We start from the raw sequence: 288,358 nt of genomic DNA, 5'->3' as shown, positions 1-288,358 counted from the left end.
ACTTTTGATCTTTGATATACAAAATTATCAAATCTTGCACAATAATATCCTCTCAGTAGGTATGCTTCCATGAACCCTTGCGCTTCTTGAGCTGGTGCTGTGACTTTTCATTTTGCACCACATAATGTTGGTTTTCAGTTTCATGTTTAGACACTGTCTTGCTCTGATGCAGGTGGCAGATTCTTGCTGCTGGAAGGGAGTGCTGACCAGAGCCCCACTGTGGTGACCGTTCACCGTTTTTTCAATATTTTTAGAGACACAAACTGTGAGGGACACACGCAAAAGACTGCAGATTTATCACGGCACTGTGTGAGGATGGATTATGAGCTGATGTTTTTCAACAATCTCACTCGGATCACATCTACTTAAATTGTACTTGAAATGTATGTATGTATGTGTGTGTGTGTGTGTGTGTGTGTGTGTGTGTGTGTGTGTGTGTGTGTGTGTGTGTGTGTGTGTGTGTGTGTGTGTGTGTGAAGTAAAAAAGTGTTTTGTTTTTTCTTTTTTTGCTGTAGATTGGTTATTGACTAGGTAATTATTTATCTAACATCTAATGACAAGATTAATAATCTGAAGTGGTTGTTATTGACCTCAGAAGCACATCCCTGTAAAAGTAAAGAAATAAAAAAAGTGAATAAATAAATAAAAGCTGAATATATAGGATCATTTCAATTAACAGAAAATACCAGGAAAGTCAACAACATTAGCAAAAAGTATTCATGTTGTTATAGTCAACATTTTGTCAAGTTACATTGGATTTCTTCTTTCTTTTCCATCTGACATTCAAGAAAAATTTCTCCAGAAGTGAATCAAATCTGGAACAATTTCATTCCTGGTGGAAAGATAAAATAAGAAAATCAACTGTTATCCACTTTAGTGTCACTTAGTTTTAACTAAAACGGAAAAGCCCTTAAGAGTTTGTCCATACACCTGATGAATGACATCCGAAATGTATTTCTTTTGAAATTTCATAGCATATCTATTTCATTAAAAAAATGGAAGCCTGTTCCCATCAGATAATAAAACGAAAAAAGCCCCTGGAGTTGACCTTTATTAGTAAAAAAAAAAAGAGATACTAAATCGAAACTATATGGAAGCATTTTTTTTCATAGGTGAAAAAAACCCTCATATATATATATATATATATATATATATATATATATATATATATATATATATATATATATATATATATATATATATATATATATATAATCTTTTTTTTTATTTGATTTTTTTAAAGCTTGGAAAAACAATAAGAAGTTATTATTTTAAAAAGTTCGACATTGTTAAAATAATCAACTATGAACTATTTGATTATAATAATTCGATTTTAAGGAATAACAAAACATATTTCCTAATAACATTGACTGTCTATTTATCAAAATTGTATTCATTTCAATTTTTTTAATTTTAATTAATTATGAATCTTTTGGGGTTGCATAAAAAGGAGGCTCTGTGGGGAAAACCATAATAGACTGGATAATAAAAACCGCCAGGGGGGCAGCGTTTCATGTGTCACGAGCCAATACAGGAAGTACCGAGCAGCTGATGATGGCAGCAGGCTAAACAACTCTTCTGAAGATACGAGCAACAGAACAGAACAGTGTCCCTGGGCCTTAGAGAAGACAATTTATGTTGTTGCCAACAGACTCTGAGAGAAAACGAATGTTACCGAAATGGAAAGAGCTCTCAGAATCGTCGTTTTTTCGGTCATTTTCTTGGCATCGCAGGTAAGTTAAAACAGAAACTAGACCCGGCGACGCATTAGCAGGCCTGATAGCGATATGTGCCGTCCAAACACTATAGCATGAGCTACTTCAAACAATCTTATCCATTGTGCTGGTTCGTGGTCAACACACTGTGCGTAGAGGCTGTATGTTTTTCGGTATATACCAATTTAATGCGGAGGTTACAAGCTAATTAGCGTTAGCTCATTGTCAGGTCAGCCTCAAACTGACGTCAATGTGTTTCGCCACAAAAAGGAATAACTCCATGATGAAGAGGAAGAAGTCTGGATTTTGAGGAAAATAATTTTCTGAAGTTTTTGAACCATATGAAACACAACCTATATGCCTATCTAACCGTGACTATTGAATTGAAAAAGACGATGAATTTTGTTTAGGGGCAATTTCCTTCCCCAAAGGCGCGATAGATGATGTATGTTTTCATAATTTAATCCTTTTAGTAGCCCAGTTGAGTCACCGGATTGATCTGGTCGCACTGTTATAAAAAAAAAAAACCCACCTCTTGTCAAATGGATATGAAGGGGAAATAACCTTGCTACATTTATTAAGATGGCTTCTATAATGGAAATGGTAGTCTCAGGTAACTCTAAAAATGTCTCTGTGGCTGAAGCTCACCTCCCTCGACATCTGGCAGAAAGAACACACCTGTGGAGTACATTTCATACTTTTCTTCTGGGCTGAAACAAAACGTCCCAGACATAGAGTTAGTCTCCTATACAACCTTCTGCCATTGGCCCAAAATGTAAACAAGTGTGCACCAACAGTCACACGCCTCTTCAGAGAATGTGCTATATATCGTGTGTGTATGTGTGTAAATTTCTCAGACGTGTATCTAGAAAGGAAGAGGGACAAGGAGGAGGAGGAAAGGGGGATGAGGATGAACCAGCCTGTTGTTTTCTTTATCAGTAGAATAACCTTGCCTTTGCACAGTGGAAAAATCTACACTCAGACTTGTGAAAACTATGTCAATATAAAACCATTTGAAGCAAACTATACACAAAAACCTATAGTATACAAAAATTATAATATCCTAAAAATATAACAATACGTAAGTTGAAGCCTATCACTAGCATTAATTGACACAATGACTAGAAGTCATAGAGTGAAGAGACATCAGTTTGGAAATTATGGATGAGCATACTGATATTTAGCCCATGTTTTATGATAACTGGGTCAGGTCAGAATGACCACATGTTGCTGCATGAATGTTTTGTGTCCTTGCATTTGCTTGAAAATCTAAGGTACCTGTGGGGTTATGTAGCTTACTATGACAGTTAACGATATGATGTCATTGTGTTTACTTTGTCAAAGTGCAGATTTTTTTCTTTAACAGATAAACTGCCAAGAAGCCATCTTGCACATTTCAAATGAAAAGACCGTGAGGGAGTACTGCCTTGTCCACAATCACTCCTGGACCCCCCTGTCTCAAAGCCTTGATGCTGCTGTAAGTTCTTCATTTTTATTTGCTTCCTGCCTTAACTTTTTAGTTTTAAGATGATCAATAACTTAAAAAAAAGTAAATCTAATTTTTATTTCCTTGTCCAAAATTTGCTTCGCCATTAAATGTCTGAATTGTCTCAGGAAGACATATTTAATTATTGATATCTCCTTCCCTTTTTCAGGAGCAGTATCCACTGGTGAACCTGACTTCCACTGTCCTGTGTGATGGCTCAGGAGTTGGTCCAGATGTGGTTAAGGACAAAGCGGTAGTGGTGAGGAGAGGGGACTGCGATTTCAGCCAGAAAGCTCTAGTTGCTCAATCTCTTGGTGCCAAAGCCTTGCTCATTGCCAGCAACACAACACTGGTATGATACATGCTTAAACCAGCATACATTTTGGGAATCAGTATCACACAATATCTTAACTTTCTGTCAGTTCAACATCACTATAGAACTTTATTCATTTTTAAAATGTTACCAGAGAGAGTCGTAAGCAGAAGTGATTCATGAATAAGGAAGTGAGATTCAAGTGGTGTTGGTGGGGGGATTTCCATGTCTGCATGAATAGAATTGTTCAGCATGTCTTAGAATCATGTTTGCAATCTTCTGCCTTTCAGATCACTCCATCAGCCAATGACTCCGAGTATGCTAAAGTCCACATCCCTCTGGCTCTCATGAAATACCGGGACTACCTGGAAGCACAGCAGGTCTGACAGACTTTTCTGGTTTCTTCTCAGTACTTCCGGTTTTATCAAGGTGCATTAGAAGTTGAAGTTAAAACTGGGTGAAGAGTGTAAATGTTTGTCCTCAGGTGTTCGGTGAAGTGATGCAGGTGAAGCTTTACGCTCCACCATCCTCAAAGGTTGACCCAAGCATAGCTGTGATGCTCCTGATTTCCATCTTCACCATTGCCTTGGGTGGCTTCTGGAGTGGGGCATGTGAGAGGTGAGTTATTGCTGCTGTACACACAGAGATTTATCTGTTTCAATACTTCATCTGTTTTTATTTGTCTGTTTTGTTTTTGTTTTGTTTTTTTTTGTCAGGGAGCGGCTGAACAGTAGCTTTGCAGGAGGAGGAAATGATGAAAACAAACCAGACAGTGGAGAGCTTTTCCTGTATTCTCCTCTTAAAGTGATTTTCTTCGTGGCTCTGATGTGTGTGATGCTGGTCCTTATGTACTTCTTTTACAACATCCTCGGTGAGTGGGGCAAAAACCAAGTCTCGTGGTTTCTTAAGGAGTGATACTGCCGTTCATAACCTTTGTTTTATTTCTTCTCCAGTTTATGTCATTATTGCTATCTTCTGTCTGGCATCTGCCTCTGCACTGTTCAGCTGTCTGGATGCAGTGATGAACCTAATTGGCTGTGGCACAGTGAGGTATGAGTATCTCCCTGTCCAAAGAGGGTTATTTACACGCACAGTCACATGTCATTATTATTACACAGAAGTGTTACTCTAGTTAAGACAAGATTTAAAAACAAAAGATAGCTGTGATTTCATTCTGGTGGCAAAGTATTTACCTTACAGCTACACTGAAAATGTGATTCAGCCAGAAAGATATGTCACAATATAACCAGATAAACAGCTGTAACAGTGAGTTTTTCCCATCCAAAGCAAGCAAATGTGAAACAGAGCAGTGAGTCAGTCTCTGAATTACACTGACTCAACTGTTTCAAGCTTCCTAACTGCTTGTGTCTTTTTTTTTAGCTTTTCAGTCCGAAACTGGACCTTCTCAGTGAGGTCTCTCATCCTTGCTGCTGTATGCATCAGCATAGCTGTGGTCTGGGGAGTCTACAGAAATGAAGACAGGTACTGTGAAAGGACGCAAGCACAGGAAACACAAAACCATTTTCTGCATCTCTGTTTTTCACTAGGGAAGCAAACAGGAGGGGCGTAATGTTTTACAGTTATCTTGAAAACACCCAGGCAGTGTTGGCAAGTATTAAACATTTGTAGGCATTTTTTCAAAGTCAGCTGGTCCAGAATCCATAAATGTTGACTTGTCATGGCAGATAAACACATTCAGCCTGTTATTGATGTCAGTATGCTCCCTGATACAACAGGATTTTATGTGAAGCTCACTGATGTGCCAGTGATGTTAATGATAAAGAAATTTAAACGTAGAGCACTGTCCTGGCCTATTTTATTGTGAAGCTTCTTGGGGCATAAAAAGATTGTGAATTGGCACAATACAACTATATATTCATTAATGGCTTAATATAACTTGGACATTTTTTTTGCCTTTCTTTATACAGAGCAGTCAGGACATTGAATAAGAGAGCTTAGACGCTCAGAAGGGAGGGTCTCTTAATGATGATGTCAGCAAACAAATTCCTTTTCTGAAAGACTTTTAAACTGAGAAATTAAATCACATTAGACATGAACTGATGTTAATTTTGATGCTCTAGACTTTGTTTTATTTCTACTCATTTGAAACACAACATATTTGTGTTTCAAATGAGTGTGATTTCCTCACTTGGAGCCAGACATTTTTTGTTAATTGAAATGCACGCCAAGGCTCCAGCACAAAGTGAAATATTCTTTTGTGTCCTTGCAGATGGATCTGGATCTTGCAGGATCTGCTTGGCATTGCTTTTTGCCTTAATTTCATGAAGACCATTTCACTGTCCAACTTCAAGGTAACTCCTTCAGAGCCCGTCACTTCCATGACGCTCCCCTCTGTCATCCCTGTAGCTGTACTTATCAGTGTACTGTTTTCTTTAGCATGATGTTTGAAAACAAGAAGTTCATAGGCAGTTTTATTATCTCCATTTCCATCACAATATCGCACACTTAACAGTGATTGATTATCAGATTAAACTGTCTTTGGATAAACGAGGCTTAAACTTCTAATTCTATTTGTGCTGAAATAAATCTTTTTGTTTTGTCTCAAACAACCAGATCTGCGTGATTCTCCTGAGCCTCCTGCTTGTTTATGATGTCTTTTTTGTCTTCATCACACCCTTCTTCACCAAGGTATGAGAATACTTATTCATTTATTTGTTTTGTCACGTCATGGCAGGGGCAGTTAAGTGTTTGACTGGAATGCTCCTGTATTCTTAAAACAATCCTCCATATCTCTGCTTATATCCTTTAATGTATTCAGAAAGTACTTGACTGGAAAAGTTTTGTATCTCTGTTCAATCAGGGCGTTGAAAGTTGAAACCTAATACAAATCTCTTTCTCTATGATTAGAATGGAGTAAGCATCATGGTTCAGGTTGCACTTGGCCCAGATGCTTCTGGAGAGAAGGTAAGTCCCTTCATATTACTTTCGTTATTGAGGGGGAACTCCACCAAATTGTCTCCCAAGACAGTTTAAAAATCTTACTTTTGTCAAATTCTACATCAAATGGACAACCTCATATATGAATAAGTAGGATTATGTAGAAAGAGATTAGAGAAACTAATGCTTATTTCAGCCAAAACGAAGGTCACAGTCATGTCTTTTAAGTGAAGACTGTGCTGTGAGTAAACAATTGGAGTACCTTTGTGATTAAGGATAGCAGTATGCAGTTTCTCATCATGGGAATGAACGCTGGGGTAATTTCTTTAACAACAAGCTTAAAGCCAGGCTTGGTGGCTTTCCCCGTCTCATTTGTTCTGGCTTTATTAACATCCTGGCTGCTTGTTGTTGTTGCTGTTGCCCAGCGGGGCATTGGAAACTGATTGACTAACTCTGGGCTGGGGTTGGGTGGGGTCTGTCGTAGATGCAAGGTAACATGGTGGAGATCCCTGCTGAACCCCAGACTCCCACTGAGAAAGTAAGACTTCATTTGTTACCCCTTTACCCTTGTCGAGGGAATTACACTTTCAGCTCACTCAGATGCATAAATTATGTTGTGTTTTCAGCATGGCAAGCATGGACAATACATAAATAAGATTATTGATGTTATTTAGTTACCATGACGGCATTCAGGCATGAATCTCGTTTGATTTTTAAAAACATTTTTAATTAGCAGAAACTAGACATTTAATGTTTAACTTGATAAACTTTCCTTTTTTGGGTGAATTTGATGTTTTGCCTTTGCTTGCTTGTTTATTAGTTTTAGCATTGCTATAATTTTTACCTTTTTTGATCAGGAAGCTGAGGAGAGAGGGGTATTGCTTGGGGTATAGCATTAAGAAAGACATGCAGGGTCTTTGCCAGGTGTTGAACTTTGACCTTTGTACTTTTTTTTGACGTTTTATACAGTGTCCTTACTGTTTTCGGCTCTAGTTCGCTGCTTGTTTGTTGTGGCTTTTGTTTTGTTTTTCTTGGTCATTACTGTGAAGACTTAGTGGACTAGGTAGGTTAGCATAACCTGTTTTTATAACGTATAAGAATCTATTACTACAGAATACCTTACTTGAAGTAAGATATAAGGCAAAGACACACACACACACACACACACACACACACACACACACACACACACACACACACACACACACACACACACACACACACACACACACACAGGGTCTCATGTGAGTGTCAGGTGCTTTGTCCACTCCAGACAAGTCGGTCAGTTTTCTGAAAAAGGTGCCTCACCTTGGTCTGAATCCTCGTATGAGCCTTGTTGTTTTTACCATATCACACTTTGTAAAATAGATGAAGTTATCACAGGTTTTAATTTGTGTGTTAACATTAAAATATTTGTATTTTTTTTCCCCATCTGTGCAAAACGGAGGGATTAATGAAGTGGTTTCAGCATGAAAGTTGCCCTGTATTGAGAGCAGCCCAGAGACAGTGAGGAATTTTAAGCCTTTAACGAACGACTGAAGCTGTGTTTCTCTCAAGACCTTTCCTATTGTAGCGCTTTTGTACTTTGATTTTTTTTATTCTGCCAGTTATTGTGTGAAAGTGTGCTTTGCATGTTTTTAAACAGCCCGTATTTTAGTAGCAATGATTCGACTTTGACTCAAACGTTTTGACTTGCCAACGTTTTTCTGTTTAGCAGCATTATATTACTACTTGAGCTGATCAGAATCATAGAATTAATGTATTAACGGTTTCCTCCTGAGTGAGTTGCTGCTTGACACCAGCTCGACCAACTGCCTCCTTTCTGTCTAACCACACAGAAAAAAGATTCAAACAATTAAGAAAGCTGAGGTGTAGCTAAGATTTCAATCAGATGGGAGCTAGAAAAACCAAAGGTGCAAAATATTTTAGTAGTATACATCGACCTGTGTTGATTGCATGTGGTTGAGAAAGGATCATAAAGTTACGGATCAAATTGAGTCAGTGTAACAGAATGAACTGTGCACACAACACAAATATTTTGCTAACTTTTATCTGATCATAAACCTGTCAAATGTTTTATTTTCGCAGCTGCCCGTGGTGATGCGTGTCCCACGGTTCTCAGCTTGGGCTCAGAACCTGTGTGGTATGCAGTTCTCTATTCTGGGATATGGAGATATCATTGTTCCAGGTGAGGGTTAAGTTTCACCATCAGTGTTACCCCCATCCTTTGTTGATATTTTGAATACAGGCTGAGCAGCTGTGGGTTGCCAGGCAGTTTAACCACAGTATGTAAACACACATGAGAAAAGAAGAGAAAAAGAAACTGTTCAATACTTACGAGTTACAATTTTAAGCTGAGCTTCTGCTCATAAAGTTTTTCAACCCACCAGCTTCTTAAGTCACAGCTTGAAATGGTGTTCACATTTCTTTGCAAAATTCAGAGGAAGTGTGATGTAACTAACCCTCTGCATTGTCATTGGTTCAAAAGGTCTCCTGGTGGCTTACTGCAGCAGGTTTGATGTGTGGATCAACAGCAGGAAGAAGATCTACTTCCTAAGCTGTTGCATAGGTACCTCACAGCTCTGTCTTTAAAAGAAATCTAAAACCTACATCTAAAAAAGGTTGTTGGTTTTTTTTTGCTAACATGACATATACCATCTGGTTACCTCTTTGGTTATAGCATTGGTAGGTGAAGGCTTTGTGTCACTGAAAAAATAACAGTATGTCATCATTTTTCTCTTCATGTTTAAATAATTGTAAAATGTGTGCACAAATAATGTATTATTTCATATGTTTCATATTAACTTTGCAGCTCTACTGCTGCACTCATATTATTGAGCTGTATGTAAAATAGTGTGGTAATGTTTTATTATACATTTGCATCAGAGAAGTCTTTTGGACAACTCTGCTAAGTGAACATCTGGTATCATATTTAAAACCACTGATAAACTTTTGACTGTACTTTGTCCTAAAGTGTCCAGTTTACCCAATACTCTCTGATTCTGACTGTATTTGTCTGTTGCTTACTTCCTGTAGCTTATCTGCTGGGCATGATACTGACGTTTGCCGTGATGCTGCTGTCAGGCATGGGTCAGCCTGCGCTGCTCTACCTGGTGCCCTTTACACTGATAACGTCCGCCGTGTTGGCAGGGTGCAGGGGAGAGATGAGACAGTTCTGGACAGGAACTTCATATGAGGTGAGAGCAGCAGAAAGAGAAGATAAAGCCGTGTTTCATTGGTAAGGACCGTGTGTTTATGTGACACGTTACAATAAACCAAGTGCATAATGAGATCATAATCAAAACTTTCATCTCTATTATAACATTCAATCAGGCATTGATAATGGGACGTCCCCCACCACACATGCACAGCATAGCATTCAATGCAACACCAGCCCCCCATTCATGAACTAAAGATTTCCGCGAGTCTACAGTGAATGGGTTATGTAAAAATAATCCAGACTACATTTGGATAAATACTTAAGACAAAATAGCCATTTGCTGAAATGACTCTTCCAGATTAATATATAAAACGTGAGATATAAAGAAATAAAAGTTTCCCTCAGGTGTCAAACTGGTGAGGGAAGTAGGATAAGAGATTGATTAAATAAGCTGATCTATTTACAGATTTTTTAGCTGAGGGTTTAATTTTTTGTTGGGCTTTTTAACTGTTAACTATGTCTTTGTATAGCACTTTGAATCCTTGTAGCTGAAATTTGCTATGCAAGCAAACTTGCTTTGCCAAGCTTGTGATATCAAGGCTGCCTGCTGATTTAAATCTATTGACCTGAGCGTGTAGTGTTCATGTGATTTTATAAACTTTAAACTTTAAAGCATTAAATCAAGTCTTTCAACCTTTCAAACTCTGGTGGAGGGCTAAAAAAAGAGAAATCTTTCATGTCAGGGGGAAGGGGGATGTGCATGTTCTGCAACTTTGTTTGGAAAGTTGACAGAAATCATCAGAGAAAACTTGTCAGATTACAGGACTTAAGCTTGTTCTTGTATGTTACGAGCCTCTTGTGCTAATAGCTTGCGTTTAGTCCTAGTGTAGTTTTAGCAGGCATTGAGGGAGTTTTTGATTTATAATTTGATAACCATCTAATGAAACCTTTTTAACCCTATTATTCCTTCCCATGAGCCACTGGGCTTTCAAAGAGTTACATGAATAAGAATGTGCTGTAAATAAAACGGACCCAAATAAGTAAGGTAGCCTGAAAGAAGACAAAGGTATTAATCCTAATGTATCACTAATGGAAGTTTCAAGTTTGTGGAAATGTCAGTAAAGAGCGTATCACTGACATCTCACATCTCCACTCTGGTTCATAATGCTGATTAACGGCTCACAAGGCAAACTCACAATTACTCATTACCCAGGAGCAATAGATGCATTCAGAAGTTGTGACGTATAGAGTAGTGCACAGGGGACCAAATCCACCTGTAGCTCCAATGCTGCTGATTTACCGTGCATCAGATATCTCTATTTTAACCGTGATGTGAACAACACCCAAGTATCAGCTGCTCTACCAGCAGATTATCTGTGTTTTCTGAGGCTTTATCCACTGTTCATCCTTTGAGCAGTCGCTCAACAGTGGCTTCTTTTTTTTGCTTTGTTTGTAGCAGAAAGCAGCTTTCCACAGCATTCACGCAGCCTGGGCCTTTGTTGCCAAACTCTGTTGTAGAACCTATAAATATATAAATATTGAAAAGTCTGACCTGGCTTCCTCTTTACCAGGTGCTGGACTCATCCAGGAAACCTCTGCTACCAGGTGTGACTTCCTCGTACCCACACCTCTCCCCTGCATCTTCTTAAGCTTTATAACCGTTGCTTACTGAGATCACTCTTTTCTTTACATCTTCATTTTGTCCCCTTTTTCTTTTGATAACTCAATCTCTGATTTCCAGGGTCAGTGTGATAGTAAGAGACCCGGCATATTCCACTCCTTTTAATAAAGAGCTTAGAGCCTTTCTTTGAGCAATTTGCATGCTGCATCAAGTGACCACTGGGTGTCACTACTTGATAAAGAAAAATCTTCGGATTCATCTGAGGAGCCTTGCAGCTTCTCTCCACTGTGGACTTGTAACAAAGTCCAGGCCCTGGAATACCATTAACTTTCTCTTTCTGCAGTGTCCTTCATTCACAGTTTGTTTCATCAACCTCTTTGTCAACTCATCCATGCTATCCAACAAAAGTGACTTAACACTTCTTATTTATGCAGCTACCAACATGGTCATGTCGCCTTCTGCATGTTTTTGCTTGCAGTTAACCCTTAGCTGCTGTGGCATGCATTTTGAAATGTGTCACTCCTGTGGTCGGGTGTCGTATCTGCAGTACGCATTACAAATTTGTCCTGTATGTGTCTCTGTCTCTGCCAATCAAGGAAACCAAGGCATCACAATTAAGATTTAATGATTTTCTCTTTTCTCTTTCTGTAGAGGGAAGAACTGACTGCACCGTAGATGGCGAAAACTGCTGACCCACAGTTTTGAGAATGGACCCAACTGCTGGATGCTTTCTTTTTACATTTTTATATTAAATTTGCAGAGCAAGGGAACATGTGTAATTAATCATCAGATACTTAAAAACAGCAATGGTTCATTTCACAGATGTGAATACTTAGTATGCATACTATACAGAATATTATGTTGGTGGATCTGACATTTAAAGTGGTTGAAAGGCTTTTCTGGTGCCTGAAAGGTCTGTTAAGTCCATGTTTGAAGATGTAATGACTTTGCCTTTGTGATTATTGCAAGAAGCAGAATGAGAAAGCACTTTATAATATTCAGCTTGGCAGTTTTGTCTGGGGCGGGTTTTGGGTGGGGGTTTTAATCACATGTAGACAGACTCCGAGAGATTTTTGATAACTGTGCTGGGGTTTCTGTGTAACCTGTTTATACGATGTGATTTCTTTCAATGCCTTATATTAAAATGAACAACTTGTATTTGATGCTCTTGTATGTATATTAATTGCCTTGTTAGAATAATCCACACAATCAAGCCATGCATTTCAAGTCAATCAGTGTGCTGGTGCTCTGACTGGAAAAAATTCATTGTTTAAAGTTGGTGCAAAGACACACTATTGAAAAACTTATAGTGGATTTTATGTCCTGTGAGGTGGCCAGAGCTCCACCCAGAGCCAAGCATAAATCAATAAGCCCCTGAATTCAATTATTAATAAATTCCACAAGAGGATGCTGTTACGCAGGAGACGAAACAGCCAAGGATAAAAAGTAATTTGGCAAAGTGTTAAGCAATTTAGAATTGAATTTGCTAGGTCTGTTTTTGTATCCTTGTGAACTCTGCGTTTGTTCCTTGTTTGTGAATTTAATATGAAACTAGAAACAACCAATCAGTATCAGAAGCACTCATAAAACCTATTGTGTTTTTATTCCTTAACAGTGGATTTTTTTTTCAATGACCAATTTCCCCTTCTAAATCTGATTGTGCTATATCTAGTCTTCTACTGAAACCCAAGGTTTTAGTAGCAGTAGTCATGTTTTAATCAATCTGAATACAATTTCAATTATGCCATATTTTGCATGAAGAGGAAAGAATGGGAGACCAAGTCGCTAACAGCAGACACCAACCACCACATCTTTTTGAGTCATTTATGACTTTCAATATCCTTGAAAATAATATCTATAAAACTAACCGAGGATGCCACTTTCCTTCTTTTGTTCACAGTTGAGATAAAGTGTACAGCAGACAAGTCATAAACTAATGAAGACAAATTTTGGCAGCTATAAATGGACAAGCGAGATGATGAAACATTTATGTCTGTTTCTTGTCCTTCATGTTTTATTAAACATCTGTTTGCACCATAGCCAACCTGAATCCAAAATTAATCCAAAAGGAGATATTCCCTCCACTTATTGGTTCGTATTGAGCTTTCAGTTTTACTTTGCCAGCCTGAGCTTCCCCTGACTGCCTCAAAAATGAGTGAAAGAATGGTTACTGTGCCCAGCTCTTCATCCTAGATTTTCACATACTTAGGAAGCAGACATTGTTTGCATAACGTGTTTGTTTTTTTTTACTTATTGGAATGAATTCAGATTTCATAATTGTGCTTCTCAAGACTTAATCCAAAGATCAAACTGCAATTGTAGTGGAGATGTGAGTTTAAAATAAATGATGTGTACATTCATACTTTAAAAGATATTTGTAGCAGCCTATGAGCTTGACGAGGTTCCTCTGGATCATTGCTGTTGATGGCCTGCTGCTGTAGACCTGCCAATCATCACTGCAATGCAGAGCTATGGACTAGGTCTGTGTCTCTGTCTCCATCTGTCTCTCTATTCCTCTGTCTCCAAGGAGCAAAATCTGGTTAAAAAAATTGAAGCCTGTTGCTAGAAGTTGCAGTTCATGGAGTATCACCATGAGGCTGGCTGCAGAAAGATTGGAAACACCACGCCAAAAGAACAGACTTCTACAGCATTAAAATTTACAGCTTGGTTTAAATAAAAAAAAAAAAAAAAAAAAAAAACTGGCTCTGAAAAGTTAATTTCATTATTAGCACACACTATACTGAGAAAGCTTCAGGTGGTGTATAATGATGCTTTTCACATTTTTCTTAAACATCCCAGATGGACTAGTGCAAGTGAGATGTCTGTAACAAATAATGTGCCAACCTTTCATGCTGTGTTAAGGAACTTCATGTATAAATTCATGTGTAGACGGATGAAGTCGGACAATGCGCTGGTTATGGCCGTAACTGATATCACTCGGAGTGACACACGCTATACCTCCTGCTTCTGGGCACACTGGAGGAAATGTTGATATGTTTTTTAACTGTTTTTTTTTTTTTTACCTTGTGATTTCTTTGTTGTCTGTCACTACTATGGACCTATCAGAGTCTGAAATAAAGTCTGTTGTATTGTATTGTACGGTAAGAAAGGATGAGAGCAGAGTCCTTAAATTTTCTCGATTTGGGTCTGTGTATATAATATAACATTTACATGTCTAGACCTGTTATTTTTGGAGAGAGCTTTGAGATGCTTGTTGTAATTTGGCGCTGTTCCTGTAACTATTGATTTACTGATTGATAGTCCATGTCACCTGTACACGAGCTGGGGCACCCCTTTTTGTAAAGTCAAGACACACCCCTGCTCTTGAAAAAAAAAATTGAACAGCACCAACTGAAAGGTAAATGGTTCATATAGCATAGTGTACAAAACAAACTGTCATTAGAGACTCTATCTTCCTCACAGGGGTATTGGTGTTGTTATCAAAGTACGACTTCTCTAACGATTTCTTCTTTGAAATGTTGAAGTGAATCTCTTAACATCTACACTCTTTACACCGAGAGAAAGGTTAAATAACGTGTCTTTCTTTTAGGAGGAACTAAAACAAAGCGCACATGTGGCCGCTGGCTCCGCCTCGGCCATGTGACAGAGTGCAGGCTGACTCAGCCGGCTCGTCATGCAGCGTCAGTCTGGAGTCGCACAATTATGAAAAAGCAACCTTCCGTTGGAGCTGCAGCCGAAGCGGATCACTCCAACGTCCACCGGGCTTTCCTTCCAAGGCTAACCGAGAGCACTGCCGATAGATGGATAAAAGCCACGACACAGCTCTTCCTGAGTCTCAACGGTGAAGAGAATGGTATGTGATCCTCTATGACAGGACGACTGCTTTCCACTTGGTTTTGTGAATTAGAGCGGAGGATCGTCGTGACTGATCGGGGGGTTTGAGTGGCATGCTGCCTCCTGTCCGTCAAACACCCAGCGGTGACCCTGCTGGATTCTGCTGGGTTTGCTAACCGTGTCGTTCTTCAGCTAAACACTGTGACTGAGACGTAACAAGGAAGGTGAACAGGGTGACTCACTGTCTAGAAACAAAACCCTAAATCCACACACGGGCGTCACGTTAGCAGGCTAAACAGCTAGCTCGCTAGCGCTAAATGCTAGGTTCTCAACCTGAGCTAGCAAGCTAAGGCAGCTGGCTGATGCTAGCAGCCGTTTCTTTAGGATAAGACAACAGAGACAAAGCTGTCCTCAAGCATACAGTCTCATGGCCTCAACAGAGATACAAGTGTTGGTCATAAGAGCACCTGGCGCTTGTTTGAGAGACCTTTCTGTCAGCTGTCTCAGATGTTGGACAAAGCACACTGTCATTGCCAGTAACACGTCAATGCCACCTTGAGTTGCTGCCAAGTCGTCTTAAATTGAGAGCTCTCTTTCCTGCAGATAAAATAGATGTTTAAATGCTGCGTTTGTAATCTAAGCCCTTCATGTGACATTTGCACGCACACTTGTCCTACCTCAGTGCTGTTTGTTGTGGTAATGTTGAAGGCCATCTGCAGACAGTGTTAAAAATAACAGGAGTATTTCTATGTTATAATTTTTGCTCATTCGTGATACACACGACCTGCTTGTTTTCCTCATGAACTTCCTGTCTCGTCTTCTCTGGTCGAGCAAACTGGAGCTCGGGGTTAGGGGGAGAGAAGAAGACTTGTAGCCAAATGTGAGACATGTTTGACCACACTGTCTTGTTAGTACACTGTGAGTGAAGGTGGCCTATGTATCAAATTATACCTAATTAATGGCTTCAGTGACTTGGAAGTAAATAATTTATTAGAATTTAGAAGAATTTGTATGTCAATCTAACTCGATGGCCTGGGGCATTTTCTTATACTACAACTCAATCAGTGTTAATATGTAACATAAATTTATGGTGCAGATAGCCAGACAGCTATTGGCACATATTATCCCTTTATCTTAAACGTACTAATCAGACATACGGCTTGTAAGATGAGAAAAATATTGCTACCCTCACACAACATAAAAGTACTGATAGGACCCCTAAATTATCAGAGTAACTCCTGTGCTGCTGCAGTGATAGCCTGTTCGCTGTTTGATAAGGTAATGCTGGTTTATCAGTGCACTGTCTGTAATTAGATTGGTGATAAAGTCTTATTATTTGCAAACATCTCTTACCTAACAGTGGACAGGTGAACAGGTCACCAGCTGAGGCAAAGTGCTCTGTCAGGGTGCAGAAAAGGGACTTGGATCTCTTTGTATTGCTGCAGAGGGGAGCCAGTGTGTGTGAATTGAGCATATTGTGTGTGTGTGTGTGTGTGTGTGTGTGTGTGTGTGTGTGTGTGTGTGTGTGTGTGTGTGTGTGTGTGTGTGTGTGTGTGTGACTATTATTGTGTTTTAGCCAGGCAACTGTGGCATGCCTCTCGGACCTCTCTTATCTCATGCTCCTAATCCATTTGCACACACACTTGCCCTTTTGACGATGACAGATAAAGTTTTTCCATTGACCCTGAACAGGGCTTCAAAGAAATTGGTCACAGTCTCAGTTTGTTGATTTTATGAATGGAGCACTACCCCGTAGTTCCAACACAGCAGACCCCTCCCCTCTGCCTTGCAGCTTCTACCTTGGGCCTGTTATAGTAAATCTTAGTAATGCTGCATTTTCTGTATGACTTGCCCAAAGACAAACATTCACAGTTTAAAATCTTGGAGGACTTTTAATGAAGCAAAAGACTTTAGAAACGGTAACCACGCAGTCTCCCTCCTGCTATCTCTGACTTTTGTATTAGTTTAACCTGAGTTTTCTCAAGCTTATGTGAGCACCAGATGTTGAGAAGACCCATCACATGCTTTACATTAGTAGGTTATGGAGCAGCTTGGAGGTAGGACTCGGGGTAACATGCCAGCATGATATCAGCCCATGCTGTGCTGCAGAGCTCTGCCCCAGGGCTACAAGTGTGAGAGCTGAAGAGTCGTCACACTTTGGTCTCATGACTGCATGAACTGACTTCCCTTCAGCGTGTAGCTTTCCAGGAGTGTAATCTGGAGACTTGTATGAACTCATACTCTCTGTTTATCTTTCTTATATAGGCTTTAATAAACTACTGTAAGATGTACAAGGGTTACATTCATGGAAGCCTGTGTATTCTAAAATGCCCTTATGGTGTGGGTTGTACTCATTTTTAATGAAGCTAATCTAAAAGGATACTTTGAATTTACTTGAACACCATCAAAAAAAAGAGAGCAATATTTTTACCACACTCTTTTATATCAAAATGTCCTGAGAGTGTGAGAGTATGAAGCAGGTTTAACCACCTCAAGACATTTTTTTGTAATCTCCCCATACCTTCTTGCAGCTGTCTTGTGTAGGCTATCATTTTTTGTTACAGAAATTCATATCTCAGCTTTTTGTTTCTCAAAAAGATTGTAAGTGATGCAAAAAGAGGCTAAATAGCTTTGAATTGTTCTGCTAGAAACCTCAGTCACTCTGTATTTGAAGTAAATGTCCAGAGTCTTGAGCCATGACTTTCAGTTTCTTTGGATAACTTGAGCAAAACATGCACTGTATCAACGAGACATGACTTAAAGTTCCCAACATGTCCAAAGTGCTATTTTCCCAAAAGACTTGACGGACTGATACTGACATAAATGTTGGTTATTTTTGATTTTCCGTGGTTATTAAGGGGCTATAAATCAATCAATCAATCAGTCACAATTTATTTATATAGCACTTTTCATACAAATAAAATGTAGCACAAAGTGCTTTACAAACAGACACATGAATTATGCCTCAAATCCACTTCACCCAGCCCCAGAACCCACCCACACAGCAACCCATACACAGTGTTAATAAAAAGCAACACAGATAAAAGACAGTAATAGAGCACACTGATGTACCCAGTACGTACTGAGGAAACGCCATCTTAAAGGTTTAAAACTGAGAAAACACTGCAGGTTAGGTAGAAAGTATAAAATTAAATTTATCATAATTTAAGATAAGAAAGTGATTTTTAAGAATTAAGAATTTAAAAAAAGCTTGAAATTAAATTAAAATATACATTTGTATATATAATGATAAATAAATGAGGAATAAAACAGGAAAACTAGAGAATAAAATACAGAAAATATAAAAGATTTTAAAAAGAAAAAAATAAATAATTAAAAAGAAAATAAGACAAGATAAGATAGTAAAAAGTGGTCTGTACTTAAAATAAATAAAACACTAAAAGGTAATTCAGGTAAAAGCTCGACTAAAAAGGTATGTTTTGAGTTTGCTTTTAAAGACATTAACAATAGATGCAACCCTTAGGTCTTCAGGTAGGCTGTTCCATAAGTGGGGGCCATAGTAGTAAAAAGATTCCTCACTGTAAGTTTTTGGTTTAACTTTGGGAACTATTAACAGAGAGCTTCCTGAAGACCTGAGGGTTCTAATGGGGCTCATATGGTAAAAGCAAATCTGATAACTATGAAGGACTAAGACCATTAAGAGCTTTAAAAAACAGTAAAATAACCAGTCAAACATCAGAAAATTCTTGTTCTGTTTTTTTGGGGGGGGGTTATGAATTACAGAAAATGATTAATCTACATAACTATCACATTCTTAGTACCCAAAGGTGTTGTGCTGACTTATATAAAACATTAAATCCCATGAAAGACTCCAGAACACAAAAAGTGGGTTTATCCTCATAAAACTAGCAAACTACTATATGTTCACATAAACAGGACTAATCAGTTGTCTTTTTTATTTGAATGTGTTGTAGAAATGCAGCTGCCTTGTGATGAGAGCTTGGGCAAAGAAAAATAGTGGAGAGGAATTAAGGTTATGGCATGGAAAAAAGTCATGACAGGAGCCTTAGTTCACTGTACCGTGGAGGATGCCCTAGTTTTGTGTTTATGCTTATAGCTATAGCCATGGTTCAGTGGTGACTGTTGTTATAAAACCTATAACAGTACTGTGTGTGAAATTGATCAGAGGACAGGACATCTCTTTATTTAAATCGGTGGTACATGGACTCCCAGTGTTTCACCTCCTCAAACTCAGACCTTGTGTTTTTTTCTATTGCAACATGTAGAAAACTCATTCAAATGATATCAGAGCTGGGGCGCTTTGATACCAGGTTTAAGAGTTCATAGGGAAAGATGCATCTGCTTCTGTTAGTGCCCTGGGAACTGCCTTTCTCTTTGGCCACTGCTCTTGCTCCATATCCTACACTCTTTATAAAGGGTAATAGAGTTGCCAAGCCAGATGTTATCTGAACCCTGTTCTACGTCAGACAAGGCCAGCAGAATGACGGGTCGACCGGCCAGCCTTGTTTCATTGTTGGGAAAAAGAAGAAGGGGGAAGGAAGAGCTCAGCTGGAAAGGTTTTCTCAGTTCAAAGTTTGAATTTGTGTGTGTGTGTGTGTGTGTGTGTGTGTGTGTGTGTGTGTGTGTGTGTGTGTGTGTGTCAGGTGATGACAGTAGGAGCGCACAGTCAAAGACATCTCTTTCTCTTCACCTCGCCTCAGATGAACATGAACTCACACAAACACTCGCTCATTAACAAAACACACCGAATCCTGAATTACTGAGCCCAGGAGAGATGAAAAGGTGCTGGCATAGATTTCCTACAGGAACAGAGTAATCATAAAACCTCCAACTAAGAGAGAAACTAGAGAGGAAAAGGGAGGGAGGGAGGAAGTGTGTATGTGTGAGTACGTGTGTGTGTTTTTGGCAGGGTCTCTGAAGTGCTCAGGTCCTTTTGTTGCCTGACATTCTCAGGTACCATAGTAACAGTTTAGCAGGACACAGCCTTGCTTTATCTGTTTTTATTAACGCTTCGTCTGATGGAGTTGGACCAGGATGACAAACCAGTTTGTGTCATGTTGTTCCTCTTGCATCCGTCACCAGTTCTCCAGGTACTGAATCATGAAACAGTGTATTAGATTTCAGACAAGGATGACGTTGATAATTCAATGAAGCAGAGGGCACTGAAGAGGCACTGAGCTGCAGTAAACAATGACAACGTGCAATACTGTAACACCACAACAACATTATTCACCAATGTTATTAAAGCTTCTGTTTAAAAATGTGCTTTTGAACTGAACTGAAGTTTCATTTCTAAATACGTTTTTGAAATAGTCGTAAAAAATATGTTACAACGAGTTATATGGTAAAACTATGAAACCCTTTAGCGTCTTTGACGTCATGATTGGATTAGCATAGCAGTAATACTACACACTAGAGAACAGCTAGCTTAGCTTTGTTAATAAATCCTGGACAGGGACTGTATTAAGAGTGATCTTCTAGTTCACTTTGGTATCATAATAAGTTACAAAGTTAAAAATCCCCCTGGACAGAAACTATAACAATAGTAATAATAATAAGTTCACATTAAAGAGGTTGGCGTGTAACTGTATCAAGAAAACCTGCATTATTTCTCTATTTGTGGATGTGCAGGGTTTTTTTTGTTTTGTTTTAATGATTTATTTTGCCCTTGGAGGTGTTAATGTTTTAATATCTATAACCAAGTTGTTTTTATATAATTTTAGATAGGTTATATCACCAGCCTGTTTAGAATGCATGCAATCTTTTCAGATAGAGTATTTGGCTCAGCAGATAAGGACACATTTGTAGTCCCTGTAAGGACTTTTTAATCGATCTTGAAAAAGTCTCACTTCTACATGTATGACTGATTGTAATTCAAAACTTAACATGAGATTATCAGTGCCAAAATAGAGCAAAATGGTTTATTTCCAAACGCTATTTCTCACTTCCTGTCCAGGTCAGTCAGGACCTGATTGATTTACGGCGCATCAAAGTTTGCATGGCGACACCACTCCAGCCGACAGAGACCAGCAGAAAAGAGGAATCTGTGTTTTTCTCTGCTGAAAAGGATAACTTGGAATTTTTTTCATAGTACTGTTGGACACTGGAGCTGAATTGTGACATAAAAAGGACAGAAGAGCAGAGGAAAGCTCAACAGGAGAGTAGTAGAGCACAGGCTAAAGGCTAAAACACAGGCTTAGCTGTTTTTGCTAATGTCCATTTCAACCCACATGCAGGGGTTACAGTGTAGTGTTCTGTTCAAACTTGAGAGCCTCATGACCTAGAGCCTTTCAGCGAAATGAAGAGTGAGGTTATGTGTGCTCGACTTGGTGAGGTTGGCTTTACTTACCTGGCTGTGAGTAGCGCTAAATATAGCCAGATACTAAAGTATGCTACGAACTTAGTGTTCGAACTTTGCTTGTTGAAAACCAAGTATTTATAAATACATTACCCGGTTGCTTTGGATTTGGTTAGGGTGTAATGATTGATTTTACCCTTACAGGTGTACTGCTTATGTTTTTAATTTTTGTATTTAAGTTTTATTGATAAAACTTGTGTGGGGGAAAAAAATCTGTTAATGAAACAGACTCATAAAAACAAGGGTGACTCATAAATGTAACAAGCCCTTTACAAAACGACTGGTGGTTCCTAGTTTGTACAAGACAAGATAAGCAAAGATATGAGAGGTACCACTCTGGTCACAAGGGTGCCAAAACGGTCACAAACAGAAAATTCTCACTGGAGCCTTAAGCTTGTATTCAGGTAGGAGCTTACTCTTTAACTTCACCCACACAAAGTTTTACAGCATCAGTAGGATCACGGTGCATGTTAACTTTCCAGATGAAGAATAGTTTGCAAAACAGATAATGAAAACAGAATAAGCATATCTAAGTAAGCAGCATGCATATCAGTGAATATAAGATTAAAAATAATCTGTGCCAATAATAAAACTGTATCACTGCAGGTCTGTTATCATTACAACCACCTCGCTGAGACTTCAGACATTTGTGTCATGTCCCAACCCATAGTTACTCCTGAGCAGTGCCGCCTCTGTTTTCAGAGTGTAATCAGGATTGTTTATGTCATTTATAGACCAGACCTAAATGTGAACACCCAAACCCCTGCCTTTATGTTGGTATGTAAAGTCGTGTTGTGGTTTCATGTAAATGTGCGTTTGTTACCCTAAGTTTCTTTTTTAAGGCGATTTTCCAGGAATTGAGTTCCAAAATAAAGGAGGCCTCCTGAATTGTAAGAGCCTGCCCTCAGTTGTCAGGAGAGGTTTTGTGTGTGCTGCATGAATCACAGTTGGTGGTGTGTCTTCAGTCGACAACTAGGTATATATCATTGAAGCCTCTGCCCATGCACTAATCCTCTCCCACACCCCCGCCTCCCTCGTCTCTTTCTCCCCAGCGTTAAGTATAATATCTAGTTTGTCTCAGACACATTCATCTGCCCCCTGAGTGCCTTCTTACAGATTAACAGTGGATGGAGTTTAGAGGCTGCAACCTCATACTGATCACTCAGCTTTTAACTCAGGCCGGATCTGTACGGTAACAGCCTCGCTGTAGACTTTGACACCTTTATGGAAATTGTGGTGAGATCTTCTTCAGCTGGACAGGGTCAGGCAGAAGTTGGTTGGTTTGTTGCTGATGATCCAGTGCTCAGGGGAGGCTGTGGTGACTGTGGTTTGTCCAGGAGATGCATGAAGGAGCCCTGCTATGTTCCTGTACAAAGCCCTTAAACACAGAGATGAAGAGGAGGACCTCCAGGTACTCGCTCAGTGGCTCCGTGGGATGACCTCTGTGTTCAGATTTTCTTTTTAACCACCTTTTTTTTGGTGGCTTTAAAACCTAAGACACTGTGGATGGTACTCGTTCCTTGTTGGGATAATTTTTATTATTGAAAATGTTGAATTCTTTGAGACATTTGCAGCTATTAGCCACTTTCAAATCATTATTTCGCCTGCTGTAATTGTGATACTGAGTTTCAGGAATAGTTGAAGGATTTCGGCTGAAGCAGGTGACGGTGTTTGCAGGTTTTCCTCTTAGAGCTCGAAAGGATTAAAGCTGCTAATCTGTACTGGGTCCCTCTCAGCTGTACTGAGGGGAAATTGAAAATTCCTTTGCAATAAATCCTCCCTGCTAAAGAATAGTGTTTTTTTCTAAAGGCTTATGACAACGGCAGACACCTGTAGCTGCAATGCCTCCTGAACTGTTTTCGTTGTAGCCACAGTAGTTATATATTTTTTTCTTTACGTAATCCCTTGTATTTTCATAGCCTCAATCTGAGATTAAGGGGTTATAAGATCCCCCCAGCCCTTTTGGGATATTTTGAGATTTCAGAGAAAAGGGTTTTAACTGGGGGAAAATACAAATCTGATTCATCTTCATCTGCTTTCAACTCGCTTTCTTTTTGGATTGAATGTCTGCGCTGTGTTTGAAACTGTTATTACTGAACAGAGGAGCGTTGTTGTTTTAAATATCCATGGGAGACAATTAGCTTAACAGCTTGAATTTACTAAATGCTAACATAATAAAGCAGCAGGAACATCAGCTGCCATTCAGTGCTAACAATGTGCAACTGCTTCTTTTTGTTCACAGTCCCAGAAACCCTGGATAGAAAGCACTTTCACCAAGAGGGAATGTGTGTACATACTTCCAGTGTCAAAGGACCCCCACAGGTATGTGCTCAGACTCACTCCAGAGTGCTTTGTGGTGATAGCCATGGAAACGGTTTAATTGTGCAGTGTGAGCTTAAAGACGGCTCAAACCCTAACCACTACTCTCCATACAGAGAATGAGTCTGTTTCTACATAATTTAGATGTTTATGTCTGTCACTGTAATTACAGTGTAATGTGTGCGCTAAGACCAGTGATAGAGAACCTGCCTGTCACGTATTCTCCTAATCTTATTGCTAATCAATCTGCCTGAATCTGTATGCGTGTGTGTGTATGTGTGTGCCTGAGAGGACTAAGGTGAACATTTTTTCACCCAGTGGAGCAGCATTTTTCTGCAGACTTACTGGAATCTTACAAAGCAGTGTTGAAATTGTAAGGAAAGCTTCTGATTGGCTCAGCATGTGGGTCACTCATTTTCAATATACAGTGTGTGTGCATGAGAGACACATGAAATAATTCAAAAGTCTACCAGCCAGAATAAGAAGCTCTCAGTTTTTAAAGGAAACCTTTTGTTTAGTTAATACTAAAACATGTTTCACAGTTGCTTGTTTATTTTCTGTTTAACCACCTCCTTTGTGTGTAAGCCATTTCTGTGTCTAGTTACTTTTTTAAGAGGTAGCACTGCTTTCTTTCTTCTAGTAACAGCACAATGATAATGGGTAACCCTCTCCTTTAGTTTTCTTTCACATCAATTATTTGCTACTAGCTTTTCTACACTAACTAAAGTACGTGCTCTTTCTTGAGGACTGAGGTGTTAGTGAACATGGGCTCATTTCACATCAGGCCAGAGGCCTGCATGTGACTGTGATCAGAGTGAGAGTCCTCTTGGAAGGTTTCACAACTTGCTCTTGGGCCAATCTGACCGGGCAGCCTGCCCAGCAGACAGATAACCTTCTTTTTTGTCCTCAAACACTTTGTCCTCCTTAAACACGACTCCTATTAAAAGAAATCAGGCTACTTTAGCTGTTTCTGTTGTTTTACAATGTGCCCCACATTCAGGTGTTGTGTATTATATAAACTTCAATCCCTGATTAATTGTGTTCTTGTGAAATTCCTTCCAGATGCCTTCCAGGATGCCAAATCTGTCAACAGCTAGTCCGGTAAGTACCTTCTGAGCTTTGTTTCTCCAATTCTTTAGTAACCTGACAAGTTACTTTACACCAGAAAAAAAGCCTACAGGCAAATTCTTTGACAGTGTTATTCCACTGAGCAGCAACCCTCCTCAGGAAACAATTAACTTCCAGGCTTTGTGAGTCAGGATGCACACTTTCGCCTTTGAGGCAATTAAGGAGGTGAAAGAAGAACAAAAACCTTGGGCTATTAATTGATTGTAATGATAATAAACTGAAATGTTATGCTTGAATTTCAGCTCGATAACAGTCTTTAAGGTCTGCAAACCTGTCATTTTGGTTCATTGGTCAGATACGTTTCATGGTTTATAGTATTATAAAGAGAAATGGAAGTCCAGTCTTGATCACTGGACTGTATCAGTTGTAGCTGGCTAACTGAGAGTACAATCGCATGTCAAGCCTCATGCAAACAGTGGGGCATGGCGTTCTTGTGCATGAGTCTGTTTCTGCGATGCTCTGACATGCAGACAGCACGAGAGAGAGAGAAAGAAGCTACAGCCAAACCAAACACCCACCATTCCTCTGCTTGGTTATTTTTAGTTACAAGTTTATTGTAACTAATTTGGCACTATTGGACAGTTTTCACAAAGACAAATGGAGGAAAAATTTTCTGACTCTGCTTGCCTGATTGTGATGCACATTTCAGTCATTAATGTCATCGCTCCAGTTCTTAATGCGGCCTTATGATCCAATATGGTAGCTTTCAGGAACAGTGGTTTTTATGCTGTTTGTACAATCTGAAACTTAGGGAGTATTCAGATCTGGACTGTTTGGTCCACTTTAAACGGACCAGGGTTCGTTTCCCACGCTGGTCCAGACTTTTCATGCAGGTGTGAATAGACTCAAACGAACCCTGGTGCGGACCAAACAACTGGACCGAGACCCGCTTTTTAAGGTGGTCTTGGTTCGCTTCCAAACAAACTCTGGTGCGGTTTGTGGTTCTCCGGTGCAGGTCTGAATACAAACCAAGGTCCAACTAACGAACGAACTACAGGATACATGCGCCTTTTGGGCCTATAAGGCCACCGTCTTCTGTTTAGCTAGGCTGTTGCTCGCATGTTGTGGGTCAGGACACGCAGAGCATAGCGTCTCCTTGCTGCGCGCATTCGTCTTCGCTGTTCCAAATTTTGAAGCGGTGTTGTTAAGCCTGCTTTGGAGCTGCTTTTGAAACTGAAAATGATTTTGCAACTCTAATAAGAGCACAAACACACGTTTACCTCCATTTCTGGGTCTGTATTCTGTGTGCCGCCTTTGTCAGTGCTGTCCAATGAGAGCACCGATCGTCACACACGTGGATGTGTTTACAGAATATAGTCCACTTGCAAAAAGTACAATCTGAATACGACCCGCACCAAAGAAAAAAATAAAGTCCGCTTTTGGTTTGGACCAAACAAGTGGACCAAAGGACTTTTCTGGTCTGAATACAGCCTTAGGTGAACAAACTCAAGACCCGAGCACCCAGTGGTTTAGGGTAGTAAAGGTAGCATTAAGCTGACAAGATCCTCTTACATCTGGACTCTTGTGTTTTTTTTGTAATCTGAAGACTAAACTCTGAATTCTGACATTGGCTGCTGCAGCTTCTACCACATTTTTAAAGACTGTTGAGAAATTAAAAGCTCTCATTGCCCCAGTCATGGTTTCTGAGCTAAAGTTGGAGACTGTTGTTTGAGGGTAGGAACTGACAAAGCAGCAGATTGAATCACATGTTGTACATAGTCTGTTTTTTTTGTTTCTGTGAGGGCTCTACGAGGAAACCTGCTTTTCACAGATGTTTAATGAAGGATTTAATAGGCTTGTGTTGGGCAGGTGTGGCAAGGATCCTTGTTCTTTGTCCTGTTGTTTTTTTAGATTCATCTTTATAATCCCTTTCCATCTAAATGGATGTGTTATATATGAACTTTCTTGATATGTACTATGCAGTTCAATTTTACAGACTGACAGATGATCCTCATACCATCAATTGAAAATGACTCTGTTTACCTTCAAGGTGCTGTTGTGGGCGGCTGGTCAGGCAGCACGTTGGCTTCACAGCCAGCTTGGCTACCAAGTATTCGGATGTGAAGTTGGGTGAAAACTCCAACCTGTCCTTGCCCACGGCAGAGGAGTGGTCAGTGGAAAAACACACAGAGGCGAGCCCCACTGACGCCTATGGTGTCGTCAACTTCCAGGGAGGGTCTCACTCATACAGAGCCAAGGTAGGAGGGCAAATTCTTCTCTGCTAGAGGGCTTGTTTTTTCAAATGAAAAAAGACAGGCTGTGATAAGTAAGGCAGATTAAGAAAAAATTGAGGTTTTGAATAGTTTTTTATAGTCATTTCAAAGTGAGATTTATGGGGCTGTTGGATAAACAATGATAATCCATTTAGTATATAAATCTAGTGCCAGAACACTAATTAATTTTCCAGTTGATTAAAGTTTTGATAGTATGATAACCGTTTCAATAATTTGTGGCAGAAGTACCAGACATGTTTTTTTTTGAGCCGTCTGTAGTGAAGTTTTATTTTCTCTTTTATCGACCATGTGGTCATCGTGACTTTCTCATGTTTGTGAAAACTGCAGTATGTGCGCTTGTCCCACGACTCGAGGCCGGAGAGCATCCTGCGGCTGATGCTGAAGGAGTGGCACATGGAGCTGCCTAAGATCCTCATCTCTGTCCATGGAGGAGTTCAGAACTTTGAGCTCCACCCGCGTCTCAAGCAGGTGGTGGGGAAGGGCCTCATCAAAGCTGCAGTCACCACGGGGGCCTGGATCCTCACCGGAGGGGTTAACACAGGTATGTGTAGTTGATTTTAGAGATTATTTAAGCCTAGGAATCCTTTGGTTATCAGCTGTTTGTCTCCACCCAAGCACAAAAGTTGCCTCCCAAACTCCTTCACATACATACATAAAACATTCAATAGGGCTGGACTGTAGCAGCCTAACTCACACATTCAGGTTCTGCAGGCTGCAAATTCTTTCGTCACAGCGCTGCTTTTTCATTGTGATAAAAATGGAGACACACCTCCCAAGTTGCAGAAGTTAGATTCTCAGTTTTCTAATCAAATATCTGTCTCATACTCACACCTTTAGCTGGGTTGTCTGTCCTGACACTGAGTCAATTCTTGGCTGATTAATTGAGTTTAAGTCTGTTTACTTTTATGTGTGTCAGCAACAGTGTTGACAGTATCTGTAAAGCCAATGTTTAATTGAAACTTAGTGAATGAACTGCAAATGTACTAACACCAACCTAGTACAGCATTTCCAGGAAGTATGACAAAGAACTAGAGTTTGTCAATTTTAAGAGTAGCCCAAAAGCCTCAAACTTGTTTTTCATCAGTGACAAACTTTTTATTGTGTATATTAAAAATAATAACCTTCAAATTAAAGTAAAAAGAAGAAATCATATTAAAGCTGTATCAAATTGATAGATATCACATCAAACTGAATGATAATCCTCCCTTCTGCTAGTAGAAAGGTATTTTTTGTTATTGAAAAGTCAAAGCAGCTAAATAACTCTTACTCCCCACTCGCTCCATTACAGATTCTCTAATGAACGCTTTCGCTCACTTACATCGTGCACAAAGCTGCACAGACACACAGCCACCATCAGTGTGACGCGCTGATGTAGCAGAAGTTGTAATGCCGGGCTCTAAGCATGTCATTTGGCTGTGTGTTGTGGCCGAGGTGTGTCTGTAGCCACAGCGCGGCGTAAAGATGATGTGGTCTGATAATAGTGTTTAAATCATTACTCACAGGGTCAATTACCCAGACCAGTGATTACTTTTAATGCCTCTCTGGCACCCTGGCTAGTTGGGAGGGTATCCTGGCTCACAAATTACTGCTGAACCCATGAGATCCATTTACTGACAACTGTGGCTCACAACAACCTTAGAGCTAATGTATTTGTTTTGGAGTTGCCCCTTTATGCAGCATGTTTGCCCCTGAAGGTAGAGGCTGTTGTCTCTTTCTTTGTCAAATACTTAGAGCCTGATATCTACAGCCATTTATTTCTAGTTCTACTCGTGCGTGGCGGAGGTTGAATAGCAGCTCCACTCTAAGGAAAAGTGAGTTTGTTGAGTGATCAATGTTTCCTTTCTACAGGTGTGGCCAAGCACGTTGGAGACGCTCTCAAAGAGCACTGTTCGAGATCTTCAAGAAAAATTTGCACTATTGGGATTGCACCCTGGGGAGTCATTGAAAACAGGAATGATCTCATCGGCAGAGATGTAAGATATAGCTCTTACACTTTGAAAGCTCCTCTTTAGATGACCTCTTTCTTTGATAGTGCTGATTTTTTCACAACAGCATTGATTTTCCCAAAACCTGAATAGTGTTTTTATTTTAAGGAACAGAAATCTATTTTTCCTATCCCCCATTCTCTAATCCTTATCGATTTTTCTGTCCTCTCCATGTCCTCGCTGCAGATTATTGCTCCGTATCAGACACTGCTGAACCCTCTCAGCAAATTAAACGTTCTCAACAGTCTGCACTCTCATTTCCTCCTGGTGGATGATGGGACAGTGGGCAGGTACGGCGCTGAGGTCAAACTGCGGAGGGACCTGGAGAAGCACATAAACCTCCAAAGAATACATGCACGTAAGAATGAGATACAGAAGTTTTCATTGCTATGATACCAGAGAAACAAGGGATTACATGGGGTTTCTTAAAGATTTGCAGAGGCAGCCCTGAGATCCTCACTGAGGCAATGCTGTGACATTATTTGTTTGAGTTAAAGAAAACAAACGCCACATACCAGTACTCAGGTTCATGCCAACTACCAGGAAGTTTTGAGAAAAGATCGATCAGACCTTTGTTTTCTTATCCTGTTGCAGGCAGACTCTTTTATCATGATGTTGTTATTACAGCAAGCTTAAGACATTTGAATTGTCACACGAAAATAGGTTCTTTATTTAGATTCATACCACAGAAGTAAGGCAGAGTAAAGTGTCTGTGTGTCTCCTGCTGATCTACTAGTACTTAAGCAGATGAATGGGTGCTATTCTGTCCTGTGGGGGATGTAATGAACAGAGAAATGACAGTGTTGATGTAGCACACATAAATGCAGCATGGAATAGGAAGTTTTGACTTGAAGTCATTTTCATAACCACAGAGGCACATATTGGTCTTGTTGGACGATGATGGACAACTGACGCTGGGTTTCGAAACTGACTTCTTTGTAGCACGTGATTTTTTAATGTATAATTTACCAGCTGCCAGAATAGTCAGATCTTGGTCAATTAATGTTTTGTCATATCATCACAGTCAAAATTATTATGTGTGAGAAAGCTTGGATGTCTAATTGTAACAGTCTGAGACAAATAAGAGTGAATTATCTTTCTGCGCTGTCCAGATAAGATTAAACTCCCTGTTGTTGTCATAATGTGTCAGTTTGAGTCTGCCTCACAGAAACTTGGTGATAACAGTAAACATGTCGTCATCATCATCATTGCAGCTTTTCTTAAACTGTCATTTCAGTGATCCTGTGTCAGGAGAATAAAGTAACATGATATCCTGTATCTTGTAGGAATTGGTCAAGGAGTTCCCGTCGTGGCTCTGATCTTTGAGGGGGGTCCCAACGTGATTCTGACTGTGCTAGAGTACCTTCAAGAGAGCCCTCCTGTCCCTGTGGTGGTGTGTGAGGGGACCGGCCGTGCTGCTGACATACTGGCCTACGTCCACAAGCAGACTGAGGAGGGAGGGTAGGACACTTTCAAAAAACACACACACCATTCAATTTGTATGAATCCTTCTCGTCTTTTTCATTGATTTCTTAATATTTTGTTAGAGCAAAAATTTGATCAACGTGACAGAAAAACAGAGCATTAAACAGGCGGTAAAGGGTACAATCAAAGTTTCAGCATATATTTTATTAAATATTTCAATCTGTGGTGAAAAAAAAGTTTTAAGATTAAAAAAATGTTTTGTCATCATTGTTTTTTCATGCTTCTGTCTGTGATTATTGACTTTGTTGTAGACTGCGACCCATTTTTTCCCTGTTCTTTGATGCAAGCGGTCAGTGGTTCTCATCTATTTCTGTCCCTGAAGAGTTTGTAACAACCAGCCACAGCCTGCTCTGTTTGAACAGAGCTGAAAAATTTTAACTTTAGTACATTTTAATGTTAACTTGCAGATGAAATTTGCACAGTGTTGTTCAATATTGTGATCACAGTTGTCTTTAGTGTTGAAGACTCAACTTGGAATATACTTTTATCTGTTGTAATCATCACCAAAACAAACGTTTCTCCTTTCATTTGTGTGTTTGTTTTGGACCATTCAGTACACACTCTGTGATCCACCAAACTGTTTATGCACCAAATACACGAGAGCCCTGCACTTATCTTTGAATCCTTTTGAATTACAGAGTTCAAAGTTAATCTCACAAACCTTTACATCCTTTGTCATCTTTAGACGGATTTTAAAGTCCTTAGATGAGGAATGGATGATCGATGTTTTTATTTGGGTTTACTTCTTTTAATGAGTAAAATAAAACTTAATAAAATTAAACTCTTTTGTGTAGTCAGTCGGGAGTTTGCTCTGTTGCTGGATGAAGTGTTTTTTCTACAGCTGAGGTTTGGGTTAAGGGTAAGATTAAATATTGTAATGTAATGTCACTCCTCTGCTGCAGTGGTCTTCCTGACGGGGTGGAGACTGACATCATAGCAACCATTAAGAAAACCTTCAACTTCAGCCAGAGCGATGCCATCCATCTCTTCCAGACTCTAATGGAGTGCATGAAGAGCAAAGAATTGGTAAATCCAAGCACACTGAATTTTAAAGGTCCCACATTCTGCTCCTTTTCTGCAGTTTAATATGGATCATTGATGTCTTCATGAAATGGTAGTAACATGTTTTGGTCCAAAAAGCCAATAAATCAAGAACAGCAGCATTGTTTCCAGGCTCTCATAGCCCCTCTGTTCAGAACGCTCTGATTTAGTGGGCGCGACCTTCATGTGTAAATGAGCCACCACTGATACCGCCCCACTCTTCTACGTCACTGAGAGTGGCGCCATGAGCTCAGAGTGCACAATGTTTAGAAAACAGTGAAGCTGGTTTACCGTAACATTACAGGCTAAAACAACAGGCTAACTGCAGCTAAAGTTAGCATTCTGAAGCTAACACGGAGACAGGGGGGACACTGAGAGAAAGCTCTTACATCTGCTCCACAGCACACATCATTTAAAATACTCACATTTCCAGGGTCCGAGGTTTGTTGGCGGATGGTTGGTAATGTGCCTGGATTCAGGACCCGTCTATTCACTAGCCCTCTGTTGTACTGTCCACAGTTGGAAAAGCAGTCGGCCGTGAAGTGACTAGCACACACATGCACAGTTTTGCTGAGTGTAGCTGGCACATTTCCTCGATAAATGAACTCTAGCCACTTAGTCTTGTCTTCTTCTGAGATGGGAAGCTTGTGCATGGAACTATGTGGCTGTTTACAGCCAAAAACAGAGCAGTGATGGCTCTTCAACTTCAGCATTCTCCTCCCTGCTGCTGGGGAGATTTCTTTCCAGATGCGGGGAGAGGAGTGGGCGGGGAGGGGGTTCAGGGATATCTGCTCTGGTGGACCAATCAGGTCAGGCTTGCTCCTGATTGGTCAAAAAGGGAATCGCTGACATCGGCAAACCCCAGAAATTCCAAACAGCTCGTTTTAGGTCAGGATTTTACATTCACAAGCTCTACTAAATACAGGTTTTGTCATCAAATATCACATTTTGTGGGCTAGGGGGAAATCCAAAGACCCACAAATTTAACTAAAAGACTTAATAAAGTGATTTTTGCATAATATGGGACCTTTAAGCACGTCTTCTTCAGTGCTGCACCTATCATATACTCAAATGTGAAAATCAAAGAAGAAAAGAAGTAACACTAAACTTAAAGAACCTGTTTGCCAGTGGGCATATCACAGGCTGGAAACATCTGGATACTGTCTGTGGGAACTTGTTAATAAGTGATATCTTGTTCCTCCAAAAACAGATCACTGTGTTTCACATCAGCTCCGAGGAGAACCAGGACATTGATGTGGCCATTCTGAGGGCTTTACTCCAAGGTTAGTCCTGTGCTTTTCTCTGAACCTTGTTTATGAGAGGAAGAGTCACATAAAGTTTATCCAGTCTGTTCCTGTGCTGAGGTTGTTGGCGTTGGAAGATTAAAATCTCAAGACTTGGTGATGTTTTCATTTCATTCTGATATAGATATGCTTTGAGAACAGACTCTCCCTCTTGTGTGCCCTTGTCTTTGTGTTTCTGAGAATATCATGTTGCTCACATTCACAGGGCCTCCTTATTCCAACACTGTCAGTCACTGAGCTGCTCGTCTCAGGCTTACTCTTCTTTATTCCTACAGTCTTCTCAAGAAATGTTGGCTTGTGGGCTCTCTGGATGTTGCTTTTATTGTTGTGTGAATGCAGTTCAACCAAAAAACAAAAACAAAAAGAGCCTCTGTTTTTTCTCTTAAACTCTTACAGCTCTTCCTTTTAAGTTTTACTTGTCAAAGAAGGGTGCTGTGTTCAATTCAAGTGTATGCAGCAAATCTGTGTTCATCCCAGTTTAGGCAAAAGTGAGGGAATGTGTGAGTGACTTTAACTGATTGGTAGTTTAAAGAAAAACGGTCAAACACTGACAGACAAATAGACTTTGACTGAAAATGCTTACTTTGACAAATATTTGTTTGACCTGAGGCGGGGTAAAACAGTAACTCATCTGCAGAGAGACCTACAGCTAAAGCTCACACGCATCTCAAAGTATGAGTAATACTTTCTGATCTTACTCCAGGACTCAGCTCATTTAAGAGACTGGATGTTAAATGGGAATTTAAAATTTACATGCTTTTTTAAGATTCTTATGAGGTATTTTACAAACCAGTAGGAATTGGTTATGATTGTTTGATTCAGATGGCTCCTAGAGAACAATCAGGCAGCTTACTTTGGAAGAGAGCAGTAGACTGAACAGGGATTTACTTTGCAGTCTAAGCTGCTGTGATGCTGTATTAGGGTGTAATTGAGTGTATTACTGCCCGGGCCTTGCTCTGCTAACCCCCTCTAATCCCTCTAGCTGGCTAACAGGAAATACACAGTTAATAAAGCTTTACTTGCATGGGAATACATTTTTATTCAAGTGTGTGTGTGTGTAACTCATGTCTTCCAATGTGTATTTCAGGCACAAACGCAACTGCCTTCGATCAGCTGGTCCTAACTCTGGCCTGGGACCGTGTTGACATTGCCAAGAATCATGTGTTTGTGTACGGGCAGCAGCTCCTGGTACGTCTGCATGTTTATTTGTGTGTCTTTTTGTGTGTTTGTGTGTGAGCCACAGCCTCTAGTCTTGTTTGCTTTGCCCAGTATTCGCTCCAAACCTTTGGACTCGCCCACAATGACCCTAAAAGTTCCTCCTACCACAATCTGAGGTCTGAGGAGTCCATGGGGACCAAACTCAGCCTGGCTGCCATAAGCTGCATGTCTTTACTGTAACATGACCCCTGTGACAGTTGTCTTCATAAGCTGCCCTCATGGCTCATGTTTATTTTTAAACTGAGGGAATCCTAACTGGTGCTTGAATGAGGGGATAGCCGATGTTTATTTGCCCTTTTTATTTTTGTAATTTGGCCATTTTTGGTCTTCTGCCTCCTTTTGTTTGTTTTATAAACACTGAATTGCCATGAAAATACACTTCATATCAGCGTGTTTATCCTTGTTTGTGTGTTTAGGTGAGCTCTCTGGAGCAAGCGATGCTGGATGCACTCGTGATGGACAGGGTAGATTTTGTCAAGTTGCTCATAGAAAATGGTGTAAGCATGCACCGTTTTCTGACAATCAGTCGACTGGAAGAGCTTTACAACACGGTAATGTTGTGCAGCATGCACTAACTGAATCATATACATACAACGTCAAATAAAAGTCTCTATTCTATACCTTTTTATGTTTATTTCCTTTTAGAAACAACCCAGCATCAACCCAAATCTCCTACACCTGGTTCGGGATGTCAAGCAGGTAGATTTGGATCCTTCTGTTTTCTTCTGGGTGAGTTCACACTCTCATCAATCTCAACCATTGTTTTGTTTCTGTGCTTTATCACAGAGTCATCTGCCTCCAAACTATAAGATCACCTTGATTGATGTGGGCCTGGTTATTGAGTTCCTGATGGGCGGGACTTACAGGTGTAACTACACCAGGAAGCGTTTCCGGATCATTTATAACAATCTCCATGGCAGCAACAGGGTGAGTTTTTTTGATCAGCTGATCATTGTAGAAATGTGTTGAATGTATTTTAAGATATTAATGTTTCATTTTATACCTGTGCTATAACTTCTTGTATTTTAATGCATGACATGTAGAATCTGCTGTGCTTTGAGGATGTTTTTTTTAAAGTAAAACAGCACTTTTGATGAATGATGTCAGCTGTTATTGAATGTATTATGAGATGTAATAAAAGTCAGACTGTTTTCATATTTTCACAGAGGTCGGGGCGCCAAACAGCAGGTCCTGGTTCTCATCTGAGGAAGAGTCACGAGGCTTTCAGCATGCAGGCAGATAAGAAGGAGAAGACAAGGCACAACCACTTCATCAAAACTGCTCAGCCATACAAACCCAAGGTATAGTCCTCCAGCTCAATCAAAATAACAAGGCTGCATTTTGAGTAGAAGATCAGAGCGAATAGAAAAAGCTATCTCTTAAATCTGAGAAGCTCTGCCTATCTTCTCACTGCGTCTTCCCATCCCCCTCAGCTTGAATCTGCACAGGAGCAGAACAAAAAGAGGAGCAAAGAGGAGATTGTAGACATAGACGACCCAGAGACGAGGCGGTTTCCCTACCCCTTCAATGAGCTGCTGGTGTGGGCTGTGCTGATGAAGAGGCAGAAAATGTCGCTCTTCTTCTGGCAGCACGGTGAGGAGAACATGGCCAAGGCTCTGGTGGCCTGTAAGCTTTACCGCTCGATGGGCTACGAGGCTAAGAAAAGTGATGTTGTGGACGACACCTCAGAGGAACTCAAGGAATACTCAAAGTGAGAAATCTCTTCAACTTTTATTCTTTCATCCAAGTACCCATATGACACAAACCATCTCTGCTTTTTATTTCAGTGAGTTTGGGACGTTAGCGGTGGACCTGCTGGAGCAGTCGTTCAGACAGGATGAGACCATGTCCATGAAGCTGCTGACCTACGAGCTGAAGAACTGGAGCAACTCCACCTGTCTGAAGCTGGCTGTGTCCTCACACCTGCGGCCATTTGTGGCTCACACCTGCACCCAGATGTTGCTGTCAGACATGTGGATGGGACGGCTGAACATGCGCAAGAACTCCTGGTACAAGGTTCATGTTCCATTTAGATTTTATTTTTGGTAACAAACACACACCTGGTGGGAAGTGGCTGCTGGAGTTCATCCCTGACAGTTATAGGTACAAGTACTCCCTAACACAAAAATTAAACCATTAAGTAATGGTTTAATGTTTGTATGGGTTAAGTTCATGGTGGTGTTTACTTTCACTGTGTCTTGAGGTCGATTTAAACTCAGAATGATGTTGAGGCGTTGAAATCATAGTAAGATAACTTATTGTCACAAGTACACAACTTTTTCTGATAAAAAGTTCTTCTATAGTATTTTTTCTGTCCTAAAACAATAATTGACATCAGAAATGTTGATTGCATTAAATAAGAAACAAATTATTCTTAAAAAGGATCAACCAACATTTGATTTTGAAATTCATGCCCAGCTCTTTAAATATATTGGCTTCACAGATGCAATCCAGTGGTTTTTCAACCAACCAGGAAGTGAACAAAATGTCTAGACTCCTGGGTTCTGGGTCAGACCTGTTAAATGCAGTGTAACACTTGAGACACACGGGGTTTGCATGATTCACAGACTTTCTTGACTAATTTAGCCACATCCACCCACATGAGTGTGTTACTTGCCTTTAGGTTATTCTGAGTATCTTGGTGCCTCCTGCCATCCTTCTGTTGGAGTACAAATCAAAGGCTGAGATGGCTCACATCCCTCAGAGTCAGGATGACCATCAGATGACCATGGAAGACAGTGAAAACAACTTTCAGAACATCGCTGAAGACATCCAAATGGTAAGACTTCCTTAGTTTGTCTGGTTTTGTAGTTTTCCTCACATTAGATGTAATTACTCAACTTTAATGGCTAATTGTAAATATGACATTGAGAACCATTCGTTTTAAACTTCCTTATTTTGCAATTATTTCAGTTAACTTGGTTTGGGAATGAAATTAATGTTGTCTGTTGTTACCTGTATAGCAAGAAAAACTGTTTATTGCTTTGTCTCAGTGAAATTTGCCGCTCAAAAATGAAGTCAGCAGGAGGAAGTAGGAAAACACAGCAACTACAGTGTGCCTTAAAGTGATACTCCGGGATGGAACAAGTTGGGTCCTATCACAAGGTTTAGGGCAGAAATGACCCCTACAGCAGTGTTTTTGTGCAGCAGAAGACCAGGGCGCACGCACCAAACACCCCCTCCCTGCTCCTCTGCCGGTTTCCTCTGCACTCAGACGGGGCCATATTTTACTTGACCAAAAACACAAATAAACAGACTCCCACCGAAAAGATCTGATATCGGTCTGCATTCACGCTTTATTTAGAGAATTTTCAGCTACTTTCACACAAAAACACCGCTAAATAAGGCTCTAGTTCTCATTGTGTCATAAAATGGCGCTACCTCCGCTGCAGAGCCACAGCTGGCTACGAGGCACTCGCCGCTTAGTGTATCAGTCCGCGCGCAGCGTGCAAGATATAAACAAACACAGGTAGTCTGCCAGGATGAATTATGCAATAACAACGTAAAGATGAGTGATTATGAGAGCCAGTAACGCGCTAAAAATTCTCTAAATAAAGCGTGAATGCAGACCGATTTCAGACTTTTTCGGTTGGAGACCGCTTATTTGTGTTTTTGGTCAAGTAAAAATTGGCCCCGTCTGAGTGCAGAGGAAACCGGCAGAGGAGCAGGGAGGGGGTGTTTGGTGCGTGCGCCCTGGGCTTCTGCGGCACTAAAACACTGCTGTAGGGGTAATTTCTGCCCTAAACCTTGTGATAGGACCCAACTTGTTCCATCCCGGAGTATCACTGGACAAAATAACATATGATAAAAAAAGAAATGCCAGTTATTTTATAACTTAACTGTGTTTTACACATTAACACTGGCAGACTGCTACAGATGGATTATTTCTCTTTTGAAAATGTTGTATGGTAAAGTCTTAAAAGCTGTGTGACATTATTGAAGTAATAAGTGATAGAAATTGTCATGTTCACATAAAAAAGTTTGCTGATCACAAATTATGTTCCTAAAATTCCTTTCTTTGTATGCATTTTTTTATAAAGTTGTTTTTAATTTGCTTGCTTTCCTCCCCTCACATTCTCTTCTCCACGCTCCATTTCTCTCCACATTTTGGACTGCTGTCATCTAATTTGGGCCTTTTAACCTCTCTGCAGGATGTGTTTAAGGAGGCCAGATCCCATGACCAAGTGGAGGCAAAGAATGACATGGAGACGCACATTCGCTCCAGGAAGCTGCCCTTAACCAGGAAAATGTATGCCTTCTACCACGCTCCCATCGTCAAGTTCTGGTCCAACACGGTACGGAGAAACCAAGATATCTACACTCAAATAGTCACTAGTCATCTACACATGCACCCAACGCTTTTTGTTGACCATTACTTAACAAAAGCGTCAAAAGGAGGACAAATCCTCACAAAGGACAACTTGGGGAAAAAAAGAATATCAGTGATCAGGCCATTGCTAATCATCTATTAAGCAGCTTTGCTTTCTTTTCTACTGATGTGGTCTTGGGAAAACCCACCAGACTCCAATCGATTGATTACCCACAACACCACAAATAGTAAAGATGACAAAGTGCAGCCTCATCTTATCACACAGCCACTCAGTGCTAAGAATGGAAACCCAGCTCCCTCACCTCCCTGTTTTTAACCACTGAATGAGTGGACAGATGCTTCTTCAGCACCACCCACAGGAAAGCTCAGGGAAACATCAAAGCTTGTACTTTGTGCTCCTTTTAATTCTTTCAAAAGTGTGGGAGGCGTAAGGAACATTTTCTTCACACTTCAGCCAGTGCCGCAACGGTCGGCTGTACTTTGAATCCTTACCTAAAACTCAGTCAGTGTTATTATCCTGTTAAATTTACCTTCTTTGACTGGAGTTTCCCTATTCTTTACTGGCACTCATGTTTATTTATAAACACAAGCCTGAGGCTGGTTCTCAGGAGCCTGGGAGCCGTCACTGATGGCTGTACGCAGAGACAGAGCAGTTTTACTGGCTGTTCACGACGTGGAGAAGCTGATACCATCACTGAAACCACAACTCGATGAAGCACAGCCTGTGCTGCAGCTTATCTACATCTGCTTTACCTATTTCCAACCTGATTTCAATGCAACGCTCAATAGCAATGCCTCCGTCAGAGGGGATAGCTAACGGCTGATTTTCCAAAAGTTCACGCTGCACTTTACGAGGTTTAGCAGTGTGTGTAGGTGTGTGTGCCTGTGCCTGTTTAAGTTTGCCACATTTCAGACTTTCCCACAGTCTGTAGTAGACCTGTAGAAGCTGACTTGTGCTTGAAACTGAAACAAACCCTGTTGTACAAACTTGTTCAGATGGGAGCTCATGTACCGCTGGTAGACATCATGTGGCATTGGCTTGTTTCTATATAAAACAATAAAAATACAAGATTTTCAGTGTAAACAAAGACCATCTATGGGTCTAATGAGTATTTAAATTGATTGAAGCAGAACTAAAAGGCTAAAATCATGCTATAGGTTCATCCAAGGAGTGGTGCATTATCACAAAACACAGTATAACTGAGACCGATAGCTTGTTTTTGAAGAAAATTGATCATAACAAGAGTTGGAAGTAATTTACAACCTCCGTTTGAAAAATTGTGATTGATTAAAAACAGATTTTGTGGAGGATGAGGGTCTGGTTAAAATGACTTGCACTACAACTACCTTCTAGAGCCACAATTGAAACAAAGATCACTTATTTCCAATTCAGGACAGTAGTAAAATTTTCTTGCTTAGTTAATGTGAGCTAAAAACTGTCCCGTCAGATGGATTGTTGCAGCGCAGTAACATGTTTAAAGAACAACAACAAGAAATATTTATATGCAGTTGCTTGAAGTAATTTTACAACTTTAAATGACTAGGTTGTTGAAGCACTCACTTTTCTATCTCTTCCCCTTTGAGATCAGACTTTTGTCCCAACAGAGGATGAATTTTCTTTTCTCTCACACAGCCATTACCCTCTCAGTAAACCACCAGCTGAACTCAGCTGCCTCAGAGGTCACGGCCAATATGGTGGACAAGTCCAGACTCAAAGTACATGGTTCAGCTTCTTAGACTCAGCCAACCTCATCTCAAAATAGTTGTGGCCCCTCTCTGGGACTGTCTGACTCTAGACACTTGTCAACACAGTTATGATCCGTGTCAAATATGTCTCATGGAAAGTACATCGTTGCAGTCTTTCTGATGTGGAGTTGTTAATGAACCTTCCTGTTGTGTCTCTTCCCTCATCAGCTCTTCTACTTGGGTTTCTTGATGTCCTACTCGTATGTGGTCCTGGTGAGAATGCCTGATTGGCCTTCTCCACAGGAGTGGGTGGTCATCCTCTACATTTTTACCTCAGCTATAGAGAAAATCCGAGAGGTCTGTGAAAAAATAGATTATTACAAGGCATGAAATTACACAACAAATCAGCTCGACATTGTTTTACACTTCTTCTCTCCTTTGTTTCTTTTTTCAGATGTTCATGTCAGAGGCAGGCAAAATAAGCCAGAAGATAAAAGTGTGGTTCAGTGACTATTTCAATGTGTCAGACTTTCTGGCCATCGTGTCTTTCTTCATTGGCTTTGGCCTGAGGCTGGGTGGAGATGCCACCTTCGTCCCAGGCAGGACAGTCTATTGTCTCAATATAATTTTTTGGTACGTGCGACTCTTGGATATCCTGGCTGTCAACCAGCAAGCTGGACCGTATGTTATGATGATCGCCAAAATGGTAGGTCCTCATGAGAGCTGCACCACTGCATGATGCAAAGTCATCATGAGTTGTACCATCCTGGTGTTGTTAGAGTTCACTTTTTTCTACAAGCACTGAAAAAATGTTAATAGTTGAAAGAACAGTTGTTCACTGTAGGTTAATCTAAACTTACTGGTGGTAATAGTATGAAACTGGAATGATATTTCTAACTTAGAAGAATAAACGTGGACAAAAACAAAAAAGAGCACTTCTCCTAGCACTTGATGGCAGCACCTGCAGCCAGATAACTTGAAGCACTTCATCGCACTTACTAATGTTTCCCTCCTGTCTAAATTCTTCCTTGTGTTGTATGTCACAGTGTCTGCTAAATGAAGTTGTAGAATAGTAGTAAGTTGATGAAACCTTACACTCTGTAGGAAAGATTTTTTTAAGTTATACTTAGTACTAGATTGAAGTTTTAATTTGACAGTTAAATTAAAATAGTCAACCGTGTTGGTTTTGTATTTTTTTCCCAAAGTGTGGAAGTTTTTGTTTTTCTGTGTAAACTGCAAATTCTGATGTTAATGTTTGAATTTATCACTTCAAACATTCATGACAGCATTAATCATCAACATGATGTTACCAGGTATTGTAACCAACAATATCATCCTGAGAAGCCCCAGCAGTTTCCCAACCTTTAATTTTTTACATTACTGTGCTTCATGTTCTTTTTAACCAGAATATTTATTAACCTTTCACTGATAGTCTGCCCTCAAGAATAAGATAAAACCATGTTAAAACCATGTAAAAGATTCATTAGCTTGGTTTTCTAATACCCAAATACTAATTTGCTTTCTTGCAGAATTGCAGCGAAAATATGAAACAATAAAGACTAGTGGACTAAAATATTAGTGTTTTGCACTTAAAAGTGAAAAAAAAAAAGGAAATTATACATTTATCAGATACAACCAAAAAGTGCCAAAAATGCTTTTAATGTTTTATTAGCAAGCCAAGCTAGCCTGCTACGGTCTCCAGCATGATATTGAGAACATAGATGACTAGGGATGGGAATCAAAAACCGGTTCCTGTTGAGAATTGATAAGAAATGTTTCAATCCATTGATATTGTTAGCCTTTGTCGATTCCCTTATCAACTCTTTACATTGTGCCGGAGCCGCCAGACCTTACGTAGAATAGTTTGCTGCAGCTATCTTAGCTTAGCAGTTAGATAACGTTTCCCAAGAAAACTCTGAGTCAGGATTTTCAGCTTGAAGTTTTACTGAAGAACTGACTTCATAAAGAAAAGTACATTACTCTCTCTCAGGAGATTCATATTCAGTACATTTGAAATGGTATAAATCACCTTATTTACCAAAATAACAAAATAGCGCAAGCTTGATGCTAACGTATATGGGAAACTGCATTGATATGCTAGCAGTTAGCATACATCAGTATAACTTCAGCCTCAGAATAGAATTTCAACTGTCATCACAGAAACACATCACATCAACTCTTTGTAAAAAATACTGAGAATTTTAAATATCAAAAGCTAACAGGCAATTGAAAGGCTCATGGTTGACTTTATCACTACGGAAAGCTTCCAAACAACTTAAACCATTGCTGTAACCACTTTGACACTAGATGGCCTACTTGAATTATTAATATATTACAACACAGTACATCAACATCACAATTTGTGCGATTTTTACCTGTTTCTGTATAATTATGCCCAGAAATATCCAGACTCAGAGACCAATTACATTTTATTCACTTACAGTATAAACTCAATTAGATGTTGTTGACACAGAAAACCTGTAAAGCTACTTTTTCTACCAAGAAAATTCACAACAGGAATTGATAAGGGAATCCATAAGCAGAATCGATAAGGGCATCAGTATTGACAAAATCTTATCAATTCCCATTCCTATAGATGATGTTGACATTGACATGACACAAAAAATGGTTTCAATCCTCTCATTGAGCATCTGCAACAAAGCAAATATGAATTTCCTGTAACACTGAAGTCTCCCTTTCACAGTTTCCATTTCATACATCTTCATAGCTGTTAAGTAGTGATATAATGTTCAGTATAAACATAGTCTTCCCTGGGGATTTCAGCACAGAAATGATCAAAATTCATGAAGATTCAAAAAGTAGCAGACAGACAAATTACATAAGATTGTGATTCTGTTTTTTATTTTGTTCCCCAGAAAAGATGTGTGTCCACTACAAAATCTCACTAGCTACAATTTTTTTTTAATCAAGTATGACAGAAAACTAGTTTTAGTAATGATCTCATTGAGTGTGTTTGACATCTCTTTCAGGTGGCCAACATGTTTTATATTGTAGTGATAATGGCTATAGTCCTCTTGAGCTATGGCGTGCCCAGGAAAGCCATTCTGTACCCACAAGAGGAGCCCAGCTGGACGCTGGCTAAAGATGTGGTCTTCCAGCCGTACTGGATGATGTATGGGGAAGTGTATGCTTATGAAATCGATGGTAAGGACGATGAGGATGGTAGGGGAGATTATGAGGGTAAGAACAGTTTTATTCAAAGCTTCTCACCACAGCATGACGGCTGATTGTCACTCAAAACAACCACTGGAAATCAAAACCCACGATGGCTTAATCATTGCTCCCCCTCACAGCCTCGGTCACACAACATGGGTCACACAGAGAAGCTGCCAATCCAGGTCTGTTTGGGGACAGTGGGTATTTTTGCTTTGCCACAGCATCAACTGCCTCGACTTAAACTGAAAGAATTTTACTGAAGTAGCACACGTACTACTTGAGTCGGGAGCATTTGAAGCTTTGGGTAAAACAAAATACTTTGCTGCACCCCATCACCTGAGTTGGAGACCAAAGGTTTCACAAACCGGTAAAATTCATCACATTGTTCATGACTTTGTCTTACAGTTAAAATGGAGAATTACAGGTACAGTAATTCAAAGCATAAGAGGAAAAAAAGACTTCCCCAAAAAGCAGAATAAATAGAGTTGTTAGTTCGAAATACTTCCCAACAAATCATAGTTACAATGTCCTTTGTTATACCTCCAGTGTGCAGCAACACAATATCAACAAGATGATCATCCTTAAAAACGTAAATAAAGAGCAGAGCTTCTCACTGAGAATATTTCACCCTTTAGAAATTATTAGGTTATCATAAAAGTATAAGTAAAATATAAATAAAATGAAATAGAAATGTAAATGTTTCCAGCAGCTGTAGCGAACAGTATAGGTGTCTGTGTACAATGAAACAGTGGAAATTAAAACAGGTTTGATAGTCAGGACAGTGTGTCCCTCTTTTTGTCCAAGATGTTTTTTTTAAATGTTATCATAGATGCAACATTATGTTTAAAATTGTCTTAAGAAGCGGCATATCCAGGAGGATTTGACTGGTACATCTGTAGTCTTCAATGTGTTTGTATGTGCGTGTTAATCCTCAAAGGCTCCTCCTCTTCACAGTTTGTGCCAATAACAGTGACACAGCAGTGAAGCCCCTGTGTGCAGCGGGAGTGTGGCTGACTCCTCTCCTACAAGCAGTCTACCTCTTTGTACAGTATATTCTCATGGTCAACCTCCTCATCGCTTTCTTTAAGTAAGTGCTCAGCACTCCACTGTGAGACCCTGCTGTGTTTACAGAGTAATGCTGGTTCTCTGTAGACCCACTATCACCCTCAACTTCCTTTAAATGTCTGCTTCCTCTTTTACAGTAATGTTTATCTGCAAGTGAAGTCCATTTCTAATCTGGTGTGGAAGTACCAGCGTTACCACTTCATTATGGCCTACCATGAGAAGCCTGTTCTCCCACCTCCTTTTATCCTCCTCTGTCACATCTACTCCCTCTTCTGTATGTGCAGAAAAAGGAAGAAGGAGCACACCTATGGACCAAGTATGATCACTCTGCTCTCATTTTTTCATGTCTCTCTACAATAGAGGAAGAATAGGAAATGAATATGTTTCTGTCAATAATGCTCGAGACAAATAAAAGGATCGGTTGCTTTAATGATTTTTTGCAACAGAACAAAAATAAATAACCAAGTGTTGATGCTTAAGTGGGTTTGTAAAGAAAATATCAACTCAAGAGCCTTCTTTGTTTCCATTAGAGCTGTTTCTCACAGAGGAGGACCAAAAGAAGCTGCATGATTTTGAGGAGCAGTGTGTGGAGACATACTTTCATGAAAAAGATGATCAGTTTCACTCAGGGAGTGAAGAGCGCATTCGTCTCACATCAGAACGGTGAGTGACTCTTTCTGTACTTTGTGGAGAACTGAAGCAGGGCAAGAAACAGTGGATTACTTACAAAATTAAAAAGCAGGTATCATTAAGGTTTAACACACACACATTGGACATTTTTTGTAATAGCAGCTTTTTCAGATTCTGTTTTTTTAACTAGTTGTGTTTTTTCAAATTTATTTTTACTTATTACAGCTCATTACTGCCCCCTTGTGATTACATTTGGGCGTAGCCCATGTGTTGACTCTAATCTTGCATCATCAGGGTGTGTGTGTCTTAAGAGCAAGACAAACAAAACTGAGACAATGTGAAATAAAAAACCTGCTGTGTAGCTTTACAGTATAGTTACACACTTAACACACAAACAGTACCTGAAGATCGCCAGAGGGACATACCATCCATCCTTTAGGTAACAAAGCTTGTGTTTTTGTTTTTTCCAGGGTTGAGACGATGTGTCTGCAGCTGAGGGAGGTCGGGAACAAGGTCAACTTTATAAAACGCTCTTTGCACACTCTGGACTCCCAGATCGGTCACCTGCAGGACCTCTCAGCTCTGACTGTGGACACTCTGAAGACCCTCACTGCTCAGAGGGCATCCGAGGCCAGCAAGGTCCATAATCAGATCACACGGGAGCTCAGTCTCTCTAAGAACGTGGTCCCCAGCATTGCCCCTGTGGCCACAGACACTGGCCCCCACTCCAAATCGTCCGTGATATGCAAACGCAGTGTGGGGGCCTTCTTTGGCTCCTCTTTCCCCCAGGCAGGAGCCAACATTGCAGATTCTCTGTTTGGGATTGGTGCCACGGGAGGGGCTGGGACGGACAGTAGTCGGAGAATTGGCCCCAGCCCTGGAGCAGGACTGGGGCTGGACCCCAACCTGACCCCAGCATTGAGTCCAGAGAGGAGGGGATTATTTGGGCACCTTTCTGCAGAGGCTGGCTCCTCAGGCAGCGCAGGCCCCAGTGCCTTTGTCCAAAGTGCTGTAGCCATTTCCCCTCCAGAGCTGCGTCTCCGAGGCCACTCTCTCACCCAGAGTAAGCTGACCCGTCCACAAGAGCCGGGCCTTTCCGACTCCCCATCCAGCCTGCCTAACGTGCCCTCCCCTGGGGCCCAGTTCCACATCAGCAGCACCCCCTCCCAGCCCAGTGGCTCAAGCCACCCAGAACTTGCCCTAGCTGGGCTTTACCAGCAGCCCCTCCAGCCCGACAGCACTACAGTAGAGTTTGGGGCCTTTGTGGGTGAGTATGAGACAGCGGGTGAATCTGGTGTGGATGCGAGGATAAAAGAGGAGGATGAAATGTGTGTGTGCGTGTATCCTACTGTTGTCATTGTGTCTAAGACTTCTGACTCTGCTCGGCCTGCCTGCTTGCCTGCTTATACTGCAAAGCCTGAGTACACAGAGGGTAAAGAAAGGGGGGAGAGGGGGAGGCGGGGGAGTCAGGGGTATGTGAACGATGCGTTCCTCGATGACGAGGGCAGATCAGGCTCTCTGAAGACACAGAGCGCAGACACTGAGGTCCCACCGGTTCCAAAAACCCAGTCATCAAGTAGAGGCCTGCCAGCTAGTGCCCCTGCTGTATCACCCAGGAGACCCCTGAGAGAGAAAAGCCGGGGACGGAAAAAACCTGGATTACCCAACTCTCAGGCGTCCTGCCGTGAAGGTCAAAGCGGGTCAGGAGTCCTGCCTGAAACGAGGAGCACAGCGAGAGAGCCAAACACACTGAGAGGTTTGAGTTTCAGCCTGAGTGGAGGGCCGCGTCTGCTGGGCGTCTCCAGACCTGATCAGGTTCTGTGTAGACCTGCTGGGAGCTTCTTCTTTCTTTTTTTCCCTCTTCTAACAGTTTGCTCTCTGTTCCTTGACATTTCTGAGGTTTCCAGTTATGATGTGAATGCAGCATGAATGATTGGTTGACTGTTGGATTGATCGAGGGTTGTTTTGGCAGGTGGAGGTGAGAGGGTTAGAAACGTGTTTGCAACTGTGATTATGTTTTCGATGTGCTCTGAATGCTGCACAGCAACTGGCTGAATTTTCACAATGGGAGTAGTGAACAAATTACTCTGATGGGCTTTAATTCTGTGAAGGAAAAATAAATCATCAGGAAGAAAAATGTGTGTTAAGATTTTTTGTTTTTAAATTCTTGGTGACACAATGAAAAGGCTGATCAGGTGACGGTAACATGACCTAACAATGTTTTTGTTTTCAGGGCACAAAGACAGTGTTGACCTCCAGCCTTCACCATCCAAAGAGACCTCCAGCAGACAGCAGAGCCCGGCCACAAAGACCAGAACCCAGGTCTGTGTGTGGGTGTGTGTGCATGAATATACATGTTTTAGTTGCATGTATGAATTTTTTACAACCTTATGTGTCATTTTAGTTCAACAACTTTTACAGCCTGCTTAGATTTAGTACTGTGAAGGCCTAATAAAATGAACTTTGTAGAATTCAAAATGTTTATCCTTCTTACATCGTCTTTCTTACTGCAGCATCAGTCTGAAGCTCACGGTCTTATCAGAGCAGTCAACTCCTACGCTGGCTTCACAGAGTTTGACAGGAACCCAGCTTTTCTGCACCCCGAATCCAGTAAGCTCACTAACATTACAGATAAGAAATCATTTCACCCACTAACAAAAGAAAACAGCTCAGAAAGCAGCAGAAGATATCCCTGTGTAGTGCAGTGCAGATCTTTCGGTTTTTATTGATCACTTTTTGTGTTACCAAAGCGCTAACAAAGAAGGACAGAAGCAGAGTGTCAGCTGAAGACATCCTCATCCATGAAGACCCCAGAGCTGCAGTGCTGGTGAGAAGTTTTTCTAAATCTGTACAAAGTGAAAACATGTTTCTTTGTGGTTTCTTTATTAACTACGGTTTCTCTCATTGTTTAACAAGTTCTTGTTTCTCCATTAGGAAAGAGTTCAGGTTAAATCAGCCCAAGCCAGCAGCCTGTAAGTGTCCTTTACACTGACTCAGAAGATAAACACAGACACACAATTTCAGCAATCACACAACCTATTTTTCCTCTCTTTTCAAGTCGTAACTCATTTACAATCACACAAACACTTGAAAACGTGCACCTCTAGCTCTAAATTCATTAAGTGACTTCCTTGTAATCTGTTTTGTAACTCATGTGCTTCTGTTGTCTCTCTTTTTTTAGTCGTCCCCCTGGTGAAGACACACTAACAGGTAAGCCATGGAGTTTTGTCTGTTTGACTTGTCCTGTCTTGATCAGCTGGTCAAGCAGCAGCATTTTTCGAGTGACATTCAACCTTTTTCTTCCTTTGAGTCAAATTAATGCATGCGTGTATGTGATACAATCAAAGTGAAAGTAGGCGTGCTGGTTTTAGCTCAGTGGAGTAAAGTATGTCACCTGAAGGATGGAGTCTTTGTCCCACCAGCCCTTTGGCTCCAGTGTGGCATTTCATGTTCCTCCTCTACTTGAGTTTCACCTTACATCAGGATCAGAGACACAACCCTGCAGCATGATTAGATATTTACATCTTATCTTATGTATTGAATAAAGGCTCAATCTTCTTCTTCTTCTGTTACAGCTGCAGTGTCTTTGTACGCACCCCGGCACACCCCGCTGGGAGCCAGAAAGGACTGTGAGTAACTCCAACTCACTCACCACACAGCAAAACAGACTCAGTCATGTTTCATACTTTTACTCACTGGAGAGATAAAATAGATCTTCAGCTTTTCTGATAACAGATTGTTTCAGGGGTTTTTTACTAGTACCTGGTATTTTCAGTAAAGCTTGGGAAATTTTATATTCAACCTGAATCAAATTACCATAAATAAAAGGATGCGAGTCAGACCGGTCTATAAGACAAAAGGGAAGATTCCCCTGCATTTAGCAATGTGTAGTTTCTGTGTAGATGTGTAGGTCATTTTAATGTCACCTGACGTCAGCCTAGTATCTACCTCTAAAGACGTTCAATTTGTGAAGTACAGACAAGCTCCCAACCTGTGACCAGCTCACAGAGCTCCTCCATTTGTTGACCTACATTAAGAAGTCCTCTCAATCTAAGCAGCACTCCACAAGGTTTATTTACTTTAGTGCACAGCGTACTCTTTAAGGCAGTGGTCTCCAAACTATGGCCTGGGGGCCGGATATGGCCCACCTCCACATTTTGCCCGGCCCCCTGAACAATACCAGAGGCGCATTGTGATTTTTTTTTTTTCAGTCTGGCCACGTGATCGAGACTTACACATGCATAGAACATAACTTTCTATTCCACCCATATCTGAAACCCCTCCCCCCCAAAATATCCATTTATACAACCATACTGGTAGTGAAATGTTTTGTGCTGGTAGGTGTTGTATCACTTACTTCGGTTTCTTAGCCTGCTTGCTTTCTGGTTTTCACAGTGAAGTTAATGACAGAGAGCTGCAAAGTGGTGTCTACAAGAACGTTAATATTTCATTGTCTTTTTTTTCTGTGAAAAACCTGAAAAAAGGTTATTTAGTTATTATTTATTTCATAAATAGTGTTATATATTTCATTAAAAGTGTTATTATTTATTTTATGATTTTTTTTTCCTGTCAAGATCTCAGAAAGGGTTATTAATATTTGGTTATGTGTGGCTCTCTGGGAAACAATACATATTTACGTTTGGACACCTCTGCAAAAAAGTTGAAAATTGTTTGGCCCTGACGGGAAAAAGTTTGGGGCTTTAAGGGCATGACTACAACCTAATGAGGGAGAAAAGTGTTAAGAAGTGCTATAAAGGTCACCCTCTCTATTAATCTTTGAGTGTTAACTTCTGGGCAAAATACTGTTTTGAACACTTCTCAGATGACAAAACAGGCATTAAAGGTGTAACTTATTCGTGAGTTTTATGGGATCCTGCTTTTAATTGTTGCTAAACGGAACAAGACATTTGTACAGATTATCATAAGCACCACAACTCTATAATGTGAAGTCTCCCACTGTTTTGAGATCGAGTCATAAATAAAATAATGTGAATACACTGAAGGTTAATTTAGCCCTTTCCTGCAAAAAAAAAAAAAAAATTAAAACACTGATAACAGTCAGGTAGTGCTGAATGAACAATATATTTACTGTTGGCAGTCATCTAAGATAACAAAATACCATGTGGAGCAATCTGATTCACTGTTCATAGCTATTTATATCCTCTGACTTGAAATCAGTGAATCAAATGCATGCTTGGAAATAAAGTCCCGTAATTTTAATCAAAGAAAACTGTGCCATCTACTGGTGGATGCTGGAAGTTGGGTACTTTCTGCTAGTAAGTTATGTTTCTGTATGCTGAATGATCTTTGTTGTTTTATATGAAGATCATACATAAATGTCATCAACTTCTGCTCTATAACAGTTCATAACACAATATATGTTTTTTCTCTGTAGCCATTGGCTCCCCTTTCAAGCCCATGGAGAGCTACCAGTACTCAGGTGAGACATGGAGGAGATGGATTACTGTGTTTTCATGCTTTAATGGTGTATTGTAGTCTACAAATTATTGATCATAGGTTGTGTTTATATCCTAACTCTGCATGTTATCATTAAAGCTTCATTTCACTTCTCCTTTCGACAGTCTGTTGTTATTTTCTATTATCTATTCCCTTCTCCTTCTCCAGCTGTTGAGCGCAACAACTTGATGAGGTTGTCCCAGAGTATCCCCTTCACCCCTGTGCCCCCTAGAGGTGAGTGTGGACCACATCGCTTTCTCAGACGTGTCAGGTCAGGTGAAAACACTCCCGGATGTTTTCCAAGAGGAGGCGGTAGTACGTGGTTGGAGAATGAGGAAGTATTGAATCGGAACAGAGATAAGGTTTCTGCATTGTTGATGTTGTTGTTGCCTCCCATGCCTGCAGCTGTTTGCTCTTCAATTATTCGGGTGTGACTGTGAAGTGATGTTTAGATGCTGCTGTCTTCGTGTTTCAGATACAATCCTCTGATGAAGAAGAAATGTGTTTCATAAATGATTATTTAAGTTAAGCTGAGAGACTTTAGCCAAAAAAATATAAAAGAGCAGTTTTTACAGTGTGATATTTCTCACCAGTTTTTAACTATGAACAGTTGTTACTGATCTGTTCTGACTCTTGACAGACAAAGTTTTAAAGGAAAAGTTTAAAACCAGAACACTTAATCTCTCTGCTCCTAGTTAATGTTCACAGCTGAGTTTATAAGCTCTTGACAACACACCCCTGAGAAAACTTTGTCTCTATGCCAGTTTGACGCCAGACAGATGGTAAAATTAACTTGTTTACTGTGTCACTGAGAGGGTGTAACTTTAAACTGAATCAGACGGCGATTAAATCTGACCCAGTCCTTTCATTTTCACAATATAATCTCTCTACTCTGTCCAACCACACATTTCTCTCATCTGTGCAATGCAAAAAATTGCTTCAAAAATGATTATGCTAATGTATGAGCCAGAGCTGGATGAACAGAGTGCTGTGTGTGTTGCTGTTATGAGTTTTGTAAAGCATAAGAATAAAAAAGGTCGAGGTCAGAATATGTGACATACAGTCAGAAATGTAACACTTGATTCATGAAGTATAACTTGATGCCTCTTTCATGCGTTGCCCTACCATGATGCTTTGTTTTCCATCAGGGGAGCCTGTGACAGTGTACCGTCTGGAGGAGAGCTCCCCTAACACCATCAACAACAGCATGTCTTCCTGGGCCCAGAGGGGCCTCTGTGCCAAAATAGAGTTTCTCGGCAAAGAGGAGATGGGCGGGGGCCTCAGACGGGCTCTGAAGGTGCTCTGTACCTGGTCAGAGTACGACATCCTGAAACCAGGACATCTGTATATAGTCAAATCCTTCCTTCCTGAGGTGGTCGAGACCTGGCAGAGCATCTATAAGGAGGACACTGTGCTGCACCTTTGTCTCAGGGTAGGACGGCAGACACACTCCAGACATACTCCTCATGCTGCTGTCTGTACTGAGTGTTCCCAACGCTGTTGGCCTCCACAGAACCCGTCTAACCTGTAGAAGAAGTTTGCTTTGCAGAGTGAAAGATTTCATCTGAGAAAGTTAGACACTTACTTTTTTTTTGCACAGATGTTGGATCTACTCAAAAAGTTTTTGCTGTGTAGACTGTTGCAAAAAAAAAAACAAAATCAAGAAACTTGCAAATAAAAACAAAAATTAAAGAACTTTTCATTCATAGTAAGAGGATACAGAATAAACTGAAGTGTGATGTTATTACTACTAAAACTCTTTTAACTTCTATTTGTCCACTACATTATCATTGAATGATATACATGTAACACCTTTGTGTCACCACAGGAAATTCAACAACAGAGAGCTGCTCAGAAGCTGACATTTGCCTTCAACCAAATCAGGCCGAAGACCATCCCATATTCACCGAGGTATGATCACAGACATGAGGACACTCTCTGAAGAAGATGTTGACACAGTACTTTTGGTTTCATTTGCTCACATTACATCAAAATAACTTTGAGACCTGTTCTTGGTGCCTTAAACAAGTTTTATTCTCATGTTTCTTTAAAAAAACTTTTTTCACATTCATTGCGTGTCAATGAATGCTCCTTTTCTGCCAAGAGGACCAACCCAGCTGACAGGTTTGACATATCAAGGTGCCTATTAGTCAGGCTAGTTACAGGTGTGTCGTGCCCTGTCACTTTAAATTTATACGCCACACTTGTCAGGTGGATGAATTTTATTGGTAAAGAAGTGCTCACAAACTCGTAAACAGTTTATTGCACAGTAAGCTTTTCAAGTTCAGAAAAACACATCCTTGAAATACTTTGACAGATAAAATGTGGCGCCATTTTTTTCTTTTTAATCAGTCTAAATCATATGTGGGTCACAGTTTTAGTTTGAGTCATTGTGGTTTGGCAAGGCCAGAGACATTTCAAACAGCTGTAAAAGAGGCGAGTTACATGTCAACAACCTCCATCCCTTTATCTTACATCTATGAACACATGCATCTGTGTCGATTAACTGGTTTGAGTCTGTGTTCAGACAGCCGGCTGTGGCATTAAACAGAGACATATTTATGTAGATCTCAGGACACTTTCATTAAGACTCCAGTCTGACTTTAAAAAAAGTCTTTATGAAAAGGTTCGAACATCTAAAATTAACAGTGACAACTTATTTTTCTTTTTTGTGTGTGTGTTTTGCGTTAAGGTTTCTCGAGGTGTTTCTGCTCTACTGTCACTCTGCTGGACAGTGGTTTGCTATAGAAGAGTGCATCACTGGGGAGTTCAGGAAGTTCAACAACAACAATGGAGATGAGACCGTCCCAACAAACCTCCTGGAGGAAACCATGCTGGCCTTTAGTCACTGGACCTACGAGTACACCCGCGGAGAGCTGCTGGTGCTCGACCTGCAGGGTAAAACAAATCATCCCCAGTCTGCTTACAAATGTCCACAGAGTATATTTCAGTGAGGGTTTTTCTTTTAATAGAATAGATAGAACTTTATTGTCATTGTAACAAGGACAACGAAATTGAAGGCACAGCAGCAATCAAGAAAACAAAAGTAAGAAAGTGTATAGAAAGTGCAAAAAGGTCCATAAGAAAATAGATGATGACAGCTTGTCCATCATTCTCCAGTTCAGTCAGCCTCCACCTCCACAGGGTCCAGGACTGAACTTCTTCAGCAGTCTGTTCAGTCTCTGTCTCCTGGATCCTGTCTGCTCACAGCAGGAGAAGCTCTCCCAATGTGGCGTTGGTGTCTGATGTTAGCTCTTTTAGCCATGTCTGTGAATAGCATGATGCTACTCTGCCCTCTGGTATCCCCTCTGTTGCTGGGTTAGCACAGCTAGCTTTTCCATCTTATTGGAGATAAATCTTACGTTCCCAATAACGATGGATGGAAGGACGGGTCCATGTCATCACTTCTTAGCTCACACCTGAGAACCAGCACATCATCCTCACCTCCTTCTCCTCACCTTGTGGGAAGACATCAGGTCTTGCACCAGTTAGCATTGACATGCTACAGGCTGCTAACAGCTGAGTTCACATGTAAACAATGCAGCCATGGTTACATGTAGGATCTCCAGACAAACACAGGAGAAAAAGTAGTAAAAATATCACTGAAGCCACAGAAAGTTTGGTGTCCTTGACCAACAAATGAGCCATAAAAAGCAATGATCCTCAAACTCATATAAAGTAATAATGGCACTTTCCACAGCGTCGGTTGGTCATGAAGGTATCGTAGCTAAAAAGATGGTCTGTTTATGAATTAAGGTACACATGGTGATGCATCCTGCATTGCTCTAATAAATTACTTTTCAGTATTACACAGCTCAAAACATTGCGATAGTATTTTAGTTCATGTCATGATAACTCGGCACATTTTTCTGCAGGGGTCGGAGAGATTCTGACAGATCCATCCGTCATTAAGAGCGGTGAGAAGGGGTAAGTCATTCATGCTCAGTACATTCATATGTAGCTCAGTTAAACTGGGGATAAATTGTCCTTTCTTGTTTTATCCGAAACTATTTTGACTTTCTACACTATTAAATTTTCTACTGTTGACCAAACAACACCTAAAAATATGTCTAGTTGATCAAAACCAAATGCATTTATTGTCTATGTTAATTTAATTATAACATTCATTTGCACTGATTGCTTTCTCTTTTTGGCTTTTCCAGGTCATACGATATGATATTTGGGCCGGCTAACCTGGGGGATGATGCCATAAGAAACTTCAGAGCAAAACATCACTGCAACTCCTGCTGCAGGAAACTCAAACTTCCTGGTGAGAACAGCTGCTGCTTAATTTATTCATCACAAATGTGCTGAAAATAATCAAGCTTCATGGCAGCATTTGGATCATTTAGATATTTCTTCAAAATGTTTTTTTTTAATCATACAGCTCTTGTGTCCATGAACAGTATCGGTCAGCTCTTGCAGCCACTGATTTGGGACTTCCTATGATAATAAAAAAAAACATCTTATGTGTTACATCATGTGGGCTTTATTTATTATTTCGTGTTTGTTAGATCTAAAGCGGAATGACTACACACCAGAGAAGGTGACGTTTCCACAAGATGACCCCTCCAACTCCGGGGGCGGAGTCAAAGGGTCTCGCCAGTCAATGCGGCTGATGCTGTGATCGCTCAAAGCCAGGGGACGATGAAGGAACACGAGACAACACTGTTTTGATCCCATTGAGTCAAAGCCAAGAAGCTGAGAGGCGCGCCCAGTTAACTGGAAGAGTCACACCTGTGTTTCCACACAAGCCAGTGCATGCAGACTGTGTCATATTTTCGTTGGTCGCACCAAAATGCTGTGTCGAACACAATTCAACCATCTTAACCTTTTTGTGTTTTTATTACATCAGTAAGGAAAAAAAAGTTTTAAACCTATTTTGTATAAGTTTATGAGTTTCTATGTGTACAGTATATATAAATATATATGAACTGGATATATTGACAGGTACCATATCATTGCAGAGGGTTTATTATTTATTGTGGAGTTTGAGAAGTTGCCTTGTTTTAACAAAAGAAAAGAAGAAAAAGAACAAATCTAAGTGCATTGTATATCTGTTACAGTGGCTGCAGAGAGGACAGCCCGCTGGGGCTCAGTCGCTGCAAAGCTGCAGTTTGCCACCACATCATTTTTATAAATGTATCACAACTTTTTGTCTCGTAGTTCATGAAAAGATATACATGAAATTAAAAATCTTGTAAAGTAAGGGCAGATTGCAATGCAACTTTTACAGAACAATGTATGTAATTTTATTGGATCAAAAGTGTGTCCACCGAAATATTGCTGATAGTTTTTATTGTTACAAAGGTACTATTGCTATATCTTTGTCATCAACTATTGTATGAGCAAATTACAATCGTGTGTATCTTATAGATACTGTTATCCGGCATGAGCTGAACAGATTAAAATATTTTATTCAGGGGAACTGACAAACGTGAGGGTATTACTGTATACATTTTGTACTGGACATCATTTTAAACAAATAAAATGTTAAAAGCTTTAAGTGATGACTCTGAATAACTATGTGTCGATGTTCAGATTTTTTAGCGATGCTGTAGTTTTTCTAAAGTCTTCCTCCAGGCTTCCTGGGCTTTTGAAGTCTGCCTCAAGTGGACACTAAAGGAAATACAGCTTTTAGCCCCTTATAGCGTGTCACTTGGCCAGAGCCCATAAACGCCAAACTTTAACCACGGCTGCCAGATGCTCCATTTTTATTTTATGTTCATATTTTATAAACATTATTTAAGACTTTCTCTTCTGATGCCTGGGAACTAAATGTTCATTTTACTAAATGTCACATCAGTTTTATAGATAACTTATTTTGAAGGCTATAGCTTATCCTTACTCAGTACTTCTAGCAGACAAGTTAGTCATTAGAATCTTGCCAAGTATATTTACACATACAAGAAATTTGACTTGGTGTATTGGTGCCAAACCGTTAACAAGGAAATAATACAAACTAGCTAAAAAAAAACTTACAGAAAAAGCAAAAACTTAAAAATACAGAACAAGAAGCTATGCCAATTTAAAAATAAATGAATAATTTTTTTTAAATGAAAGTTAAGATATAAAATAAATAAATATGAAAAATAAAATAATAATAATAAAATATTTTTAAGTCAAAAACAAAATGTAAAAAAGGTACCATGTGCAATATAAACTTAGGTGTTTATGTAAAGCAAAAAAAAAAGAGAGCACCGTTTTCTTCATCTTCACCTTGAAATCTAAAAAGAAAAAAAATCCTACATGGTGTAAATAAATTAATATAATTAGCACAATGAATGGTACATTTTTAGCTGTGTAATAAACATGATTATTTTTTGTGAAAGAAGATGCTCTTCAGTTTTTACACTTGCAAACATTTCCACGGGCTACAGATTTAAAAATGTTCAGAAAAGTTAATTTGAAACGTTCCTCTGCTTTGTGGGCCTTTATCAGTCAGAGGCAGGTAGACTGATAAACGTACACCTGCAGGAGCCAACAGAGGGGATAGTGTCTGAACTGAGGCCTCAAGTTCAGCTGGCATTTGAATCCAAACACACCAACCTTTGTTGGCTGAACAAGCTGAAAGAGTGCTCACCTGTGCACCCGAGTGAGGGTTAAATGAAGTCCTGAAGAGGGGCGGAAAAATCCCCACATTCTTATTTTACTTTTGAAGAGTGATGCAGAGTTTAACCTGAGGTTAGGAGGAACGATAATTTTATTTTGTAAGTGTTACTGGTATATAAAACTTTGAATTATCTCAAAGTATCCACACAGGTTGATGAAATGGCACATGAATTATGTCTCCATTGATGTCAGCTATTCACATGAACCATAGATACTGGTGAAGGTGTGCTCTTTGTGTTGCAACACAGGGGAGGGTGTGTGACATTCAAATCCCAGTTTAGGAAGTCTTCTTATTTTGTTAGGAAAATGCACTGCAAACTTAAGAGTTTAACAGCTGCTGCAACAAAAAAAAATGAATTTTGGTTATTGGCAGGAGTGAAAAACAGTTTATCAGTATAACCTAAGGACAAATATATTTAAGGTCACCGGTCACTCTGTGTTCCCTTTTCAATTTTCATGAAAAATGTCTGATTTTCTGCACATTTTCAGCAACCTTTTGTGCTTGGTTCAGTTTTGTACAAATATGTTCATGTCCTGTTTATACACCATGTCTTTACCAGCTTACTTAAGTATACAGAGTTAATTATTTCATTCTAAAGTTTGGTTCTTTCTCTCTGGATTCCTGTCTTTTCACGTCCCTGAATGGTTCCTTATTAAGCAGCAGCAGAAGAAGGACAATCCACCATTCTGTGACTTTTGACACAAAAACACACTTTAGTCAAATCAGCCAAGCTGATCCTCCATTTCACCTTTAGTTAGTGTTTGTCCTGGCTCAGGAACACACAAGTCACTGTTTGTTCTGCTTCTCCATTTAACAAGCCTCTGCCAGGCAAGTATGAGCAGGAATAAATAACTCTGTCAAGGATCATATGAAAGAAAATAAACTATAACTATAATTACACTGCCATGACTGTGATGCCGATGCTCAAACTGGACTGACCCGTTTCTCCTCCTGCTGCTGGGTGTGGTTTCCTCTATAAGTGTTCAGCTACCTCGACTCTGCTTGTTCTTCTGCTCATCTTTGGACAGAAAGCTTACAGCTCTGCATCAACTGCTGGTGTGACAAATCAGCAAGAATCATGCCTACAGTCACCATCGACTACTGGTGAGTTTGTAACTTTTATATTAAGATGAGGAAAGCATGAGTTGTAGAAGTTCATTGAAATTACAAAGCAAATGTTCAGCATTACTTTCAAGAGAGCACGGGGTGAGGTAACTAGTAAGACATACTGTGAATAAACTTTCATTTCTTTCTCAACAAAATGCACTCATTAGACCCATATCTGTTCTCCAGAGAATCTTAAAAACAAAGCAAAAACAAAACTGGTCGACTTGAATATGGGAATATTTTGACCCCTAGCAGCTGGCACTCTTTCAACTAAAGAATAACGACACATAGAAATTGTTTTATTTTGTAATAATAGAGCTTTTCTTTTGGTCTTGTGTCTTATAGTCCAGGATGAGGCACAAACGGCCTCTACCAGCGACTGGTCGCAGAGCTACGTACTGTGCCCGGTGTGCAGGTGACATACAGGCGAGCAGCATCAAGTAAGTTTTTTTTTTCCTCATACCTCCTTTGTGGAGGCCTATTCCTGTCAAAAGAAAAAAAATGTTACAGCTGTTAATATATCAATTATTTATGATGCAGTTTTAAAAGTTATATGATTTTTTTTGTTTTGTTTTGTTTTGTTACATTTTTATGTCTTTGTAATATAAGTTGGAGTATTACTATAACTACTATAAGATGACTTTCCCATCCTATAAAACTGCACTTTGTGATTGAAGCTAACATTGAGTATGTAGCCTGCCTGAAATAGGTCACAAGTGAACAAAAAAATAAAGTATGAGAAACATTATTTGATCCCAGTGGTCTCTAGTACACATTTACTGCCACTGACAGCTACATTGGTTAAATGACTACACTGTTTTAATGTGTGAATAAAAAAAATAAATAAATAAATAAAAAGGGGGGGGGATTAGAAATATGAAAAACAAAAAACAGAATCACCTTGGAGCTTTAAAATTGAACTCTGAATGCATTTCAATCTGGGATACATTTTACAAAAAAAAATAATTAAGTTAAAAAAATGATAATACATTAAAAAGTCTATCATATAAACTTTGCAAAACATTTATTGGGAGTGTCTCTTAGAACACAGTGGGCACATGTTGCTGCAACACATCCTGAAAAACAATCCCTTTGGCAAATTCCCTCGAACAGGCAAGAACTTAAATGAACCCGGCACCAAACAACGACCTGAACACACTGCTTACTGTTGTGTGTTTAAGCTGTTTTTATCTTTTACATTTGTCCAAATCACCTGTGCATTTTAACGTTCTAATCATCAGTGGTTAAATACGACCAAGTGATTGAAGGTGTCACACTGTCAGTCATTCGGTTTACTGCACGTCTTCTCTTTTTATTTAAGTAGATCTGGGGTTGTACTATAACATGCTCAATGTTTACAATGTTGAACAACTTGTACTTTATGGTTGAACAGCTCTTGTAACTTTTTTCACCTTTACATGTTTCAGTTGTCCCTCTACTTAAAGCAGGATCAGGCCAATATATACACCATCTGACAGATAATATCTCAGCTCCACCTGAGTCTACTGAGGGACAATTCAAGGCAGCTTGTAGTCAAAACATGACGAGGTTGATTAACTAAAATGAAAACAGACTGGTCTTAGCTGCAAGAACTGTTCAACTATGAGGAAACAGTGTTAAATGAAAGCATGTCTTCTTCTCTTTGTTTTGTTTTAGCAGGTTTTGACCATGTTTTAATGTTTTCCATCAGTAGTTCTCTCTGTGACACACCTGTTTTACTTGTTGTAATATAAACACACATGCAGAAAAGTGTTCAAATGAACTGATGTGGATGCATTTTTGCTCTTACTTTGAACCCCCACAGATTACTTTGAGGTATGGTGTGATAGCCAGCTGATCCACTCCATGAGCCAGACCGGGAGGTATCCTGATCCTGCACAGGTAAATATGTTGGAGAGGTCAACACTTACTGTTTAAAACACCATGGTAATGCTGTGGTATAAAAATGAGAGACTATTGTTTTTAGCAGCTTGAGATTTAATAGACTAAATGAACAACAATCTCACCAGCTCCTGGACTGAGATGAAAATAAGAAAGTTTACTGGCACCACTGACTCTAGAGTATTACTTACTCATTGCATGCTAATCTTTCCTCTGTGGTGTCAAAAGTTTGGGACTGATATTGAGATATACAACACACTATCAGATGGCATGGTTTGACTCTGTTGAAAGGAACAGATACATTTAGTTTCATGAGAAAATAGCTTGGCCAGACCCTTATATCAGAATGTCAAACAAAAGATAAGGACTCTTAGGCCCACATTGTGACATACCTGTGTAATATGATAGAGGATGCAGTCTAAAATGGAATACAAGGAAAAGCTCAGCCAATAAATCGGCACAAAGAAAAGTAGACTTTCCTTTTGAATACTTGATTTTTTTTTCCAGGTGAAGGCAGCTGTGATCAAGGCAAGTGGAGGAGGAGGAGGGACTTGCTATACCCCCCAGAGGTCTTATGGAGGATGACGATAGTGGAACACCAGAAAGCTGGTGACAAACAAAAATAATACAAAGGTTGAATTTAAAAAAAAATGTTGCCTTAAAATTAGATTACATCCTGGAACATAAAATATAACAATTGGCAAAACTGAAATAAAGTCAAGTGAAATAAAACTTGTTCAAATTTTGAAAATACTATCAAAATAATGTCAAAATCCGATCAGTTTCAGTCCATCCTTCAGTCATGAAAAGATCAGACCATACACTTTAAGTACAGACTATGACAAAAAAAAGAATGAGAGCAACTCTGAGGGTCCGGACCCTGATCTGCATAACTGTTTATGAATGTGCACACTTAAAAATGATGTGGTGTGTACATGATGCAAATTCTGCAAGTTTTGCAGCTAACTGGAGCCTGAGGGACTGCTCTCATCATTGTGTCAGTCTGACAGACGCTAACAAATATGTCTCTGACGAATCGTTTACTCAGGAGTTAAAACTCTCAACTTTTCTGTTACATTTTTTTAGTGTTACTTTACTAAACAACTCTCCCACATGCTAACAACAAGGCGCAGTACAGTGCTAGCAGCCAGCACTAACAAGTCTGTGGGTGAATAAAAGATAGCACCAGTAGCAATTTTGCTAACATTAGCTTGAGGGATAAAAAATTAAAAACAGCTGTATCTTTACTGTTCAAAAACACAACTCTTCCACCTTCACTCAGCTATGCTAACTACCCCTGAACTTGGTAACTGTAATCTTTGAAATGTGTTGTTTGTTTTTTGGACAAATATTGAAAATAAAACCATCAAACATTGTTCATTGGTGACTTATGTAGGTGCTGGAAAGCAAAGCTAATGAATGCTACTGTGTGTATTATTTGTATGTCTGAAATCATTCTTTCCATCACGGCAAGGCAAGAAAGTGAAAAAGAGGCCAAAGATAGCTTACTCTGCCTTTAATCTTTTCTGGACACATGTTCATTTCGTTCTGGGAAAAAAATACACCTTTGAAGACAAACATTCATGTAGCACGTAAGCTTTAAACTCCTCATGTCCACAATGAGTTTTACTTTCATTGCTTAACACTGGGTATGTGCTGCTGGCTTTGTTTCACTCTTATGTTTTAGCAGTTGGAATAAACATAAAGATGATAAAATTGTTGAGAATTTATTGACTTACATTTGGTTTTTGGAAGCAACTGACTTTTTGTGTTCTTACCTTTTCCTTGATCTCTTTTTTTTCTGCAAATAAATAAAAATGAAAAATAACAATAACCCACCGTTTTCTATTTCAACTAACATTTGCATGAAATGTCTTTAAAGGACATTATATTATGATCAGTAAAAAAATAGTTTTGTTGTCATGAGAAACTGAATAATTTAACTATTGTGAGAAAAAGCTGAGAACTGTTCTTTCCTTTACTGATGAAAAAAGTTCATCAGTTTCAATGTTCTGACACATTTACTTTTTGTGACAAGTCAGACACCTTGCTCACCGTGTTACTGAGAATTTTTTTTAACCCTTACCTTGATAAAAAACAATGCAGACTGAGAAAACTCAGTTTTGTGGAGGTCTTTTGTATTATTATTAAAGTTTCCTGTCACCAGCTATCAAAACATTTCACCAGAAGCTTGGCTCATCTGTGTATACACTCTCTTATTCCTGACCATGGGGCTACTTTTGTATGTGCAGAGAGCAGCTTCAAAACCAAAGAAGTCCTAAAGTTAATATGGACTTACCAAACTCAGTGGAACTTATTTTGGCCTCAGGATGTTTTTTGCCTTTTTTTCTGTTTTGAACTGAAGTGCTGTGAAAGTCAGTGAAGCAGACAGACAGCTGAAACTCTTATTCATAACAACATGTCTATTGTAGAGTAGAGGAGGGATAATCGTTTACTTTTTCTGCCAGAGATCTGTGGAGATATAAAAATGACCTAATACACTCAGTCACACAACACTTTCTCCAGGATTTCTTTTTTATTAAAAAAACAGTGACGAATAAATAAACAAAACAATGTAAAAATATAATGTTTCAGAGATCTGTGGGGGGAATGCAAGAGCATTGGTTTGTTCAATTAGCAGGATGTTGACTTCTGGTTGGTCCCTGGTTTGAAGATCAATAAAGAAACATTTCACAACATATCATAGCACCGTTGTGAGGTCAATGGGGCCTCTGTTCAGCTCCATCGAAACGAGTAAATCACGCAATGTAAGACGTACTTAAAACAATGAAACAATTAGCTGTGGAGGTTTGAAAAGGGCCACTGCTGCTTACAGTTTCATTTCATATAAATATAATATATTAATTTATACATTGTACACTAGAATTGCTCTATACCACATACACAACTCAGGTAAACACATGAATAAAAGGCAGCTGACAATTTTAAAAACAAAATGCTCTGGAGGGTTCGAAAAGTCTTTTAGCTGCACTGCTGAAAACTCTGAAATTAGGATGACTGTGCAGAAACCTGTGCTTTAGTTCTTAACATACACACACTGATACCACTTGCTCCAAAATTTCTGAAGGCATTGAGATCATTTTACAATCTAAAGGAGCAAGCGACAAGATGTCAGTACTTCTGTGTACATGGGGTTTGAGTATGTGCAAACATTCAGTTGATGACATGAGATTATTACGACCCTGAATTCACGACAGATTAAGCCTGTTACTTTTTGCAGCATTGATGTTAAAATTTAATTGACTGGGAGATTTTCCCAAATGAAATGAGAACATGGAGCGATGATGTTTTGATGATGCAGAGGGACAGCTAGCGCACCAGGAGGAAGGTGAGTCCAGCAAGGCCCACGCCAGCTGCGGCAAACAGAGCCGTCTTCATGGATAGGTCTTGACTCACCTCTCTGGCACTGCGGGAGAACTTACAGAACCCCTCCTGCAGAAAAACATAAATTAGTTAGGTTGAGAGCATAAAATTTTATCTGTCTTTTATCTTCATAAGAGTTTAAGAATAAGAAACAATTAAAAGGAATTGCTGCCAAATTATTTTCAGTGAACAGTGGCTGAGCTGGCGGCTGGCGGCAATTGTAGAATATTTTTTGTAAAATCTGACAAAAACAAAGATGTCCCAGGCTGTCACATAAAAACCAAATATATATATATATTATGGCACACTTGTAAGTCAGAGATTTTGCAGGACTAAAGGAATTAAACAATTTTTTGCGTCCTCTGCTTCGTAAGGAAATCATTAAGTCAGTAAGTTAGTCAACAGGTTTATTTCAGCTCCATGTTTTCAAAGTGAAAACAGTTGAGCAGAGCGTGCACCTGCTCTCAGCTCCAGGTGCTTCACAGCTGCTTGTTTTTCAAGTCATACAACGCCAACTCTCAGTACGACTGATGCCAAACTCAAACACACTGAAGCTTTGACTGTTACTATAGAGTCCATCTGGCTGAGCTGGTTACGTGTCTGTTGAAACCAGCTGCCAGCTGAAGAAAGGAGGGGGTAAGTGTGTGTGTGTGTGTGTGTGTGTGTGTGTGTGTGTGTGTGTGTGTGTGTGTGTGTGTGTGTGTGTGTGTGTGTGTGTGTGTGTAGGAGGGGGTCAGAGGAAGCCCATTCACAAAAGAGACATTTTACTCTTCTAGTATTTTTTGTCTTTTTGGACAGAAGTTTTCACCCAAACTATCAACTTTAATATTACCAGTAATATCAGCTTCACAGAGGGAGTTTACAATGATCTTTTCTGTCTAATTGTTGCAACACAAAGCTCTAATTATCTTAAGCTAAGAACTATTTGAGCATGACCCTGAATTTACACTGCTGAAGATTTTCAGCCATTGCACATTCCTCAGAATCTGGCCTATTGCTACTCTACAATTCACATAATCACAGCAGCCACATGAGACTGCTGAGAGCTGGTCCCACCGGCAAACAGAAAGGCAAGAACAGACTGTATCTAAACTAAGGCCAGACTGTGTGTAAGCCACGTTAACACACATAGACGTGAATATAAAAAGCTGCCTGAGCAGGAAGCAAAAAAGGATCTGATCTAACTAGGTGGTTTCCAACACCAGAAGTTAAAAAGCCCCACTTTCCCTTTTATGTATCACAGGAAGTTCTTTTTTTCTCAGAGTGCTTTTCTAATCAGGGTCACAACCGTCAAACTACTTCCCTTATCTGCAATGTTGGTGGCTCAATCAGCTCTGCGCTGTCACATGTATGAGTCAATCAGTTTAGCAGCAGACATGACCAGACAACCTACCCATCCACCATTCTCTAGCAGCCAGTCCTTCTTCTCCTCTCCCAGGTAGTCAGCTATGGTCTCTGCCAGTCCCCTGCAGTGTCCAGGCTCCTGTCCCATTTCCTGCCCCTGCCCAGGGTCCAGCCCCGGCTTCACGTCCTTCTGCTCCTGCAGCTGCCTGGCCAGCACCCCAGTAAAGGTGAAAAGGGAAACAACCCTTCCCCAGTTCAAATGTCCATCTCCCACAAGCTCCTCTATCACCTTCCTGAGGCTGGAGCAGGGATCCGGCCCACACTGCCTCAGGAAGGTCTGAGCGAGGGAGTGGAAGCGGGCCTGGTGCTGTGTCTCCATGTCCTGGGCCAGGCGTCTCATGGCAGCGGCTGACTCGCTGGGAGGTGGAGGGGCTGGCCGTGGGCTTGTGCAGTACAGGGACAGGAAGTCCTCTGCCAGAGCCAGGGTCTCTTTCCACAGCCCGCACGACATTTTCTGCGATGAGGGGGGAAGCCGTACAGACACTTTAATACACATGAGTAGCCTGCTGACGTGAGGATTAGGATAGAAATATGGATTGTTGATGTTTTTAGTTATGAGAGTAACTTGCTAAAGCATAAGCGTATACTACTGACCAATTTAATTAAAGTATAACTCCAATATAACGAGGAAGATCAGCTAGTCGAAACACTAGTCGACGACGAAAGTCCTTTCAGTCGACTGATCGATTAATCATCTGTCGCAGCATCTGACTAACGACTCAATAAAAAAGCAGTTACCTCTGATAACGTCAGACGCTCAGCCTTGTTCTCTGTTAGCATTAGCTTTAATGAGAACTGACCAAGCGGTGTTACACTCACATCAGCACTGACATGTTACTGTATGGCGTAAGAAGTAAATAAGAAGAAATATTTATACAGAGTCAGTTTATCGCTGATTATTTACGAACAGACATGAATATTAACTGTTTGGCCTGTTAGCATTACGTGATGGATGTTAGCAGCGACGCTATCAATGACGTCAATAACGGCCGCTCTCCGTTAATAGGAGCCGGGAGATGCTGCAGGCTAAAGAGAGCCACGTTAACTCATTACACTGACATAAATAACAGTGTAGAGTCAGGGTTAAATAATCTTAGTTATCTTTAAGTAAATCTACTGGTGGACGTGCTGTTGTCTGGCCCCAGCTGCAAACTGAGCCTTGATCTGTCAGAGCAATGGAGGACACAAAGGACCGCATTCACACAATCGGCTAGCTCATCTATCAAAGGCACGTTCACCCATTTTCAGCAGCTTTGAATCAACATTTAAACACCTTTAAGTATATATCTGAAATAACACGAGCAGAAGATGTTTTAACGTTTTTTCTTAAGAACAAGAAACAAAAGCTCACCCTCCCAGCGATATCAGACTGCTCTCTGCACATACAGACGGCGGAAGGAGAACCTCAGTACACTCTCAGCTTCCCTTACACAGGCTGCTCATTTATCATCTGACTCCGCCTCCGGGTTTCATGTGTACATCTGCTCCCACGCATAAAATACCCAAAAAACTCCCGTCATGATAACACGGAAGATCATACACCAAACCCAGGAGGATAAAACTCGTCCAATTAAGCTGTCATTATAGTTATTGTTTACATGGGAAAGGGAAATGTACCTTGTGGGAAAGTCCAAATACAGCAGGTCGTACAAAAACAGTTTTCAAAGCCAAACCGACTACACTGTTACAAGGAAAATCTGTCAATGAACTGTAGACAAAACACCGACTTTCAAAATGACTCAACAAGAGGTCAGGGTATTTACAGAAGCAATGAACAGACATGGAGCCATGTATTTATTTTTTCAGTTTTCTTGTAATGGTAGGGTTAATTCAGGTGAAATGGACAGCTTAAAGAAAGCCCAGTGTTTCTGCTTTTAAAGGTAAAATTCAAAGCAGTTACTGCAGAGACTTTTCTTTGGATGAAAGTGACCCAAATCACATACAATAAAATAAAAAAATAATAATAATAAAAAAAAATTGTAAGCTGTGGCTGGCAACATGCATGCAGACAGAAATACATATTTGAAGTACTTTGTTGAAGATCTTAAATGGATTATAAAGAAAGTAACTTTGATTTTAAGTTGATTTCTCCATTCTCTTTTGTCTAGTTTAGTATTTCTATTTGACTCGACTATATAAATGTATTCAATTACAAACTTAGTACCCTGGCTCCAATTGAATGTTGGAGCCAGGGTACTTTTAGCCTTCACAACTCTTGATCACTTTGTCTAATCAATGTTTCAACATCTATTCATACTTCATTTCATGTCAATGCATAGGAGAGTGGAGAATCAGGGGAAAGCTGTAGAGAAGAAAAATTTAAAAGGTGAGGGGGAAAAAAAGAGTTATATAGAAGTGATGAGTACATACAAATGGTGAACACAGGGTAAGAAACACTCTTTTTTATTTATTTATTTATTTGTTTTGTAATAATATAGGCTTTAGAGCAAAGGTCCACAGTGATGAGTAACAATGTTTACCAGTATATCTAACCTACTGTCCATATAATAGTGAATAATTGTTTTGGTGTCAACTGCAATAAAATGTTATAACACTTGTGAAAATAATGAAACATATTCTTTTCATAAAAAAGGAGACACCTTAAGAATTCAGAAATGTAACAAATGTGTAGTTGTTGTTGGTGTTTAATGCCAAGAATATGATCACAAGGTGAAACTACAAAAACTGTCTCAATATACCTGAATCCGCCCTATCATACCTTGTTTTCTTGAGCCCTCTTCTTATTCATCTCTTTATTTCAATATTAGCCCACTGGTTTACCTACAACATTTTGTGATTCTTTCAGTCTGTGTCAGGAACAAAAAGCTGGTTTTCTGCTTCAGAGTTGATTTCTTTCAGTACTTCAAACCACAAAGCTTGTTTTCCTGTGAAAACATTTGAAATATGATTGTTTACCTGCTCTGGAGGTTAATTTGGTGTTGGGAAATTTAAAATACTTTTCCAAACTATTTCATTCCTTTTTAGGATTAATCCTAACTCTCTGTGTGGTTTGTGGATCCATTCTCATGTGGTGATGTCAGTCAGACAATGTGGGCCTCTTACAGCAGGAGTGTCTTTATCTCCAGGTGAGTTCATAGATGTGGTCTTCAAGGGAATGATCTCATCTGAATATAGGTCTCAATACGTAATTCAGGGTTTCAATTCTGCTCTGAAACATTCAGAGAGCAGAAATGTGTTCGCTTTTACTTATCTCTCTCTATGTGTGTAAAGTACCCACATCATACCTAAAGAGAAAGGAACTGAAACAGACAGAGGATGTGCAGGCTGTCAGAGGAGATTGCCCAGTTTGGTGCACTTAGTGATATTTCAGGGTACTTTTTCTTTGGTGAAACCCAGCTCCCTTCTCCTCCTTCCTTCAAGCTCATGTTTTATTACCTCTGTGTGGTTTCCTTTTGAAACTCCAGGAACAACACTCAGGCATCCTGTTTAATCAAAATATTACACACTTCAATAAATAAGGTGCCGAATAAAATGATTGAATGGGTAAAAAGGGAAGTTCAAAAATATGACAAGGGGGTTAGAAAATTTGACTGTCAAGTTTTTTGAATTTCAAATGATTTTTTGATACAAGAAACTTCACCTTCTAATTTTTAGCCCTCCAACAATCATTTATACACCTTATGAGCAATTCAGGCATCATTTTTTGCTTTTGATATCTTAAAAGAAGATATTATTCTGTACTTGCCTGGTGAATGTGACTCATATTGTCTCATAGCACAATTTTTAACAAAACGTAAGACAAACACTTGCTCAGGTACCAATATGTTTGTGATAGAGAAATGATATAATCAAAATACAGGGTCAGGGTTGCTAGATGGATATCATTTTATTCATGTTGATGTGTTTTTTTAATGATTTTTTTCATGAACCTTTGAGGGAGTTCAGTAAAGTCCCTTGGTTTTTGGATTGGCAGGCTGTTTTGTTCATCTGTCCTTGGATAAGTAACATAATAAAATCAGTTTGTGTACTTTCCCAACAGCAAACCTCAAATGATGGTGTGGATATGGATGACTGACCTTTGAAAGATGTTTGTAAAAATAAAGATGACAACCAACGTTTTCATGATCTGGCTGAGGTCAACTTCTCTATCACCTTTACAAATCTATTGCAAGATGAAGACTGAGGTGTTCAGCCTTGGTTCAGGCAACACGGAGATACAAAACAGATTAGCACTCAAAATCTTTTTTTTATTTTTGCAACAATTTATTCTACTAGGCTGCTGGGTTTTATATATGTTGAAGTAAGAAAAACTAAAACTTAAAGTTGAATTTCAAGGATAGCCATGACAACAACTATGACAGAGCGCCATGGTGAGGTATTAACTGTGTGTGCACCTACAGTAAGTTATAGATAGGTGAACTCTGGACATAATCTTTTAGGAGTTAATGAGACTGTCTGTTGGTGACATGGCAGAGCAGACACACTGCTGGTTGATACACCTCATTTTGGCTACTTACCCTGAAAAATACTTCCCTCATTATTGCTCCAATAATTAAATAATTAGGTCATCATCAAGCTAACAACAATAACAATAAGGGAAACATGATCAGCTGTCTTTGAATCAATACCTCACCCTCTGGTAATGACACCAGAATATAAAACCATTTGGAGAGCGTATTCTAGCTGTGTAGTTTGTCACTTCTTCAACACTTCTGCTGTTGTGATGATTTCAAGTGGCGAGGGAGTCAGAGCGCTAGCACGATGCCAATGATGCTTTTTGCTGGATCACATCTGTGTCATGAACTCTACGCCCAAATCTGCATGAGGGAAAAATAAAGACAAGAACCACGTAAGTCGAGGCATCAAACAAAAGACAGAACAAGAACCAGAGCCTTAATTGGCTTGTTTTTTTTCTGTTGTTTTGTTTTGTCATGATTTTTTTCCACCTTTAAGCAGTTGAATGTTTTTGTTTTTTTATGTAAGGAAATAAGGTTCACAACCACAACAAGGATCTTTATGGTAATCAGATCTAAACTGACATTTATCTCTCATATTTTCCAGGCTTCACCTATCCCCGACTTATCCAAAAATATTTACCATAACCAGATCAATATGACCCAAACATTTACATCTCTATGCTGAACCCATTAAGCTAAATACAAACATTATAACAAGTTGTGTTTATGCAACAGTATCACTGAAAAAGCTCTTAGTTATTCTTCATGAAAAGCTTTCAGACAATTTTAAGGATGACTTTGAACAAAAAGTGATTTTAATGTTTTTTGTTTTTTTTACTTGATAGACATACACAACATGAGGAGTTGTGAATACATGGCTCCAAAAGGTGCAGATTAAAAAAGAACACTGCAGGGAAACTCCAGCTCACCCGTAAGGTGTTGTCCCAGGAGGCCGAGCAGAGAGCCGTACCGTCAGGTGACACTCTGACTCTGCTGATGCGGTTCTCGTGTCCGAATAAACATGTGACACGGGTTCCCTTTAAAACGTCCCACACATTGATGGTGTAGTCATTATAGCCAGTAAAGAGCAGGCGACCTGGAGGAACAATAACAGGCATGATAGAATGTGAAAGAGGAAGTAGATGGATTAAATTTTGGTCAAAATAAGACAGTTTCTCTTTCCATGAAATACTAAAAATATATTTATTTGGATCAAAAACTGCTTTAACTCTTGAAACTGCTGATCTCCAACCTTTTATATGCTGATGAATATTAAATACAAAAAGACAAATTTATGTGGAAAATAAGAAGTGTCCTGTCATCACTCACTAAACAGGATCAAGTGTCAGACACAGATCTTTCAGAGCTTTAAAGTGCTTTAAGAGCTTCTCACCGCTCAGAGAGAAATCCACAGTGGAGGCACCAAAAATGATGCTGTCCTTCTGGTAGACGGCCACCTCACGGTCAGCTCGCAGGTCGTAGAAACGACACTTAAAGACGTAGAAAAACACAAAGACACGGACACACCATGAACACACATGAGAGCAGTCTGCAGGGGGCAGTCTTACAGTGTGCCACAGAAACAAGCTCAGGGTTATTCTCAGGCCTCTCAATGTGTTTTTAAAATGGAAACAGCAAAAAATGCTAAGAAATGCATAGCAAAATTATAAAGCCATTAGACCTACAACAGGTTTTTTAATTTGACAACGATTTCACACTTAGACGCGTCAACACACTGACACTGAACAGCTTATATGGTTTTACTCACAGTGGAGTCGTCAGAAGCAGAAGCAAATGCATCACCGCTGGGGTAGTACCTGAGAGACACAGGGCACAGGTAGAAGGGTTCAGGTACTGTGTGGATAAGCTTTCTTAAAAAAAACATCATTAATAACAGAAATACTATCACTCACTTCACACAGTTGATGTCTGACTCGTGGCTCTCAAAAGACTGAATGTTCTGTCCAGAGCGCATGTCCCACACGTTGGCTCTTTTATCACAGCCCTGAAAAAACAAACATTGTGTTCGTTAATATCACTCAAAACCAATCTAAGTATTTAATAACATCCCTTCTTCTTCTGCCTCTTACCCCAGAGACAAACGTGTTTCCTGTCTCAGATGGAGCGAGGTCCAGGGACAGGACATCAGCTGTGTGACCGTGAAAGCTCTGCAGCAGCTGCCCACTCTCCACATCCCACAATGCGCACGAGCCGTCGCCGCTGGAGGTCAGGAGCTATACCAAAAGGATAAAATGAGCGCCACAAAAAAGAACATGCACACACAAACAAAACAACCAGGAAACTGAAACGGAAATATATGACCTCAAAATATTCTCAAACAAGAATCCTCAGTGTTTAAAAACTCCTGAGTAGAAACTGGTTACCAAAATCACAGCATGCATGATAACCAAACATTAATCTTGCTATTGAATCATTAGCAGAAGTATGTGACTGATTTCTTAGATATTAGGGGCTCAAACCACATTGGATTGTTTTTTCTCTGCTTTCTAAATGACTTCAGTCGCCCGTTATTCTCTCATTTCTTATCCTTACTGTACTGGGAGACAGAAAAATGAGGGGAATACCAGCAACAACTGGTTTTTTGGGACAGCATTTGTAATTAGTAAAGTTTGTAAAGTCAAACACTATTAAGATGTTGTTGGAGCACTAGAGATCTTATCATTTCTAACCAACCAGCTACTTTAAATTAGAAAAAGCATTATCCATATCTGCAATGTACCTTTAGTTTTGTGGGCAAAGTAGAGCTGTAATCCCCCACATAGCTTAATCTAATTGCAGTAGTTTGGCACACAAACACAAGCCAAAGGTCATCACCTTCCCTCTAACCCAGAAACTCCTCCTCTCCTCTCCTCTCCTAAATGTCATCTGTGACTCCTCTGATGAAAACAGATCATGGGCACTTAGAGACACATGCAGACATCAGAGATCCCCACTGGCTGCTGGATTAGAGAGCTCCCGCTGGATGACCTGAGGCACCAAAACACATCCTGCCTGCACACACAGAGGTAACTCCAGCATCAGCCAGGGTGCAATTATCAGAAAGCCACAATTACTCTCACTCACGCACACACAAACACGCACAGACTGGACCCTGATGATGTAAAAGAGACCTTTGCATCAGTCTGACTTTTTTCTAACAACACCTGCACGTCACTGTTTAGTCAGTTCATACGATCCACACAGAGTGGTCTTAACATCACCCACCCACTGTTTCCACATGAGAAACTCATACCTCACATGGAGCCAGTAAACATTCAACACATGGGCTGGTTGAAAAAAAAGCAGATCTTTCAAAAACAGACCATGACTTTAACGTCTACAGCTTAGGGCTACAAGTTCTGATGGCACTGCATGTGTGTGTGTCTTTGTGTATGAGATGTAGTACAAGGAGAAGTGTGGCAGTGGTGTGTGTGTGTGTGTGTGTGTGTGAGAGGGAGTGAGAGAAAGGCAAGACAGAAACATGCATGTGCGTGTCTGCTATGTGTTAAATGTTGTGCCCTGGGGTCAGTGTGCTCTTCTCTTTCTTAGATAAAAGCCACTCAGTGTCCATTAATACACGCAGCAGCAGCAGCAGCAGCAGCAGCAGCAGCAGCACACAGGGCTGTCACCCCCTCCGCTGCTTCTCTGTCTCTGTCCTGTCCCCTCCTCAGCACTGCCATCCATCTCCCTCACCTCCTCCTCCTCCCTGTTCTTCTTGTCATAAAGCTCCTCTGCCTCCCTCCACTCCAGGGTCAGAGCGGAGTAAATACAGCACAAATATCTGAGGCCTTTTCTTTCATGATCTCTTTTCTGGTTCATCCTTAAGTCCTGCATGAATCCTTTATTAAATCTTTGACACAGTCCTTTAAAATATTAACAAACTAATCTTTTAATGCTTTTAATCAGAGAGGGAAGGTCTTTCTGGGTGGTTTTCAGGGAAAACTGGACACATATCTTTTATGATATTCATTATAACTTATGGTATTGATTTTTTAAACTTCATTTATCTTTAGAAGTCTTACGTATTGATGCTACCTATTGTTTCTACTCTTGAATGAAAGGTGTTTTGTAAAAAAAAGTCGAGGTTGAGTTTGAGTTTGGTCACATCAGGAAACAGGGAGAGAGTGCATGAAAGCAGGCTGCAAGCTGGATCCAAACCCAGGCTACCTGCTCAAAGGAACCTCATAGGATGTTATCTAGACTGTTAGACCATCTGCACCAAATTATTGTCAAATTGTTGTCATATTTAAATTAAGATACAGCAGAACTATTGAAGATGTTTTGTTAATTCAGAGGTAAACTGTAAGGTGTAAGAAATCACTTGTTTGAATCTTGGACAAGTGATGGGGATTACATAATTTGTGTTTTACATCTATCCACGACATTGACAATGATCTAATTTGCTGGCTGATGGAATTTTTAACTCACAGGTCTCAGCGTGTGTGAGCTAATGGTATTTTATATCTTTCCCCTTTTATTTGTTCTTTACACCAACAAGTGTCAAAGCACACATGAGAACAGGCACATCTTTAAGTCTGCAGATGATGCTGTGATTGTTTCCCTTTTAAACTCAGATGACCCAGAGCATGGCCTGGTCCTGGGTGATTTTACAGACTGGTGCAGGTCGTCCTTCTTAAATATCAGTGTTTTAAAGACCAAAGAAATGACAGTAGATTTTAGGAAAAATCCTTCCACCACTTCTTCTGTTTTTATCAATAACCAGGCGGTTGAAAGGGTGCATCATTATAAACACCTGGGGACCATCCTTGATGATCAACTTACCTTTGAGCTCCAAGCAGAAGCTGTCTGCAAGAAAACCCACCACCATTTGCACTTTTTAAGAAAGCTCAGTAATTTTAATGTTGACTGCACTTTAATGACAATGTTTTATTCCTGTTTTATTGAGTCGGAGTATCATTAAACTGTTACACAGTGATGATATACAGTGCTTAATAAAGTATTACACCACCACCCATTATTATTGTTATTCATTAGTTCTCAAATGTTCTGTTTTACAAAAAAAAAAAGGATTGAAGTAAAGTATTTTTTTAAATGACAAATTACAGTTATTTACTTGTGGTCTTGAACAGGGAAATGTATTTTAGTGGTTGTGTGATATTTCTGACAAACTTTTCTTCAGAGAATTGAGTTTTCTGGCTAAAATTTGGAAATAAAAACATAGAGTCATTTTGAAACTCCTCACCCTGAAAAAGTGAGTGAAAGCACTTCATGAGGTTCAGATTAACAGCTTTGCCTGCCTCATGGTGAAAAAAGTATTCAGAGATGTTCTGACTTTTATCTTGTGCTCACCTGCATGTCAGAGCTGGTGAAGGTACATCCTGATACATAGTTGGTGTGCATGGCCACAGACTTCTTCTTTGCAGCTAAGTTCTCGTTTCTGTCCAGTGACAGCGGGATCACTGAGCACTTGTTATCCAAACCGCTGTTAGAGGAAATAAAAACATCAGACCTTAAATTAAAGGATCTCTGTGGGAGAACAGGCATTTCTTTTCTTTCTCCTGACAGTAAGCTTTGGGTTTTTGTCGTGGAGTTTATTCAACTTCACAGAAAAAAAGACATACTCACCCACAAGCAACGGCACAACCTGAAGGAGCGTAAGCACACGCCATCACCCATGTACATGGCAAGCTCACTCCATGCTCCTGAAAACACACACACACACACACACACACACACACACACACACACACACACACACACACACACACACACACACACAAAAACACATGGGAGGAGGTTATTGTTTGTTAATAGCCAGGATGCCAGCAATCAGAGTGACTCTTCATCTCTCTGTCACACACTTCACGTATGGTTTACACACTGCAGCTGCAGTCAACATGGATGTGTTGAGCATTAACAGGGATTATCTTCACTGCGGCTGTGTCCGCTCCATCATGAGGCCTGATGGTTTGATTTAGTCTGGATCCTGGCTGCTGTTAAAGTGCACTCAGACACACACACAGCAGATGGATTGATAATCTTTAAACGCATATTTCCATGTGACCGTGTCACGGCCTCTTTCTCTTTCAGAGGAGTGTGGCAGCAGAGGGTGACCCTCCCACCCCCTGGCCACTCGTGCGTATGGTGAGGAGGACAGGAGTGGAAAAACACAACACTTAGCCTTACATAACAGAGCGGAGAAGTGGGTGAAGTTAAAATGGGCGACCAAGCCCTGGGGAATAACAGCACTATTCATTTTACTTTACCATCTGTCTTTGGGGTGGACATCAAACTTAGCAGTGATACTGCAGAAAGAAACTTCAGATCAAGCTCAAATATGTCTTTAGAGACAGAGTTTGCAGATTTACTGACTGTACAATATAATCAGAGTTAGGCTGCAGTCTTTTGTTATTCAAGCCCTTTAATTTCTCCCAAGACTTTGATAAAGGACTAATTCACACTTACCATCCACTTTATTAGGCACACCTGTCCAACTGCTTGTTGACGCAAATTTCTAATCAGCCAATCACATGGCAGCAACGCAATGCATTTAGGCACGTAGTCAAGATGATCCGCTGCAGTTCAAACCGAGCATCAGAATGGGGGAGAAAGGTGATTTAAGTGACTTTGAACGTGGCATGGTTGTTGGTGCCAGATGGGCTGGTCTGAGCATTTCAGAAACTGCTGATCTACAGGGATTTCAACCAACAACCATCTCTAGGTTTTTCCGGAGAATGGTCCCAAAAAGAGAAAATATCCAGTGAGCTGCAGTTCTGTGGGCCAAAATGCCTTGTTGATGCCAGAGGTCAGAGGAGAATGACAGACTGGTTTGAGCTGATAGAAAGACAACAGTAACTCAAATAACCACTGGTTACAACCGAGTCATGCAGAAGAGCATCTCTGAACACACAACATGTCCAACCTTGAGGCAGATGGGCTACAGCAGCAGAAGACCACACCGGGTGACCCTCCTGTCAGCTAAGAACAGGAAACTGAGGCTACAATTCACACAGCAACACCAAAATTGGACAATAGAAGATTGGAAAAACGTTGCCTGGTCTGATGAGTCTGGATTTCTGCTGCCACATTCGGTTGGTAGGGTCAGAATTTGGCATCAACAACATGAAAGCATGGATCCGTCCTGCCTTGTATCAACGGTTCAGGCACCATGTCATAAAGCTGGAATCATCTCAGACTGGTTTCTTCAACATGACAATGAGTTCCCTGTACTCAAATGTCCTCCACAGTCCCCAGATCTCAATCCAATAGAGCACCTTTGGGATGTGGTGGAACGGGAGATTCTCATCATGGATGTTCAGCCGACAAATCTGCAGCAGCTGTGTGATGCTATCATGTCAATATGAACCAAACTCTTTGAGGAATGTTTCCAGTACCTTGTTGAATCTATGCCACGAAGGATTAAAGCAGTTCTGAAGGCAAAGGGGGTCCAACCCCCCCAATAAAGTGGCTGGTGAGTGTATATAGTAGCTCTCTAGTCAGGTGAAAGAAAACCAGTCTTTAAAAAGTCTTTAGGTTTCACTGCTAAAATGAAATCATGTGTTGATTAGCACATGCACACAAGCATCACATAGACCTCTACTCACCTTATTGAGGGTGAAAGCGTCCCAGACAATCACTTTGCCATCCTAAGTTAGACAAATAACATGAATTACTACAGGGCAGCAGAGCATGAAAACAAGGATTGTAATGTCATAAGAAATGAGAAATCTGAATACAACCTTCTCAGGCAGGAGTAGTTTACCTGTGACGAGCTGACAAGACGACGCTTGTCTTTACACCAGTCCATATTCAGCACCTTGTTCCCATGACCCTTCAGCAGACGTCTGGTCTTAATGGAGAGAGCGCTCACCACCTCCACTTTCTCAGCCACCTGGTGCACTGAAGCACACACACAAACACAAGCACACACACTGTTAATTTACTCTAAACAGAAACTGCTCTTAACCTGAAAATATTTTAAAAACACACATTGCTGATATATGGCTTAGGGCTTAGGATCAATGTAAAATAATTTCTTGCTTTTACAGTCACACATTTAAAAAAAAAACAAAGTCAATAAATGGATATAACAGACAGCAAAATGATGCAGTCTCATTTAATGAGCAGTTTAAGAAAGTATTGACAAATGAGCCACAACTTAACAACTCACATCAACAAAGCAGCTCAATGAAGATAAATGAAGAGTAAACTGTGCTAAATATTACAGTAAAGTCTGCAAATATGCTCTTTTTTTGTGAGCTTTTTTTGTCAAACTAACACCGCAAACCCCAAATAATCCTTCACATCAGCAAATCAGCTAAGATTCTGGTTGGTAAGGTGTGTTACGATCACACTTTTATATGAGTAAATGACCTTAATACACTCTTCACAACTTTTATTCCACTCTAAGAATGAGAAGTTGAGTTAAGCAAAACATTACTGATATACTGAAGCAGCTGGAGCAACATTAAAAGTCCATTCACTCATACTAGTGATAAGACATTTTTCTTTGTGTGCACACTGATGTACCGCTAACAACACTGACTAAAGGTCGTAACAATGGCATTTTCCGTAAACAACAACAAACAGACTCTTACGGCTACTTCTTAAAGGCTCTCAGTCGTGGTTAACAGTAAACAAAACCACGAAAAAGAAGAAAATCGTCCGACTTTTAGGTGTGATGCTCTTATGTAATCGTCGTTAGTTTGTGTCCGGACACTTACACTCCACATCGTTGAGCTTTCCCCGCTCCTCCTCCAGCTTCTTCTTCAAGTTGTCGCTCTCCTTCTTCAGCGACGCCAGGGTTTCCCCTTGCTGGAGCCCCTTACAGGCCATCTTTAGAGGGAAACCACCACAAAACACACAAACAAAACTCTCAGAAGACGAGAACTGAAGAGGGAGTGGGAGAGGGACGGGAAACACGGGGTGAGACGGGGACGTTCAGGAGGGGAACGGTTGATGAGACGGTCCCGGAGCGCGAGAGTGATGATGCTGCTGCGCGTGCCACATCGAGCTCGTGCTATGAGCGTCCCCCCCTCCCACCATCATCTCCAGTAAAACTGGCACCTCTAGCTCTTTGACGCACCCTGTAACCCACATATTTATACGTCTTAGTTGATTTTATAGACATTTATAAAATTTTTGATCAAAGCTAGTCTCCACTTACAACTCTTGAGCTTTTAATATAGTGGCCCTGAAGGGCAATTGGAATATATATTTCAAAAGCGCAAAATAAATTTAAGTAACTCTAATACATTTCACAAACCACAAATATATTTAAAAAAAACACAAAAACAATTCGAAGAATGCAAATAAAAATCACAGATCACAAACTAAACTAACTGATCACAAAACAAATTTTAGGATCATTATTTTGTGATTGGTGAAATTTATTTTGTGATTGGTGAGGTTTATTTTGTGATTGGTGAAATTTATTTTTGTGATCCGTGTTTTTTATTTGCATTCTGTGACATGTAATTGTGTTTTTTGGAATACATATTTGTGTTCTGTGAAATGTATTTGTCTGTTATGAAATATATTTGTCGTTTGTGAAATGTAGTACTGCTTTTGAAATGTATTTTGCACTTTTCAAATATTTTTTCCCATTGCCCTTCAGGGCCACCGTATTTTAACCCTTTCTGCTTGAATTAAATTCCTCCTTATCACCCAGAGGGCAGACCTAGCCTATGCTTCGGCTTCTTGATAAACGAGAAATGAAGAGCGCCTTCTTCAGTTAACAGTATTTTAGTCTAAAGTGCATTAAATTCAATGTCTAATGAGCCTCTGTCTTAATGAAATGAAATGACTTAATGAAATCGGAATGACAATATTCAGCCGAAAAACTGGAAGTCATAAATATACGGACACATCCTTCCCTAATACATTCAAACCAATCCTCATTGGAGGATTGAATCATCAATATGTCATTTGAAATGATTGTATTTAACAGCATATTTTTTAGGTGTGTTGACATGAAGTAAAATTGCTCAGAGTATCAAAAGATTGAAGGTTAATCATCTCTGGACATCAAGGAGTTAAACACATTGTTGCCCTTAAAGTTGGAATAAAATATTTTCTACCTGTTCTTATCAAATGTTTGTGTTTGCAAAAATAGTGGTTTAATTTTCCATGTGATGTGTTTAGATGAGACAGATGAATAAAGTTTTGTAGCGATAAACACTTTCTAAAGAATAAATCAAATTTTCACAATCATTTTATGGCAAGAGGTAGAAATATTATTTTCCAACTTTATGGGCAAATGTGTTTCACTTTATTTTAATCATTCAAGAACTTTACGGTCACAGTTTCACTCCTCATTATACACGCTTTAGGACAAAGAGATGTGCTGATGATGGAGAGGAAATCAAAGAGGAGTCAATAACACACATCTTGTAACTTTCAAATACGGTCCCCAGCATGATGTTAGGGATATATCTGTCCCTCCTGATCCACAGGATGAAACTTGAAGAGTTTGTTACTCTGTCAGTCTCATGTCTGTCAGCTGTATGAGAAAGTCAACACCTACCACTTCCACACAGAAAGAGCAGTAGTTGATGGCCTCGGTCTTAATGTAGATGTTCATTAGGGGACTGGCCAACCCACAGCTCTCACAGGGGCCAAAGGTGACCGCCACAAACGTCTGGTCACACATGACTGCAGAGGATCACTAACACACCTGTAGAAAATACAGAATCATACACATACAAGGATTATTCAACCAGACGACAAGATGGAAATCTTTCTGTTTAACTAACCCTCTTTTGATTTCTGTTCTGGGCTGTGACCGCTTGCCCTGTTTACTTGTGTGTGTGTGCATGAGTGTGTGTGTGTGTGTGTGTTAGGAGATAAGTCGTTGGTAATCTACTGGAGCCTGATCCTCTAAACTGAGAAGAGGAGAGCAGCGCAGCTATTCTGGGAACAGCACATGAACTGTACCAACATCACTTTACAAACACAACTAATGGACATGTTTCACAGCCCTTTACGGTTGAAACGAATGATCTTTACCTCAAACAATCACTTGTTTTCAAATGTTAAAACATAAAGCTATCAGATATCTTATGAAGTATGCATGTCATTACATATTCAAACATTTTCTTCTTTGTCTGCTTCCAGTAAAACTATGCACTTCTTGGTTGTTTACATCTTGCATTTATTTTTATTTTATTTTTACACTCTACATATAAAACTGTTTCTGTTCCACTTAACACTTTTATTGTTTAAGCTTTGACAGAATTTTGTTCAATAATTGTTTCAAGAAATTAAAAATCACAACAATCCAACAACCCAGTAATACCAATATTTTTCTCCAGAGAACGTGTAAAAGTAAATCTAGATGCTGTAGTAGTATCAGCATCAGTCCTTATGTTTCAAATTCAAATGTGATGATAGCTTAATATGAAATGGCAATGCTCAGTTCATCAAGAGCTAACTTAATTAACTGGGGTAGTTTATTCAACCACCCCAGTTCTGTATAACTACATCACACGCTGGGAAAAAATACAGGAGATGCTCTTTGATCAAAAACAACACACTTTACACTCTCCAAATAGATCTGAGTTGCTAAGTCCACAAGATAAGCCAAGAATATAACAGAAAAGACAACATCAGTCGGAAAAACCCCTACCTTGTGAAAGATAAAATCTTACCCAGAGAAATTTTCTTCAGCTGTCCAGCAGGTATTTGTTTCGAGAGACCTGAGAGAAGGTTTTCCACTGAAGAGGATTGTCAAAGAGGTACGGAGAAGGAACAGTAAGCCTCTTAGTGAAGTGTTTAAGCTGCCACTCTGCTCTCAGTTTACCTCCACACTTCAGATGGTCCTGCATGGCCTGAAGAGTTACTTTTACAAAGTAATCCATACATAGATAATACATATTTAATATACAAATATTAGTGTATTCATAAATCAAGGTTACCTAAAACATACTGTGAGTTACATCACATGCTAGTTGCAATGGAGGCAGATAGGATGAATAAGTGAAGTCTGGATTAAAAAAAAAAAAGCAGCAATAACATTTTGGATTTCCTTCATATATCTACTTGTAAAATCTATGTAGATTGAAAAACTGTAATCATATGCAATTTTGAATTTATCCCTGTGCCCTTCATATCTTGACACAGGATGACACAAAATGTGGTGGCAGTTAGGTTTCCGGCTGAAAGATGAGGAGCTGATCATCAAAAATGGCAAAAGCATAACAAAACAAACAACAATAATAATCTCCCACACACGGCTGCTCAGTGCTGAATTATTTTATTTTACTTTTACAGATTTGACAATTTATTCCAAGTTTCTTAGTTTCTTAATGGTGAACACATTCACTAAGCACAGCTACCAGAAACTACAAACGGTCCAGTTTGTCAAATGTACACATGGGTCAGAGAGGAAATATCTGGCTCTGGCTTCAGTATGATCACACCAGTAAACCACAGTAACAGCTGGAGTGATGATTTAGTGTTTGTTGTTTTTCACGATTATCTTAAAATGGCACAATCAACGCTAGTGCTGATAAGAACGATGGCAATTTATAATGTCGACGTCGTATCGTACAACCAACTCTCTCCTTAATGTAAAAATGCAGAGTGGTGGAATAAAGCTTTCTCCTGCTGCAGCGTTCAAGAGGAGCCACAGCGCTGCTCAACAAAACAAACCAGAGAATGAAAATGAGTCAATTTCACTTTTGATCGAGGCCGGCCTTTTTTCGAATCTGTGCTCACATCAGTCCATCAGTGTGAGAAGGCTGATGCTAAGACAAAAAGGAGCGTATCTTCGAACCTGTGGCACCTATTGATCAACAGTCTGAGCAAAACAGGACAAAGATTCACAAAAATATGAAGCGCCTGCTTTGACAGGATGGGGAATGTGTTGGCAGAAGCTTGACAGGCCGCAGATTACTGATATGTGGGAATTTAAGGAGAAAGATTCTTCAGTGTTTTCTTTTTGAATTTCATATCCATCTACTCAACCTCCTCTGTAATATCTAAAAAGTGCAGTTTGACTGACGACTAACCAGTGCAACCCATCTGTGACACCAATTGAAGGACAAAACGCACCCTATCAAAACAAAAAATGATCACATTTAACATTTCATATTTATTTTACAATGAAAAACAAAAACACTACGCAGACAGAACCAAACGTTTTGACTCTGTCATTAAGATAGCAAATAATTCGGATAAGGCTTTGTCCACAATGTGCAGCTAAAAACACGTTCTCAACAGTTAAACACATTCATAATGTTCAGTCACTCTTTCTCTCCTTGACCTGCAGATATGTCCTCTTTACACAAATCATACTTTTAAATACCTAATAATCCAAACATGTGATATGAAGGCAGGTTGATAACATGTGGTCCCAATGAGAGAAGATGGATAATAGATCATTTTTCAAATACAAGAGCAACACTAAACACCTTCACATACTAATCTCTTCATTTACAATTCTTGTCTGCAGCTTGTTCCTCACTTCATGCAGAAATATTTGAATAGATGATTCCTCTGTTAATGTGAATCATTTCTAAAATAAAAAAGATAACCTTTATGTGTAAGCATCTCAAAGTAAACAAAACACCATTTTCAAAGGATAAACAAAAATAAGGTTCACGCGAGGATGAAAGGCAAATTTGGTTGGCGGTTAATACTAATGGCACAACAGGAAGCAAAAGTGCTGAACAGGAGGCAGCGATGACAGAGTTAACATAAGAGACGTTTATGGTACAACATGGGCTGATTCCCTGACACCTCCAAGACTCAGCTACACCCAGCTCTCTTTGTACGAGAAGATTTCTGGTTACTGGTAATGCTGCGTGAGCAAAGCTCAAACAGGTTGGATGAGTGCGAAAGCAGCTGGGCATACTCTTCACAAATTAGTTTTACTGATTTAATAACACTCAGCATTTGAAAGCAGGAACCAAATTCACGTGGAACCTGAACCAAAACAACCTGTGCATCCAACATAGAGAAAAAGGGCAACTGTAAACTTTATGGCGAGGTGTAGTTGAGATGTGAGAAAGCGTTGGTGTTCATGTTGTTTTTGGTTATAATAGCCCATGTTGTGCTTTCTTGGCAAACAAAAAGGAAGGCATAGGGTGGAAAGTAAGAGAGGAAAAGAAAGGATTCAGTCCACAGAGCTGCACTTGGTGTGTGTGGCAATAAAAGCTTTAAATGTTGTGGTAAAGCTGTACAGATTCGAGGCTCTCACAAACTACCTTCAGAGAATCTTATCTGCTCAGTCATACATGGCTTTTACGATATACAAAGCTTTGTTATCCAAGAAAATGACAATACTGAAATAAATAATTCCACAATGATAAGAGTAAAACATTTAAAAACTGACTTGAGCTGCGATCAGAAAAGACGAGTCAAGAGACAAAATGCAGGGAGTGCACCCCCCCAGAGACACAGCAGTAAGCAGAGTGTAATGTCATGTGCGTGTGTCAATATCTTTGTGCCAGTATTTCCTGTGACGCTCAGCTCACAGCTGTAAACAGTTCAGAGTGAAGCAGGTTCAACCCTTGGCAGAGTTTTACCCTCGTACTTTCTACATTTCACCTTTATCTGCCAGAAATGCAGGATAGGCATGAAAAAGCAACATCTCTAAGTTATACCAAGACCTAACTAATCATCATAATCTGTGCTGGCAATCCTTAAACTATGTTAACTACTTCACTTTACCTGATATTGACATAAATAGCCTGCAACTGATTGAAAAGGAGTCAAACTGTTCCTATGCAGCTGCTCATTCTGGGAAATGATGGTCTAATCCTTCGCATGGAGAAAGAGAAATCCTCTATTCTTAAAAAGGAGAGGGTGGGTCAGAAGTTGGTGCAATAAATAAAATGCATGATATATATTATTAATATCTATATTTATTTATATATGTATAAATGATATAGTACAGACCATGATTCTGTCTTGGCTCTGCTGTGATCGGGAGTAAAATGACGACAGACGGGACAAAGCCTAGTCCTGGTTACCTCCTGGGGTGGAGAGAGCTAACTTTAGCATGTATCCCTCTGCTGGTTTTGTACTGGGTCTCACATTTCAAGCTAGTCCTGGAGTATTTTTCTTTCTGTGAGGTCTCAGCACCTCCTCTCAGAGCTCCTGTGTGTGTGTGTGTGTGTGTGTGTGTGTGTAGTGTGCATACATTCTCACTGGAGAACAAGACAATGACGAGAAGAACTATCTGAACTACTAGTTGAAACATAGAGGAGGGAGCTGGGGTCGAGACCATGGAGACAATCCCAGGTTTCGGTGCAGAGAAAGTACTGGAGGCTTTGATCTAGTCCTGTTGCCTCTCAGGGGTCTGTACAAGCGGTGCATGGCATGGATGGTGTTGTTTTACCAGGTTTAATTCACATCAGAGATATGTGTGTGTGAGCGTATGTGTGTGTGTGTTTCTGTGTTTCTGTAACGTGAAGGCACACATGACTGCTAGTTTTCAGACATATGTGCTCCAGTGTGTTGGTACAATCCTAGTTATGTTTCATTTGTGATGACTGGAAGGTTTTTTTACATCCTGTGAGGACTGTGACATTTGGACTAAAAGGTCTTTTTCTTTTTTGTCATGTGACTTTTAAATTCTGACTGCGACCAACATGTCGCTGCAGGACTCTGTGCAAGTCCTGTGGGGCCTTTGTTTACACGCGGGTGAGGAAGCCCAGGTTGAGTGAGCTGGGTATTTGGATGGTTTCCAATGCAAGGGAGGAAGGGTTGAACGGGAAGGTGACCGGGTAAATCATCTTTGTGTCCATCAACAACTGAGGACTTGCACAACGATCTCGCAAGCGAGTCTGGAGGGAGGAAAAATAGAGGAATTAGGTTGCAAGTAAATGTGCTGTTTTAATGATCTTAATCTTGCTTAATGTTGTAATTGTTAAAGTAAATCTTTCCAAGAGTAATCATTTTCTTAGCACTTCAATGTCCTGAAAATAGTCTTGTATCAACATATGTTGTGTGAATTACCTGTATGGTTCGTATGAATGCGACTGACACCCTCTCCTCAAACTCGTTGACTGGAGTGTAAAGATTTAGGACCTTCACAATCTAAGAAAGACATAACACACAGAGGTTATTTCACAGATTAAAAAGTACTGACTATGCTCAGTTAAAAAGTGTAAAAAATGGTGTAAAAAGTTGCGGGACAGTTCACCTGAGCAGTAGTAAGAGCTTGACACATGGAGCAGATGGCCTCAGCATCCTCATCAGTCTTCTTCTTCACCTGCAGCAGCTGAGCGGCCTGGATCAGAGGCTCCAGGGTCTCCTTGGCTCCACATGTCATCAGACTCTTGTCTCTGAGCCACTCCTCAAGCTGGCTCACATTGTACCTGCACACATCAAGAAAGTGGTCAAAACAACACCCAAACAAGCACAGGGGAAAGTGCATCACATGTGCTCTGGAGCTCCTCCCACCTGATCTGCATGCCTTTGCTCCAGGAGCACATGTCTTTGCGCAGCAGCAGGTTGTTAAGGGTCACAGCGCCGATGATGTAGAACTGCTGCTTCACCACCTGCTTAATGAGCTCTTGGTCGGTGCCGTGTTGGCACATGGTGGAGTGGAAGGCGCTGAGCTGTCGCAGGATGGAGTCCAGGGTGTAGGTGCCCTCGTCAGCGATGCTGGACGTCCTCTTACGGAGACCTGTAGGCTTTACCCCCGACACGCCCTGAATGGTCTCGTGCTCCAGCATGCCAGAGACTGCAGACAACCGACACACACATCCATCAGTACATGTGTCATACACATAAGCAAACACTTGTCCATGAACAAAAGAAGACTGGAGAGGTGTTATTACTGTCCACGAGCACAAACCTATCATGGGCTGCAGGATGTTCTCCATGCATTTGATCAGCTGCTGGTAGATCTGGATGGCCAGGTCACTGATCACCTGTCTGTACTCAGCCAGGTCAAAGTTTGACAGACAGTGTTCGTTCTGCCGCGGTGTGTTGTGCTTCATGAAGGCCTGGGACAAACACAAAAAAAATCTTTTAGTGAGGTACGTCTATATCTGAAATTACACCAGCAAACTGTGGAAAAGGCCATGAGGATGAATTCTTACGTATGGCCTCAAGTGAATATTTGGTCAGACTTTTACCCAGGACCACAGACACTAGGGATAGACCAATTATCGGCCAGGCCGATTATCGGGGCCGATGATTGGCATTTCGGAGCATATCGGCATCTTTTTTTTAATCCGACGGCCGATATGAAACCCCTACAAAACTGTGTTGTTTTGGCTCTGATGCTTCTCTGCACATATTTTCTCCCTGTCTACCCTATGGAAGCCCTAGATGGTCAAAACATTTAAAATCAGTCATGTCAAACTAAAAAGAAAATTAATTCAACTGCATTACTGTAAAAGGCAGCACAAACTCAATTCTGTCCAGTTTTACTGCAGTTACATACAATTTTCTGAAAACTTTATATACTGTAAAAACTTAAGTCATTTATTTTTTAAGTTTTAATCTAACTTTATAAAGTCAAATGGGAGCTGTTTAATAAACATATGCTCGAAGGACTTTGATTGCAGTTAAGTGTTGGAGTTTGTATTGTTCAAAATTTTTTACGCCAATATTTTCACTTTGACTGCAAATGAATATTGGCCTCAAATATCGGTTATCAGCCTCCTTGCCTACTAATAATTGGTATCAGTATCAGCCCTGAAAAAATACATATCAGTCTATCTCTAACAGACACCCTTACCTCGTCTCCGCTGTATTGTTTCAGACAGTGCAAGAAGCGACAGGTGTTAGCGAGCCAGAAGGAGACTGTCTCAAAGTCATCCCCTCGTTTCTGTAGAAAAAAAAGAAGAGGAAGAAATGAGCTGCAGTCAGTAAATCCAACACGAGAAAGTCATACTGTTAAAATGATAAAATACCCTCACAACTGCCACTTACAAACACTTGAACACACTCGTATACTGACCTTTAGGATCTTTTTAATACTGTTGATAGTGGAGGTGAGCAGAGTGCGGACCTTCTGGTCATCATTGACATAATCTGCATGTCTCAGACACATGAAGAGGATGTAGGATGGCAGACCTGGGATCAGATTCACGGCTACGCCACGAGGCTTCAGCTCTGTGGAGAAGGAGTGGAGTAAGAGTGATGTGACACACAAAGGAGAAGGCAACAGGAAATAATCCATTCATCAATTTTAACTTTAAATATGGACTTCTGACATCAGGATAATCTTAGAATCATGCTCAAAAGGTTCCTGAAGAACCTCTTCAGACTCTATAAACCGCTTCTTACCAAGGATGAGGTTCTTGACTAGTTTGGGCTCATCCTCCCTCTTGTACTCCAGCATCCCCTGGAAGTCTTTCTCTCTGCGGGGGATGTTGACTGGATGAATCGGCTCGTCCACCATCTGCCCTGGAGACGTCTGGCCCTCCGTCTGACCCGCTGAGAGACAGAAACAACATGACAGTCCAGAGAGGAAGCACTTAAACAGAAACATGATGTACACAGATCCTTTAGTCTCGTACCTCCCATCTCTCCAATCCTCTTGGAGTAAACCTTCAGCTGCTTCTTGAGCTTGCGGATAGTTCGGTCCTGTTTCTCCAGCTGCTCCATCAGATCCTTGATAGGGTGAAAGTGAAAGAAAGATGGATGGGAAAGACAGAAAAAAGAGGGGGCAGTGAGGAAAACATTTAAAGCCTTTGATTGCTCAGGGTGCTTTATGCTGTCAGCAACACTGGTAGAGCATTTCAGACGGTAAGCCTCGGAAACAACAAACAAACAGGAGGAGTTAAATCAACGTGAGAGCTGCTTTGTCTGATCGCAGGAGAAGAAGAAGAAAGCAAAGACTCATTGGCTGTTAAAGAAGAGAAAAAGGTGCCAAGCTGCTCCGCGGTGAGTTACTGCTGTGAAGAGTTAAGTCTAACCAGCTGCTCAGTGCAGTTTCATTCAACAGGAAACTTCAGTTAGTTTAATTTATGCAAACACACATGCATGAATGCACACACACACACACACACACACGGACACACTGCATCTCTACATACAACCATCCTTCGTAAAATGATGACTCGAGCCTCGCGGGATGCAGTGGGGTCGTCAGCCAGGAGTTCCTGTCAGGTGACACCATCCAGATGAATGAGTGAGTGCTTGAGTGCATGTGTGTGTAGGTGTGTGTGAGAAACTGCTCTATCCTGGCTGTCTTGGTTTCTCAGTGTGTGGCCTCCAGTGAAAATAATCCAAACTCTATAATTATGTGTTTGTATTTGTATGAAACTTGTGCGTGGGGCTGTGTGCTAGCTTTTTATTCACTGTCTGAGTTTGAGTTCACAGTTGATGAGCTGAATGTGAAACATCTGATGCTGGACGTGTCCCCTTAAGTTTTTGAGGTTAAGTATTTTAATGACATAATATAAACTTTTCTCTGGATTGTTATCACAACAACACATCACTTCTTTTAAAAATGGTATAAAAAATGTATGAAGTTTATTTTCTTATGTTGCCTCTGTGTGGAGGACTCCTGTCCAGCCAAACCTACAAAGACAGAGACCATCCTAAAAAGGTTCTCTGCTCCAGAAAAGAAAGTTTTCAGGGAACTTATCCAAATTCATCAAAAATGTATGATGATGTCACCTTTTTTTGTACTGTAGTTAAGGGGAGCAACCTTTAATAACACTTTACATCTTTCCAGTAATCTACAGGAAATAATCTCAACTGACAAACTGGGAAAAAATGTTTATTTAATTTCTTTTAAAAAGTTAGATGAAGAGACCAATGTCAAGCTCATGTCAGTATTTAGAAAGTGGACAAAGAATAACTTTAATCTCTGTATCAAATGTACGAAAGCTTAAATTGGTTTAAACTGGAAATGGATTTTGTTGCGATGTGATGTGTTAATAAATCTTTCTCATAGTTTTGTACGGGCTGTAAAATCATTTGAGTGTGAAGTAAAAAGAAATAAAGCTGCAAAAAAATAAAAAATAAAAAATAAAAAAATACTGACAACCTAGTTGTCATTCCTACATTTTTGCTATTGACTGAGTGATGCTTTGCAGAGCACAAGAGCAAGGCTCAAATCTTCTTTTGTGCTTCATTATAAACTGCCACGCCAGGATCCATCATGTGTATGTACTTTATTTAAAGTATGCATGAAACTGATGATCTACTTTTATCGACCTCCATCTAGTTAAAATATCTATAAAGCTCTTTGCAGGCTTTCCCTGTGGTTAGCTTAATTTTTTGAGTATGATGAGACTCAAGGTAAAGTAAGGACTCCTCAGTATGTGTGTATGTGTGCAGCACTGTACCAGGTTCTCGTTGGTCAGACGGGTGATCTCGTGCTGGAGACTGGCTTCGATTCGGGCCTCTGGAGGCAGCTGAAGGTTCTGAGCCAAGAGTTGCTGCTGACGATTGTTCTCCTCTTTGACGTTCTGCAGCTCGCCTCGCAGAGACTCCACTTCGCTGTCGTAACTTCTACGCTGACTCTGCAGCTGCTGCTCCAGCAACCTGGGAGTAGGCAGGGGAGAGACCAGAGGGAGGTAGAGGAGGACAGGAGGAGGAAAGGAAGGGACAGGAAGAAAAAAAACAAGGAGAGGAAAAGGAAGAGGAGGATTGTGGGGAAAATACAACAGGTGTAAAAATTAAATTGGCATTATAATGTGAGTGAAGACAGTTAATAACCACAGCATGGTGACACATACAGCAGCATGCTGTGCAGACTTTTCCAGCAGCCCAGCCTCTCTGAACACTGTCTGTAACTCCGCTGGGTAGAAGAACTGAACCATTAAATAAACTGAGCCAACTATATGTGCAGAGGTCAGGGCGGGAGCAGGTAACGCTTACAGGGGCCAGCAGATTCTTCTTTGGACAGAGGTTAGACCAAACAGTTTGGTTCCTCTTAACACGATCGTATGACAGAGAAAAATACGAGTGGTTGTCTACAACTGAGGAAATGTTAGATTCATCTTACTGTGTCACTCTGACAATTGTAAGGTAAAAACATAGCAGATATTTTCAAATTAAGCTTTTAAGTTCTTTAGTTGTCAAATTGTATCATGAATGTCAACTGAGAGACAAATGTCTAAATTCATATAACCTCTAATACATCACTGAGAAAGCAAAGCCAAAGGTTTCACAGCTACACATGTGGTTTGTCATTTTAAGACTCTGTAATAATCCCAGCATATGCCAGTACCACTGTAATGCTGTAGTAATAGCGCAGTAATAGGTCCTGGGTCAACGTCCATAAGACATGCTGGTCCACAGGATCCATTCTTAGACTTTTATATATCAAGTTACATGCCCTAACACAGTGTTTCTCAAATTGTGGTCCTTGGACCACTAGTGGCCAGTGCTCCTAGAGGTCCCCAACAACCGTGAGGAAATTATGCTTTTTTTAATGGAACACTGGAGAAAAAAGAGTGGGTGGGGATGTGAGTTGTTCGGCTGCTACACAAATTGATAAAATCTACAAAAATTGTTTCATAAAAGCGTTGAGTAATTTAATCTAAGTACTTAAGTATTTAACTATTGGAATAATATATCAGTAATGTAATTATACTCAGATTTCCAGGTCCATTTTCTCCCTCATTCTAAAAAATAAAAAAATAATTTAAAAAATGAAATAAAAAAAAAAACCACAAAAAAATTAAAAATCAATAATAATCATTAAAAAAACACACCAAACTTTGAGGGCTAAGTGCACTTTTTTTACTCTAGTCACTGTCATTGGGAAAAAAATACTTGTTCTGAATGAAGCGAATTGAAGAAATAAAATGTATAATTTAATCATAAAAATAATTGGCATATTAACCCAATATTCAAAATAATCGTTAGTTGCAGTCCTGGCAAGTTGTACATGTATGATTTGAGTTTATAGTAGATCAGTTTGTCCTCTGAGGGGTTGTTCTGGGGCTATTTAGCTCGTGGTGGTCCTCAAAATTTTTCGGGGGGGGAAGTGGTCCTTGGTCTGAAGAAAATTTGAGAAACACTGCCCTAAAACAGCAAAAACATTCATGACAAAATTAGATGTGAGAGAAAACCCCGAAAGATGTTTAGAGAGAAAGATAAAAGATTTGAGTGAAGTTAAACAGCAGCACACATCCTCCTCCTGTGAAGAGGCAAATACTCATGCTTTGGTTTAAACACGACTGCTACACCTGATGGTGTCCTTTAAGCCCTGATTAACCAGCCACAGCTCTCCGTCCTCATTCAGCTTATGGAAGTCTGGAGCGGCAGATCTGACCGACACACAACACAAAAGAACATAAACAACAGGATGACAACAAAAAGGTGGTATGGTTGGGTAGGGATATAAACAAGACAAGGATACCTGTATGTGGGCTGTCAGAGTATGTTAATGTGGATAAAACAATGGTGATCTATACATCTGTAGTTCGATATCTTTGTCTGCCTTAAAGAGGCTCTAGATTTTCTTTATAGCCATACATGTACTTCCTGTGCCATTGGACATAGGAAGTAAAAAGTGTTACATGTATCTGTAATTAATCCCAAAATTGAACTGGTGCATGTCAACTTAACTGATCACTTTGGACTATTTTAGTTTGAGTGTGTTATCACACTGCCAATCTAAATCTATTTGTCGATGTGTGGCAGAAATATTCTGAAAAAAGATGGAAACAAGTAACAAAGGGAAACACATGGGAGAAACAGAAGTATAAAAGCAATGATGCACAAACACACTCCATTCATCAAGCCTGTGCTGTGCATCTCTGCTGCAACAAACAAAAAAGTAAACAAACAGAACAGAACAAAACAGAGAAGGCTTTCATGCCATTTTTTTTTTGCCAAACTCGTTCCATGAAGCTGAGACAAGAGGCCTCCGACAACTAGCAGCAAATCTGTCACTGCTGAACGTCAGCCCATGAAGGAGTCAGGTCTAGTTGCTAAAAAGGTTAAACTAAATCTAAGAAGATGCACGTACCTCTGTGGTCTGTAAATGCTCATGCTCACATGCTGCACATTTTGTAAACACTGCAAAGTTCTGCAGCATCTCCAAAAAAAGAAGAATAATCCTATTTTTTTTTGTTTTAAGGGAAAATGGAAGTGAATTTGACTGGTTTATAACATCCTATGACTCTCTCTTTCCATGCTGAAGTATCGCTACCCATGCAGAGATACGAAGTTAGGAATTTGACCCCAAAACCATTTTTTTGACTTGAATACCTGTAAACATCACCCAGTACAGCACAGATAATACTTTAACTGTAGCTAGAGCTGCGTTATCCATCATGCTGTTAGGAATAAAAGGCGACGTGAAGCTACCAAAGCTTTGTTCAGAAGAATAGGCTGTTTCAGATTCAGAAACATCAGGGGTTTGTGTTTGGCGTCAGCGTGGCCATGCATGCTCTGCTCCATGATGCATAGGCCACATCTCCTTTGATTACCTCAGCCTACTCAGGAGATCATTGATATCCAACAGCTTATGCATGAACCTTGGAGATCTGCACAGGACAAGGCAGCGTTCACAAACAGACACATTTCATATACATGTTTCATGGTGGTAATAATGGTGCAACAATATGAGGTTATATTTGTGCCATCAGAAACAGAATTTGAATTAAAATATTGAACTTGCAAAAGCACGATGTGTAATGGAATTAAATATTTTGAAAATATATATATATATTTTTTTTATTTGAAAGTGTATTTTACCTATGAAAATTCAACTTTTTTATACTTTAAAACTACTTTACTTTACTACTTTACTTTACTTTAAAATTACTTCAAAAACACAGAATTCAATTTCAATTCACAAAGGGCAGATTCAGTTTTACAATTCAATTTCAATTCAGAGCGGCACGACCGTTACGTCATCTTGTGCCCGTTGGGGAGACTAAACAAGCACAGATTCACAGACACCCTCTACATGTTCATGGACTCTCCTGTGTTGTGTCTAGCTGTACTCCTCCTCCCCTGAGCGGGACGATCGTCAGTTCAACGATGGCTGAAGACCAGCGGTTGAATAATCAAGTTAGAAATCACATAATACACATGGTTGTCTGTCTACTATGTTGCCCTGTGATTTACCTCGTGTGGTATTTGTGAACTAAACGCAGGGCGTGCTAACAACAGCTAACACAACAGCCCTGGTATGTTGGCACAGTTAGCGGACCTGTAGAGGGGTCTGTGAATCTGCTCGGTTAGTCTCCCCGACGGGCACAAGATGACGTAACGGTCGTGCCACTCTGAATTGAAATTGAATTGTAAAACTGAATCTGCAATCTAAATTGAAATTGAATTCTGTGTTTTTGAATTGAAAGTATAAAAAGAGTTGAATTTTCACAGGTAAAACACAATTTCAAATTCAAACAAAAAAAAAATTCAGTTAAAAAATAAATTCAATTTGAAACATTAAATTCCATAACACATCATGCTTTTTCAAATTTAATATTTTAATTCAAATTCAGTTTCTGATGGCACAAATTTAACCCCATACAACAAGGGCTCAAGTTGTACAAAAGATAAATGACAAAGCTGGGGCTTGGAGTGAACTTGACACTGATAAAAGTGAAGACCTGTGAGTGGGAGCAGTCACGGCTGTGACAAAGTACCTGTTGGTGTCTTTGAGGCCAATGCAAGCCGACTTGAGCTCGTCGGCGTCCTTTAGTTTGGACACATCCTGGGCATAGATGGATGGCTCTGTCATGGTCTCCTGGAAAAAGAAAAGTAAGAGTATTTGTGAGGACCAACAGGGTGACAGCTGCTCGTAAACCTACATCATGAACAACATTATTGAGTGTCTCGTGGATATGAACTCTCAGCGAGTGATGTTGACTCCCTGCCAGCATCACTGTAGCTCTTGGCTACTGCTGTCCTTTTGCCCTGACAATCATCAGCCAGTATGAGCCTTCAAGCCATCAAATGAAGCCTCCGTGACAACCGCCTATCTGCGGGGAATGTCACTTCACAGCAGTGGCCTTTTCCACAAGCTTTCAAGAGACAAGAGGTGCTCAGTGTAGAGGCTGACAGCGCTGAGAGCCGAGCATCAGCTGATAAGCAAACCTCCAGGGTACGAGGTCACTTAACATCAAAATATTTGAGCAGGGTTCATGTGACAGGCTCATCTAGCATGGATGAGGGAAGAATAAGTCTTCATGTCTGTGTGGCTACAGTACAGCACAGCAGACAACTGACCCAGAGTTTTTGCGTTCATGGAGTCAAAAGAAACAATCGCCGGCCCCAAAAAAGCAGCACAGTGACGTCTACTTTACATGCACTCAAATTGATTCAAATAGATCTCAATATTACAAGTTAAGTTTTGAAAATAAAGTACTGAGAGCAGCAATTAGTTTCCTGGCTGTATAGACTAAAAAAGGACAGTTTAGTGATTATAACATCCATTATCAGGGCTGTACATGCATTTATCCAGGCACAGGGGACACAGATGAGATTGACACAGAGAGCCTGAAGAGTCTGTATGTAAACCACCATGTTCTTAAAGCTGATCTTATATTTCCTCTACATTTTCACGTCTTTGTTTGTCGTTCTTTAAAGTTGCTCAATTGTAAGTTTTGAATTTGTCCATCACTCCCACTGAGGATTGAATATAAGATTTTATTGTGCTTTAGAGGAAAACTCCGCCCTGTGATATTCTGACATTTTATCATTGTCATATTCAAAATTTCCCAGGAGCTTCTGTTGAAATCACTTTTCCTTAACTTCCTTATTTGATCAATGAACTCAAATGAAGTTACAAGACAAGGAGTCTTCTTAGAGGTGGAAACTAAAAAGTGAAGGGAAATTAAGACCAGATGAAGGCCTCAGTGGGTTCAAGGGCCATCTAGTGGATAGATGTAGAAGTGAAGCTGTTAACATGGCAAGGCCAAGTTTCCAGTTTGGTAATGTCTAGTAATCCATCAGACTGACGTCTTTACAGCAGGATTCAGAACTGAGGGCAGGAAGCAGCGACCTTATGGGGGTTTTACATACAGAACAACACATAAAAAGTGAGGAATACTCATGCATGATGCTTTTCTTGACTGTACCTTCTCATCCTGTGGGCAAGCATGGATGGAGGAGAGAAGGTGAAGACAGCAGAATTAGACAAAACATTTACCACATACAGTGTGAAAAATCATATGGGGCAGTGGAAAACTTCAAATCTGAATTGAATAATCTCCAATGTGTTATTTGTCTTTTAGACCTGCGGCCTGAATGCAAATCCTAGGTTCAGGTATCACAAACATATTACAACGGTTATGAATAAAAATAGAAATAAAATTAGTTTTGGAGATAAGATCCAATAAAAAATGTCAGGATCAGAGCATTTGATCTCATTCTCACTTTGGGGATGTGGTGTATGCTCACTGACAAACAGACAGGCAAGCACATGTGAACACAAAACAGACAAATGTAAGACACCGGACAGAGTGAGACATCCATTGAAATATAACATCCTTTGGGAAGAACAACAGCTTAATGTGACCATTGTTCCAAGATGCCAATTCAGAGGAGTCAAATACGGTTGGGAGTGGACAGAGGGAAAGCAGTGAAATATCCCTTTACCTTATGGGCCATGGCTTCTTTTTGGCTAACCAGCTGTGAGCGAAGGATCAGCACCTCCTCCTTGCGGACGTCCAGCTCCTCACAGGAAGCGTTGAGCTGTTCCAAGAGCACCTTGTAAGCAGGTGAACCGGGGGCCCCAGCACCAGTGGCTTTGTCGCCTAGCAGGCTTTGTCTCATCTCCGCCAGGTCATGTTTCAGCTTCTTGTTCTCAGACTCCAGCTCTTGGCGCTGAGGAGTGAAAGAATCCAGAAGGGGGGTATTATTGCAGAGAGAAAAATAAACCCTCTTTGGTGTAACGTCCATGTTCTTGCTCTCCTCTGTCTGCTTACCTTCAGAGACTCATACTCCAGCTCGGCACCACGAGCCTTTTTAAACTCTGCATCATCCTGAAACAAGGAAAACATAAAAAGATGAGGTGTGTGTGACAGAAACTGACATGAAACATTAAAAGATTTGTTAATAAAGTTGCTTTTAAGCCAAGTACCCTGGCTCTAGCCCGCTGGAACTGCTCCTCTTTGTTTTCCAGTTCGTTGCGCAGTGATTGCTTCTCTTGCTCCAGTTCTGTGAGACGTTTCTGCAGCTTGAGTGTCAGTGAAGTGTCGATGCCTCGAGTTACATCCTGTGTGCCAAAAGAGATGCTAAGACTGGGAGTATGCCCCTTAAAGAGTATCAGAATACCACTTCTTGGATAAAAGGCATTAATAATATACTTCCTGACTGATGTTACAGTTTTTTTTCTTCCTTCATCCGAAGAGTTTCACTTAAAAAAAAAAAATGGGATGGTACTTTATGACAACTCTCTTACTTCTGCGGCACGGGAACCTTCTTCCAATTCGGCGTACTCGGAGTTGTAGGTGTACTCTGATTCGTTGCTGCTGTGGGTGGAGTCTGTTCTCCTGTGACCAGGCTTGGAGATATTCTGCATGTGAATAGGCAGATAAATATTTAACAGTTTGTGCGTCTAACAAATAAGCTGCATTTTACTGCTGTGGTGACAGATTTTTATGCTGGTATTGATCAATGGAAATAAATAGTAAGTGTCTCAATGTCAAGGTTTATGCACTCTTACCGAGGAGGCCATCTCTTCCTTCAGGTCGTCGTATTTCTCCTCGAGGCGAAGGTGTTCGGTCAATAGATTCTGATATCGAGAGCGCTCCTCGTTCAGATCTGTCTCCAGCTGTTGAGTCTCCTGTGCTATTGCACGGGTCATTTTCTCTGATGGGATAAAACACACATGTGTGAGTTTGGATGACAGTTAAGTGTTTCTGGCGCTTTGTGGGTATGCATGTGCTGCATGAAGCAAACATGATTACTGAGGTTATTTTCTCGTACCTGTCATCTCCTGACTCTGTTCCTGAATCATCCTGTTCAAGTCGTCCTTGTCTTTCTTCAAGGTGCCATTCTGATCCTTCAGCTCGGAGACCATCTGCACACACACACACACACACACACACTTCAATCACATTTCTGATAAAGCTGGTTTACATTAAAGACTCTAAATATCAAACATGTAGCTGTGACTTCATGCTAATGGTACGGCCACACTGAAAGCGAATTTGCGTCGAGATTACTTTTAAAGTCAATGCAAAGGCGGGTTTGGACACCGATTCACCCCAGACGATGCATTGGACATGTCTGGCGCAGCACGTTTGGGGCTTTCGACACAAATTCGCGTGAAGGCTGTGCCGCAGCAGCAAATCAGCGGTGACATTCCCCCAGCGACGTCATTGATTTGATGACGTTGCTGGGGAACCGCCACCTGCCCCGACTCCAAATCCGCCGGAGGATGGAGGAGAAAATAATCCGTGCACTGTGTCATTATCCAGAGTTATACGATACGACGTGTGTACTCTACAGAGACCGGAAAAAAGGAGCAGGCTTGGGTGAAACTCACTGAGGAGACAGGTTTTGAAGGTAAGTTCTGTAAACATTCGTTTCCTAGCTGGATTTGCCTGCACGGGTCATCACTGAGTCGGACTGTGTTTTCCTCAGAGGAGTTTTGAGCCTGATAGAGAGGAGGAAGGAGCGGGGCAGGGGCAGAGCCAGGGAAAAGATGGAAGTTCTTGGCGGTCCTTTCTTTGCTCAACCCCTTCATTATCCCCAGGGAGACCTCCGGGAACATGGGTCGGGGAGTCGAGGATGAGGTCGCAGGGAACAGCCAGGCAGGGCCAGTGGAGGTGGATTACCAGGGAGAGGCAGCAGGCCTTGATTGTGATCTCCAAAGCTTTCACACACTCTCCTGTAATGCTTCTGAAACCACAGCTCATTGTTTTTCAGCTGCTCTTTTGGGCTTTCGGTCTTTATATGAGCAGGCTCCCTACTCTGCCTGCACAGTGACAGGCGTCAGCCCCTCAGCTTATCAAAATAGTCCAGCGTCCAGACTTGGGCGTTCACGCGGCGCGTTACAGATGCACATTTAAATTCGCGAATTCGCTTTTGGTGTGGCCGCGGCATTTGAAGAAACACTTTTCATTTGGACAGCAACACTGGTAACTATTTTATTATGCTATAAACAATTCAATAGTTTAACAGTAGGAAAAAAAAAAACATGTACAACACACAGTTGAGCAGCTATGACACTACCAGTCTACGCTCTGTCCTGCTCTCACCTGACTCAGGGGAACACTGACCCCTGAGTTCATCACGTGAACATCTCCCCCTGGATCGCTTTCGCTCCTAAGTTGCATGTTTGGGCAGATAATTGATTTTGTAAAAATATACAACATTTATATATATCTCCATCAACTATGGGGGTTTGGTTTCTCACCAGGGAAAGGGTTTTGAGCTGACAAGATCTTTAGTTTTCACTGGAAGTTCAATCTCTAAAGGATTATATATTAAAAAAAGGATAAAATATGGGAACAATGTCATGGGAGTCATCTCTTTTTAAAAAAGATCACGAAAGGAGAGAAAACTACTAATACTGTGGTACAGAAATGTTGACACAGAGGATGAGGAGAACAGACAGACTTGTGTATCCAGTCTTACCTTCTCCATCTCGTTCCTGTAGGTCTGTGCCCAGTCCTCTATGGTCTTCTTCTCCTGCTGTGTGGTGCTCAGCTCCTTCTTCAGCCTCTCCAGCTCCTCCAGCAGTGAGGTGACCTGGTTGGTTTTGCTCTTGGCCTCTTCCTCCACACCTTTCAAACGATTCAGCTCTCCTCGCAGACGCTCGCTCTCTGCAGTGAAGGAAGTCTCCATTCCAGATAACTTCTCGTTGATCAACCGGTTGTCCTTGGTCTACCGGAGGGTGGATCACATAACAGAGAAGTTAGACACCAAAGTGACAAATTTAAAACAACGAACACAGAGATTAAAGTTAGGACAGCTCACCTGCTCGTCGATTTTCCTCTGCAGCTGCATGATCTTGTTCTCCATGCCTTTGTTGAGCTTCTTGAAATGTTCCACGGAGCGAGCCTCGATCTTCAGCTTCTTCAGCTCGCGCCTGGCCCTCATCCTGCGGATGCAGCACTGCAGGTAGACGATGGAAACCAGGCAGCGCTTGTACCAGCAGCGGGCCAACCAGCCACGAATGTGCCTCTGAATGATGACTGCCTTGTGCTCCCGCAGCAACTGCAGACGGACAGGAAAAGAGAGAAAGGAAGGATAGAAGGAGAAGTCAGAGAACATTTAACTAGGCTATAAGTTTTAAAATCTATTTGAACACCTCGTTTCAATAACTAATAACTACACCATGAGGGTATTAACTTCAATATTTTGGGCTACTGATCAGAAAGAAATGAGAGCTTCAGATTGTCAGCAAAGATGATTAGACTGGTATTTTTCAGTACTTTGTGAGGTGTGTCTTACCGCCTGGTACTTCTGCCGGGCCATGTAGGCTCTGAGGATAGTCTGCATGACCAGAGCTGCAGCCTGTTTCTGTCTGTAGCGTTTCTTCTCCACGTACATCCTCCGATACTTCTGGATGATGGTGGCTGCCTGAGTGCGGCGCATGAACTTGGCCAGGCTGAGGGCAAAGATGAACACGTCTGAACTAACCTGTATTCATAACTTTGATATTACACACGTGATTTAATAACTGATTAAGAAAACGAGTCAGATATTTATGACTGCTCAGTCTGAATGACTGAATGAAAGGGTGAATGTGCAGGTCTGCTGACTCACCAGCGGGCTTGGTATCCTCTGGTGAACCTCTGGATGGTGATAGCAGCACTGCGCTTGCGAAGATACTTCTTGCGAGCCAGCCAGCAGCGGATGGTTTTTTGGATGCGAATGCAAGCGGCACGCAGTTTGTCCGCCCTCAACTTCTCCAAGTAGGCAACCTGGCCGGCTCTGAAGAAGATCTTGGTCTTACCAAACTGGTACTTATCCTGATCCTAAAGGCATAAAGGAGCAGAGATGAGGGATGAGACTACGATAAGAATTCACTGCGTTGGCTTTTAGCTGTATTTTAGTTATTACGCAGACAGTCTGTCGGACCTGCACCAGTTTCTCCAGAACATTCCTGCAGGTGAGCTTCTTGTCTGGTAACACGTCCTTTTGTTTCATCAGCACTCTGTATCGGCTGAAGAACTCCTGGTACGTCCATCTGAGACACACAGAGTCAACAAGTGTTACGATAGAGACAAATGAAGAAAACTAAATCAAAACTGTGAAGACTCTGGAGTTTTGTGGATGAAGAAACAAGCTTAGAACCACCTAACACCTGTGATATACGCATTTTACGTGACTCATTCTGTGAGATTTATACATTAGATGTGTTACATAAACTCTTATGTGAGCGTGGTTTTGTGCAGTGCTGCAGCAATACATCCATACCTTGATGGGAAACCTGCAGCGGAGATGCGAATTGTTTCCAAAACACCACAAGCTCTGAGCTGCTGCACTGCACGTTTGGGATCAAACCTGCCAACAACAAAAGAACACAGTCAAATGGTGAACTGTATCTAAACCAGCAGTTAGCAGCACTATAACAGTCTGGAGTCTTATTTCTTACAAATCAGTGAATGCATAAAATGGAGAAAATCAGGCACAAGCCCAGAGAAAATATGCCCGGTTTTCCAGAAGCAAAGAGAAAGTAAACTCACGTAAAAGCCAGCTTGAAGTCGTTGGGTTTGATGCAGCGGACATAGTGAGGAGTGGTTGCGTTCAAGGTCTCCATCAGCATTTGCAAAGAGTTACGAAACTACAAGAAAGAACCACCGACACCATGATTATCATCATCAGACTAATTGAAGAAAACTATAGATGCATGTTCTAAATATTCTTATCATCAGCTCAGAATAGTCAATATCACATCTTTAATGACAAGATGCACTGCATATATTTCCCTCCGCCAAGGAGGTTATGTTTTTGGGAGAGTTTGTCTGTTTGTTTGTTTGTGAACAACATAACCCAAAAAGTAACACATGAATCTTGATAAAATTTTCAGGAAATGTTCCAAATTTGGATTAGGAAGAAGTGATTCAATTTTGGAGGATCACTGTCAGGATCCAGGATTTTTTTGAGGATTCTTTATCATTGTGAGATAGAACCGTTTTCACCATATGTGTATATAACTCCAAGATAAATGGTCGGATTGCTTTGCAAAACAATACAAGACAAGGTCACCATAATTTCTGACAGATGAAAAAGTAAGATCCAGATCCTGCCAATATTCTGGATACTAAGATCTGGAATATGAAATATGTACTGGATCATCATAATTTTCTACACTGTCAGGTAAAAAATTATCGTACAAACCTGCAACTAACACCAAATTGTAGCAGACAGTCTGCTGAAAGGAAGTATAACATTAAAGTCGGACTAAAGTGTTGTGTGACAATCACAAAATGCTTGGCGGAGATCTGCGCTCACTGAGTGCTTTTCTAGTTCAATAAAATAAACTAAAGAGAGTCATCAACCTGGCAGCCCACGGTCTTCTTGTGCTCCTTGCTGCTCTTGTCACGGCTCTTATCCGGTTTGACGCTGAGGCGGGTCCGGCCTCCAGTGCCCGGGACCTGACCGGTGGGACTGGTGGCCTTCTCCTCATCCTGGAACAGCTCCACCAGCAGGTCGAACTGGAAACAGCAGCCCACGTACAGTCACAAGTTGATCAGCCGGGGGCAGCATTAGCATTTGGGGCCTTAGTTTTACTGAGATGCTAAGGTCAAAGCATTTCACTCTGTTAAATGGATGCATATTTATGAGTTAATAATAGCTGTTTCAAACAGCCTCTCCTGCTGCACACAGCATGCTCTTGGGTTTCTCTTACCTTATGCACAAAGCTGTAAACAGCATCAGGACAGCTGCACATTCTTAAAAGCCTTAATAACTGATTTAATTGAATTAAGGTGTAATGTATGACTCTATAGTTATTTTTGATACAGACGTTATTCTATCTCAGAATTTTTAGACTGTAAATCAGTTAGTAGTAGTACTTTATTTGTTGATTAGTGTTTGTTACCCAGCCAGAGTAGCTGCATTGTTACGAAAGCCATTAAAAATAATGAAATGTTATGAGCTGTCATATATGTAGGGACCATATATGCCTGCATGGTTTCATCTGCCACAGTGTGTTAATAAATAATTTAATGTATGATGTATGCCCTTTAGTAAAGCACACACACATCTGTCATGTTCCATATAACACAGAGGTTATATGAGGAGGATGCTGTGTTATTTGTGCAGCTTCATGTCCTCCTGCTGCGCTCACAGCGTTGCCATGCTGCTTTTCTCGCCAGCGTCATTAAGCAGGACAGCCACAGCAACAAAGGCTTTACGTGCCGCTTGCTCTGAGCGTCACTCTGAAAACATAAAAATAACCTCCTTCCTTTGTCCCTCTTTTTTATGTGCAATCCTCCCACAGTGCCTCCAGTGACTTCCCATGCAGCAAACGCACACATAAAAACTTAAACCTCCTCAGAGCTGTGAGAGCGATAACTCCGTGCCAGAGAAAGAAAGTGAAAGAGAAAGAAAAGGATGGAAGAAAATGAAAAGGCTACAGGCGGACCAGCGTTGTAAGAACGCCTGTGTTTACCTTCTGCTGGCAGGGAAGGGTTGTCATGATGAGGACAGAGTCAAACATACATGGACAACATATGGAGACAGCGACAAAAAGAAACACAGATGACATTAAAAGGAAACCCAAACCTCCATCTCAAGTTCAAAATTATTATTAACTAATCAAAGCCTCTACAATACATCATTCATTTATCAAACAAAAAAAGACGCAACCAGGCAGACTGATGGACAAGTTCAAACGAATGAGGAAAACAGGATGGGGTGATGATGACTTTTCCAATGAGCACCCTGTGATGATCTGTCCTCATGAAGTCAAAACACGTCTCTGGTAAGAAAACAGCAACTCTGTGTAATTTCATTTGCTGTTATTTCTGTTTCAGCTCCAGAATCCAGTGCATGATGGGAAATCTAATCAGCATCTTTGCATCAGACATTTCTTGAGTGCATTGTATTGATCAGAGTTGCAGGCAGACATCAACATGAGTGTGAGACTCCAGTCACAGGTCTCAGCAATGGAGGTAGAATAGAGCTCTGTTTAATGGGATACACATGGAATTCAGTTCTTTTCTAAGATCGTTTTATCAATAAGAAATGTTTATGTAATATAAAGTATTTAACCGAAAGGTTGTTAACCAGGGTTTTTCTTTACTGTCTTTTAAAGCACTGAAACTTTAGGAAACTACATCCTGTCCTTCCTGTATCTATCATCTGTCAGCTAAAGTGATATTAAGTGTGTCAGAGAATCATCTTCCTAATTCCTTTATTTATTTACAGGCCATAACAAAAAAACAAAACCAGCCACCGTGCCTCATCCAGCGGATGTTCTACTTGCTCTGTTACCACATTTTACATGTTAAAGTGTTACACGGTGATGCACTTAAAACGTCTGTCAGTCTAGGCAAACAATCAGGAGTCTAAAATAATGTTTCAATAATCCTCTGACATGAATCCTCTAATAGGAAATATCTCATGGTCAGAATTGAGACTGAAACACTCCCTTGCTCACCCTCCAGATCCGATTCCAGAGATGACGGTGGCCACAGGGACAAAAAAGCTCCTGCAATGCACAACACATATGGTCCTCCTTTGTCATGTTTTAGGCTAAGCTTATATTTTGAAACACATGGTACACTTTCTACTTTTCCTGTCGTAACTCACGGAATACAAAAATAAGTTTGTTACTGATTTATCTCTTCTGTATAAACATGGCAGTGCAAGATGGTGGCCACTGTGGCATCAGATCAGCTCGTGTTGATGCAAAAGGCAGTTAAAGGCCAACTGAAGCAAACTTGGGACACATGATATTCCATATCTACCAAGTCTGTTCTGCTAGATACCACTAAACAGCGCATACTGCACCTTTAATGCAGATAAAAAAAGTGTAGGAGTGTAGGAATCCTGCAGCTACAAAAAGTGCAGGATTCCTACATGGACAAAATGGACAGTGTTTGGTATCAAAAAATACTTCAGTGCTAAATTTTTGATTACTTTTAGTAGAATTTGAGACTTAGGGAAACAATCAGGAAGTTGGATTGCATGCGACCTTGCACACACACTGGCATTTCTCCACACACACCACATTGTAATGGGATAAGCTTGGCAGAGAAGTCAAATGAAATTTAATTAGACTAAATCTCATTAAGAGCTCATTACCATTTAATCCCACTTGTTTAAGTCTTCCTGATTTCCATGGCAACATTCCCACTAAGTCTGTGAGTGTATGTGTGTGTGTGTGTGTGTGTGTGTGTGTGTGTGTGTGTGTGTGTGTGTGTGTCTGTGTGTGTCTGTGTGTGTGTGTGTGTGTGTGTGTGTGTGTGTGTGTGTGTGAGCATGTGTGTGAGCGTGTGTGTATGTGTATGATAAGTGGTTGCGTTAGAGGTTAGGAGCAGACAGTATTTGAACCCTTACCCAGTTCTGCTTTTGTTGAGGTCTATAAAAGAACAGTCGAAGGTCACTGTGAGACTTTTGGACAAATACTCTAAACCAAAGTCTGTGTGTGTTTGTGTGTGTGTGTGTGTGTGTGTAGGAGCAGTGAGGATTTAAAGGTTTAAGCCCCTTGACTGAAAACAGGTTTCACAAACTTATCATGAATCAAGCAGTAAACAGAGCCCAAACACACACACGCACGCACGCACGCACTCACGCACGCACGCACGGTGTTGACTGGGATGTGATGAGACTAATCAAGGCTCAGTAACATGTGCCATAGAAGTGTGTTTGTAGATGTCCAGTTGGTCAGCAATTTATTAGAACTTAGACAATATTTATTCTAAAAACAAAGAATTAAAAAATGGGACAATGCTACATTCTCTTACATATGTCTATGGTAAATTCATATTTCCTTTGAGCCCAGACTGCATTTGTCAAGAAAATCCAGATTAAATGCTTAAAATATTTTAAAAGTGCAGACAGTATTTTTATTGTTAGTGTGTGAGTGAACTTGGCTTTTGAGTTAAAATTTCAGTTTAAAATGTTTCATGATGGAGTGCTGGGCCTCACAGCTTGCTTTAACACTACCCACACATGGCCACTGGGGGGCGCTGCATCCTGATCATGGAGGTATCATGTTGAGTCTGTAAACAAAAGCTTATTTTTTCCTCCTGGAGCAGGTGTCGCTGCTCTCTATGTGTTGCTGGCTTCTTGGCTTCACAGTACAATGACTGGGCATTGATCTCTGTGCATGCGTGCTGCTGAGGCTGACTGTGAACGGTGTAATGATGTTTTCTGTTAGTGTGTGTGTGTGTGTGCGTGTGCACTACTCACCTTGCTGGCCTTCAGCACATTGATCTGTTCTTCGTTTACTGTGTCCTTGTTTTTCTCCAGGAAACCGTCACATTGGTATTCCACCTGTGCGAAAAGCACATCACGGTTAGCTTTACATGAAGAGTTAGGATTTTTCAAGTCCTTTAAAACAGGGGTTCTCAAACTTTTTAGACCGTGGACCCCTTTCGGGTGACACATTTGTCCAAGGACCCTCTCATTCTCGTAACATTAATTAGCACAATATTAATACATCATTTTTACTTTCCAAGTAATTCACTTTAGAAACCTTGAGAAAATGTTGGCTCCAATGTGCTTTTTGTTTTGAGGTTTTTTTCTATCGTTGGGCACAATGAAGTGATAGACAGGTCATGACCACATCAGAATTAATCCCATGACAGAAAAGTAATTTGGGCGGAAGTATTGGAAGAGATCCCACTTTGTTGACATGCTTTTTTAGTGAAACAGCACACTTCTACAATTTTTAAAAAAATTATTCCGTGGACTCGGGAACCTGGGATCCAACTTTGAGAACCACACAGTTCAATATTGTTTAAAGATCCTTTATGTCATTAACTTTAAATTTCTTGAAGTGGTAAGTGTGACCCTTTACTTTCTGATCATTCTTTTATGAAATGTGGGGCGTGGACACTTTCATGTTGTGTTATCAACATGTTCCAGAGCGCTGTTTCCTTTCACTGATGTTTGAAGAAATACAGTATGAAAAGTAAGCAGCCAAAACATAATGATCCAGACCGCGTCTGTTCACATCGTTCACCCTATGTTGAATACACATAACCATGTTTTTACATTCACATTTTTTGAGGGATACAGCCATGACATTTCTGTATGGGGAAAAATATGTGCAGCACTTTCATTTTTTAGGATTTATTGCACTTTTAAGAATTAAGTTAGTTAGCCTGAACAGAAGTATTTACATTTTATTGAAAGTTTAAAAAAATTAAAGATATTCTATGGAAGACTTGGTATGATAATAAGTCATAAGTAGGGGTGCACAGATCACAATTTTCTGGCTGATCACCGATCTGTAAAAAGCCTGACCTGCCGATACCAATTTTTACTTTTTATTTTTTTATAACTGACAGCATATACCTTCAATGTTCCAATCTTATTTTATTGAAAATCATTGAACAATACCTGTGAAACAATAAAATCTTTATGTTTTAACTTAAACAACCAATTAAGTGTCTTGATTTTTAGGCCTCAGAGCAAAAAGCAACAATGGCTAACTGTCAGACCTTCCCGGAGGAATATAAGATCAGTTTCATATGTAAAGGTGGGCCGATCCCTGATCTCTAATCTCTGATCACCGATCCCCCAAGTTAAGGAAATCGGCATGGATCGATCGTTGCATGTCTAGTCATAAGGGGTTAAAAGAGGACAATTAACAATAAACAGAACTTTGGATCATTTTTAGATGCCAGCTAATTCAGCTTTATTTCTTCAATTTCCACTTTAGATGTTAGAAATGTTTCTGAGGATCCTGTTTCAACATTTAGGCTGCCTCTTGGGAGAGCATGCATTAGTCTTTGACCCTTTTTATCTGTAACTTTATTGTGAGGATCTAAAAACAGATGAAACTAACACTGCACCATCCAGCACCTCATTACAAGACGTGAAACCCAAATAGCCAAAGAGGTCCACCCCGCACAAACAAACACACATACTGTAAACACTTCAATGCTTAAGTACATTTCTCTGTGAAGACAATAACAAAAAAGTCATCAGTCCTCCAGCCATCCTAAAAATATCTCAGCTCTGCAGCAGTCCCTGTGCTCCATCTGCTGCTAAATTTTGCTTATAATGCTTAAGAGGCACAATGTAAAACACTGCATCAAACTTTATTATCATTGCTTTTACAGCTTAATAATTAACTCAGTTTGACAAAGACGCTCACGCAGGGGCAAACAGCTAAACAAACGTCAGTCAAGCCCACCTTGTCAGCAAAGTGCTGGATGATGAAGGCGCGGTTGGACATGCGTGGCTTCTCAAAGAGGGAGCAGGTCTTCAGGTGGGTGTTGTAGAGTTTCTGAGCCCATGAGTCATCTGAACCTTTGGGCATCTGGAACGAGAAACAAACTATTAGTGAAAAAATACAAAACCATCTGTCTCTGAACATAGTCAGAGACATGAGGAGGACGTACATTTTAAGTATTTAAAAGGATCTTTGTATTGGATGATATTAATGTGCTGCTTTTTTCTGATTGCAGAGAAAAAAAGTGTTTGATTTCTCTCCACCAAGAAGCCAAACTAAATCTCCTGTGTGAGTGTGAATCATCTTGCAGCAATGTTAGCTCTGTAGACCACCTTAAAAGTCACTAGTTTGTGAAATGACAGAGGAGTGTTAAAGGGAGGTTTGTAAGGTGCAGATGTTCCAGATAGAAGAAACATCTTTATCCGACAAAGGACGTTAACGTTTGCTGATTACTTATTTATTTTCCAAACCACAAGGGCATAATGTATTATATAGAAAGTACCTTGCACTCCTCGTCCAGAAGGTCCAGGATGCCCATCTTGGCCTCTATGAGGTTGATGCAGGGCTGATTGTCGTAGAAGTCTATAAGAGTCCAGGGAATCTGCTCTTTCATGTACTCCTCCTGCTCCAGCTTGAACACATGCTGCCAACACACACAGCCACAAACAAACAGGTTGAGAAAAAAAGAAAATATACATATATACCTTTTAACATCTGGAAAATATAATTTGGGATCTAAAAGTTGGGAGAGAAGCTGCTCACCATGTTGAACTGCTGCTGGAGTTTTTCATTAGCGTAGTTTATGCAGAACTGCTCAAAGCTGTTGATCTCAAATGTCTCAAACCTTTAGAGAAAAAACAGAGAAGTCAACCAGCTGGATAAAAATCTATTATTTAGTATCTGGCATCAAAAACAGGGCGAATAAGTCTACTGCCTCTTTCACATGTAACCTAAAATCTTTCATGCCATGGTATCACAGTTTGCTGAAAGGTTTTCTAGCTTTCCGTTGCAGTGACGCACCCGTAGATGTCGAGGACCCCGATGAACGAGTGCTGCTTAACGTTGGTGATCAGGGCTTTGTTAACATGCTCCACAATCCAGTTGAAGAGTTTGGCGTAGATGTGTTTGGACAACGCGTCCCGGGCATTGGTGGCCTGAAGGCGAGGGAGGGTCTTGACATACGTCTCTGTGGCTGTCTTCAGCTTCCTGTGACACAGCCACTGAGTCATGTCTTGATAGGACACGCCCACCAAGTCACAGAACGCTGTCAGGTGGCGATTATTCGGCTACAAGAAAAAGAGAGATTTATACTAACAGCAGTAGAGGGACAAGAATGTGAAGGTAAAGGATTGATTTCTTAATTTGGAGTCCTAAACTAGATGAATAAAAAAGTAACAAGTTCCAACTTCAGATCTAAAGCTGCTGCTTTCATTCAGTCTGTTTAACATTTTAACATGACAGTGAATGCTGTCGAACAAATATTTCTCTCACAGGAATGACGCTGCTGTCTGAGTCTCTGTCCTTTATCTCCACGTTTCCCAAGTGAAGAATAGCGGCCAGAACTTGAAACAACCCCATCTGATAGGTCTCATTGATACCTGCAGAGGAGGAGCATGCAAAAAGACACAGACACTCTGGTCATCGTAGAGTCCCATCATGTCAACCACGATTTTCACTCAATTATATTATTATAGTTCTCAAGACAAAGAAGTACAAAAGTACACAGTGTTTTTTCAGTTGTTACTTTAACTTGATTTAGTTGTTATTGTACATCTTGTAATGACGTGAAGCTCTTTCAGATTATTTGATGGAGTACATCTTCATAGATATGTTCTGGTGCAAATGTTACCGAGCAGAGTGAAAGCATGGCGAGTGGTGCAGAGCTCCTTTGTGTCATCCACACCGTCAATAACCGGGCTGCGGCCCTGTCTGGTGTACACAAAATCGTTTGCACTGCCTGAGAGGAGAAAGAGAGGGGGTAAATGAAATCAACGAACATGCTGAGTGTGCAGTTTCACATTGTGCAACTTTGGAGAAACTGCGTTATACTGCCTGAAGACAGGTTGAATAATTCTCAGTGAGGGCCTAGAATAGCTGTGAATATAACTAAAAAAGCTTCAACAGAACTGATAACAACACCAAATATACCTATCAGGTCAGCCAAATAAAATATCATGCAAGCACTGATGGATTGAAAAGATTAAATCAGTGGTTTCAGAGACAGGAAATAAAACACCAGTGTTTTCTTAAAGTGTCACTCCAGGTAAATCATGATGTCTTATTTAAGAATGGTTGGAAGTGATCTGCTGAGACAGGAAATCAAATTGTAATCAAAGTGATGTGAACTCTGTCAGCAGACAGACAGTTTGACGCCTGTAGTTGGTTGAACAGAGCGTTCAGGTTTCCGAGAAAAGACTAAAACCAAGAACACTTGTGTGTAAGAACGGTGTTAGTTTAACTTTCACACAATCAGAGTCTTTATTCACACTTCACACTGGATTAAGGCATGGCCTGTTGCATAGCAACAAAGAGAATTAAGATGACTGTGACAACTAGTCATTAAGTAAGTCAGGAAGTCAGCTGCATGTGTGTAAGCCTGTGTGTGTTTGTGTGTGTAATGACTTGGATGAGCAGGTGCAGGTCCACAGTAGGAGAGCTCTGCTGGAGAGCCTGTTTGTGCCAGAGTGTCAATGAATCCAAATCTGATATCTGGCAAAGCTCTTCACACACCGTGAGGAAGTTATTCTTTTAGACATTTATGTGAAACGGTGGAATGTTTGTGAAGGTGCAGGTTGTGAGCTGGGTCAGCGCAGAGTCAGTTCCAGCAGATGCTGCTGTAAAGAATGATGATTTAATCATATGAGCAAGCCTGACTCCACACACAGTATTAAACTTGAGAGAAAGTAAAACAAATCTAAGAGATGGTAGTGAAGGAAAGAAGCAATTAATGTTGCCATACTAAGAAATGACACTTTGTTACAGAGATCACGACTCCACCTCATCGTGTGTAAGTGTCAATAAATCAGGCTGAATGTGTGGCTGCTTCCACTATTACTGAAACCAACATGACTTAGCTGCAATGCACTTTTGAACACAGCAACCCAAAATATAAGCATATAATATGATAACAGCTGATGCATTAAACTACAATTTTTAATCTCAAGTCTTCAGTGACTTCTGTAGAAACATTTATTTCCCCTTATAGTGATGGCAGTTCTGTAAGCATGATCATCTTAAAAACTTCCAGGATTGCAAAAAGTTTGAAGAAGCTTTCCAGAATTTCTGCAACAGGTTTTCTGTCTACTTCTGCCATTTTCTCTCTTTTTGCGCTGTAACAGTGCCTGTATTTGTTGAATATTAAACCACAGCAAAGGCATGAACAGCTGTATTGGATCTGAGATTCTGAGTCACTAAACTGGTCCTTGATTCTGACTGTCTCTTTCGAGGAGTCCAATCTACCAAACCTTGAAGCTATAAAACCTGGTGTTGACAAAATGGTTTAACTCTCTTGTTATAAGTAAGTTCTGGATCTTAGTCACAGCAGGTAATGGTGGGTGGAGGTGGGGGGCTGGATTATCAGTGAAACTTGATTTACTTCTTGTTTGGATGAGACAGTGACTCACTAATATGAAGAATATTCAGTGTATTCATTGCTGAATCTACATGACACTCATTGAGCTTTTTATTTTGGTCAGGAAAAATGCTGAGTTGCTCTTTTCGTGTAATACAGAGGGTATTTTTTGTTACTGCACATATTACTAATATAAAGGTTACAGGTGTAATCTGTAGTGCTCAACTGTGCAGCCCTGGGTGTGTCTTGTGTGTGTGTGTGACTTACTCAGCTTTAGATTCTTGAACTCAGGCAGATGAGCTGATGCACAGAGCTGATAGAAGATATGATAATTCCTTTCCTCGTCCGCCTGAAAGAAAGCATGAAGATAACTGAGGAATGAAGGAAAAGCTTAACGTAAGCCTCAAAATGCTGGCATAAGGGGCCCTGCTCATATTCAGTACTATGGGACATATTCTATCACCTTACATTCATGCAGAAAAAAATCAACTGTGTCTGCATGAACATATGATTGCGCTTTATGATTATACGGTTGACGAGATTAACATCTGGAAGCTCCACTAAAGAGGCTTGTGATGGTGCTAAAAGGCATTTCAACAGATGTTATTGAACCATTTGAGATATATTTTTATTCCAAAAACACATAATGGGCCTCTACAGAGATATCCTTCAAAACACTGATAAAGCAATACACTGTCACACTTGGCTGTCCTACATAGCTACTGCTTGATACCTTAGTTCAAACACACACACACCTTCGAATGGGTGTTACCAAGGAGGGCCAAGCATGTGAAAAATGTGAGGAGGAAGAGTGTCCACGCTTCTCTGCCAACATCCTCATTCCGTAAGAGTGTTGTCTGTGACGGCGGTTTGTGTGCACTCGTCTACATGTGTGTGCAGAGTTATAACATCCCCTTTCTTTATCTAAAACACAGCCGTACTGGCTCCATCAGGGAGCAAATACACTCGCTGAATATACAATAAAGTTACATAAGAGAAAAGTGAGTCAGCTCTATCTCAACAGAATCTAGATTTGAGCTGTCATGCTTGTTAAACATGCACTGATCTGACTTCTCTGAGTCTTTGTGGTGATTTAAAGAGTGTGAGAGAAAAGGATTCAGGCAGGAGAGGACACACGAAAGGGAAGGGGAGAGGAATGCCATGCTGTAACCCAGAGTGACAGATGGATTCTTTGTTGAGTTTGGGTGTACTTTGTTTTGTCCTTCTTGTAACTGTGGAGAAGGAAGTTATCTTCAATACCAGAGGACACCATAGTCAGACTGACACCTGGGATTGTACGAGTTATTTAACAAGTTCCACTACTGATTGCTCAGGTGCAGGTGTGTGTGATTCCTGTGTGACTGGCTGACTAAACTCTTCCTTCCTGGTGAGGACCTCATGCTTAAGAAAAGCTCTAAATGTCTGATTGTAAGCACGCTGCAGAAGACCAGTGTAAGATTAAGTCTGTGTTACTGTTTCAGAGAGCTGATAATCCTTAAAAAGAAAGAAAAAAGAAATTTGAACATGTTGAGGGATCCAAAAGAGTATAGATTACTTTTGATATTTCTCCCTTTATTTCATAGTGAATGTGAAAAAGAAGTGGTCATGACATGCTACAATGACTCCCTCACTGGAATCAAATGGGATATTAGGTTTGTACTTTTACCGAAAGGTGCTTTAATACCAACATGTAAAACAGAAAGTTATCTCTCTGCAGTTGGATAAAAGTCTATTTTCCTGGCAAAAACTCACAGATCCTGGCTCATACACAATTATTCTGATGCTAGCCAAAAAACACTCCTGAATGTGTCACAATAACCCATAAATTCCACTGCACACGCCGCACAGCGCCATGCAAACATACCGCAAAGCATTTAGCTCCCATTGTAATCTATCAGGCAAATTTCACTGCACGCGCTGCTGAAGCGCCGGCGCACGCCAAGGCACAAGAAATACGCTTCAGGTCTGTTTTCTACGCGGCAGCTACCAAACTTCGTAAATTCACTGTTGATAAGAAAGCACTAGACAGGAAGTCACCATGTGAAGGACCAGGAAGATTCAAAATAAAACACAATGCACAAACTCTCAAACGTAAATTTCCCCAATATGTTATAAATACATCACATCTGAAGGCACATGCATCAGGTAAACAGTCGGTCAGAGGGTCCCAGACGCAACACTGCCCCATGGATGAAGAGAAGCTGATCTTGGAAGTGGAGAAGTTCAACACTCTGTATGATCCCAAACATCCGCTTTATAAGGATACAGGCAGCAAGGACAAGGTATGGACTAACACATCAAAAGTTATGGGAGTGGATGGTGATAGTTCACACGAGGGCCTGTGACTCTCTGAGGACCAGCCCTCCCCCTCCGGATTGAGCGCCGCGCTGCTTCCAGTGGGGTTTGACAATGGGAGCAAGACCGTGGCGCTCCGCTGCACTTCGCGGCGCATGCGGTGGAATTTAGGGGTAAGGCTGAAAAACTTTTTTAAATACAAACATTTCAGAATGACTGCGGGACACAATAACACCACTGTGACCAACCCAATCACCACAAAAGTTCAGCCTGCTGCTACCAAAGTGGAACCTATTGTAAGTCTTGCACCTTTATTCAGTGTTTAAGTTTTGCTCAAAACTAGTGTTCAATAATGTCCTCACCTGAAACACTACTCGAGATTTCTCCAGCAGATATGTCCTCATGTTGGCGCCGATGATGCGGTAACGGTTGTCGAAACCGATCTCTATGTACTTCCCAAAGCGACTGCTGTTGTCATTTCTGGTGGTCTTTGCATTTCCAATGGCCTGCGTGACAGAGGACAAAAGAGACAACATAAAATTTAAGTACAGCAGGCAAGGTAGAAGCACATTTCTGAGCTAAGCTAAGCACACTTAGCTTCACACTTTTGTTGCTCCAAATGCCACACAAAACACCAACATATTCCAATTATAAATGGCAGTTTTTAATATTATTATTATTATTATATTGATACAAAAATAAAGAAATGAGTACATGCAGGTAATTGTCATTGCAATTAAATACTTATTTTGATATAAGACTGTATTTATTTGCTGCATTGATACCAGACGATCTCATATTTTTCTGGAAAACTTAAACCTGACTAAAGCAGATGGTTAGCTTAGCTTTGCACTGAGCTTGGATGAGGCTGCTCATTAAACTGTAAAATGTTTTAATATGTGCATATGCACATTTATTATTTAAAAGCATCATAATTTTATCATTATGCCAGCTTTTTTACCTTGTACAAAATCAGCAAAGCTTTTCCTTTGAGGTTCTCTGCTAATAATAAACAAGGCTGTTCACATATATGTGACAGATCTGCGTGAAATCAATTTTCACTCCAGTTCTCAGTCTGTCCATCTAAATTTGGCTTACGACCGGGAAACAGACCATTAATGGTTGGTCTACAGCTGACAGATCAGTAGTGTGTTTTAATGGCCTTCAGTCGCTGCACAGACAGAGGTTGGAGAAGTGGATGGGAATTTCCTGCTGAGCTACTTTGCAAATCATCTGCAGTCAGCAGCCTGAGTTCGATAGACGGCATTGATCAGTTACCCTTCAGGGAACTGTCAGCAGACGGGTGGGGCTACACACACACACACACACACACACACACACACACACACACACACACACACACACACACACACACACACACACACACACACACACACACACACACGCACGCACACACACACACACACACACACACACAAAGCGCTACACAACCAAGTAGACTTAGATAGTGTGTGAGAGCAGAGGTTCTTGCTGAGTTAAGGCCAAACACACAGTCTTTCTCTGCAGACAAGGACTCTTTCAGCAGTGTAGGTATTAAAATCTCTTCCTGCTTCAGCCAAACACATTAACACTCTCCCCTCTCTCTCCCCTTCTCTCTCTCTGTCTCTCACACACACACACACTCACATACACAGGTTTTATTCAGTTTCGCAAAGGCTGATGCAACCATCTACTTCGTATCCTGTCTCAGAGACCGAAGTGACATCACTGCAATGATATAAAGCTTTCTATTCATCCCGTCAGCTCGTCTCTGATTGGCTGAAGGTGAAAGTGTTGGCTGGGAGGACGGGAGTGATGCTAGAGGAACGGTGGGAGAGGAAAGAAGACAGGGTGGGGGATGGCAGGAGGTTGAGCAGAGAAAAAGAGGAGGGGGGGTAGTGGCATATGGGCACAGGAGAGCTCTCCAACCTCCTGTCTTTATGACTCTAGAGGAAGAAAACACAACACACACACACACACACACACAGTTAAGCATAAGAGCTGTGTTTTCACAGCAGAGTGCAGCTTTGGGCCAGAAAGACACATAGAGGGGAGGAGAAACTGAAGGTGAATGCCAGACAAGGGGAAAGCAAATGAATGAGTCAATAAAAATAGGAGACAGTGAAAGACATGTAGCTCCCAGTATTCACAGAGAAGTCTGTGACTTTATTTTAATATTTTTAAAGGAGATGGTCTAAGGATACAAGCCACCGTGTCCAAACTGACAGAAAAAAATGATGCAAGACCTCTACTTAAAGGATCTTTCACACCCACATGACCACTTTTCATCCAACAGTCACTGACTCTTGGGGAAATGTGCATCAAGTGCAAAAATCTTTCAGTAAATCTTCTGCATCCACAAGAAAACCGTGTCCTATTCTTTATCTTATATTTCAGTAAATGTTGTATCTGGGTTTCTTTGTGAGTTTGTCTCATTAGAAAACCGTCAGTCCTCACCTCCATGATGGGGTTGGAAGCCAGAACTTTCTCCTCAACGTTGGCCTCGCTTGCAGATCCACTGACTGTAGCAAAGTATCTCATGGCGTATTTGGCCGAAACTGTTTTTCCTGCTCCAGACTCCCCGCTCACAATGATCGACTGGTTCCTTTCATCCCTAAGAAATAAAACAACAACAAAAAACAATAATGTTTGTTTTGTTAGTAAGACGTGAAGATAATGCTGGTATTAAGGGTTTGACTTTAAAGGTGTTCTGATCCGGAAAAGTCTGATAATTAGAGCCCGACTTAAGCTCCTCGTGACTAGACAGTGTTGATACTTTCATCAACAAATACTTACAGCTCAGAAAAGCAGGGCAGGTGTTAAACAGAGCTTTAGAAGCCCTCTGTTTCTCAGCATGCTTTAATATCCCTGCAGGCTGCCCTTCTCGTTAACCCTTGAAGTGAGATCAAATTCTGTCATATCACCGCCATCCTCCTAGTCTGCAACCGTCATTCAGGATCTTTACACTAAAGCTCTCAAAATTTCCTCTGCTTTATTCAAACAATTTGACTTTGTCCTACAGCATCTACTCCATGAGAAGTTTGTAACTTTCTTTTTATTTTGGGCTTGTGACTACTTTCCTTTTATTTAAGACTTCCTACTGACTTGTGTTTCACTGTAATCAAGCATCAAGCTGCTGTGTCCTTTCAGCTTTCTAAGAACCCAAACAGACTGACTATTTTCTGTTTTTGTCAAGTTTATCATGTGAAACCAATTTGTGTTTCATGACGACCCCCCCTCACATGGTGATCACATTTGTTTACTGTTGAGTTTTGTACGGATTTCTAACTCTGATTGCTTTAAAGCGGCTAATTATGTTTTATTGAAAGCATAACTACTTTACTCACTCTTTACCTGTATGAAAATCTCTTCAGAGCTACATATGAGGTTTTACAGGTTGCTTCTAAATCCTGGTTTATGACAGGGGAAATTTCTGTTTCCTTATTTAGACAAGACTACATCGGAAAGTCACATTTTTAAAAGTAAAGCTCATTAAAAAAAAAAAAAAATCACATTTGCAAATATTTTTTTTCCCTCTGGTCAATGTTTATAATATTTCAAATGAGATGTAATTTGCAAGTACATGCAGGCCTTAGGTAAAACCCTATTGATCCGAATGTGGAGGAATATCTGCTGCTTATTGTGCTGGTATATATAAAATGTAAACTGAAAATGTTTGTTATTGTTGAAGAAAACTGTCAAAGAGCCCTATTAGTTTCTACCTGCAGAGAGACACGCTGTGTGTGTGTGCATGTGATTACAGGCTGAGAAACAGTGAGACCACCAGGGGACTATTTCTGTCCCAGCTTTGACCTACAAACACCCAAAGAGGCAGGGAGGGCTGAGCAACAAGACTAGAACCCAAGCTACTCAGGTAACACACAAACACACACACACACACACACACATACACAAACGCATACACACACACACACTCTTGCACAAACCTGGCCATCTGTTTGTAGGCCTCCTCTGCCACAGCAAAGATGTGTGGGTCCATGTCCCCCATGTTCTGACCGCTGTAGGCATTGATGATGTCAGTGCCGTATATCGGCAGCGTCTCATACGGGTTGATTGCCACCAGGACAATTCCTACAACAGAAAAGAAAAGCATGAGCTCACCTGCAGCCAAGCTATACAACATCAGACAGGCAACAAACTGAGATACTTCTTTTCAAAGTTAAAGGAAAGCATTACATTTCATAGAGTATACAGGGAATTACTTGAGAGTAAAACATTGAGGGACAGATCCTGTGTGGCTTCAGACACTGTGATTAGCATTATCTTGTAACAGTTCTCCAAATAATTACCAGTGTAAGGACTCAAGTTCCAGAAATGTTAACTATGTTATACTATTACTACAGATAACTCTGAGTTACTGTATGGTCAGAGGATGATTTGATTTTTTCTAAAATAGAATGTCTTGTGATAATATGTTTACTCTACATGACAGAGAGCTTCAAGGCAACACTTAACTTAGGAAGTGGAAGAGGGAAACAACTTTCAAGTGTGTACAAACACACATCTAACTCAAGCATCTGTTAGAAAAGTAATACATAAAAAACTTGATAGAAAAGGTCCCCCAGCACTGAGAGTGATGAGTGTAGTAGTGTAACTGAGTGTCTGTGATATCAGAAAAGTAAACATCTGTTCTTCTTAAAGGGGAAACTAGAACAATGCTACTTATAGGACGTCCAGATCAGCTGATACTACAATACCGTGTGATATTTTCTATTCTTTCAGTTGCAGCAAAAATCTCTACAATACAAATTTTAAAAAATCTAAAAAGGTTATGAAAAGTCAGATATCAAAGCAGTGTCTCACATGCTACATGGATGCAACTTTGAAACAACATTCAGCAGATAAACAGCATCTACAGCAGTCACCTACCGCAGTAAGTGTAGATGAGCTTGGAGTCCACAAAGCGGACTTTGAGGTTGTGCAGCACGGCTGGCTCGTGGAGGTAGCTGAGCGCTGTGAGGTCATTCTCACCCACCAGGATGTCGGGGTTTCGCAGGTAAGGCAGATTCTTCGTCTTGGGGTCCAATTTGTGCTCAAGGTTCTGGAGACCAAATGTGAGGAGTTATAACAGAGTGACAGCTCGTTACTTTGTGCATAGTCTGTGGATACAAGGCATCATTACAAGGCATCATTCGTCTGTTTGTTCCTCGTGTCAGGACTGAACTGGGTAAAAAAGCCTTCAGCTTTGCTGCTCCCTCTGCATGGAATGCTCTACAGACAGACTTTAATCTGTACAAACTCATTTCTCTTGGAGCCTTTCGTGCCATGCTGAATAGCAGACAAGAGACCATGGACCAGTGCCTGTGTTTATGAACCTGTTTTGTGAGTCACTTTTTAGCACTTTTCTTCCAAAGCACTTTGTTTATATCCTGTAATACATTTTTTTGTTTGTTTGTTTTTTTTGCGAGTCACTTTAGTATTTTTATCTTCAATTTTTATCTCCAAGTACTGTCTGTTGAAAATTAGTCTTGCATTATTGTAATGTATTTACATATTGACGTGTGTTGCTGACCTCTTGGCCAGGTCACCCTTGCAAAAGAGATCTCGATCTCGATGGGTTTTGTACCTGGTTAAATAAAGGTTAATAAATAAATAATAAAAACTACAGCCTTTCTCAAAACCAGACCTCTTTTCTATTTACAACTGTTCATGTTAAATTGACAATGGAAAAATCAACAAGTTAAGTAAAATACGTGATGTTTTCAACAGAACACCTAATAAATAATTCAGTCAGAAGAAAACAAAATAAATCAAGAGCTGAAATTAAAACATGTTCCATGATTTTTGCTTTAACCGAGAAAATACAAGGACTTTCTGTGACAGTGCATTAGTTTAGCTTAGTGCTTAAATCACAAGCCCCATGTACAGCCTGGATCGCACATCAGCTGTCTAATCATCTCTCAATAAATGTGTAAAAGCAAAAAATAAAAAAATAAAACAAAAAGTTGTCTTGACAAAGCTGATTTCCTCCAAAAAAGCATCAATCATCCTTGAGCTGCGTTTTATGTCTGTACTCACCAATCTAAGAGGGAGATACATCGCTCTTTTATCTCTAAAATCCAAAGGTGAAACGGTTTCTTCCAGGGAAACTAAAACCTAAGACATATTCCATTGAGACGCCTTTTGTAGCTGCACACCTGTTAACTCCTCGCCAGGTTTTTTGTTGTGTTCATCAAGATCTGACTGTGTGAGTGGCAGGGTCCATCTTTTAAATCATCAGTGACAGACATCCACTCCCACTTTAAGTATTTCATAAAAGAAAAACACAAATGTGTTCTCAGAAATGTCATGAGACGAGCTACTGATTCACCACGGCTGCAGAGCAGAACCAGTACTCCACCAAAGCTGTATTGTTTTAGTTTTAATCCTGTTTTTTAGTTTAATGTGAAAACTTCAGCTGGTACGCTTCACGCACATCTTCAAAAATACATACCCCATTGTTTTTCTCTCGCTAATATGCATATGACATCATGTTTGATCCAGTTAGAGGGCAGCTCTACAAATTACTTCAAATATCTTTTTAAGATCCTCAAGAGCAGCCAACTTATCTTTATTAATTAATAAAAAACGGAAAACACAGCATAAAATTTGACCCAATGTGCGACAGTATTTTAAACAAATCAATAACAACATACAGTGAACGTCTTGCGTAGCATGGCAGAAGCAGTTTTTTCTGTTTCTCTTTAAGTGTAATCTAAAGAAACTAGATTGGGGTGAAGTTTTGATCTGTTCATATTTATATATGATCATAAAAATGTTAAATCATTAGCAGAAATAAGATAAATCTTCTCTCCAGCCTCATGTTTTCATTAGCAGAAGTGCTTGTTAATGAATGCTAGAAGCAAGAACAGTGCGCTGGTGGTCGTGTGCAATCAAAGCTGAGGGTTGAGGAATTGCATCAACTACTTTACATTTTAAATGCTCCCTGGGGCAGCTTTGTAAGCAGGTCTCATTTGTGGGGAGTGTTAATGGTAAAACCAACAGCTGCTAATGAGACGGAGCCCTTTGAAGCATCTTAGGGGCAGAGACAGAGACAGAGAGAGCTGAGAGGAGACAACAAAGAGGGATAGATGGGTTGTTCTCCCTACTGTCTCTTTCATCCTTACCGTTCCATCTTCCAGCATGAGCTGCAGAGAGACGTCGCCATTTTTGTAGTCCTTGCTTAGCTCAGCAGACTTCCACACCTCCTCTGCGTCTGGGATCCACACCCGAGCACTCTGAGAGAGGAACAGAGCGGAGAGGAGTCAGAACAAGACATCGCACACTTCAGCATGTTCTTCTCTGAGTAGAACAGGAAAAGCAGACAGAGCATTTGGAGAAAAAATCATTTCGGTAACGTCTGAACGATTCCATCTAGTTCACTGCATAGGCCTCAGTTAATTATACTTTTCGTACATACTACAATTGGACATGGACCAAAGTTTGCCGCAACTCAGTTCAGTTTAACTAAACCACAAATGATAAAATGGTTCATTTTTATCATATGACTTCAAAGGAAATACAGGCCTCTAAGGATTCAACAAACTTGAAATAAACGGCCGCTTTGAATGACTGAGAAATACAGTTCTGGGTACAGCATGGTCATAACTTTAAATTCTCTCACTCACACACACACACACACACACACACATCAGCAAACACACTCACACACATAGTGCTGTATAAAACTGTCTCAGGCCTTTCAGACTTGTGACTGCAGGCGATCAGCTGATCACAGACATGTGGGAAAACAGTGATGAACACTGGCAGTCACATGGCTGAGGAATCCAGCTCACAAACGCACACATGCACCCTCGAAACCCTGACTTCAGATGGTGCAGGACATGACCAGACGACTGTGCAGTGATTAGAGGACTGGGGGAACCACAGAGTGACCTCAAAATACTGGACAGATGAGGCTGCACTGTACATGAGTGTGTGTGTGTGCGTGTGTGTATACAAGAGCACTGAAGTGATTTTCTTACAGTAGATTTAACATTACATAAGGGGGAAGATGAGAGCAAATAAAGTTAAGAGGTTTGAAGATTCAACAGAGCAGACTCCTCTGGGGTTTGTAATGGAGTTTTTATCCACATCACCTCACGCTTAAGTGTTATTTTTGTGCTGTGATCCATAATCCATGACAGAAGGGGTAAACCAAGCACTGTCACATGGAGAAGAGAGCAGCTGTGCCAAATATCAGAAATGCTGTCAAAAAGAGAAGACAGGAGACAGTCACAGGCTTACAGCACATCCTTATATGTGATGATACTTTTATACTTTTAAAACTATTACCCAGCTCTCTTGCTAATTATCTGGCTGCGTTTGGTCAGAGCCCCTCAACAACAGCTGTTCAGTTTAAATAGCAAGAGCAACATCATGGAGTAGTAAGGGATGTTAAAATACACCAACCAAAGCAGAACAAAAATAGACAAGCAACCACAAACCCTAACATGGTTTGATCTTTGACAGTGTTAAGGGACTGATGGAGAAGTCTAGTGGAGTACTAACAAGGACGAGGTCTTTACACAGATGCTTCTGTTGTAATAAGAGCACCTGTGTAATAGGAGGACTTCCGACTGTTGAATCTTAGGGAACATTATTTAACCTGCATAAATAGGGATGGGTATGGAATTAGTTTCTTTTAGGTACCGCCCAAATTCTGTCAAAAGTACCAGGTACCGATTCATGTAAATCCAAAAGGTACCATGTTTGGGTACCTGAATGCATCCTTGTGACTGTGAGGGAGTGGAAGAGTAGGTGATGTTCCGTGCTGGACATTAAGGACACGGTCACACTGGCCAATCGTGTCGTGCCTAAGCACGCTTCAGCCCTAAAGCACGTTTGGAATTGCCAGTGTGACCGTAACTGTGCTGTGCTCAAGCACGATTAGCTTCCGTGTTTTGGCACGCTTCAGAGAGGTGGGCTTCGGCACGGTTTACTTCATGCACGAGCACAAGCACCCGGACAGTGCGTGCGATCCATTACATATGATCACCTCGAGCGCATCTCTCGACGATCATTTTAAACAGTAGCGGGGTTGTGAGAGGGGTGTGTCGGTCGAAAACAACTTAATATAAGTCCAAAAGTCTCTAAAGTTGTAGCAGTGCTCTCTGTGTCTCATTGTGCTGACTCTGATGAGATCGCGCTTCATGTAACAGATGTTTCACGATGACAGAGGCGGGCCATGCGCGTGTGTGATACCCGCTAAAGTCTGGTTATTAGTAGTCTGGTTAGCGGTAGTGTGACCGCTGGCTGTACTCTCCAGCTGGGGAACAGTTCTGTTCTGTTCTGGGGGGGGCAATCGTGCTTAAGCACGGCACGGTTTGGATGGCCAGTGTGACCGCGCTCTAACACAGTTTGAGTACCGGTACCTATTGCCAGGCACCAGGTACCAGGCTCCAGGTACCAGGCACCAGGCACCAGGTACCGTATCATTTCAACTGTGAATGGTGCCCATCCCTACGCATAAATAAATTATATTTAAATAAAAAAAATCATCCATAAATCAATCCTTAGTGTTAGCATGTTTTTATCTTAAGAAAGGTGGATGTCAGGTAATAAATGTCCCTTCAGATTTAGATGCACAACCTGAGCCTAACCAGTCTAAAAAACAGATGTTTGCTGTTATAATTGATTAAAAAGTATTCAGAACAAATGGCATGGCTGAAACTGGTTTACAGCCCCAGTGCCATTATTCTCTATTTCAGCAGAAACCCTCAAATCCAATTACGTCTTTGGAACTAACCAACATAAAACATTAACAATCTGTGACAAAACAGGAGCAGACATCATTATCTGTCTTCTTGGGCATTATTTATGATACGCTGGTATTATCAACACACCCTCAAACACACACACACACACTCACACAAATCTCTGCCTGACATCATGACTAGAATTAGAAACTAAGACCCGACAAGTTGCAATCTCATTACAGATGAGGATTTAAACTTTGCTGAGCCTCATTTCTTTCTAATACAGAACACAAACAGTGAACTGCTGCTAACAGCGCCAGCTTCTTGATTAGGACAGAGAAGCACATGACGATGAGACACTTTCTGGAAGTCGGACATCGATTTCACAGCTTTGTTATATAAACTCTTTCTGACAACTTTTAAGGACAGGGAGAAAAAGGCCTTATTGTAGATGGGCAAAACGGAAGAGAAACCAAGTAATTCAGCCTTTTGCTTCACTACCAGTCATCTGAATCATGTCATGGTCACACACACAAGCATCCTCCCTTGTGCCCTGCCTGTCTGACTCTGCCTCTTCCTGTTTAGAAGACTAGTGCTGTAAAAAGGTAAATCTGATTGGAGGACAGAGGAGAACAAACAGCAAAATTAATCATAATGTGTTGGAGGTGCTCAAAGTTTTATTTCTTTTCTAAACTCTTCACTTTCTCTTACCCTGAAGGGACACAGGGCTGTGTGAATGCTGTGGTGAGACAGTGTGTTGTGGGATTAGGTCTAACGCTGAGTGACAGATTCAAGACTGTGTAAATGTCTAATGTCAAAAACAACAATTTTAGAATCTGTTGAATTAAAAACAATCACACAGTGAGAAGCTAAATAGACGAATGATAAATAACATCATTCGGATGGATAGAGTGTAAATGTGAAGTGTGTGTTAGTGAAGTTAATAATGGATGTGAAGAGTAACTGCAATGCAACCCAATCAATAATGGGGTTATAAGACCGATTAAGACATTAAAGTTAAACACAGTATAATAGAATTTATTGTAGAATTTGATTGTGTTGGTGCTTCTGTAATCTCTCTAGTACACGTCCACCTAAAATACATCATAACTCTATCTACCTGCATTGATTGCCCATGGCTTTATATTTTACATTTAATTCATATTCACAACAATTGTGCCTCAGACAGTCCTTCACCTTTATTTTTATGCATAAAAACAAGTATGCATTTCATTGAGCAGCTTTGTATGATCTGACTGACACTTGCTTTGCCCATGGTAGTCAAAGTTAACAAACGCGGTCATAAGGATTGTCCAGGGGTTTGAACCAATCAGGGTCAAGTATTCACAGTAAGGCACTGGTTCCTAAAAACATTTTGCTGCACTGCTCTCCACATGCTCTCAAACAGAAAATGAGCTGCATAAGGGGTTTTAACAAAATTGTCTCTGCACAGGAACTTTTTCTTTCCCAGAATTACATTAACTGTGTGACCTGAGAAACTAAGGAATTGTCACTTTGTACAATTGTAATGCTGTATTACAGAGGAATCGGGGAATATTTTAAGATTATTTTTACTAGAGATAGACCAATATGGATTTTTCAGGGCCGATACCGATACCGATTATTTGTAGTCAAGGAGGCCAATATCAGATTTTTGAAGCCAATATTAATTTGCAGTCAAAGTGAAAATATTGGTGTCAAAATTTTGAATAATACAAACTCCAAAACTAAACTTCATTCAAATGCCTTCAAGCATATGTTAATTAAACAGCTCCCAGGCTCAGCAGCATGTTTTATAAAGTTAAATGAAAACATAAAAAATAAATGGCTAAAGTTTTCTACAGTAAATAAAGTTTTTCCAAAATTTCAATGCAACTGAAATAACTGTAAAAACTGCACTGCCAATTGGCTGTTACCCAAGCCATGGCTCTGCTTGTATCCAATCAGAGACTGTGTGTGGGACAGTGCTGGGGAATGAGTAGTGGCTGCAGACAGCAGAGCAGCTGCATCAGAGCTGCAAAAACACCGTTTTGAATTTGTTTCTTATCGGCCGTTGGATTAAAAAAAAAGGCCGATGCCGATTTGCCTCAAAATGCCAAATATCGGCCCTGATAATCGGCCCGGCGGGTAATTGGTCTATCCCTAATTTTTACTTTAAGTCAGTAATTCTTAGGGATGGGTACCGAATTAGGTACTTCAATAGGTACCAACCAAAATCTGTCAAAAGTACCAGGTACTGATTCATGTAAACCCAAAAGGTACCATGTTTGGGTACCTAAATGCATCCTTGTGACTGTGAGGGAGTGGAAGAGTAGGGGATTTTCCGTGCTGGACATGAACACAGCAAGGTTGTATAGTGAAGAAAAAATATGTTAAATTGAAAATATATATATATTTTATTATTAAAGTCTATTATTAAATTGATTTTTTTTGCCACATAAACACAAAAATACCAAAAATTGGTAATTGATTGATTGGGTACGATTACTGATTGCCAGGTACCAGGCATCGATACTGCATTGTTTCAGATGTGAAAAGTACCCACCCCTAGTAATTCTATAATTCTACTTATTCTAATTCAGGGTATATACTGAAATCCAGAGGTTAATTTCAATACCTTTTTAAGACTTTTTAAAAAACCTTTCAAAACTTTTTAAGAAATTAAGCTGTTGGTAGCAACCCATCTTTAACAGTTATGATTTGAATTTATATAGAAATGAGGTATACTGTGAAGGATTAAAGCTTGAAAGAATAAATGAAACTCCTGGCAGGTTTATTGACACTCCCATTCTTGTTCCCATACAAGAAGTAACAGCAATTATTCAAGGCCAACTTGCTGAAAAAAAAAACTTATTTCATCAGTATCAAAATTTAGGAAATGCGCCCAAGAGTGTGTGATATGCTTTCCATCAGCTTCTCTGTGTCCATCAGCACATCATTGATGACATGTAAGGCGACCCCAAGGTGATCTAGATGAACCTGCATGGTTCATTGTCTGAAATGCTGTATGTCCATCTTGCCAAGCTCCAATCACTGACAACTTCACCGGCCAAATTTTTTACAGCATAATAAGGAGACAGTGGCGAGGAGGAAAATAAACATTCATGGATACTTTTGGAGTCAAAGCTTGAACACCAATAACATTTAATACCTCATAAAAACAATAATTAAGACTTTTTAATACTTTTTAAGAGCCTTAATTTTCCCACAACTGATTTATCAACTTATAAAACTTTCTGAGACCCCCTGGACACCCTGTAATTAATCTTCAAATTTATCTGAATGGCATTCCTTCTTCCCATCTCTATCCATATAAATATCTTTCAGGGCTTTTTAAAATTCAATATAATGACAATGAAATAAATCACATTCCTGTCATCAAAATATGTGTTACACATGTGAAGACGTCCAGAGCCCTCTTCTCCTGCTGCCTGTCTGTCACTCTGCAGAGGGAGGGGCTGTGTCTTACTCACTCAGTAAAAAAGGGTCTGATAGGTTTTAATGTCCCGGATTGTGTCATTTGATCTGTTAGTGAGCAGCAGTCAGCTGTTAGCTGTGGGGCTAGCTGCTGTGGCAGGGTGAGAAGAATAAATACTGCATTAACTCAATCACATCTGTGCAGGAAGAATTTATTACTGTTACTTATGGAAACTATGAGCGCAGTTCACGCCACCTCTGGTTTATGTTAAAACTGTTTGTGACTCACTGCTCTGCTGTGAGGGTCTGTGCATGGACAGCGCTGACAGTTGCAGAAAGCACCCAAAAACTGCTGGAAAAATGAACTTGTGTAAATTTTATGATGATCACCTCTTAGGCATCCTGCAGTGTTTAATTATCACCTGTCGCGTGTTGATTTGATGGCTGGTAAATCTGTAATCAGCTCACACCAACTGATAAAACTGTTGTTTCTGTAGGGATGGAAAAAACCTGGAATAGGTTTGTTTTTGTGCTGATGAATTTTAGATCAAATAGCTGCTGAAAGGGATTAGAGCAAAGGCGAAACCATCACATCTACTTTATCATAATGAATATATCTCTTAACTGAGGAGACACATTTTTTAAAGAAAAAAAAAAGATTATATCATCCTTTTCAATTCAACAAAGATCTCATTAGAAAACTGTTTTGTTTCACAGTAAAAAAACAAACCAATTTTAAGCAATAAAAGGAGAAGTAATCAAAAAATTACCATATTTTCATATAATACATATTTATTTGATATCTAATCACAATGTTTTCATTAAAACCTGCCAATTGAAGAGTTTTAATTACCAATTTTTTCTTACTAATCACCCAGCTTACTTTTACTAGTTTAGATACTCCATTATGATTGGTCAAGTCACCTGGACTGTATGTGATCATTAAGTTGAAGCCAAGCGGTGTCATCTTATCTACTTGTTTACAGCCTGGTACTGACTTCTGTCTGAATTACTAATTCCACTTACTGCGCACACTGAACGAGGCTGATTTTTTTTCTAACTGAGTAATTGAGAATATGTTAAGATCGTGAGTTCGCCTAATCAAAGGCAGAGCTCACCTGACTGACAGGAGTACACCCTATGGTTGTTAGTGAAAAAAATCAAAGCTGCTACATTTCCAATATGGCTCCCACTAAAGATTTGCTTCAAACTCCATATCAAAAACAGACTACGTCCATATATCACACAGCCTGTGGTTGAAGCTGAACATTTGTATTTTGTTGTTGTCATTTTATGGTTTATGACAGTAAAGACAAGAAGTGTTCTTTCAGTCGGAAAGGAAACCCCCAAGCTGTGAAGTCAAATGTCAAACCAGCAAACATTCATCTCCACTTGTAGCTGTAGCTAATTTCTGAAACAGTTAAATATGTCAGGCTCCATCAGAAGGATTCATACACCAAGGGGCAGGGTATTGGTTTTGAATATTTCACAAGAATGTTCACAGTGTTAGCTGCATACAGCTCCAATGGAGAGATGGACAAAGAAGTTGAAAAACAGATAAAACATTTTGAAGGTCACAGTGTGAAGAAATCAGGGCTGAACAATTAATCAAATTTAAATCAACATTGCAATGTAATAGAATGCAGTTTTCAAATCCCAAAGGCTTCATTTAAAAAGCTGCAATTATAAAAGTAAATTAAAACGTTTTAAAGTGCATTTAATAAGTGCAGTCTACACGTTTCCATATTTCAGTGGTTGAGCCAGAGACTGGGTCTTATTTACATTTCTGCTCTTAATTTAGTGTGAAATTCATTTATTTCTCATGCCATTGTTCATACTAGGCTTGTTCTGCAGTGCTTTGTGTCTTTCTCTGTTTATGTTTAAGGTAATTAATGATGATCATATTACACATCTACAAGGTTTGAAGTTAAATCAATCAGTCAATATTCTAATGTGATTGTAATGGTTAGATAAAGACATGTTATTCGGATCAGTTCATACATTAATTCATCTCATGTCATCATAACATGTAGGCGTGGCCTACAGGAAAGAATTGTTTATATGTTACAGTATCCTTTGTTGTGTTGGTCATACTATAGAATGATTTATTGCTTACTTGTAGTGAATAATGCAGAAGATAAACGTCCACCCAAAAAATCCCATGCTATCTTGCAATCACAATATTGGTCCAAAAAAATTGCAATTAGATTATTTTCCAAAATCGTTCAGTCCTAGAAGAAACTATTTCAAACTCTAAATAGCTTATGTGGTGGTAAAAAAAAATAACTGGATGAATTTCCGAATACAGGAAACATTAATTCTGTGTCCTCCTCCCAGTGTCACTCTTCCTATTTTACAATTTATCATTTAACATTTTTGGCCACTACAGGAAACAGTACCAGGAGACACCCTCAGAACAACAGAGAGGGATGGACAGAGACAGAGGGGAGAGACAGAGAGGGGGAGACACAGAGAGGAAAGAGAAGGAGGAGGAATAGGAGAGCAGAGTGAGAGCTAAAAATAGCTACAGCGAGTTTTGAGCAAGATCACACCTCACTGACACAACTGCGCTACTAAGCATCCTTTCAAACACACACACACACACACACACACACACACACACACACACACACACACACAAACATATACACATACACTCGCCAAGACACCTGTTCTCCACTTTGTTAGGCATCAGGAATGTCTATCCTGAATTAGTTATTGCAGAAATATGCTGCCGGTTTGCACACACAAAGGTTGCCTAATTTCTCACCAATCAAAACCAACACACAATTGTGTGTGTGTGTGTGTGTGTGTGTGTGTGTGTGTGTGTGTGTGTGTGTGTGTGTGTGTGTGTGTGTGTGTGTGTGCCTGAATATGGAATAAAAAGACAGACAGGCTTGCAGCTATAAAATGCAGCTGAAGAGGCTGTGAATAATATTTATAGACCAACAAAGTCCCCTGGGTTCAGAGGAGAAATGAAGGATGAAACTGAACCTCACACGCACAGACCGACTTCTACATGATTCAAGGACAAAATCCTGCACAACGAAACACAATTTGAAGAAGAGGAGAGAGGAATATGATGAATCAGACTGCCGCCTCTTCGTCTGCCTTACAGAGAGATGAATGACGGTCAGGCTGGTTTGTTATGGGCAGCAGGCAAGGAGGAAGAGGAGGGGGTGACGAAAAATGGAGGAGACGTCAGAAGATCTGTGACATCAGAAATCACATGACTCAGATTCTGTTGCTGCATTAAGCAAGGCTCCATCTATAGGTCTGACATTCAATGAATCAAAGTCAGTGAGGGTTGCACTGATTCAACTTCATCTGCATTTGATGGATTAGCTTGATTAAATTTGAGTTCAGGCAGAGGAGGACCGCTAGTTACTTTCATTTTCTTTACCTCTGTACTCTGAGTGTGGTCATACCTCAGCATAAGACTACAAAGAATCTGGAGATTTATATATCAATGTTAATAAAATATATGAGAGATGCCTTGATCTGAACTTGGTATCAGGTATCATTCGGATACTGACTCAAAAACATAGAAAGGGAATAAATGACAAAGAGTCCACCGATGGAGATGAACTCAGCTGTTCTATGCCATTACACTTTAACAACAACCATGTGCATGTACCATGTCAGCAGTGCATCATAGAGTCTGTGCTGTTCGCTGGCCGGAAATAGTAATGTAGCATGAAGGCAGCTAACCACAGAGGCTCAGCAGTTAAGAGATATTTTACGCTTATTTTACTGACATAAAAGCTCCTGTCATATGAAAATTTACATGGATAACAAATATAACTTCTGTTCATCTCTTGTTTCTCAATATTGTAGAAGAAACTAGAAAAGCACTCAGAGAGCACAGATCTTCACCAAGCATATTGTGTCACACAACACTTTAGTCCTACTTTAATGTTATACTCCCTTTCAGCAGACTGTCTGCTACAATTTGGTGTTAGTTGCAGGTTAATAGGATAATTTGTTACCTGACAGTGTTGAAAATTATGATGACCCAGTACACATTTTATATTCTGGATCTTAGTATCCAGAATATTGCCAGGATCTGTATCATATTTTTACATCTGTCAGAAATTATGGTGACCTTGTCTTGTCTTGTTTTGCAAAGCAATCGGACTATTTATCGTGGCGTTATATACACATGTGGTGAAAACAGCCCTATCTCACAATGATAAAGCATCCTTTAAAAAAATCCTAGATCCAGACGGTACTTCGGATCACCTCCAAAATTTAATCACTTCTTCCTTATCCCATTTTGAACATTTCCTGAAAATTTCATGAAGATCCATTGGTTAGTTTTTGAGTTATGTTGTTCATAGACAAACAACAGACAGACATACAAACTCTCCCAACGACATAACCTCCTTGGCGGAACTCTACACCAATTTATGTGTGATATGCATGGCTAAATTCTGACAGACTATTGTTGTATGCACTCGACAACTAGCAGAGGATTTAAAGTTGACAGCAGCAGATTATGGAGAGTCTTTACCTCCTGTTGCCGTATTAATACACCAGACTGTCAAGACAACCGGGGGACGCTTGAGGCCAAAAATGTCGGCTATTGTCCAGCTTCTTGTTCTTACTTAACTTATCTTCCACTCAGATTATACCCTCTTTACCTCTGGACATCTGTGTGTATTCATAAAAATGCAGCAAAAAGGGCAAATGTAAGATGTAAACAATAAGCATGGATCTGTCACAATTATTAACCAGCAGAAAACATCCTCACAGCAGCATGTGTTCCTGATTTAAGTATTTAATGACACATCTATTTCTATATGAAATTATTACCCATGTCTCCACTTTGCTCATAGTGTGAGTCAGCGGGCCAGCATAAAGCTGCACAGGCTGCTTTTGGAGGTACGAGGCCGGTCCGAAGCTAATCCTGGTTTATCGGAGACAAAGGATCAGGACCTGATTAGGCTAACTCAGGGTTTAACACCAGCTAATCTACTCCCAGTCAACTACACCAAGATTTCATTACTTTCACATATGGCCATGACAGAAGCTTATACAGTATTTATTCTAGTCCTGAATGAGAGCAGAAACATGAGCGTGAGACTTTTCACCAGAGAATGTAATGATTAGCATTAGCTGTTTTCTTTTGATATGACAGTTTGAAACACTTGTGATCAAAGGTGTCACTCAAAATTCAGTTTTGCAGAATATAACTAAAAACAATTAGTCGCCTGGATTAAAAACAAGACTCATAGTTCTTGATTCTGTGGTAGAAATCCCAAGTACATCCACTGAAGGAAGAGGTCAGGAGGTCACATTGAGATTTGGTCATGGGGACAGTGTGTGTGTGTGCGTTAGTGTACAGTGTGTACTCTATGTGCTGAGCAGTAGGGCTGTGACCAGAGGGCGGAGCATCCACGAGAAGAGTTCATAAATCTACACAAAGTCAGCAGCAGATTAGAGAGACTTCACCTTGCTAAAGCCGAGTCCCAAGCTTCAACTCTGGCCTGCTATGACTCCTCTGAAGCCTCAGAGGGTTTTCTTTGACCCACATGCCCACTTCCAGGGCCAACACAAGACCACACCCAAGCAAAGGAAAGAGTGAACAAAATGTAAACTGCTTTCTTTTGAGTAGTTCAACAGTGTTTTATACAAAAGCATTGAATACTTTACTTCCTACAACAATGATATCACAGAGTAACCAGCCTCTGTTTGGTGTCATGACCTTGAGGGTCAGCCAGGTGAGGGGATGTTTCAAAGAGACTAATGTCCAAGCCATTTTAATGACAACTTAAATTACAACTGACACACTGGTTTCTAAAGGGGGGGGGGGTGTCACAAAACTAGGGATAGACCAAATATCGGCCAATATTTGGCATTTTGGGGCATATCAGTATCGGCCTTTTTTTTTTTAATCCAAACCCATTCAAAACTGTGTTGCTTTGACTCTGATGCTTCTCTGCACAGAGTTTCTCCCGGTCTACGCTATGGAAGCCCTAGATGGTCATTTAAAATCAGTCATGTAAAACCAAACAGAAAATTAATTCAACTGCATTACATGCCTGTAAAAGGCAGCACAAACTCAGTTCTGTCCAGTTTTATTGCAGTTATATAGAAATTTGGGAAAACTTTATTTACTGTAGAAAATTTTAGCTATCTATTTTTCAAGTTTTTTTTTGATCTTTGTAAAACATGCTGCTATGCGTGGGAGCTGTTTAATAAACATATGCTTGGAGGCAGTAAATGCAGTTAAGTGTTGGAGTTTGCATTCAAAATTTTATACACCAATATTTTCACTTTGACTACAAATGAATATCGGCTTCAAAAATTGGTTATTGGCTTCCTTGCCCACCAATAACCAGTATTGGTATCGGCCCCCCAAAAATCCATATCAGTCTATCTCTATGCAAAACACTAAGAGAGGAAATGCAAAAAAAAAAAAAAAACTACAACAACAACAACAAAAAAAAAAAATGATTTCATATTTTTATGTTAAAATGCAGGTGCCACAAGACCTTGAGGTGACTAGGCCAGGATAACAGTGATGTCAGTGCCTGCAGATTTATCTATGGAACTCAGAGATATGTGCACACAGGTCGTCTTTATCTCTACAAATTCCTGACAAGAAGTATCTGAGTTTTTAAGGTTTTTTTTCTGCTTTTTTGTCTGTTTTGGATTAGTCTTTTGGTGTATTCCCATATCCAGGAGTCTTTAGTCTGTGAGAGTTTGGGAACCCTTGCACTAACTTACAAATTAAAAGCTAAAAGGTGTACCTTTAGTTCAAAAAATGATTAAAGTTGGTAGGGCTGGGTGAAATGGCCTTTAAGTGATATCTCATATTTTAAGTGGGGCTGTATGAGCTACCCTTCAATGAGAAACTGCATAGAGAAACAGCACATGAGCTAGGCTTAAGTCTCCCAAAGAGGGAGCCAGGTCTGTCATGTAATCCAGCTCATTTTGAGAGACTCTGGCCAAAGCAGTCAACTCAGTATTATTGCAGATGCAAGTCCTGAGAGTTAAAACAAGAGATCCACAACAATGACAGCTAAAACAAGGACATACAGCTGGTAAAGCAAAGCCTATCTGAAAAAGGACCCTGAGGTGAAAATAAGGCCGACTATGAATCTAAACCAAAGACCAGATATTATGATGAGTCATTTCTCGCCCTCTTATTTACTTTTACCATGTGAGGAACACCCTGGTGGATGTCGGGTTCTGGTTTAACTCAGCGACATAGGCATGCTTTGCAGAGGTTAGCTCCCATCACAGGGGCTGGTTGTACTCCTGACCTCAATTTTCTTGCAACATGTTTGCATTTTATAGAATGTGCTCTCTCTGAAACTTTCAAATCAAATAAAGGCAAGAAAGCCTCCAAAAAGCAGCTTCAAGAGAAATAAAACCCAATGTGAAGCTGTGGTGTCAGTCTGAACTTTACTCTTCTTTCATAAAGTGTCTCTTTCCAGTTTGATTTCACTCTGAGGTACTTTTGTAGTTCTGTTTTTATTTGCACACAATAATCCAAATAAACTCTAAATACAAAGAAAAGTCTCCTTAAAGCATTTCAATAATACAAAATGGTTATTTAGTCAGATGACCAAATATTAAAGACAATGTTAAATCAAGGAAAAATGGTCTCGTCATGTAGGATACATTTCCCAGAGCTCTGCTTCACAAAAACAACAACATCCCTCTTTAGGACATAATGATTTAGTGACTTTCATAAGCTTCTGAAATCTTTTCCCATTTTTTATAAATGAAAAGAAGTTAACATTAATTCAAGTGGAACTGGATCAAAAGCTTAAAATATTAACAACACGGTCCAGCAGAGAGGACTATCCGGACAGCTGCAGTGGTATTTGAAAATGTGTTTTGCTCACATACTCTGTAAGGCAGTCAATGGAGGCCCAGACTGCTGAAGCCTCGTCACATGATGCCACTCATGTGAGAATCTGCTGTTTTTCTGCTCAGCTGGGCACACGCAGCATGACGTCGAGATACAGAGACCTCAGTCAGCGCCGGTGAAGAGTTTGGTCAGTGAAGGAACCGTGCTAGTCTGGTTTGGTGTCACCAAACTAGAGTGTTGGCACAACGAGCATGCCAGCATCCAGTGGTGGCCACAGATCAGAGACTCTTCCTAACAAGCTGTGACACTGCAGAGCATTTAATCTCATTACTTTGGTCAGCAGTGTCTCTTGGAGTAGCGTAGTTTGCCTCTGTTTGTCATGACAGTGCAGGAGAACCAGTTCACAGCTGGAATACATGTTCCTACCAGACAGCTGGCCTTAACAGTGTGTGTGTGTGTGTGTGTGTGTGTGTGTGTGTGTAAATATATATATATATATATATATATATATATATATATATATATATATATATATATATATATATATATATATATATATATATATATATATATATAACAGATAAAGGCCCCAAGATAGCAGCACCAGCCTTCTTCACAACTATTACAGAGAAATAAAAACATGCAACAAGCTTATGCAGTTATCATCTGCCTAAGTTAGGACACAGTACAAACTACTTCCAGTAATTCAATTATGACAATTGGAAACAAAGATTTTGCTGTTATTCAAATACCGAAAACCAGCTCAGACTAAGATCTGATTTGTTTGTAATCTTTGCTGTAGCAGAGAAAACCTCTCCCCACTGATGAGACTAAAAGAAGGGTGTGCCTGAACAGTGGCTCCATGCTTCACACTAACAAATCGGCATTCTCACACTTCTCACAGAAACACAAAGAGCACAAAAATACACCTACTCTTCAACAGATCACGCTGTACTGTTTAATCTAAGCCTAAATAATTCAGAATATTTATAGATTACTTTAGGCTGAATACGTCACCTGATCACTAACTGGAAAGTTGGGGTGAGAAATTAAAGTGTAAAAGGAAAACAAAAGAACTTACGTGGACAAACATATACTCCAACTCCCTGTTCATCTTGTGTCTCTTTTAAGTCTCTTGCTCATGCTGTGAGTCTGCTGATTTTATGGATGTTTTCCGGATGCACATGCGCCACAAGACCAGACGCAAGCTGATCAAGCGCTGAGCTCCAGAGCTCGTGGTGGTGAATGAAACCTTCCCACTGTGTGTGCAGACACAGCCAGCGTTCACCGACGTTTCCCAAAAGTCCCCTGTCCTGTGATACACCACTGGCCATGCCTCCTGTCAATCATCCTGGCCTCTTTTCTTACTCACAAGAAGCTGCAGGAAGATTCCACAAACCACAGATAAGGATACAAAAACTGTCCAACAAGCACAGAAATGAGATGGGTTGAGGTATCTTCTTTTTTAAGTGTATTAATATCCAATGATTTAACCACCTTTTACAAACATAATCTAATGTTTGTTCATGTCAGCGTTGTGTAACACCGACACTTTTCATTCACTTTGAGGAAGAAGAATTAAATTCAGACAGGATAATGATGCAGAAGGTTTGTTTCTTCCTCTATGCATCTGCCCCTGGTGTCTGTCAGACGGGACCGTGATGACTAAATGCCACAGCATATACAACATGTCTGCACAATTACGTTAACCACGTTACCATATCTCACTAATCTAATGCACATGCTCTCAACTAGAGCCAGGAAGGAAAATAACTCTCTGACATTAGATAATGTAAAAGCCAACACCTGATGCAGCTGATTTCACACCTATGTTGTACAAGGCACGTCTGTTCTGTACCATAACATGTTTATAAAAAAAGGGTACATAAGACATAGAGGCACAATAATGAAAAATTTCAGTCTCCATAAGAGCAATTTTGTTTACTTCTGAATTGGCACTCACTAACCCGAGGGTAGCTGATAGCTAGCTAACATCTCTTTAGCCGACTGCATCAAAACAGCAGCCTAGGCTGGGCTGTTGGCTTTTTGTGATTTACACAAACGCTCCATGTTTAGAGACTGTATAAAACAGGTCCAGAGGCTAGAGTCGACATTAAGGTAACTGTGGACCTGTTGAAGGGCTACGTTTGTCAAAGATAACTTTTCAAGACTGATTTTGTTACAGTGATACTTTAACATAAAAATTCACAACAGAGTTTTTGCCGATATTTTTTTCTGCACACCTGATTGCAGAGTTCATTAACTCTCTTCTGTATTGGAAGTAATGTACAGTATTATGTTGCACACTCTTATCACATTTGTTATGTAATATTAATTTTTTGTGTAAAATAAGTGAAATAATTGACACTTAAAACTGAAGTTATTTATGACAACTGCTTTATAAAAACAAATATAAAAAGATACATCCTACTTAAAGGTCCCATATTATGCAAAAAACACTTTATTAAGTCTTTTAGTGAAATTTGTGGGTCTTCCCCCCCAGCCCGCAAAATGTGATATTTAATGACAGAACCTGTACTTAGTAGTGCTTGTGAATGTAAAATCCTGACCTAAAACTAGCTGTTTAGAGTTTCCGGGATTTGCTGACGTCAGCGATTCCCTTTTTTGGCCAATCAGGAGCAAGTCTGACCTGATTGGTCCATCACTGCTCTGTTTTTGGCTGTAAGCAGCCACACAGTACCATGCACAAGCTTCCCGTCTTGGAAGAAGACAAGACTAAGTGGCTAGAGTTCATTTATCAAGGAAATGTGTCAGCTACACTCAGTTAAACAGTGCATGTGTGTGCTAGTCACTTCACGGCCGACTGCTTTTCCAACTTTGGACAGTACAACAGAGGGCTAGCAAATTGACTGGTCCTGAATCCAGGGGCATTACCAACCATCAGCCAACATGGGACCCTGGAAATGTGAGTATTTTAAATGCTGTGTGCTGTGGAGCAGATGTAAGAGCTTTTCCTCAGTGTCCCCCCTGTCTCTGTGTTAGCTTCAGGATGCTAACTTTAGCTGTGGTTTTAGCTTGTTGTTTTAGCCTATAATGTTACCGTAAACAAGCTTTGCTGTTTTCTAAACATTGTGCTCTCGAAGTTTGTGGCGCTGCTCTCAGTGACATGGAAGAGTGGGGCAATATCAGCGGTGGCTCATTTACATATGAAGGTCACGCCCACTAAATCAGACCGTTCTGAACAGAGGGGCTATGAGAGCCTGGAAACAATGCTGCTGTGCTTGATTTATTGACTTTTTGGACCAAAACATGTTACTACCATTTCATGAAGACATCAATGATCCATATTAAACTGCAGAAAAGGAGCAGAATATGGGACCTTTAAAACTTGACAGTGGTCTCTCTCAGACAATCACAACAATACCCACAGCCAGGGCAAAGCTGATCAATTTCACAACTGACATAGTAAGCAAAGATAACCACTGTTCACAGAGAACATGTGAAAAGTGCAACTGTACAGCAATTAAACCAAATTGAATAAAATGGTTCACTCTTTGACAGTAAATGTGCTTAAATCAGTCAGCTAAATGTACCTTACAGGCTGCTGCTTAAACTCGAATGACTCAAATGTAAAATAGGAGCCATATGTGGGACTACTCAATCGACACTGTGGAAACAAATCACAGGATTAAAACTTTAAAAGACAAAAGGGACCTTAAAACTACAAATTATCTTCAAATAAAAAAAGTCTTTGCTGGTTCCCCCTTATCCCCTTTTCTAGTAATCTTACCCTGAATGAAGACAGCTATATAGGAAGCTTAATTTTAGGTTACCCAGGATACCAATTGGTGTCATTGTATGTGCATTCAGCCTTTTTATTTTACTTCAATCTAACATCGAGATGTACTTTCAACTGAAACTTTGCTGTGTTTTTGTTGCCAATGCTCACACCACAATAAAGGAGGAAATGTGATAAATTGTGCAGCTCTAAAATTATTTGTTTCTCACTTTCTGTAGCATAGAAGCATTCGGTCATTGCCACATTAGCATTTGGAGGATCACCGTAAAATTCACATGATAATAACAATTCAACAGATACTGTGATGTCGCTCTCAAAACCAATATGGATGTTAAGTGTTGAAATTCAGTAAAACTCATCGTCTGGATAGTAAGCATGTCTGTGGGACAGTTCTTAGCACTCAATCAGAAAGTGGATTGTTTCAATCAGAGTTAATACAGCCCTCCATAAAGCCATGCTGCTATCATTGCTAAATATGAAAGAACAGACAAAACTAGATGTGATGTAAGTTAAACATACACTTAATCAAAGTTTTCCACTGCAGCTCTGCTCTCAGCACGGTGAAACTCTGCTGAGAGCTAAAGAAGCAAAGTGTCTGGCAACCTCCCAGTAAGTGATGTAACAACAGGTGTCACTGAGTGAAAGTTTCAACTGGCGATTGTTTTATTTTTGACCCACGTGGTTACATCCTGATTTAGTCTCGAGTTGGTATCTCATGCAGCTCTTTAGGTTCAACATCGGCCACTCATAAATACTGCACAGTCATGAAACTTTTTTAAACTAGTGCTCTCTACTGTGATAACAAAGCTGGGGTGCAAGTATCGGAAACCTTTCTGGCAGCTAGGACATTAACTTGTGTAGGTAAAGTAAGGAGTTAATGCTATTTGATTTTATTATGTTTTATAACAAGTTTTTGAAGAGTGAGTCAACATGAGAGCACCTCACATACTGCTATAAATACCCAGAGCAGTCAGTGGACCAATGACACCTGCTTTTCAAAACTCTTGCTGTGCATTCCCCTCACAGGATCTCTGTGTGATAAAAGTAACTATGATGTATTCCCTTTTAACACCTTTTTTTCACATCAATACCTTCCAGTGTGTTTTTAGTCACGATTCTTCAAGTGATCCAACTACCACAAAAGTAGGGATGGGTACCTTTCACATTTGAATCAATATGGTACCAATGCCTGGTACCTGGCAATCAGTATCAGTACTGAATAATAACAATTTTTTGTGCTGAGTATGTATATATGTGGCAATAAGTTTTTTTTAATTAACTGTCAGTTTTACAAATCAACATAATTAATTTTTCAAAATATATTGGCAATGCTGTGTGTTCATGTCCAGCATAGAAAATCGTATGCCCTTCCAATCCTTCACTGTCACAAGGATGCCTTTAGGTACCAAAACATGGTACTGTTTGATGTGATGTGAATCGGTACTTGGTACTACACACGAAATTTGGTCGCTACCTTTAAAATAAGTTAATTTAGGCCCCATCCCTACAGACAACAACACTATTCCAATTATTGTTTATTTGTAAAACAGGAAAAATATAAAAACGTACATTAATTGATAAACCATTAAAGTAATAACATAAAAGAGTCTATACATTTTTTGTATTCTTTCCTTCTTCTAGAAAATGATCATCAGTTTCAAAAGTAATTGTTAGCTTGAGTCCTTGATCAAACTGCACAGTAAAATTTCTTTGTTGCTACAGCATACATCATAAACAGGAGTCACAGTTCAGTGTACTGCTTTTCTGCAATCAAGGGGATAAACTGTATGTTGATCTATTTTTAGTCTGATAAAAGGATAACTGTCAATATACAAAGATTTAAGGGTACACATTAATTTTGGGTTCAAATCAATACGATTTTAAGTTTTTCACTAGCTCTGGGGAGGCATTATGGAGCCAAAAGATAAGAGTGGATAAATTGGAATTACTAACTAAATCTAACTTGCTGTCAAATTAGGACAAAAAGGGCAGGCCTTTGGCCACTTAGACAGCAATGGCACTCTGCCTGTAAGCCAGCTCTGTCCCTACCACAATTAATGAAATCTTTGCAAAGCAGCACTCAGACAAACTAAAAAAGATGAATAACAAAAAAACTTCTTTTTCTTTTTCTCCAGGCTGTTAACACGTTTCATTTTGCTATAAAAATGGCTAGTGTTACTGGGACTTCTGAAGCTTCTGGAGCTAACCTCAAGTGGACAATCAAGGTACAGCAGTTTAAGCACTTCTGCATTCATATTTCAAACCAAAGATTTCCTCTCGCCTTATCCTAGGAATAGTTTTGGTTCAGTCTGTGAATATGAGTTTGCGTTTGCCTGTATCAGTACATGGTATCATTAAAGCACTCAAACTTTTACATGAAAACTAATTTGTATGATAAAAACATAAACTGCAATATGCTTAGGTGATAGGGATTTTCTGTAGCTGCATACATTTAAAAAGATTTAAGAGTCTTTTAAGTATACTGAGTCTGGTAATTCTCAAAATTCAGTAATATTTTGTAAAGTAAAGCTAACGTTAAACTGCAGTTTGCATTTCCAACCTCTACTGTGTTGACAAGTGTCCCTGAGTCATCCAATGAAGCGTTGTCTTCATATTTCCATGAGAAAATCCTCTGTTTTACTCATATTTACTGCATCTGTCCAGTTCAATCCTGATTGGATTTGGCTGAAGCGTATGGAACTGACTGGATTCTAAGCCATTAAAACACAAAAACAAAACCTGATTTATTTTTGACCCTAAAATGTTTACAAATCTTGGCTTAGTTTTGTTCTTTTCCTCCAAGTTACAGCATCTCTTTTCAACTCTGAATCACCTCTGTTTATATCAGGTCAGGTCAGACAGGAGCCAAGCAAAGATTGGAGCAGAATCTGATCCTGTGTGTGTGTCTTTGTATGTGTGTTTGTGCATATTAACCGAGCAGCTCAGAGCCACTCAATAAGCCTCTATGAGTTCGACTTAGACACACAAAGGGCAGAGTGTTTTCCTCCCTCTGATGGAAAAGTAAATCAGAGAGGGGTCTGACATCAGAGACTGACTTCTACCAAAGCAGAGCCTAACTTTGTGCTTCCCAGCCACAGGGGCACAAAACACGCCCAAAGTTTGCCTGATTTCTACGCAATTAAACCATTTAACACCGAATAAACTTCTTATGGAGCTGGAGTCAGCCAAATGTTGGCTGGATACAAGCCAAATCCTTTACATAGAAGCCTCAGACAAAATTCTGCTTTTTGGTTCTCACATGTTTCACATACATGTGCTTTAAGCAGACATAACAGCAGATGTGAATACTACTTCAAGGTAAAGGTGAGTGAAATCAGGAAATAAACCTTAATCTAGATGGATTTCTGATGTGACTTGAGCTGCAATGACTGCTGCTGACTCCTGACTACTGCTTATGAATATGGCACCACACATCAAGGTTTAAAGCCTTTTTACTTTATTCAACAACCTGCAAACATTATAAGACTTAAAGCACATGTAAAATAAGAGGAGCACCAGTGGAAACTGTCTGCTACCTTTATTTTCAAGCACTCTTGAATTTAACACCAAGACAGGATCCAGTATTTACATAAAATGCTTATGGATCTGATAACTTCCCACCAAAAATACTACAAACACTTTGAATTTTGAGATAAAAAGTGTTAAATCAATGGCTGGTGACTGATTTAATGCAATATGGAGGTAAATAATCTAGGACACATGACATGTAAAATGTGGTTGGCCTATCATCTGTGTCATGATGTGTGTTTTGCATCTTCTCTTCAAAAGATCAGAGGTCAGGGTCAACGACAGAACAGACCCCACCAATGCCCCCACACAGGGAGAGAACATTTGCTGACACATGGTTCAAACCTATCGTCTGCTAAAGTCTTTGACCACATGTCAGAGCTCATCAATGACAACTACAACGAGAAGGCTGTAAAAACATCCACAACTTCAAGAGCTTGATGCGCAGCGCTGCTTCAGTTTAGATTTAAGGTTGGTTATCTTCATCACGCAATGTCACGTTTCTCCTCCACCACAAACCAGAAACAGGCACCAGCTTTCAAAATAGGGGGATGGGTGACTCATCTTCTTCTTCTTCTTTCCCCAAACACACACACACACACACACACACACACACACACACACACAGAAAGGTTTCACTTTTGCAGTAATAGAAATACACAGCCATAGCAGCACTTATGACCTTGTCAGTGTTGAGTGTAGCAGGCCTCCTCATATTCTCCACAGTGGGCATTTGGGACTGTACAGCTACACTGAGGCTGCAGGGCCTCCGCTGCTAGTTCAAACATCATCCAGGATGCTAAAGGATGCTAAAGGATGCTAAAGCTGTCAGGATGCAGCTCTCATCATTGCAGCATCCCAGCGGTACCCAGCCTGCAGCTTAAACTCGGCTAACATCAAAGAGAACCGAGACACAGGCTAAAGACACAACCAAAACATCCATGTGAATTAATTAAACGAAGCTTTAATTTAGCTGAGCCTCGAGCTAACGCATTTAAGGGTTTATAAGGGTAAAAAGCAGAGCCTCCATGATGGCTGGCACCGCCTTTGCATCATCCCAGCCGTTAGCTTCATCAGGAGAGGATGGAGAGGCATACAAAGGACCAGGAAAGATGATTTTCCCTTTATTTAGAGTCGAAGATGTGAAAAATAAAAATAGCGGAAAAAGTGGCTGATTATTTTAATTGTAATGTATGAAAAGTCTGTAATTGGGGGGAAACGACATCTGTCAACGCTGGCTTAATACCAGCTGCACCCGTTTCAGCTAATAGTTATCTAAATTTAAACACCACTAGGACACTTTTTACCCCGGTATTTCACAGCCTACCATTTGATTCATTTCAAGCCAACAGGATGTAAATTCGCTATTAGAAAATTAAGCCGTTTCCTGTGACAAAAACATCAGGCTGTCCGCTTGTTGACGATTAGAACATCAAAGGAATTAGATGCTGAACCTGCGACAAAGACAGTTCATGTAGCCGCCGTGCTACCAGCCTGCTCTATCACATAAATATACACAGTTACCTTTGTGTACAGCTCCGACGCTGCCATGACGCTCACTCTCTGTGTCCTTACTCCAATCTGGGCTAAAGCTCCGGCGGGTCTCCGCGCTGCATGGACTCGGTCAGTGTTTTCATGTAGCGGAGGAGGAGGAGGAGGAGGACAGTGCTTGTCGGTGCAGGAGCTCAGGAGGTAGACGTGCTCCTTATCGCCATGATAAACTGAAAACAAGCTTGAGGCTGCTGGGGTTTCGGTGTCTCACTTTGCATTCTGGGTATGATGGATGAAATGATTCAGCCAAACCGGAGGGGTCTGCGGCCGCGTGGGAACCTGCGCCCCCTCATGGACAAGTCACGGAAATACATCAACAATCATAATGACCCCCCCTTCCTCCTGTAAGGCGCTACCTTCAAGTATCTGATTGGATAAAAATAATGCATCTGCACCACTTTGTCTGATATGTTAACTTTAAATTCACCGTGATTAAAACATCTTTCATGGGTACGCTTTTTTTCTGTAAGCCCCACCGCTTGTTTTGAGAAAAAGATATGATGTGAACTTTTTTGAAGATTTTATTTATGTTGTTAAAACAAGAGCAAAGGAAAACATCACATTCACAAGTTAACATAGAAGCCCGTTTCCGCCATCAGAAAAAAGAAAAGTAAAAAAAAAAGGTAAGTCATGATATTATAAGAGCCATGTCATAAGTATGATTTACCATTTTATGATTTTGACTTAGTATCTCATTATCATGTGAAAGTATCTTATCATCTCTGAGTATCTCATTATTTTTACTTAGCATTCCTAAAAAGGTGGAAATGAGCTTCCGTATATTAAGGAAAAAAACCTAAGCTTAAAAAAGAGACAGTGATTATACACATAAGTCATTTTCCTTTTTTTAAATATAATTATTCCCTTTAGCAAATTAAATAAACCTAAATAGCAGTAAGTGCAGTTACATGTAATTGTGCCCACCAAATGTTTTATTGTACATTATATTAGAAAAGTAAACGGATAAAGGAATAAGAACTCTACTCACAAAAATGTTTCATGACTTTTAAAGGAGCTTCACCATGCACAAGTTGCAAATCTTGATACATTTATTGCACCTAAATAGTCTAATGCTTAAGGTACATTGTAGCTGCATTTCCCCTTGAAGAAGTATCTCTGTTAATCCATGATGTTGACAATGTGATTGTTGTTTTATGTCTTATTTAGAATGTTTAACTGTGTTCACGCATCAGGGTTAGGAAATATGGATTCAACTTTCAGACTATGAGTACCAAAGACTGTTGCTGAGATGAATATTATTTGTCAGCTTTAGATAACCATTGTTTTTTTACTGTCTGTGCAACAACCTAACACATTCAGGATCACTTCAGCAGTAACTTTATCTTCAACCAAGTTTCAAAACGTTTTGAATATGACAGAAGACAAACAAGCAGTGTCTGTGTTTGAGTTATCTGTTAAGTCCATTAAGAAATGTTATGTGGCCAGATGTACTCTTTGTGTGAACATCAGGGAGACACAACTTTAGTGCAACACACACGACACAAAGCTTGAACATATGTGCAAAACTATTTTATTTACAAAACAAAATGGCACAAAGTGACAGCAGGGCAGCCATATACATGCACAGCACAGACAGATGTAGTGCTAGCTTAGATTTACCACATTGCAGGTAAATGTCATCCAGTCATTTAGGACCCTGGAAAAGCACTTTACATGGTCAAGATTATTTTTTGAAGATAAAACTACTTGAACATATGAGATTAGAAGATGTTTTGTCCAAGTTTGAAACACCTCAAACACTTTTTGTTCCCAGTGTCCACAGCTGTTCCCTGTTTTGTTTTTATCATGAAATAAGTCTATTCACACTGATTAAAGGACACAAAGACTGATTTCTACAGACAGGATTTGATCTCTCAGGTCCCGTATACTGCTCTTTTGGAGCAGGATGATTCATTCATGACAAATTTGAACCAGAGACTTTGGCCTAAGAAGAGGACTGAGTCTTCACCTGAGGCGAAAAATTCTCCACACAACAAATACAGTGTAAACTTTCACCAATGCAGCTCGAACTCCGATTTCACTTTTAAAACCAGGTCACTTTCAAGTCTTGAGATGTCTTGAATGATGAAACCCAGTGTGTTTAAGCTGTATCTGAGCTTCTAGCGTCTGTGTAAATGTATGTGCTCAGTGCACTTTTATGAATTAAAATGGAGCTTGATAAGAATGGTCTTCGCATCACGCATGCAGTTTCACATAACACTCTGGCCTTTCACTGTGTGGACCTTTAGCACGGCTTTTCCCCTGATTTACAATGGAAGTGTTAATAAAACTGAGCTTGGCCTCTGGGTTACTATATTTAATCCATCACTCAAACATACTGACAGCATAATTTAGAATAAGGACATACAGTGAATGATACAAATCTGATGTAAAACATTCTAAAAGGCCAACATCTGCCCCTGTGCCGAACAAAAGAAATATATATATTTACACAAACTTCCAAACTGAGGGTCCTGATGACCTTACTGAAGCCCTTCAACTTTACAAGACAGCTTCTCACTCCTCTCTACATCCATCAAACAACCTGGTCGTAAGAGGCGTCACAATCCTCATATCACACTCACACTCTGATGTCCTGTCTTTATGAATATCTTACATGGAAGTAATTAGAAAAAAAAATAAAAAAGAACGTGGAAAAAGTAACAGGACAATGACAAATAGGCTTTGAGTTTTGGGGGGAGTAGCATCAGACAAAAAAGAAGAGGGGAGGTAGTAGAGACAGGGCCAGATGGGGTGGAAACAAAATCAAAGGTTGAAGGTATCAGCTCGCCAGTTTGCTGGGTGCTGCTAGGTGTAGGTTCCTGTTGGGTTGGGTCCAATGGGGAAGGAAAAGAGGCAGGGAACAGGTGGTACTGTGAGGGGCAGGAGAGGTAATGTTACAGCTCTGAGACTTGAGTGTAGAGGGTGAGGGCCAAGGAGAAAGGGTGGGGTGGAGGGGTTATGCAGGGGCTGCATGTGTATGTGGATCAGCCTGCCAATTTGCTGGCCACCAGAGAAGGTTTCCTCTGGGGCAGGTCCTGGGGGGTGGGGATGTGGTCCCCTGTGATCTCCGTCTTCTCTGGTGCAGCCGTCGGCAACTGCTTGTTCTTTATCTTTGCCTTAGCCATGTTGTAATCTCCAGAATCAAAATACTTTTGCTGTAGAGAGGAATAAAAACAAGATTTAAGGTGTAAAGGATGAAAACTGACAGAAAAATGTAATTCAGTGTTACAAGCATGTTTAGTATCTAACATGTCTGGATTTGCTTATTTTGATTGTAAATAAAATTAATCTGAAGCCCATTTTGGTTATTTGTAACTATGATGATTAAAATGAAGAGAGGACATGGCACTGTCTTGTTTGAGAGGTAGCCTATGGAGTTTTGACCCCTTGAGCCCTATACAAGTGTTTTAGGCCCTCACTCTGTTTGGATTGTGCATCTAGCTGTGCAGCATTGACAGCACTACAAATGTCCATAGCAGTTTATGACATGAAGCTACAGTAAAATATTGGCCTATTTTTCCTGTCCAGCAGCCATTCAAATATCACAATGATATACAGCATATCATGTATAAGTACATAAAGTCAGTGGTACTAAACACTCAGGTGTCAAATCATGTGAGATGCACCACACCTTACCAGAACAAACACAGTCTTGACAAACATCCCAGCAATGAATCTTGCCTTTATATGCTAAATATTTATTTTGAAATCAAATGGTTAAACAAGTTTAGTCAGATTTTATGTAGTTATGTTTATTTGTAAAATGCTCTGCTGTGTCAATGTCCAGTCAGTTGTTATTGATGTGAATGGCATTCTATGGAAAATTTCAGTGGGATGTCCTTGGATTTACATGAAATCTAGAAAAGTTTGTTGGTTGACAGTGTCATCTGTTGTAAAACTGGCCTTTTGTAAACCTTGAATGTTTAGCAGACAAACATAAGCAGCAGCTCACCCCTTTAGTGAGGCGTTTGCGAAGCAGATCAGAGCCTCCAGGTTTGTTTCCTAAATTTGGGTATTTGGCCTTCAGTTTGGCCTCCTCGGCCTTTTCAGGACTGATCACCTTGTCCTGGATTTCCTGAAAACAAGCAGAGGCATGGTGTATTGAGATTAAGAGGGGAAGGCTGGATAAAAAAAACCCACATACAGCTCATAAAGAGAGTACATTCATCAGGTGCCTGCAGACTCCCACTGAAAGATCAGTCAGCTGATTGCACTGCGGTAATCTGCCCAAGTTAGACTCATATGTTCAGACCTACGCCTACTAAATCAAGTTAATTAAATTCTAAGTGGAACCTACGCATCTGTGAACATACCTAACACATGCAGCTTACCTTCCATCTATGCTACAGTGAAAGTGCAAACTAAAAACATCGTTTTTATCGTGTAAATCTCCTGTCCTTGTCAATATCGAGCTGAAATGCTGGGGTTTGCTCTGCAGCCCACGCACTCAGTAGCCCCTGTAGGGCTAAGCTGTACTGGGTCGTGTGGGTTGTGATACACCTCGGTTGGATATACCCGTCAACCCACTGCAAAACAAATGTCAGGTTATACATTCACGTTACGTATCAGTGTTGAGTCTAATCTGGGTAGTTTACAGTGCGCGTAATTAAGGTCCCCAAAGTGTGGTGTAGAACGAAATTACAACGTCATACCACTTCGGATTCAAGACACAGTGCAGTAATCTTTTTGGTTTGGCTAAGCTAAAGTTAGCAAGTGAGCTAACAGTGTCAGAATTCCCAGTGTGTGTGAATGTCATGACAGTTAGCTTAGCGAAAGGCAAGCTGCTAATATGAGCTAGCAGTATCACTGACATTCATAGCAACCAGCTGAAATGATCTCCATATCAATAACACGCGACATGCCAGCTAACAGGGAGCGCAATATCGGTATAAAGTTTGATTGTATAATATCATTTATTCAAGCTAGAGCTTTGGAGGGGTCTTTAAATGATATGTCAACAATGACGAGCGCGGGGTGAAGAAGCTAAGCTATTCAGCGTCGCGCTAGCTATAACAAAGTCAACGGTGCTGAGAACTGATGCCAAACTGCTAATCCGCAGCATGTTTACCTTGTCGTCCATTGGTGTCTCCTCTGCTGATTGGGTTTCTTCGTTATTTCCCGACATGCCGATGTTATCTTGATCTCAGACCAGAGATTGCACACTAGTTGACAAGTGGTCCACAAATCCCCTGCTCTGACTTTCCGTACCCATACGAGTCCTGCGCGCGCTCCTGGAAAAGTAATACTACGTCACATGCGGAGACACCACGCGCGCTCGCGGTCGGGCACTCCTGCCCAGCACGCGCGCAGAGTGCTGGGATCGGATTTGCATTACGTAACACACCGATCAGCTGTTAGACCCATGTGCTGCAACACAAATCCAGATTTTAGCCAAATAATCCTTAAATCTGGATCACGATGAATGCTGTTCAGTTTATTCCAAACGTTTCGTCATGTATAAATGGTGTTTCTTCATGTAGTGGTGAAGACAGAAACGTGGTTGCTGTGCTAATATTGAATAAAACTTGAGACAGCAGCACAGCATGCCCATGTCAGACAGACTCGGTCAGATCAATTTGTGTTTGTAAAGTTTGAGGGTTTACTACAGACCCGTTGAATCTTATTTGCAAGCTTGTGTGCCATTTTCACAGACCTTCTATTGTCAGTTGTTGAAAACTGCTCAGCTGTTACAGGAGTTACAATCTGTCTGAACAGGACTCCCGCTGACTTCAAGCTGCAACAGTGTTGTGCAACAGTAATAGATGCATTTTTTTTAAATCGAATATCACAGGTGGGCATATTTACCATGACCTAATCAGAGCTTGACACACATTTAGACATAGTTTGGACCAGACAGAGCATTTAGGCATACAACTTTTTTCTTTTCATTGTCAGACATGGACTGTTGTCGTTTTTTTTTAATTCTGCAACATGGCCTACAATTTGTGGATTAATGTGTTCAGGATTTATGTATGATGTTGGAGTGAAACCTTAAACCTAGAAAAAACAGACTGGGTTGGATACCTGTCTGTTCATGGAAGTCAGCCAAATGTGTAATAAAGCATCATTCTCTCATTATGCAAGTAGGAACTTAGGAGCACATTATAAGGTATACTCCAACAATGGAAAACAGGACTACTACTGTAAACGCTGTGATCTATCCTTGATGCTATCAGGAGAACATAATGGATGTGAATTCTATGTAGTAATCCCTGATTCCTCATTGTTTAAACTATTTATTCAGTGCACTGAGAACTTTCATACCCCTCAGGTGTGTGACAATCTGTGCATGTGACACTGCATTCCTTTGGTTCCCGTCAGGTGTGGCTCGATACTGATGTTGTGATGAAACAGAAGCATTGTTTAAAAAAAGTAGCGAGACAAATAAGAGAGAAAAGCTTGCAAGGTTGCTTTAGAAGATATAGATATATTTTTTTCCCAGATTTGAATATTAATGTCAAAAATACATACTATGATGTACAGTTCGCACTACATCATCTTAGCATGACAGACGTCACAAGTAGTAACTGAAATATTAATTTAAATATTAAATAAACTGATGGTTAAGTAAACTGAGAGTGAATGTGTAAACACTAAACTAAGGTTACTCTTCCTATTGCAACACTTCCAATAAAGTGGTTCTGTAACAGTACAAAAGTATTAGAATATTACTATTTTTCCATACACACTCCCTCTGCTCCAACCTTAGGAATCACAGGGTCAAATCTGGCTTCACGTTCAGTTCAATAAATGTGATCTTCAAGGATTTAACACTAAATTGCAATTGAAAGGGCCTTGTATTGCATTTATAAATTGAACTTGAAAATTTATTGACGATGTTTAGAAGACTTCCAATTAATAATTTCAATTGAAGCAAACAGATTAAAGTGTCTTCGTCTCTACTGAATAAATTTGGTTTGCTTTTGTAGATAATCACTGGTCTCTACTCTCCTGCCAGACGCTGGAGCGGACACACACAGGAAAAATAATTTTCTTTCATCTCTGGCCTTCTTCATCAGGTGAACAGGATATGAAACATTACTCTCCAACTCTTGACCCAAACCTCTCTGATCCCACCAGAGCACAAGGTTTCATGTCTGACGAGTCTCCCAGCTTCTTAGCTCCTCCTTTGTCAGTTCTGGGTGACAGAAAGGATGAAACTTAAGATTTTGGGCACAGGCCAGGTGAGTCTTGTTGACTGATGTCCTTAAGTCTCTGCTTTTTTGGAGCCTTTCAGTTAACCACGGGCTGATAAAGAGTCTATCGCTGGCATTGACGTGTGATTGAAGATTCAGTCCCAGTCTGCCGGAGGGAGTGAGGGTATCTGTCCTCAGCAGCGGGGAGAGAACGGTGGGTCAATGGGAGACTCTGTGAAGGACTGGAGTTCGTAGGCAGCACCGCTGTCCACCTCCATGGACTTCCTGGAAAACAGCAAACGGATGTCCCTGTGGAGGTAGATCTTCCCAGACTTAGAGCTCTGGAACCTGGATTTGATCAGAAGGTGAAATATGTGAACACGAGGATGACGAGAGAGGGCAAATGTCACTAGATACTGTTCAGCTCAAGTGATAATAACACTGTTAAGACAAAATTACATCAAACTGACCTCAGGTGAACGAGGTAGCGTAAGGTGCGCCCGTGGCTGAGGGCAAGGGGCTTCCTGCTGGTCTGATTGTTTGTGTCACGGCGGACAGGAACAGAGAAGGTCCTCTGGCGTAGGAAGGTCTGGTGTCCAGCTGGCATGGCTCTTAGGTCGTACATCACAACAAACATCTTCACCACTGTCTTGTTTGGGTTGAATAAGGTCTGAGTGTAGAAAAAGAAAGCATTGGAGGATTATAGGGTGAACATCTCACAACATTTAACATCCTATAAATGTTATATAAGTACATAGAGGAAATCTCTGTCTTATACAGATGTCAAATCAACTCTTATGAACAAAAAAACATGCCCTTTAGTCTGAATGTTGCATTATTTAAAAACTCTCAATATAACCACTAGGGGTCTCTGTTTCCTTTTTATGTTACTTGCTCTTTGTTTACAGACATGAGTACAAACTGATGCAGATATCTCAAGAAATAAAAGGTCATTTCTACATTTGTAGTGCTTCCTTACCACTTGAATGGTTCCTGATGGAGGTACACGGTAGCCCCTTTTTCCCAGGGACTCCAGGTTTATCACACCCTATGAGAAAACACATGACACCCACTGAGTCTCAAACAGATTCACAAAATATTGTACTAATGGCTCACACATGAATCAGAGCAGCTTTCAACTTTAAAGTAAGTTCCACCGACTGTAAGAAAAATTGAATCTTTGTTGGATCAAGTGAAGGGTGAGTGACGTTACCATATATGGTGATGGCGCGTTGTCATCAGAGACACTGTAGAATGAAACATCCACAGGTAAGGTCAGGTGACTGGGGCAAAAGGACCCGCTAGCTCCGACCTCTGCAGTGAAACCTTCCACGGTACCTAAAGGCTCCAGGCGATAATTTAACACACACTCCTGTGGAGGGAAGAGAGCTCAACTTATAAAATGGTCAACAGGACAAAAAGCAATCTAGTGAGCAAAGCAGAGTGAAAACAGTTTGGAAAACACAAAGTGAGCCGCTAGAACAGACAATCTGCTCGATAATTGCTCATCCAGATTTTGAAGAGGTCTTTCTCCTTTGTGAACATTTTGTTCATTTTCAATTTTGAAAGGACTTCAATGGCATGAACATGAGTAAACTATTAATATAACAGTGAAGAAAAAGACAGTGTGTTTACCTCAAAGTTCCCCAGCAGACTGAGACTGGCAGGGGGAGCGCTGGCACTGAACAGCTCCTGTGACTCATCTGTGTACCCCTCTCTCTTTGGGCACACCCTAAAGGGTTAAAACACAAACTGATCAGTTTTTTGTTTCAAATAAGAGTAACTCTAGATGTTTAGGTTTTAAAAGTTACTGAAATAAAGAATTGGATCAGTGTGAGGTTAAATTATCTCAGACTTTCATGTGTTTAAACAATCTGACAATCAAAAGTGATCCAACTTCACACCTTAGTCACTCAAAAAAGACCTGGCAGAACAAAAGAGTCATTGTCACACTTCACATGAGAAAGAATCATAAATAAAGTAAATATGAACGACCTAAATTTCCCTGTATACAAGAAGGTGATTTATATGGAACAATGGAAAAGGCCTAAATTGACCATAATTGTGAATTTTCCACCTCAAAGACTTGAAATCCTCTCACATCTGCTCCGCCTAAACTAGAGCTGAGTTACCACCTACGCCTGCTGTGTGAAGACAGTGCCATGAAGCTCAGTGTATTTAGAGCCAATTCAGCTGTGTCTGCCATTTTGAGCAGAATGTGTGTGAATGTGAATGTGGATGCAGTCACAGTACAGCAGAGCTTCAGCAGGTGGCAGCGTGAGAGGAAGAGTCGGCAGAATGGGGCTGACCTAACCACACCACGCAGAACAACACGCTCATTGTGTTTTCCCTCAGCACACAGACAATACTTCAAAGACCTGTTGCTGATCAAGGTTTGCGAGCGTGTGAGGAGTGAAATCTTCCTTATATAACCCACGACTATGGATGGTTTGATAAATACTGGTATAGGCTAACAAAAAGGAAAACAAAAAGCCATCAAAACAAAGTTTGCCTCCCTGGCACTAACACATAGTAACAGCTGAAATGTTGTGAAGTGAGAAAACAAACAGGTTTTAAAATTATGATGCAAATTATGAGTAACTTTACCCAGATGGCACTACAATTAACAGATGACGTGGGAGGCAACTGAAAAAAATACAAAACTATTTGTCCTTTTGACAGTTACGTGGACTGTGCTGAAGCTGTGAAAGTGTCCCAGCAGTCTTTTTTTGTGAACAAACTCTGTAGCAGTTTAGTTAACTACAGTGACACAGAAATACCAGGTGAAGAAATATGTACCTTTTCCCAGAGGCCCAAGGCAAACCCTTACAGCCAGCCAGAGAGGTGTCCAGGTCAAAGTAGCCTGTTTGATTTTTCCTCTGAGGAACCTGAAACACACACAAACACACAACACTGTTCACATAGAGCTACTGTCACTGTATGAGGTGTTAAAGAATGACAACATTTACGTTTCTTAGGGAAGAAAATCTTAACTAAAACATACTTTTACAATGCCAAGAGGCATGAATCGAACTTAAAATGATACGTTCAGAAACAATCATCCAAAGCGTGTATCCACTGTAAGAGCTTTGAGAAGCAGATTTGGATCATACAGGACAACATCACATGTGCGATGATGTGATTTTGTGCCTTGGTGAGACGGTGTCTGAGTTCATGTGTGAGTGAGCCTGTTCAGAGGACAGGAAGCCACAATGATCTGAGAGTGTGGTAATCTGACTAACTCTGTAAAACAACTTACTGATGAGGCACAGATGACTCACGTGCCTTACTCACTTGCCGTCTGCTTGTATGGCAGTGTGTATTCCTGTGTTTCAGTGTGTACATTAACCTTAGCAACAACTCAGAAGCCAGACGGCAATAAAAAAACACCTGCCAGGTATTTCGACTTCTCTTTACTGCAAACATTCACAGGCCCACTTTTGACGCTGGTGAAAGTACAGTGAGTAATGCTACAGATGGTGTAAAATAAAAAGGGAGCGAGTATGGTGTTATGATAAACACAGCTGCACTGACACAGTCAACGACTGAGTCAGTGGCTGTTATAGTGTGCCTGTGAGCCTGCGTGTGAAATCTGAACAAATGCACAAAGCAGGAGCTGACATTGACTTGACAGCGAGTTTCACTGTATGGATTAGTGTGTGAGTGTGAGTATTTCTTACAGGACTGGAGAGCAGAGGCAGGCCTGTACAGGGGTGGAAGGCCTTGGTTGCTGTGGCGTCTAATGAGTGGCGATTGTGTTTCTTCCAGCTGTTGCAGGGACGCAGGGGGGAGGGGCTGTGAGCTCTCTGAGGCAAAGAGAGTGAGAGATTGAAACATTGCAAGTAACTTTGAAAAACTCATGTATTTATCATAGTATGTTTTAAATAAATTAAAGCAATCTTCACTGCCACTCCAAAACATAATAACACATGATCCCTACATGATCACTAGAACGCCAGTGCAAACTGAGAAATGTCTATCATAAAGGAGGTTCCCTTCAGATGGATTCACCTGTTTTACCCCATCAGTTACTCTGGAAGTTTCAATTCAGCACATATTGTTTATAAGTACAATATTTTTCCCAGTTATTACAAAAACAATGGATTCAAGTTTTAAAAATGAGATTAAAAAAAATCCAAATATATAGGGATTAATAAAAGGGATTCACTTCACTTCAGCTATAGGACAGGCATCACTCTCACAGTAACATAAACATGCTGCTACAGCCGGCTGGGGATTAATTTAGCCCAGCTTAGCTCAGAGACTCTGAGATATTACTGCTCCCAGCTAAAAATCTGATCCTCACAAAATCTGTCTTAAAACCAGAACTTGTCTTTTTACACTTCAGTATAATTAAAGATGATTAGAAAAGATATAATCTGTTAACTATGAGCTCATAAAGTAAAAATCCTTGGGAGGATTTGTTCTCTTTGGACAGAGCAGTTGGCTGATTCCAGTCTTTGCTAAGCTAAGCTAAGCTAGCTGGTGCAGGCTGTAGCTTTACATTAAGAGGTCATTTCTTTCTCTTTTTTTTCTGTTATAAAAATTTGAGGAATAAGCCTGGTTAAAACACAGATAGATCAAAAGCACTTGAATAACTGGAGATTATCCAACAGTTTATCATTATTTGACATTACGAGGAGTCCCTTACCAGGACAGAAGGAGGGGGCGTCATGTCTGGACTTGGGGTGCTTGAGCATCCAGATTCTGAGGGTGCCTGGTTCTCATCCTGTGGGGAGGAGCCCTGGCCTGGTGCACATGTTTGTGTCTGGTGCTGAGGCTGAGGCATGCTGTGGCTGTGGCTTATGTTACACTTCACAGCTGGACTGGCATCATTGCAAGTCCAGCTGAATATGTGTCCGTTCCTTGGGCTGTTCTCAGGGAGAGGGGAGGGGGGTTCATGGCTGCTGAGTGTCCTGACTCTGAGTTTTTCCTGTTGGGGGGTTCGTAAACACTGACCAGCCTGGATGTGGGACTGGCCTTGAGATGAGGGTTCTTCAAGTGTAAAGTGAGCACCATTTTGGGCCCGGGGTGAATGGCATTCGGTCCCCGAATCAACTCGAGGCTTATCTGTGCAAATGGGCGCGTGTGTGGCAGCGGTGTGCGTGCTGCCTCTGTGAGGTTCGTGGCTTGGTATGTGGCCGTTGGAGTAGCCGTTGGTGGCAGTGTGTGAGGCTTGTGGGCTGTGTGGGGTGTGTGAATATGTGCGGACTGTGTGTGTGACTGTGGTTGTGTGTGTGTGGTGCAGAGGGCTTCCGCTCCTGCTGTGCCTGGGGGACAGTGAGGGGACAGACAGTCTCTCTTGGATGAGTCTGGTAATGTCTTGAACCGCCTGGGCAATCAGGGAGCTGTCCCTCTCCCTCTCCCTCTCCTTCTCCCTCTCTGTCTCCCTCTGCCTCTCCTCCTCCAGGTCTCTCGTCTCCGTCATTTTTAGCTTCCTGCAGACGGCAGGTTTTGGAGAGGAGCACTCCTGTTTGCTGTACGTCGTGTCAGTCATAGGTGTGTTAAATGGACTGGGCCAAACACGTCCCACAGACTCATAGTGCGGAACCTCAGGCTCTTTGGTCTTATTGGCAGTTATGTCGTCATGGTTACTGCCCCACATGGCTTTGGGAGGGTTGTCAGAAGCAAAAAGGCCAGGAGGGAGTGGTGGTGCTGTGGGGTCGCAGAAGTTGAGCCTCTGTGCGATGCGGGCAATAACTTCCTGTCTCTCCTGCAGCAGCGAGCCAATCAGGGGGTTTGTCTCGGATGAAGAGGGCCTCGGGGAGGGGCAGCGGGGCGGTTCAGCCAAGGAAAAAGTCTTAAATGCTCTCAGTGGCTCAGGGATTGGCGCCTTTGACCTATCACTGCTGTTAGTGCTAGACCCATAGTCCTCAACTTGTGTGGGATCAGACGAACCGTTGAGAGCCGAGTACAGCCACTTCCCTGCTTTACTTGTAGGAAGTGGAGAGGGGGAGTGGGAGCGGGAGGGCGTAGGGGAGTGGGAGGATCTGTGAAAAAGAGGGGAGCCCTGACGCTGAGGGATGCTGACCTGTGGAAGCTCTCCGTTCTGATACGTATGGTCTTCAGCAGGCTCTGGGGCCTTCTTGCTGTAAGGATGTGGCACTGCAGTGTGTGGAAGGCTGTTGATGGGGATGTTGTTGATGGGAAGATTAGGAATGGGTAACCCATTGAGGACAAGGCCTGACATGGAGTTGGAGCTTTTGCTGAACATGTTAGCGTTGTGAAGGAGGCTGTCTTTGCTGGGGTCCTGGCTCTTTTTGAAGGTAGGGAGACCGCCATGGGTGTTGAAGTTAGGGCTGAGGCTGGTGGTCTTGCTGTAAAGTGGAGGCAGGCCGGTATGGATGCTGCAGGCCAGGGTGGGGTAGGTGGGTTGACGGGGGAGTGACTGGACGCGAACCTGGAGCGCAACACTCTGGGATACATTGGGGACGGGGAAGATGTGTTCTGAAGGTGGCTGGGAAAACTGCCACACCAGCTCCTCATCAGCAGCGCTGATCCTGTTTGACAGAGAAAGTGAGAGGAGATTCATTTCACATCCCATCAATAACATCATTCTTTAAAATACAGAGAGAGCCTCCAGCGATTCGGTTTTACCCTCTCTAATTTAATTTTCAAAACAGCACAGTACACAAGATTTATACCTCTGTATAAATCTGAAAACAACATAACTTAGGATCAGGTTTCTTAGAGCTAAAATATTCCACAGTGAAAAATATTCAGCCCACTGGTGTCAAAGTCTTGAGTGAGTGTTATGTCTGACCTGTACAGGATGTTTCTGGGGACGATGCCATGAGAGGCGCTGAGCCAGGCGCTGAGCTGGGAGAAGAAGACGTAGGAGCGAACAGCCAACAGCAGGGTCTTCTCCTCAATGAAGCGATCGCCACTTCTATTAAAAACACAGCCAAACAGAGGTGGAAATGTGCCAGTATGTCAGGTTAATGAGAAAACAGTTCATGGATGGGTGTGTGTGTGTGTGTGTTTTAAACAGTGTCCCCTGTTGTTACATGTGCCAGTGGGAAAGTGGGCCAACTTGTGAGGCTAATTAACCCTATGTGTGCCAAGTCTCTGAGTGGGATTTGACTTGTAATTATATCCTTACGTTTTGTGTATATATTATTACTCTGGACCTAGGTACAAAAAATGCAGCGATGAGGGAAATCAGAAAACATACAAACAGGCTGGTTATCTGGCTGGTTAGACCTGTACAATCTAGTACATATGCTCACTTGAACACAGCGCTCTTTAAAAAACAGTTTTCTGTTTACCTCAGATCATGCTTCTCTTGTTGAACTTTATTTTGACTCAGTTTACAGTAAACACTGTATGTTAGCATTTGTTTGGAAACACCGGAAAACAATAAAAGCAGCAATGTATGATGGGAGAAAGGAGCGATGATTCATTTTGAATTCAACATATTGTATTTCCGAGGGGAAATATAAATATTTGGCTCTTCAAGCTTTTGCCCGAAGAGTTAAAGTCATCTATGTATGAGCGTGTGTGTGTGTGTTTGCATGTGACTTACTGTCTCGGAACAGGCTGCAGAGTCCACCTCTCCAGCAGGAGAGCATCTTGTTTGATGACCGGGTCGCTGATGGGGTCACTCGGGGGGCACTCGTCACCATAGCAACAGTCCGGCAGGAGCATAACCTCAATCATGATGGGGATACTGTTCTTCCAAAGCAGGATCACCTCAGAGCGGGTTCGCCTCGCCTGCCGACACTGAACACACACACGGCCACAGATAAAGGTGGAGGGTTAGCGCTCGTTAGTGGATGTCAACACTGGGACGCTGATACTTAAGGGGGAAGCAGATGGGACCCAGACAGAGCCTCACTGAGGAGTGTGTGATACATTTATTACACATATTTTTTGTTGGAGCTGTGTTTATGAAAAGACAGGGACTGTGTTAAATAATCCAAAATGTTATCTCATCTGATAAGTGGGCCTGACTGGACGCTCATTACTTGGATGACGCACATAAAGCTGCCACATCCTCAAGTAACACAAAGAGAACAGAGGCTCTTCTGTTTACACTCAGAGAAGAAGACGCGACAGGTTATGTGTGCAAATGTGTGTTGGTGCACGTGTACTACCTGGGGCAGTTTGTCGCTGCATTCATGCTTGTGAAGAGGCGGCATGGCTGACTGGGCCGGTGGACAGTGCAGCCCCTCTGTTCTGCCCTTCACAGAATACTCTGGGGTCCTTCCCTCTGTGATGAGCAGGGTCAGGAACACCAGGAATTCCTCAGCATCGTACTCGAAAAACTCCTCTGTTGCATCTAGACGAGGTAGAGAAGGAGAGGGTCAGAGGGTCCTTTCAAATCAGTCCACATCCAAACACACTTTTAGAGTCAACTTGGACGTAGCTAGCAGGTAAATACGGTTTTTCTGTCCAGCTTCTAGCCAATCTGCAAAAAAACAACAACTCGTAAGACACTGATGTGACAAGCACATGTCTTTGTTGACGCTTCTACTCAGGTGGAGACGGCTATTTAACTTTGGCTGGATAGACTTGTTTAGAGAAGGGGTGTGGGGGAAGGCAGGGGATGACACAACTTTTCCAGCTTGGCCGCTTCAGAGGAATATATTTAGACCTTCCATGTCAGCTGAGCTGATGATGAGGTTCTCTTTCTCTTCTTGAACAGCATCAACACACACACTCACACACAAGAATAGTTAATAATGACAGTGACGCCACTCGAAGTCATTAACAAACAAAAACTCGTGCAGGAAAGGAGGACAGTACAGAGCAGAAATAGCACAGTCACACTGCACCACCCTTTGTTCCACCAGTTTTTGCCAGGGTAGAGTCGGGTGGGGCTGGTATGGTGACCAGGACTTGGTATGACAGATGTCTGAATCAAGCTTTAACCACTTAGGAAGAGTTATTCTCATTTGATCAACACAAACTGCTCTCAAATGGTGAGAAACTGTTGTAGTAGTTGTGCACTTCTTTCCTCAAACCAACTTTAAATCAAACGCATCAAGGGTTAAGGTGAGCGCTCTTCGTGTAATAAGCCTTTATTCAAATACTTTTTAATCAAAGCTGTGTCTCGAGGTTGTCTCCAAGCCAAAACAAAATGAACAAAGTCCTGCTCTGTTTGTGTTGTAATTGAAGCTTAGATGTAAAGCAGCAGTATTTTTAGCAGAAGGTTGAAGAGCCTGTCTTAGCTCTCCAGCTCTACTCCTCCAGAGAAAACTCCCAGAATCCCGCAGGAGGTCAGCTGGTACACAGCAGCTCAGACAATCACAGCTTTCTTTCTTTACAGGCAGAGACAAGATGTGGAGGAGAAGCTGCCTGCCTCTCAAACACCTATCCTGCTGCTGCTGCTGCTACTTTAATTATAGTCAAAAATAAAAAAAAAATGAGGTCACAATTTGTGGATTTACTGAATGTTTTCATCCTTTCTGAAATGTCAAGCCCCCATAAGGCTCGAAGTAAAACAAAAATACACACATATACATACAGCCTGTCCTCCTCCCACCAGAGTCAGGCTGGATAGAACAGAGTCCCTCTCAGCTGGCTCTGCAGAAGCGTGAGCTATGAGCTGCTGCTGCGTGTGTGTGTGTGTGTGTGCGCTCAATGTACGTATTGCAGTCAGCCAGCCAGTCACGCACATTCCTCCCAGGGAACTCCTCCTACATGCATTTGAGCTGCTGCTGCACGTGGAGAGAGGCGCAGTCCAACACAAAACATGAGGGGGGGAGGGGGGGGGGGGGGGTCTGTTAGCCAGCTGTAGGCTGAATACGCGTAGGGTGAAAGAGACAGAGGGAGGGGGACAATATCCTTTTATTCGTTGGCTGCAATCAGAAAGGTTTCAGCAAAGACATACCATAATAGAAATACATGATTAAAGTAAAGATTCAGTGGAAGCAGCTCGTCATTTTGCGTAAAGGTTGCTACGAAATACTCCAGACCGGTGAGGGAATGGCTCCAGATTCTGATCCTATCAAGAGGATCTAGGTTAAAGGTGGTGCTTCATGAAGGAAGCGAGAAACAAATGAGATAGGAAGCATGGAGGGATGAAGGGAGGGGGTCGGACAGTGATAAACGAAGCAAAGGAAAACAGCCTCAGAGAAGAGACGGTTACACATAAACCCCCTTTCAACAAACACACACACACACGTGAACGTATACACACAGAGCCTCAATTAAGTGCACACAGAGGGTGTCGGATTGCTGCTTTCTAGGAACGGCAGACCCAGGAACAGGAACGCATACACACACACACCCCCTAAACACATAAAAAAGGGACACATATGAAAGCACTGAAAACATGCAAAGACACACTCACACACACACACTCTCACACGTGCAGTGCAGGACAAAGGACTAGTGATGGAGGATTTGGTTAAGGGGCCCAGCAGCCACTATGCACATAGATGAGAGCTGTCATTCTTTAGGGCGTCGTGCCTGAAAGAAGCATTCCTATGAAGCCTACACACACACACACACACACACACACACTCACACACACTAAGCTAAAGCTGGGAGGTTACCAGAATGCATGAGAACACATGGTGTGGAAAACATTGAGAGCTGTGTTCCACATCCAAATTTTTTACAACCTGAGGCCTTATTTGTTTTTTTTTCTTCAAAATGATTAAAAACCCAAACAAATAACTGGATGGTGATAATTGAGTCAAACAATCTGACGTGGTCTCATTTTGGATTTGTACAAGACGCTGAAATTCAAAGCCTGGTTTCAATCCTCGCTTGGGTACAAATGATTGATATCGTTTGAGAATAGAGCTGAAACGATTCCTCGAATAATTCGAGGTACTCGATTACAAAAAATGATCGAGGAATTTTCTCTGCCTCGAGGAATCGTTTAATTTTAAAAAAGATCAGAGGGGCATTTCAAATAGAGCTGACGCCATATTTAGAGAGTTTTCAGACCCCTCAAGCTACCTCTTTGTCAAAACAGCAACTAGCAACAAATCTAGCTTCTTTTCTGGAGTTTGGAGACTAATATGAAAGCATGTATTGATCTGCATCAGCTGCTTGTATCTCATATCTCAACAGATCGCACGGAACTTGGAATTTATCAGCCAAAGTTACTTGATTTTACACTTGCTTGAAACAAATTTTCATTTGAAAAGTAACTGTTCTTTAACTTAACAAAAATGTGTTTTATTCGATTACTCGATTAATTGATGGAATTTTCAGTAGAATACTCGAGTACTAAATTATTCGATAGCTGCAGCCCTATTTGAGAAATTGATTAAATAATCCATTAACCAGTCGTTAGGCTTCACAAGCAGGAATCAGTCTTCAACCTCGCCATTTGCGTCCCTGCTCCTCTGCTCCTTCTCGCTGCTGTGACCAGTTCATTCTGCTTCACCATCTCTGTGACATGAGAAACCAGACTCTACTTACATACCCACTTCTTGAATTTCTTCAGATAATTTCTATAGCATGTTTTTCTTCTCTGTCCTGCTTGTGTGCACACAATTTATTCTCTTTTTTTTCCAATCTTGTGTGTAAACTTCTCTGCTCTCTCTTGCATTCAGCCGTGTGAAGTACCATGGCAACTACTAGCACAGCCTGAGAAATGCAAACAGAAAACATTTCACACAGGAAAACACCGTCAGGTTTAGGTCCACTGGTTCAATAATAAGAAGCTTTGCAGACACAACCTGCACTTGACAGATCCAAACACGTAATGCACGACACAACACTGATCTTTCTTTTCTCCATGTGCAAGAGAGAGAGTGTGTGTGTGTGAGTGACCTCTCCTCCATCCACCGATAACGTGTGATGTGAATTATGTAACAGGTTGGATTTAGATTCTGGCGTCTTATTATTAGACCTGTGACCGCCTGCCACCAAGTGCAGCTGGAGTCCCGCCTCCCGATTGGTTGGTTCTGCCTGTTTGCGCAAATGCTCACACATACACACACACACACGCTCTCAGGCAAACACACCTCTCAGCTGTCTCTGTGTCCTCGGGACAACAGATCAGTAAAGAGTCATGTGGGATGGAAAAAGGCCTCCAGGACAAGAGCGGAGGGGTCAGCCTCGATAGCATCACTGTGTTCACAGTACACCATGCTACACACTTACACACACTTACACACACTGTGGTGTGAGTCATGGTTACCTAAGAGGAAAATGAGACATAGCAGCGCCTGGTTAAAACACTGATGTCTTGTGATGATTAGGTTTCCAAATGCTTTTGAGACTTTTAATTTGAAACATGCTCAGCAGTCAGGTTGTACTGGCTGAGATCTCTACCACTAGAAACTGAGTGTGAATTATTTTATTGAAATTGAAAAGTATGGCCTAAAAATTGAATTTCATGTTCTGAAACTGAATTGATTGTTTTGAATTTGTTTATAACCTCCTTGAAAATTCAACTCTCAATATTCATTAAATTGAAAAAATACAAAATTCTCAGTTTGCACAATTCAGATTCAGTTTTTCAATTCATTGTCATTTCAGCGAGGCATGGACATGATGTCATTTACAGTCTGTGGCTTCAAACACTAGTTAAATTTGGTTGCTTCATTTTATGTAAGAAGACCTCAGTACAGGACTTAAAAACTGTGGCAGTGTGCTAAGGCGGGGTGTGTGTTATTAATTTTGAATAGAATGAGTGGATCAAGTCTTTGTCGAACGAACAGTTGTTTTGTCATTTACTGTGCCTAACTGAAGGGACATATGCTGTCTGCTATGAGCTGAGTATTAGGTAGTCTCTGTTCGTTTCACTCTAACAGGAGGTCTGCAAAAACTGCTCATTTTTATTCTCCATGCAGGAAAAAGCATGAGGCATTGAGCCCTTCTCTCTCTCTCCCAGTGAGCTCTGTGTCAAAGGCTGCTGGACACACACACAAACACACACACACACACACACACTCTCCCCTAGACATTTGACTCATGACAATTTAACTAACGTTAGAAGTCACAGACAGTAAAGGACTTTTTGCAGACATGAAGAGGATTTCTGTGAACCTTTGCTTGATTACTTTTACCCAAGGTCATCAATGATGCAATGGTCGCCACGGCAAACTGAAACTGAATTTTGGATAGGTACCTTTCACATTTGAAACAATACGGTACCAATGCCCAGGCAATGCCCTGGCAATTGGTATTGGTATTGAATAGTACCAATTTGTGGTACTAGTAGTGATAAATATAAATTTGATGGATGATAAAGCCTCAAAGTTTTTCCATTTAACATGTTTATTTCTCAATAATATAAATTTGCAATGCTGTGTTCATGTCCAGCATGGAAAATCGCCTACTCTCCCACTTCCTCACAGTCACAAATTTGTGTTTCGGTAACGAGACACGGTACAGTTTGATATTCAATCGCAAGGTTATTTTGTAGCAAAGTCGTGGCGACATGGCAGGGATTTGTGTCTTTCTTTATTACCGCTGTTGCACAGGAAGTGACGATTCTACCGACCAATCAACGGTCTGCAGTGTTGTAGCTCCGCCTTTCGGGAGCGGATCGGTTCAGTCCGGCACCCATACAGAAGGGTCGCAAAAAAGTAGGCCTGCTCGTCACGGCTTTTGGGGATCTGTCCTGGGATAAGTCAGTGGAAATGCTGTAAAAAGCATGCCGTACCGAGACAAACCGAACCAGACTGCTTGGTGGAAATGCGGCTTATGTGAATCAGTACTTGTTACTCTAGACAGAATTTGGTCGGTACCTTTAAATGTACCTAATTTGCTACCAATCCCAAAAACAATTGTAGAGATAAAAAATTGAGTTTCAAAACACGAAATTCAATTTCTGGTCATGCTTTTCAAATCCAGTATAATAACTCAAATTCAGTTTCTAGCAGCACAAATTTCAGCCCGTTCACCTGCGTGAAGTGAGCGAAGATGGCAACGTGGTGCCCTAGTGTATGAAAACCAGGGACTGAATAATCAGGTTTGCTTGAAACTTGTATTAGTGCAGCATCTGGGGCTTGTTCTTCATACGTTAAAACATAGGTTCAGTCAAAATGAAAGGGATAGCTGGCTTACATTAGGCATATCCATTTTATTTGTTTTCTATTTCCCAGGCTTTTGTTTGGGGGGAAAAAAAAACACAAATTGAACCCTTATTCACCTTCTTCATTTGACATTTTGAATGTAATAATTGTGTAACCAAAATGGAAATGTTAAAACAGCACAACTCTGAAACCATGGTGTTCCTGGTAACTGTTGGACCTAGCTTTAGGCTTTAGTAAAAATCAGTGGGGATATTATGGCTAGTGGCCCAAATCTCAGTCTGTAAGTTTGTTTTAACAGAGAGACAGATGGGGAGAGAGACACAAAGTAAGAGACACACCCGCAGACATTCAGATGAACCGACCCATTAATCTTTGCACTGTAGACACACAGTCACTGGCTGCTTGTCCCTCTTTCTAAAGCAAAGCTGCTCTGCTCCCTGCACTCATTCACACACACATACACTCACTCACAGCTAATTTGAATGCTGTGTAAGTACCCATATGGTGAAAAACCACTCCCATCCTCCTCTGCACAGCCAGAGCCGGCTCTCTGTGCGTGTCATTTGTTTATGACCATGTTTCATTTAAATGGAACAGAGAAGACATTCGAGTCGTCATTAGTGAAACATCTGCACCGGGAGGCAAAAGCCAGCGGCAGAGAAGACAAGGAAAGAGTCCCAGATCAAAGACACAACAGTGATGAGCTCACCTATAACAGGTCGCCTGGTTATAAAAAGATAATATGAGATAATAGACTGCAGGGCAGCAGTCAGGGAGGGCTGAGCATACTTCAGAGGGAGAGAAGCAGACGGTCTGCACAGATATTAGAAGAGACAGACAGAGCGGTTAAGAGGGCAGGTACAGAAAACACGCATGGTGAATTAAAAGGCAGACAGGAAGTCATAAAAGTAATGTTTCTAGTTAGCTGTGTCAAGCAAATTTCACACATGTGAAAAATCTTGTGAAAAACAAAAAGGCATTTGCATCAGCAAAGTTGATGTAAAATCTAAGCCTATTAAATTATGCAACACATTCATAGTGTGTCATGAAACCACAAGCTGTTGCTGTTCTTTGAAGAGTTAAAAACAAGGTAATAAATGGCTAATCTAGATGTCTATTTCAAAACTGTCTTAGTGTAAAACTGAACAAAATGTTCTTTTTTTTATACAACCGCGAAATAAAAAGACAAACTAAAGATGCTGAAATTCTGTTTACATGTTCGAAACAAATCACAGATTTTCATTTAAATATCGATCAAATATACAGTGTCAGATTGTCGAGGGAAGAAGACTTGTCCCAGTTAACATGGTGAGGCTGCCTTTGAAAGTGTCTGTCCACAGGTACTGTTGTGGTTTCCTGAGCAAGACGATAAAGCCCCCAATTGTCCCTGAGGGAATGAATCAATTTTCTCAAGATGAATAATTAATAATAAAAAGTGTTCAGAGGTCTGAACAACTTCTTCATGAAAAAAAACAGCTGCAGAGACACCAGAAGGTTTTCTGTGTTGCTCTTTTTCAAAGGTATTTCCTCCTGAAGCCTTCTGATAAGCAGCCTGCCAGGAGGCTGTGTGTTCAAGACGTTCAATGCAGCTTCAGTGCAGCAGAGAGAGTCTGCTGAGCTCACTGAGGTGTGTTACAACACAATGATATCTCACTCCCCCTGAAAAGACCCAAACACTAAAGGTTCAACCTTACTGTTTGCTAATTCCTTATTCTGATCAGGAACAGCACTGGATGGCGGCATGATGGGAAGCAAAGCAAAGCAAAGCTTTGTTGCACCACTTCTGCTCTTTTCCACCACCCTGTTAAAAATGTGGCAAATAAACGCAAAGAAACGTGTGACCTTTTAACAGCCTGACCTTGAAACATGCATGCTTATGCAAATGAGCCCTTGAGCATGCATGTAACATAAGTCCTTTTATGTCAGAGCTATACAGTATGCAAAAATCTTCACTGGCTCTCCAACATTTGCATTAACAGGAATCTCAGCTGCTCAAACCAGCAGAGGCATCTCATTTTTTCTTAGAGTCTGAATGTGTCAAATTGTAGGTAGGCTAAGCAGAAACAAAAGCAAAGCTAAATTTAACAGCAGCTCTGTTGTGCTCTTGCTAAAAAAAAGTCATGTTCTGTGTTTGTTGGCTGAAACAGACAAAGACAGCTACCTATGTGTGAGGTTTCAAAAACCCTGTGTGAGAACGAAACAACATTTACATGGGAAATATGTTTATTTTTTTCACAAATGTGCACTTCAGACACCCACACACACATGCACATGCAAACAGCTGCTCTTCTAAAATGATACACAGAGGCAAAACAGGAGATTACACACACAGTTCTTCCATGCTAAATCTCCTTACTTCAGCGCCCGATGAGATAAATATAGGCACGATTTTGTTGCCCTCATTTCAGTTTTTCGCTACCCGTGTGATTTCAAAGCGCTGGTTTCTCAGTTCAGCTATATGATGACTTTTCAATACGGCTGCTAACAGACACCATCAGAAGAGTCGAAAGCAGTTAATGCCTGAAGTCACACAGCATGGGGCCATAAAAATAATTGCAGGACTGTGATGAGCGTTACAACAGTGACAACTTACATAAATGCTGACACATCTGCAGCTCTGTGCTGCTTTCAGAGAAGGCTACAGTTTAAATGTAGAATAAAAGTAACCCCTCCTTTTAAAGCACAGCAAAGACGACTCAGTGAGATTTGGAAAATAACAAAGGGACTCCCCTTAAATCCAAACCACTGGGCTGGTCTTTTGAAGGCTGCCAGGACGTCCACTATGTGGACATCCCCAGAGGACGAGCGCACACTGACAGTTTCAAAGTATTCAAATGCACTGGCAGCAAAGCAGGTGGCAGATTTGAAGAGTCAGCAGCTCCTGATACTGCATTTCACCACACTGGGAAATGTTTGCAACTCTGTCTTTTTCTGTTCCACGGCCAGTTCTGCAGTCTGACCAACTATATTTGGAGACCAGCTGGACTAAACTGCATCACCCCCCCTTTCATCCAATGGATAAAAAGTGCTTCATGTTTTTTTTTGTCTTTGAGTTCCTCACCATTTCTCCTCAGGTACGAGCACCTCACAACAAGGGTGTGACTCCAAACATGCTGTTAAAACAGCCTTGAGAGAAGCTTCATGAGAGCAAGCAGCCTCAAAGCTCCAGACTCAGTATGTACTGTGTGTGTGTGTGTGTGTGTTTGTATGTTTGTGTGTGTGAGTAAAGCATTCTTTGACAAAACCTAAAATGCAGCCAGCATAACCTTCCTGAGAGTTCAGTGACATACCTTCATCTGTTATTCGAGACCTGTTATGATTACATAACACTTATTAAAGAGTTTCTGGGAGGCTCTTGGTTAGTAAACAAAGCAGTCTGTACTTGAATTGCAGCATGCTGAATTAAAACAAGTCACCTGGTACCTACAAATACCCACAGCACACTTGGTGTTCGGTACAAGAATAGCGCTTGTGTGAAATTCAGTCCATGGTGGTGAATTCTTAATTCTGGCAGCTCTGGGGTGAGCTGACACTTTATTCCAGTCTTTTTATGTCTCTCCATATGGTGCTGAAAAAATAAGTGGTCAGTGGTCTCTGACAGCAGGCCAAGGAGAGGGCTTGTTGTGTCTATTTTTGTCATCAGTTAAGCTGTGGTGTTGTCATGACTGTGCTGAGTGTGCACTCAACTGTCCATGTCAAACACATGTCGAGTACCCGACATCTACAGGTTTGGACAACTGAACTTGTCCCAACTGAGCAGAGCTGATATACTGTTAGCTGGCAGATGAGCTCTCTTAAAGAATAAGAATTACTGTTTTCTTATTGTGTTTTTATTTCATTCTTACTTCCTTTGACTTTTACCCCATTTCTACTTTTTTAATATAATACTTATTCATTTTTAACTGTTTTATTTACTTCACTTTCATTCTCCAGTGTTAAAAGACTGCTGTGTCTTATTGCTGTATCTATATGTATTCGTCACATTATTATTTCTATTCTAACTTTTGCTCTCACTGCAATTATCACAACTTTTATCTCTTTTATACTTTTTTATTTACTTAATATTTATCTTTCTTAGCATTTCCATCTCCTTCTTTTTATTTCTTCTTATCTCTAGTCCGCATGGTTCTTGTGCTGTCTGGGTCCTCCTTTCCTGCTCATGTATTTTTACATATTTATTGTGGGTGTACCTCTGATTCAGTTTTATCATTTCACTATTGTGTGATTACTTTTGTTTTTAATTTATTCATCTATTTTTTTGCCATGTCTCTTGGGACCTCTGCTGTAAGAGCACTTTTTAAACTAATGTTTTTAAAGGTTCTGAATAAAAATGAAATAAAACATATTTTAAAAAAAGAACAAGAACTTATCATTTTTGATCAGAATACCTTAGTTACACAAGACATTCAGGATTGTTTCAAGTCAATCATGCAGAGTCCCTGGACAAAAACCTTTGGTATACAACCAGACATACAGTTTCTGAGGTTATAGTAAGCTAAGGGAGACACTTAATAGTGCAGCTTTATTCTGAGTGTGACATGGCGTAAGAATAAACAACCAATGATTGTTTCATGAAATAGCATTTCTGTGTATGACTGGAGTGTTTAAAGTACCCCAGTTTAAGCAGATAATGGTTCATTTTTACTTCAAATAATAGGACTAGCTGCAGTGTTTTATAACATAAAGCACACATCACCCCCTGCTCACCTTTCCTGTTTTTGTCTGCCTTGTGTAACGACATTAAAAAAACACACCAAGTCTGCCAAGAACACTGACATGTTTGATGCCAGAAGACTGGAGGACTACTTGAAATGGTGAGCTGATTCAAACTGACTTTGATTTCTGCAGGTTAAACACATCACAATAACTGCTAACAGTATACATGACACAAGTAGTTTGAAATACCAGGCTTATATTTTTTTTCCACAAACAAAGGGAAACTTTCAGCTTTTGATTGTTGGCTACTTTTTAGAGCCGAAAAGTTTTGTTGCAGTCAAAGTTTCTAAGTTTGCTTCCTTCAAAACTTTTCTAGCTTTCACCCTCTTGATAAACAAAACCATTTCTTCAAAACTATGGACTGTGTCCACCTCTTCCACTCTGCAACACAAAGGGGCAGATTCACAGCACACATAGCAACAGGCCCTGATTGGCTGAGGGCGTTAGCACAGTTCCAGCTGAGGAGAATCCCTCTTCTGTCCTGTGAACTCAGCTGCCATTATTCTCCCACTGCTAACAAACAAACTAACACTCTCGACCCAGACTGACACACCACCTTGCCCTCTCACTCACATCCTTCATTGTCAGGGAACATAAACGGAGCTGTTGTTTGGAAGCAGGGCAACACACATAGTCGTCAAGTCACATGGTGAACAAGCTCTGAGGCTGTGGAAAAAACTTTGCAGCATGAGGCATGATGCCTTGACGGACAAAACCGGTCTCAGCTGATGTGGAAAAATTATTTAAGGCTCTTTCACCTAGCTCACTTTCTTTCTTTCACTTGGTTTTGCTATTTTCCATACACATTTTTGCTAGTTTTGCAGGTAAAGTTGCGTGAAACAACTTCTTTGTATTGTTAAACTGATGATATTATGTAATCTTCTTCTGTATTTAACATCCAAATGTCATGTAGTTTAAATCAAAACCTATTGCATCCACCTTTTGCTGAGCTCATGCATACAAATCCAGTTTTTAATCACATCTTGCAGTAATATATCAGCCCTGAATGATGAAATTACTGCTAACAATGGTAGCCTATCATGGTTAGGTAACCGGTGTGAAAGAGTGCCAAGAGTCTGCAGGGTTTTATTGCCACCACATGCTGAGCCGGCTGATCTGGAGTGAGAAGCACACCTTTTACCAGACGGAGCTGAAGGAAAAAAACAATCAGCTACAAAAGCCTGTAAATGTTAAGGAAAGCTTCATACTCTCTCTGCCAGCCACTGTCCATAATGATATTCAGAATGCTCTCTTCATCTTTGACAACCATAGCAACTGAAGTCCAAGAGCAGGGCACTTAAAACCCCCAATTATTCAGATGAGTCACTTGAAGAAAAAAAAAATTGTGGCATTGGGCTGCTTCCAGATGTAGATGCATTAGACTGTGTGAGAGCCAAAAAGAGGCATTCTAAAAATGATATGTCCCCAAGATTATAGTAAGTATACACAAACTGGATCAACAAAAAGCCAGTCATTGCTGCAACTACGTCATGCTATTGCATTTACTTTGTCATATTCCAGCCATGGTTTGCTTTGACCTTTGTGACCTGACTTGTACATACTGTAGCTGGGGCCCCTAAGCCCCTGTTATCCAAGCGAGAGAGAGCTTTTGCAGACTCATTGTCCAACTAATACCTGTTATGTAACTATGAGTGAAGTGAGTACAAGAAAAAATGGGCATAGTGGGAAAAACTAAATCCTGTAAAGCCATAGGGATAATGCAGTCTTGTCTTATCAAGCATCATCTATATATTAAGGCTGCACAATAAACAGTATTTCCATCTCGACTGCGCTGTAAGTACTTGAAAATAAACACTTGTATTTAATTTAATTCATAATTTATCACAATTAATGGAAAAAATCGCTACATGTACACATCACTTTTTCCCTTTACATGCAAACATTTTGCACGTTTGATGGAAGCCTGGGTATTACTGCCATTGTTTTTCATTACATTGTGATTAAGCTATCATCCATCTCAAGGTTAACGAAAAGCAGCCCACAGACAAATGTATTCCCATTTTCACACTGTGGTAAAAGATGTCGTCTGTGCTTGTTTAGATCTGGATAGTAGAAGAATAGAGCATTATTGTACTAGCATGAGCCACAAAACAATATGTCTTTCCTGTTTCAAGATAAATTCTAAAATTAACTTTTTTTTTCCAAGCCAATTAACTCTTCTGGAGCGTTTCAGTACCAACACAGACGTGTGGATGTTTATCTGCAGGGAGGAATGAAGACTGGTGGTGCTGGCTCTGCTAACATTAGGTACACTCAGCAAACCAATTTGACACTGTTTGCCTGTCAAGGTTTGAATCCATATCCATATACTTTTTATAAAGTATAATAAAATGTGAGGCTGTTTTCACATATGCTGCAATTGCAGCATATTATCTTAGGTCTTTCTACATTACCTTCATTTCAGACAGCTACTAACATGTGTTTACTGCTGATAAGTTATAAAAGTTGTTAAATGATAGATGGAAATCTTGCGCTTCTTTAGCAGCAGCTAAAGGAAAGCTGTACAAAATAAAAGGAGACAGGAAAAGCTTGTTGAATTGACACAGGACCTTGGATATTCAAGGGTATAAAGACTTGCCCTAGAGTGAAGTTGGAGAATAAAATATTTCTCAGCTGGCATTTTTATCAAATTGAATGCATACATGGGGTGTCCTCGAGCAAATCCTATTTCCCCTCAAGGCAAAATCTGACGCCCAATCTTTACTATAGTAGTTTAAGTTTCGTCAAGCTGGCTGACGATGGGTACAGGACACTAGGGCAGTAGGACACATAAGCCTCGCTTTGTAACAAGAACCACCCTGTCGGACTTAAATGTACAGGCCTCTGACCTCCCCTTTGCTGCCCATGCCAATTTGGAGTAAGGGGAGTCTGGATTGAGCAACCCGAGCAGTGTAGCCGCAAGGCCCACACACACAAAAACACACACAGAAACGGAAAGTGTGTCAGTTGTGGCACAGGCAGTTTGAGGTGGTTTGTGACTGGAAATAACCACCTAGGACAAATAAGGAAGAACAAGGTCACAGTCTTGACTCACCAAGGGAAAAGAATATTCACCTACATCTGACGCTTTAAAAAAAAAAGTCTCATTTGGCTTGACTTCTCTTTTTTCTATCACAGTATGGTGGTTGTTCCTATAATCCTTCTCTGTCCCCCCCACCCACCCCTATTGACAGTCAGCATTTATTAACAGTACCCAAAACAAAAAGCTAACTAAGGATCAGCTGAGTAAATGGAAAAGAAGAAACATTAACCCAGTTAAAGAGGACAGAGTGTCTGTCAGCTGCTTTGTTGTGAGGATGAAACGATGCTGGGGATGATGGGGGATTTAGTACAGTCAGCCTCGAAGCACTGAGATGAGACAATGGAGGAAAGGAAAGAGGAGAGTTGTGAGGAGTCTCCAATTAACTTACCTCATGCAGTCGTTAATAAACAATGTGCTTAACGCCTCCACATGGTTCCCCAGAGGTACTCTCTGCTAACACAGACTGGTACCAGAGTGTGTGTGTGTGTGTAATGATTGTCAGTTTAAGGGAGAACTGTGCCTTGAAGGTAAATCAATTATCACAATATATATAAATCTTTAGGGACTAGATTCATCTTGATTTCTATGAATTCACAAATGTATAAATCAAAGCAGACAAAAATGCTAACAACAAACAGATGAATTCATTGATCAGTTTCTGCTTCTAATCCTGAACACATCTTCTTCCTGTCTTGCTCTCGCGCCATACTGTAGTCAGACATTTATATACTTCACCCTCCATCATTGTCTGTTCTTACTACACCCCCGCAGCACGCTGTCAGCATGGAAACACAGAAAGAGATGAGAGGTGTGTGTTGTGTGCTGGTCTGGTGTTTAAACCTGATTAAAGTGTAGGTTTACAACACACTGAGTGGTGTCTGGTAACGTGCCTTTAAAGCTGAAGAGGAGCCTGCTTCCATCAGACCATTATAGACCCTGTTGATTCCCAAACTCACCTTTTTTGATTTCAATATGCCCTTTATCCTTTGGAATAAATGGTTTGAATTCTGGAAAATCAACCTAAGTCAACACAATATAGACAATAAGGACAAATAATGTGCGATAAAAAGAGATCATTTACAGAGGTAGCCATGACCTATGGCTCAGACAGTAAACAATCCAGCAAAGAAGTGGGTATTAATTGCTACACTCTGTGCAACATTCTAATCAATCATTTGCCTCATTCTGCGCTGGTCCAGATAATGTCAAAATGAAAAGTACAGACTTTGTACCAAACAGCTGGCAATGTAAAGTGGGTTAAATGTCAATTTGACCTAATTTTTGTCTTATTGCGTGCCCGCACTCAGCTCTTTAGGGTAATGACCACAGCATTTCCACTAAGAAACACAGTTCTCGGAGTGCTTTCACTGAAATTCAATTTTGTAGAATTGAGACCCAAATGTTTACACTTAGAAACGATGAAACTGTAAACAACTGTCATGTCTCTTTAAAAATGATACAACCCATATTCCACTTTAGTTGGGACGCTGTGTAAATGTTGATAAGGAATATGATGCCAGCGATACATTTCAAACCCATGCTGGGACTTCCACAGCACAGTTCTGTTTCTAATGCTGTGTTGTCCAGATTCTTGCATCCTTATATGATGTTATCAAAATAAAAACACTGATTGCAGTTTTGGAAAGGAGGAGCATTATTCTGGAACTTCTGAACTATTTCCTCAGTGAGTCTCTCACAATGTGACGAGTTTCACTTCTGAAGGACTCAGCCTCTCTAAATTGTGCCATTTTATTCCATGTCACAATCACAAATTACTCTGATTAGTTGGAGATGCTCCTCCTCTTATTATTATTTTTATTTCAGCATTTCACTTTGAATTCAGTGTTTTAATCTCACTGTTGAATGATGCTGCTGATATACTTTTAGTAGCATCATGCTGAATTTGCACCGATTGGTTACACATAAGATTATACATAGCATGTTAATGATTTACTCACTATCAAATTCTAACTACCACCCCTCCTCAAGGAGAAAAAAAACAAGTTAAAGCTGTTTTTACTGGCCCTATAATCCCCGTTTGCAGGTCTCCGACAGTGAGCCATCTTAGCTCTTTTTCTTCTTTTTGTGAAGATACCGTCAGCAGATAGTGGCAGAGGTGTGAAGAGTTGAGGCATTAACCGTAGTTGAAGTCTATGCGATGTGACTTATGGAGGAAAGGAGAGAAGAAAAGAGGAGTGGAGGGGGAGACAGGACAAGAGGAAGAAGATCACTGGAGCAAGGAATTGGAGAGTTCATTCACTACAAGGTCAGAGAAAGACAAAATATCCTCTACAAGGAGTTTCCCTGCTGGGGACTCCTGCAAAAGTTTTGCAAGTCAGAACTTACACAAAGCTTCTCTTCTATTTTAAAAACTAGTATTTTCTAATTAGTAACACTCAGGCATGAGTACATGGTGTTTTCTTTAGTATGGAGCTGCTTTGCTGGCGTACTATTCCAACAAAACTTACAGTAGATCCACTTATTCCACATGAGGGATTAGAACTAGTGTGGAAAGAAAGATGCACCACAGAGGCTGCCAGGAATTAACATAATAACATTTAAGCTACTTCATTCAGACTTTTCTAAGACTCATGGGCACCTGAGAGAAGAGACACACACATTCAAGCAATTCGGAAAAGTTGAGCGTGCAAGACAGTACGCCAGAAATAAAAACACAATTATATCATCCTCACCACAACAGCACCCCTACCAGCAGAAAACCACCAGGTCCAGATGGCTCTTCCTGTTCCTACAGAGACGGCTGCTGGTTGGCTATGAGGAGCCACGGGGGCGGGAGGACATGACAAACACATAAGCCATGACATCACTGGCTCAGTGGCACCTTTGCAGTAGAAATCCGACCCATGCTGCTTCTTCCAGCTTCAGCCAGCCCAGCATTAAATCTAGAGGGTTTATTTTAGTGCGTCTGTACAGGCTGTTAACGCCGAGCCTTGATCTGAGGAGCTGTGCTAGATATGTACACCTACTTTATGTCTGTATCACTATCACTGAGGTGATGTTAAGCATTAAGCCAATATACGCAGTGTACAAGTATCCTTATAAAGTATCAGCTGATCTGTGTGCTTGTCCTGATAAAGGGTCGCTGTGCTAAATAAAAAGTCCCAGTATTACCCAAGAGCATTGCTGGACTGGGAGGACTGGGTGTCCAACCCCATGCAGTGGCTCAGCACCGCTAGGCTACTTACAGTGAAACCTGTCACAACAGCATTGATTTAGGCTGATTACTCTCGGGGCCAGGGCGGTAACTCACAGCTGAATGCCTCCCCAGTATTGGTATTCATTGCGAAAGGCAGCTCTGAATCTCGCAGCACAATGGGGAGTCCAATATCCATGTTCAGTACAGCTGGGTCAGCAAATGGGAATGGTGTTGAACTGAAAAGGCAATACGGCCAAACACTCAGACTTAGTTGATACAGTTAATTTATTCTGCGAGATTGTGGGTGTGTTAACGTAAATGGGGTCAGATAAGAAGCAAATTACCAATTCACCTTTGCAATTTATTTACATTTATTTAAAAGTTTCCAATAGTTCAGTTCTGTCGTGCTGAGTTTCCAATTTGCACAGATATTTAAAAAGTAAAGAAAAAAAGTAGCATGTGTTTTGGAACAAAAGAAGAGAAAAGAAAAAGTAATACGAGACTTCGAACTTTAAGAGAGGAGTGCCACAGAGCACCTGTCCTGGCTGCTCTCTGCTACAAGTTAAATCACTCCTGAGGAGGAGGAGGAGGAGGAGGAGGCAAAGACAACACAGGACCAGACAGGTGCTGCTGAGGACAACAGTGTAAGTCGCTCTGCGTTATCTGGGCCTCAGTGAGAGTGTATATTCTCTGATCCGCTGGCATGTGGCTGGGACATCTCAGGGCAGCTGTAATCTGGCTGAGCGCTCGGCTCGGCAGAAGGCAGCCAGTGGAGAGTACACTGGGTGGGGGTGGGTGGTGGACTCTATTCAGCTCCTCTATAAAAGGACTGAAGGCTCCAAACAGGAAGTTCAACCTCCAAACAAACACACGGAATAATTGTACAGAGAGCAGGAGCAGAGCTTTGACTGAGCGTGACTCCAGCTCTGAGCTCGTCTCTGTGTGAGTAAAATGTGTGTCTGAAAAGGGGGTGAGAGCTGTGGTTTGCCATCATTCTTCACCATTTGCTCATTTAGTCCGCCATATGACCTCATAACACCATCTTATGCAAGGCCTTTTTATTTCTAATGTCTCTTCAGTGATTTTGGCTGTAAAAATGACCACAAGAGAGCAAAAACAGCCTATTTTTACACCGTAAACAATTCCAATGTGGTTTGAATTAAACCTACTCCTTCGACATGTTGATACAACGACACTAAAACAAAATAATGTCTTAAAGGATACAAATAAAACCCAGCTTAACCACACTCCAGCTGAAACAGTCTAACAGGCCATTCTCTCTCTGACTGGTGTAAACAGGTCGCAGCTGACTTTTCCATAGCTGCTCTTTATGGGACCAGTAAAAGCTGTCAGTTGAGCCACATGGTTTAACGGTACAGCGCTTATTAGGGCCAATAGCAATCTGTTGTGTGCTCTTTGACACACTCACCTTTCTCCTCGCACTCACACATACATACATACACACACACGGGCCATCCTGACTCACAGCTCAACTAACAGAAAAACAAGGGGGTCAGATGACTTTGGTTAGGCCCCTGAGCAGAACAGAAGTGCTCCTCTTCCCCTTGTGTAACCAAATCGTGGTTCAGAAAGCGCCACAAAGATATGCTGCGTGAATTTTTGCCATCTGATGTCTAAATTTTGAGCGTTTTCTGGGGAGGATATGAAACAACACTTCTGTGTTTGCAGGGACATTTAAACACTGACATTATTGTAAATCTTTTGATTTTTTTAGAAGACACTAGTTCAAAATCTGTGTAGAACAGTGTTCTAACAGTGGTGACTGAGAGCTAGCTAAGCATGTTGATTGAATCTGATATCTATCCTGTTAATGTGTAAATGCAAACAACCTAATCTGTCCCTCTCCACTGCCTGTATCCAAATTCTTTTTGACAGTCCTCTTTTAATAACACAGCATGAAGTTAGGGTACATGGATATGAAAACACAGCAGTTAACAACAAGGAACAACCATCATGAGTGGGTGGGGTGGAGTAATGACGATTGTGTTGTGTGGGGTTTTTCTGCTTGATACACTACTTTTCTTTGTTCAAGACAAATTTTCACCAGATACAATGTGACAAGGTAAGGTCTTTACCAGTTACGTAGCGTTGTTGTTTGAAACGTGACAATAAGCAAACTTTGTCAGTTTGTGCCGTAGTTTAGCACCCATATGTAGTGCCGCTCCCAGCTTTGGTGCAACCAAACAGAGCAAACACAACCTCACTCTTCATTGTATTGATAGACTCTCAAGTTTGAACAGACCACTGCAGAATAACTGCTGCATTCAGGTTGAAATAAACTTTATTACAAACAACTTACCCCGTGTTTTAGCCCTTAGCCCGTGCTCTCTGACTTTTCTTTTAAGCTTTCTTTTGCTCTTCTTTTCTCATTTACCATTTTAGCTCCAGTGTCCACATTACTAAAAAATTAATCCAAGAAATCGTTTTACTGCTAAACTTTGCCCGACCTGATCGGGAAACTGAGAAACCACATTTAGGAATAACCTATTGTGGTGCTGATAATCTCATTTTAAGTTGTGAATTACAATTAGGGCTGCACGATAATGGAAAAAACTGACATTGCGATTTTTTGGGGGTTTGCGATATATATTACATTATTAAAGATAGAAGAATTTTCCCCAAATGACTTGAAAAGCTCAGTTTGGGAAGAATTTGGTTGACTCACGATGACACCATCGCATTCGTATTATACCGTTTAATCCAGTCTATGGGTGTTTATCTGTGAATGATGAAGATTGCTGTATATGAAAGGGATCCAGGAGGCCATGTCTCTGTGCAAAATAGAATAGGTTTCCATTTCAGTTGCTTTTTTTCCATTTCTCCAATAAATGGGGGAAATGCAATGATCACATCACATGCGCGGTGTGATTATCTTTATCTTTATCTTTATATATTGTGCAGGCCTAATTACAATCAGGCATAAATCCAGAGGTGAGTCCTCAAAGTCCCTTTAAATTGAATCTAAGTTAAAGGATCCATAATATCACCACACACAGATTAAATATGTTAGTTCTAGATATCACTCGTTTATGGCTCAATTTTCAAAGGTAGAGCTCGAGCTGATGTGTGACAGAAAACAACCCTGAATCTATCACCCCGTCATCACCCACCTATAGCCTAAGCTTGATTTTTCACACCCTTCTGATCAGGAGGTCAGGGTTTGTGAGACTTGTTGCTGCAGTGTTAGGGTTAAAAGCACATGTCTGGACTTGTCTGTCTCTCCCATTCAAACCCAGGGATCCTCAAACTAGTAATAGAGCGCTTAAACTGACTGCTCACTCTTCAACCTGGTCCTGCAGGCAGCCAGGCTACTAAAGTAAACACCTGTTTTCACCATGCACGTTGGCAAAAGGCAAAACTAAGGCATGAGGGTTATAAGTAATTTGGTATCTCCACCACAGGGACCGTACAGTATGTTCCAAATAATAACAGCACCAAAGCGTCTGCCACTCAAACAAGGAGCTACTGCTGAGAAGCGCTCATAATCAGAACATGACAACCTGACATGATGATAATACATGAGGAGAGAGGAACAGATTTGCTGGAGGGATGTGCCTAGGCCGGTCACTTTTCATCTCTTCTGCTAAAAGAAGACAGGGGCACATTCTGAACATGTTGCAAATAACATGAACACCCCCCACCAGGAGTCATCACCCGAACCAATAATACAACATACTTCAGTAATGTTGCTGTTCACACTTGACCCAGCATGCTGTGCTGCATTATTTTGCTATAATTACATAACAGAGAGCGAGTCAGTGTGCCCTTTACTTTGAACACTCCCAGATGTCTGGGTCAGTGCTTCTCTATAAAGGCTTAGGATCCTCTACACAAAGATAGAGCTCACAGTCGAGGCCCTTATAGGGCACATGTTTATTGTTTGTTCGGCTCTGATAACCAGCATTTTGTTCTTTAAAAAGATCCCACTGAGGCCAGGCAGCAGCCAGACAGCAGTTTCATAACCAATACAAACACTCAGACTATCTGTGATTGACTGCAGCTAATCTCATCATGACTGAGAACAGTGGCCCTCACTGCTTCCAAGTATGGTGCTATTGTGTTGTTGACAGCAGATCAAGTCACCATCAAATAACAAACATGAACTGACTCTCAAAAAGTGAAATATTTATCTTTAGGATATAAGATATTATACAACAGCTAACTGTTACCGTGTCAGGGCAGAGATTAAGCTACTGAAATGCCCTTTACAAATTAATGCAATGGTAAAATTAGCATAATCACATTGGAACAAACAAGGCTGTCCCCTCTGTCCCTGTTTTGCCTCTTGCTGTGGATCAAGCGACATGTAAACAGGTTGCAGAGCATATGGAAGGAGCCTTATTTCCACAACAGGGTGGGTGTCAGGAACATTTTGCAGTGCATGAGACTGTCAAAACAAGAGCTGCCTGAAAAGGGAGCAGTGTTTGACAGAGAGGATCTTGCAGGTTGTAGATCAGTGCAAAAATGGGGGAAAGAAACACCTGACATCTTGAATGCAGATCCAAAACTTGAGCTGTTAATGAGTGCTGCGTGTGTACGTCCTCAGTGAGTGGGGTCAAGCTTTATAAATTCATATAACCAGTAACCAAGCTGACCAGCTGTTACATAACTCTCTGGCCTGATTCCTCTCTCAGGGGAACGGCTACAGTCAGTCAACTAAAACTGGGACTACACAGCTCCTCTACACATCCTGACCATCAGGTTTCCCCGACATATATGTGTTTGTGTGTTTCTGGTGCTTCACATACCTCGCTCAGGCTTCATGTTGTCCAGTGTCATCAGGATGCCTTCAGGGTCTCTTGCGGGGTCTTCTCTTTTGCGATCACTCACAGCCTTGACAGCAGCTCAACGGTGTAGGGACCCCACCAAACCCCCTCGGTGACTGAGACCCGCTGTATTAGCTAAGCAGTAATATCAGCTGTGAAGCCTGCGTGTTGATGCCAACTGCCCCCTATCCAACAACAAAGCATCGCTTTGTTAGCATGCTACTGTACGCTTCCATCGAGTCGCACTGTATTGTCCAACTGACTAACACAAAGACAGCTGATAACGGACAACAGATACTGTCGGGTATTGATGTGGTCTATCTGCTTGCTAAGGAGCAACCAATCTGACTAGTAGTTTAACTAGCAAACAGGCCACCCTCACAAAATGTCTCAAATTCCTCCACCTGAAGCATAGTTACGTCGCGGTGCATCTCTGTCTCCTCTCCTGTAACGTCGGCACCTCTCAACGGCTAACTCAGCACTGTTAGCTAGCTGGATAGTTAGCCACCACGACTAACTTTATCGTGACTGTAAGGTTAAACGTCCAATGGTGACGAAGACCCCACCAACACGCCAACCCCCACGGTAGCACAGGTAGCCACAGCTCAACAACAAACACTGATCCCGGTGACGGACTGTCTCGGCGTTATTTTTTCGTTTGCTAAGACGAGAACATTTTTAACGAAACATTTTGCTTCAGAAAATATCAACCGATATCAGACGGATATGGTCCACTTTCTGTCCATCCACGGCGTCGTAACAGTCTCCATATGCCTAAGGTAAGAAACACCACTTGTGCTGACTTCCTTTGCGATCTTCATTAAAACTTTTCGAACCAACAACAAATAGACCGAGTTCGCTCGAGCGCATCGGTTACGACTACGACGTCCTCCGCGAGCGTGAAAGGAGCAGGGGTCACTTTTTCTCCGCTGACACGCCAACTGACTGCCAAAGCTGGAAGACTGTGTCGATACTGATATTACTCTAGCGAAATGCAGATGAGAAGAACAGTGAGTTCTCCTAGTCGTGATGCTTACAGTCTGCCTCCCCTCCTCTCAGCCCTCCCCACTGCTTGTCAAAACAGATCGGTGCAGCTCCAGTCACGTGTCCCAACAACAGCCCCAGTCGTCACTTCCCTCTCTGCCAGCCAGCCTCGCATGAACTCGCAGCCATAGCAACCACCAACTTAGAAGTGGTACCAAAACTAGTTGGGAGCAAGCGCAGTTTTTTAAGGCAGGTAGGTTTCTAAAAAATATCATGCCCACCTGAGTAACTGTTTACAGTCATGTTACATCAATCACAGAGGACGTCTGGGTGGGGAAATGGCACAAGCAGCAAGGGTTCACAATCCCTCAGCTGATTGGTCAGTGCAACTCTGTGCGCGTTCATGTTCGCACGAGGGTTCGCTTCCCGTCGTGAACATTTTGTTCTTGCTTTGCTTGCTTGCTTGGCTTGCATGTTGCCAAAGATCGTATGTATAAAGTGAAGCCGTTGTATGTTATTAGAACTTCTGACTGACTCAGGGTCGTTTAAAGTCATTGAGAAGTTCATTTCAGGTGCACCGCCTTATGAAACCATATGAGATAAAACATTGGTTTCTTTTTGCTGCTCAAAGTTATGTTTCCAGTAGGCTATTTATATTCAGATAAAAAGTGTCCTACCCCAGTTTGCTTTGAATTGAAGATCAAAATAGATTCATGAAATTTCTTGTGTTGTCAGCAGAAAAAAAACAAGTTTGCAGGTAATACTATGAAAATCACATCTACACTGACATAACTAGAAAACTTACCTTATAGGCTACACCAGACATAAGCCCAAGGGGCTGTTATAGAAAAAAAAAATCATTTAGAATTTAAAAAGTGTAAAGCAAAATGAAGTTTAATTCAATCTTCCAGATCACTACAAGAAGAGGCAAGAATCTGTACAAGTGTACAGCCAGTGGCGCTTCTTGTTACTTAATATTGGATGACAGCCATTGTCCATTGGTGCAAATAAAAAGGTCAGAGGAAGAGCTCTTTGTTATAATCTCATCTCTGCTTAAACCCCTTGGAACAAAGACAAAGGCCAAAATGAGGACACTAAAATCAGCTTCACAAATCTGTTAGGCAGCTGCAGTTGTGCTTAGTGGGTCATTTTGTTTAAAATACAGAGAAAGAGAAGCCCTGAGTTTTATTACACATTTTCATGTGAGCTAAACTGTTGACTAAAACAGTTTTTGTCCATCATCATGTTGTACTTATAGAGCTGGAATGTTCTTTAAATATTTGTACTTTGTTTTCTGTGATCTTATCTACATCTAATACACTGTTAGCAGAAGAAAGTGCCTCAAATAGTGTTTTTGAGCAAGGCTACTTTCATGTGCTTGATAAAAACCTACACACGTGACACATACATTTCCAAAACAAAGATAAAAGAAAAGATCGAATACGTTTTTTTAATCACTGTTGTCCACTTCTGCTGTTAGCTTAGAAACTGGTGTATAATGGCACCTTTAAGATGTTTGGTGTCTTGTGGTAGAGTTCAGAGGTCAGAATCCTGTGTTACAACATTTTTAAAGTCAAAGGGCTTATTCTATTGTATTTTTGAAGAGGTAGACTCAGCCTTTCCAACAGTAATGAAAGATCAACATGACAAATAAAACTCACAAAGTTTGATAGGATTACTTCAATGAAAACATTTCCATGATGCTTTGCAAAAGCAAACCTAAATTGTTGAAATTCTAGCAAGTCTCATACATTTCATCCTGTAGTCTGCCAAAAACAGCCCAAAATGAAAAAAAAAAAAAAGAAGGCGAGGCAGTAATATATTTTCAGATATTAAATTACCCACTACAATGATAAGAATAGGAGGTTTAAATAGGCTCATTTTAATTTTAATTTCTTTTTAAGGATGTTGGCAAATCCAAACAAAGACCTTTCTGGGTTGGAGAAAATCCATGTAATTGCTCCATCTAGTGGCATAATGTAAGTAGTGCAGCAGATACTTGTCTAATATTGGACACAAAAAGAAGTTAAGAAAACAGAACTGGCAGCGTTACACATCGTCAGTGACAGGATGACAAATGTTACACAGTTTCATTTTCATGTGATATTACCAGGACAAACATACTGCAAGTGTTGTGATGTAGTCTCGTTACTCATGGATCCTCATCCAGAGGTTGTCCTTTATCTGTCTTGTTCACTGCAACGCACCAACGCACAACAATGTCTAACCATGAACCTTTGCTGTACAAACGTTTCAAAGCATTTTAAACTCCTTAGTATAAATTATTGGGTTGCTTTAAAACATTGAATCAGTGTAAGGTTCATCGGTGCAGATGATCTGTTCTCTCATACTGCTGCTTGTCTGTCTGTCTGTCTGTCTGCAGTGATTTTGTTCCATTGCATGTCAAATAAACTTTAGCAGTGTTATGTGATAGGTAATCTTTTCCTCTGGTTTTTGTAGAATCTCCGCTTAGGACTCTTCACTTTCAGCAGGGGACGTGTTCTGTTTTCCTTTTGTCCTGTGTTTGTAATATGTTTCTGTGAGTTTTTAACTCCAGTATATTGCACATTATATGCAGCCTGTAAGGGGAGCAAAAGCAGGTATATTGCCACAACCACATCTCGACTCCCATTGGTGTCAATTTATTTTTCTCTAAAAATGTATACCTCAGTAGTGATGCCTAATCACCTTTCAGCATCATACTTGCAACAAACTGAAATTCTGTTCAACCATCTTTACTGATTGAACCAACAGTGAAGTTAGAGACATGTTGAAGGTGTTTGAATATTTCAGACTTGCTTTTTTAGTCTATTTCTAATATGAACTTCCAGATTATTTTTCTGATTTAACACAGCTCAGGTACTAGAAATGATTGGGTTATCCGATCGGCTACATCAGAGCTTCTCTGCCCTTTAAATTGTAATCATGCTGGCTGTTTTCAGCAGCATCAGAGCTTCAAAGGACATGAAATGTTCAGCTGCTCCACCCTAGTGCACTGTCAGGGGTGGTGGTCCTGTTGTCTTTGGTGCAGCCTATATGCAGGTTGGCATATGAATTCATCGCACCACAAGTGCTTTGAACCATAAAAGCAACAACCCTGACTCAGATGAAGACACTTGTTTTCAACTGTCTTATCTGATTTTAAATTCTATCCAATCATTTTGTCCTTCTGAACAACAAAAGAAACAGGACATTAAAAGAACCTTTTAAAAATAATAAAACGAGAGGCAGAATTCAGAGGCTGGAAATACCAACTGTTTATTTTCTACTTTTTTGTGACTACAGAAATGTTGAAACATTTGAACACTGAAAAAAGCTGGATGACATCATCACTTGCTTCTCAATTTTCTTTCTTTTTTCATTTGCTTAGCAATCACAACAGATGATATTGCACGGCACTGAGAAAGCAGTAGCAAAGCCTGGAAACAGCAATGACAAATCAAGTTATGAGACATGGAGTTATACATCTGAGAGTAACACTGACAGCATTGCCTCTCCAGCACACAAGCACACACGCGGTCGCACACGCACACACACGCACACACACACACACACACACACACACACACACACACACACACACACACTCACTCACACACATAGTTAAAAGGAAGAAGCACTGTGAGTTGAGAAGGAGGTCAAAAGAAAAAGATCAAGTATGATAGAGCACAAGGCGGACAAGAGCGATGAGATTCCATTTTGAAAATGTAAGTGCAAGATAAACTACTACTATGGTCTAATCCTTAATGTTTATGACAACAAATATGCTTGTTTATCAAAACCCTTCAAGCATCTTTGTGTATGAAGAGCTGGAGGACACCCCTCTGCGGGCGAGAAACTAGTTCTCCAGCTTTAGAGATCCAGATGATTGTCTTAGGCGCCGCAGTATTGTATGAGACTTGTAGCTAAGCTACCCATCATATGGGAACTCCGTAGGGTCAAAATAAATAACAGGACATGTAACAATGGGTAAAAAGCAGATCCACACAACAGCATCCATTCCATCTCCACTACAGGCTCTTAATTTGTTACGTAAGCACCTGTAGTTTTCTGAGAAACATCCATATTCAGTGACATAATGACTGCATAACATGCTGCTGTTATCTAACAGTAAGGCCTCTGACAGGCAGAGGGATTCAGACTTACTGTGATATGCAACAATCAGCCACACACATGCAAACACACCAGCAGCACAACTGATTCGACAACAAAAAGACAAAGACACATCAAAGAAAAACATGCACATGAGCACACAGGCTAAAGAAATGAGCAATCAGGTGGTTGTCCCCATACACACTCACACACTGATTCCTTGGTAAGCTTCTTTGCAGTTTTATTAGACTTTGCTCATAGTCATTACACGAGTACGTACCAAAAGAACAGATACTAGCTGGAGCGAGGCGGCTGTGCCACAGCAATAAAAACAGACCCAGCTCTGCGGCACAGCCCCTGGCAGACCGGCTGCCCGGCCTCAGCTCCACCTCACTCAGTGCATGAGACAGCAAAGTGAGCGGGACTTGCAGCCCTCGTTTCTTCAGATTGTACAGGAGGTTCCCCACATGGTCGAGTAAGCTTGTCTACACAGCCTTACGCCTTCTACATTCTATACCCGTGCGAATGGCAAATCAAAACTCAACAAGTCTACCTCACAAATGCCAGTGCTTTTCAACATTATACATATTTTTTTGTCCAATTTTTGGTTTGTTTTAAAAATCTTTGGATGTGCAGTAATACCCATAAAATAACTGTTTTTGTTAAAAAGTCAAAAGAATAGAAAAAACACACACACATACACACTGCTTTTTGCCAGCTGTTCAACAAAGTAACTCCTGTATAACTTTGTCTGCATTGGCAAATCAACTGTCTGGGTTTCTGGCAGTGTTTAAAACACATTGAAATGCCGGCTAGGATTCAGCTGAAGAAGAATACAAACTACTCCTCTGTTAAATCTAAGCATGGGAAATAAGGCTGTAACATAAAACTGTCTTTTTTGTTTGTTTTTTTTTCTTCCAAAAAAACCTACTATATACAAATCTAGAGTTTCTACAAATGCATAAATTAAAGCAGTGGTTAACCATTACAAAAATGCAATTAAATTAAAAGCACAACACAGAAGTAGAGAAAAGGGAAAATAGGAACACAATATCACAGCAGTTGGTTTTACCCTGTAAAAGCAATAGTCTACTATCATAATTTTGGCATAACCCAATGTCTGATAAAAAATACGCTTCTCCCTCCATCCCTTAAGTTTCATACATCAACCCTGAAACTTGTCCTCCGCAATTTTGAACAGAGCACTTCTGCCAAAAAAACAAACTTCAAAATAGATAATCATACAGCTTTTTTTTAAGTAACAACAACAGTTACCACAATAGTGGAGTTCTGCCTAGCTCACAGATAGACGTCTCAATGCAGAACTCAAAGGAATTATTACTATGAGGTATTCAGAGACATTGGTAAAGACATGCACGGCCAGAGTGCTGGACCTTTCTACACACAGCAGAGAGACGAGGCAGGTCGAGGGAGAAGGGAAGGAGGGTTGAAAGAGGACGAGGGGGGAGAAGAAACAAAGACCTTTGGTTTCATCTGTAGAAGTGGACAACAGAAATTCCTTTGGTATGTTTTCATTGCATGGTTGCGCTGGCAAAAGCACCACGGTGTGACTTTAAAAAAGAAAAAAAAAAAGAAGAGGAATAAAAACACATTTCCTTGTTTCTTCAGTAGTGGCCCTTCTACAGGCTGAGGTATTCACAAAGTCAAAAGTGAGAGGTCAACAGCGGTTTTACACTTTGGTTCAAGCAAGGCACTCGTCCTGGGAGTTTTAGAAAGATTGCAACACGTCTGCTTCTACTTTCAGGAACATGTCTGCCTATAGTTGAGTCAACAAATCTGCCCATGGCTATGTCAGCTTGTCTGCCTATTGTCATGTAAAGATGTCTGACCTATAAGGTGGATCAATATGACCACAGATACACACTAAGAGGCTGGGCCTCGGAGAAGGGAAGCTGCAACGAAAAGACAACTAGCAAATTCACAAAGATTATTTTGAAATCAAAAATAAACCAAAGTAAAATGTTCACGTTGTCAGATTTTGTATCTGGATATAATATTTTTCTGGAATATAAAATAGTGAAATAATCCCTTTGGTCCAGCTGATGAGCTATAAGAAAAACTGATCACGTTTCTGGCATCTCCCCTCTGTCCCCTGCAGGCCCCAGTGTTGCCACTTGTGTGTATCCGTGGCAAGATCAGCATTTCTGCCTATAGCTACATCAGCATGACTACCTATGGAGCTGTAATCAGAGCACAGATGAAGCAAGAGCACGCATAGCAGGGGTGCATGGGTTGAGTGCAGGTGGGAGGGGCAGAAACGGGAGAAGAAAGGAAGAGAAAGAGGAGACAGGAGGGGGGGAGGGGACAAGACACACAACATCTTGAAACACCACTCATAGAGGCCGTGCAATGAGAAGAAAAAATCTTTGGTTATCTTTGGTATCATCAAAGTGATAGAAATCACATATGGAACTTGAGTGAGGTAGCATCTTTGGTTCACACTATAAAACATCAGCAGGTCTTGACACATTTTTTTTGTCTCTTTGTCGTCTTTTTGGTTTTTCTTTCAGTGATGAAGAAGCGAGCGTGCTCTCGCCCTCTCGCCTCCCCTTCAGCGCTTGTTCTGATGAATGTAGAGCTGCTAACCCGGGCCATGAAGAGGATGATGAGAGGGGGGCCAGCTCGATATATTTAATGATACGCTGACCTGGGCCAGCCCCGTGTAGTGCTTTCCTCCTACTGCTGAAATGCATAGCTTACTAGGACAGGCGAGAAGTGGGAGTAGGGGAAATGGGTCTGGGGATTTGCAACAAGCAGGGTGGGGTGTTTTGGTATTCAGGTGAGGAGTTGACATTGCTGCGTAAGTGCCTGAAAGTGATTTGATCATTGATATCATCCCCTCGGCCCAACATCTTTGATGAGGAGGATAAAATCAAATAGCTATGAAGCACACAGGGGCTATGCAGTGAGGCTGAATGCTTATTATTATAAGGGCGGTGACACACAGGCTGTTTTTCTTTCTCACAGTGTCGAAAGCTGTTGGAGCCATACATCGTTTTCACTTCTGCAGAGAAAACACATCAAACAACTTGAGCTATTCCGCTCAACCTGCTTGGTGGCTAAATGTTTCTGCAGTGATTCATCTTCGTAATAAGACTGTTTAAGGAAATTTGGTTTGATTCAAGAAGGCATAAATAAGGCAAACATCAATCCAGCCTCGGCAGATGGCTGTCTACCATTAAGTCTGGTTCTGCTTAAGGGTTTTGCCTGTCAAAGTTTTTCACCTCCATCATTGCCAATCACTCGCCAACGGTGTATTACTGTTGAATCCTATGCTCTGGACCTGTTCTGTATTTAAAGTGTCATGGGATAACTTTTGTCATGATTTGGCACTGTATAAATGAAGAGTCAATGGCTGATTGGATGGCTGATTTCCAGGGTTTAGTTACAGACACTTACCATTTGTAAGTAACGTAACTTAATTTCAATTTAAGCATGACTCAGAATGCTGTGTGAACTTTAAACAGTAACAACCTCTTAGTTGTAGAGTCTCACTAACAGTCTGTTTCAGAAGTAAAGGCAGAAAATGAGGTAAAATACTTTAAGATTAACAGAATGTACTCTTTGGTCTGATGACTGTTCTCAGGTGTTTTGAACCTAAAATGAATGAGAAGCTTTGGTTTGTAAAAGGCTTTGGTTTCTACTATTCAACGCTTCAGCATTTTGGAAGAAAGCACTACCATGAGGGCTTGGATTTGGGGATTACTCGGGTTGGGTTAGCAGTCCACACATGAGGCATCTCCCTGTCTGCCTGGAATGCTTGATAGAGAGACAGACAGCTGGGCAGACAGTCCACCTCCACCTGTACAAACACAATAATCCAGTCGCTCCTGTAGGATTATTTTTGTCTTTAAAGTTGATTGGCCAATCCCACTGGAGCTCCACATTCTGGCTGTTTTTCAAGGGTGTGGACATCTGCAGACCAGGCTGCCAACAGGCTGATTAAATCCTCCATCATTAAAACCAACCAATCAGATTAAAGATAAGGATGGTGAATGACAGATTGATACAGGGTGGGGAGGTTAAGTGGGGAATAGTAAAGCTATAGACCAGTGACAGTGAGTATGTGTGTGAAGGGGAGGGTAAAACTATAGTCTTTTTGCAGTATGTTACACATAAACGTGTTGCTGAAACAAACATTTCAAAGCAGGTCAAACAAGAAGTCTTTGGTTTGTTTTTTCATCTTTGGATACTATAAATATCAATATAGTACAGGTTTAAGGGCAAAATGTTGCTTCAAGGTCTCTTTAAGTTTCTCTTTGTTTCTCTAAAGTTTTAAAGCTTTTCCACCGAGGTTGAGTCAGTCCATGAGTTGGTCAGATCAGTCCGTCTTCAGGCTTTGGTGCAGGCGTTGGGGCCAGAGTTGACGGAGTGACCGGAACCGTCGTCCACCCACTTATCCAGGCTCCGGCGGCGTGCGTTCATAAAGAAGTTGCTGACTGTGGCCAGCTCCAGGCCCAGCTGCTGGGCGATAGTGACCTGCAGCTCTTTGGATGGACGTTTGTTCTCTTTAAAGATGGCATGGAGCGTCCGTCGCTGCACATCTGTGAACACCAGCCGTGGTTTTTTGGTCATGTTCCCTCGATCATTCCTGCCGTGGTCCTGTTCTTTACGTTTGCATGCTGTCGAGAGTTCAGGGAAGAGAAAGAGAGAAAGAGTATGTTAGTGACAAGAGGTGCGATACATAAAAAAACAAAGGCAAAATCTTTTTGCAAGCTTTGCAGGTTTATATTCACACAAGACAAACTAGTGAGAAAACAGGCAGCCAAAACCAACGTCTTATATTTTCTGATGCATTTCAATCTAGCAGAAAAAAACTTATTTTGAATTGTTTTGGTGCTGTTTTGGTCCAAAAACAAGTCAAGCTGTCAATAAATCTTTGTACTTTTGTCACTATTTTTTGAGATCACAACAATTTGGATAATCAACAAAATGTTAAATTACACAACCCTTCACAAACAACATAAAATAATGTCTGAATGATATCACTCAATTTTCTAATGTTGAGAAAACAGTCAGAAAATTGAATAAATAATCTGAAGAGGAGTGTTACAATTTACACAAAGTTCACATCTCAGTTTAACTTGTAATAATCAGAAAAGTGGTGAATAAATATTATGATATCAAATGTGTAGACAGTTTCTCTTTAGCCATTCACCAATAGATGCATCCAAACGTTATTGGGGACCTCTTTCATGTTTGTAACAACTTCCTAGTGCATTATGTTTAAAACTCAAACATTCTTCTAATGGGCCAAATAAAAACGACATGACAGTGTAAATGAACCCCTCCACATTTTTTCCAGGGACCCCAGATGGAGTGTGACCAGAGGAAGAGCTTTGTTTCCTCTTATGTGGAGCACAGAAACAGGAGGCCTGCCAGCCATCTACAATGAGCACTGTCCACGGTGCTGAAACAAATGTACCTCACTATGGACCACAGCTCTGAAAAAACTCAACCACAGATCGTTTAATACCGTAAAAACGAACCCGGTAATCCGTCTGACCACAAATAACGCCTCAGAATATCTGAAAAGCAGTTTCATTTTCCTCACTTAGGTCCCGGTATTTACAAACACCCCATTAAGGTTCACCTGTGACTATACACCGGTAGGGGGCAGGAGTACGCTGCTGGAGCAGAGGGCCCAGGAAGGACTCAGGGGGGAAATTACAGAACGGAAAATCTTAACTTCATACTCCTTTCTGAAAGAAGTGCAGATTAATTTCCCAGGATTAAGTGGGTGAATAAAACATTCTTCAAAAGCCTGTGAGGCATACGAGACACTATTACATTAAAAAAGACAAAATCCAAGCTCCATCAATGACGACATGGATGTAGGCTGTATCAGATTAAGAAGGATTATTTATCGGGGGAAAAAATGCACGTAGCCGTGAGTCATTGTATCATAATATTGGTGCAAAGCTTTTTATGTCATACTTGTTTCCAACAAATATTAAGCTATCATATTTAGAGATGTGATTAACTCACAGAGCGTGGTTTGTCGATTAACCCGGTCCAACCGGCTATAATCTCCTTTCAACTCATTCCCTTTGAAGACTCTCTCCTTCAGGACTGTATCCTCTTTCTTCATGACTGTAAACTGGTGTGTAATAGTGAGTCTGAGCAGCCCAGTGTCTCCAGTGCTGCTAAATATTAACAGAGAGCCGGAGCTCTTCGTGGCGGGGCGGCTATAAATCAGCAGCAGTGAAGGCCACGCAGACAGCAGGAGCCTCCACGGAGCGCGAGCCTGGAAGGCAGCACGAGGCCCGGGCACAGAGGCAGCAGCTTTCCCAGGACCAGGGGACACAACAGCGGCCGCGTTATCGCTCTCTCTCTTACACACACACACACACACACACACACACACACACACACACACACACACACACACACACACACACACACACAGCTGCTGATCCCGGCTAATCATTACAAACATACAGATAACTCCACACACTCACTCAAACACAGCACACAGTGACAGCGACAGTCCAGTGCTTCATATCTCACAAAGAACAACAAACAGACCTCAAAACCCTTCCAATATCCAAGTGGAAAAACAGCCTCCAACTTTCTTTTGCAGAGAAAATTCATCCCATTTGACTGACAGCTGCTCATACTGACTCACTGTTTTATATAGCTAGTTACCTCTACAACAGTCGACAATGACTGACTTCTTGTTCTAGCCTAATATAAATCCACCTTTTGGAATTCGTTCGGTAGCTACGTCCTGTGCCAAATCTGCCTCTTTACATTTATTCTAGTCTGTTCTCTTCTGTCCAGGAAAATTCAGATAGGTAATTGAATACGTGGGAAAAGAAGAAAAGGCCCGTGATTAATTTCAGAAGCCTTAAATCAATAAGTATATCACATCTACTTCAGAACACGGTCACATATCTAGTTCACCTATGAGAATGAACGGATCAATACACAGGCGCTCAGACTATTCTCTCCAAATTAATTTACTATTTACCACACACGTTCTCCTACAAAAATACCACATTAAAAGTGTACATTTTTGGTTGTCTATCGAGAAAAGTTTTGGAATTGTTGTTTTTGTAATTATGTTTTTTTTTCCTGTCGAAGAAGTTTCGATAAAAACAAAACAAATTATAAAATGTAGGAAGAACAAGGCCTACCAAAGTAGGCTACGACTGAGACTCGATATTCCCGGTAAATAACCAGTAGGCTGTAAGATTATCTTGATAAAAAAAAAAGAAAAATTAATGCTAATAAATTTCAATATCATTTTTTACTCCTATTTCGTTTTGATAAAAGAAAAAAAACACAAAAATTACCAAAAGGAGGGAAAAAACGCTGTCAAAAGCTAATGATCAGATGTTTGTTAACTCATCTCATCTGCAAATCACTCGTAATGTCACACACACACACACACACACACACACACACACACACACACACACACACACACACACACACACACACACACACACACACACACACACACACACACTAGCAGCAGCAACAGCAGCAGATGGGAAAACTGAAGAAAAAAAATCTATTGCGATTACACCCACGTGCACTCACGCAAGCCTGCCCTATACACATAAATGCACGCGCACATTCCACTAAATGACCACCACAGCCTCACTTTTCAAAAAGCCAAAAAGCCCATTTGTAGGTCATTGATTAGGTTCTTGAACGTTAAAAAATCCACTAGGTGTCCATGAACGCGCATGTGCAATTGGGGCCTCTACAGCGCGCCCTAATTGACTCGTGCGTATACCTCAGGGACAAATTAATACAGAGGTCTATCAGTTAATTAGAGAAACCTCAGCCAACTCAGGACTAGTTTACGACCAAAACACAAACACATGCTCTCACTTCCTTAACTCTGAGTCTATTTAAAGAAAACGACACAATACAAAAATCAACATTTTAATTTTAGTTCATCAATGACGCCAAACAACACGTGCACCCTCCTCCTCTCTGTTTACACCAAGGGCTACACGAAAAGCTAATCAGTTGCATCTCCACCAAAATAAACACATTCCTAACGATTTCTAGGCCTGGGATCAGCTTACCTACAGTCCAGCGGTCGATATTTTGGGGTAAAATGACATGAACACTTGTTTCACACAAACCCAAAATCCATGTTCAGACAAAAAGGGATGCAGATTGATGTCAGGCTGCCAAGTTTGTGGGATAGCACCAGCTATGTGAAGAACTTTGTAACTTTTTAAAAAACATTTTCCACCACATCGTGTTGAATTAACCAACATGCATATCTCCTCTAGCACAGGATTTAGACGCCAGATCTGAGAAAACCTGGGGCCGGTGTAATGTGTGGAAGGCTGTGGAAACATGGTGTTAAGTGTTTTGGTGATCAAGAAAATGTATTCAAAGAGAACATTTGTCCAGAATGCTACCATGATGTTATCTTTAGTCATCCAAACTGATATCCCCCCTCTTTGTAACGATCTGCAAAAAACGTCTGCTTTGGTTCTCAGCCTTTTTCGGCCATTATAGGGTTGCATTCAGGGAAAATGTTACTCTTTGGGTGACTTTTTTCAGCGACACATTTAAAACAATGAAAACAAAAAGGGGCTTTACCGAGGCTTCGCTCACCTGCGAGCCTGAGCGCACTCATGCGCTGGAACTCAGGCTCCTGCAGCCACTTCCACATGCGGCGGAAGGTTTCTCTGCCGGACTTGAGCTTGGACCAGGGTTTAGGGTTTCTCAGTAGGTCGGACAGGGTCCCCTGGGACCTGCACAGGACCCGCTGAGCAAAGATGGCCTGAGGGATGCTGTAGCGCTTCAGCTCCGTGGTGATCCTCTGCGCCACCTCTTTGGTATTCACCTCCTCCATCTGGCTCCCAGAAACACCGCCCCCTCCACCGCCGCCGCCCCCTTGCTGCCCGGGCCCGGAGGCCTGCTCCCGGCTGCCCCCCAGCCCCTGGCCGTGCCCCTGCGCACTGAGGTGGGCGTGTGGGTGGTGGTGGAGGCCGTTGATTTGTACCATGCCAGCCGTGGAACTCATGTGCTGCTCTGTGTGTCTGCCGAGCATGGCTGGGTGGTGAGCCTCAAACCCGCTTGGGGTGAGCATCTTTTCACCAGGCATGGCGGCACCGGGGTGAGCGTATGGAGGGATTCCAGCCTGGGTCGTGTGTATGCTGGCTAGACCTGAGCCGGACAGCGGGGAGAGGCTCTGGCCCATGCAGGGATCCTTGTGATGATATGCGGGGTACAGACTGTTCATGGGTGCCAGACTCCGGTCCTCGCGCATTAACGTGAAGCTGCCGCTGACATTTCCGGGGATCCTTTGGTGGGGGTGATGGTGAGGATGATGCGGATGGTGGTGGTGGTGATGGGGAGGAAACTTGTCGGACACCGTGGAGATCGGGGGTAAGGGCTGTAGGGGGGTGAGGGTGGTGTAAGTGCTGCTCGCACTCATACCAGGGGGGGCTTCACACATGCTGATGGCAGGGTGCAGGTGTCCGTGGTGTCCGGGGTGATAGTCTCCGCTGTCCAGCAGGGTCGCCATGCCCATAGCGCGGTGGCTCAGACCCCGTGGCCCCGGACGGGAATGTGGACTGTGGCCGCTCAGCAGCTCTCCGTGCCCGGACACAGTCTCATGGCTCACTCCGTGCAGGTCGCCAATATTCTCCATCGACAGCTGTGCGTTCATGATCCGGGCAGCGCTGTGGACCAACCATCTATCTGACCTACCGCAGGTAGCTGATGTCCAGAAGTCCTCACGTGCAGTAAAGTTCTATTTTCTTTAGTTGCTTTTTTCCTCCTTGCAGAAGCGGCAGCCTCCTCTCAGTCCTGATATTCTCTGGTTTTTCTCTCCCCTCTGACGCTGTTTTGTAGAATGAAAACTCCCTCTCCCGAATCCTTAATTTTCTTAATATTTTGTTATTTCTTTTTTTTATTTATTTATTGTTTTTAATTTTCTGATTCTCTTTGTGATTCAAGCCCCCCCACCGCCAACCAGCTGTCCTCGCGCTCCGGTCGGGTGCCGCGCCATCTCTCTAGTTGTGTGTCTCCAGCCACTGCTCCACCGCAGCACAGATCACCGCCTGCACATGCGCACTGTGAACAACCATCTCCCCCGTACTCTCTCTCCCTCTTTCTTTCTCTCTACCAAACACACGCGCACACACCGCCCCGTTGCTCTGACGTCAGCTACCTTATTAAGGAAGGAGGTATCAAACCACCTGCTTAGAGCTGTTCCCTCCAACAAGCCATTTTCAGCACCATTTACCTTTTACATAGCTAGAATGTTTAATGTCGAAAAAGACGATTATTTCATTAAATCCTTACAGAGTAGATCCATGGAAATTAACTTATTACAGATCCTCAATTGTGATCAAGGATAATTTCGAACAATTCCACTCATTAATGCTCTAATGAGGGTTTATCGCCAGTCCTCCTTAAATTATTAGGCGCAAACGAAGTAAACTTCCGGGTTCATTTAGAGTTGATTTTTAACTCACGAGGTCTGGGGTTCAAAACCCTTAAATTTACAAATGAAAATGTAAAATTCATCTAAATTTAACAAATATTCATTTAAGAAATTGGGCATAGAAAGACCATATAATTAGCTGCTTAAAGCTAACACTAATCTAGTATGGTTTTATGTTTAAGCCAAATGGATTATTTTCTCTCATAACTTCAGCTGCAGCCCTACCCCCAAATATGTGGCGGTTTAAACAAACGAAGAGGACTGTAGGACCTTCTCTTTTGATAGAAAAAAATGAGCAGATGCGTCTATTGTTCAACCATTAGGCTTAACGAACCAAGCCCAGCACCGTGTGTGCCTGTGTGTGTGTGCGCCTGTGTGTGTATGTGTATCTGTGTGAGAGTTCTATTTGGCATAAACATGCATATTAAATCCGTAAATTTGAGGTCCTTTAACAAGTTTTAGTGAGATAAAATAAAACGCCAGCATGGAATTTATTCAAGTGAAACAACTTTTATTTGCAAAGACACTGCAGGACAGAAATTCACACACCCACACAAACACAACCACATTATGTAAAGCTGCAGGAGGAAATGACATGCTGACACGTAACATGCATGCTCCCCCTGTGTTGTTGTATGGGGGATAAAAGCCCATGAGCCCTTCGTACTTGTCAGGGGCCGTTTATCCTGATAGAGCGGTATTACAGGGCGTCCTCAGCCGGCCGAGGTGACAGCTTGCAGCGGTCAGTGTCCTGCTGGACCCCCCGCTGAATGAGGGACATGTCAAAGGTGACGCTTCAAGACTCCCAAAGCCAACATCTGCGGGGGTACAGATTAACCTTTCAGACTTTTCCCTGTCCTGAACCTGCTAGGGGCCCCGCATCTGTCAGGGTCCCCACAATGGCCGCAGCGCTCGGTTGAACGAGTTAAATAAAAGAAAAGACAAAAAAAGAGAAGAAGTTAAACTGTCTCTGATGTGAAGTCAATGTCAACGGCGTGTGTGTGACGTGTGTCGAGACAAAGGACACTAATTCCTCGGAGTGTGGCTGTCCAAGCGTGCAGTCCTGCGCACATAATAGACTTTATAGAGGCTGACAACACAGTAACAAAAACACCGAGGATATACCTACATATGCATGTATAATCAGGCGTATTCGGCTTTATTATGAGGAATTCAAACTTTATTTTAATAACGCAAATGAGAATCCCTCTTCAATACACTTTGACCAGTTTTAAAAAATATAAAACTCGTTCTCTATACTTTAATTCTGAAGCGTGCTCCAAGATCATCTAAGTTGTGTTTATATTTTGCCTCACGCCCACGCGCATACACAAGCGATATATGCAGAGAGACTGAGGAATACTAAAGGCCAAGGTTTGGCCTTACATGGCAGCAAACCTCATCCACACATTCTCATTCGGATCGATATGCTGCTGCCATGTCTGCACGACCTGAGCTGTGTGTTTATGCGTGCTGGCTCTCTGTGGCCATTGTGCCGAGACAGGCCTGCGTGGCCCCAACGAGGCGCTGACATTTGCTTTGCAGAGAATATAAGGGCCATGATTTTTCGGAACACTTTAGAGAGATGATACATTTCAATTCAATAAGTATAAAGGACACAATGTGGAAAAAGTGCCCACTACATTCATGCATGTGCTTATATATACAGAGGAGTGTGAATAAAAAGAATGTGTCTGAGCAAAGTGACACCACGGTACCTGGATGCACCGTGTCAATGACTCACAGATTTCACACTGATTATTAATCCGGGGCATCTTCCCCGTGCAGCCCACGGCAGCAGAGCCGAGCAGGAACAATCTGCAGCCTCGCGCACACGACCGTGGATCAATATTTCTGCAGCTCTGCAAAGTGACACAGCGATGCAAGCGTTATAGATGTTCAAAATGACAATTACTGCCTGTTTAGAAATAAGCCTTTACTAAATGGCATCTGGTGAAGCTAAACTTATATAAATGAGGCTACTTGACCATGGCCTCTGTGCTCATCTATAGCGGATGAAGCCGTATGATATAAGGGCACACATATAGCCACTGAAACCGAATTAGCCTTTGGGAAATAAATCTCATTGCTCTTGTTAAATCCCTATGAAAACATAAACTAATTTACTGGTTCACCTTTAAGTCTCAAGCTCCATAAATATGTTGGTCTGCTAATGTATTTCATGAATTACCACCAAACCCTTCCAGAAAATTATAGATCCGAGAGGAAAATACAGATTTGTTTGACGGTGAAATATTTTAAGGGTTATGAATTTATTCCTCCAAGCGCTCTTTTTACAAGAATGTGTATTGCTGTGTTTGCAGCTGGCCTTTACAGCATATTTGAAGTATAGGCCTTGAAAACACAGCACAGAGAGCCAATCAATACTGAATAAAATTATAATTCCTGGAGGAACCCAGGCGAAGGCCTTTGATTTGTTAGAATAAACACACCTAAAAATATACGCTTTTTAAATGTGCTTTGGCTGTGGTATTTCAGGCGTAAATTTATTAATGTTCTTCAAATGGTTTTTAATCAAATAAGGCTATCTTAGATTAAATCAACTGTTCAGACGAACACAAAATATGTTGGTCTGACTATATATATATATATATATATATATATATATATATATATATATATATATATATATATATATATATATATATATATATATATATATATATATATTTATATGAACACACACACTGCGTTAGACCTGTGCAGGTGAGATTGTATTAAGACGTTCCACATCAGTCTGAGGCTTCAAAAGATTAGAAAAAAGGGCAGCATAATTTTAATCATTTGACAATCCTAAAAAGCAGTAAGGGGGTAAGATTTTATAAGAGTTACTGACGGATCAGCTTTGTTACACTTGAAAGTTGAACACGTCAAATTCGTCTGTGTGCAGTTTGAAATCTAGCAAATAATAATAAATTTATTTTAGAGGACCAAATTAAAACCCACCAACGCATTTTCTAACTTGATTGAGGAATTCTACTTCAAATTTTCCCCGGTTAATCAAAATACCTTCATGGCCAAGCAGCAGATGCCCGACCTGCTGCCTTGCTCAGAGGTAATTCAACTGCCTCTTCTCTCGCGTTATTCCGCGTCACTTGCTCTGCTTCGCGCACTCATGTGAGATTAATAAGGCATCACTTTACATTAAGGAGTCCATATGCCGCCCAATTACTCCCTGTAACTTTGGAGAGACTCCAATTATGACAACAAAACCGTGTCAACGATAGCCAAACCAAGGGCAGAGCCACAATCAGGATTTAAAGTCTGAACGACTTCTGCAGAGGCGGTGTGCATTTATTTATTTGGTTTATCTGTTTAAAGAACAGAAGAAATGGAGTTCAGATTTCTTTTCTGGAAGCCTATTCAGGTGTACTTGTAGCACTTTTTTTCCTTGCAAAAAAACAAAAAAACAAAAAAAAAAAACTTTGAGCAAAGTATTGTTTTGAAAACATTGTACAGGTGTGTTGCTTTTCAGATGTCTTACTATGGAAATTATTTGGATAACTTTAGTGTCTCAAACCGATACAATAGCTACTACTTGAAAAGAAAAGAACAATTTGCTCTTTACAATCCCTTAGATAATTTTCATACAAGTTTAATATAAACGTAGTGCAGATCAATACCTGCCTTAAGGGCGAGGTGAGTATACGTCTGAAATATAGACCTGATAATTATAGGAAGAGTTTGAAAACATCCTTTCTATTTAGTTTTACATTTCACCATCTAACAACATAACAACATAAGGGTGGGGCTGCTTTCTTAATGACAGACCTAACAACGTTTCCCGCTCAGACTAATCGTCTTCAGCTGTCTTAAATTTGCACCTAACATATGAGAAGTAAAAAATTTGACCATCTTACACCGAAACACCCACCCAAATTACTTTGATTAAACAACACCAATCCCAGTTTGGTGTAAGCTCGCGCCACTAATTTATACACAGCACCGGCTCCTTCAGTTCATTAGTCCACACTGATGTTTGCAATAGTCTATTTAATGTCAAACATTCATATTAGTCAAAATGCAGTTATTGTTAGACTAAGTCCCTCATGTAAATGCCACAGCTTAATTCAAATGACGCTGCACCATGAAGGAAACCAACCAGTAATTTGTGAAAGTGATTGTTTGAACCGTATTATCAGAATTACATATGATGAAGCCGAGTGAACACATATCTCACAGGCAGCCTGTTAAGTCAAAAACTGAAGCCAGTCAGCATATACTGCAGGTTAACTGGCGCAGCTATGCAGATGTGCCGCAGCTGAAGTTTGTGCACAGAAGCATCAGAAGCAGTCTGACACTCAGACGGCTCTCTTTTGTCCACATTTCTTCTCAACAGGGTGCCAGGGAGCACAATGTCTGCGTTTAAAACTCCTCTTCTCCTGCGCCACACATAAAAACACACGCGCACGCACTGTACGAAGGACGCACACACCCACACACACACAGACTCTCTCTCAGACTGTAGTCCCCGACTTTTACCGCAGCATCCGTTTCTGTCATGCATCTTTAACAGCCGCCCCGCTTTCTCCCAACCACAGAGCTTAAACACCAGCGTACTTCAACTCTTTAACTCCAGCAAACGAGTTGAAAGAAGCGGAGGGTGCGCTCACATCCGCGTGTTTCCTCCGCGTGTGTTTCTCCCGTCCCACCCTCTCCCTCGTCCTCTTCCTCCGGTTTTCACCGTCTCCCCACAGCGACCGGAGTCCGCGTTCCTGCCCGCGGTAAACATCCTCACACCCCGCTGCAGGAGTTCTCCGTTTCCAGTGGCAAATTATCCGTCCGGTAAAAAGCCTCTGTTTTCCTCCTCCGGTGCTGGGCTTCTCTCCCTGCTTTTCTCGATGCAGGCGCATTTGAATAGCTGGCCGGTGTTGTTATGGATCCGTGCGCACTGAAAGAGAATCAGTATGCAAATTGTTTCAGTATCAATCGAAAGGTTCGATCCGCATGAGCGTCAGCCCCTTTGGCACGGGAGGCTCCTGCGCTGCATAAATGTTTATAATGATCCCATATATTAACACAGGAGGAGAGTAGAGGGAAACACTGCAGAGTTATTTAGATGTTACTTTAATATTCTTCTGCAGGGTAAATGAAATGTTAATTTAAAGATTCAGGAGCTGTGACTCAGAGTCTGCCAAATGATTTGGCTTTAAAACATTTTTCATCAGCCAAACATCTTAACTCCACTCATTCAAAGGGTGCATCATAGCACTTCTTTTTTTATGTGTTTAATACTCAAAATCTGTTTGTTTTGATGTTTGCAATAACAGGCCATGTTTGTTTGGAAAAAGTACAATTTAGCCTCTTAATTCATGAAACAGCTAAAGGTTTGATTTCTTCATTGTTGCACCACATTTGCTTCATTTTTTCCAAAACGAAAACGTGTTACACATTTGCCACACTTTAAAAACAATTCATTGATGCTGATTTAAGTTAGATCAAAAATGTTTAATGACTGAAATTGACCATATGATATGATGCACAGTAGCAGGATGTCACACTGTTCTGTGTTATTCTGATAATAAAGCACAAAATCCAGCCTGGAGGACTAACAGTGCTGACAAACAGAGAGAGGAAACAGAGAAACTAAACCAAAACTAAAATATGACGGTGATTAGGAGAGGAGGAGCATTAGAGAAAGAAAAGGAGTGCTGGGAAACAAAGTAGAGCACACACAGGTGAGGACAGGTATCTGAAGATTTGAGAGTTTAGACAATCAAGAGCAGGATGGTGAAGATGAAGGAAAAGAGTGGAAGGGCAGAGAGAGGTGAGAGGAAGAGCTGTGTTGAGTGCAGCGAGAAGGGGAGTGTGGTCAGGAGGAGATAAGGCATAGAGTCCGTTATCCATCTGTTCCAGGGTTAGAGTTTGACCAGCTGAGGGGGTCAGGGGTGAAAGGTCAGTGATCCCTGAGGCCTGAGGACTCGCTGGTCAGTGCGCTTGCAGGTACACGCTGGGGATGGGGTTATAAGGTAAATAGAAAAGGAAGATGCTTTTGTTTTGCACTGATAGAACATCCAGCCCGCAGTGAGATGGGCTGCGTGTGTTTCTCAACAAAATAAAAGATGGCTTATTCCACTCTCTGTTGGCCAAATGGTTGAGAATATGAGTGGGTACGTGTCAACACACCAAAATGACTACTTGCTTGTTTTCCTTTTATTTCCTATTATTTTTTGATATCAATAAACTGTTTATTTACTGTAGAAGAAAACTTAAACATAGGTGCCCATGCGTGTTGGCAAAACACACATGACCTCAACCTTAATTTGGCTAATTTACATCCTATGTGTGAGATGATAATAGAAAACATGTTAGGTAAGATTTTTTTCCAGTGAACTCTTATGGCGTTCGAATTTTCAAGTAACCTGATTCAAACATTAATGAACCAACCCTACACCGTTTCTTAGAGGGTGAAGTGAAAATCTAACTTAAGTTGCAAAAGGTGGGTCTAAGTTAGTATTTTAACCAGGGGTGGGTAAAAATGTTGATGAATCGATGCAGTGAAATATTTCCTCGTCCAATTCAATATTGATTCGGCAAATCTTCTGAATCAATTCACCTACTGGCAAGTGTGTGTGTGTGTGTGTTATTCGTGTTGTATGGACAAGGGCCCCACGAGACCAAACAACACCAAAATGGCAGCCAAAGCAGCAGCAGCAGCAGCGTAAAAACTGACAATGTGGTTGTTTTATTGCTCCTAAACATGAGGTGACATACCACAAATGTTCACATTGGCATGGAAATCAAAATCAATATCGAATCAATATCGAATCGCAACATTAAGAATCAGAATCAAATCAAATCGAGATGTTCTTAGCAATGCCCAGCTCTAGTTTCAACGTCTCTTTTAATAGCTAACTTCATTGTAAGAGTACCCAAAGAGTGATGACATTTTAAAAACCAAATCTCAAACAGAGACAGTTCCTCTGGTTTTGTACCTGTGCTGCCGTGTTTTATCCTAGAACTTGGTGTCCTTCTTGAAACTTTGATAATGCTTCAGAAAAGAAACCTCCCTCTTGATCACTTAAGATCCTCTCAGCCACTCACACCAGAGGAGGAGCCATATTTAATAACCAGGCTCCACTTGTTAAAAGTGATGTGTGAGCGGCGCACAGTGTGTGAAGATTTAACAAGGCGCTCAGTGGTTAGGTCAAGGATTGCTGTCCTTTACTTGTGCCTGAAAATCTATATCTCTGAAAGGGGAAGGATTATATATTTTATGTCAACAAGAGACTTTCCTCTCCTTTGTGTGTGTGTGTGTGTGTATGTGTGAGAAAGAGTTGTGTATATATGGCTGTGAGCGGCTTACCTATGTGTTCAATAGGTCCTGGCTAGCATATGATTGAAAGTGTGTATGTCTGTGTCAGGAGACTTCACTAACGAGGGTGTGTGTTACAGTATCAGTGTGTACCTGCTTCTAAACCTTAACATGTGCATGGACACCTTGAAATGAACCATGGTTGTATTGAAGACACTCAGACACTACGCAACTATTTTCGTCAAAGTTTGGTGGGAAAACCGGACTTTTTTGTTTTTGATGAAATTATTGATCTAAATTTTGAAGTCTGTCAAACTTTAAAAAAATGACATGAATTAAGATCATAAATGGGGCTCAAATTGATGAAGGAGAGTTGTAAGCTGGGAATTTGACCACCAAAACTAAAGTGATGGCAGCAGTATTTGAAAAAAAAAAATTAATAAATAATTTTCCAACTTTCCAAGTTGTCATACAACAGTCCTCAGTGGTCTCTCTGACTTGCATGTTATAGATTATTACCACTGAACAAGTCTGCATGTCTCTGTCTTGGAATGCCCACGGATATTTTTGAAGTAACCATTCAAATACGATTTCATGCAAAGAAATGAATATAATCAATCTATCTGCACCTTAGCATTGAAGCATGCTTCAGAGTAAGAGAACCGTTAATTTCATAAATTATACAAATATCAAGGAATTCATTTCTGTGCTGACACATTTAACAAAGTAGCAATCAGTGTGTTTCATTTTAGTATGTATGTTTCATGACTGAATGTGCATGATACTAGAGTGCAGCTCACTCAGGTGTGTTCCTGTGTGTGTTTGGGGTGCTGGGTTGAGGTGCAGGTGGAGGGATTAGTAGGGAAAGTGGCTGGGGTAGGGACAATGATAGCTGCATCAGAAAGAGGATTACACAGGTTCCCCCTGTCATCATGTACCTGCCATTATGGGATTATAGACGCCACTTCCACCTTTTCCATTCAGCAAGGCAGCGCGGGGCAAAGCCCTCAAAATACCTCCACACTCACACAGAGGCTCAAAGCTCTCAAAGCAGGGAGGTTCCCAGGGTGGTTCCTGTTCAGGTGAAGAGGCAGGAGTCCAGTATGGAAGCTGCCTGTTGGAGTTGGGGGATTAGTTTGTTAGACCACATGCTTCAAGTTCTTCATATACAACTGCATTTGTGAGCTACACACACCAACACGCTGTGTGCTGGGGCTTCAGGCCTGCTGCAGAATCATCAGACTCACATTTAACGACAGAAAAACTAAATGGAGCTATGATTACACCTCTCACACACACACACACCTACACACCGCCTCCTGGTAACAGTGAATACTGATTTGGCACAGTCTCTCATGATATCTATTGTTCATTAGTCATTGTTATCCTGCTTTGATGTAGCTGTAATGGGCTTTAGATGTGCCGAGCGGCTCCATAAAGACCCCTGTTTAGTAACGGCCACAGTTTAAATGCTCTTAATGTGCTGCCGAGGTGTGGGGAGGGGCCGGCGAGCTGTAAATCACAGTGAAGAAGTGGGGGAGCAGAGGGAGGCGTTGGAGGTGAAGAAAGGAGTGATTGGGGAAGAGAGGGGATGAGAGAGGAAAAAGAGGAGGAATAGGGTGGTGGTGGTGGTGGTGGTGGTGGTGGTGATGGGGTGAAGGGAATGGAATCTGTGTGTGTGCATTCTGACGAGCCAGCGAGAGCCTCCCTCCGAAACTACAGACATGTTTACACAGCGCAGGTTCACACAGTCGCTCTGACAGGTGCGCGCACACACACACTCTGGTGAAGGTGCTTCCGTGCATGCTTACATTGTGTTTAACACAGAGCTTGGTAGCATGGGATTAGACCAATGTAATGTAATGTGTGTGTGTGTGTGTATGTGTGTGTGTATGTGTGTGAGCAATGTGCTCTACCTTGTTCCCAGCAGGGACAGAGCAAACACACAGAGGCAGCTATCAGCCGCTCCATTGTATTCAGCTGATCACTAATCTTCAATGGTTAAATCATTATCCATCCAGCACCTCAGCCAAGGGCCAGGCAAACACTACTGGGCTGTCACCAAGCTGCGCCAGCCCTTAATATGTTACCAACACACACACAAATTCACACACAAATTCACACACATGGTACACACAATCTCCACAAGTGTTTCAGCGGTAACATTAAAACTTTCTCTGCTCATAAGACTGGACAGAAAATAAGCAAGCACAGCCAGTGAAGATACTTTGAAGGTTTAGGGAAAGGGTGATGTAAAGTGAGAGGGTTTATCAGAATCCCGACAATATAATGCAAAGGTTTCACTTCAAAAAAATCAGTACAGGTAGCTAAGGATGGGTACCTTTCACATTTGAAATGATATCTCTATCGGTACTCATCTGTACATATCTTCGGTACTTTTTTGTGTTTACGTGGTAAAAAATATCAATCTGCTTCATAACAAAATTCCTTTTTTTTTTTTCAATCTAACATATTTATCCTTCAATATTTAACTTTAAATGCTGTGTTCATGTCCAGCATGGAAAATCGCCTACTCTTCCACTCCCTCACAGTCAAAAGGATGCATTTAGGTACCTAAACATGGTACCTTTTGATTTTTTGTGAATCGGTAGCCGGTACTTATGACAGAATTCAGTTGGTACCTTTAAAAGTACCTAATTCGGTACCAGTCCCTACAGGTAGTCCCTTTAACAAACAAATTAATGGACATCTCTCATGATGGTGCAGTCACATAAGGTGAAGAGCCACAAGAATTATAAGAGTACCCAACTGATATGATCTGCCTTGTTTATAGGAAGGCCCAATGGTTGCTCCTGATTGGTTAACATCAACACAGTTCAATATGCCTCGGTTGTTTGGCCACAATTTTTGTGTTTCTTGGTTAACTCCAGCTCTTGTGTGTGTCAGGTGAATTTTATGGCAACACTCAGGAGAAATAAATAATACTCCAAAACCAATTTGTTATTGTACTCTTAAACAACAAATAATGCTTCCAACACATTATCTGTGGTTACTGGGAGTGGCGTGTTTGGTGGCTTGTCCAAGCATTAACTGCATTTGTCAACACCTTTGCAAAGTGAGTAGCCATGGTTACATGAGGAGTTTTTCGTCTTTCCAAATGGATTCTTTCTGAATGACTTTTCCAAAAACAATAGTTTACATGGAAAGGAATATTCCAATCTCTGGTCTACATGTGTCGCTATAATCAAACCAAATAGTCAATGGAGCATACCCAAACAAACGTAAACAAACACAAACAAATTGAGGAACATCTCTAGTTGCGTCTTATGTCATATCTAAGCATGCGCTGAAAGAACGTAACCTGACAACTTTCCATTTGAGCGGATACATGATACCTCAATCGGTTTGGAGAAGGGAATATTCCACCCCTGTGAAACCGATTAAATGTCCATTCGGATTAGCACTTTTCTTCGGAATGAGGTGTGTACAAAGGTTAAATTATTTCCGTTTGAGCAAATAAACTGAATCCAAGCGGAATACTTGGGTCCATGTATACATGGCCAGTGGCACCTTTGACTTCCATATAGGGGAAAGTTTTGGAGTACTCCTTATTTTTAAGTACAACACATCCCAACTATGACTCGTGTGGTCATGAGGTCCAACTTAAGGTCCAACTAGCTGTAGTGAGAGCAAGGCTCTGTGCTTAAGTCAATTTGTTTTCAATATCTCTGAAATCTCTGAAAATGGCTGGAAACACCAAGCATTGGACACCTCCCCTGCCCTTGATATTTTTGCGGGGAGGAACTGTTACCTTTAATTTCAAGAGTTATCTGTTTGGCTCTGCTTCTTCTAGACAGGGATGTTGCTTGGCGATGGGGTCGTAAATGCAGAGTCAAAAGCTTGTTTCTATTTTTTGAGAGGGCGAAATGGTTTTCTCAACCAGTGGACTCATTGGCACGCAGACAAACCCAAATTAGAGACACAAAAAAAGAGGCAAAACTGAAATTGGTGTAATTCACAAGCAGGTTCAGAATGGGTCAATGACACGTTGAGATGAGATTTGTGGCATCCCTTAGGTTGAGGCAAAAACCTTCTGTGTCTCCACTCACCCTGTTTGGATTCTTATCCGTTGTAACTACCTACTCACTATAGATTATCCCTGAGATAAAACGCATTCACACAAACACACAAAGAGAAAGAGCTGCTGCTGTCCTCAGGTTGGAGGGGCCTTCATCACTCCCAGCAGGATACTGGGCTAAATTTAATTGCAGGTAAATGTACAGTGCTGCTCTGTGCGGCTCCTGTGTGGAGAAGATGGGAGGAGAGGCCCAGCGACATGGTTAGTATTGGTCGGGATGACTGATTGGCCCTGCGCTAACTGCATTAGACTGTGGAGAAGTGGCTGACTCTCTTTTCCTCCCCCCATAGAAATCACTGCTGCTGCTCTGCGTCACCGCCCCGTCCGACAGAGTAAAGGTAAGGAGTTGGACTTTAAGTTGGCGGGTCGACCACATTTGGGGGCTCTGGGCGTGACCCAAACTTGCCAAAGATCCCTGTGCATCAACCTCCGATAGAGAAGCCCACGGTTGATTGGAGCGTATTAGCAGACCATTGGGCTGGAGGTAGTCCAGGCCCAGCGGAGGGCTTGGCCATCTAAGATCTGATCAGAGGTTATTAGCAGTAAAGAGCCGCTGTGGATGAGGGGAGGAGAGACATCATTTACAGGGTCAGAGCCTGGCCGACCAGAGCACACACACACACACACACACACACACACACACACACACACACACACACACACACACACACACACACACACACACACACACACACACACACACACACACACACACACACACACACATGCACACGCACAGAAAACACACACGCACACACAGTGGACAGTAAGGGGCGGCTCATTACTCAGTGAGAGCTCAGGTTTCCAGTGTAGACCTCTCCATTAGACCCCCAGTTAGGGAGAAATGAATGGCTGCAGCTCCTCCGCACTCATAAACCATCCAACCGTCCACAGCAGGAGAAAATGAGATACAAGTAAAAGGAGGGAGGGGATCTTAGAGGTTCTGTGTGTGTGTGTGTGTGTGTGTCCGTGTGTGCACCAGAGAGAGCTGAGGGGACCTCGGGGGTCTTTGAGATGGAAATGTCCAGCTGGCTGGCCGTCTGCTGCCTGACCCCTGAGTTCGAGGTCAAAAGCCAGGGCCCCCGACCAACCGGCCACTGACCAACACACACACACAAACACAAGCTAGGCATGAACATGAGGATTTTGTATGTGTGTACTCATATGTGTGCGTCAGAGAGAGGGAGCATGCACTCTGCCTGGTGCGTGTAATTGATCATTTAATCTGGCTGACATCATAATCCCCGACGCGTGTTTAACTAACTGGCGGAGGAGCAGAAAGGCTGAGTAATTATCTTATTTGGATACATTAATAATGAAGCATCACTCACCGTTAGCTCAGCTTCACCGGTCCTAAATCAATCAGCGCAGAGCAAAGTGTGTTTGCATGTCTGCCAGAGTAAAAGAGAAAGAGAGTGTGTGTGTTAGTATGTTCATATATTATTGTGTGTTCACATGCATGTTGGAAGGAGCTGCATTGATGCGCCGCATCTCTAAGCAAAGCGTCGGCCATCACACAACCTGCAGCAGGAGCGAGCTAAGATGGAGACTGGTGCTCGCAAGTGCATTCGCAGCATAATAACAGTGTATGGATTTTTCCAAGAACAGTCAAAACGCTGAAAAAATGATTCACAAACTGGCATTAATGGACGGAAGCAATCAAAGAATAAAATGAAAATTTGAGAAGGATTTGTCGAGCACATCAAAACACGGGCATAACATTTCGTTGGAAAGTGCGCATTCAAAGCCGATCTCTTAAATGACAGCGATCCACACAAATGACGATCAAATTAAATGACAGCTGAAACAAAGAGGAGCAGACCTCTGTGTGTGTCCTTGTATGCGTATGTGTGTGTGTGTGTGCGCGCGCATCAGGGTCTTAGGAAAATTATTGCTATTGATTTAAGGCGGAGAAACGTGGAAATGTTACCAGATGGGACATTTAGCTGTGAGTGGCTTCAGATGAGACGAGTCATCCTCTAAAGGCCAGGGCAGAGAGATGCAGCGAATGCACATCAAAACACCAAACGCTGTCCAGACCTGCCCTCAAGTCAGCATCACACTCTAAAGTATATCACTCTATGTGCATGGAAATTGTGTTGTTTGTGTTGGTTTTTAGACGGGTCATGGGAAAACATAAAATAGAATAGTGTTTAAATAGATGGGTTTCACATGTTTTGATGTAGATAATAAGTGTAGAAACGCACTAGGTAAACAAACAGTCAGTGAGGTTTGAGCTATGTGAGAATGTCAAGTAAAAGAAAAAGAAAGAACCTACTGTGCTTACAGAAGACACAACAGGAAATAGGAAGGATACACATCTCTATGGTAAAATAACTTTGGATAAAGTAGTACCAAAGTCGTTTTTTTCCATGTGTTTAGGTATCACCATGCCTTAGTACTGCTTATTTTACACACACACTCAATCAGACAATCACACACACTCACACCATTGTCTTTACATGGACAGTGACATATAAGAAGGATGATAAAGTGATGCTGAGCTTTATAATGTTAAAAGGGCTTTTTGATGCAATTCTTATCAATTACTCGTTGAAAAACACACACACAAACATTTTTCCTACACTGAAAAGGTTTCCTTCCCTAAATTATATTTTTCACAGCAGCCTTATGCATGTACCTGACAGTGCCATATCGCTACTGAACAAACAGAGGTTTACAAAGCGTTTAACACACTGTGGCGCAGGTTCTTCAGAATGAGCTCTGTAGACATTTGGTCACACAGAGTGAGGCTAAAGCTACTTTATGTGAAATTGCTGTAACGAGAAAACTAAAGAGAAATTTTATAAGATTCACAGAGTAAAGTTTCTGTCCACATGTTGACACTGAGAGCAGTCAGCATGCCTGTGAGGTCAGGTGTTTGTCAGGTGTTAATCAGGAGTATCATAATCAGTCCAAGGCTCTGGTGTGTCATCTCTGCCAGCATCATTAAAACACATGGCTGTATTCAATTCAATCTTAATGTGACAGCTTTACTCTAACATTATGCTATTTAGAAAGTGTAAAACAAAACAAATAACCTTGTCTGGCAATTGTCTTGATTGCTATTAAAATGTTCTTCATAAAAACAAGACTTTTTTTTTTCAAATGTGTCTAAAAAAAGAAAAAAAAAAATTTTTTTAACAGGGGTTAACATTCCAGCCGATAAAGTATGTTTATGTCAGTTTGCCTTTCAATGAACAGCAAAAGTAGTGGCAGGTATAACCAAAGACTGTGTATAGAGTGGACAGCGTGGCTCCACCATTTACCATCGTACAGTTTTGAAGCCAAAATACCCCCGTCACAGACACAGCCATTGAAGCAGTTGTGCAGCCAGAGTCAGCGCAGTAGAGACTGTGAGGGATTCTGGGAGAATCTGAGCGGAGCTGGGTGACAACAATAATTTACTTTTTTTCTTCCAAGAGTCTGATCACTTCTTGACTCTATTTCCAGACATATTTTACAATCCCTGAAAACAATACACAAGAATAGCAGCTATCAATCATCATCATACGTGACATAAAAACTTGTTTTTTACCCCATATAACTAATGAAAACGAAACTTTTCAGAAAAAAGAGGACTGGAATACAAGGAGGCCAAATGGTATCTTCAAACCACCGCAACAATCAGACATAAGAAACATTTCTACGAGGTGTATTGATTTTTTTTTTCAATTTTTACTACAGCTCATCTGGACTGACTGGAGAGACAGATTTTTTGACCTATACTGCAGCCAGTCACCAGGGGGAGCAGTTTTTGTGGCGACCTCACTTCAGGCCAAGCAAGATCACATCCAATTTTTTTTACAGTCTATAAGTATAACAGGAGGAAAAAGAGTGTCTAAGAAGAGAACCACACCTGAGATGTGCGCCCTACAAACTGAGCTAACTGTCAAACATATCTACTCTGTTTTTGAGAAACTGAATGCAAACAAACATCCATAAATCCATGGATTAGTAAATAATCCTTGGGAAAAAATACAACAGACTGTCGAAATGGAAACATGTTCAACCAGGCATACCTTTGTCTAACAGCTTCAACTCTTTTACAGAAAGTTTGCAAAGCTTTTCAGTCATGCCATGCAGCACTTTGATTTCACCCCCTCCAGCAGCGAGCGTGATCATCACTGAGCTGGAGTAATGGGGAGCTCAAAGGCTTTTCTCAAGAGGCAGCCTGATGGTAGAGAGACCTTCTGACCGATGAACCTGCAGCGTTCGTAACCTCTGCAGGCTGAGTTATGTTTTAGAGCAGATTGTCCCTTTAACCGTCTGTTCTCAGTGACCACTGACCGCTGTCCGTCTGCTCTGGTTCACGTTAGGAGCCTCTCAGTAGAGCTGTTCACATTACACCAACAGCTCAATACAGACAAACTCAGCATGCTGCAGCGCGCGCACACACACACACACGCACTACAATCACAACTGTTTATGAAGACACACATGCCTGAACATAGACATTCATTTCATTTATGTGAGCCAAACACATCTGGAAACTCTCTCTGTAACACACACACACACACACACACGCACACACATATAGATATATACCCAAAGAAAGCCAGGCGGTCTGGTGTTCTTCAAGTTAATTTGACATGGAATCGATCTGATCCCTCGTCATCTCAATAATGATAGAAAAGATGCTAAATGCAATAGAATCTCTGAAATCTAATATTTTGGGGTCAGATCGTTTAATGAAGAGCAATCTGACTCTGGACTTTCACTGCATGCTATCTATTAGGATGTTGTTTTTCACAGCGCTTCACTGGATCATAGTTAGCTTGACTGCTAAACTGCCTGAAGGAACAGCAACTAAACTGTGATCAACAGTACAATTACATTGAAGGCAACCATCTGAGTGAGCTCTTTCTGGAGCAATGTGAAGGTACAATTGGTGAAAGGATAACAATCTTTGATGTTACTACTAAAGACACTGCTGGCTTTTAACCTCTGCTTGCACCAAAAGCTCCAAAACAAAGACCTCATGCATATAACTTTCACCTAAGGCAAAAATATTTTGTAAACTACGGGTAAAAGAAAAAGATTTTCACATTTTTAACAGTAAATCAGCTTGATTACAGGCAGGGTATGAACATGACACCAGGAAATGAAATGCCAGGAGAAAACAGCACAAAAGTGCACATACAGCTTTTATACTTTTTAACACTGTGCAGCGTCCGTTTGCATGCGCAGGGGTCAGTGAATCGCAAACGCACGTCTACCACAGTACTAAACTAGAGTAGTCGAAGTTGTTCACACTGTTTACAACATTTTTTGGGCAATTCCTCTTCTCTGCCAAGTGTGGCAGCAATTTAACCCCAGGAGTTGTTTATTGCACAGTTATCATGTTGATCTCTTTGTGATGAATCATATAAATGCCAATGTTTTTGTCCTTCAGTAGGACTCTCTCTACCATCAGTGTGTGAATGTGGTGTGGATGGGTGAAAGACACTAGCAGACTTTGAGTTGTCAGATAGACTAGAAAAACGCTGTTTAAGAACTGGTCCATTTACCATCTACTCCTGAGCTCCTGTTCGTCCATGCATCTCGGCGTGGAAGGTAAAAGTTTTCTGCTTAAAAAGGACCACGTGAAGGGGCGAGGCTGCCAAAATGACGTCATTTGTCGCACAAAGCATAAACCAAACTTAACTCGCCTGATGGGAGTTTTTTTAAGTCCTGTGCAGCCACAGCATCATTCAGAAATTAGCATCAACAGTTTTAATCAGAGGTCAATTGATCCAACTTTTCTGGTCCCGATACAGATGCCTGGGCTTTGGGTATCAACCAGTACTGATACCAATCTAATACCAGTGTTAAATAATTTTACTGTGGGATAATACTGGTACTGTATGGGTAAAAGGCAAAAAATGAGTATATGGAATTACTGAGGTTAATATTTATTTAACTATAAAATATCTAGGTGTTTACCTGCAGTTTGGTAAAAACAATACTTCAGAATTAACAGAAATTACTATTAAACTGTAAACTTCTATACCTTGTAGACTGGTAATGCAGCAAAAAACAAACAAATCACATCAGACGCAACATTTCAAAATCAAGTAGCCAAGATGGCAAAAAAATAAAATGGCATAGAGCGGGATTGGCACCATGGATCGGCCTCTTTCCCCCCTGATACCAGATCCATTTTTGAGAGGCTGAATCAGACCAATGCCCACTTCTAGGATCGGTGCATCCCTCATTTTAATGAGGTGATTTCACACATATCAGACCTGCCAACACTCCTGATTTGGTTGGTAGTCTCCTGCTTTGTAACCTGTTCTTACCGCTGTACTCTCAATTTGTAATTTCTCACGGTTAACTTCTGATTTGTCATGTTGATAGTGATTTAGGGCTGGTTCATAACTACTGTGTAGGATAGGATGTTAGTGTCTTCAGACCTGGGAACCCAACTTGGCAGCGACAAGCATGAGCAAATCACAGCCTGGTGCACCCGTACGCATCCTCCCTGAATTGGCTCCCATCTCAACATCACTCCATCGAGGTTGCTGTTCAAAATGGTCAGGTCCAAAGCAGAAGGGATAAGCCTCCGAATTCAATTCCACTTAGTCATGCGAGTTATTTCCTTTTCTTGCTGCAAGTCATGTAAATATCAAGCATTTTGGAAGGTTTGTAGGTCAGATTTCAGTGTAAAACACTGAGGCAAAAATGAGAATGGTTGGCATATTAGCTGTATTAAGCACAGACAAAATGTTACGTGAGGCATGGGGTGGGGGTGGGGTGATCTTCGGCTTTGTCAAAGTCTGTTGTTGGCAGTAGGAATGCACTGATACCGATCGGTGGTATTGGTTACCAGTGTATTGGTGCCCCTCAGAGCTGTATCAATAATGGTGGGGAGAGATCCATGGTGCTGATCCAGGCAGCTCTATGCCTTTTTGTTTTTTTTACCTTGATTTGCACTTGCTTTGTTTTTGCTGCATTACCAGCCAATGGGGTATAAAAGTTAACAATTGAAAAGAACTTGTCACAGCATTCTTAAGAATTGTTTTGATGGTAAACATTTAAATATTTAATAGTTTAAATAAATGTTAACTTAATTAAGTCCATCTACTCATTTTTTGCCTTTTACCCAAAACATTAGCAGTCTTATCCCACAGTAGGGCGTGCAGGTTGTTATTAAACACTGGTACTGAATTGGTATCAGTATCAGCTGACACCAAAGCCCAGGTATCGGTGTTGGAAGCACAAAAGTTGGATCGGTGCATCCCTGGTTGGCAGGTATGCATGTATGGGAGGGTGATGAAACTCTTTCGATAAGAACAAGAAATGAAGACAGTGTGGTAGAGCTAAAAGCTGCAGTTCATTTGTTGTGTCAGTTTGAGGATCTGGACCATGTACACGCTCATTTTGACGTACACTGTATGTGGGTTCAACATACATTCTTGTAATATACACTCTATTAATAAAAAATAACTTGAGTGAAAGACTCTTGGAAGGTTTTATTTTCTAGACCAGTCCATCAGTCAGAAATGAAATGAAAAGGTGAAAAATCTTCAAGAATGTGTTGCCTTTTTAGGATCATGCTCCAACTTTAGTAAATGCTAAAATATGAAGTGTAAGAAAAAGCTAGTGTAGTACTTTCTTCCCTCATTGCCAAATGAATATTACAGCAGAACAGGCTCAATGACATACTTCAGCCGTGTAATGCCGGTCAAAAGAAATTGCTGCAGATAAATAGGATCTGTATATCAAAAATACAGGTTGTATACATCTATATTATTAGTGACACGGAGAGTGAAATAACTCTTTGACTGACGTGTATTCCTGCAGAGGTTGATAATAGCTGTGATTGTGTGTCTGAGTTGCAGCTTAGTGAGAAGGGACCTTTGAGTTGTTTATTTTCACAATCACGTGCAACAATCATACTTTAACCTTATACGCCAGAGCTTTGTGGTGCCTTACATGTGTGTGGGTGTGTGTGGGTGTGTGTCTGTTTCTGTGAGCGTGTGAGTGTGTGATTACCCATGCTGTTATCAGCGGCAAGCCGCCATTCACTGCGGCTGAAATGAAAGGTTTTCCTCTGTCACAAAGCAGTTTCTTTGTTTCCATGGTGCTATGATTCTGTCAAAATCCCAGAGAAAACAGAGGGGGGAGAAAAAAAATCAATGTTCCCCATCACCAGCAGCAGTCTCAGCCTAGCAGGCTGCCGCCATGCAAGTACACAGCAACACATGCATACGCAGACAGTTTGAGACACAACAACAGAGGAAAAAAGTTGCTTGTGCGAATTAAATCTGTTTATCTGATTTTTTGGACCAAAGGAAGTGGACCACAGTGTATGCTGGATTGATTTGATAATGGTAGCTTCAAATAGAAAAAATCCTTCGAGGTTAAAAGGAGACCTTTCATACCGACCAACGGATTCAGATCACATCGACATTATTTACAGCAGCAGCCTGCAGCGAGTTAGGCCGGGTGCACAGTGGAGCTCCCTCAAAAACCCCCACTGATGAGAAATACTAGAAGACCAGTAACTAGGGTTAAGACTATATGCTTTACTTCTGATTAAATTCTTCTACAATTTTGGGGTGCTGTTTAGATATGGATTGTGATTCTTCAACATTTCCAATTTTTGCTATTTTTAATTTGCTTTATTAGCACTAGAAAATGTGAAATAGTTGAATGATGATGATGTTTACAGACTATTTCAGGAGGCATGCTTTCCTAAAAAATGCACATCACCTGTGAGTCAGTTTTTTTGGATTTATTCAGGGAATCTGACATCTCAACTTTTTCCAACCCAACTTATAAACAAAGACTAAAATGAAGGACTTAAATTTGAAAAAAAAGATTTTTTTTTTTTTTTTTACAAAAACAAAAGAATAAATCATAAATTGAAATTGTTAAACAAAACATCCTGTTACTCACACCTATCGTCTCTTACATATTCATATTCAGTTGGAAGTGGGTTGCAAAGCAGTTGGCAGGGGAAGCAGCAGGAGTTGTCGGGCTAAATCAGTTTAATAGAGCGCTCAATCTGCTATTTACCAGTTGGATGTGTAGATGTGATCAGCTGAGCTGTCAGCTGATAGGCTCTTGTGTTAAGAGCAGCTGATGTCCTGCCTGAAGTGACTCTAATTTGTGTATATAATGATTTTCTGCTTTAGATGACCAGGGGATGAGACCTCAAACTCTTTTTCACTAAGCAAGGAGAGTCATACGTAAAAAGAGAACAGTGACTTTTTTCGTCTAATGCTGGTCGAGGGTTGTTGTAAAAATGCAGTTTACACCTAATGTGTGCAGTGAGCCGAGGCGATATAACAACACATGCATGCCTTAGTGTTGAACCACAACTGTTCAAGCACTTCAAGCCTCTTAAAGCCTCTGTGTGACATTAAAAAATGTTGAGAAAGTAAGTGAAAATGACACCTCTCCACCCCCTGAACTCAATGTTTGGAAAAGTGCTTTTCAAAGGCTCTCAGGATTATTTTAAAGAGACTCCTGCTTTTGATACCAGAGGCGGAGGTAAACTCCAAAGAGAGATTCACTTTACTCCTTAAACTGGATCAGGTGGGGTTAATATTCGACACAGAGGTCTGATTTTGAAGTATCATAAACGATGGACTGTAAGCTCTTATTATAAGACGAACTGTAAAAAGAAGATGTCCCGTCAGCTATCAATGCAGACCTGTGTAGTGTGCCTATGAGTCTGCTGCCAGGGTAAGACTAAATATCAGATCACCAGAATAACAGGTACAGTATAAATAACGCAGAAGGCAAACATGTAGGACTCTTTATATAACTGTTAAGTTGAAAAGCTGATTTATTTTGTAAATCTGCCATTAATTCACAAACTATATTTTTTTAAGTTAACTTGGCTAATGTGTAGAGAAATTGGAGTTAAAAAAAAAAAGAAAGTTAATACAAAAGTTTTCTCATCTAAAAGTATAGTTGATGAGTTTTCAGTTTTTCAGAAACAGTCTCCTCTGTCAACTTCAAGTATTTCTCTTCAGGGCACAATTAGATCTAAGTGAAGCTAAGTTTGGCAGAATTTAGACTCTTCAGCCCGTAAGTTGAGTAAACTTAGCTGGTTGCTTTACCTCTTAGGTTTATTGAGATGTTCACATGGCCATTTTATAACCCTATAAAAGCCAATTTAGCTTCACTCTAAAAAGTAAAAGAGCCATATCTGCAGACGTGTATTTGGCTACTGAACTCAACAGCTTCTTTCTTCAGTTGCTCCTCTTTTTCGCTGTTTGTAAAGCAGATTCAAAAGGCTTCACTGCAGCTTCTGAGGGATTTTGCATTTGCAGTGTTGTAGCTCTGCAAAAAGGGAACTATTCTTAAGGAAGGTACTATGAGAAAATGGAAAATGGTACGTTGAAAATTTTGGAGAATTTATTTCTACTGATTTCCTTCCTCCCAAAGAAAGTGATTCTGGTAGGAGATAACTGCACAATACAATCAGTGATAAGGGCCATAAGGGACAGAAAACTCCCATTCTCACGATAGAAGAAGAAGCGTACTGCTCATTAAGTACTCATGGAGAACTCGAAGCCCATCTAAAAAAAACCGTTTTATTCACCAATTTAAACCTGGACTGACTGTTTTAGTTTCTTCACTTCCTCATTTAACTAGGTTTTTTTTAGGAAAGTGTCTTTAAATTTCTACTTGGAGCCGCGCCAAAGACAAATTTCTGTTTTTACTGCAGAAAAGCCAAAGTCCTATCTATCTATCTATCTATCTATCTATCTATCTATCTATCTATCTATCTATCTATCTATCTATCTATGTATCTATCTATCTATACATCTATCTATACATCTATAAGCACATGAGCGATTGAGAGGAGTGTATGTAGAGAAGAGAAACTGAAACTTAAGTATCAATCTCATCATCCAAGTATTGATAAATACTGACCCCAACATTGGCACCAATAAATCAATATTTTAGATTGATCAACACACCACTACTCACAACAATACAAATATAGTTGTTTTTTTTTTTTTTTTTTAATGAATGCATCTAAGAGCATACCGAAAGGCAAAGAGCCACATGCGCCTCACAAGCTGCAGGTTGGCCACCCCTGTTCTATCTCATGACTATGCACTGATTCACTGTTAGTTTATGGATCTCTTAAATTGAGACTTAATCAGAAATGGCTACAAAACTCTGATCTTACAAAAAAAACACAGATCAAACATCTGATAGAAAGCTTTCAACGCAAACCTGAGAGGCCAATTGATCAGTTTTCCTCGTTCCAAATCTAAAAAATTCAAACAGAAAATGAGTGAACCGTGGTTTAAAGTGTGAAACTTGGCAAGAGATTCTAGTTTTGTTCGTTCAGCACAAATAAATCAAGAACTTTGTGCTTTTAAAGCTCAAAAGGAGGGACTGTCAACTTTGAAGCTGAGAACAGTTCATAAAGCTCAAACAAACTTTCAACTTTTTGTATTTATAATTCAAAATGATATAAATCTGTAGGTCTCTCACTTTTTAGTCACAGTTTTAGCTTGTTACTGCTTGTTTATTTTGTCTCTTAGCCTTTGCAACACACACATACACACCTGATTGTCCCATCCTCAGCTGGCTTTTTTTGCAGATGTTATTTGGATACTTTATAAAAAGAGTGGAAGAGGAGGAAAATTCAATATGGTAAAACTTTTCTTGAGAAGTTTTCAGCCAGTGACCACAGAGAGCTCTTTTAATAGATATCTTCAATGTCAATAATTACCATGTTTCTGTGATAATGTGAAGATCAATACCACGATCACAATTAACATGTGATTCATTGTGTATCTCTACATTGTAGTGTTTAACGTTTGGGTAAGAAAGCACAGGGATGGCGCTGTTTCAGCACTGAACGTTGTGAGGCATTATGTTTTTAGAAGACACTTGAACAAATTATTTCTTTCATGGATTTATCTGTTTTATGTGATGACAATATGTTTTTTTAAAGTCTGTTTTTGACCATCCAGCAGCCACAGACTCAATTCGAGCTGCTGTCACAAACACACAACCGCACACGGAGATGTTTGGGCAACTGCGAGGGCTCGAGGGGCCAGGGACGCAATTTGAGATTTTTGACCTTACTTTCAAACGAAACTAAAAAAAGATGATTCAATTTTTAGGAGTCTTTAGGGGCTTCCAAAACACCCCTCTTGAAGACTGGCCAGAAGAAAAGGACCCTGTGAAGTGTGTGCGCGTACGTGTGTCTGCCTCCTCTGCCACTGATGGCTAATGTGGGTCCATTAGTGTGTGTGTTTGTTTGTGTATCCCTCTTTGAACCTCCTTCAAGCTTTTAAGACGCTCCTCAAGATTCTTCAAGGCTGCAGATACACACAATGGACAGTCTGGAACATGGGCAGTTTGTGTGTGTGTGTGTGCCAAAGTCTGTGTATTTTGCCATTTACAGTAGTTGTGTATTTTAGAGAGGCCACTTCTCCTCTGTGGTATCAAGGAAGCTCTCTATAAAGTTGGAGAAGGGCAGCCAAGACATCAAACCCGGTCATTAAAAAGGCTTTCACAGAAGTAAGGGGGCAGGTGATGAAGATGATGATGATGATGAGGAGGAGTAATTAGGAAAGATGAGAGTAGATGGAAATGCTTTAATCTCTTTTAGCCCTTTTAGCAAATACCGTGAAAAGAAAACAACAGATAGATAGACAGATAGATAGATAGACAGATAGATAGATAGACAGATAGATAGACAGATAGATAGATAGATAGATAGATAGATAGATAGATAGATAGATAGATATAGATATAGATAGATAGATAGATAGATAGATAGATAGATAGATAGATAGATAGATAGATAGATAGATAGATAGATAGATAAAAAACAAGGGAGAAAGAGAAAGAGAGATACTGTACTGACACTCACCACTGTCTAAATACGAGCTGTAATTCCCTTTTCAGGCAGTCAGATGTTCCCGCTCCTCCTATATTACATCACAGCTATAAATCTTGATTTCTTTCATTGATCACAAACAGGTTCTGCAAATACAATTTCAAATTTAAAAGCTAATGCACAAAAAAGCTTAAAAAAATCAATTTTTATTCCACTAAAGCGGGCCCATATTGCGAGAAAGTAGACAAAAATCAAAGCCGATATATACATTTTCCCGTGAAATCATTCCTTTTTGGCCCGGCGTAACGAAGTTCGAGAGAACATAAAGCGTATAGTTTTTTTGGGGGGAGAGGGAGATACAGCGATGAGATGTAGGAGAAGTTTTCGACCATTAGATTTATTACCCAGGGGCCTCAAGGAAAAAAAAGGGGGGGAAAGTGAGGCATCCCATCTAAAAGAGATTAGAGACGCGTGAGCACTCCTCGGTGGGTGAGGTCATGCCCAAAAAAATAACACAACTCAGAAACCAAACTACACATAAAAGCCCCAAAAATCACTAGCAACACACACACACACACACACACACACACTGGAAAACAAACACACAGACCTTTCTGTGCTCCTGTTAAGGTTCAAGACACCACTCAAGAGAAACTTTCATTATGAATAAATGACTAAAAATGGTTATAATGGTGAAATTGAGCTTGAGAGACAAAAACTCTACGTTAAATTAAAATGCGAGATTTGTCTCATGCTACACAAGTTTCTTACTTTTTGTTTTGTTCAACAAAATCTTAAAAGAATTCTTCTCAATTTCTTCACTTTGGATGTGTAACAGTGTGAAAAGCAGTCTGATCTGATCCACCACTCTTTTCTCATATTCTCTTTATCCCCGTGAACACCACCCTCCTTTTTACATCCTTCAAAGCTCTATTGAGGAAGATGTTGCTTCTCTCGGTGGGACTTCTCGCTTAAATAAAGACAGAAAAACACATTAGAGAAACTCACATTAAAGACATGTAGAAATGAAAAGTGCCTGAAGCTGAATAAAAATAAAGAATATAAAAGAGACTTTCATCTTTATGCGGACTCTCATTGCTCCTGCTGAGCACCTAAGAGCAGCGGCGTATTGAGTCGTGTCTTTGTGTGCGGTTTATGTCTTTCAGAGTGTTGAGCAGTAACGTTTGAGTTTACTTTCAGTTCATTTAGGCTCAGATTTGGGAAAGGAGAGGGTCACTCCACAGGGAGGTCAGAGAGAGACTGAGGGGGAATAAAAAAGAGACGAATTATGAAAAGGAAGGATGAAACAGATAATGAGGAAAGAAAGTACCAGGGAGATGAAGATGGAGGAAGAGGGAGGAGACAGGAGGGGGGAAAGAGAGGCAGAGAGAGTCAGGATATTGATCGATCAGACCTGTCGGCAGCCAGACAGCCAGGGAGACGTCTGTCCTTGTGCTGCCACTCTCTGGCCTGCAGACACCTAAACACCCCCATCTCCCTACCCCTCCGCCCTGCTCCTACAGGGGTGTTGGCGTCAGACCGCGGACTATGACTGTGTGTGTTGGCGTGTGCAGCTGTACATTTCTACGTGGTATTAGCATGTGTCCAGCGTGTGTCTGTACGCGCACAGGTTGCCCTGCCCCTGCAGCCTGCCTGTCGCTGCCCTGCTCTGCGTCTCACAGGGCCCCAGGTGTGGCGTGTCTTCTCCTCTGTGGTATTAACTAGGTTCCAGTCAGGAAACTAATCTCACGCTCCCTGTCGCACACAGATGCATCTCAGGAGTATGGTTTTTATCAATACAAGGAGCGCCGTGCACTGAGGCAATGCTAGTGCTGTAGTCCTTTCTGTCAACCACCAATAGCCGCCCCTCCTCCTCGACCCTCACGTCCCCATTTGGGATTTTGCCGTTAGATAGAATTCTTTTCCTGGACAAGAAACATCATTTCCAGTGAACTGTCTGTGACAGGAGTGAGCCAGCAGAGAGTGATGTGGCAGCTGCAGCACAGGTGAGAAAGGATGACTTCTCATGCTGTATTTCTGGTAATAATTGGAAACTTGGAACACGAGGGGTGATTGAGCCTGTGTCCCACTGATGTCAGCTGTTAAACGCAGGGAATTATTAAAGTGGGTGCAGGTGGCAAAATACTCATGGAATAGATCTACCTTGTGAGGAATTTAACTGTTTTTTTCCTTTGTCTGATGAGCACTACTGTTAATGGAACAGCGCTAACAAATGATATTCACATTTATTTTATTAACCTGCATTTACAGCTTATGAGACACAAAGGGAGGAAGATCACATGATACGTACGATTACTCTTAAGTAGCATCTATTCACAGAGAAATGCAGACATAAAGAGAGGGAAAGAAGGAACGAGGAAGTATGAGACATCTTCTCCTCAGCATCACCTGAAACCCTGCTGATCAGCTGACTGTCAACCTAACAGCTGATTGTGTCTGCACAAATGTACACTGTATTTATGCTGAAATTTCTTAGTATTCTGTTAAAGAAACACCTGCACATGAAGAGCAACTTAGCTTGCTTACAACCCTGTGATCCATTTCTAAAATCAACTCTGTCATTATTCAAATTCCATTCATTTTTCACATTGACATTTGATGATAAACTGATTGTGAACTCAGAATCCTCATTATTTTCAGGTGTAATGTTTCAGAAATAACACTTTTTAAACCTGATGATTAAAAATTGACCCTTAATGTGATTTTACTGAGATGATGCTTAATGTGAGAAGTGTTTCCTTATTGACTTATACTCTCTCAGTCTTCAACTTTAATTATAAAAACATGAAAAGGAAAAAATGACTTGTTATCAAGAGAAATTTTCTTTAATGACAGACTTTTTGACTATTTTTGTTGTATAATGAATCAGGAAAAAATGATACAGAACTTTGTAGAAATCCTTTATGTTGTTAATTGTTTTAAAAATTTGTGCTGTTTTTTTTTTATTAAACCTGCGTTCAGCACTTATGTTACTTCATTAATCACTTACTAACACCTTAATGGCCTGTGTCAATGCACGTCTTAGTGTATTTTTTAAGGTCTATCTTTCTCCTTTTAACAAACTCTGTTGATATGAAGTGTCAGTGCAATCTAACTCACCATAGTGTTAAATTAGGGAATAATTTGTCTGTCAAAAGTCTTGTATAGTGGCTGCTCTTGTGTATCCTTCCTTACATTTCCCTCCTCTTACCTTAATCCTCTGTCCACCAGCATTAACAGCAAATCTGTAACTACTCCCACTCCCACTTTAGTAGCACTGTGTGGTTCACCATGATGTTACTACTGACCAGCTGTGTTTCATACTTTGGAGTAAATACCCTGCACTGTATTAATACACCACCAGCTAACATGGCTTACCGCTGTTAACTCGAAAGCACTGGGTTGAATTCAGAGCAGGCACTAGCGTGGACACCAAGTCAAGGGGAAGAATGGGCCCATGTTTTATTCTGTATATTCTACAACTCTACGAAAAAAAAGAAGAGTGATCACATCCCCATCACTAATTTGTATATTTAGCTATTTGAGGCATTTTTAGAACCATTTCATGTTTGAAGTACAAAATATAACTTAAAATCACATTTTGATGAATAAATTTTTATCATATTTCTTACTGTATAAAGTTAAATAAGTAAATTTCCATTGAAATGCTTCTAGGAGTAAATATTATCACATAACAATGCTTGGACATGCATTTTTTTTATGTTTCAAGCACTTCACTTTTCCCATCTGATCTGCTGTATGTAACGGTGTGTATCTGCAAAAACTATGTAATTCATGTAGAAACTGTTTGATAGTTCGGCAAAGTTAGAGTATCATCCACCTCAACCGTTTAAGGATGAATTTTAACAGATTGAGGATCTTCCTTTCTCGCAGTCACTCTGTCCTTCTATCCATTACAGCTGATCCTATTGTTCCAAACCCAGAGAGCTGCCAGTTGACCCCAGAGGTCAGATAATCAGATGCTCTCCTGTGTGACCCGCACTAACCTGCAGTTCAGGGGGACAGTTTGGTATAACGGTGAGCCCGTCTTCAGTCGGGGAGAAGAGCTCAGATAATACTGGGATGCTGTAGTGTTGTGAGATTGATAATTGAAGTTTGAGCATCTCGGGATGCAACAAAACACCTGAGTGAGACGGCGGTGCTGGACACAAGAAGATACGGACAGAAAACACCGAAGTGTCTGTCACTGTCAAAGTTATATTACAAAAAAGGGAACAAATGAAGCTTTTTGGGGACTTTGATGAATGCAATACTTTTGAGGATGCAGTTGTCTATAATTCAGGAGATGACGGGATGTTTTAAATGTACTTTTTGCTTTGATGTTTGATACTTTCTCCAGTGCTTTGCAAAACTGAAAGATATTTTTCTTTTTTTTTTACACACGTATCACACACTCAGAATCAAAGCTTCAAATTGACACAAACCTGCTTTTAAAACTCCTAGCAGCTTGACATCAACGCTCATCTGTAAGAGCGTCAGAGCAAAATGTAACCGACATGATGAGCGGACAATAGCAAAACACAGAAAGGACCTGAGAAAATGGAGGAGAGACAGGTCTAAGTGAAAGAGAGGCAAAAGGGAAAGAAAGAAGAAACGAGCGCATGGGAGAAGGTGAATCTGATTTCTCCCGGTAAATTGGACTCCCCTGCTTTCTCTAATTCATGTTTCAGAGCTGCTGCATCGACAGCGATATGGAGAGGGCGAAGAGAGAGGGAGAGAAAGGGAGAAGAAAGAAGGGGAAAAGGAAAGACAAATCCATGCAGGGGAGAGCAGAGGGAGAGGGGGAGACTGCGGCCGCTCTCCCACAGGCAGACAGCAATCAATAAATCAATAGGAAACTGTGGTTGGCTGGAGAACGGCTGGGGCTGGGAGGATGGAGGATGGAAAAGAGAGAGACCTGAATCAAAGTAGCTCCAAGATGGATGGAGCGAGGAGAGGAAGAGGAGGAAGGGAGGGAGGGAAGGAGCAAAGGTTCAATAGAGGTGGAGGCATTGAGAAGGATGCAGGAGGAGGGGAGGAAAGGTGGTTTTAGCAGGAGCTGTGAGGGGGCAAATGGGTGGAGGTCTAGCAGGCTTTTTGGGGTCCCTTCCCCTCCCCTCCCCGCCCTCCCCTCCCCGTCCTGCCCGCAGCACATCCTGCATCAGTGGTGCAGTGATAGGGCTTGGCACTGCGTGATGCCCCGCTGTGGTCTGCCCAATGAGCCCAGTGAAGCGCGGCTGTATCTGGGGCCGGGGGAAAGCCGTTGGCCCCCTCTGCCCGCTGGGTGCAGCCTGGTTGACTGGCTGCTTCCCTGGCTGACTGCCTGCTGGCTGCCTGGCTGGCTGGACATCGATCTCAGTGGGTTGGAGAGTACAGCTGGACGCACACTGAGAGCTGGGGCTAAATCTGGCTCAGGCTCAATCAACGTTTGCACCTGTCTTTTCCAAAGGGAATTAAACGTAGTAGATAGAGAGAAAGAAAGAGTAATGGTGTGTGTGAGCGCACGTGTGTGTGTGTGTGTGTGAGAGAGAGAGTGTGTGTGTACAGGTTAAGTTTCGTAGGTACAGTAACTGTGGACAGTTTGTGAGGGGCATGCTGGTTATATCATTAGTCAACATGGTTTTACTGCAGCAGATGAAGTTTGTTCAGCGGTTGTGTGTGTTGAAGAAAGTTTTCATTGTGTCTTATCAGCACTTAACAAACAACTGAGGAAAAAACAACAAGTCGGAGAATGAAGAGAAGGTAGTTAGAGGGCAGCTACTGATAACTGCTATAAAGTGAGTTTCTTAGTTTTAAAATGAAATACACGCCAACTTAAAACCCCTAATTTACAGGGATGGGAGAAAAAAAATGAAAATCACTATATCAGCATTTTTTGTTTGACAAGATCAAAATCATGATTCTATGTTAAAAAAAAATATTATTATTTTTTTTCAAAATTCAAATTCTTCATTTCAGTCTTTGTTTATAAACTAGATTTGAAAACAAAGTTACCACTTTTGTCCAGCAGAGGGAGATATGTTTCTGGCTCGCTTAATGCAAATTTTATGGGAAAATATGGCTCCAGATATAGTCTGTAAACATTATCATCATCATTAAACTTTTTAACATGGTTGGGTGTTAAAAAAGCAAACCAAAAATTGCAAATATTGAAGAATCGGAACTTAAATCAAATCGGCACCCCAAAAATCGTAATGGAATTGAATCGCGAGAATAGCATATCATCCTAGACCTACTAATTTAACTCCCAACTTTTTAATGTAATGACTAAAACGATGCCATCAAACTGAATATCTCTGAAGTCATATTTTCATCTTTGCTTTGAAAATGTCTTGATGTAGAAAGTTTGCTTTTGTTATAACATGTTCTTATGAGAAAGAATGATATCGCACTACTTGCTCCACTCTTAAACAGTGAGAAAGGAGGAAGAAAATGAGTTTAGAAGGAGACAAAAAGATGACGTGTTCCAGGGGAAAGGTTTCAAGGTAAAGGCCTGAAAATGTAAATGAAAGCCAGCATTGCTGTGCGAGTTTATTTGACCACACAATTAAGAATTATCACTGACAAAAGCTGGCACCAGAATTACCAAATCATTAGAATTCAGGGTTTGTAGTTCTTAATGGGAACAGCTGCTGGGGAAAAAATGCGGCTTGGTTTGGCAGCATTTTGACAGAGATAAAGTTCTGACCTCTGAGGTTTAGAGATGATGTTTTTTTTAGAGATATACATACTTAAAAAAAATGGGGTTGGACTGAATCATCACATCACTATTAGCTGATACCAAAACCCAGTTATGGGTACTAGTATCAGGACTTAAACGTTTGGATTAGGCATCCTAACTGACTGGAGAAAAGTGATCACAAGTTAGTGCAACCAGAACCAGTCCATTGTTTGATCTCCTAGTAAAGAACACAAGAAAAAGAGCAAATTTTACCTCCACCAAGGAGGTTGTGGTTTTGGGAGAGCTTGTTTGTTTGTCTGTGAACAACATAACTCAAAAAGTAACAAATTAATCTTGATGAAATTTTCAGGAAATGTACAACATGAGATAAGGGAGAAGTGATTACATTTTGGAGGTGATCCGGATCACCGTCTGGATCCAGGATTTTCTAAAAGGATTCTTTATCATTGTGAGATAGGGCCGTTTTCACCTTATTTGTATATAACACCACGATACGTGGTCAGATTGCTTAGCAAAACAATACAAGACAAGGTCACCATAATTTCTGACAGATGTAAAAGTACGATCCAGATCCTAGCAATATTCTGGATACTAAGATTGGGAATATGAAACATGTACTGAGTCATCATAATTTTCAACACTGTCAGGTAACAAATTATGGTACAAACCTGTGTTGCACGACAATCACAATATGCTTGGTGGAGATCTGTGCTCTCTGAGTGATTTTCGAGCTCTGTTGCCTCAATCATGGTGTGCATACAAAAAAATGAGGCGCATTAGAGTTGCTGATTGGTGGATTCTGCTACTTTTAGATGATCCAGGCTAGCTGCTTTCAGTCTTCATGCTAAGGAAACCAAATCTACATGGTATTTAACAAACAAATGTGCTACAGATATCATATAAAATTTTTGATGTCCTAAGGTGAGACTATGTGCAGACTTTGAGGACACACCGGGCATGAAGATGATGGACATACAAAAATCAACCTGCATTTGTAATCATGAATTTTTGTTTGATCTGATTAGTCCAGAGCTCAGATGATATTTTCAGATTTAAAGGTATTTAACATATTGCTGCCATTTTTCTTTACATTCATTGAACAAAAACAATTTAAAATGCCAATTAACATCCAAATTTCCAGAAGCCCCACTGGGATAGTAGTCAATGGTCTTACTATGGCTGTCCCCTACAGTACCTCACAGTAAGTGTTTGTGAAACAAGAGAGAAGGCCATTACATATTCACTGAAATTATCACGTTCATAAATCACTCCCCTTTCTTGTTTCACAATTTCATGGTCTACTTGGCTTGGTGTTGGTGACAGCAATAAAGCATGAAATGATGAATGTTTGCCTTTACATATTTCATTGGTTCAAATTTGTCTTCTCATTGATAAGTTCATGTTTTTGCTGCTCTTAACATTCATTCCATGTTTCTCGTATTTTAAAAGATTAAAGCCTAAGTCGCGGCAGAAGTTTGATAGCTGTACAGACACTGCGTCTTCCTGTGCCCTTTCTGTTATCTTCTCCCAGAAGCAGTCTACAAACAAGTATTGGAAAATGTAAAGTAAGACAATCAGGCCTCGATCGGCTCACTCCAGCAAACCTTAAAGATGTTTAAAGCTGTTGTCAATAGTCACTGTTCAATTAAGCAGTTTGCATTGATAGACAATTAGCTGTTTCTCTACAGAGTCAGATAGTTGGAGACTTACTGCACAAACGCCGCCACCAATCACTGCGCAGCTAACGGATAACTAGTCCTCTTCTGTTCCCTTTTCCTTTCATTTTTCTCTCTGTCCTCCATGTTTTCCCTGCTTTACCACACTCCACTTGTCTCCTCAATTTTCTTCTCCCTTTGACCTTTCCTTTCTCTTACTCTGTATCCTCCTGTCCTTCCTGCCTTTTCTTTCCTTCTCATCCTGCATTACTTTTCTCTCCCTCCTCTCCTTCTCTTCTCCTCTCTGGGGTCCCATCCTACAGAGGCTGCTCCCACCCAGACACAGATGGCCCCCAGATCAGATTTATCAAGGCCAGTGGAGCCCTCTGTAAAAGGTCACTCTCTTAAAAGCTGACCGATCAATGGTCCAACTCCTAATACTAACAGCCGGGCTTTTTTTGTACCTCCTCTTATAGTGTGTGTGTGTGTGTTTGACCATGAGTGTTTGTACTGACATGTATTTCTAAGCAGGTGTGTATGCTTTTATCCATGCATGTACCTGTGTGTGTGTGTGTGTGTGCATGCAGCTCTAAGGGTCGACAGAGAGGGCCCTGGGTGTTACTAATTGAAGGGCCGTCCCTCAGACGCTCCTCTGATGACCTCTCCCACCTCTACGGTGCAGCCCTATTGAGGCTCCACTAAATATTTCAGCATGTCATTAGCTCATTACACGTCATTATCTACAGCGCACTCAGCCCTCCAGGATTAGCTGCAAGACTTTTAGCAACTTCTCAGTGGGAAATCAATAATCAGCAGACACTTTCAATCACTGGGATCATCCGTGAGGCTATCAGAAACTCACACATACATACAGACGAGTGCTAACACTCCAGCGCGCTCACAGGTACACGGTGGGTTTACAGAGTCTGTATTTTCTATACATTCACCAAAAATTGGTTTGATAGATGAAGTATTTATTTTCTTTTCTTCACCTGAACATAAAGTTGTAGTGGTGCTGAATTGTGAGCTGTTTGCAACACATTTTTCTTAATGCGCATCTTTATCGTTTGTGTTGAGGAATACAAATAGTGAAAAATGACACTAAACTTTCTTCTGTTGGTGGAATTTTTTCCTGACAATTTTAAAAATAACTCATTGACCTCATCTGAGAGCTGACAATCAGAGAGAGTATACAAACCACACACACTGAAGTGTCCTAAATGTAATCAAACTGTGTTTTACGTCAGTGAAACACTGCCATTTTATACATGGATGTACCATGACATGGCCCATGATAACATCATAATAGATAGATAAACTAGACGTGTGAAAAAAAAAAGATACTGCAACATATCATGATACTTTGACCTGTGATAGAGTCAACTCTTAATATCAATATTTTTGTTAAAATAAAAATTCATATATTAGGTAATCATAGTCACATTTTGTGCAAAATTAGTTCATTTTATTAGTAACATTGGTTACACTAAGTGACATTTATCAGTTTCTCCAACTGACTTTCACCAAATAATTTCTTTGCAACATTAGTTTAATGTCACAGTGTGACCAAATTGATGAACTTTATGTTTTCAAGTTAAGTGTATAAATGTATGAAACACTACATATAACTTTTATTATCTAAAACACAATGAAATAGAAAAGTTGGTATCACAATATATCACAATATATCACAATATATCACAATATTATGATATATTGTGATATTATCGTATCATGACGCAAGTATAGTGACAGGTTCTTGCCAATACTCACCCCAACTACAGACTGTATAATGTATGGATGTAGTGTCTGTGACTTCACTAATTTGTTTCTGGTATAGACTTTTAAAGCTGTAGACACAGGCCTAGCTTTGATTGAAATTTCACCCAGTACAGTGTGTGCGAACAGAGAAACGAGAGATTCTGACCGTAGGTTGTGGGTATGTTTGTTTTTGCAGAAAAAACGGTCTTTTTTTATCTTGGTGTGTATTAGGGCAGGGATGATATGCTATTCTCGCGTTTCAATTCTGTTATGATTTTTGGGGTGCCAATGTGATTTAAATTGCGATTCTTCGATATTTACAATCTTAGTTTGCTTTTTTAACACCAGACCATGTGAAAAAGTTAAATGATGATAATAATGACTACAGACTGTATCAGGAGCAATATTTTTCCATAAAATGCACATCACATGAGTCAGGGAGAAACATTTCACCCTCTGCTGGAGGAAAGTGGCAATGTTTTTTCCAATCCAGTTTATAAACAAAGACTGAAATGAACAAATGAATTTGAAAAAGAAAAAAAAAATCTATTTTTTGACAAAGAATCCCAATTTTGATATTGCCGAACAAAAATCCCCAATATATCGTACAACTTTTTTTTCTTCCTGGTTGCAAGTGGTTTCCAGCCTCTAACAGACTGTCAATGAGCTGTAGTCTTTAGCACTTCTTTACAGGCTTCATATTGTTAGACCTAAGGCTGTTGTTTGAACATAAAACAGTGATTCTGCAACAATCATTGTTTTGGTTTCACAAAGGTGCAAAATACTGTTAATCCAAAATTAAAATTTCTCAAAAAAAGAGGCTAATTCAAAAACAAACATTTGGATACATAACCAACTTGTGTTAATCTGTTTGCATATGTTTAAAATTTAAAATATAAAACCTACAGTTATAACAACTGCACTCCCATTCCTTAGGATGGCTTCTTTTATTCTTTGTCTTTAAAATGGGAAGTAATTATTATCATATAGCGCCCATTCTTCTGTAACCCACACGTCTCAACTCCCTCTGCAAACCTGAGTGCATCATTCACCTTAGGTTGTATTTCAGAACAAAGAGTTGTAATATTTCTTTCTCTCTTTTCTGTGGGTCTCTGAAAACGTCTCTCACTGCTGTCTGACATCATTCTGCTGTCTTCTTCTGTTGTGCTGCTGTAACTGACTTCCACTCATGTAGATCATGTCCACGCCATAAGCGCCACCACAAGGAGTCCCATTGTCCGTCAAACTGACCAAGATACACTGTCAACACGAGTCTTTGTTACTTTGTAATTACTTTGTGCATGGTAATAAAAATTGAGCTCCTTTTGAAGTTTTCACAAATTTTGGCACATCTCCCAAAGCATTCCTTAATACTTAAAAGCTCTACAGCTTTCCAAGGGAACAAAATATACTGCAGGCGTACAGAAATAGAGCGAAGTCTTGACACTGGTTCACTTTGCAGACTATTACGGCTGTTCGAAACATTTTAAAGGGTTGCTCCTGCAGTTAACTATTGCCCTCCCATTAAGTTGGTGGGCTCACAAGAGACAGTCTCAAAAACCAGCGGCTAGAGCTGAAGCAGCAGAAGCCAAGGTGTCCTGACTTTTGGTCCCTTTAATGGTTTAAGCTCCAGAAAACACAGAATCCTCTATTTACCACAATACCTTTTAAACTCCTGACCACACTTTTTCTTACATTTGGAGAGCTCTTTATAACCCCCAACTCGATACAGTACAGTGCTTTTTCAAGAGTTTTTAAATCTAATATTTGGGATTGATTGAGTGAACGGTGCATACAAAATCTGCTTAGCACACTTGTAGTTGTTTTATAAAATTTGTAATTAATGGAAACTAGTGAAAGTGCAGCTGCCCTGCTTCTTTCATCAGCCTCATGTTTCTTTATCATTTCTGCTGCTTTAGGCTTTGAATTATAAGATCATTGTAGTTGTTGTCATCATTATTAGTCTCACCATTGCCTGTTTGCTTGTGCGCAGAGTTCACCAGGAGCCATCTCTTCTGCTCTAACAGGTCACAGGCCAAGGTTAAGTATCTCAGCTCTGCTGTCTTGAAGGGTTTTACGTCGAACCTGAGTGTGCCGGCTGCCTGAGAGTGAGGCGAGAGCTGTTTAAGAGAACCATGAAACCACTTTGACACACTTTAGAAGTCACTCAACAATGGACAGGGTGTGCATGGTTAAGTGTGTGACTAATTTCCTTTAACACAGTGTGAGATTGAGAGACTCGGAGCCAGAGGAGGGCGGAGCTGCTACTTGTTAAGAAGGTCAGAGGTCAGCGCTTCTTGAATAGACCCAGAAATCCCCAATCAATTACGCAAACACACACAAACAGAAACACACGTCTGCATCCAAATGCACGCGCACACACACACACACACACACAGATGCACACATGCAAGAACAAGAAGAGTCTATTAAAAGCTAATACGTTTTTGTTTTGAGCCGCGGTGCTGCATAACAAGGAGAAACAGATACATTCTGTGAGGGCATTGAATCGACAATCACTCAACGATGAATCGAGAAACACAACATCTATAAACACTTTCAACACTTAGGACCTCAACAGCAGCTTTCTCTAATCCTGCTTTCGCCTTAAATGATGCATCTGTGGCTCCAATACATCATCCTCTCCTCAGCTGCTCCTTCTGCTGAAGCCAGACAGAAGAGAGGGATGTTTGAATCAGCTAAAAATGTAAAGCTTTATCATAAAGAGGAATTACAGCTGGCTTTCTCTTTCCTCTCTGCTGCTGCTGCTGTGTGGGGTCTGTGTGGGCAGCAAAGGACGTTTACTAAGAAAAACAGCAAAAATAACTACTCATATGAGAAATTAATGACTCATATCTGAACTAACCTGAGTTAAGGTGTTGGAGGTGTCAAAAAGTGTAAGAATGAGTTCAGATTTCAGATTCCCCCCAGTTTAAATCTTTTTTTTGACCAAAATGCTTTCACGGTCTGTCTAAAAAGAAAAGATAATGTTCCTTACGGCACCCCTCAGCATGTCACTGTGCCTGTCAAGACAGTCGTTAAAGGATCTGATCAGTCTAAGGTGAGAAAGTGATTCAGTTCAGTTGTTAAAATGAAAGTGAGGTGGTATTGGTATTTCATTAAAAAGACTTTAAGTGTTGCCTGCAAATGATGAAAATGTGCTGTCTTGCAGCCACATGATAGCAGAAAGAATCAAAAGTGTTGTACTTTGTGTGCACCAGCTGAAACTATGGCATGCAGTTTTAGTGCAGCTGGATGGAGGATGGAGTAGAAACGGCTTACTTAGTTTGACTTGTTGTCTTACATGAAAAGCTTTGGCCTTTATTACTTTCTGAGCTGCTCCTCCTTGCTGAGGTAACTCTGTCTCTTTAAGAACACCTAGCAAGAGATCAGAGCTCCTTTAAGACTATAAACACATCACAGAGAAAGTAATCAAGGGCCGGATCACTCACGTATAGTGATGGGTATCTTTCACATTTGAAACGATACGGTACTGATGGCCGGTACCTGGCACTCGGTATCGGTACCCAATGGTACCAATTTTCGGTACTTTTTTGTGTTTATGTGGTAAAAAAATCTAAATTTGTTTAATCATAAAATCTCTTTTTTTTTCAATTTAACATATTTACTCTTCAATATATAACCTTGCAATGCTGTGTGCGTGTCCAGCATGGAAAATCGCCTACTCTTTCACTTCCTCACAGTCACAAGGATGCATTTAAGTACCTAAACATGGTACCTTGTAATTCAGTACCCATCCCTACTCAGGTATGTGCTGTTGTCTATGTAGAAGAAAAACCTGCCAACATTGATGAAACCACAACAGAGTAAAGTTTTCATAGCAAGGCTGATAAATTATGATTTATGTTGCCTCACTGAAGCAAAGACTGAACAGCCAGGCATAGTAAAAAGCTTGTGTTTATATTTATGGGCAAAAGTTAAAGTACTACTACCACTACACTACACTACACTGAGCTAAATGCTCATTTTTAACAATGTGTGTGTTCTGTGTGCGGCGAGATCTCGATTTGTGCCATTGTGTGTTGGCTACACTTATTTATTGTTATCTCATGTGAAACTGCTTAAAGAACATTTTTCCTTTGTAAATTAATACACATGAACTTCATTGAGTCAAGCACTTTGATGAACCAATGAATCAGTGACTCAAGAAATATATCAACGCAACTGAATTTTTTTTTTGTCTTTTTAGAAATGAGCCTCTCCTGTTGTCAACAGTGTTCAGACATTTGTGCTTCGATAACATTTTGTTTGGTTGAAGCTGGTGAAACTCTTCTAGGTTAGACAGTGGACTCAACGGACACACAGCTTTGCCATCAAAAGATCGTTTCTTCCTGCACTATTCACAGAGGCATCAGAGCCCCAATCTCACATTTTTACAATCTGCATTTGTGTTGATGGCAGATTAGATACCCTTCATATTTTTCTACTCCCTTCTTCTTTGTCCTGTTCTCATTTCTCTCCTCTCCTGCCTCACACTCATTTCAGACTGAGGCCCATCCTGGCATCCACCTTAACAATATTTCACATCCTGATTTATTTTGGTCCTGGAGTCATGTGACCCTAAATATTGTAACTGACCCTGGGCGTATTGATCTCCCCGTGTCGGCCAGTGCTGCGACTTCCTGCCTTATAACAACCCTATGAAACCCTCCTCGATCTATCATTATCATCATCATTTAGTAAAAAGAGCAATGTGCCCTGTGTGTTTATTTGTAGATATTTATGTACACTTGTTTGTATTTCTTCTACCTCATCATGTTTTTATGTTTATTTGATTTGAAGTCTGCTGGGTTTTTTTTTTTTTTTTTTTAAATCTGTGTGTTTCTGTTTTTCTAAGCAACTGCCTTCATGTTGTGACCGCTCTGTGTGTGTGTGTGTGTGTGTGTATGTCTGTTTGTGTTTCCCTAATGATGCTATTTTGCCAGAGGAGAGAAGAAACCCCTGTCACCATTGTAATGAGGGGTATTTATATCAGTTACCTGGCAGTAAACCACTCTGATCCCCTCCCCTCATGTCTCATTCCTACAAGACAGGTGCGTGTGTGTGAGTGTGTGCGTGTGTCCCTGCAGTGTCTTTAATTTACATTTGAACATATCGAAATACCTGCAGTTAAAATGCCTCACAGTGGCTTCTGTATGTGTGTGTGTGTGTGTACATAGGAATGGTTAAAAGGTACAAGCAATGTACAGGACATCCTAATGGTGTGTGTGTGTGTGTCTGTGTGTGTGTAAGGAGGAGTATATTGAGGGGAGATGAGACAAAGAGGGTAAATTGAAAGGAAATGATGAGGGATGAGTCTGTGTCGCACATTAGTGTTCTGCAGTTTTTTTCACCATGATTGTCTGTTTCCTTGGACCTTCCTCTGTGTGTGTGTGTGTGTGTGTGTGTGAATGTGTGTGTGTGTGTATGTTGTGACGCCTTAGGGTGCAGTTTTTATCTTTATCTGTGCATGCAGGAGTGTGACACGTCCAGAAACGCCTTCAGAAATTTCCCCCTCTTTTGACCAGAGGCCCTAAAAAGTGTGTGTTTACCAGTGTGTGTTTTACACCTACAACCTTGGGTGTTGCAGTGCATGTATGTATGTGTGTATATGTGCATGTGTGTGTAGGGGGTTGAATGGGGGGTGGGGGGGTGAGGCCGTATCCATGGTAACACCCCACCGGGTCCTAAAAGACAAAGCTTCACACACACACACACACACACACATGCACACACACACGCACACACACAGAACACTACAGGGCCAGCTGAGCCAGATCAATATTTCTCCCCATTTAAAGAACAGAATTCAGAGAATGGCTTTTCAGCACCCAGACTGCAGCCATGCTTTAGACCTTGGGTTTTTTATACTAAACACCCAATCTGCAAAGTGGCAAGGTTTTTTTGTACCAACCAAAAATAATTCCTGGCCTGAATCTTTTTCTCCTCTTTCTTTTTACAGTATTGACGGATCTGCTCGGCCCTGTGAGGACCTCTCTCCTGCTCTCTATCTTTGTCTGACGCCCCAGTATTTCGCGCTCTCTATTTTCCCTCCTCTACTACAACCTTCTCTCCTGTTGGTGTTGCCGCTGAGTGAGTGACAGGGTCAGATTGCATTCAGAATCCCGGTCTTTGTCCCACCCTGTGGTTGACCACAGCTCAGGCTTCGGCAAGTCCCCCTCTGGTCCCCTGGGGCGCCCGAGCCCATCACTGTGGTTGAAGGGCTGGACTGGCCTTGGCCCAGTGGCCCCGCTGGCTGCATGGATGCTGAGGGGAGGGGGACCCTGTGCAAGGGTTTTTTGGGGGTGTCCTTTACTGCTGTCAAACGGAGGAGGGCTCCCTCTAGCACAGCTGGGTTGCAACAACAGGGGAATACACAAAAAAGATGAGATCTGTCTGCTGCACACAAAGAAATGCAAAAAGATGAAGGATAACTTTATTTGCATTTTCTCTAAAATGCAGACCACAACACGCCAAGTATTGCATTCGGGCGCATGAACAGGAATGTTAGTCATGCAGTCAAACTCTCAGACACAAATAAATGCACAAACACACAGAGAGAATCGCCGCGGGCTGATTGGTGCATCCTGTTTCTGAAGCAGCCATGGGAGCTTTCTGAAGCCTCTGGTTCAATATCTTGACAGCCCCGGTGTGTGAACACCGTGAGCGCCTGTATTTCATTAAAAACATCCCACGCAGTGAGCGGTCTGTCACTCTCCTCCTCTGAATGGAATAATTCATTGTTGCTTGATTTTGTCTGTTTGCAGTCTTTGCAGCCACAAGTCTGTTCCACCGTTAGTGCATGGACCGTGATCTGATTGAGGGAAGTGATAATTGATTTCATCAGGTAACAAGCGCTGGGCCACTCGCAGCAGAATAGGAGCTTTGAAGGGACTTTACCTGAGTTGGCCCATTTTCTACATAATCCTACACAATCATCCTCCAGTCATCACTGTGCTACTGGAGAGCCACGGTGACACATTGAAGATTACTGAGCAATGCTCTCATTAGATGTTAACATTCAGTGACCTGTCAAGTGCTCTTGAACAAAGCCCCAGCAGCCTGGGGTGGCACTAATGAGAGAACAGTGCATACGAGGAGTGGAAGGAGAGTCAATCACGCCTTGCAGCGAAACACAACACTTAAAAAAGGATGAAGCACTTTTACAGACTGCTGTCGTTTTGTACAACACACTTGTGGAAAGAAAAAGGGACAACTGCTTGACATCACATGTCAAATCCCACACATGTTGTAATGACATGCCTCCTCTGAGGGCCTCCAGCTCTAACAAACTTAATTTTTGGGCTTGATGCTGCTGAGAGCTAAAGTTTGATGACAACTTTGGGCTGAAAGAGTTCACATCCTATTTAGTGTCCATTTTTTAAATCCTTCTGCTGTGATACATAAAAAAAACACAAAAACTGACTAAACAGTGAGGGATTTATGATTCATTGAAAGAAGTGTCAGATTCACACTATGTGCTGTCTGATGAGGGCTGCAGGCACCTTGCGGTTTTCTGCAATGAGTGAGTAATATTAAACAAGAGTCATTACTCTGTTCTCTCTATGTAAACAATGCCCTGACTCCCTTAGTTTGTTGATACGGCAAAAAGTGTTTTATTGTTGCTGTGAATGACATCAATGGGGTATTTATCACTAAACCAAAACAGCTGGTGATGCCAGACTAAATCGAAAATATAGCTATTCTGGATGAATCAAACCGTCAGTCTGCAATCTGATGCAGAAAATATGACATCTTCAAAGATTCAGATGAGACACATTTTTCAACATGGAGAAAGAAATCCTCACTCTCTAACGGATCAACTGATCCTCTGAGAGGAATTTTGACATGACCTTTTTTTTTTTTTTTTTTTTTTTTTTTACAGATTCAAAGTCAGTGTTAGACCTGCACCAAGGAGGCTATGTTTTTGGAGCTTATGAGAATTTGTCCGTTTGTCTTGATGAATATTTTCAGGAAATGTTCAAAATGGGATAAGGAAGAAGTGATTGAATTTTGGAGATAATCCGGATCACCGTCAGGATCCAGGATTTTTTTAAAGGAATCTTTATCATTATAAGATAGGGACAGTTTCACCATATATAACTCCAAGATAAATGGTCGCATTGCTTTGCAAAACAATACAAGACAAGGTCACCATAATTTCTGACAGATGTACCATCCAGATCCTGACAATATTCTGGATACTAAGATCTGGAATACTTTCAGTGTTTCCCACAGGATTTTAGGGGACTGTGGTGGGAGAGTCTCTGACCCTTGGCGGTTTTAATGTGTGTGTACGTTTTTAAGCAGGATGTATCGCCCTTACAGTAAGTGCAGTTTGGGACCATGGACATGAACATACGCTGATAAATAAGAACTTACAAAGGCATATCAGAAATATTTTAAATTTGATTCAGAAACAAAACCAAAAACTCACAATATTTTGAACAATTTACTGAACAACATTTCAACAACAGGTTATTTACACTATAGTCCGCACAGCAAAGTGGAAACCCTTTATATTGTTTTAACATCTTAAAAAAAGATTTTTTGTGATAAAGGGTCAGATTACAATTCTTATTCTCTCTGCTCCCTTATTTGGATTTGGGAGTGTTGTGTTTTCATTAAAATAAAGATTCCTAAATTTGCTGCTGCCCACTTCATCACAAAATGTAGCCTAAATCAATGCAAGATCATTTTCTGACTGATATTTCCTGATATTTCTGTGTATCTGGCTTTGAGAGAAATTCAGCTTCTTCCATGCTCTCTCCGTCTGTTGTGTTCACATCTTACACTGACGTCACTCTACAAAATCCCAGAGCGCACATGGCTACTTAATATGCACGTACTCATTTGCTTCGACCATATATGGTTATGTTCGGTGCTGAAGGTGGGAAACAAGGTGTGGTCACATCACCACATTCACACTTTTCTCGGAGCGGTGTGATTTATCATGGAGAATAGCGTGCAGCCGTGTGCACGCAGAGTTTGATAGATCTGAAAAGAGTGTTGGTCGTATTCACGTTTTGCCTTTTCGTCCTAAGTGAAAATTAAGAGGACTTTTACACGCTGTAAAAAATGAGGCCCCAGGGGAGGAGAATACGAAATAATAAGCCGCGTCAGCTCGTTGGGATGGTAACAGGTGATTGTACTGTGTGCCTGCACTGACTCTGAATGTGCGGTGATAATGAAACAGTGTGGTCGCTCTCGTCACTGAAACGCTGGAATCTGGTTCGCGCCAAACATATCAAGTAAAGAGCGACATCTATGAGCATGACCAGTGCGCATGCACTCTTGTTCTCACTTGTTTAAGGGCGGTAGGAAAGTACAGCTGTGTAATGGTCTGACAGAGAGACAGATCATATTTTTTTCTCCATATGAGATCATTGATTAATGGGAAACACTGACTTTACTACCTACTTTAGTCCTACTTTAATGTTATACTCCCTTTCAGCAGACTGTCTGCTACAATTTGGTGTTAGTTGCAGGTTTGTACAATAATTTGTAAAATGACGGTGTTAAAAACTATAATGACCCAGTACATATTTCATATTCCGGCTCTTAGTATCCAGAATATTGCCAGGATCTGGATCGTACTTTTACATCTGGCAGAAATTGTGGTGAACTTGTCTTGTCTGCTTTTGCAAAGCAATGCAACCATTTATCCTGTCGTTGTCCAAACATATGGTGAAAACGTCCCTATCTCACAATGTTAAAGAATCCTTTGAGAAAATCTTCGATTCAGCCTTGAAAATTGAATCACTTCTCTGTTATCCCATTTTGAACATTTCCTGAAAATTTCATCAAGATCTGTTCGTTACTTTTTGAGTGATGTAGTTCACAGACAAACAAACACAGAAACAAACAGATAGACAGACAAACTCTCCCAAAAACATAGCCTTCTAGGCCGAGGTAATAAGGATTAAAATGTTATGCTATGCTGATACAATTTCACTGAGAAACACCTGTGTATCAGATTGGGTCATGAACAGAAAATCCAAGAATAGAACTTTACTGTTTGATTCAAAACCCTTTTTATTCAAGGGGCAGCCAAACAACAGAAATTAACTTTAAATATGTAGTGGGAAATGATCTTTCACTCAAATTTAAGAAAATGTAATCATAACATTTAACATATATCGTAGATAATTTAAAATGTAGCTTCTGTCTATGATATTTGACACTTTTTAATTTTATTTCTTCTTTAAAACTAAAGGGTTTTCTTTCTGTCAGGCAGAGCAACCTGATAAATGGATGAAAGGTGCATGGATGTAGTCCCTAAATGTCACTGAGTGCATGCCTCCTCTGCTTTGTTGTGACCTGTTTGAGTGTCATGTCTCTGAGCTATTTGTGGTGCTGCTTCCTCCATCAGCAGCGACCAAGGTTTTCCTGCTGGAGGGACGAGCCAAGATATACAGACCGGGCAGACACAGCCGTATTTCAGACAGGAGAGGGAGACGTGTGCGCGCGCCCACACATCCAGGCACACAGATATGTTTATCGCCACACACACAGACACAGACACACACACACACACAGACACACACACAGACACAGACACACACACACACACACACACACACACACACACACACACACACACACACACACACACACACACACACACACACACACACACACACACACACACACACACACACACACACACTGAGAGAAGAAGGTGGTAGGGAGGTGGCGGCGCTAAGGGGACTGGATGAGGTGAGGCCAGGGGTTGTGTGACAAGACACAGGGGTAGTGATGTTTCAGTATATGTGTGTGGGCATGCTTGGTGGTGACACAAACACCTCGAGGTGAGGCAGACAGCCACTAGCTGCCAGTAAGTAACGTGTGCAGGGAGTGGAAAGTCAAAATTAAAGCAGAAAAAACATACTTGAACACCGGCTTCTCTATGGCAAAGTGTTTAAGACTGAAACTGTGGAGTGGAGTTGGTGAGTGGTGAAGAGGTGGGAATCCATCATTCATGTCTCATGGGGTAAAAAAGCAAGTGTTTGCACAGCAATTCTTATCTACTAAGTTTGTTTTTTGGTCTTTTTTTGTGACCACTCAAACCAGCGATGCCTGCATCAAGGACTGCTGCAGGGGTCTCAAACTGACAGACTGCAGGCCACACACGGCATGATCATACGCCACAAATATCTGTTTACAGAGATGACTCTGAACGCAGCATTATCATCATGCAAAGCCAAGCGGCTATTTAAAAACTATCATTAGGCCAGCGTCCTTTAAGTTTTGTTAAAGTAAGGAGTCGTTTTCAAAGGCCAAAAGAAAAGGCTGATGTTAGACTGAGTGTTTCTGGAGAAGTGGGAGTCGAGTCAAAGGGGAATTACACCTGTCTCATATTGAAAGAGAAAGTTTTTAAGGAGTGTAACTCGTAGGGGTAGGTGAAAAAAACGGAAAACAATGTATCAGGGGTTTTTTGTTTGAGGATATCAAAATGAGGATTCTCTGTCAAAAAAACACTTTTTAAAAAAAATTCAAATTCTTCACTTCAGTCTTTGTTTATTAACTCGATTCGAAAAAAGTTACCACTTTTTTCCAACAAAGGATGAAATGTTTCTCTCTGAGGGGCCATTTACACGACAACGGTTTCAGAGTGAAACACAAAAGCTTTGTTGTGTTTCAGCCTCGCGTTTACACGGAAACGGTGTTTCGGCTGACCTAAAACGCAAACTTTAGAAAACGGCTGCCAGAGTGGAATTTTTCTGAAATGCTCCCAACACCGATGCCGTGTAAACAGTAGCCGACATTTTCAGTGGAAACGCTGATGTCACAGTCTGCCTTGAGCGCAAGCAGACAACAGTACCGTTGCTACGATCGTCGCGAACTACCGCGTCGTGCTCGTGCTGCTCGATCTGCTGTATCTGCTGACTGTCTTTCAACAAAATGTGCATCTGTTGCTCCACTTTTTAACTTAGTATTCCACAATACACCAGATGAACAACTCAACTCTACTTCGGTGGAGGTCTACCAAACCAGCTTCTGGACAAGACAGTTATAGCATCACCTACAGGCCTGGCATGCTTACTACAGCATTTTCAGTCTGTCAGCGTTTCCATGTAAACAAAGATTTTTTTTCACTGCGTTTTAGTGTTTTCAGATGAAACGTTGTCGTGTAAACAGGGCCTGATTCACATGATGTGTACTTTTTCACATGGTCTGGTGTTAGAAAAGCAAACTAATTTCCCCAAAAATCATAAATATTGAAGAATCGCAATTGAAATCAAATTATCTCCCCAAAAATTGCAATAGAATTGAATCCCAAGAAAAGCACATTGTCCCAGCCCTAATAACAAGGGATGTATGATAACTATTGGACCAATAATTATTAAGTTGATTAAAGGAAATTATTACATCATTCCAATAGGTCGAATATTATCACGACTTGCCTTGATACCATTTGTAATTTGGTCAGCACAGCAGTGCCCCGCTCCCACTATAAGACCTGAATGGCTGGCAGTGAATGCTGCGTTCCAGTGCCGCCAGCATAAAAAAAGAAAAACGCTGACTGGGAAAATCTAAGAGTACCCCCTCTTGTTGAAAAAAAACTAATTAACTTGGTCATAATTCTGGTAGTTACTGACTTGAATTGACATCCACAGTATTCTTCCATGTGTTACACATAAACAATAGAAATATGAACTCAAAAAGGCTGAAAGAACCACTAGAAAATGTGGCAACAGTGAATCCCTGACACGCTTTAAATGCAGCACAACGTGCACACAGCACAGCATGCCTACGCTTCGAAAAGGAAAACATGGAGTCGACTGTGTGGGACTTCTTCAAAGTTTCTGAAGAAGACAGTTACTCCAGGAAAATTCAACACGGAGGAAAAAGTGGCAGCTCAAAAAACCCTGAACAGATTATGCTATCATGCATCCCCAAGCATAACCTCGCTCAGCATTACTCGACTAAACGTGGAGCAGTATGCCAAGTACCTTAGAGATGAGCAGACACAACGAGCTGCACTGGTAAACAAAGATCTGTCAATGCAACAAAATGTATTCCAGAGCAGGACAAGAGGGAAATCAAAGAACAGGTCCAGACTTAGTGATGTCCATCTAAGAGCTGGACTGAGGGTTTGATCTGCCACCTCCCAGCTGTGTGAGAAGAAGAGCTGTCAGGTGTCCGGCAGCGAGCATTCAGCAAGAAAAGGCGTTTATGATTGTACCATAGTTCATTTTGAGAAGTCGTTGTTCAAACAGTTCAAATTTGTTGTTTCTTTTTTGGTGGAAAACCTGAAGTGGTTCCCTTGTGACAAGACTGGATGCTGAGCAGGTAATTCTCAGGTAATCCAGTAGTCTCTGTGAGCTCCAAAGCAGAGCTGGTTTGAGGAAACGACTCAGTGCAGGAGAACTCAACGGCTTCTGTCTTTTACAATGGAAGGAGTCAAAAACATCTGAAACTCTGAGACCTCCAGTCTCAGTGTGTGAGTCTATCTAGAGGAAGAGGAGCCTCTCTGAGAGTGGTGACACAAACAGCAGACAGTCTCTCTGACTGAGCTTCAGGGTTGCTCTGTTGAAATGGAAGCAGGTGAAGCACTCCCTTACAGCGGCCTTGAGGGTAGAGAGGTGGAAGAGAAGGCACTCCTGCCGAGAAGTGGTCTCAAGATGACTTAAAGCTATGATGACTGCCAGCAATGCTTCTTTGAAGGATCTAAAGATGTAGTATACACACACACACAGGTTTTCCTGTACTGAAGTGTGGCTAACAAAGAAAACTCAGAAAAGCCATGAAGTGTTCAGTCTCTCATACAGCTGCATGTCTTTCATATTTAGGAAGAGCCTATGCTGTGATTGTTAACGTGTGTCAAGTCATCCAGAAAGACATTCCTCATGTATCCACCGCTGAGGTTTACAGTTAAACTTTGATTCCTGTTAGTGCTGGAGATTTATTCACCACACATTTATAATCATATAAAATAACAATACAGTCAGTTTAAATATCTTTTGTTTCAATGCCTGAAATTACCAAAGCACAGTTTTCAGTCTCATCCTCATATGAAGAAATACAGAGTGTTGAATTGATACTGACCTCAGATCAGATCAGATCAGATCAGAACAGTTTTTGCTGATACCAAAGCAAAAACATTGGGTATCTGTGTATCCCTAGAAACTATTACACTGTGACTAAAATGCCTCAAGAAAAGAGCAAAGCAGACTTTTTTACTTGGATTAAAAGTGTGTTTCAAGATCCTAAAACATCCCAGCACCTCTTCCTGCTACACGCTGCAAGCTTCAGCATGCAGTGACCCAGCTCTTTGAACCTGTACGGTGGTTTACCGCTTTGTGACAACGCTTTGTTGCTCCGAGCAGCCTCCACTTCACAATAACAGCACTTATTGTTAAAGAGGGCAGAAATTTTCAAGAAAGTGACATTCTGTGACAGTGCCAGGTTAAACTCCCTGAGCCCTTTTCAGACCCATTCTGAGTTCAATTGTAAAAGTTAACCGTGGTAATTTTAATGGCACTGGGTTTCGTACAACTCTTAACACTACTTTCAGAGCTGAAAACAGGATTTAAACTACAGACAGCTGTTAATAGAATAAAATAGAATAGAATAGAATAGAATGGAAAAGAATAGAATATTCTTTGTTGATCCACCACAGTGGAAATTTTCTTGAAATGCTCTTGAATTGTTTATTTAGCAGCAAATAAATTTTATCCTTGGCATCCAGGCTCCGGCCTCATCACTCTTTACGATAAGTTTACATGGCAACATTGAGGAGTGATGAGCAAAACATACTGTACACAATATCCCAACACATAAATTTAGGAGCCTGGGGCCCCGTGTAGAGCCTTCTATGTGTGGCCATGGCACCAGCCAGAGTGAAGCCATTCCCCGCCAGTACAGCGCCTGTAGGGGAATATACTATCTGGTGTACCCATGGCACCAGCCGGCCAATTGAGAGGCAGAGTACGTAATAGGAAGATGGTTATAGCGTGTGAGACATGTGGTATGTACATAGCAGTGCAGCTCGAGTTGGCTGCCTGAATCAGCCTGCAGGCTTGCCCCATTAATAACAATAAAAATAGAATAGTAATAATAGGAACAGAAAAATTAGAAATTTAAAGAAAGTAGAGAAAAAGTATGACTATTTACATACAAACAAAACAAGTACAGGGATCAATACTGAACAATGACTATGAGTACTGAGATGATGTGCAAAAAAGGCCAGTATTTTTTGGGATGCTAGATGGCAAAGGGTGTGAGTTCAGGTTTGTTATGATCTGTTATAAAGTCTAATAGCAGATGGAGGAATGACCTGCAGTGTCTTGCAGGGTAGGGGTCTCAGACTGCTGCTGAAAGAGCTACTTAAAGGGGACATATCATGCTTGTTTCTCATTTTCACTATGCCAGACTAGGATGCCTGTAAAGCATTTCTGCCCTCAGTACAAGTCATTTAGTTCCTTCATTTCCCCACAATAGCGTTCTCAATATCCTCAGTTAAGGCCATTCTGAAGATCTCGTTGAAACGCTCTGTTTCGAGAATGACCTCCAGTAACCTCGCAACGTCACAGCTCTTTGTGCTCTGATTGGTCAGTTCTATCAGAGGGGCGGAGGGGGTAGAACCAGGGGGCGGTTTTTGCAGCATGGCAGTATTTACAAAATCCAGTATTTACAAAGTCCAGGTCTGACCCCGAGTCAGACCTGGACGGTTCTGCCGCTCAGGAGGAAGAAAATCCACCTTGACATAGATCATCTCAGGACGTTTCAGTGTGGTGAGTCAAACCGGTACTGTAACATATAGTTTATACATTTATACTCGGCTCTTGGTGGGTGTATCCCTCGGTGGGGGTTGTGTGACTGACTGACATCACAGAGGAGGAGCTGCTTTATCAGATTAGTCCAATAAAAAGAGAGGATCCTCGTGTTGTCACGAAGGTCGAAATCTCGAAGCCAAATGTCAATGACCTATTTTCAGAGGCATCAAATCTCGTTCTAGGATATCAGAAAAAATACAATATCTCATTTTTTGAAAATTCAGGGGGTGTAAGGTCTTGTTTTCAAATTTATTATATCATATATAAGTATTAAATCAGGGATCAGCATGATATGTCCTCTTTAAGTCCCCCACAGTCTCATGCACTGGGTGAGAGGGATTGTCCATAATGGAGGGAAGCTTTGCCAGCATCCTCCTCTCAGGTGGAGACGACTTTGGCCCTTCTTGTCCAGGACGTCTGTGTTGTGTGACCAGTCCAGTTTATTATTGAGGTGAACACCCAGGAATCTGCAGCAGGGATGTTCGGTCTGTCCCACCAAGGTGGCCTGGCCTGGCCTGGCGCAGCGCCAACAGCTACAACAGGTTACCAGACGCAGACTTAAAAACTCAAAAAAGAAATAGAAAAAAACTAGCAGTGTCATGTAATGCACATCCATGACTGAATTGTGCAAAAACAAAAGGAAAATAAAAGCAATAAAAAAGCAAAGAACGAAAGCAAAAGGTAAAAAAATGAATAAGGTGGGAAGAGTAAACTGATGAATACCGGAGCAACTGATGGTTTTAAAGGCCACAAAGGGTTAGCTATTATATTCTTGCACATGCCAGCTCTGCAGCTTTCATCAACTCTCATATTTTCTCTGCAGTTCAGCTTCACAACAGACCATTCAACAGAGGTATTCAAATGAACAAATGTGTGCTGCATGTGTGCATCATACAGGTTTATATGTAACGTGTGTTCACCACAGCTCATGAGTGTAATACATCTGTCAGAGACATATTAAAAGCCCCCTTTAACTGTGTCTCTGCAGATGAATATGGATGACTTAACATGGCAGAGAGTAATGTGTGAGCAGAAATCAACGCTGTCATTTACTGGCGTCTGTCGTGTTTTGCCACAGGAAGCTACAGTGAGCGCAGCGATGGTACGTTATTGTTTTATGGTTCTCAAATAAAAACATGAATCATCTGGCTTTCTAAAGTGCAGCGTCTAATAATATCAGAGTGACTGTTTCTGCCTGCGTCTGCACTCTGAAGGAATCATCGCTGCGAGTTTATGTGAGTGTGAGAAACAGGCGGAGTGAAAGAGGCAGAGAGACTGAGCACGAGAGTGAGTAAAGTGGAGCAAGAATAAAAGCTGGGAGTGAAAGAAACTTATAAAAGTGTGTGTGAGTGTGTGTGTGTGTGTGTGTGTGTGTGTTCTGAGGTGGTTTCTTGTTGATTAAAGTGCTTCTGTCTAAATGTGGAGCAGACAGCAGGAACTGCAGAGACACTCTAACAGTCACACAAACTGGATCTACACACACTCCACAAAGAGAAGGTGTCTTTTCTCTCTCAGACGTATTGTATTGGCTGAATGCCTCAGATGTAAATGTCTGCTCTGTAAGTGTACACAATAATTGTACCCGAGCAGCTAAATTTGTGTTTCACTTCTGTAGAACCAGACACTTTAGAGCATGAAAATCTAATTTGGGGGTCTGATTTTCTGAGATAGTGTAACCGCGCCGTCTGGCATCAACAATCACAGCATATTAAAAGTTTTCTGGCTCAGACGTCTCTCTCGTTTAAATGTTTATTGGCCTGCACTTTTCCCCAGCTTCTTTGTCTGCTCTCAAATTATGGTTCTTGATAAAGGCTTGAATCTTTCAGGGATTACTGCTCATCTGAAAGCTAGTTACATTTGTGTTTTTAAACCATACAGACTGTAGACATTCATTTGCATTTGAACACGTACTACACTCATTCTGTTGGATTTCATAGTGTAATTATACCACAACTATCTTTTCTGTCGGTCAGGCAGGACAGACTGGCATATTGTTCAACCAATGTGTCTGAGATGTGCACATGCAAAAAAGTCACACGCGGTGTACATCAGTTTCTTATTTTCCATGACTGATCTACAATACGAGTCAAACTTTAATTTGCATGCATGCACTGTGTGCAGCCTTTGCAGCTACTCCTCGTTCCTTCTTCTTTCCATTATATTTGCATCTTTTGTTTTCCTTTTTCAAAAAATAAAGTTTGCCAAACTTAACAGATTCTTTAGCAGTTTCTTTAAACAGGATTTCACTAAGATTTCCTTGTATAAATACTTTCGTAAAAAGCTTATTCTAACTATTTTGTGTTTCTTATTTCTTTTATTTCCTTTAGTATCATTTTACTTTGTATATTCAGTTCTTATTCTTTTCCACTTTCTATCACTGCTATGATATAACTTTATTGTGTATAATAAGGGCAACTGCAATGGCTGGATTTCACCCCAGGATAAATAAATAAAGTATTTCTGATTGTCAGTCCGGTTCTGAAAGACTACTATTGCTTTACAGTTGCAACTGCTTAACTCCACAAAAGACATTATAGGACAGCCACTTTTACGTTCTTATATGGAGGAGTAATAGTTATATTAGAATAAAGATACAAGAGTTAGTCAAAAAAAAAACTGGCCTTAAATGTTCTGAAATAAGCTCTTGGCAAGTTGACTGATATGTTTAAAGTTCAAATTGTTTTCATGGGCTTTAGAAGGGTCATACTTTAACTGTTTCTCTCTCATTTATCACATCAGGTGACTGGCTGCACAAAACAACCACAGGGAAAAACTTACAAAGCTCAAACAAAATGTAATTAATAATAGATGACACTATATGTGGATTCTAAAGCATTACTCACCTCTTGAAGGCCAACAAGGTGCAAAGGTGATGACGATGATGTTTAACTGCATAATGGCTTCAGATATGGATAAATTACATCAAACCTGAAGATGAGTCAATTTTCAGCTGAAAGGCTAAAAAATAAATGACAAGACACATATTAGACACTGGGGTAGAAACGGGAGTCTTAGTCATTTTTAATAATATAATATAATATAATATAATATAATATAATATAATATAATATAATATATAATATAATATAATATAATATAATATAATATAATATGATATAATATAATATAATACAATATAATATAATATAATATAATAATATAATATAATATAATGTCTCCCATGTGAATACAGATAAGGGGAAGCCCAAAATGACAATTTGACTGTTTCAACCAGTTCCTCTATATGACAAGCTTTGAGAATATTTTCTCTTCAGTTTAGACTGACTTTAAACACGCTTGTAATGTATTTGTAAGACATGCATAATAATGCAAACAAATGCATAAGTCAAGGTAAATGAATTAAACATGACTTATTAAAACTCCAATACATTCTCAGGCTTAGCCCACGGCATACAGTGTACATAAAACCCATATCACAGATTAAAACACACGTGTTAGTTTGCATAGTAAAAGTCAACCAGGGATAAACATGAGAATTTAAGATGCAAACACCACCACAGCCTCAAGCTGTAATTATCAGCCACACACCCGTCCAAGGAAGCACTACACAGTTATCACGTTTAAATATACACCAAGTGATTCAGAAGATAATCCCACTGGTGGTGTTTTGATAGCAGTATGAGGTCTCTCTCTCTATGTTGCTAATGTAATGTAGCTGAAACGTTGATGAACGGTCATTGAGCTAAAACACTCACCTGGTACAGCAGGTCCACGCTCATAAACGAATCAACAGGTTCTCAATCCGCTTTTTAAACTTCCTATTTCACTCTAAGTCTCAGACTTTTGCCTAAAAAACTCATTAAAAACGTAAAATTAGTTAAGACTGACCTGAAGGCCACAAGACGAAACCACTGACAACAAGCAAACACTTTTAGCTAGTTTAGCGCCATAAGCCAGAAAAGATTGTCATTCAAGAAGAGGTGCCACTCCTCAAGATTTCGACGCGCCAAAAAAAAACAAAAAAAACAAAAAAACAAAGCGTGAACCTCCGGTCTTTGATTTGATTTCAGACTATTTTTTTACAGCAAGTACAAACATGTTTACAGACAGCTGGTTCACAAAACCTATTGGGTCTAAGTGTGGGGGGACTCATATTTTTAAGGTTTTAAACTTACAATTTTTGCCCATACAGGGACATAGTTGACTTTGCTGACAGACACAGCTGTCTGCAAAGAGACAGAAGACTCTTTGTTTTATCCAGACCTGTAAACTGGAATTCAGCATTTTCAATAATGCCCCAATGTCAATAGAGTTTAAAACCTTGTATCAGAAGCATTGGTGTATTACAGAGTCTATGCTGGGAATCAACCTACTGTTGAATACTCCTATTACTATAAGAGGGGTTTAAGAAAAACTACAACAAAAGAGTGCTTTTAAGGAACATATTCCTGATTATGCAACTGGAAAAAAAATATAAAAAATCCATGATCAGTAGGGACGTGTTTCTCTACCAATTGAGGGCATTTTGAAACTATTGAAGCTGTTATTGATGTTTTATCCGGGGATGCACGATATTGGATTTTTGCTGATATCCGATATGCCGATATATCGAAACCCCTTTTGGCCGATACCGATACCGATAATCACAAGTTTGTTTGTTTTTTTCACTGTAAAGAAAGCTAAGTCTATCCTGTACTGGCATTTATATGTTACTCTTATTGTGATGGTATTATTTGTTTAAGAAACACACATAAAACAAGACAAAAACATTTGATTTTACCATAAATAAGAAATGTATTATTTTTTCAAACTCAAGACATTCAGTATTGAAATACAAAAAAATAATTTCTTTAGATCACATGAACTTTAAATGTACAATGCATTTTTAAACATAACCAAGTTGCATTTGATTATTTTAGAGCTACTGTAACAACCTGGTGACAGACACAGAGCTCTGCAGTGCAAATAAATGAAGTGCTACATTTTATTTAAGGAGCTTATTTTTCAGATGGAAAATAATAATAATCCTAACTGAATAGCACCTTATCGGCTGTGCATAACAGCATAAATTTTCATATCTACCGATACGATAAACGTGTTTTTAAGCTTTTATCAGCCGATACCGATATTGTGCTGATTATATCGTGCATCCCTAGTTTTATCATTTAAACTTTTCTCAGATGCCTCACTTTAACCCACGAAGCAGGTTTTAATCTGCAATTCAGAGTCACCAATAAACCCGTTGAATATGTTTTGGACTGTTGGAGGAAGCTTTAGAGAGAACCCAAAAATGGATGGGAAGATGATGCAAACTCCACAGAGAGGTATCTGTCCAGCTGGGGAATCATAACAGGAACCATCTTGCTGTAAAGTAGCAGTGTTCACTACTACACCACGGTGCGGCCCCCAAAAGTACCTTGTTTTCTAAAAACATACTCTTTACTACTACTGCTACTTACTTAACACTAATGTTAATCAAGTCCTTCTTAACAATTCGTTTGTAAAAATGTCAAAACAAACAACTCAAAGCTGCATCAGTGGAACACAAGGTCTTATCAACGTTTAAATCATTGATAAAAGCTATTCCTCTGACTTTAATTTCTAAATTGTTCTGTGTATTTATTTTGCAGGACGTTTCTTCACCGCAGAGAGAAGAAATCCACCGCCACTCTCTTAATCTCATCACCCACCTTCCTCAACTCTCCAGCCCCCCTCCATCCCTCTCTCCCTTCGCCTTTTCTCTGTGTGTATCTCCCTCGACCCCCCGTCCCCTTCCACAGCTGAAACAATCATCAATTACTCTCATCCCTCTGTGTTATCCTTCCCTCCATCTTCCCAGCCCATCCAGCAGAGTGGTTCCTCCTGGTTGGCTGCAGGCCACCCAACCCCGTCCCTGTCAGTCACTCTGCTCCAGGTAGCTGAGCAGAGACTGACAGCTCCATGAGCAAATCAATAATAATCTTCAGCCAGTGTAATCCTATACCTGAGGATATCCCTCAGTCTGCCAACAGCTTCCTAGTTTCCCCCACCATTTTATACCTTCTGTTTAGCATATTCAGGGCAGAAATGAGATTAAGAAGAAAACAAAGCAGAAGGTGAGCTTGTGGTGGCGAGGACAAACAAGCCTCCATGTAGACGGATACAAACGCACACTCGTACCCACACAGTGTCCTGTCCTGACTGTCACTGAGGCTAAGGTCATCTGGTTTGATGTATGAGCCGACTCGTATGACAACCTTCATATAACTCCAACCTCTTTCCTCTCCTGGAAAATTAACAGGACGGCTGAAGGACTGAGGAACACGACAGGTTTCTTGCTCTTGTCTCATAAAAAAACCTCATAAGGTGAAATTTCTGTGTTTTTATCTTATCTCTGGTCATGAGCATTTGTGCCCATTTGTTCATCTACACCCTTTTCCCCTATTTGATGTTTGGTGTTTGCAATCAAGGAGATATTTACAGAAAGGGGTCTAATGTGAGTTAAATGTTAAATAGTTTATGAGCAGTCATAATAAATATCCTTTTGTCACAGTGTTGTATTCACTGCACAGTTATGGCCATACAGACAAACCTACTGTTTCCCCTCATTCTGCAGCAATGGTCAGCTTACTGCTACCTGCTTAGTATGTAAACAGAGCTGATGTGAACTGAAAGAGGCAAAGAAGGAGGGATGATAAATGAAACTATACAGCTGTGAGGTTTTTCTAAAGCCTTCTTATGTTTAACGTTAATCTAAAATCATTGTGTCACAACAGGATTAAAATAGCCAATTAATGCGGTTCTCAGGCACTCAAATGGGAAAACAGCCTAAAAGAGAAATTGCTGGAAATCCATGCTTTATCAACACATATAATGACACATGTAAGACAAAGGACAACAAACACCATCTTTCACAAAACTAAAAAAAAGACAAGACTCAGAAAAACTATCATACCAACTACACTTAACGGCCACTTTATTAGGGACACCTCTCCAACTACTTGTTCAGGCAAATTTCTTCAGAATGTGGAAGAAAGGTGATTTAAGTGACTTTAAACGTGGCGTGGTTGTTGGTGCCAGACGGGCTGGTCTGAATATATCAGAAACTGCTGATCTACTGGGATTTCCATGCACAACCATCTCTAGGATTTATAGAGAATGGTCCCAAAAAGAGAAAATATCCAGTGAGCAGCAGTTCTGTGGGTGAAAATGCCTTGTTGATGCCAGAATGGTCAGACTGTTTGAAGCTGATAGAAAGGCAACAGCAACTCAAATAACCACTGGTTACATCCGAGGTCTGCAGAAGAGCATCTCTGAACTCACAACATGTCCAACCTTGAGGCAGATGGGCTACAGCAGCAGAAGACCACACAGGGTGACCCTCCTGACAGCTAAGAACAGGAAACTGAGGCTACAATTCACACAGCAACACCAAAATTGGACAATAGAAGATTGGAAAAACGTTGCTTGGTCTGATGAGTCTGGATTTCTGCTCCACATTCAGATGGTAGGGTCAGAATTTGGCGTCAACAACATGAAAGCATGGATCCATCCTTCCTTGTATCAATGGTTCAGGCTGCTGGTGGTGGTGTAATGGTGTGGGGGATATTTTCTTGGCACACTTTGGGCCCCTTAGTACCAACTGAGCCTGGTTTAAAGTCCACAGCCTACCTGAGTATTGTTGCTGACCATGTCCATCCCTTCATGAGCACAGTGTACCCATCTTCTGATGGCTACTTCCTGCAGAATAACACACTGTGTCATAAAGCTGGAATCATCTCTGACTGGTTTCTTGAACATGACAATGAGTTCCCTGTACTCAAATGACCTCCACAGTCCCCAGATCTCAATCCAATAGAGCTCCTTTGAGATGTGGTGGAACAGGAGATTCTCATCATGGATGTGCAGCCGACAAATCTGCAGCCACCTTGTGATGCTATCATGACAATATGGACCAAACTCTCTGAAGTATGTTTCCAGTACCTTGTTGAATCTATGCCATGAAGGATTAAGGCAGTTCTTAAGGCAAAAGGGGGTCCAACCTGGTACTAGAAAGGTGTACTTAATAAAGTGGCAGGTGAGTGTATATCAAACACAACTTTGAGAGAGATTCTGGCCTGGAGACAGCCAAAGGGGGACTGGTGTGATATTTTAGAGGGACAGGTCACCAACTCTACATTGAGACAGTAATTTTGCTGGAAATGTACAATATGGTATTTTTTAATCTGCAAGCTTCTCAGGGACTTGATAAATGTTGAAAAGACACACCCTTAAATTAAATTCATAATGTTGTGAAATCATGTGGTGAAGATGTGTGAATAAAAGGCCTTCAAGTGGGTAGAAATTGAAAACACCAATCATTGTCCTTCTCACTTTTAATGATGAAATGCTGTATTGTTATATTTTATTTGGGCATAAAACGCAGCACAAAGACAAAAAAGTTAACTTTTATCATTAACTCTCAGTGACATTCCTATTGGTTCTGTGGCTGTGTTGTACAAGCTGTGTCCTCACTATTGTTAGCTAATTTGACTCCTCAAACTACAGACCCTGTCAGTTACGTGACAACATGATGTATTTACATGAACTCATTGGGCACCATGATTTCTAAGAACAACATCCGACACGTCACAACTTGTGATGTACAAACCATACAGGAACCCTCTTAGCAAGACATAATACCTTTATGTGCAGCTCACACTTTGTCCTGTCCTGCTTCAAGTGTTAAGTGGATCAAAGAGATGAGAAGTCAAAGAGCGATCAGAGTTTCACCTGGATTACTGGTTTTTTTTTAGCGCGGAGCAGTATCCTGTTGTTCTGTCAAGAGGACTTGATGATAATTGAGGAACTTCTTCACTGCTCTGGCTTCTTCACTTCGTAGCTTTCTCTTGAGTTAATCCACTTGCCCTCACTCTGCTTCCCCTGTGTGCAGGTTCCTCCGATACTATCTCCATCTGCTGTAATTATAGAGACCCCCACCCCTCCACTCTCAGGGCCCCACAAACACACACACACACACACACACACACACACACACACACACACACACACACACACACACACACACACACACACACACACACACACACACGCACACACACACACACCTAAACGCACTGCCCACTGGTGTAATTCATGCTGCCTAGGGGGTCATGGGAGATTATGAGTGGGATCGATCAATGTGATGGTTCACACACACGAATGCTCACACACACATGCACAAGCTCATCATCGATGAGGGCCTCTTACCTCCCCTCTCCTACTGAGGGACATCCTGCAGCTAATGAGGACACACAAACACCGTCAACTCTATCGACCACCTTAGCTTAACAAGGTACTTCATATATGGACCTGCTGGAAGACCATCAGCCTGAAGACCCCCTGCACCACACCTGCCCCTCCACCGGAAAGTGTGGTTAAAGACACAATTAGCACACAATGAGACAACGTCCAGGTGGAGGCTTCATCCCCCCCGCCACTGCTTCCTGCTTTTACCTCCTTAACTATCCTTGTTCTTCTCTTTTTTTCTTGTTGCACTCTGAGGGTAAAATATATATATAAGTATCTCACAAAAGCAAGTACACCCCTCACATTTCTGCATATATTTAATTATATCTTTGCATGGGTCAACAATGGAGAAATGACACATTGACACAATGAAAAGTAGTCAACGCACAGCTTGTGTAATAGTGTAAATTTATTGTTCCCTCAAAAAACTCAAGATACAGCCATCAGTTTCTGAATCACTGTCAACAAAAGTGAGTACACCCCTGGGAAGTGAAAATGCCCAAAGTGTCAATGTTTTGTGTGGCTACCATTATTTTCCAGGAATGCCTTATCTCTCTTGAGCATGGAGTTCACTAGTGCTTCACAGGTTGCCACAGGAATCCTCTTCCATGATGACATCCTGGAGCTGGCATATATTCGAGACCTTGCGCTCCTCCACCTTCCTTTTGAAGATGCCCCAGAGATGTTCAGTAGGGTTTAGGTCTGGAGACATGCTTGGCCTGTTCATCACCTTTACCTTCATCCTCTATCGCAAGGCAGTGGTCATCTTGGAGGTGTGTTTGGGGTCATTATCATGTTGGAATACTGGCCTGCAGCCCGGTTTCTGGAGAAAGGGGATCATGCTCTGCTTCAGTATGTCACAGTACATGTTGGCATTCATGGTACCCTCAGTGAACTATAGCTCCCCACTGCCGGCAGCTCTCATGCTGCCCCAGACCATGACACTCCCACCACCATGCTTGACTGTAGGTAAGAAACACTTGTCTTTGTACTCCTCACCTGGTTGCCGCCACACATGCTCGACTCCATCTGAACCAAATAAGTTTATTTTGGTCTCATCAGACCACAGGAAATGGTTCCAGTAATTCATGTCCTTACTCTGCTTGTCTTCAGAAAACAGTTTGCGGGCTTTCATGTGCATTATCTTTAGGAGAGGCTTCCTTCTGGGATGACAGCCATTCGGACCAATTTGATGCAGTGTGCTGCGTATGGTTTGAGCACTGACAGGCTGACCCTCAACCCCTTCAACCTCTGCAGCAATGCTGGCAGCACTCTTACGTCTATTTCCCAAACACAATCTCTAGATGTGACGAAGAGCACGTCCTCTCAGCTTCTTTGGTCGACCATGGCGAGGCCTGTTGTAGGTGGTCTTGGCCACTGTGCTGGAGCTCAATTTCAGGGTGTTGGCAGTCTTCTTAAAGCCTAGGCCATCTTTATGTAGAGCAACATTTTTTTTTTTTTTAGGATCTTCAGAGAATTCTTTACCATGAGGTGCCATGTTGAACTCTTAGCGACCAGTATGAGAGGGTGTGAGAGCTTAAAAACCAAATTTAAAACACCTGCTTCCTATTCACACCTGAGACCTTGTAACACCAACGAGTCACATGACAATGTGCTCAATTTTGACATTTTTACTTAGGGGTGTACTCATTTTGTTTGCCAGTGATTTAGACATTAATGGCTGTATGAGTTTTTTGAGGGAACAATAAATGTACACTGTTATATAAGCTGTACATTAACTACCTTTCATTGTGTCAAAGTGTCATTTCTCCGGTATTGACCCATGCAGATATAAAGATATAATTCAGTATCTGCAGAAATTTGAGGGGTGGTACTCAGAAGGTGAGTAGACTTTCTATTTAATGCTTCTCACAGCCTGGTGCTGTAACATGTGTCTGTGTAACATGATGTGACCAAACAGAGCTAACGTAACCTCGCTCTTCATTTTATTAAAAGACTCTCAAGTTTAAACAGCCCACTACAGAATAACTGCTGCATGTGGGTTGTAGTGCACATTATCACAACCACCTTAACTTGTGTTTCAGCCTGTAGCCCGTGCTCTATCGCTCTCCTATCCATTCAGTTGTCCTCTGCTCTTCTTCCCTATCATGTCAGTTCAGCTCCAGTGTCCACCATTACTTCAATATGAATCCAAGAAATCATTTTTAGCAGAGAAAAGGGCCGATCTTGCTTTTCATTGCTTAACTTGCAGCTCATCAATTTGTGTCCTGAATGACCCAGACAGGGAAACTGAGAAAAATCATCCAGAAACAACCCATTATGATGATCTCATTTTTAATTCTGTGTTATGATATATATGATATAGAGCACATGTATACAAGTGAGACTTTTTCAAGATCATTAAGAAAATCCCCACAAAGCCTTCAAATAACCACTAGATGATGCAGTTTACAAGTCAAAAGCATCATGCACATTGTACTAGAAATTTGAGTTTAACCCAAAACTTTTGCCCTGAGCATTTAGGTGCTGCTGGTCTTCCCTGTGATGACATTGTTAAGCGGCATCAAACATGATTTTCCATTGTTATTCTTGTGAAATCAATAAATCAAACATTGAATCTCATAGAATAAAAGCTCCAAAACTGTTTTCTACCTCTTAATCCTTGTTTCTGATTACACTGGTGATGCAAAGCAAGGTAATTTTAGAGATGGAGTAAAGACTTAGGCCCGGTTGTTGACAACTATTCTGGGAATTGAACAAATATTTGTAGATTCAGTCCAATTTCCTATCAAAGCCTTCCTGTAACTGCTCATCCAGTTCAAGTAAAGATTTCAAGTAAAGATGAAGAATTGTACCTTTTTGACACATTCATCCACACACATGCATACTGTAGAGACAGAATAGCCTTCAAAGTCATACAAGACTAAATCCACGTCTGATACTGTTACTAACGTGAGAGCTGTCGGTTTACAATAAGTGTAAAGAGAATTGTTCAGTGTGTGTTCAAACAATCCATGAAACAACAAACACCTGGCTGATCAATTCATCCTGAAATATTAGTGTCCAGTAGCTTGTCAATAATGGCAAAATGTCTGCAGGTTGTCGTGTTTGTGTTTGCAGATGTGGACATGCCCCTACATGCTTCTGTGGGTGAATGCTTGAGACGCCAGTGTTTGCATTCATGTGTCTCTCCTCTCTCTTGCTTCCTCTCCTCACTCTCTTTGTGTGTGATGTATGGATTATGGAAGCTGACTGCTGGGGTCCAGAGCAGGTGTCAGGTTGCTGCTGGGAACATGAAAGAGTCTCTGAGGGAGGGAGGGGACTGGTCAGTGAACCTGACCTACACAATCAATGTTCTTATAAAAAGGAAACGACCAGATCAGAAGAACAGCTAACATCAGAAAGACGCAAAGAGTGAAAAGCGACAATTTAATCTGAAAATATTAAGGTACTCTTGTTAAAAATAAAGGGAGAAAAAAAATCATCCTGTCTTTGTAAATAATGTAAATGCACTCATCCTGAATGGTGCCTGCACTGATGAAATCGTATAACATCCCACATCCTTCACAAACTTTCAACTTAAGTACTTAACAAATAAAAGACAAGCAGCTCATTGTAGATCATCTTGATTTGTTAAAGCACCTGTGAGAAAACTTTCTGATTGTGTGTTGTATTTTCTGACAAAAGCTCTCCTCTGGCTGTCTTTCAAAAAGTCAAACACGTCACCCAATTTAAATCTCTTGTGTGAATTAGAAAAAAAAAAGTGCTGTCAATAGACCTTTTTACAACCTTTACTTTCATAAAGATGGGCGCACATTTTGCCAAAAGAAGAATAATTCAGTCATTGAGTGATCTGTAAAGATTTAATTACATTTTAAAGGTTTACATGATCTCAAACTCAAAGTTTCCCAATTCTTTCTTTTTTACATCCATGTTTTAGAAAAGCCCTGTGTCAGCCTTTGTCTGAAATACTGTGTTTGAGCTGCTGTCTCTTTAAGACACCCTGCTCCATAAACCTTCTTCTCTCTGATTGGCCAGATCCTCACAGGCCCGTTGGGGCACCAAGATTTCTCACAAATTTTCAAAACAGAGCATCTGGAGCAGTTTAAAATTCAGGGATTTCTAAAACATGTGAACATGGAGCTGTTTGAACATTTTCACACGTTTAGTGTGGACATCTGGCATTGTCACATCACGTCTTTGATTAGAATATGTGAAAGCTTAACGCCTCTTTTCAGTGAAAAACTATACATAGTTTGGAGATTCAGACTGACAGTCACCAGTTATCAGGGACCCAATTTGTGCTGACACAACAGTGACATCTGTGGCTGCCAGCTATTGCATGAGTTTTCTGTATCCAGCCTCAGTTTAATCAGATTTGACTGAAAAAAAGTGATCTGATGCTTCGGCTGAGGTGATAACCAAATATAACAAGTAGGATTCAATAGAAGAGGCAGAAAGTGAGTGAAAATTTTACATGTGACTCACAGAAACAGTTCTCATGATTACACTGAAACTATGGCATATCATCGATCAATCAAATATATTGATTAGCAATCCAAAATACAAAGTGACCCTGATTTTCTGGTGCAGTTCTTTGCCTAGATGTAACTTTCTGACTTGTTTGATACGATGCAGGTGTCATACTTAGCGGTCTTGTGGGCTCGTCTTTGGCTCGTCGTTCTGAACACAAGTTTTTATCTTGGTGTTTGACAACCTGTTCACATTCATGGTATTCAAAAATCTTAATCAATTTAGATGTTTGAAGGTTTTTCATCATCCTTGTTTATTTCAGCCTGTTTCCTAACTGAAGATTTGAGACAGAGTGTCTCTGTTTCTTTTCTCTATGTGTTTATACAAATAAAAATAATTTTCAACGAAAATATGAAAAAAAAAAACTTAAACCTGAAACAACACCGAAATTGTTTTTTTTAAAGAATACATAATAATAATAATAATAATAATAATAATAATAATAATAATAATAATAATAATAATAATAATAATAATCATCATCATCATCATCATCATAATCATAATAATCATAATAATAATAAATGTGTTAACTAGAACAAAATAGTTTACAAACATACATTTCCAGGTGGCAATTATTTAAAAAAAAAATATAAAACACAATTATTACTCCCAAACTTAACAAAAAGTTACTCCAGGAGTGCTAAAACCAGAAACATTTACCTATCTGACTCTGTATTTCAACTTTTTTTTGTTTTTCTCAGCACATTAATTCTTTAATTCACAGACTGTTTGCCAATGATTCATTAAAAAAAGACTTTTTTTTACAAGTGACAGGACGACACATACAGGCAGTAAAAAGACTAAAGCACCACATTACATCTTTAAGCTGCAGTCTAGAGACAAAACTTACACTGGGTTATTGACCTTGAGCATGTTCATATCAGATTCCATTCAAGAATCCCTTTGAGAAGAAATAAAACATCAAAAACAAAAGATTCACACTGTAAGCAAAGGAAATGTGAACACCTTCATCTGCTCTCACATATGTTTGGTGCTTGAAAAGATTTAAAACATCAACACGTTTCTTTTTATTCCAGTTTTGAAGAGCACAGGCTGGGAGAGACGTTGGAAACACACAAACCAACACTTTATGTTTTGTGACAGCCTGAAGAAGCTCTCAAAAGGCTCAACACAGTTCTTAGAGAGAAAAGTGCCATCTGCATCATCAGCTGTCATCAGGCGTGAAGTTCATTCAGACCTGCTGATCGTGACATCGGATCACATTCAGTGACCACACAATGCACACAAAGGGTGACGATTCAAGACACTCAGATAAAGACCTCCAGACCCCGAGAGTGTTCATCTTCTCTGTGCCGGTGGGGGACCAGAAGACCACTCCTCCTCCTGTATCGACATTGTGTGCCCTTTCAGAGGCCCCCCGCCACTTCAGTTTCCTTTATCACTGGGTCGGATGGCTCTGCAGCAAACAGTAGGGTTCCTCCACTACAGGAGCAGCCGCTTTCTCCACCTAAAGGTCAGTGATGTTGCCCGCAGGCCTGTAGTCCTCGGTCCGTTCTGCTCCTCTGTTGGCTGTCCAGCTGCCAACCCGGTTCAAACACTATAACTCTACAACAGAGTTCATTGATGTCAGAACTTTTGGGGTTTTGTTGGCCATTGTCACAGTTCCTTTAACATGTTCCTGGTTCAGTGAGGTGTGAATGAGGAGGGAAGTTGTGAAAGTGGATAAAATTTGGATCTAAAAAGGATTCTTTCCACGAAATCAGCGAATGTGTTAGACTGAGCTACGTTCTCAAATCTTATCGTTTCCAGACTGAAAAGATTGGAGAATGAATAATAAAAAGTCAAGCACGATTGACCCCCACAGCGCTGTTCCCCCACTGGAGAGTGCGACCAGCAGACACACTACACCAGCATGAACCAGACTTAGGCAAACGCTTGGCCCACCAACGTCGTCATGAAGCCAATGTTACATGGAAACCCTGAGGGACTGAAAATGCTGCAGTGAGCATGCCAGGCCTGTAGTTGGCGCTTTAACTGTCTTGTCCAGAACCCGCTTTTGGGAGATCTCCAGTGAAGTAGAGTTGAACCGATCATCTGGTGTGTTGGCGAATGCTGAGAGCAGAAGTGGAGCAACAGATGCACATTTTGTTAAAGACAGTCAGCAGATTGAGCAGATTGAGCAGATTGAGCAGAATGAGCAGCACAAGCACAACATGGTAGTCTGCAACGATTGTAACAACGGTACTGTTGGACTGCTGTCCTGTTGTATGCAGAGCATGTTGTCAGCGTTTCCACTGAAAACACCAGCTTACTGTTTACATGGCAGTGGTGTCAACAGCGTTTCAGAAAAATTCCACTCTGGAGGCCGTTTTCAAAAGTTGTGTTTTAAGTTGGCTGAAAATACTTTTGTGGTTCACCCCTAAACCGTTGTTGTATAAATGACCTCTTAGAGACTTTCTGTCTTATGCTAAGGGTTTTGGTCGAACACAGCCCTCTAACACCCCTGGATCATCACATGTCTCTGAAACGTGCCAAAGCAGAGAAGTTAACCATGCCCAAGCACGGCACTCTTGTGGTCACACTGACCAAACAAACTGGACTTAGGGTTGAAGCGTACTCAAGCATGGTACAGTTTGCCAGTGTGACTGCGCTCTAAAACCCTACCTTTAAAAATATTTTTTTGATCTAGAGGGCGCTGTTGAGGTGAGGAAAAATTAAAAGGGGTTCAAAATAAACTAATATAATATTGTTGCTGTCTTTTTAAAAAAACAAAAAAAAACAAAAACATATCTCCGGAATTCCGTTTTAACAGGAAGAGTAAAAATCCTCTTTTTCTCAGATACTATCTTTTAAAACTAGAAAAGCACTCAGAGAGCACAGACCTCCACCAAGCATATTGTGATTGTCAGTCCTACTTTAATGTTATACTCCCTTTCAGCAGACTGTCTGCCACAGTTTGGTGTTATTTGCAGGTTTGTACCGTAATTTGTTTCCTGACAGTGTTGAAAATTATGATGACCCAGTACACATTTCATATTCTGGATCTTAGAAGTCAGAAATTTGCCAGGACCTGGATCATACTTTTACGTCAGTCAGAAATTATTGTGACCTTGTCTTTTATTGTTTTGCAAAGCAATCCGACCATTTATCATGGAGTTATATACACATATGGTGAAAACGGCCCTATCTCACAATGATAAAGAATCCTTTAAAAAAATCCTGCATCCAGACGGTGATCCACATCACCTCCAAAAATTAATCACTTCTTCCTTATCCCATTTTGAACATTTCCTGAAAAATTCGTGAAGATCTGTTTGTAACTTTTTGAGTTATGTTGTTTGCAGACAAACAAAGAAACTCTCCCAAAAACATAACCTCTTTGGCGGAGTTAATACACCTTAAATACTGTGATTTGGCATATATAACTAATTTCTTTTGTATCAAAAATGAGCTGCTTTCTCATGCACACAACACTTATTAAACTTTTTCAAATCTTAAGGGTGATCAAATTGGAAAAATAAGTTAATCCTGACTTTTTCTTGCTAGTCTCATGGCAGAGTTCATGTGTGAGAAAAAAACAATAAATATCCCAGAAAATTCAGCAAATGATGTTTTTGGTCTGAATGTGAGACTTCTGAGCATTGGCTGGAAATGGAAAATTCAGGGAGCAGATCTGCAAGTGTTAATCCCTTCACCTAACACAAAAACATGGCTCTGAGGTAATTAGTTGTCCTCGGTGTAGCCTCGCGGTAATAGAGAGGAAACAGGCAATTGCAGGTAGCTCGGGGTTTTGCAAGGAGAAGCACTCATACAGTACGCTCTGAGTAAGCGGACACGGCTGTAATGAAGAGCGGTAATTAGCGAGTGTGGCCTTAACGAGGGCGTGTTTATTGAGAGGCAGTTGGATGAAAGTGTTGCTGTGCGAGAAGGCGAGAGATGTGGGGGAGGAAAAGGGGGAGAGAGAAAGAACTTATAGGCTGAGTGATGCTGCCAGAGCCAATTCATTACGACTGCAGCTCTGTCAATCCCTGCTCATCTCCCGTAGCACTAGACCACTAATGGAATTAGTCCCTGTCACACACACACACACACACACACACACACACACACACACACACACACACACACACACACACACACACACACACACACACACACACACACACACACACACACACACACACAAAGAGAGGTATACACATGCACAAACACACACTGCATTAACACAATGGGTCCTGCAGATATATCTCTGTGTCAAAGCTCTCACACTTGCTGCCCATAAATTCTGGGAGGTCAGCGGGGTAGCTACACATAAATGCAGAAAAAACACTGAGCACACACAATGTAATAGTAACCACAAAATTATGAAGGATTTCTAACACACAAATTTAGATCATTACTTCATTTTTTTTTCTTGGGTGGGGGATGTTTTGGTGTGTCCTTTCATGAACTGCCCGTCCTAATTTCTGAAAAGGTGAAAAATGTCAATCATAGCTACAAAATCTGTGTCCAAAAAGGATGCCATGTTCTGTCCATTCAATCCAGGAAGAATCTGAACCTATGACAGGTTTTCAGCGGCACACGACAAGACAATGCCTTTGACTGAGAGCTAGTTATCTGATTTGATCGAATAGAGGTCAACACCAGCCGGCCAGTCCTGAGCAGCAGATCACCAACCCCCTCCCTACCTCTATACAATCCCCATCACCCATCCTTCCTGACTGCCCCCCTCCTCCTCTTCCCCCTGTGGCCTCCACCTCCTCCTCCTCTTCCTCCTTCAAGCTCTGAGTGAGTGGTCATTAGATTACACCAACGGTCATGACCGTAAGGATTCTCCATCACTTTCCAGTAAACTCCATTCCCTGAGTCCTAACCAGAGCAGCAGGAGTCTGTGAGGACGGAGCAAACATACGAACCCGTAAAGATGAGCCCAAGCAATTCATACACAGGTTTTGTCACATTCAAAAGATCAGATGGAGCTCTGCCAATCGGCACTGATCACACTCTTCAGCTCACACCACTTTATAAGCTGTGATCCCCTTCAGGCTGTGACTTGTCGATAACAGAAACACACCCTACAGATCTTCCCTTATAGGCAGACGCTACCACATATGCTCCATCACAGCAGGACGGTGTGTTTTTATGGTCAGCTGCCCCCTCCCCTGGAAGCCCTGGCCTTTTTCTTCCCCTCTGAGCGGGCAGGTCACAGAGTGAATCAAAGATGGCCGTGATTGGCTGGCTTTGACTGGAGGACCTCAGAGTTCAAGGGTGAGTGACCCCACAGGCCTGGTGAAGAGTCAATTCTCCTGAGGTCAAAGGTCGGGAGTGTGTGTGCCCCTCCCTTCCTCATGTTAGCTTCAGGAGCACCAGCATCAGGGGGATGAGCTGTGTTTCAGCATGGCCGGGTGCCACACACACACACACACACACACACACACACACACACACACACACACACACACACACACACACACACACACACACACACACACACACACACACACACACACACACACTCATCAGATTGGAGGAAGAGAGATGAGTGTGAAGAGCTTGATTGGGAGAGCATGAGGGTGATGGAGGCGTTTCTGCAGGGAAGAGGAGGAAGGAGGGGGGTGTTTGGTCCTCTGAATGCCTTTGACCTCTACACTGACCCCCTGCAGAGCTCCCCCTCCCTGCACTGACTGATGGACAGTGTATGAATTTTATTTTTTTGTGTGTGTTTGTACACATCCTTGATCATTTTTGGCCTGTCTTCTACTTACTTCCAAACCCACCTTTTTGCCCCCTTCCCTTGAAACCTCTCTATCTGTACTTGAAATGGATTCTTTCACCTGTTATCAATACTCAGTCTGAGTCTGGATCATTTTGGGTTGCTGGTTTGACATAGTAGTAACATTGCATGTGCCATGTGTGGAGGCTTTATAGCCTTTAAACCGTATGGCCGGTTTGATTCTGACCTGTGGCCTTTTGACCCATGTCACTCACCACTCTCTCATTCCCGTTTTCTTCTTGATCCACTGTTTTACCTCCCACAACAGATAACAAGGATTAAACTGTCTTTTCTCTCTCTTTTGTGAATACAGATTGATGGGAAAATATCCCTGTGTTGCAGACAGATTAATATACATATTTACGCCCTTTCAATGTCTGGCCTTCAAAATAAACACCACAGAGGTGTATGATGCAAACCAACCAGTGTGTGTACAAGAATACGCCCAAGTGTGTTGGCGCTAGATTTACAGGACGGCTTTCACAAAAAATGAAACTGATAAAAACCAAAGTAGACTAAAACAATGCGTCTAATAAATATTCTAAATCTAAAATGTACCAGAACATTGCTGTAGTGCACCAAAAATATTACTGTAAAAGCTCCCTTTGGTTGTATTTTAAAATCAAAAATGTTTAAAAATATTTTGTTTTTGTTTTTTATTGTAAAGTGCGCATTACAAAACTACCAATAATTTCTGCATATTCCTTTAAACAAAACATGCAGACTTATCATTGGTATTTATCGTAATCACTATTACACAATCTTACCAATCATGAAGCTGCAGGTGTTATGGGGAGCTGTCCAATGTAACTTAAAGAGTAACTTGTTATCTAACTTGGTTACTTTTGTAATTGAGTAATCAGTAGGGTAACTAAGTTACTTTTTATAAGAGTAGTCAGTTATCGGATTACTTTTTCTAGGTAACTGTGGCAACACTGCCAATGCATACTTGTGATACAAAAACAGCATGTTGCACATACAGTAGATCAGGGGTGGCCACAACCAGTCAGCGACCAAGAGCCACAAAAATTACCGAGGTACTACAGAGAGCCACATCACACACATGGTCTTACAAACACACTTCCTCTCACACATCAACGAAATGACATAAAAAGAAAATCAATACATTTCAATTTTCAAAGCGAGGTTTATTGTGTTTGTGTGTTTAAATTTGTACTAGAGAAGAGAAACTGAAACTTAAGTATCAATCCCAACTGATCCCAATGTTGGCATCCATGTATATATAGTTCAGATTGAATGGCACACCACTACTCATAACTATATACATATTTTTATGAATGGATTGAAGAGCCACACACCGAAAGGCAAAGAGCCACACGCGGCCCGTGAGCCACAGGTTGGCCACCCCTGCGGTAGATACATTAACCATGTGAGTGTAGAGTGACCCAGACTATGAGAGAACGCCCCCATTTTGTTTGGAGAAAGACTTTTAGAAGACCAGATCTTACTTTCATTAAAAAAAAATAAAAAATAAAAAATAAAGATCATAACATAAACAAAATTCAAGCTATCACATTTTAATGGATTGAATTTTTTCCCGTGTGTAACTGAAGCATTGATTGTATCAATATTTCAACACCTGAAAACATTAAACATACTGCAGTTTCTCCAACACAGATGCTTTCATCAGAAAAACCACAAAGTATTGCTGTGTTTTGGATAGACACCTCCACTGATCTGTTGGTTTGAGCCACTGAAAACATAGAGAGAGAGAGGAATTTCTGAAAATGCAAGCATTGTCATGTTATCAAGTGAGAAGTTCGAAAATAATGTGACTAAAAATGTTTCCCAGGTGAACAGTGATGTCACAACCTCATTCGAACATGTTTAATATATTCCTCATCAACCAGCCACGCACAAGCAGGAGGACACCAACAACAATAGTGGACTATTGTGGACATGGAGGGATGTCTCTGCTGCATTACCGATTTCATCGACTCTTCTGTCATAGTTACATTTCCTTGAGTCTGAGTTGAATTTAGTCTTCCTATTTGTTCACTTGTACTCACAGCTCTGCTGAAGATGCGTACACGTGGTTTCATTCCAAGGTGTTTCATCTACTAGTCTGGTATACATACTCCAGCATTTTTCCATGAATGGGAATGTGTTTGTTTATATTTGAAGGCACAAGAGAAAGAATGTTTCATTTTTAATGGAGCCGTGCTCGTGTAAACAAGGCCCAGTCACAGGCCTTTTAATGCATCGTCCTGATACGTCATTTGCCAGCTGTCTTTTCTGCCCCTCAGATTTTCTCCTCTGCTCTTTTGAGTTTTCACAAGCATACATCTAACACAGAATAACCTTGTTGAAACTCTGCTTGAACATTCCTTTTACTGAATAGTAATTATATTTCTGATGGCACAATAGAAATCCAGCTTTACAGATGATGTTGAAGTAACAAGAAGGTCACGAGGTTTCATTTCCAAAGGAAGATTTCAGGACTGTTATGATGTGAGGAATCATGTATGTGTATAAAGTATGTTTTTAACATACTTTATATTCCAAAGGTCCTGGGAAATGCAAGACTTTTTAAAATGCACTTTTAAGAAATACAAGACAAATGGTGTCTTTAGCTCTGCAGTCATCTATTCATGCTTTGCTACACAGCTTCAGTTCACTGATGGAGACTCAGGGGACTCTTTGTGGCAACTCAGAGGCTGGGAGGTTGTTTTTAAATCAACCACAGGACACTGTTGATTGAATAATTAATGTTTGCTAGTGTGTTACAGGAAAACCCCACACTCACCACAGAAACAGACACATTTAGTCTCCTTCTGTAACCTCTAGGAGAGTTGAACGAATGATCTTATCCATCTATCTGTCTGTCTTTCTGTCTGTTCATCCATCCATCCATAAGTCCGCTGGGGCCGCGTGGCTGCCTCCTCTCCCCTCCCCCTGGGTTTTTTTTTCATGCTCAGGCTGTTTTCTGTCTCTTCATCTGATCCGTTCCACTCCCCCCTTTCTGCTCCTCTTCTGGTTAGCTGTCTTTGACCTTTGCCCCTGTGTGTGATCATGCTAACATGGCACACACTCCTATGCTCCCTGACAAACAGCCTGACACACTCCCTGACACACACACACAAAGTATCGTGCGAGGGACTGAATGTTCTTGACAGCGTGGAGAAACACAGCTGGTTTAAAACACAGTGAGATGAGACTTTAATGTGTGTGACCGTGGACTCCTGCTGGCATCCTGACACTAACGACCAACAATAGAAACAAACACACACACACATGCACACACTGACACACACATAAAAAGGCCACAGTCACGTGAGCAAAAAGCATTGATGTACAGTACATTACACATGTCACTGACACACAAATACATATAGATTCCAATCTCTGTTACACACACACACACACACACACACACACACACACACACACACACACACACACACACACACACACACACACACACTCTTGCATGCTCACTGTCCTTGTGCTGCCTTTTCTTGTGTATGTTTTGTGTTTTTGCCTGTTTGTGAGTGTATGTGTGTGTGTGTGTGTGTGTGTGTGTGACTGTATGTGTGTGTTTGCCTGTGCACACAGCCTCCACAGTGAAACACTGCACCAGAGAGAGATTGGAATCAATACTTTCTGCTCCGTCATTTGTCACATCTTTACAAGGCTGAAACCATCTGAACACCAGTCTATTCTACTTTGGCGTCATTTATCAAATTGCCCCACCTTGGGCGCACGCACATACACACACTCACACACACTCACAACCACAAGCCTCCACAAACATACATCGCCATATCTCACATACACCTGTGATATGCACAGAAGTTCTTGTAAACAATGACTCAAACTTTCCTGCCATAATGAGGACGTAACAAATGCGTACTGACCACAGGTGAAGCCTGTTCTGTTGTGGATGTGGTGGTAGAGAGCAGTGGATGTGTATTCTCGTTTGACGCCCCATATTTGTTGACAGCTCTCCCAAAATGCATCATAAAATTGTATGGCAGGCTAACCCATCATTGCTTCTTTAATTGACAATTTGCTAGAGGCTGCCTGACATTTGAAGCATCTGTCTCTCACACAGGAGCATCAGGATGTTAGACAATGGCACAGATGACACATAGGAGGAGGGGTAACAGCCAGCAACAAAAGCATAGCAAAGCTTTCTAAGCTACATATGTATTTCCTTTTACACTGACACAGATACTTTTTGCGAGTTATTTAATTAGGATTTCTCCCTTGTGCACAATTACCCCAAAACAGGAAGCTGGTCAACTCGTCTCACCCTAACCTAAGCTATGTTTCTGCTCTCACCTCATTTTTCTAGCTTCTGTTAGTGAGCTGGACTGGCCGTGGTTAGTTTATTGATAATAGGACCAGCAAGGTTAAATCATAGAGACGTCAGGAGGAGTGGATGCTATGGCACAGCTTGATCAATAACACAACTTCGCTACTGAAAACACAACAGATGCTGAATACAAGGATGCTGCAGCCAAGCTACTGAGCAACACGGTTAATTTACTAACACTGGGGTTTACAGTGCAATAGTTAATCCTTCTTTTTTAATCCAGACAGTGTTGATTCTTGACAGCTGGAATAATGTTTTAACCTTTGGATCAAAAGTGCTAACTAAGAGACACCAGAGTTAAAGTGTACAAACTACTACATAAACCTCTGATCTACAGCTGATCACCGTACTCTTATTTTGCCCTTACAAAGAAGGAGTTGGTGCATGCTGAAAGCACGTCACATATCATTTTAAGTTGTTTCAACAATAAATACTCTTAGAATAAGTGTTTTACCCATGCTGCATTGCCAGTAAGAAAAACAAATTGGAATTTTTCTTCTTGAATCACAAGTGCTCTCATCTCAGTGTTAACAGGAATGAATAACAATCAGAACAACAATTATCTTTATACTTGGAGCCATGTCAAAGACAAATTTCTGTTTTTACTGCAGAAGGGACAAAGTTCCATCTATCTATCTATCTATCTATCTATCTATCTATCTATCTATCTATCTATCTATCTATCTATCTATCTATCTATCTATCTATCTATCTATCTATCTATCTATCTACCTATCTATCAATGAGCAGTTGAGAGGAGCACATGTAGAGAAGAGAAACTGAAACTTAAGTATCAATCTCATCACCCAAGTATTGACCAAGACTGATCCCAATGTTGGCATCAATATATCAATATTTTAGATTGTTACACCACCACCCAAAACAATACATTTAAATATATTTTTATGAATGGATCGAAGAGCCACACACGGGTAGGCAAAGAGCCACACACCCGTAGGCAAAGATCCACATGCGGCTCGCGAGCCGCAGGTTGGCCACCCCTGATTTAGATGAATACCCATACAAACACTTGATGCGGTCGTTTCTTCCTGGTTGGGGTAAAATCATTCTTAATGTACGTCTGCTCCTGTGAAATGACAAGTTTCTCTTTGGCTGATACCCGGAGACACAGTTGAAGCCAAGCTTATTTAGTCTCTTCTGAAAAAAAAAAGGCGAATCTAAATTTCATGATGGTCAAAATTCTGGAAACACTAAGTCATCAAATCAAGTTCATGAAAAGAGAAACAAAGGTTGTGTTCTGTAGAAATGCTATCGTGGACATCAGTCAATTTACACTTCCAAATCATATTTTATTAATAATTTAAATCGGAAAACCACTTTCTCCTTCATTGTTGGTGTGAGGGGATGTATGCCCAGTTCAATCAGGATCACTCTGGTCATACATTAAACCTTTTATTGCCAAATGGATACAGTTAGAATTGGCATTACAGCTTTTCAGAGTACTCCCTGGGTTAGCAGAGCAGCCTGCTCCAGCTTTCCAGGGAATGCATTGCAAAACCCCCATATGTACATAGAGATAAGAAGGCTGCATACATATCAAGAGGATACATACAGAGTCTTAATACAAGGAGGATGGGGTGGGGGAAGAATTCTTAAGACAGCAGCAGCTGGGTAGCAAAAAGGTAGCAGGGATAAGACAGAGTGAAGACATGATTTAAATATGCCGCCTCATCATTAGACACACGCTGTGATTGGTTGAGGGGGGTTGGAGATTGAACATCAGCCTGTCAGCTGATTACAGCTGGATGTATGACTTCCGTGTCCTGCATGAATTTACACTAACTCCATTTTTTGCACAGAGCACATTTCAATATGTTGCAGTAGTAGATAACCCCCCCTGCTTCCACTGGACCACTGACCTTCTTCATCAAACACTTTTGTCCATTACACCAGCAAAACAACTTGATTCATGCTACTGTGTTTTTATTCCTTTTGAATATTTGACACATATACACAGATGTTCCATTCTCTTATATGCTGTCAATGTAAGGAGTGACGTGAGGTTATTTAATCAGGATTATTCTGATTGGGTTTCAGAAATATTGAACATAACTAGTGTCTGGCCTGTGTGCAACATTAGCAAAGTTTTGTCCCACAATTGGATTCTGTTCCCATTTATTCATCTGATGTCTCCGGTGTCTCCCAGCTTAAATCGTCTCACCCTCTTTAACTTCATCTGTGCTTTCAAGATGGCATAAAAAAAAAATCACCATGACTTTGTATGAAGTTTCTCGTTCCTTCTTCGGAGCCCATAAGCTTTCTTCCCACATCCTCCTTGACTGAGTGCACAGTGAGTGAATAACAGGATCTTGGAAGAGATTGCTCCACTAACCGATTTTCCTGAACCCTGTGGTAGTATTCCAAAAAGCCAGATATGACTTTATTCAATTCATCCGCAAACGATAAAGCAATTTGGCCAAGACCACTTTCCACTGTGTTACACATGAGCTCCAGCACGCATACACTCAAGCATACAACACACAGACACACATACACACGCGCAGGCTAACAATGTACTGTAAGTGCAGTTAATCCAGACAGTTGTGCAGTAAGCATCCTCTGGAGAAGGCTCTTATTCAGCTCAGTTTCCAGGAAGGTTTAAGCAACACTTACATCAGGCCTGTGTGATACATCTGAAACATTGGATCATATTCTTCTACTTTTTAATAGCTACACATTTTACAGCATTAAATGTTGCCAATAAAAAGACATTTTATTTATAAGAGCATGATCTTGGACAGAGGTGTGTGATATATCAGGCCTATTAGCTCTGGGTTAGTGCGTTTCCTCGTCAAGGGAGGAAACTTCCTTATGCTAGAGGTTTATACTTTATTTCTTAGCCCCCTGACTTTTTTCTTTGCATCTATTGGTCTCAAGGCAATTTAAGGACAATGAGGAGGCTAAAAATAATATCATGATGGTGGAAAGTGCATTTTACAATGAGAGAACAAAGTGTCACTGAGAAGCTCTGCTATGATAAAAACTTTGAGCTTTGCAGCAATAAACCCCACAACTCTAATAACTGTTGCAGTAACTGGATCGTAATGAGGTCTTACTGTATGATTTTACATTATGTTGCAGAGGCATAAAGCTATAACATGTAAACACACATAGACACACTCAGAGCATCTCCCCCATTTGGCTCTGAAGCTCTCATTATTGGCGCTGCCCTGTTGGTTGTGGCTGCCTGTTGCAGCAGCTCTCTCTTTGTCCGTTTCTTGTAATTTTTCGTCTTTTTCCATCATCTTTGTATTTAGAGTGGATCATTACTTTAAAAGGCTGATTTGTTGGTCATGGACACTTAACTGGTTTTGTCTTCAGTGATACTTTTACTTTTTTTGCTCCTGTGTTTGTCTGAAGATCCTACATGTAACCATGGCTGCATTGTTTTCATGTGAAATCAGCTGTTAGCAGCCCATAGCAATGCTAACTGGTGCAAGGCCTGATGTCTTCCAATAAGGTGAGGAGAAGGAGGTGAAGACGACGTGCTGGTTCTCAGGTGTGAGTGAAGAAGTGACGACATGGACCTGTCCTTCCATCCATCGTTATTGGGAAGTAAGATCTATCTCCAATAAAAAGGACAAGCTAGCTGTGCTAACCCAGCAACAGAGAGAATACCAGAGGGCAGAGTAGCATCATGCTATTCACAGACATGGCTATCAGACCTAACATCAGACACCAACGCCATGTTGGAAGAGCTTCACCTGCTGTGAGCAGACAGGATCCAGGAGACAGAGATGGAGCATGACTGAAGAAGCTCAGTCCTGGACCCTGTGGAGGTGGAGGCTGGCTGAACTGGAGAATGATGAACAAGCTGTCATCATCTATTTTCTTATGGACCTTTTTGCACTTTCTTTACACTTTCTTACTTTTGTTTTCCTTTATTGCTGCTGTGACTCCTGAATTTCCCCTTGGGGATAAATAAAGTATTTTCTATTCTATTCTATTCTATTCTATTCTATTCTATTCTATTCTATTCTATTCTATTTTAAGTTACCAGTTGTGCAGCACCTTGTTTTGTCTCTGTTACTACCTCTGATGCTGGTTCAGTGGTGGAATGACTGGTCTGTGTTCACACTGTAGACACAGAGCTGTGTCTGTGCAATGTTATGAACGAATCTGACAAATAATCAGCATTTCACACCCTACTACTGTGGTCACATGTCCTTTTAAATCCACAGTTTTAATGAAAGCTGTCCTCAAAGGGGAATGATTTTTGATTTTACCATCACTTTCTATGCAACTTAACACTGAAAATTATATAAATGACATTTTGTACAAGCTGACCCAAGGAATGGGACCCAAACAAAAAGGCAGAGGTATCCAACAGGACAGGCGCAACTCAGTCAAAAAACACAAACATTGGTTAAAACTCACAAACAGCAACACTTGGAAGCTGTCACAGGGATCCAGATAAACTGGTACAGAAGAGAAGCTGAGTTTAGATACACCAGGGGCGTAAGCAGAACAAGACACAAGTGATACACATTTGGGTAATAAGGGAAGCAGAGAACACAGGGGAACAGGAAGTCATTAGACCTGCAACAAGAGGCAAGGGTAAGTACTACAATAAAAGAGGAAACACAAGACACAATAAACATGAAGTCAGTAACTTATCACCTGGAAGGTGTAACACATGTATCACAACACAACAACAAACATCAACATCACAAGAGCTTCATGAGAAGATTTTACTGAAATGACGAGGTCTCTGCGTAATGATGTCCTAAGTGGTCTATGATATCTTGGATAGTCCATTTGTGTCTCTGCCCCTGACAGGCCTCCAGAGGCCTGGCCAATCAGAGGGAAGGAGGTTTGTGGAGTGGGGAGCCTTAAAGAGACAGCGGTCACACTGAAGCTTTTCAGATAGAGAATGAAATAAGAATTTTCTGCAAACATCAGTGTGAGAAAAAAAAGAGCTGTGAATCATGTAAAGATACCATGGGGTACCAGAGGGACAGTATGTACCCTAAAAAAATGCAACACCCCTTCTTTGATAAAACATTAGATTTTTGCAAAAGCATTGCAGGTGTGACCATGAAGGTTCTTTACAGGTCATTTACGGAAATAGCTTAGGTTGACTTTAATACACTGATTATCTTTGAAAAGAAGTTTTACGGTGCTTATCCCAGTTCATGAAAACCAGAGATTTTGCGGCAATGTCTTTTTACTTGTCATTTTCTACATTTGTTAATTTGTGAAATTAGGGAAACATAATGGTAAATCATGTGCTTTAATGTATCTGCATTGCATCCTTCTGCCTCTGCTGGGCAAAACTGATGGAAATGAGAAGGACAAGACACTGGTTTCTCTTCATGAAGAAACGTCTGAACAGGGGAAGAAAAAATAACCCAGCAAAGATCTAAAATGACAGAGCTGCTCCTACACGCTTCATGGAGTGAGACATGACAACAACGATGTTTGAGGGAAAAAATAGAATATGAAAAATCTCCACCGATATTCAGACTGGTCTCCTTTAATCTGCCCTCAGGCCTGCTGCTGGGTATTTACTAATGAGGAGGCCGCCATTGACCATATCCTCAGCCTATTGATTCAGATCGGTGACATGCGCTAAAAGGATTCTGCAGCTCTGGAGCTGAAAATAAGCAGATGAAACCTGATGTAATTTTGGAATGAGGGTTTGAAGAGTTAGGTGAAAATTTATGCTGATACTGTCACATTATAATCTGAAAATTCCTGAATCATCACTGAAAAATTCATCAGTACAATGATGAGAACCAACTCCATCTTGCAGCTTAACCACTGAATAATTATGACTTACAACATTCATTCATTTATTCATCTCCTACTGCTCACCCTGTTCAGGGCTGCTGGGGGCCGGGGCTCATCCAAACTGTCTGAGGGCGAGCGGCAGGGGTACACCCTGGGATGATCAACACAGGGCTGACACACAAAGACAGACAACCTTTCAAGTGCACACTCACACCAATGGACAATTTAGATTCACCAGTCAACCTGATGAGTATGTTTTTGGGCTGTGGGAGGAAGCTGGAGACTACCCACGCATGCACAGAAGGAACATGCACCCTCCACACAGAATTGTGTGTATCAAAAGGAAGTGAAAGTTTAATTCAAAGACAGAAAACACAATTACGACCTACCAACTTTAAAAGTTAGAAAATAAACACACCTTACTCTCTCATCATTGGCAAACATGACACAGTACAGATATTGTGGTTACCAAACAAGTTAAAGTGACGGTAACACCTTGGACCACGGGGACTGGGACTGAACATCTCACACCTCTTCTTTACCAGACCTGCAACAAGACAACAGGCTTTCTCCATTTACACCCATTGATTCTGTCACCGACATGTGTTTGAGGCTTGTTTGGCTAAAAGTCGAACTTTAGGACACATCAAACCGTTCAATTCATGTTCTCAGCCTCCGTGATCGAAAGCTGTCTTTTCCTGTTGCATGGAGGAGACAATGGGGAATGTCAAGAAGTGACAAGCTGGAGACTGAATGGTGTTTTTATTTGATGTGATAGGTTTGGATAGATGTGGACCGTGTGCATAAAACTCTGACTTAAATTATGAGAGATAAATATATACAACATACTGTGTGTAACAGTTACTAAATAGAAATAAGATGGTGCAACTTTATTCTGACAGTGAGACCTATGAATTGACTGATTTCCTTGGTAATACAAAGTCTGTGTAAAGCAGCAACATACTGTTTCTGGCAGAGGTGGGAGCGAGTCATTGCTTTGCAAGCCTCAAGTAAGTCTCAAGTCTTTAATCCCAAGGTGTGAGTCAAGTCTCAAGTAAAAATGTGCCGGTCCAAGTCAAGACTCAACTAAAGACAAGAGAGGTCGAGTCGAGTCCACGTCACAGGCTTGGAATTTTCAAGTCCTAAGTCACAAGCACTGTTTACTGAATAAAATGCCATTTTAATGATGTAACAATCGATTAAACTTCACAAATACAAGCTGTATTTTTTAAATAACACCAGCATGACAAGACTTTGCCTTTGTGGTCTCAAGTAGGTGATACACAGCAAGACACGTTGCTACAACATTAATGACTTGACAGTAACATGTACTCTTGCATAACATGGGTGCTAAGCTAAAGCTAGCCACAACATTATATCACAACAGGTAGGTATACTTACTGTTCTTTGTGCAACCTAAGGTGCTGAACAAAGTTTGAAGTTGTCGCTTCTCTGTCTGTTATTTTTGTGTTGGAAGTTTCACACACAGCAATTTGTTTTTTTGTTTACGACCTCGTAATTTGACAACGAAAATGAAATTATCCTCGGTAGCATCCCGGTGTGGGTAACTGACACTCTTGAGCAGTCTGGCACTCACAGAAACTTAATTTACACCCTCGTTATTTGTTATCAAACCAGATTGGACTAATTGCATTGGTTAATAGACGCATCCATTGAGGCAAATACTGTGGGAAATGTTGATGTCCTGAGATGACAGAATTACTGTCATGTTAGTTGAATACTTTGAATGGGGGCAGATTTCATTCAGCACATTCTCTCTTAAAAAAAAAACACAAGTATTTTCAAGTCATTAGACTAAAGTCTGAGTTAAGCACCAAGTCACTGATGTCAAAGTCCAAGTGGAGGTACAAGATTTTGATGATATTGCCAAGTCGAGTGCAAAGTTATCAAAATAGTGACTTGAGTCTGACTCGAGTCTAAGTCACATCACTTAAGTCCACACCTCTGGTTTCTGGCTCTTCTAACCTCCTCCAAAAAGGTACATGGAAAAAAGGTCATGTCTTAGTCGACACCACCACCACTAACCGACGATTTCTCCATCTTTGACAGAATTCTTATGCAATGACGGAAAAAAAAATCTAAAGGTTGCCTGTCATTTTGATGGATTAGAAACCCGTAGAGTGATCCAGTCCATCACTTTCATTGTCACACACAAGAAAACAAAAAATCCCACACACTGGCCAGTGTGCGTGATTTTTGTGTTCTTCTGTTAAATTTTGAGTCTTTTGTCTTCATCCAACGCACCTGCCCGAGGAGTAGATGTGCAAAGATATATGCTGTTTCTGATTGTCACACACAACCATTCATTAATCACATACAGCACCTGCAGAAGACCCTCTGTCCAGCTGGTGGCAAGCATGCTTAATTAATTAGGTATGATGTCGTCATGGTGTTACCACGGGTTGTTACTGACAGCGCAGTTATGATCCATGAAGTTAATGTGTTGGGGCGCATCTGTGACCACAACGACTCTGAGGCGGCCTCTTCCGTGCATTGGAACCACATGCTTCAGGATTTGCTCTGGGTGAAGCGGGTTCTGGCAGGATCGGGAAACCCGTCTTTCAGAGAGTCTTGCCGTGTGTTCATGGCTTCACTGGCTGAAATGTTTCCAGACTTTAAAACGCAGTGGCAGTGGTCATTCCAGGATGTAGCATAGCAGCATAACAGGGGTTCGGCCTCTCCATAAAATCAAAACAGACGCGAGGAGTCGACTGTCTGAGGCAAAGCTACATAACCTGATGCTGATCTCCTCTGCCATGCTCTCGCTTGCTGACCTCGATTGCGCCAAAACGAGGATCCACTTGAAGTCTTTGTGGCCCAGGAGAAAAGTTTAGGCTTAGGCAAACTGGAATATACAAAAAAACTTGACCTGAAACTTATCTTGACAACACTTCAGAAGCGTGTTCCACTTAATGTACAGGAATTTTTTTTTCATTTTGCTTTACAAAGCTCTAGTCAGCAGGGTTAATATTATTATTTTCTAAAATTTATCCTTTTTTTTTTCTTTCTGCCCAATAAGGAATAAAATCACCCGGCAAAGTTAAGGTTTTAAGTTGTATTTGAGTCGCCTTAGGGATGTGACATGCTAAAAATTTATATAAAACTTATAGCTTAACATGAGGGATCAATATTCATTATGATGGAATTTTTATGACCCTCTCAGTTGAAATGACGGACAAATAAAATACAATACAACGTCTGGTCAACACCGCTGACTATGTTTCGAAATGTAACAAATTGCCCTGTCAAACTTAAGGTACTTTTTTTTTTTTCCCCAAAAGATGTTTCCTGTTCTCATTTTTTTAAAATATCAAACACTTGACTCTTATTTGAAAGAACAGCTTTTCTTTGCAGATATGTTCTGAAAAGCATCCAGGAATCTTACTGTGAATCCCTTGTAAATGGTACATAACATAGTGTGCCTTAGTGTGAACTTTTTGTAAATGAATGAATGGTATCATAAATTTAAATAACGTATATTAAGCCAAACTTTTTCTCACACCTCTCATGAACAATATTAAAAGCTGTATGATTGCTGCTCTCATGTTTGAAGGAGGTGGGGTTAGTGGCGGTGCTCAGGGTCTCGGGCGTGACTCTGTAAAGTGGAATCATCTTTCCTTTGAAAGGACAGATAGTTAGGACTCCTCTCTTGGAGTGATCGTTAAGGATAACCACTAACACCACAGCCTGAGAAGAGACAATTACCTGCAATCACCAGGCCGCCAGTGGAGTGGCATTTTATGCAAGTGTTTGTGTGTGTAAGTGTGTGTGTGTGCGTGCAGAGGTTTGTGTTCGCCACTTCACTAGGCGTCTGGACGGCCCCCGTCTGCCCAGCCAGTCATCTGTCACCATTACAGGACAAAGGCAGCAGCGTCTCAGGGCCATTACTGAGATTGCTGGAGATGATTTGGAGTGTCCTCCTCAGCACAGAGAAAATCATTTCCTCACAAAGAGGCTGCCCCTCGGCTCTGCAGGCCCCTGCCAGCCTGCCGGACAAACTACAGAGCCCTTCCTCTGCCTCAGTCGCCTCCAGGAGTGATGGACATTCACACTGTGAGACACCGGACTCAGAAAAAGACGAGACGGTCAGAGAGCAGAGGAAGAGCTGAGACAGGGGTGAAGAACTGGTGCATCTCTTGATAGGTTAAATGGGAAGGAGACAGGTGGGAAAGAGAAAAATGGCGGGAAAGGTAAATGCTGCAAGACAGAGGAGACGGAAATAAGAGTAGAATAAAGTTAAATTAGTCAATTGCCAGCTCACGTCCTGGATGGGGTTCATGTGCCACACTCTTCATCTGTTTCTCTCTCTCTCACACACACACACACACACACACACACACACACACACACACACACACACACACACACACACACACACACCGCTGACCAGATATGTAGCTTCATTTACAATCTAGCTGACCTTGGCTGGAATGTGGATGAGTGTCTAAAGATCAGTGTTGTGAAGTGAGCAAAGTTTGTGTGTGTGTGTGTGTGTGTGTGTGCGTGTGTGTGTGTGTGTGTGTGTGTGTGTGTGTGTGTGTGTGTGTTTTACTGGTCAGTGGCTGGAGTTGTTGCAGTCACCCCCTTCCACCTCCGCACCCCACCAAACCAAAATCAACACACACGCGCTCTCACACACACCTCTGACACACAGAGATCATGATGAATTGTCCTCTCTGCAGGTCCAGATTGTTTTTAAGGTTTAATTCAGTTTCTTCCTGTGCTTGGATGAGCAGCTCTGTGTGTGTGTAAGAGTGTGTGTTTGTCTGTGTGTCTGTGTGTGTATTGATGAGTGTGTTTGCACCTGTGTGTAGGTGTGTCACAGTATGTGTGTGTGTGTGTGTGTGTGAGAGAAGAGAGAGAGAGGGAGCGCAAACAGGCGTTATGGATCTCAGGTCTAATGTACTCCAGCAGGTCTGGGTGGGGGGATCCAGTCACCATGGAAATGACAAAACCAGATCAATACTCAAGGTTATGACCTCTAAACTGGGACCCCCCCCTCCTTTCCTAACCCCACTTCTTCTATCTATCTATCTATCTATCTATCTATCTATCTATCTATCTATCTATCTATCTATCTATCTATCTATCTATCTATCTATCTATCTATCTATCTAACTGTCTGTCTGTCTGTCTGTCTGTCTGTCTGTCTGTCTATCTATCTATCTATCTATCTATCTATCTATCTATCTATCTATCTATCTATCTATCTATCTATCTATCTATCTAACTATCTAACTTCTAAATAAGCTTCATTGGTATGAAGATTTTTTGAAAACATCCTGCCAAAGCCAACATTCAAATAAAAGAATTAAATAAACATATCAATAATCAAAAACATATTAAACACAAACACAATGTAACATATTTATTTACATGGTTGGTTGTTTTTTGTTACCTAATCAAACCTTAATTACTGTCTTTCACAGAAGCCTGTTTAACTCTGTGACAAGCTGTCACATATTAAGCTGATAGCTGAACAGTAGTGCTCTCTTCACCCAGAATCTTCTAGTTCTGTTCGTCTTCGGGGAGAGTAAGACATTCAGAGCATGAATTTGTAAATTTGGGGAAAATATGTCCTTAATATTCTTATAATTTGGACAGGTGATGAGAAGTGGATCTCAGTTTGTACCTGGTTTTAGTGTACAAAGCTCTTAATGGACTAGGGCCAAAATACATCAATGATCTTTTGATCCTGTATGAACCATCAAGACCACTTTGGTCTTCTGGATCAGGTCTGTTTTTAGTCCCCAGAGTCAGAACCAAACACGGAGAGGCAGCATTCAGCTTTTATGCTTCAAATATCTGGAACAAGCTGCCAGAAATGATCAGGTCTGCTGAAACTTTGAGCTTATTTAAATCCAGGTTGAAGACCCACCTTTTTACAGCTGCCTTTTATTAGAGCTTTTTAACAATTCATTTTACTATCTTCTCTTTAACTCTGCACTGACACTCTGATCCTAAAATCTGTTTCAAAATCTATTTTAACTTTTTTAAAAAAAAATCTTATTGTTTTATTATATCTAATTAATCTAAACCTGCTTTTTCATTGAATTTTAATTGTTTTTCTTTTTTTCTTTTTAATTTTGTTCTGTCTGTAAAGCACTTTGAATTGCCATCCTGAAATGTGCTATATAAATATACTTGCCTTGCCTGTCCTGTGTTACAGAGGCTACACAGAGGATTTACACCCTGAGATCTCTTTTACCACTGATTTCTGTACCAACCAGTTTCGGCATATTTATGATCAAAGAGTGTGTATTTAGTGAGTGTCTGTTCTCTTTAACAACTATTAGTTTAAATTCTCTCTTGAATAAGTTGTGACATTCTGATTTGTTGATTTATTGAGTTTCTGCCTCTGTCGTCCTTTTGTTTATTAATCGTTGATATCCTGTTATTCCATAAATGTACATATTTCCATGTATTTCTTTGTCAAGTATGCTGTGTTTCCAGTTTTATTTTGTAGTTTTTGATCCCAGTATATCTGGTTTGAGTTACTTCCATCCCTTGTGTAATTCCCTTCACTTAAGTTCCCCCAGTTGGATTCATCTGTGACCACACATGATGCTTGTTACCTTGTGTATTCAGTCTCTGGCTGTTTTTGAAAGCACCTGCTGCATGGTGCCTCGAAGTGTAAAAGAGCAGCTTTGGAATATATTATGCATGCATTTTTATACCTCTGTACTGTGAGAACACTGAGCAGGGAACAGGGCCAATGAGTTGGGAGTGATATGTGGGGACAGTGCCCCGGGTTGGATTTGAACCCCTGCTGCCCACTGGAGGGTTTACATTTTAAAATTGAGTCCAATTCAGAGTTTAAAAGACATGTGCACATAATAACTGCTGATGATCTATGATTGTTTTGTCATCCACCAGTGATCGATGGATGAAGCTCAGCTGAAAAGGCTCGCTCTATAGGTCTACTGCAGCAGGAATCAACATATATTTGCACAGTTTAATATTTAATGTCAGCACATTTCTTTGAAGAGTCTAATAAAGTTCATCCTCCGACCTCATGGATTGCTTGGACATGCAGATTTTAAAGCTCTTAGAGAAAATGCCGTGTAAGCAGAGAAAAAAAAAACAGAGAGAAGAGGAGAGAGAAAAGAGAAGAAAAACTGATTAACTGTCAGAGACATCTTGGCTTTGCAGAGTGTATTCATCAATACAGAGACAGCAGCCATCTCTGTTTGTGAGAGCAGGAAAAGTGGAAACTGCTGGACAACTTCCAGTCTGCAAACCACAGAGCAAAGCCTTTGTTTGAACTTATCAATATCAATGTATCCCAGCTTTCCCTCAGACTGAATAAACGGTACGGGCTCTCTTCATCAGTGCTGCACAGCAAACTGATACCATTACAGCAAAGGAGGACAAAGTGAGGAAGAGGAGGCAACTAATGACAATCAAACCCTCTGTACACGGGAGTATAAACACAACCATCTCTGACATAATCCTGGCCCGAGGCTTACAAAGACTAAATTTATTACCGAAGGTGGGGCAGGAGAAAAAGAGTCTTCAGACTGATAGTAAGTCAGAGTTATCCTTTGCTGTGTGTGGCTGTGCTACAAGGCCAGAGCAAGAGGATACACAGGAACAATATAAATATACAGATTACGGGCCTTAATCACACTATAAGTATAAGAATATTAATATTTTAAGGAGCTATACCAGTCAAGTATGCAAACTATGGGGATCATTTATAAATCTGTTGATATAAATTTCTTCTTGGACAATTTTTCTTGTAGATCCTGTGTGGTTAAACTGGATCAAATGGAGCTGATTCATTGTGATCGACATCCATTGATCAAAACTGTTATACAGAACGCTTTTAACTAGTAAACCTCTCACACAGACGATACACAACTACACAAACATTCAGGCTTTAGGCACAGATTGTCCCGGCTACAACTGCACGTGTCTCCTTCCTTCTTTCTCTCACTCACTTACTCACTTCATCCATACTTATCTACAATTGACCTGCTTTACTTCCTTCCTTTACCATTTCACTCACATATTTACTTCACTGCTAACTTAACACACTGAATTGCCTTCATTTATTTTAAACTGTAAACTAAAAACTTAAAGTTGTTGGCCTGAAATGTTTTTTGTGGTTAAGTAAACAGTAAGTAAACAACCGCTAAATAAGTCTCTTATTGGCAGACTACCTACCTGCGTTTGTTTATATCTGGCACGCCATGCGTACAGACTGATACACTAAGCGGCGAGCGCCTCGTAGCCAGCTGTGGCTCTGCAGCAGAGGTAGCGCCATTTTACGACACGATGAGAACTAGAGCCTTATTTAGCGGTGTTTTTGTGTGAAAGTAATGCGCTGAAAATTCTCTAAATAAAGCGTGAATGCAGACCAATTTCAGATAGCTTTGGTGGGAGTCCGTTTATTTGTGTTTTTGGTCAAGTGAAATATGGCCCCGTCTGAGTGCATAGGAAACCGTCTGACGAGCAGGGAGGGGGTGTGTGGTGTGTGCGCTCTGGGCTTCTGCTGCACAAAAACACTGCTGCAGGGGTAATTTCTGCCCTAAACCTTGTGATAGGACCCAACTTGTTTCATCCCGGAGTATCACTTTAAAGTTTTGAGTTTCTGCTAATTATTTTGTTTACTGTCTTTCCATACCCTACTTACTTTACTGTCATACTTTGTGACTTCCTTTACTTACCTTGTTTACTTTGCGTGCAGCGGTGCAGTGGTTCCTGCTGTTGTCTCACAGCAAGGAAGTTCCTGATTCAAGTTGCCTGGCTAGATTTTAGTTTGCTCACCCCACCATGAGTGGGCTCCTTCTGGGATATGTTTAGGATTTTATGAAGGACATAAAAAAAAAAGATGTTGCAGATGTTCAGGCCCCTTGGATTTGATTCTTTCACTCTCGTCCAGGGTCAAATCGTCTGTTGTCTTCTCTCTGCAATGGCCCCAGCCTAGGCCCCTGACTTTACACTATCTACGAGCCAAGTTAGTTTTTTTAAGTTTGAAATAATTAAATCAAGAAATAAGGAGGTCAGTGATGGTGTATCACAGTAACTGTTTTTCTAAACCTTGTTATAATAAACATTCCTGCTGACCTTGCTATCCAGCCATATAACACCAAGACAACACAGTAAGACTGGAGTTATACTAATGCACAGTGTAGTACAGTGAAGACAGGTGTCTGGTCACCTTTCATAAGCTAACTAACTGTACTGCATGAGTTTGTAAAGTTAGTCAATTTTGATAATTTTCAGTTCGTAACCCGGGCAACATGGACGCATTACCTCAGCCCTCTGCATCCTGTTCAATAAAGAAAAGATGTGTTGAAAAGATTACTTTCTCCCGCTGCTCCCAAAACAAGTGGATGCCCCAGGATGAGTCAAAGTCCTTCCTACAGATGATGATGCTGTTCTTTAAAAACAGTTTCTTCAACCCAAGATAGACACTACCAATTCTGTCCACAGGTGTCGCAAAAAACAACGCCTCACAGGGCCTTTAACAAAGATGAATAGAGGGCAGCGGTGGGGTGTAATGAGCAGAAGCTTGTGATGGTGTTTCTCCACTGAGTGACTTTAAACCCGTTAAACCCTCCACAGATTGTGCTGCTGTTTTGACAATGGCCAGTAAACTATCTAAATTGCAGTGTTTTAGCAGCTGTCTCTCTGTGCTGAGCTGTGTAGCGAGGCGTGAGGCTGTCAGCCTCGTCAAACGGCCTTTCTTTCCCTCCTTTCTCTCTCCCTGCACGGCTGCTATCATCATCACCGGCCTTTCACACACCAAACTTTGTCCCTTTATCTCCGATTGTGCTTCTCCCTCACTATCCTGCTGAAATTACCCTTTCATTTTGTTGTGCCATAAAATTACAGCCTGGTGAAGATTGGCAGTGTTTTTCTGCAGAGGGAGGGGGCAAATCAATGTTTTTGTTGTGATGGTGTGTGTGTGTGTGAGTGTGTGTGTGTGTGTGTGTATGGGCGTCTTCAGAATGTCAGAATGTAGTGATGTGTGATCGATGTGCTATTGTTCATGCGTTAGTGTGTGTGTTTGCTGTGTGTGTGTGGTCATGTCTCACAGCTATCACTGAGGATAATAGGACTCTTGGTAATGCCAGGCTACAGGGGCAAAGACCCCTGTTTTACTGGACACTTTTAGATTTTTTCAATCAGTAAGAGGAAAATAGCAAAGTAGTCCTGGAGGTGAGGACCCGCATCGGGCCAAAAAGAAAAAGTGGATTGCTGCTGTCGCTCTGTGTATGAAAGTAATGATATTCATACCAAGTCTCAGCAGAGCAGACATGGTGATGATTCAGCCGAGGCTCTGCATCTGCTCATGGTTAGGACGGGAATAAAAAAACCCCACTTTTACAGTTTTCTTGGATCATCCTCAACATTTGCGAAACGGTAAGTGCATTTCTCAAAACAGTTTGAACACATAGCAAAACACCATGGATTACCTGCAAAAGCCGGTCTCTTTCTCCAAACTCTTAGTTCATCTCTCAAAAGTTAATGTCTGTGTCGGTGAACATACTTACCAGTTGATGGTTCATGAGATGAACCTTTAAGCTGTTTCAGAAAGCTGGTTTATCATTGGTTGATCTAATGCTTCACACCTTGACAAGATTGACCAGAGAGCAAATTACCAATCCAGACAGATTTAGAAAAAATTCTAATGGAATTATGTGGAAAGATCTGTGACATATTATGAAAACTTGTTCAAGCTTTTTGCATGTAAAGACTCACGCAATGAACTAATGACTTAATGTTGTGGGGGTGAGACTATTCAACAGAGACACATGATAATCCATTTCTATCAACATGACATAAGAAATTGGTAATGAAGGAAACAGCAGAAAACTGTACATAATCATTTGCACGGACGCCCCAAAGCATCTGCAACTTGTTTAAAGAAACGAGAAACAGCTTTTTTGATGTGCACAATTGACACAATGATGTGAAGATTAAACAAGTAGTTTGAGAACTTCAATTCCGATCTGAGAAATGAACCAAAGCAACAGAGAAAAACTGCATCCAACCAGTAACTTCCTGGAACAAATGGGAAAGCTCAGCCAATCACAGAAAAGAAGACATGGCCAACACTGTGACATCACACCACAGGTCATAAAATTGTAAATTAATGAACAGCACCGGAACCAACCCTGAAACCACACACACACACACACACACACACACACACACGTACACACACACACACACACACACACACACGTACACACACACACACACACACACACACACACACACACACACACACACACACACACACACACACACACACACTGTGTCCCACCACTGCAGCCTTTTTTGTGATTTAACCGTCAGAGCAGTTTCAGACAAAGAACAACAGCATTGGGCAAGGAGTTCGCCGAGTTTGAGAAGTGACAAAGTATTTATTCATCCTTTGTGTTTTATGACGTTCATGTTGAAGCCCTAAGTATCTGTACTTACAATCATCTAGTCTGGATTTAGATAATAGCTAAAGCACTTGTGAGGATTTTTTTGTGGTTCTTATGAATCAGACCGAAATCAATAATAATGACTCTACGACCCATAAAAACAAATAAGTGAATAGTAAACTTCACAGCTTGTTTTAATTATTTCCATTTTTCATAACTTTTTCGATAGCTCCTCTCCGTCACAGAGGCCTATGCACTTGTTGTGCTGGCATTCCTCCTGAATGTAGCATGTTGTGAACACTTGAAAACAAAGTCCTGTGACTGAAATGCAGCACGAGTGATGTATTTCCTCACCTTTAATGTCTCCTCTCTGTTGTCTGTTTTTGAAAACTACTGTATGATCAGCTCCAAAATGTGTCAGTTTAAATTAATACACAGAGAGTCCCTGTGAGAGAGAAAGCGGTAAACATAGCTGGACTAGAAACAGGTGATCTGACTTCCACACATCACACATGGCCCATGAGTGTTTATGCAATGTATTACAAAGAGACACGCATTGACACAAAAGTATGTCAAGCTAACAACTGGGTCTGCTACTACACCGGACCACAGACTGTATATAGAGTGGACAGTGTGGCTCTGCCTTTTACCATTGTACGGTTTTGAAGCCCGAACTCCCCCGTCACATGCGCAGCCACTGGCAGCAGTTGTAGCCAGAGTCTGCACAGTAGAGACTGTGAGGGATTCTGGGAGAATCTGAGTGGTGCTGAGTGACAAAAGTAATAATTATTTTTGTAATCACTTCTTGACTCTACCTCCCGACATAATTTATGATCGCTACCCAGCTGTCAATCATCATTAAACGTGACATGAAACCTTGTTTTTAACCTCGTATAACTAATGACAATGAAACTTTTCAGAAAAAAAGAGGACTTGAATACAAGGCAGTCAAATTATATCTTCAAATTACCACAACAATCAGACGTGACAAACATTTTTACGAGGTGTATGGATTCTTTAAAGTTTGACCACAGCTCTTCTGGAATGGCTGGAAAGCTGTTTTTTTTTTTTTTTTTTTTTTTTTTTTACCTATACTACAGCCAGCCACAAGGGGGAACAGTTTGAGCCAAGCAAGATGACATCCATTTTTTTTCACAGTCTATGCACTAGTTGGTCAACACTGGAAGATAATCCAGGCCTTACGTATGTGCAGGACAAAAGTAGCCGACCAAGATTAGCAGATTGCTAAAAGTAGTGATTGCTCCACAGGGGGCTGCAAAATCAACTCAAATGGCTGGTGATAGCGAACTGGAGATGTAAAGATTGAGGTCAACCTTCAGTACAGTGCAGTAGGAATAAAAAGCAAGACACAAACACATTTATAAAATAAAGACTACATAAACGGAATAAATCTGGAAAATGTAAATTTTCTGACAGTAACATTGTCTGTAAGAAAAGATAAAATAAAATACATTTCATGATTCATCAGTATCTTACTGGCATCAACTGAATGTTGTAACTTCTTCCTCTCTCAAAACTGAGGTAATGAGAATACTCACAATTTAACAGCTCCTATAGTCAGCCACCCAGCTCACACTACACTGGATTTAAAAAAATTTTGTGTACTTGTTGAGTTTAAGAACTGTCAAAGATCTTTACATTACAGAAAGCAAAACGAGTTGGGATCATCTCATTCCTGGACAGTCTTTCTCTTCTGTGTTTTTTTTTTTTTTGCCATTGAGACTGTCTGACAGGCAGAGACAGCGTCAACTTTTATCTGCCTGAAACAGATAACTCTTTGTCTGGTCAATTAATAACCAGCATCAATATTAGCATGTTTGCACAAGGAGCGACAGAATAAGGGCACGCATTACCGACGCCACATAACATTTCGTTATCTCTCCTCTGAGTTGACATTTTGTTCCACTGATACTCTGCTGCTTCCTCGTTGGCTGAAGAGCGGAAACAAACATGAAGTCTGGTTTGCACACCATCTGAGAGCTTTTATCTGAGCAGGTAAA

At 40.8% G+C, this 288,358-nt stretch overlaps 8 protein-coding genes and 2 long non-coding RNA genes across 18 annotated transcripts in view; 4 read left to right on the top strand and 6 right to left on the bottom strand.

Annotated features, from left to right (window-relative positions):
- LOC141788013 (uncharacterized) overlaps positions 1-1,031 on the top strand; it is a 4,631-nt gene extending 3,600 nt beyond the window's left edge. For both annotated transcript variants that reach the window (XM_074666798.1, XM_074666797.1), the window contains one exon: positions 173-1,031. In XM_074666798.1, the coding sequence (XP_074522899.1) occupies positions 173-226 (54 nt within the window). In that variant the 3' untranslated portion in view covers positions 227-1,031. The remainder of the gene's footprint in view (positions 1-172) is intronic.
- A 476-nt stretch (positions 1,032-1,507) lies between these two features.
- On the top strand, positions 1,508-11,934 carry sppl2a (signal peptide peptidase like 2A). 2 transcript variants are annotated; one of them, XM_074667183.1, is made up of 17 exons: positions 1,508-1,733; positions 3,082-3,192; positions 3,371-3,553; positions 3,805-3,894; positions 3,999-4,132; positions 4,231-4,385; positions 4,468-4,564; positions 4,895-4,996; positions 5,745-5,826; positions 6,089-6,163; positions 6,383-6,439; positions 6,897-6,950; positions 8,501-8,600; positions 8,901-8,981; positions 9,449-9,609; positions 11,144-11,177; positions 11,845-11,934. In XM_074667183.1, exons 1-17 carry the CDS (start codon positions 1,680-1,682, stop codon positions 11,883-11,885), a joined length of 1,611 nt encoding a protein of 536 aa, XP_074523284.1. In that variant the 5' UTR covers positions 1,508-1,679; the 3' UTR covers positions 11,886-11,934. The 2 variants fall into 2 exon arrangements, with proteins under 2 accessions (XP_074523284.1, XP_074523285.1); XM_074667184.1 differs by lacking the exon at positions 11,144-11,177.
- Positions 11,935-14,764: 2,830 nt separating this feature from the next.
- trpm7 (transient receptor potential cation channel, subfamily M, member 7) lies at positions 14,765-55,852 on the top strand. Of its 2 annotated transcripts, XM_074667267.1 has the most exons (40): positions 14,772-15,007; positions 23,571-23,650; positions 24,710-24,748; positions 26,766-26,973; positions 27,337-27,550; positions 28,858-28,982; positions 29,181-29,352; positions 30,281-30,455; positions 31,382-31,505; positions 32,731-32,803; positions 33,912-34,012; positions 34,459-34,593; positions 34,688-34,741; positions 34,829-34,969; positions 35,209-35,343; positions 35,476-35,753; positions 35,830-36,058; positions 36,666-36,821; positions 38,194-38,337; positions 40,287-40,415; positions 40,513-40,764; positions 43,049-43,223; positions 44,190-44,322; positions 44,438-44,616; positions 44,831-44,963; positions 45,401-46,197; positions 47,164-47,252; positions 47,444-47,540; positions 47,681-47,757; positions 47,865-47,902; positions 48,112-48,140; positions 48,506-48,559; positions 50,326-50,370; positions 50,556-50,621; positions 51,536-51,819; positions 52,216-52,298; positions 53,080-53,285; positions 54,263-54,314; positions 54,551-54,657; positions 54,902-55,852. In XM_074667267.1, exons 1-40 carry the CDS (start codon positions 15,005-15,007, stop codon positions 55,012-55,014), a joined length of 5,724 nt encoding a protein of 1,907 aa, XP_074523368.1. In that variant the 5' UTR covers positions 14,772-15,004; the 3' UTR covers positions 55,015-55,852. The 2 variants fall into 2 exon arrangements, with proteins under 2 accessions (XP_074523369.1, XP_074523368.1); XM_074667268.1 differs by lacking the exons at positions 38,194-38,337; positions 40,287-40,415; positions 40,513-40,764; ... (17 more) ...; positions 54,551-54,657; positions 54,902-55,852 and having other exon boundaries at positions 14,765-15,007; positions 35,830-36,051; positions 36,666-36,808.
- A 2,157-nt stretch (positions 55,853-58,009) lies between these two features.
- Positions 58,010-61,731, top strand: LOC141788163 (uncharacterized). The gene is made up of 4 exons (XR_012598112.1): positions 58,010-58,104; positions 58,453-58,547; positions 59,912-59,988; positions 60,496-61,731. It is a non-coding gene; the product is annotated as an uncharacterized LOC141788163 (long non-coding RNA).
- An 839-nt stretch (positions 61,732-62,570) lies between these two features.
- On the bottom strand, positions 62,571-78,137 carry LOC141787857 (guanine nucleotide-binding protein subunit beta-5-like). 2 transcript variants are annotated; one of them, XM_074666544.1, is made up of 12 exons: positions 77,879-78,137; positions 76,918-77,054; positions 76,760-76,801; positions 74,781-74,857; positions 74,505-74,637; positions 71,285-71,428; positions 71,108-71,199; positions 70,963-71,011; positions 70,588-70,684; positions 70,124-70,290; positions 64,766-64,894; positions 62,571-63,441 (listed from the first exon to the last, which is right to left on the bottom strand). In XM_074666544.1, exons 1-12 carry the CDS (start codon positions 77,988-77,990, stop codon positions 63,319-63,321), a joined length of 1,302 nt encoding a protein of 433 aa, XP_074522645.1. In that variant the 5' UTR covers positions 77,991-78,137; the 3' UTR covers positions 62,571-63,318. The 2 variants fall into 2 exon arrangements, with proteins under 2 accessions (XP_074522645.1, XP_074522644.1); XM_074666543.1 differs by lacking the exons at positions 70,124-70,290; positions 70,588-70,684; positions 70,963-71,011; ... (5 more) ...; positions 76,918-77,054; positions 77,879-78,137 and adding an exon at positions 66,128-66,218 and having other exon boundaries at positions 64,766-65,230.
- A 3,255-nt stretch (positions 78,138-81,392) lies between these two features.
- Positions 81,393-143,258, bottom strand: myo5aa (myosin VAa). Of its 2 annotated transcripts, XM_074667206.1 has the most exons (40): positions 142,971-143,258; positions 120,346-120,456; positions 118,109-118,280; positions 117,166-117,310; positions 115,676-115,832; positions 113,581-113,724; positions 111,191-111,272; positions 109,202-109,309; positions 108,844-108,950; positions 108,373-108,638; positions 108,115-108,196; positions 107,855-107,995; positions 107,314-107,439; positions 105,360-105,443; positions 101,498-101,653; positions 100,682-100,779; positions 100,413-100,499; positions 100,074-100,182; positions 99,759-99,970; positions 99,444-99,600; positions 98,967-99,206; positions 98,625-98,873; positions 96,969-97,062; positions 96,706-96,851; positions 96,442-96,555; positions 96,121-96,255; positions 95,966-96,022; positions 95,637-95,864; positions 93,683-93,783; positions 89,417-89,615; positions 88,157-88,222; positions 87,638-87,731; positions 87,405-87,554; positions 87,076-87,230; positions 86,854-86,943; positions 85,963-86,113; positions 85,566-85,848; positions 85,306-85,480; positions 85,119-85,199; positions 81,393-84,946 (listed from the first exon to the last, which is right to left on the bottom strand). In XM_074667206.1, the coding sequence occupies exons 1-40, from the start codon at positions 142,995-142,997 to the stop codon at positions 84,794-84,796; spliced, it is 5,532 nt and encodes a 1,843-aa protein (XP_074523307.1). In that variant the 5' UTR covers positions 142,998-143,258; the 3' UTR covers positions 81,393-84,793. The 2 variants fall into 2 exon arrangements, with proteins under 2 accessions (XP_074523307.1, XP_074523308.1); XM_074667207.1 differs by lacking the exon at positions 88,157-88,222.
- A 1,954-nt stretch (positions 143,259-145,212) lies between these two features.
- arpp19a (cAMP-regulated phosphoprotein 19a) lies at positions 145,213-148,245 on the bottom strand. Its single transcript, XM_074665915.1, has 3 exons — positions 148,069-148,245; positions 146,953-147,075; positions 145,213-146,155 (listed from the first exon to the last, which is right to left on the bottom strand). The coding sequence occupies exons 1-3, from the start codon at positions 148,123-148,125 to the stop codon at positions 145,985-145,987; spliced, it is 351 nt and encodes a 116-aa protein (XP_074522016.1). The 5' UTR covers positions 148,126-148,245; the 3' UTR covers positions 145,213-145,984.
- Positions 148,246-149,417: 1,172 nt separating this feature from the next.
- atosa (atos homolog A) lies at positions 149,418-180,898 on the bottom strand. Its single transcript, XM_074665914.1, has 12 exons — positions 179,771-180,898; positions 158,233-158,417; positions 157,662-157,858; positions 156,900-157,025; positions 154,788-156,636; positions 153,817-153,942; positions 152,936-153,024; positions 151,772-151,868; positions 151,350-151,508; positions 151,116-151,184; positions 150,607-150,806; positions 149,418-150,484 (listed from the first exon to the last, which is right to left on the bottom strand). The coding sequence occupies exons 1-12, from the start codon at positions 179,799-179,801 to the stop codon at positions 150,331-150,333; spliced, it is 3,282 nt and encodes a 1,093-aa protein (XP_074522015.1). The 5' UTR covers positions 179,802-180,898; the 3' UTR covers positions 149,418-150,330.
- Positions 180,899-184,075: 3,177 nt separating this feature from the next.
- On the bottom strand, positions 184,076-195,156 carry onecut1 (one cut homeobox 1). Of its 2 annotated transcripts, none has more exons than XM_074666998.1 (2): positions 193,460-195,156; positions 184,076-189,507 (listed from the first exon to the last, which is right to left on the bottom strand). In XM_074666998.1, the coding sequence occupies exons 1-2, from the start codon at positions 194,532-194,534 to the stop codon at positions 189,218-189,220; spliced, it is 1,365 nt and encodes a 454-aa protein (XP_074523099.1). In that variant the 5' UTR covers positions 194,535-195,156; the 3' UTR covers positions 184,076-189,217. The 2 variants fall into 2 exon arrangements, with proteins under 2 accessions (XP_074523099.1, XP_074523100.1); XM_074666999.1 differs by having other exon boundaries at positions 193,475-195,156.
- Positions 195,157-195,556: 400 nt separating this feature from the next.
- On the bottom strand, positions 195,557-249,312 carry LOC141787340 (uncharacterized). 3 transcript variants are annotated; one of them, XR_012598058.1, is made up of 5 exons: positions 249,094-249,312; positions 248,221-248,335; positions 199,949-200,226; positions 197,059-197,176; positions 195,557-196,132 (listed from the first exon to the last, which is right to left on the bottom strand). It is a non-coding gene; the product is annotated as an uncharacterized LOC141787340 (long non-coding RNA). The 3 variants fall into 3 exon arrangements; XR_012598057.1 differs by having other exon boundaries at positions 195,557-197,176; XR_012598056.1 differs by lacking the exons at positions 195,557-196,132; positions 197,059-197,176 and having other exon boundaries at positions 198,077-200,226.
- Positions 249,313-288,358: the final 39,046 nt, after the last annotated feature.

Source organism: Halichoeres trimaculatus, unplaced genomic scaffold, assembly GCF_033239565.1.
Source record: "Halichoeres trimaculatus isolate MK-OKI-2021-1 unplaced genomic scaffold, fHalTri1.1 fHalTri1_scaffold_3, whole genome shotgun sequence".
In the NCBI taxonomy this organism is placed as follows: domain Eukaryota; kingdom Metazoa; phylum Chordata; class Actinopteri; order Labriformes; family Labridae; genus Halichoeres; species Halichoeres trimaculatus.
This window is presented reverse-complemented; position numbering and strand designations above follow the sequence as displayed.

Bases quoted from the DNA above. Each gene is read 5' to 3' on its own strand.
- sppl2a (XM_074667183.1), top strand. From the start codon at position 1,680: ATGGAAAGAGCTCTCAGAATCGTCGTTTTTTCGGTCATTTTCTTGGCA. The intron at 4,133-4,230 runs GTGAGTTATTGC...TTTTTTTGTCAG, and splicing joins TGGAGTGGGGCATGTGAGAG to GGAGCGGCTGAACAGTAGCT. The intron at 8,601-8,900 runs GTGAGGGTTAAG...TTGGTTCAAAAG, and splicing joins TGGAGATATCATTGTTCCAG to GTCTCCTGGTGGCTTACTGC.
- trpm7 (XM_074667267.1), top strand. The intron at 34,594-34,687 runs GTAATGTTGTGC...ATTTCCTTTTAG, and splicing joins TGGAAGAGCTTTACAACACG to AAACAACCCAGCATCAACCC. The intron at 35,754-35,829 runs GTGAGAAATCTC...TTTTTATTTCAG, and splicing joins GAACTCAAGGAATACTCAAA to TGAGTTTGGGACGTTAGCGG.
- LOC141787857 (XM_074666544.1), bottom strand. From the start codon at position 77,990: ATGGCCTGTAAGGGGCTCCAGCAAGGGGAAACCCTGGCGTCGCTGAAG. The intron at 76,802-76,917 runs GTAAACTACTCC...TGTCTAACTTAG, and splicing joins GTCTTGTCAGCTCGTCACAG to GATGGCAAAGTGATTGTCTG. The intron at 63,442-64,765 runs GTAGGTTGTCTG...GTTTTTCTGCAG, and splicing joins TGCTAGAGAATGGTGGATGG to GAGGGGTTCTGTAAGTTCTC.
- myo5aa (XM_074667206.1), bottom strand. From the start codon at position 142,997: ATGGCAGCGTCGGAGCTGTACACAAAG. The intron at 108,639-108,843 runs GTGAGAGAAATA...TTTTTCTTGTAG, and splicing joins CAGACAGCAGCGTCATTCCT to CCGAATAATCGCCACCTGAC. The intron at 98,874-98,966 runs GTGAGCTGTCCT...ACCCTCCGGTAG, and splicing joins AGAGGAAAATCGACGAGCAG to ACCAAGGACAACCGGTTGAT.
- arpp19a (XM_074665915.1), bottom strand. From the start codon at position 148,125: ATGTCGGGAAATAACGAAGAAACCCAATCAGCAGAGGAGACACCAATG. The intron at 147,076-148,068 runs GTAAACATGCTG...GCTTGTTTTCAG, and splicing joins AGACACCAATGGACGACAAG to GAAATCCAGGACAAGGTGAT. The intron at 146,156-146,952 runs GTGAGCTGCTGC...TCCTCTCTACAG, and splicing joins GCAAACGCCTCACTAAAGGG to CAAAAGTATTTTGATTCTGG.
- atosa (XM_074665914.1), bottom strand. From the start codon at position 179,801: ATGACACTGGACAACATGAAGCCTGAGCGAG. The intron at 157,026-157,661 runs GTAAGTCACATG...TGTTTTTAATAG, and splicing joins CTGCAGCCTGTTCCGAGACA to AAGTGGCGATCGCTTCATTG. The intron at 151,185-151,349 runs GTAACGTCACTC...GTTTTCTCATAG, and splicing joins ACGCGCCATCACCATATATG to GGTGTGATAAACCTGGAGTC.
- onecut1 (XM_074666998.1), bottom strand. From the start codon at position 194,534: ATGAACGCACAGCTGTCGATGGAGAATATTGGCGACCTGCACGGAGTG. The intron at 189,508-193,459 runs GTAAAGCCCCTT...AACTCTCGACAG, and splicing joins CGCAGGTGAGCGAAGCCTCG to CATGCAAACGTAAAGAACAG.